Below are 248,673 nucleotides of genomic sequence, written 5' to 3'. Positions count from 1 at the left end.
AATATGGTGAACATTTTGAAATGTTCTACAAGGAATATATTGCACATGCAAGTGACCTTGGCCTCTTGATATCAGTAGCACATTATTTACATAAGTACAGGCATATCTCATTGTACTGCACTTCGCTTTATTGTACTTGGCAGATAATGGTTTTTTTACAAATTGAAGGTTTGTGGCACCCTTAAACGTTAAGTCTATCAGTGCCATTTTTCTAGCAACATTTTCTCACTTTGTGTCTCGGTGTCACATTTTGGTAATTCTCGCAATATTTTAAACTTCATTATTTCTTATGATGATCAATGATGATTTTTTTGATGTTACTGGTACTATAGGCTCAGACGATGGCATTTTTTAGCAATAATGTATTTTTAAGGTATGTACATTGCTTTTTTAGACATACTACTGTTGCATACTTAATAGCCTACAGTATAGTGTAAACATAACTTTCACATGCACTGGGAAACCAAAGATTTCATGTGACTTGCTTCATTATATTTGCTTTACTGCAGTGGCCTGAAACCAAACCCACAATATTTCCGAGGTATACCTGTATGTATTTGCTAATGAACTTGATGAGGTGACTTGGAATAATATCAGCTTATTACTAAAGGTACAAATATACATTTACCACAATTCTAGAATCAAAATTACAACATGTTCTAACAAATTTTTTTCTGTTTAATGATTTTATTATCAAAATATGCCCGAGACAAAATTGTTACTACAGAATTATTAAATATTTGGAGCTATAGGGTCATTGTAGGTTTTTAAGAAGTCTGGAGGCAGAACATCTACTTCAGGATAAAGTTAGAAGTGCTGTTTGAGCTCTATTCAAGCTATTTATAGTAAATAACCTTTGAAATGTTAGTTTCTAGGGAAACGGGCATTTAATGGAAACCATTATCTCTCAGCCATGTTAAAGGAAATGTTCAGGCTTTGCTTAACAAGATATTCAGGGTGTATTGCTCTATTAACAACTAGTTCAGGTAAGTCAATTCCCCATGCCCCCAAGAACATATAGTTAAGAGTATAAGAGTCCAAAGGGCACACTGGGTTATTTGAAGGGTTCACATAAGCAAAAACAAAAGAGAAAGGAAGAGAGTCTGTGGTTTCGGCTCATGGTAAAAGAAAATTTAACTGTTGTGAAAGTATTCCCGAGTCATCTAAACTGATACTAATTCTTCCTGTGTATACACTAGAAGACATCAATCCTGGACTGAAAACTAAAGAGCCCTCATTCTCAGGGTCCTGTAGCTATAACCAGAAATTCTGTTTAATGTTGTTTGAGGTGTTTTTTTTTTTCTTTCAGAGCGGCCCACCAGAACTGTTTCAGGAATGACCTTTTGTGAAGGTAAAAGGTTGATGTCTTAAAAACTTCCTTACTTTGCCACCCCCTACTACAGAGAAAAAAAAATCTTACTGAGTGATACATTTCAACAGTCCCCAAACCATGTAGTGTCTTATAGGCTTGCATTCAGAATGCCTGAGTTTGTATTCTGCTTTTTTTTTTTTTTCTTGAGTAAATGTACTTTTAACTAAAATCAACAATCTTCCTCCACAAAAACCACCCGGTCCTTAATAGTGTTCCTTGTCATTGTGAATGGCACTACCATCCATTCAGTTGTGCCAACCACAAACTCTTCCTTGTAACCAGCCATCAAAAACTGTTGGTCTTCTGGGCCTCCCTGGTGGCGCAGTGGTTGAGAGTCCGCCTGCCGATGCAGGGGATACGGGTTCGTGCCCCGATCTGGGAGGATCCCATATGCCGCGGAGCGGCTGGGCCTGTGAGCCATGGCCGCTGGGCCTGCGCATCCGGAGCCTGCGCATCCGGAGCCTGTGCTCCGCAATGGGAGGGGCCACAGCAGTGAGAGGCCCGCATACCGCAAAAAGAAAAAAAAAAAAAACTGTTGGTCTTCTGTATTTACTATCATATATGTCCATTTCTATCTCTATTGGCTTGACCTTAGTCTAAATTAGCACTATGCAATGCTATAAAGGTGATTAGGTAAAATAACCTTATCTGGATGGACCACTGCAATATCCTAACTTCGTCTCTCTACTTTCAGTATGTTCTTCACTTGGTAGCTTAAAACCCTTTATGGCTGCTTCTTGCTCTAAAGATAGATAACAAAAGTCTCAGATGATCTGTCCTCTGCCTACTTCTCCACAAGCCCCAGAATGGGCCTTTCTCCTGTGTTCTAGCCTCCTAGGCATTTGAGTTCTTTGAAAGTCCCACGGTTATTCTTCCCTTAAGGCCTCCCCCTACTTACCACGTATACCCTTGCCTCAGATCCGGGCCCCTTGTTATATACTCTTATTGTTATATATTCTTATTGTAACACACTATATGGGGACTTCATAGTGGTTTTTGCAGTTTATAATTGATTGCCTCTGCTACCAAATGACTCCATGAGGGCAGAAATTTGGTCTATTTTGCATACAGTTCCAATGCAACACTTAGCATGTAGTAAGGCACTGTAATATTTTTCGTATAGACTTATTGTAACATACCAGAAATTACAGAACTTAGCTTTAGTGTGAGTTTTGCAAATAATTTAAATGAAGTTATAAAATTTTAATTACTTGGAACTTTTTTCACATTAGTAGAAGTAGTTTGGCGTCACTGGATTAGGATTCTTGTACTCCTAGTTTTGCCACCTTCTTGCTTGTGACTTCAGACAAATCATTGAACCACTTCGAAGTCTCAATTTGCTCATTTGTACATGAACTGAACCGTAACCATATCTTACTAACCAGCTACGTGAACCTCCAAGGAAACTGCAAAAAACACTTTGAAATTTTTAAAATACAAATGTGAGGGATGATTAATATAATACCTATGTCCTCTAGAAGAGTCAAATCCAGAATGAACTAAGGCTTGCAGGAGAAAAAAGATGCTTAATGGCAACAACAAATACGTTTCTAGCAAGAGCAAGGATGCAAAAGATACAAAGAGTAAAGTATTTAGTACTCAAGCTTTGTCTCCCTTCTGTCCCAAACTAACCCCCACTAAAAAGATATCAGCTTGAAGGGTCTTCAGGCTCTAAAATGTAAAATAACATAATGGAGTTAAAATCTGAGACAGTTAACTGATTTAAAGGAGTCTCAAGTCTCCACACCCAAACGAATTACATCCTGGGTGCTGAAAAAACTTGCAGATATGAATTCAGAAACACTGTAAAAATGAAGGGTTCTGAAAGAGTGGAAATTACTACTTGCCCAGTTTTTAAAGTTTAAAAAATTTATGTCCTAGAAACTACCAACAAATTTACTTGACTCTAGGAACAAGATCATCAGAAGCCAGGATAAAGCACTATTCGTTCAATAAACGAATTGATTATCTACCCTAGTAATGAGATACAAACCTTTGACCTTAAGCCCTCAGTCTACGGAGAAACATATTTGTATAAACAGTTTGATAAGCCCTCTAAAGTGGTATGAATGACAATGCAGTGCATATACAAGAGAGAATAGCTGAAATCAAGCTCATATTTTATTTTCACAGCATTGATAAACTGATCATGGAAATCCACATTCAGCAGGTTATTTAAGGTTTCATAATTCATGCTTGAATTCATTTAAAAAATCAATAGTAAGTGCCATACTGTGTGTCAAGGACAAAGAAATAAATATGAATCCTGCCCTCAAAGTACTTACTTTCTGGTGAGAGGGACAGACAAAATTCTAACAATTACAGGGTAATATATGGAGTACTAAAATGGAAAGAAGCAAAGGGTGGCTCGGGAGCACTGAAGAAGGGTACTTCAGTCTAATGAAGAGACAGGTGATTTGTCAGGAAAGGATTCCTTACAGGGGAACGCTAGAAGGGAGACTTAAAGGCTACTTGGGGGTTACTACATAAAAAGAATAAAAGGCATTCCACACAGAAGGAACAGTAGGGGAGAAGACCCATGAATAACATGAAGGATTTGGGAAACAAGCAGTTCAAACTGACTAAAATGGAGGCACCATGGTGGGACATGGCAGAAGTCTAGGCTAGAGAGTAGTCAGACCACAAAAAACTGTCTTTTGAGTGGCACCTTAAAGAAAGTGAACTTTACCCCTAAGCAGGGAAGTGTTTTAGTAGTTGGGATGATTCATAATTGGTTGAACAATTATACCCAAAAAGGCTTGATTGGTGGAGCTATGTCACCTTGGAGGGATGTCTCTGATGTTACGCTACAGAACCTTGGCTGGACCCAATTGTACTCAATAATTTACCTATAAAATTAATGTAGGGCTTCCCCGGTGGCGCAGTGGTTGAGAGTCCGCCTGCCGATGCAGGGGACACGGGTTCGTGCCCCAGTCTGGGGAGATCCCACATTGCCGCGGAGCGGCTGAGCCTGTGAGCCATGGCCACTGGGCCTGCGCGTCCAGAGCCTGTGTTCCGCAACAGGAGAGGCCACAACAGTGAGAGGCCCGCGTACCACAAAAAAAAAAAAAAAAAAAAATTAATGTAGATATATGTTTAGCCAAAGCAGATAGCCAGTATAAAAGAAGAGTCCAAAAGGTCTTGACAGGCAGAAACAATTGAAGAAATTTTGTAAAAGAGACACACTGTTGAGTATAATTATAAAAAGAATTCCATGTTGAGAAAACTGGAGCTAGATATCTCCTGAGATCCCTTTACTTTTGAAATTCCATGATTCTATTTCCAAAGAACATTGGTGCTCCTTTAAATACCTAAGTCTTCTAATTTGTTAAAGCTCATTTACTGGGCAATAATTTACATAAAAGCACCTAGTATACCTGAAACACAGTAGATACTGTTTTTTTCTTTTTTTGTTTCTCTTTTTCTTTCTTCCCCAGTCTGATTGAAAAATAGTTAAAGGAGGAAAGAATAAGTCAAAGTAAGCCAGTTAGAGGTGAATGTTCACTTCATCCAGGACTTAAACTATAGGAACTATATAACATGTTTCATCAAATCTAAGACACCAGTAATTGCAAAACATTTTATGTACCACTAAGAAAAAAAAAATGCTGTCGAGTACAACTTAACAACTAGTAATTGTAAGATGTCCCAGTTTCAGAGATGTTAAAATGTGAAAAAAAGCCATCATAGAATTGATAAAACATATCTTTTCATGAGGAGAAAAGGTAACGAGCCTCAGTACCACATTGGTCTTAAAAAGGGATTATTTCCTCAAACATTTAATAACAAAAAGGTATGCCATAATTATATAAGATACTCTTGATAATCCTTTGATAAGATACTCCTTTGATAATCAAAGGTTAATTTCTAGCATTATTTACCATTCTAGAAATTCCCGAATCTGCCTAAGTAAACATCTGATCTGCCAAGTCTTTAAAAATTGGTTTTAGTATAGTTAGGGAGTAGGCCTCAGAGGAAGCCGATCTAAAACTCAAAAGCTCATGAATAAATCTTTTTTCACTAGGATTTCTGAGTTCTATAGAATGATTACAAAAATGATTTCACTGGCAAACATTACAATGTAGATTTGAAAGACTTTTGTTGACTAAGTGGATATGAGGGGGAGAGGTTGGAGTCTAGGATGATTTCCAGGTTTCTAGCTTGAGCAACTCTGGGTGTTAGAAATATTCACTGAGAGAAAAATTGGAAGAGAAAGGTACTTGGAGGAAGATAAGTATCAATACTCATCACCATTACACTTTAGATATCTCATTCAGGTAGGATGTGATTTGCTATTCTCTACAGATCAAGATGGATGTACATGTTGTATCTCCATTAGTGATTACAGGATCATAAACAGAATTGGAAGAGATCTTAAAAATCACTTAGTTCGGGGCTTCCCTGGTGGCGCAGTGGTTGAGAGTCCACCTGCCGATGCAGGGGACACGGGTTCGTTCCCTGGTCCGGGAGGATCCCACATGCCGCGGAGCGGCTGGGCCCGTGAGCCATGGCCGCTGGACCTGCGCGTCCGGAGCCTGTGCTCCGCGACGGGAGAGGCCACAGCAGTGAGAGGCCCGCGTACCGCAAAAAAAAAAAAAAAAAATCACTTAGTTCATATCCACCTCCTCCTCTCATTCACCCCCCAAACCAGTGTTTGAATTCCCTTCACTCTTGTGAAATGATCATCCAGGGAGAATGAAATTGCTTAACCTCTCACTCTCGATTCCCACAACTGTAAAATGGAAATAATATTACCTACCTCAGAGAATTAAATCAGATAACAGATACAAAGAACTAGTGCCTAGCAAGTGTTCAGTAAGTAGGTCCTTAATAGATTATCAGCCTAAAAAGTGACAATGTTGTACAGTTTGTAACCCATTGTGAAATTGATTGTGAAATCAATTTTAGTGTGCAGTGACCAGCAATTTAAAGAAGTGAAATAGAATACATAACATGTAATATGTGTATTATTTCATAAAACGTTTGTTTCCATGTAAATGTGTATATACATGTATATCTGTGCTCTGGGTCACAATGTGAAATGTATTACTGTGGGCCAGGTGGAAAAAAGTTTGAGAAACACTGCAACACACATTAGTTCTTTGCTTCCTTTGCTGATTTTTCGTGTTGAAAGCAGACCTTATTTTTAGAGAGATTATCCCTTTGTCAAAGCTTTAGAAACTATTAAGTATGAAGTACTGTATCTCTGTAAAATATTTTTGTTTCAGCTCCTCGCATAATATCTGCCGAATAGAAGGTGTTAAATACACATCGGTTGAATCAGGAACCAGAAATAATATGAAAATATATAGAGACTAGAGGTTCTCAGTCTACTGGGTGATCAAAACTCCTTTGAGAAGTTGTTGCAAGTTTTGGACCCTCTTTCCAGAAGAACTGTCAAACACAATTTTGCACGGATTCTAGAGAATTCCTTAAACTCCATCCATCGTCCTCTAAGGATCTATGATTCCTGAGAACCCGAAATGAAGATGTTTAATTTATGACTGTGTGTTGAGGTCGAGAGCAGAAGAAGGCTTGGGATTAGATTGCTTTTTAAATTCTCCAACAAATCTTAGGATTATAAAACTGGTGCTGAAAGGGCACCACAGTTCTATAGGCAGAGATGGAAAGAAATGTGTACAGTCTGGGTTCTAATAGTGTTCTGGTCAAAGAATAGTGGGGGCAACTTTAACTTTTCTTTTTTATTATTATTTATTTTTGGCTGCCTTGGGTCTTCGTTGCTTCTTGCGGGCTTTCTCTGGTTGGGGTGAGTGGGGGCTATTCTTCGTTGCGGTGCGCCGGCTTCTCATTACAGTGGCTTCTCTTGTTGCGGAGCACGGGCTCTAGGCGCGCGGGCTTCAGTAGTTGTGGCTCGCGGGCTCTAGAGCGCAGGCTCAGTGGTTGTGGCGCACGGGGCTTAGTTGCTCCGCGGCATGTGGGATCTTCCCGTACCAGGGCTCGAACCCATGTCCCCTGCATTGGCAGGCGGATTCTTAACCACTGCGCCACCAGGGAAGCCCCAACTTTAACACTTCTTTTACACATGTTGTCATTTGAATGCCACGGTAGTCCTGTGATGAGGAAACTGCAGTTCGGAGGGACTTAATGATTTATCTCAAAGGATTCAGCTGGTATGCTCTGGAAAAGAGACCGCAAACAGCACTATCCTACAACTCCCAGGGGGAAGTTGGGTAGCGCACACAGAGGCGGCGGAAAGGGTGGAGCCGCCCATGCGCGCCATTGCAACATCGCCGACGTCTCCGGGTTTCCTTTCGCAGCCACCCTTCTTTTCAGTCCAGTACGGTGGCCGACGGGAGCCAGACGCTGGGGATGAATGAAGGTGCTGTGTGCAGGTTGAAACAGTCTCCTCCGCTTTCCCCTCCCTTCAGTCCGGGCTGTGCCTTTGTGCGGTGTCCTCATCCAGCCCCCATCGCACCGCTGGCCGGATTGGTCCCGGCGACTGGGTTTTTGCTGCCCAGGTCGACTCAGGGCACAGCCAGGGCTGGGGAATCGGGATTATCGCCTAGGCCCAACTTCGGACCGCGCTCTAGATTTCTACCGCGTCCCGCCTCTAGTCCCGCCTCTGGGGCGCCGAATCCCCGTGGGGTCCCGGGAGGTTGGAGGGTAGATCTTAAGGTATGAAGCTTTCACTTCTCAGGCATCAGAGCGTTTCGGGGTCCATGTCCGCAACCTGCCCGACTTTTCTCAGCCAGAGGGATTGGTTGGTTTTCGTTACGCCCGGGGCCAGACCTATGAGCACACATGCCTTGGCGCCTCGGCTCTTGTCAGCCCGCCCCTCTGTTAAAAGGCCAGCTCCTTGTGCTTAAAAGCAAAACGTTTCTGCCCAGCCCTCTGTTACCCACGTTTCTTCTAGTCTGTGGGTCTCAAAGGGGATGGCTTTGGCGACCTGCTTTTTCTGTTTCTGATTGCTCATGAAGACACAGAAGTGCCCAAGTGGGACTCAGCTTTCTCCCACAGCTAATTGCACCTCCACAGCGGGTTTTTTTGGTTTGTTTGTTACTAGTAACACAGGGGATATAAGATAGTGTTAAGGTCTCCAGGGCGTTGAATCTGTCATAACTTCTGGCTAGTGAGGCGATTTACCAGTGCTTCCACCGACTCGTGGAGGGTGGGAAAGAGAAGCCTAACGGTTCTTCACATATGTTGGGTAGGCGTGTGAAAATAAAGAGGTACAGAAGAGGAGCGTCCTTAACTATGCTGTTCTCTTACTTGCATTGTGGCACTAATAGGCCTGGTACAGTGGAGAAAGTATTGGACTGGGATTTAGTAGATGAGGGTTCAGCCTTGGATTTTGCCACTGACTAGTAATACTCCTCTGGGCCTGTTACTTAATCTCTCTGGGTTTCATATTCCTTCTTTGCAAAATGGGAGTATTAGAACAGAAGGTCCCTAAGTCTGAAAGAGACATTAATATACTCTGTTTTCTTTCTCATTTTCCAGGTGGCAGTTGAAACATAGGGAGCCTTTAATTGTGCCAGGAATATTGCCAACATCAGGGCCTATGAAAGATAAACCACATTTTTCAGAGGTTTTAAAAAGAGGGGCACTCATACATGTGGAGTTATACCCCTACTTTTTTTTTTTAACCACTAGGATCAACAGTGATAATGACCGAGTGTACAAGCCTTCAGTTTGTCAGTCCTTTTGCTTTTGAGGCAATGCAGAAGGTGGATGTTGTTCGTTTGGCATCTTTAAGCGATCCAGAATTAAGACTTCTCCTGCCCTGCTTGGTGCGGATGGCACTCTGTGCTCCTGCTGACCAGAGCCAAAGCTGGGCTCAGGATAAAAAACTCATCCTTCGTCTTCTCTCTGGAGTGGAAGCTGTCAACTCCATTGTTGCTTTGTTGTCTGTGGACTTTCATGCTTTAGAACAGGATGCCAGCAAAGAACAGCAGCTTAGGTAATGTAATACTATATAATATGTGGATTGATTGGTATTTACTTCGATTTGCTTAAAAGGAGAGAATCAAATTTTTTTGGAGATTTCAGGGCTTCTTATTGCAGTGCACTCTTCCAAAAAAGAGAAGATTGGGAATCTGAACTTTGGAGAGCATTTTTTAAAGTTATTTATTTATAATTAAAATTCTAGGGTTTTTTTTTTTTTTTTTTAAGTGGGTCTCTCACTGTTGTGGGGCACAGGCTCCAGACGTGCAGGCTCAGCGGCCATGGCTCACGGGCCCAGCCGCTCCGCAGCACGTGGGATCTTCCCGGACCGGGGCACGAACCCGTGTCCCCTGCATCGGCAGGCAGACTCCCAACCACTGCACCACCAGGGAAGCCCTCTAGGGTCTTTTGAATTCCATATTGTAAAATGTTGTGCTGAGAACTTTGGCTTATACACTGTTGTGCTCAGGCTAAACTGATTAGGCCAGTTACTCTCAGTGGGAAGGGGGTAGGGTAAATTCCCCTAGAGCAGAAGGATTTATTGGAATCTCCTGAGAGGCTTTTATTTTTATTTATTTTTATTTCTTTATTTTTTTGGCTCTGCCACACGGAATGCAGGATCTTAGTTCCCCAACCAGGGATCTTAGTTCCCCGACCAGGGATCTTAGTTCCCCAACCAGGGATGGAACCCTCACCCCCTGCAGTGGAAGTGCGGAGTCTTAACCATTGGACCTCCAGGGAAGTCCTGTAGGAGGCTTGTTAAGCTTGTACTGAGCCCCCCAAATTCTGGACATTTGTTTTGTCCTTCCTCCCACATTGTGGATCCAGTAGTGAGCCACTGTTGTTAATGGAAGTGTGTGTTAACTGTCAGTTGTAACGGGGTCTTTACACAGGTTGTGAATCTCTGAAATAGACAAACTAAATATTTCAGAAGTAATACATTCATGAAATATATGAAAAGAATTCGTACATTCTTTTGTAGGTTATGTCTGTAAAAGGTCATTTTTATGCTTTTATTTCTGTGCCAGTGTTCTCATAATTGTTTTACACGTTTGTACTTTATTAGGCATAAACTTGGAGGAGGCAGCGGAGAGAGCATCCTGGTATCACAGCTGCAGCATGGACTGACTTTAGAGTTTGAACACAGTGATTCACCTCGTCGATTGCGTCTTGTGCTTAGTGAACTTTTGGCAATTATGAACAAGGTGCGTCTATTTTTTTTTTTTTTTTTTTTTTTTGCTGTACGCGGGCCTCTCACTGTTGTGGCCTCTCCCGTTGCGGAGCACAGGCTCCGGACGCACAGGCTCAGCGGCCATGGCTCACGGGCCCAGCCGCTCTGCGGCATATGGGATCCTCCCAGACCGGGGCACGAACCTGTATCCCCTGCATCGGCAGGTGGACTCTTAACCACTGCGCCACCAGGGAGGCCCAAGGTGCGTCTATTTTAATCACAGCTCAAAATATGCATGACTTGATGTCTACACATAGAAGGTAGAAACAGGCAAGAAGGCAGGCAGGTTGCATCCTCTCGTACACATGTTTCTATTTGTTGTGTAAGCGTCTTCCTTTCAAAGGCTTGAAAGGATATTAAATGCCTGCTTTTTTTTTTTTTTTTTTTTTTTTTTTTTTGCCGTACGTAGGCCTCTCACCATTGTGGCCTCTCCTGTTACGGAGCACAGGCTCCAGACGCACAGGCTCAGTGGCTATGGCTCACGGGCCTAGCCGCTCCGCAGCATGTGGGATCTTCCCAGACCGGGGCACGAACCCGTGTCCCCTGCATCAGCAGGCGGACTCTCAACCACTGCGCCACCAGGGAAGCCCTAAATGCCTGCTTTTAAAGGCTGTTTCTAATTACTATTTTCTTTAATTTATGCCTATTCTGCATTCTCTATCATAAGGTTTTTTTCTGTATAGAGTCCATTCAACAGCTTCTTGATATTTAGAAAGATATATAGCTCAAGACTTGTATAAATGACAAAATTTGAAAATATCTCTATAGGATATAATTTCTCCCATAAAATGTTGTGAAATATGTATGTGATTCCTAAAATATGTGTGAGATTCCTTTAGATACTGATTGAATTATGTACCTCATACGTAACGGTGACTGGGGAGTATCAAAGCTGAATTGAACGTGGGATATTTGGCTAGCTTCACTCACTAGATGACTGAATTGTTCCTGTATACTAAAGAAGGCTATTCAACCTCTCATCTCAGCAAAATGATAGGTTACTTTCTTTCTTTTATTTAAAATTTTTTCTTTCTTTTTTTTTTTTTTTTTGCGGTACGCGGGCCTCTCACTGTTGTGGCCTCTCCCGTTGCGGAGCACAAGCTCCGGACACGCAGGCCCAGTGGCCATGGCTCACGGGCCCAGCCGCTCCGTGGCATATGGGATCCTCCCGGACCAGGGCATGAACCCGTATCCCCTGCATCGGCAGGTGGACACTCAACCACTGTGCCACCAGGGAGGCCCTAAAAAATTTATTTTATTTTATTTTTATTTATTTATTTTTGGTTGCATTGGGTCTTCGTTGCTGCACAGGCTTTCTCTAGTTGCGGCGAGTGGGGGCTACTTTTCCCTGCGGTGTGTGGGCTTCTCATTGCGGTGGCTTCTCTTGCTGCAGAGCATGGGCTCTAGGCACGTGGGCTCAGTAGTTGTGGCACGCAGGCTTCAGTAGTTGTGGCTCATGGGCTCTAGAGTGCAGGCTCAGTAGTTGTGGTGCACGGGCTTAGTTGCTCTGTGGCATGTGGGATCTTCCCAGAGCAGGTCTCAAACCCATGTCCCCTGCATTGGCAGGTGGATTCTTAACCACTGCACCACCAGGGAAGTCCCTATTTATTTATTTTTATTGAAGATTTGCAATGTTATATTAGATTCAGGTGTACATAGGTTACTTTAGGTCATGGACTTTTGGGTGATAATGGTTAATTGAAACTCTGAATTTTAAATTTGTGAATGTTAGCAGTTACCATACAGAGAACTAAATTGGATCTTCATATTAAGATGTCTTATATAAGATTGGGCCCAGAGTTTGAGAAGCAAATGTTTTTTACTTTGAGAATCTCAAGGTTAGTTAATTTATAATAAATAAAGTTTAGTTTTGTCAATTGTGGACCAAAAAAACCTAAATTCTGTTTCCAAAGAAAATACTGATGGGGGGGGGCGGATTTAGTTAGTTCTAGATAGTTTTTAAGATGTGTTACAAATCTTAATTTTTTTTCTATTACAAAGTTCTTTACTTCAGCTCTTTTCTACTATACTGATAGTCTTTAATTTTTTCTTTTTCTTTTATTTTTGATTTTTCTTATTTTTTTTGGCCACACCATGTGGCTTGCAGGCTCTTAGTTCCCTGACCAGGGATCGAACCTGGGCTGTCAGCAGTGAAAGCACAGAGTCCTTACCACTGAACCGCCAGGGAATTCTTGACAGTCTTTATTTTAACTAATATTTTCCTACATCTTTTTCTTAATACTGTACTTGATGCCTCTAATGAAACAAGTGACCTGCCTCCTCTGAGAGGTTTCCAGTTTTTCAGTTCAGCACCCTTCAGCATATGGGAAATGTAGCAATGAAACTTCTGTAGGAAATTTTCAGAAAAGTTAATTGGTACTTTTGATGACCTAAATTTTTATTCTTTGTTTTTCCCACACTTCATTTAGAACATGAATTTATAGCTGTTATACTGCTTTAAGTTTATAGATTTTTAGCTTTTTTTTGAACTACAACTTATGTAGGTAGCATTCTTAGTTCATTTCTTTGGCTTGTCTTATCTTTAATTCCAGATGCCTCCAAATATTTGTATAGATATAAATTATCAAGACTCATATTGCATGTCTGGAATAATAATGTGACTTGACTAATTGTGGTTAAATTGGTACAAATTCATCCAGTACTGCATATTCTACTATAGTGTATTAATGACTTATTAAGAGACATGGTCTGTAAGCTCAAAAAGTAATTACAAAAATCGTAAGGGGTCTAATTCATTACCTGAAATTAAGAGAGTTCGTCATTTCTTTTTTCTTTTTTTTAAAGGTATCTGAGTCCAGTGGAGAATTTTTTTTCAAGTCATCTGAGCTATTTGAGAGTCCAGTCTATTTGGAGGAAGCTGCAGATGTGCTTTGTATTTTACAAGCAGGTACTATACTGAGTGCTAAGATAAACTTCAGATACAGTTTCTTGTTAAATGATACTGTGTAACTTCTTAACCTGGAGTGTTGTGCTATTTTAAGGTTCACCTAATTCAGAATGTACCTTAAACGTTTAGGTCAAAAATGACTAATAGTAGGACAATGATTAAGTAAATTATATTATTTCCATAGTATAGCGTACTGTGCAGCCATTAAAGTGGTGTATTTGAAGAAATTTAATCATTTTGGAAAATGTTCACAATATGTTAAATGAAAAAAAGCAAGTGGCAAAATGGTCAGTAGAATATAATCCCAGTTTTGTTAAAAGTAATACCCATGGGGGATTAAAATAAAACCTTTCAAATTATTAACTTTGAGTGATGGGATTAGAGCTGATTTTATTTTTATTCTCTGCACTTTTTGTATTTTCTGGGCTCTTTATAATAGGTATGCATGATCAGAATTAAAAGATAGAGGACATAAAAATGCAGAGAAAATTGTCATGAAAGTAACTCTTTTGACCAACACTGTCCACCACAGCGATGGTAGTGTTCTGTGTCATGCTGTCTAGTACAGTAGCCACTAGCCACATGTGGTTATGGAGTACTTGAAATGTGGCTAGTGTGATTGAGGAATGAAACTATTTTTAATTTAATTTAATTTTAATTTAAATAGTCACATGTGGCTACTGGCTATCCTACTGGACTGTTCAGCTCTAGACTATGAAAAGAAAGTACTTTAATTTAATTACTTTTAAATGACAGTGGTGAAATGTCAAAAGATGTTTAATGTATAATTCAATGAAATATCACTCCTTAGTAGTAACACTGATTTTGTTTCCTTATAGAGCTCCCATCCCTGCTTCCTATAGTTGATGTAGCTGAAGCCTTGCTCCATGTTAGAAATGGTGCCTGGTTCTTGTGTCTGTTGGTGGCCAATGTTCCTGATAGTTTTAATGAAGGTAAATGTAATTTTAAAATGGGATATTGAAGAGATTTGCTTGGGCATGTACAGGCCTTTTTTTAAAATAAATTTATTTATTTATTTATTTTTGGCTGCGTTGGGTCTTCTTTACTGTGCACAGGCTTTCTCTAGTTGAGGCAAGTGGGGGCTACTCTTCGTTGTGGTGTGCGGTCTTCTCATTGCAGTGGCTTCTCTTGTTGTGGAGCACGGGCTCTAGGCACGCGGGCTTCAGTAGCTGGGGCATGCAGGCTCAGTAGTTGTGGCTCGCGGGCTCTAGAGTGCAGGCTCAGTAGTTGTGGCACACGGGCTTAGTTGCTCCACGGCATGTGGGATCTTCCGGGACCAGGGCTCGAACCCGTGTCCCCTGCATTGGCAGGCAGATTCTTAACCACTGTGCCACCAGGGAAGCCCTGGGGGGCATAATTTCTAACCTTGTCACTCACTCTTTGTGTGATCTCCATCAAGATGCTTAACTTCTCATTTGAAAAATGGAGGTATTGATAATATTGCCCTTTTGTTTCTAAGAGATTTACCGAATATTACACGATAGGTTTAGGTTAACCTTTCAGCTCTTTAAAGATGTCATTCTGTTGTCTATGGTAATTTTTATCTTTATTCCTCTGTACATGTTCCTTTTTTTCCTCTGGCTACTTTTATTTGTTTATTTTTTTATCCCTTCTGGCTACTTTTAAGATTTTCTCTTTATCATTGGTTTTCAGAGATTTGATTATGATGTGTCTTGGTATGATTTTCTTAGTGTTTATCCTGCTTGGGGTTTATTGAACTTCTGGGTTTATAGTTTTCATCAAGTTTGGAAAAATTTCTTCAAATATATATATTTGTCTTTCATTCTCTTTTTCTGAGACATTACAAGTATGTTTGACTATTTGATGTTCCACAGGTCACAGTTCGTTTTTTTGAGTCTCTTTTCACTCTTGGCTTTATTTTGATCAGTTTCTATTGCTATGTTTTCAAGTTTCCTGATCCTTTTCTTCTGTAGTGTCTAATCTGCATAAATGAGTGATTCTCAAGACTGAAAAAATTGTTTCTGATATCCTACTTACAAAGCTTAAAGTAATAGAGCCTATTAAATCTTCAGTTTGTAGGGGCCTGATCAAAAATGGGGAACGACAAGATGAAGAGAGTCTTGGAGGAAGGCGGAGGACGGATGCCTTACGCTTCTTATGTAAAATGAATCCTTCTCAGGCCCTGAAGGTCCGAGGCATGGTGGTAAGAGATCTTATTATTTTTCTGAGACAAAAGCCTTTATATCAGGACCAGGAACTCTTCTCAAGATGGTTTTAGAATATTATAGAGATTTGGAATTATAGTTATAGACTGGATGTATTACCTTCTTCTCTGGGTTTTTATGTTTTGTGTTATGTCCCCCCCCTAAACTTTAGATGCTTTAGATTCTGGCTCATCCTGGCCCTTTTCCTTATGATACTGAATTCAGTTTGTTTTCTTTGCTCTGTTAGGTGGAAGAATGTCACTTGCCAGGTCTTGGAGTGGCTTTGACCTTGGATCATACTAAAAGTGAAGCTAGTGAAGACGGAGTGAGTGACTTGGTTTGTTTTGTTAGTGGTTTACTTCTTGGAACAAATGCGAAAGTCCGGACTTGGTTTGGAACTTTTATCCGAAATGGACAGCAGGTGAGGGAGAAATACGTGTATAGACCAAGGATCAGGCTATTTTAGTAGTTAGTAAGAGAGGAAGAAACACTTTTAGAATGATGTCATTAAGCCCGTGCTTCTCAAACTTCTTAGTCTCAGGACCTCCTAACATTTAAAATAAATCATTGAGAACTCCAAAGAGCTTTTGTATAGGCTTTTTTTTTTTTTTTTTTTAATTTATTTATTTTTGGCTGTGTTGGGTCTTTGTTGCTGCGCGCAGGCTTTCTCTAGTTGCGGCGAGCAGAGGCTACTCTTCACTGCGGTGTGTGGGCTTCTCATTGCTTTGGCTTCTCTTGCTGCAGAGCACGGGCTCTAGGTGCATGGGCTTCAGTAGTTGTGGCACATGGGCTCAGTAGTTGTGGCTTGCAGGCTCGGTAGTTGTGGTGCACAGGCTTAGTTGTTCCATAGCATGGGGGATCTTCCCAGACCAGGGCTCGAACCCGTGTGCCCTGCATTGGCAGGCGGATTCTTAACCACTGCGCCACCAAGGAAGTCCCTGTATAGGATTTTATCTATTGATATTTACCATACTAGAAATGAAAACTTCAGTTTTTGAAACATTTATTTATAATTCATTTAAAAATAACAATAATAATCTCATTAAATGTGACTATAACATATTTTTTAATGAAAAATAACCATATTTTCCAAAACAAAAATTTACTGAAAAGAGTGGTATCATTGTGCATTTTTTCAAGTCTCTAATGTCTGGCCTTTGGAAAAACTGCGCTGTATACTTGTGGGAAAATGAGTAAAAAAGGTCTATAATGTTAAGGAAATATTTTTGACCTTCTGGACCCCCTAAAGAGTATTGGTAATCTCCAGGTTTCTGGGTCAGCCACGTGAGAACTGCTACGTTAGGTTGCTACATCAGGTCATCAATACAAGTTGTTATTGTAGTCTGTAATTTTAATATGTGTGTGTATATTATTATTATTATTATATTATTGTGGTAAAATATACATAATGTAAAATTTACCATTTGAATCATTTTTAAGTGTACAGCTCAGTGACATTAAGTACATTTACAATGTTGTGCAACCATCATCACTGTTCATTTTGAGAACTTTTTCATCATGCCAAACAGAAACTCTGTACCCATTAAACAATAATTTCCCATTCCTCCTTCCTCCCAGCGCCTGGTAATCTCTTTTCTACTTTCTGTTTCTATGAATTTGCCCATTCTAGGTACCTTGTATAAGTGGTATTTCTCTTTTTGAGTTTGGCTTATTTTCCTTAGCATAATGTTTATTTTATTTTATTTTTGGCTGCGTTGGGTCTTTGTTGCTGTGTGTGGGCTTCCTTTAGTTGCAGCGAGCGGGGGCTACTCTTCATTGTGGTGTGCGGGCTTCTCATTGTGGTGGCTTCTCCTGTCGCAGAGCATGGGCTTTAGGCGCGTGGGCTTCAGTAGTTACAGCGTGTGGGCTTAGTTGCTCCACGGCATGTGGGATCTTTCCGGACCAGGGCTCGAACCCATGTCCCCTGCTTTGGCAGGCGGATTCTTAACCACTGCGCCTCCAGGGAAGTCCCTAGCATTATGTTTTTAAGGTCCATGCATGTTGTAGCATGTGTCAGAATTTCCTTCCTTTCTAAGGCTAATATTTTATTGTATGTATCTACTACATTTATCCATCCATCTATTGATGAATATATATTATATTTTGCAACAGTTTTTAACTTGCAAAATATTGTACTTTTTCAAAAAGCATCTCATGGTAACTCTGTGAATAGAGTCCTGTCCCTACAAAGAAACTAATGCAGAATGGTTTTTAACTTGTTGAGGTTAGTGAGCTTGACAGTAACATGTGTACTGCTTAGACATGTGTACTTCAGTCTATTTTTTAATGCCATAAATTCACCATACTTTCCTGTATCCAAGTTTTACTTTACTTCTGGCCCATTTGAAAACTAATTTTAAACTTTGCTTTTGAAAAGGAAGTGACTATTTCTAGTATTCCTTCTGTGTGTCAGGCACTGTGCTAAGCCCTTGGTATGATCCTCTTGTTTGTAAGTGTTCTTTGTGTGCAATAAACTTTTCTTATTTGACCCTTATATCATTAATAAAACAGGCTTACCATATTTTACTTCGATACACTCTAAAAATAACTAACTTTTGCCTAGTCCTTTACAGTTTAGAACTGCTTTCATATTTATTATCTTTGTTCATTCATCTATATAACAAATATTGAATGCTTGCTGTATGTCAAGCACAATATGTCAGGCCCTGATGAGTAAGAGATGACTGGACGTTATCCCTGCCTGAAGAACTGGGAGGTGGTAGACTTGTAAACTCCTAATTAGAGCACTCCTGGGAGTTAAATATTATTAATAAGATATTCATCTCCTTGTCATTTAAGATAAGGGGTTCAGAGAGGTTAACTTATATGCCTAAAAGTACATAATCAATTAATAGCAGAGCTTTTGTTTCCACCCAAGCCCTTCTGTCTTCACAGTCTGAGCACTTTGTACATATGACTCCACTAGTCATTATGTATTTGAAAGCATCATTTACATGATATTTTACATCTCAAATTGTTATTAATTTAGTATTTTCTGTACAACCAGTCCAAATTAGGGTGAGTAGAGTATTTGTCAAATCCACTGAATTTGCTCGATGGATTAAAATGAGATTCTGCAGTTATGATAGCCTCAGCCTCCTCAAATGGATCAGTTTCAAGTGTTTAAGTGGAGAGCTTTGTTTGAACTTCCTCCTGACTTAGTAAATGCTCCATGCTTTCTTCCTTTTGTGGCCCATATTTTTCTCTTACAGAGAAAAAGAGAGACCAGTAGTTCTGTCCTTTGGCAAATGAGAAGGCAGCTTCTTCTGGAGTTGATGGGCATTCTTCCCACAGTAAGAAGTACCCGCATTGTGGAAGAAGCTGATGTGGAGATGGAGCCCAATGTGTCTGTGTATTCGGGGCTGAAAGAAGAGCATGTTGTGAAAGCCAGTGCACTCTTACGTCTGTACTGTGCTTTGATGGGGATCGCTGGACTCAAGTATTCAATAATTTGATATTTTACCTTTTTGTCCTTTTACTTTCTTGTTTCTAATCCCAAGAAAGTGGGCCACAGGCCTTTTATTCAGAGGATTTGGGCTTTCTACTGGGCTTAGGTAGTGAGCTCGCCTATATCAAGAATGAAGGCCTAAGGCAAACATTCCTAGCTGGGATGTATCCATCTATTTTGGTCTGATTGTAAATAGAATTATGTAAATATGGGAGGAGCGAGAGCAGTTTAAGAAACCTATGACTCTACCACAGCTTGACATGACTATCATGAGTGATCTGTGAGTTATCCTTTACCTAGCCCATGCAGCTAGTTGAAGTAAATGTATTCTGTGTTTCCTTTTACAACTGAGATCATAGATTGTTTAAAATGGATATGATGTGATTATTAAGCACGAGATTTCTTAGTCACTGGACTACATCGTTTTGAATACTGTCCTCAACTGTTATACATATAGTCCTCACTTTGCATGTCTCTGTTAACATGAGTTTCAGTTACCACACTTTAGTTAAATAACACTGCTCCCTCAACAACTAATGTATCAGTTACCATGATACATTAACCAAATTATTGTATAAAGTACAAACTTTGCTGAGAGCTTTTTAAGCCACAAATCACTGTGTAAATAAAAGAGGCACATCATGAGCAGTGACCAATCACATCATTTCTTTTAAAATCTTTCAGTAACTAGTCAATGTACAACTATTACTCAGTTCAGGAACAGACAGCAAAGTGAGTAGTAGTATCATCTCCTTGTCTCTCAGTGCATAAACCCATGTGATATTTTACAGGAGTGGATAACTGAAAGAGGGAATTGGCCAATAAAAATGAAAGTGTAGCAAAGAAGCAAAGTAGTTAACACTGGAAGTGACATTTGAGCCAAACATAAATAGAAGAAATAGCTGACTGTGAGGATGTTGACAGTGCTGCCATTTGAGAGACCCTAGATACGTAGCCAGGTGAACTTAGTGAAGACGAACTTGAGGAAAGTCATTGTGACAAAAAGGATGAAGACCAGAGGACTGATGCTGGCAAAAATCTTCACATTAAAGGGACTCTCAGATATTTCATGACTGGAAGTACAAAGGATAAAATGTTGGAAGCTGATCCAAACTTAGAAGGGGGTGTGATAATTCATCAGGCTTAGAGAAGATGCTCACTCCATATTATAAGTTATTCAATGAGAAGGTGGCAAGGGCTGTTCAAACTACTCTTGATAAATCTTTACAAAGAAAACACTTTAATTCCCAATGTTTCTAATATATCCAGTTATAGAATGCCGTATAAATATTAGTTTTACTATTTAAAAAAATTTCCCTATGCATTGTAACCAACAGAGTTTTTAATGTCCTGACAAAAATTTTAAAAGTCGTGGAACGGTTGTAATTTTCCCCATTGATTATTAAGATCTTGGTGCAGTTTCAGCTTGCATCGTTATTTTTATGGCCCCACACTACTGTGCAAAGTGAGGACTACCTGTATTTGTGTCTGAGGAAAAACACTGGTTGTGAATTCAACAGTTTTGCTTTTGACATCTTAAGCTAGTAAAGATTTTATAAATAGGGAGGTACATTATAAAGCTCAAGATTCGTATCGGAAAGGTTAAGCTGTTGAGGAGTCCCTTCTTCTTCCTTCTCTCAACTGAAAAAAGTAAAACCTAATAATGTATTCCTTTTTTAGACCAACTGAGGAAGAAGCTGAGCAATTACTGCAGTTGATGACAAGCCGTCCTCCTGCCACACCAGCTGGGGTTCGCTTTGTTTCACTTTCCTTCTGTATGCTCCTGGCCTTTTCTACACTTGTCAGGTACCCAACTATATAATTGTACTCTTTTCTCAAGGTCTGCTTTTGTTTATTTATTAAAACACATGTGTAAAATTAATTAGGAGCTTACTACAAAATGTTCTAAGATAGGGACATTGGTATTGTCATTTAATAAAAGGATATCAGTAGTATCTCCTGTATGCCAGTTATTTTAGTTGTCTTTATCAAAGTTTCATGTACCTATTGTTTACAGGAGTCAAAGTAGTTCTTCAAGATTTGAGGCAAATTGTAGTCCTTATTCCCCCCTCTCCCTGTTTCCACTTCCCTAGAGGCAGCTTCTTTCAGTTCCTTCAGCTGATTCTTTTGGTTTTTACTACCACATCTTTATTAACATGTTTGTATTTGCTACATCCTGATTTTTCGTTTTAGGAGTATTTGTTGACTTCCCACTGTGAGAATAAGGAATTAGTTCTCTCTTCTCTCTCTGTCCTCAACATATCTACACATCCTTTCTATCTTCCCATTCTCCCAGTACAGTTATTATTTTGCTTTGACCAATACATAGTTGTTTATGTTACACTATTGGGAGCTCAACCAAGCAGTAGATGATTACTTTTCTTTTGCAAAACTTGTTTCTCCATTAATAATTATCCTGTGTTTTTGTTCTTTGTTTTTCATTTGCTCTGTATTTTATGTGCTTACGTTAATGCAATCTCAAACTCTCTGCCAATCTAAACCTCCTCTCAAGATGTTCAGACTCATTAGATATTCTGCCAGTTTCATTCTCTTGAGGAAATCTCTCCTGGAACATTTTGACCTCCCATCTGAACTGGTTACCTCTGCACCTGGTACACAGCTCTCATCCGGGAATTGCTCTTCACTATTATTTTGGGGACTTGCTTGAGCTGTCCTTTGTTGGGTCTTCTGTTTCCTGCATCTTATGTCTCCATCTTTTTACTTTTTTCTTTGATTTATTTATTTAGTTATTTATTTGGCTGTGCCGGGTCTTAGTTGAGGCACTCGTGATCTTCCTTGTGGCATGCGGTATCTTTAGTTGCAGCATGTGGGATCTTTAGTTGTGGCATGTGAGATCTTTTAGTTGCAGCATGTGGGATCTAGTTCGCTGACCAGGGATTGAACTGGGCCCCCTGCATTGGGAGCATGGAGTCTTAACCACCAGATTACCAGGGATGTCCCTCCATCTTTTTTCATTTGCTCCCTCATTTTGCTTCTTTAGAATGGGTATGTGAGAGGTAAATTATTTTAAGACTGGGTATTTCTGAAAATGTCTTTATTCTGCTTTGACACTTGATTGATAGTTTGATGGGGTATAGAATTCTAAGTTGGAAATAATTCCCTTTGAGAATTTTGAAAGTCTTGCTCTATTGTCTTCTAACTTCCAGTGTTACTGTTGAGAAATCTGATGACATTCTGATTCCTGGTCCTTTTTGTGGCTTGTTCTTTTTAAATAGGGAGTCATGTAGGATTAGCCTTTTGTCCCTAGGGTTTTGAAATTTCTGGATGATATGCTTTTGTATGGGTCTGTTTTGTCTTTCATGTTAGGTTTTTTTTTTTTTTTGGCCACGCCACATGGCTTGTGGGATCTTAGTTCCCCGACCAGGGGTCGAAACCAGGGCCCTGGCAGTGAGAGCTCTGAGTCCTAACCACTGGACCTCCAGGGAATGCCCTCATTCTAGGCATTTAGTTAGCCCTTTTAACCTGGGAACTCAGTGTTCAGTTCTAGGAAATTTTCTTGAACTAATTTGTTGGTAATGTCCACCACATGGGTTTTCTCTGTTTGCAACCTCCTCTTATTTGGATATTGGACTTCCTGAAATTATCATCTTATTTTCTTATTCTTTCTTATTTTCCTTATCTTTGTCTTGTTCTGCATTTTAAAAAACAGCTTTTTTGAAACACAATTTACATACCATAAAATTCACCCATTTTAAAGTGTACAACTTACATTGCCTCCTGAATAAAAAAAAAAGTGTACAATTTAATAGTTTTTAGTATATTTACAAAATCATGCAACCATTACCACAATCTAATTTTAAAACATTTCAGTCACCTCAAAAAGATACTGCCTATACTGCCTTTTAGGATTTGTTCTCAACCTTGTCCTCTAATCCTATTTAGTTTTTAATTTCTAAGAGCTCTTTTTTATTCTGACCGTTTCTTTTTTATACTGTCTACTGCTTCATCGTGGCATGGTTTCTCTGATACTAATCATAATGATTGAAGGGGTTTTATTTGTTCTGTTGCTTTTCTCTAAGTTTCTTTTTTTCTGCCTTTTTTTGTTCTATATTTTTCAAGTGAGAAGCTTTTTTTCAGAGGTTTGGTGATTCTTGATTGTCTGTTCATATTTAAGAGTGGGAAACTAAAAAGCAGGTTAGGACTTCTAGATGCGTAGATGGGAAACTCTTGGGCTTTTCAGAGTCTTAGAGAAGACTGTTGTCTTGCTTGGGGAGTGGAGGCATATAAATAAAGTGAGGGTTAAGGGCTGGGAGGTCTCAGACTGCAGTATAATCATTCACATAATTCTTCTACTTTCAGAAAGGTGCTTTAGATATCCCTGATTGTCTGTCAGTTCAGAGACACCCTCTTTTACCATATCCAGAGAATAGATCTCTAGTCTCCTCTCTACTGGGGGATGGGTATTCATCTAGGTGTGTAGAATGGAGGTGATTTGGAGGTCTATTGCTCATATAGACTGTCTATATTTAGTCCCTGTCTTCATTCTCACTCCCAGAACTGCCTGGAGTTGTCAGTTTCTGAGGCCTTTGGGGATTCTGTGGTATAAGTGGTAGATTGGTTTTCCCACCTGTCAGTTTAGTATTCTGCTTTCTCGGGTCTGCTAAGTCTGCTAAATCAGTTATCACTCAGTTATTGGCTCTGGCTTCCAATATTTTGTGTTGTTGTCCCTCATCATCATCCTATGCATTTATGCCTTTTAAGAAAATCCCTTTAATGTAGTTTGAATTGTGTGTTTCAGGAAGGTATGAAATTAAGTACGTGAAATGAAGTACTTTCTTTTCTCTTTACCTGAAGTAATTTCTTTCTTTTTTTTTTTTTTTTTTTAATTTCTTTCTTTTTTAAAAAATTTATTAAAGTATAGTTGATTTACAATGTTGTGTTAGTTTCTGGTGTATAGTAAAGTGATTCAGTTATATATATATATATATATAAAACCTGAAGTAATTTCTAAGCATTGTCTCTAATCCTCATTACTTCTGTAAGGTGGGTATTTTTATCTTTATATTATACGTAGGAGAGCTAAAGTTCAAAAAGATTATTTAAATTTCTTGTTCAGGGTCACACTAACAGTGATTAGCAGAGATGGGATTCCCACTCAGATCTGGCAGACTCTAAAGGCTGTAATCTTTCTACTACATAACACTGTCTTTTATTAGTGGAATGATTTAGGTGTGGTTGAGAATGACCTTTTTAATTTTCTTAGCTTTGGGTAGCAGGCTTTGTAGTTGCTTTTTGTTTTACCTGTTTACACTGCAATGAAGTAGAAGGAGATCAATGAAAATTACTTTTACAAATCAAAATTATTCCCTTTAAACAAGTCATTCTTGTTGGTGTGTTTTTATAACCATTTTTCATATCTGATGAGCCCCTGGCTGTTTCTTTTTACTTTTTGAATAGTGATCATTTTTTTCTCTGTCATTTTGAGTTCTGCTCAAAATGCTTCTATAAACTAAATTTCATTTTCCAGGTAAAAGATGTTCTGAGTTATTACTGTCCTTGTACTCAGTTTGTGACTTTTTGATGATTAAGTTTTAACACTAGATTTTTTTCTATATGAAATAAGTATCAGCTGTTAGTATGTACAGTTATCCTAACATTTTAATCCCAAAGGACCTTTGTTTTTCCAAGGAATGTGAGGATGTTTACTCTCTCCAACCTTGAAATGCAGTAACTGAGACTTTGAGAGGGTTTGACTATTCATATTCATAGAGAAAAGTAAAGGTTCTCATTCTTCTTCTGTAGAACTGCTTCATATCTCAATAACAATTAATGGCCAATTCAACAAGCCACTATTGTGAGGAAAAAATAATTTCTACCAAAAATAATTCCAGAATGATTTTTTATTCTTATGCCAGTATATCTGACTTAAACCAGTGACTTCTGATTTGTTTTATATAGTACGCCTGAACAGGAGCAGCTAATGGTAGTGTGGCTAAGTTGGATGATAAAAGAAGAAGCTTATTTTGAGAGGTAAGATGACTTTTTGTTTCAGTTAGCTGAGTAAGTTTTTCTTACCCCTTTCTTTGGAAATTCATATTTTCTTTTCTGTTTCAACAGTACTTCAGGCGTCTCTGCTTCTTTTGGGGAGATGTTATTATTGGTTGCTATGTACTTTCATAGCAACCAACTTAGTGCTATCATTGACTTGGTCTGTTCTACTTTGGGGATGAAGGTAATTTCCTTTTATCTTCTTTCTAAAGATGGTGTTTCTAAGCTGGACATTTTCTTATAATGTTAAGTAAATAGATTGTTTTCATTTTGAAATAATTTTAGTTGTTTAATAGTTTGAAACTATCAAGAGCTCTTAGAAAAAAATACATTATGAAAACACTATTCACAAGAATAATAGATGTTCTATGTAGAAAGCTTAGAAAACACAATAAAGAAGGGAAAGATATAATTCCATGTTCAGAGATATCAGGTGCGGTTAATAGTCTGGTATCTGTTCTTTCTTTAAATTGATATACATATTTTGTAATTTTAATGAACTTACCAATACATGATAAGCACTTCCTCATATCCATAAATATTCTAATAGAATATAATTTATTTTATTTTATTTTTTTTGCGGTACGCGGGCCTCTCACTGCTGTGGCCTCTCCCGTTGCGGAGCACAGTCTCCGGACGCACAGGCTCAGCGGCCATGGCTCACAGGCCCAGCCACTCTGCGGCATGTGGGATCTTCCTGGACCGGGGCACGAACCACTGCGCCACCAGGGAAGCCCTAATTTTTAATGGCTGCATTGTAGTTCATCTTATGGACCGATCATGATATCCTTAATGGATCTTTTCTTATTTGCCATATAGATTTTCCAGTTTTTGAATAATGCTCAGATGAATATCCTTATGTATGTAAATATACACATAGGCACTCATACATGCATATCTTCAAACACTTTTTGGATTATTAGGATGAAGTTCTAGAAAGCAGTACTAAGTAAAAGTATGGTGATGTTAAGCTGTTTCATGTGTATTGCCATATTATCTTCTAGAGAGATTATACCAGTTTAACTGTTCTCATTAATGAATGAGAGTGCCTATTTTCCTAAACTCTCACCATCACTGGGCATTACCATTCTTTTTACTCTTTGCAAATATGGTGAAAAATCATCTTACTTATTTTGCATTTCTTTGATTACTAGTGAAACTATGGTTATTATTATTATTATTATTATTTTTTTTTTTTTTTTTTTTTTTTTTTTTTTTTCCTTTTTGCGGTATGCGGGCCTCTCACTGTTGTGGCCTCTCCCGTTGCGGAGCACAGGCTCCGGATGCGCAGGCCCAGCGGCCATGGCTCACGGGCCCAGCCGCTCCGCGGCATATGGGATCCTCCCAGACCGGGGCACGAACCCGTATCCCCTGCATCGGCAGGCGGACTCTCAACCACTGCGCCACCAGGGAGGCCCTATTATTTTTTATAGTTACAGTTTATATAGAGGTTTTTTTAGGTAGTTTTAAAAAATCTATGTGTTTTAGCTGGTTTATTTCTTTTGTGAAAGGCTTATTGATGTCCCAGTTTTTCTATAGGGATTTTTATTGACTTATTTTTCCTTTTACTGATTCAGAGGGGCTCTTTATATGTAAATGATATGCTGTTATGCCTTATATAGCATATTGGGTTGGCCAAAAAGTTCCTTCGGGTTTTTCTATAACATCTTATGGAAAAACCCAAAGGAACTTTTTGGCCAACCCAATATTTCATTGATTTCAAGACATATTTTACCCAATATTGAAACTGGGATTCATTTTACAGTCGATGTGTAATGTTAATGTGGTAGTGTTTCACCTCTTTTTTCTTGAAAAGCTACTATTAAATCTGTGGTGCATCTTATAATCCTTATTACCTTTAAAAGTGGAGAAATGGGCCTCCCTGGTGGCGCAGTGGTTGAGAGTCCGCCTGCCGATGCAGGGGATACGGGTTCGTGCCCCGGTCTGGGAGGATCCCATATGCCGCGGAGCGGCTGGGCCCGTGAGCCATGGCCGCTGGGCCTGCGCATCCGGAGCCTGTGCTCCGCAACGGGAGAGGCCACAACAGTGAGAGGCCCGCATACCACAAAAAAAAAAAAAAAAAAAAAAAAAAAAAAGTGGAGAAGTACAATATAATATGCCGCAGTTGATTTTTCCCAGTTTTTTTTGCCATGTGAAAATTATTATTTTCTATGTGTGCAATATATTAAGTATTTCTTTTGTGGTTCTTACTTTGTTTTTCTGCTTAGAAATGTTTTTCTTTCCTTAGGTTTATAGAAACGGTCACCTATATTTTCTTCTAGTGTTTTTGCGGCCTCATGTTTTAAAGTTAAATTTTTAATACATTTGGAGTTGATTTTGGGTATGGTGTTATAGGTATTATCCAGAAAGATAGCTATCCTACCTCCATTTATTGAATAACCCACTTCTTCCCACTGACTTGAAATGCCAATAATGGTATATTTACTAAGTACTTTTATATGTTGGTTCAATTTCTGAGGAAAATCACACTTTAATGTTGGGTTTGAGAAGCTACTTCTGAAATAGAGTATTTGAACATTAATTTTATATATCACAGTCATTTTAGATAATAAATTTACCAGAGAAAATTGTGCTTTATATATTTTATTTTCACATGCTGTTGAAATTCTTTTGGTTGTTTTAGATTGTAATTAAGCCAAGCTCTTTGAGCAGGATGAAGACTATCTTCACACAGGAAATTTTTACTGAGCAGGTACTTCTTTTAACTTTATTCTTAGGTACTTTTTAAACTTTCTTTTACAACATTCTTTGGGGAAAAACCTGTATGTTTCAGTTTAGGAGCATTATATAGTTTTTAAATTCCTTTTTAGTTTCCAGTGATGATTTATTTAATCTTAGAAACTTCTGTAAAGAAAAATCCTATTTAAAGTTTACTTTTAAAGCTATTTGCTACATACAAAAGCATGTAATAAATAAATTTACATATTTTGGAGACTTTGAATAGATACTTAAGAATATAGTCTTAGATATTGATGGTAGGGATCTCACATAGGGTAATCAACTGGTATTGTCAGGAGAAAAATAACATAGAAACCTATTTAAACCTTTTCAGCTGTGAGGTGCATGTCTAACTAGATGATAAGCTAGAGTCTAAATTCCTTATTCTAGTATTTACCTGTTCTTACTTAGTTTCAGCACTTTTGTCCATGGGTAATCCTAATGATATTTTATTTTTCCAGTGATGGAGACTATTCTTTTTTTCTTTTTTTAAAATTGAATTATAGGTGATTTACAATATTGTGTTAGTTTTAGATATACAGCAAAGTGATATGGTTATACATATATATGTGTATATATCTATATTTTTTTTTATTCTTTTCCATTATAGTACATTACAATATATTGAATACAGTTTTCTGTGCTATACAGTAAATCCTTATTGTTTATCTGTTTTATATATGATACTGTGCATCTGTTAATCCTATACTCTCAATTTATCCCTCCCTGTCCTTCCCCTTTGGTAATCATAAGTTTGTTTTCTATGTCTATGAGTCTGTTTCTATTTTGTAAATAAGTTCATTTGTACTGTTTTTCAGATTCCACATATAAGTGATATCATACAATATTTTTCTTTCTCTAATTTACTTCACTTAGTATGATAATCTCTAGGTCATTCCATGTTGATAAAAATGGCATTATTTCATTCTTTTTATGGCTGAGTAATATTCCATCACACACACACACACACACACACACACACACACACACACACACCCCATTCATCTGTTAATGGACACTTAGGTCACTTTCACGTCTTGGCTATTGTAAATAGTGTTGCCATGAACATTGGGGTGCGTGTATCTTTTTGAATTAGAGTTTTTGTCTTTGACGGAGACTATGCTAAAATTTAAAATTAATTCCTGGGACTTCCTTGGTGGCGTGGTGGTTAAGAATCCGCCTGCCAGGGCCTCCCTGGTGGCGCAGTGGTTGAGAGTCCGCCTGCCGATGCAGGGGATACGGGTTCGTGCCCCGGTCTGGGAGGATCCCATATGCCGCGGAGCGGCTGGGCCCGTGAGCCATGGCCGCTGAGCCTGCGCATCCGGAGCCTGTGCTCCGCAACGGGAGAGGCCACAACAGTGAGAGGCCCGCGTACGAAAAAAAAAAAAAAAAAAGAATCCGCCTGCCAATGCAGGGGACACGGGTTCGATCCCTGTTGCAGGAAGATCCCACGTGCTGCAGAGCAACTAAGCCCATGCACCACAGCTTTTGAGCCTGTGCTCTGGAGCTGCAAGATACAACTACTGAAGCCTGCGTGCCTAGAGCCCCTGCTCTGCAATAAGAGAAGCCACTGCAGTGAGAAGCCCATGCACTGCAACGAAGACCCAACGCAGCCAAAAATAAATAAATAATTTAATTAATTAAAAAACATAAAATAAAATTAGTTCCCAGGTTCATTTATCAATTTAAATCTCATAATACAAAAATATGTATATCTTAAAAAATGAAATATTTGAAAGTACTCATAGATCTGTAATTCTTGCTTCTTTTAGGTTAATTAATATTCTTGGGAATTCCCTGGCAGTCCAGTGGTTATGTCTCCACCTTTTCACTGCCAAGGGCGTGGGTTCAATCCCTGGTCAGGGAACTAAGATCATGCAAGCTGTGCGGCACAGCAAAAAAAAAAAAATTCTCATTCCTGTACCAAACTCTGCCTTCTCCCCTCAATGCACATATACTCCCACATAACAGTCACACATAGGATGTAGGAGACTCATAAGTTATTTTTCATGTGTTTAGTTTGAACTAACTGGAAGACACCTTTGGGGAGGGTCTCTGAAAGACAGTTAGTGGTCTGTGCATGACACAATGCGAATAACAATAAAAATTCCTATTTATATTTATGGGATACTTTATAAGTCACATATATTTTTCCAAAGAAATTTATTTCCCTCTCGCAAAAACCTTTTGAAGCAAGTAAGACAATATTGTCTCGTTTTGTAGATGTGAAAATAGACTCAGAAGATAAAATGACTTAGCTAAAGTCATTGAGCCCAGATTTTATGTATTGTTTAATCTTGCTCTAACCCCCATCAACATGTCTGTGTTGAAAAGCACATTTTAAAATGTGGAGAACTTTACAAACACCTACATGTACGATGCTACCTCGTCACTCAAAAAGAACTACGTCACGGAATAATTGGGTTTTATCATTCCTTCCTGAGGACCACATTTGTATTGAGTTTTGACAGTCTACCTGGCTAATCCTCCCTCTTTCAGAATAATTTTATATTTGGTTCTGTCATATGTATTAATACTATGTTTCCCTTTTAGGTTGTCACAGCTCACGCAGTTCGTGTCCCTGTCACCAGCAACCTGAGTGCCAACATTACTGGATTTTTGCCTATTCATTGTATTTACCAGCTTCTGAGGAGTCGTTCCTTTACAAAGCACAAAGTATCAATAAAAGTATGACCTTACATTTATATTTCAAGCGACAACCTAAGTTAATGCTTTCTTCCCAGTTCCCTTTCAGTCTGTAGACCTTTACTGTGGGTTTCGTGTGTGAAGTGTGTCTAGTTACTAGTCGTTTATATAGTTAGAGTAATTAGGCTCTCAATTTCAGATTTTTAAAACAGTATAACTGTTCAGTTATTTACAAAATGTACACTAGTACCTTTTAAATTCTCAGTAATATCGTTTAGCTATTTCATTAAACCTTAGTAAAAATTGCCCTTTTCTGTACTTGGTTTTGTTCACCAAACTGAGAAAGTTGCTGGTTAGCCGTGACCAGTATTTGTACATTTGTCACAAGGACATCTAACATCTAACTTGAAAATATTTTTGATATATTTTCAATTTGTTATGTAGTTGGCTATACCAAACAGTTAAAAGGTCCTCTAAAGAAAAGGCTGAACCCCAGGAGGTAAAAGGAATCTGTTTGGACCATTTCTAAGAGGCAATTTTTTTATAAAGAACCATGAACAATATATACATTGATATATCACACTTAATTATCCTTGTTATCATGATCTAGTGAAGTTATTTTCCATCTTGATTGTATCTTCTGCTTCTTTATATTTTTAGCAATATAATAGATAAGAATTAAGAGTCCAAATGCACACCCAGCATTTTTTCTTGGCCTCTATTTGTGTAGATAGTTAATCTCCCATAAGTGGTTGTCAAAGTCACTTTCTTAATCTGTCTGAGGGTTTGTTGTGAAGAGCTGTCCCTCTCCCTAAATTTCTTTCTGTTGTGGGGTCTTCTACAGCAACACATATGGTGCTCTAAATACTGATATAGAAGGGACTTAACGGTGTTTTTCCCACTACTTGAAAACTAATAGATTAAAAACCCAAAGTCCAAACTCAAAACTCAAACTCATCATTTTAGATTTATCTTCCACGTCACGGTATTCTCAATTTTAGGGTATAAAAGTATTTCCTATTTTTAAATCAAAGACAACTGTGAAACTGGATAATATATTTAATAACTGCTAAAGGTTAATAGTGAGTTTCACTGATTCCTAAATCATGTAAAATTATATGTGCTTTTAAACTTTTGCTTGCTTTTTCTTATTGCCATAATTGACTTGGTGCCTGCAACCTTCTTTTTTAGGACTGGATTTATAGACAGCTCTGTGAAACCTCCACTCCACTCCATCCTCAACTACTTCCTCTGATTGACGTGTACATAAATTCTATACTTACTCCTGCATCTAAATCTAATCCAGAAGCCACAAATCAGCCAGTCACAGAACAGGAGATACTCAATATTTTCCAAGGAGTCATTGGGGTAAAATAGTGGCTTTTCTACATTTATTAGCTTATTTTTCTTTTATTCTTCAGGCTGACTCCATGTTTTTTCCCTGATTATTAGAGGAGAACAACTTCTAGGTGGTTCTGAATTTAAGATGGTATTCAGTTTTTTTAGATCACTTATAAATATTAAAAGAATGGTATTAGTTCCAAGTAGTTTGTTGAATAGATACTTTTTGAGGAATTCTTTCAAGAGCTCCATTTTCCTTTTTTTTTTTTTTTTTTTTTTTGGCCGCGCTGTGCCCCTTGCATTAGGAGTATGGAGTCTTAACAACTGGACCTCCAGGGAAGTCCCAAGAGCTCCGTTTTAAAGCTTAAGGAGTGCTGTGGAAGTTGTGTGTTTACCAGCAGACTACATGACATTTCAACACATTCAACCAGTTTTGTTTAGTTTCCTGGGGATCTAAGATCTACCTAGATTATTAATGGAAAACTTGAAGAAAATCTTTTTTCTCCAAATATACTTAACTGTCCAATATCATTTTTAGGAATTATTTTCTTCATGGTAATTTCAGATAATACTTGAGACGCCAGTAAAGCTTTTTGAGAAGCAGCCTGATGGGGCTGCTGTTGCCTTTTTTTTCCTATCTTCTTTTTTTTTTTAAAAAACAGTAACTTTTTAAAAAATTTATTTATTTTTGGCTGCGTTGGGTCTTTGTTGCTGCGCGTGGGCTTTCTCTAGTTGCGGTGAGCGGGGGCTACTCTTCGTTGCGGTGCATGGGCTTTTCATTGTGGTGGCTTCTCTTGTTGCTGAGCACAGGCTCTAGGGCGTGCGGGCTCAGTAGTTGTGGCGCACGGGCTTAGTTGCACTGTGGCATGTGGGATCGTCCCGGACCAGGGCTCGAACCCATGTCTCCTGCATTAGCAGGCGGATTCTTAACTACCGCGCCACCAGGGAAGCCCCTTCCTATCTTAAAAACTGTTAAGCATGTTGCTTTTCATCTCCCAAGCCATCTCAAATTTAACTTAGACTTCAAGTTGTCTCTTTGAGTTTAATGAGAACACAGCAACACTTCTCCCAACTTGTTCGAGCTTGGGAGCAGCAACACTTAATAATCTATTTTGAATGCTTTTGCTATCAAAAAGCACTCATGAAATGTAACAGTATTTTAAAGTATTTATAATATTACCTCCAGGGTGACAACATCCGCCTTAATCAGCGTTTCAGTATCACAGCACAGCTTTTGGTGCTTTATTATACACTGTCTTACGAAGAAGCTCTCCTAGCAAACACAAAGACTTTAGGTAAGTTGTGCATAGGCGAATGTTTCTAGTGATAGTTCATCTTATTTGCTTATATTTTGTTACTTTCTAGGCTGCTGTATGAGAAAATAAGGTCAAATATTCTAACAAGCTCCAGCTTCATTCTACAGTCTTTGCAATGGAGGCATTGTGTACTCTGAAGCATAAATACATGTATGTCTGGGCATATAACCACCTCTTAAGGCTCAGTGCTGCTTTTAGCAGGCTGAATTAATGGATAACTGAATTGTCTGTATTTTAACAATTTTAGTGACCTTACTAACTAAATGTAAATTAAGAGATAAACCTAAAGGAACTGCAACTGAAATATTTTTACTTGATTTCAATCTGTGCCCTCTTCTTCCCTCCATTAGTGTGAAGGGTAACAGTCTAATCAAAGCAATAGAAAAAAACCAACAGTAGGTTTTCCTTTGCCATTGAAATGATCACTGAACTAGGCTTTCAGACTTAGCTATTTCATATAATATCAGAAGGTTAGATTTAGCATAAATGATATCAGTATAAAGTAGTATGTTTTCCTCTATTTGAAAAAGAATATTCACCTGTATTTTAGGCTTGTTAAATGTATTTAGTTCCATATTTGAAACAAAAAGAGTGTCATTAAAAAGTTGTAGGCTGGGCTTCCCTGGTGGCGCAGTGGTTGAGAGTCCGCCTGCCGATGCAGGGGACATGGGTTCGTGCCCCGGTCCGGGAAGATCCCACATGCTGCGGAGCAGCTGGGCCCGTGAGCCATGGCTGCTGAGCCTGCGCGTCCGGAGCCTGTGCTCCGCAACGGGAGAGGCCACAACAGTGAGAGGCCCGCGTACAGCAAAAAAAAAAAAAAAAAAGTCGTAGGCATTGAGTATATAATGCAGGGAGAATTCTTTTAAGGGAGGTTAATTTGTCATAGCTGAGTGGTTTTACTGTTTGAAAGCTATAAATTAGAGTTACTCTTCAGTGTGTGGCAGATCAGTTTCTTTTCTTTTTCCGAAGTGTTGTAAGTATTCTGTGCATTTCTCGGCTGCTTTCTTTTCTGACTGCAGGTGTTAGGGTTGTACAGATGATATACCACAACTGCAATTATAGTCTTTGTCATATCAGGGACAAGATGGGCTAATAGTAAGCATTAGGGAATAGTCTCCCACTTTTATCCACATGTAATGAATTCTGTTAAGGAATATGACACTTGGGATTTAATGGATGGTAGGGGAATGAGTTACAAGCAGGTATTCTGGGGAGAACTCAGACCATTAATACTGTAGCAGGGGACCAAGATACACCCTTAGTTTTTGTTTAAATTAATGTCTAGCCAAAAAAAATCTTAATACAGAAAAGAGAAGTACAGAGACTAGTGTAGCCAACTTTTGTGTATATACCATGCAGAATTAACAGGTCACTCAGAATTTTTTGGACTGGAAGAACCTTTAAAGATTACGTATCCCAGTCCCCAATGACATGCTCAGTTCAACCCTGGTTCGTGTGAAGCTGCTGTTCCTTATGCAGGAGTCTGATGGATCTTAATTGGAAAGTTAAGGATTTTAGGTTAGGAGTACAACCCAGCCTGGATTCAGTCTTGGAAAAGGAACTGGGAGATTAGAGGAAAGTTGTTAGGTTTTTCTAAGATTCTAGGCAAAAGATGGTGGTGGTCTGGACTGGTAGCAGTGTACATGTAATTTTTTTCTTTTTTTTTTTTTGGCTGCGCTGGGTCTTCATTACTGCGCGCAGGCTTTTCTCTAGTTGTGGCGAGAGGGGGCTACTCTTCACTGTGGTGCACTGGCTTCTCACTGCAGTGGCTTCTCTTGTTGCGGAGCATGGGCTCTAGGCACGCAGGCTTCAGTAATTGTGGCATGTGGGCTCAGTCGTTGTGGTTCGCGGGCTCTAGAGAGCAGGCTCAGTAGTGGTGCAGGGGCTTAGTTGCTCTGTGGCATGTGCGATCTTCCTGGACCAGGGATCCAACTGTGTCCCCTGCATTGGCAGGCAGATTCTTAACCATTGCACCACCAGGGAAGTCCCGGTATATGTATTTTGAAGGTAGAGCTGAGAGGTTTTGCTGATGGATTCATGAGGTTTGAGAGACAGGAGCCAAGGTTGATGTGGAGGCTTTTGGCCTAACCTATACAATGGCTATGGACTGAAATAAATGAGCAGGTCTGTGGGGGATCAGGAGCTCGTTTTGGACGTATGGAGTTTGAGATGTCTGATAGACTTTCAAGCGGGGATGTTATGGAAACAGTTGTAAATACTGGCCTAGACTTTAGGGGAGATACCGGCACTGAAGCTTTGAGAGTCTTCAGCATATATACATGGTATTGAAATCGTGACAGGAAATAAGATCACCAAACGGGAAGGTGTGGGAGGAGACTCAGGAGGGTCTGTTGTCCTGGATGCCAAGGAAAGAATGTGTCAAAGAGGAGAGAGTTCACCTGTGTCAGATGATGTTGATGGATCAAGTAAGGTTAGGACTCCGCTGATGACCACATATAGCTTGCTGGAGGTCCTTTGACCTTTACAGTTTTATTAGTAAAGTAAACACTTGTTTTTAGGATGAAAGCCTGATTGTAGTGGATTCAAAAGAAAATTAGAGGAGATATACTGGAGACAGTGAGTACACACAGTTCTTTTGAGGAATTGTAAAGAGAAGGAGAGAAATGAATGTGATAATTGGAGAGGAAAATGAGGTCAGGAGAGGACTTTTTCTTCTTCTTTTCTTTTTAAGGTGAAAGAGCTGAGAGAATGTTTGTATTCTGTTGGGAGTAATCTAGTAGAGAGGGAAGGCTGATGAGAGAATCCCTGGAGGGATGTCCTTGATAGGTGAGAGGAGATGGGATGTAGAAGACAAATGGAGGGATCAACGTTTCCTTGGAGAATTTTTTCCCATAGTTCAGGAGATTTTTTTCTAGTCTAGTTTCTTATCTCCACAGGGAATAAATAATTGGAGAATATGTCACAACATGAGAGAATTTTGCTTTTCCACAGCCAAAAAAGATAAGTATTCTTCCTCAAATTTATTCCTACCTGTGAAGTTGTGTTGTAGTTTCAGTAGCTTGTTAACTGGTCTGTGGTTTTGGCCTTTATATTAAACATTATTAGCAGCCACCAGGTAGCTGTAGAAGCTCAGATATGGAATTCTGACACTTGAGATAGAGCCAAGTATTAGAATATCATAGTCATTAAAAAATGGGTTTGTATATATACATATTTTTTCACATATGCATATTTTTGATTTGTTTTAAAATATTTATAATACATGTGTACATATTAATTTTAGTTAAATAGTGTATTGATCCAAAAGAATATGTGTAAGAAATAATAATATAATAAACCCCTGTGTACTAATACCCAATTAAAATATGAGCATTACCATTATATTTCCAGTTTTTATACTTTAAAAAGTGTTTCCTATTTATTACACCTGAAGACTTTATTACTAGGTAAAAGTTTGTTTTTACATGCTTTTGAAGTAAAAACAATACTAATGAATATTGAACATATGAGAAACTGTTTATCTGCTCTTAAAGCAGCCAGTGGGATCCTAAACACAGTCTCACTCTTTAGTGGCTAAAAGTATTACTTGCTTAACTCTCTCCCTCAAGCTTAACTTCATTTAAAAACAGGGTCTGGCTGCCTTTTCTGCTTCTGTCCCGTTTCGTGTGAAGTTTCCTTCTTTGTCGGCAGCAGAACAAGACACATACCGTGGTATTTGGGAAACTGTAATGTTTACTGCCTCTGAATTCCTGACCTTGAAGTTTTTCTTCGCACTCGATAGTTAATTATTTTCTTACCAGAAGAAAGTTAACTCTAACTGCCTCTATCAAAATGCAGAAACCTTTAAGTAAACACTGGCAGATGTTTTTTCTTGGCAGCTTGAAGTTTCAGTGCTGTAAAATCAAGTTTGACCAAAAAAGGTTCTAAGAGTTAAATGACTGTAGTGTAGAGTAACCGTATAAAATTTTTAAACTTATTTCATTATTTACCTAATTGCTTTCATATCTTAATGCAAAAGAACTGGCTTTTAAAATAAAAACATTTATTAAAAGTGTGTTTACTGGAGGAAATTGAGGAAGTGAAAAATGTACAAAGACCAAAGTAAAACCACCCATAATTCTGCTGCCCAGAGGTAATCACCATAGAATTTTGCTAGAAAACCCTTTAGTCTTTGCACATATGATAACTTTCACAAAGTTGGAATCATATTTTTTTTTTGGAGGGGGGGAATCATGTTTTTAATCTACTCTTTTTAATAATACACTTTACACATTTGCCTATTTAGTAATTTTTTTTCTGAAACATGATTTTTAATAGCTATATAATATTTCTTCATAAATATGTACCATTACTTGACAAATTCCTTATTGTTGGACATTTAAATTATTTCCACATTTTGCCATTATAGAGAGTGGTGGAATGAATATCCTTAGAGCTCACTCTGTATACAGGTATACTTATTTCTGTCCTTAGGACCGAACTACTAAATCAAAGATTTTGGAATTATAAGATTTAAAAAAACAAATTGCTATATTGCTTTCCAGATAGGTTATAACATTATAGACATTTTGTATAAGGCGTTTGTATAAGATGTGAGTGTCAATTTTTTTGCAGTATTGACTGTTACTTGTTTTTGGTGTGTTTTAATTATAGAATTTTATAAAGAGGAAACTCTTTGAAAGCGAGGTACTAACATTATATGACTCATCACCTATCTATTCTTTTAGGACATTATTATGTCACTTTTAAAATTTATGTATGCCTTTAATTAATTTTGGTGTCAAGTATGGGGTGCAGATTCAGTTTTTTTTTTTTAATAATTGGTTATTTGTCAACATCACATAATGAATAACATGTCATTTTCCTATTACTTTGGAAAGTTGCTCTGATGTATATCGAAGTTTTATTACAAACCTGTGTCTGGTTTTGGGTTTTCTTTTTTATGTTAGACATTTCCAGTTCCTTTAGCCATTATTGTTCTTGTTCAATATTTCTGTCCAGTCTCACATATATAACCTTTCACATGAACTTTATAATGATTTTGTCAAATTCTACAGAAGAAAATTGTATTGGGATTTTGATTAGAATTATGTTAAACATAGAGATTAATTTGGAGAGAACTTACATCTTTACAATAGTCTTTCCAGCTAGAAATATGAAATAATTCTTTTTAAAGTCTTTTTTATTTTTATTTTTTTTGGCTGTGCCATGTGGCTTGTGGGATCTTAGTTCCCCAATCAGGGATCAAACCCAGGCCGTGGCAGTGAAACCACCAAGTCCTAACCATCGGACTTCCAGGGAATTCCCTGAAATAATTTTTTCTTTGAAATTATTAAAATGTAAGATTCATGAAGGTTGACTTTTATCTGTTTTTGCTACGGTATCTAGCATTTAGAATATTACTTGAAACATAGTAACCACTTAGTAAATGTTTTTGAATGAGTGAACTTATTCAAGTTATTTTTTTATGTCAATTAAATTTTATTTTTTGTAGGTTCTGTATAATTTTTTCTTAACAAGTTTTTTCTGGTTACAGGAAAGGTATTGACATTTAGTTTGGATTAGTCTCTGAATTTCTTCGAGTACCATTTAAAATTTTTTGTTAAATTTATCAAGAGAATACTTTTTCAGCAGTTATTGGGATAATTTGGTCTATTTATATAATTTGTTGTATAATTAATATCTGTATATTTCTGGAGTGGGCTCTACTTGCTCTGGGTATGTTATTCTTTTAGCATGGTGCTAGATTTGATTTGCTTGTCTTTTTTTTTTTTAAATATGGTTTATTTCCATCTGTATGTAAACAAGTGAAATTGGCCTTTTTTCCCTTTTTCTTTTCATTTCTTCTTTTTTTTTTCTGGCTTTGGTATTAAGTTTACACTAATTTCATAAGTGAATTAGTTTTCCATAGGATTGTTTTAAGGATTAAAATGTCATTAAAACTAGGGGCCATGTAAATAGTATTCAAAACATTCCCACAGTTTCGTTGAGGATGAGGTTAAAAGTTAGATTTGAATCTTTTTTTTTTTTTTCTTTTTTTGCGGTATGTGGGCCTCTCACTGTCATGGCCTCTCCCGTTGCGGAGCACAGGCTCCGGACGCACAGGCTCAGCGGCATGGCTCACGGGCTTAGCCACTCTGTGGCATGTGGGATCTTCCTGGACCGGGGCACGAACCCATGTCCCCTGCATCGGCAGGCGGACTCTCAACCACTGCACCACCAGGGAAGCTCCAGATTTGAATCTTTGAAAGCGACACGTTGGAAGAAAATTGGAAGTGTGATTGCTCATGTTGAATATATAAAACCAGTGATGTTCCCATAGGCCTTTCATAATTATAGTTTAGTCTTTTACTGGAAGATTAAGTATCCTTGATGTTGTATTTCATGGAGATGTTAAAGAGAAATAATTGCTTTAGGCAGGGCTTCATGGGCTGCTAGTTCTTTGATGGAATTATTAAGATGTGAACAGGATTTTGTCTTCAGTTTCATAAGTCCAGAAACTTAAATGTTGATACTTTACCCTAAGTTGATCTTGGGGACTCTAGATCTTAATAATACTGGCTAACATTTGAGTGCTTGTTATGTGCCAAACACTACTTGAAGCTCTTTACACCTGTCAACTCATGTAAACCCTCACAACAATTCTGTGAGATGGGTACTGTTGTTGTCTTTATATTACAGGTGAGAACACTGAGGCACAGGGAAGTTAAGTGACTTCCCTTAGTTTTAAGTGTTGGAACCAGGATTTGACCATCACTGGAACTTATATATATTTAATATTAATCCGTTTTTATTATTCAAAATAATCTATCTTTACTAGTATATATTAGCATTTTGCCTAGTTATAATCAATCTATTTATCTTACTACCATTTTATGTTCCATTTTTCCTCTTTAATGTTATTTTGTACAAACAATAGTGTTATTTTATATCCATCAAGATGGGCCACAGAGTTGTGGTTTCAAGTTGGTTCTTAGTATTGAATTTCTTTTCTTTTTTCTCTTTTTACCTTTTGACGCTCTTCCCCTATTTCTTTTACCCCTCATCCCCTGCTCCTCTGGCAGCCACCAATTATTTCTCTGTATCTTTGAAGGTTTTTTTGTTTTTGTTTTTTTATGATTCCACATATAAAAGAGATCATATGGTACTTGTCTTTGTCTGACTTATTTTAGTTAGCATTATGCCCTCCAGTTCCACCCATGTTGTCACAAATGGCAAAGTTTCATTCTTTTTTATGGCTGAATAACGTTCCATTGTATGTATATATGTGTGTGTGTGTGTGTGTGTATGTATCTCATATTTTCTTTATCCATTCATCCATTGATGGACACTTAGATTGTTTCTGTATCTTGGCTATTGTAAATAATGTGGCAGTGAACATGTGGGTATATATAATCTATTCAAGTTAGTGTTTTCATTTTCTTTGGATAAATACCTAGATGGGAAATTGCTGGATCATATGGTAGTTCCATTTTTAATTTTTCGAGTAACCTTATACTGTTTTCTTTTTTTAAATTATTATTTATTTATTTGTTTGTTTTTGGCTGCATTGGATCTTCATTGCTGTGTGCGGGCTTTCTCTAGTTGCTGCAAGCAGGGGCTACTCTTCGTTGCGGTGCGCGGGCTTCTCATTGTGGTGGCTTCTCTTGTTGTGGAGCATGGGCTGTAGGCGTATGGGCTTTAGTAGTTGCAGCATGCAGGCTCAGTAGTTGTGACACACAGGCCCTAGAGCGCATGGTCTTCAGTAGTTGCAGCATGTGGGCTCAGTAGTTGTGGTGTGTGGGCTCTAAGGTGCATGGGCTTCAGTAGTTGTGGCTCACAGGCTTAGTTGCGCCACAGCATGTGGGATCTTCCCAGACCAGGAATTGAACCCATGTCCCCTGCATTGGCAGGCGGATTTTTAACCACTGCACCACCAGGGAAGTCCCTCCATACTGTTTTTTATAGTGGCTGCACCAATTTACATTCCTACCAACAGTGCACAAGTGTTTCCTTTTGTCCTTATCTTCATCAACACTTGTTTATTGTCTTTTTGATAATAGTCCTTCCAACAGGTATGAGGTGATAGCTCATTGTGGTTTTGATTTCCATTTCCCCGATGATTAGTGATGTTGAGCATCTTTTCATGTACCTGTTGTACCTCTGTATGTCTTCTTTGGAAAAATGTCTATTCAGATCTTCTGCCCATTTTTAAAAATTTTATTTATTTTTAATTTATTATTTATTTTTGGCTGCATTGGGTCCTCGTTGCTGTGTGTGGGCTCTCTAGTTGCAGCGAGCAGGGGTTACTCTTCTTTGCGGTCCATGTGCTTCTCATTGTGGTGGCTTCTCTTGTTGCAGAGCATGGGCTCTAGGCGTGTGGGCTTCAGTAGTTGTGGCAGGCGGGCTCAGTAGTTGTGGCTTGCGGGCACTAGAGCGCAGGCTCAGTAGTTGTGCGCATGGGTTTTGTTGCTCCGCAGCATGTGGGATCTTCCCGGACCAGGGATCAAACCGTGTCCCCTGCATTGGCAGGCGGATTCTTAACCACTGTACCACCAGGGAAGTCCCCTTCTGCCCATTTTTAAATTGGATTGTTTGGTTTTTTGCTCTTGAGTTATATGAGTTTTTAAATATATTTTGCATATTAGCCCTGTATCAGATATATGATTTGCAAATATTTTCTCCCATTTAGTAGGTTGCCTTTTCATTTTATTGGTGGTTTCCTTTGCTTTTCTGAAGCTTTGTAGTTTGAAGTAGTCCCACTTGTTTATTTTGCTTTTGTTGGCTTTGCTTTTGGTGTCAGATTCAAAAAAATCAGCCAAGACCTGTGTCCGGGAGCTTAGCACCTGTGTTTTCTTCTGAGAGTTATATGGTTTCCGGTCTTAGGTTCCAGTCTTTAATCCATTTTGAGTTCATTTTTGTGTGTGGCGTAAGATAGTGGTCTAGTTTCATCTTTTTTCATGTATTTTTATCTTCAATTTCTTTCATTAATGTCTTGTAGTTTTCAATATATAGGTCTTTCACCTCCTTGATTACATTTATTCGTAGGTGTTTTATTCTTTTCGATGCAGTTGTAAATGGGGTTGATTTCTTTTTTTTTTTAACATCTGTATTGGAGTATAATTGCTTTACAGTGGTGTGTTAGTTTCTGCTGTATAACAAAGTGAATCAGCTATACGTATACATATATCCCCAAATGGGGTTGATTTCTTAATTTCTCTTTCTGATTGTTTGTTATTGGTGTATTAGAAACACAACAGATTTTTGTGTATTGATTTTATATCTTGCAACTTTACTGAATTTGTTTATTAATTTTAGCAGGTTTTTTCTTTTTTTTTTAATTCTTGTTACCTTTATGGAACTTTGACATCCAGAAAAGCCTCCTCAGCCACTTATTTACCAACCAACTCTACTTCACTCTTTAGGAAATTATTTGGTTCTGGCATAAAGCCATGTACCCTAAGGTGCTCCTTAAATGCTAGCTCCCTCATCTTACTGTAGAGGTCCCACGTATTCACCTCAGCGTTTGCATGAGAGTCACTTATGTGGGCTGAAATACTTGTCACTTTTACCACCTTTTTTTTTTTTAGTTCTAACAGTTTTTTGATAGAGTCTTTAAGGTTTTCTGTATAATACCATATCTGCAAATGGTGACAGTTTTACTTCTTCCTTTTCAATCTGGATGGTGTTGGGACTAGAATTTTACTGTCACTGGAAGCTATGTTTTTTTTAAACTGTGTTTTGAGATACATTCTTACTCAGTTCATAAAAGATTTTTGTGGAAAACTGGGATGCTAATTTATTAATTTACAAGGGGGATTATATCTAACCAAGAGGTATATGGCCTGTTTAGGCAATGATTCTCAACCTTTATTCTAACACTTGCACTCATATGCTTTTTATCTTCAATAAAAATTTGTTGAGCTTTACACTGTGTGGTTTGTATTTGGAAAAGAAAAAGTATATTGGAAATGCTTTTTCAAACTATGGACACCCTGGTTGAGGTGCTCATGTGGTTTTGTTGTGTACAAGCAGAGTACCTTGGAATGAGATGAGGGTGTCAGGCATATAGCATATGGTGGAGATGAGACAAAGAAAGATAGCGTTGATTTGCAAGGACCTTTACTCTGTGGGATCTGGGAATCCATGGAAGGTTTCTGAGCATGGAGCCAGAGACATGTGATCTGGCCAAATCTCAATTTAAATAAGAGGACTATGGCAGCAGTGTGAAGGATGGATCAAAGACCAGAGAAATTGGAGTCTGGGAAATTGAGCCGTAATAGTTATTTAAATAAATGATGAGTAGGCACTGATTTAGGATAGCAGAAAAAGAACAGAAATTAAGATGGATTTGTTTTTAAAAAAAAAAAAAGCTTGTACTTGTTAGTTGAAGGTAGAAGTTGTGAGAGAAGGAAGTCATTCATATTTCCCAACTTTCATCAAAAAGAGTCACCACTAATACGTAATATGATTAAATTAAGGCTGTTGGCATCATGAAGCTTTAAGCCATGCTGGCATGACTGCATTTGGTCTTCCTAATTAGATTTGGGAGAGTCTTGACTGACTTCTCAGGTTTGGGTGTTTTTTTTTGTTGTTGTTGTTTTCTAGTACAGGGCACTTCTGCAGGTGGCTTCTCTCACTCATGATTTTTCTTCCCCCTAGTTTCAGTTTTGGGGCATTTTCCGAGATATTGCCCTTAAGTATGTTCTTGCTTGTCCTGTGTATTCATTATTTTGGTAGTGATTCTTCATCTTTTATGAACTATATTCACAGATTAAGTGAATTAAAAGTAATTTGACATTGTGTTTGTTCCCATTTGTGTTGAAGGTTAAAATTTCTATTGTTTCTGACATTGTATCTTACATTTTTTAATCTTTGACTGACAGCTGCCATGCAAAGAAAGCCCAAATCATATTCGTCTTCTTTAATGGATCAGATTCCCATCAAATTTCTTATTCGACAGGCTCAAGGACTGCAGCAGGAGTTGGGAGGTATTTGTTTTATTTGTGTTTTACTGCTAACTTTTATTGTTAAAAAGTTCCTACCATTTATGATGTTATACAGTGTAATAGGTGCTCAGTGTTTAAAGCCCAATTCAAAAGTGAAATTCCTCTTTACCTCCCTTGCTGTCTTACTCCCTGCAAACCGCTCCTCACCCCCAAGGCCCTAGTTTCATTTTGGTGTGTAATTTCAGATATTCCTTTCTATAGGCTGAATCATGTGAAATTACAGGTATTCAACTATTTTTGACCTCCAAAAATGCAGTTTCATATGGTTGAAGCTAATAGATACACACACAAGTAAAAAATTCTTTTTTTAAACTTTAAATGGTATTGTACCCTATCTCTTCTGAGATTTGCTTTTTTCTCTTTGAGTCTTGGAAATCTTATCATGTCACTTCATCTAGACCTACCTTATTGTTTTTAATTGCTCCATAACATTCCTTAGCGTGGAATTACTATAATATTTTTACTGTAAAACTGTCAAGTAGAAATATAGTACTATTTTTTGAAATTCAAATTTTTTCTTAAATGAACACCTTTTTATAATGTTTGAATGTTTGTTTTTTTGAAGTTGGGGATTTTCTTTTTCTGTCTTTGTTATGGTTGGTTTCCAGGATGAACATGAGCTTGCTTTCGTCATCTTTAGCCAGATGTCTGCATTTATTTATTACATCTTTGCATTATCTCTTTCTAGAGAAATGATGTTATATTTGGCAGCTTTTGGCAACTAACATGTTTTACTGAAGAGATTATGAAGTGTAGATTAATTTGCACTATTGTAAGCAGTCATTTTTGTGACTGTTTTGGGAAAGTCTTGACTACACGTACTTGTGCATTAAATTTAATACCACTTTTGATTGTTACAGTGCCTTTTCAAACAGAAGCATTTATTTTAAGCAGTTTCTATGAGAAAGGAAACAGATACTTAACCCTCTTGGGACTAAGCAGTGGTTTGATTTGATCTAAGTTGCATAATAAGGGGGTGATTGGATCTAACGTACTTTTATTACTACTGATACTCTTACTGCTAACTCTTGCAACTTTGGAGATGATGATAATAATTGTTTAGTAGCAGCAGCATTTATTAGGTAAATAACATAGTGGCGCTTCATATATCGAAATAGGCATTTTTACAGTATCATCATTTATTTTCTCATTATTAATATTACACAATAATAATAATGAGTAGTCTAACTATTCTGTAAGCAAAAGATTAGAAACAAGACTTAGATTTAGTCAAAGGAGGGTTTCCCGATCCTTTTGAGCTTCCTTAACCCTTCTTAAAAGAAGACAAATGCACCCTCTTGTGGGTATCGTCAGTACTGCTTGGGTTGGGTGACATAGCTGTGTGACTTTGGGAACGTTAATAAATATCTTTCAGCCTGTTTCCTCATAGTAGAATGGAGACAATATTGCTTACCTTGTAGGAGTGTTAGGGTGAAATGAGGAAATGTACATAAAGTGTACATTTAGGTACTCAAGTTGGGCAACTTTAATTTTACTCATCTATAGCAATGATTCTCAACTGGGTTGGAGGAGAGGACATATTCTCCTGTAGAAGCCTATCAGAATTTCTTCTTTTAAAATCTTTTAAAATTTTTATTTATTTATGTTTTGGCCACGCCGCTCGGCATGCGGGAGCCTGGTTCCCCAACCGGGGATCAAACCCGTGCCCCCTGCAGTGGAAGTGTGGCATCCTAACTACTGGACCGCCAGGGAATTACCAAGCCTATCAGAATTTCTGAGTGAGGCCTTTTTCAAACCATATATGATCTCCCCGAAATGAACATTCTTTTCCCTTCTCTTTTTCTCCTCCCCACTCAACTCTTGAACTACTGCTATGTCAAACTAATTTTCCTGATGGGAGACTTTTATGCTGGGATAGGGTGGAAGAAAGCTTGAGAACTTTTGACAAAAGTAGTGGCTTCCAGCTTCCTGTGTATCAGTTCACTTGGCGATCTTTAAGCAGATTCCCTGGCTGAACTACTGAACAGAAGTTCTTAAGCTGTAGTATGCATGCATAAGAAGGGCAGAGATGCCTTTGGCTTGCTGTAAATGAAAGGGAGAAGAGAGAGGGGAAAGAAGAGAGAGAAGATTTTGATGTTTAAGAATAAAGAATCCAATTGACTTCTTTTAAATTTTCAAGGGTTACATTCTGCTTTACTTCGTCTCCTTGCAACTAACTACCCACATTTATGCATTGTGGATGATTGGATCTGTGAAGAAGAAATCACAGGGACTGATGCCCTGTTAAGAAGAATGCTCCTGACTAGTAATGCCAAAAACCACTCTCCTAAACAACTTCAAGAAGGTATAATAAATTGGTATGCCTTTTACCCCTTTAGTAGTACACAGAGGTGTTAGGCCTGTGGAAATCTTAAAATCACCCAGAATTTTCCTGGAGATATAACAGGATTTTGGTGAATATATTTAAAGTAATTCTCTTTGAGTTTAAGGATTTTTTACCATTTTTTTCTGACATGCTTGCATCTGTTTCCTCATAGGTTCTACATGGTATCACTAAACAGGTCATGTGGTTTTAGGAAAGTCCTAAAACTGGTCAGAAATAAGTGCTGTGGAATAGAACAATGTATCTGCTGTTAATGGATAATAAGCTAGGTCAGCACTTTGAAATAGAAATATGATGTAAGCCACACATACAATTTTAAACTTGCTATATATTGCCACATTAAAAAAGTAAAAAAAAAAGGCAAATTAATTAAAATAATTATTTTGTATAACCCAGTATATCTAATATATTATGATTTCATCACGTAATCAATATAAAAAGACTGTTAAATATTTTACTGTTTTTTCATACTAAGTCTATGTATTTTATACTTACAGCACATCTCATTTTTGGACTATTTGCATTTCAAGTGCTCAGTAGCCAGAAGTGGTTAGTGACTATTCTATTGAAGGAGCATGGTCCTAGCTATTTTTTACTAACAGCTGCTTATAGCCCATAAAGGGCTACCTGAAGGAAGGTGTCAAGAAGTTTGAATTTTTCAAATGAGTTAATACCAAGAGCAATAGTTCAGTATGTTTTCATGTTTCAGTCAATTTTTTAAATCAGTGTGAATCATTGTCTTTGGGTCACTCTCACTAATGTGATTTTTTTTTTGTTTTTTTTTTTTTTTTTTGCGGCTTCTCACTGTTGTGGCCTCTCCCGTTGCGGAGCACAGGCTCCGGACGCACAGGTTCAGTGGCCATGGCTCACGGGCCCAGCCGCTCTGCGGCATGTGGGATCTTCCCAGACTGGGGCACGAACCTGTGTCCCCTGCATCGGCAGGCGGACTCTCAACCACTGTGCCACCAGGGAAGCCCATTAATGTGATTTTTAAAATGAGATATTTTTTGTTCTTTATGAAATAACTGCACCTTAACATGAATTTTTCTTAAGGGCCTAATTTTAAGTATACCCACAACTATGACTAGAATGGAAAGTTTTACTTTTTTTAAAGCAATATTTTCTTGATTTGCTTCGCCTATAGTTTGATAGAGCAATATTACTTCCTATTTGGTAAGCTGTATACTATTTAGATGATGACTGTGAAGTTTTCCTTTTAGCATTTTCAGCTGTCCCAGTAAGTCACACACAAGTGATGCAGATTCTAGAACACTTGACTCTACTCTCTGCCAGTGAACTTATACCATATGCAGAAGTATTAACATCCAATATGAACCAGCTGTTGAATTCAGGGGTTCCGAGGCGAATTCTTCAAACGGTCAATAAACTATGGATGGTTCTTAATACTGTGATGCCTAGAAGGTAATTTCAGTGTATTGTTACATGTAATAGATAAGTGTATAGCAGTGATTGTATTCAATAACCTAAACTTAAATGTTGAAAAAAATTGTTAAAAAAAACTTTTTGACAATATAAATCCTTTCTGAAGACCACTAATTAAAGAGTTGTTATAACTTTAAGGAAAAGAATAAACTCTATCTTAAGAAACAGAGAGAAACCTTCAAGAATTTCCAACTTGAGAAATTTCTTTAAAAGGGAGTTCTCATGTAGAGTCATTTGTGGCTAATTGTGATTTAGATTACCATTGTGTCTTGCATCATTGCAGTGGCTCCAGATTTTGCTGTACATTAAAATCACCTCGAGAGTTTTTAAAATTCCTGGTCCCCAAGTTGTAACCCATGCCAATTAAATCAGAGTGGAACGCTGGATTCAGTATTTTGTCTTTAGTCAGATGGGTCTCTGCTGTTCCATAGATTGCATCAAAAACACTTGGTCTGCTCTAGAAACAAATACTGGGCTGGACTTACCTGAGATTCTGATTCAGTAGGTCTGGGAATATTTATACTTTTTTTTTTGCGGTACACGGGCCTCTAACTGTTGTGGCCTCTCCCGTTGCGGAGCACAGGCTCCGGACGCGCAGGCTCAGCGGCCATGGCTCACGGGCCCAGCCGCTCCGCGGCATGTGGGATCCTCCCGGACCGGGGCACGAACCCATGTCCCCTGCATCGGCAGGCGGACTCTCAACCACTGCGCCACCAGGGAAGCCCCGGAATATTTATACTTTTTAAGTTTGATTTTTACTTATATCAAATTAATGAATGCACGTAAGTTAAATAGTGTATAAGGTCTGCCCCCACCTTCCCATTTTAGACTATTGATCCTCAGAGACAATTATTCTCAGCTCCTTTATCTTTTAATTCTGGCATTTATGTCCCACCATGTATCTCAATCATATGCTTGTAATTACTATGATTTCCTGACTTTCCAATTTAGAAATTATCTTTTGACTTCCTACAAAATCCTTCATACAAGATGAAGATTTAGCACTCTTACTTGCTTCCCCTGTGAGTCCCTCTTCTTTCATATATTCTCCCTTCCTCCATTTCTCCCAACACAGTTATATCAGAATTTTTGGTTAAAGAAATATTCAGTGTGCATATTATTATGACTACATAAGTGTTATTTATAGCTGATGTATATGACATCCTTTGATTACAATTTCTCTCTTAAACAACTGCCCTCCTTCATACTCCATATACAAACCCTGAGTTGTTTGCCTCTTTTCCATTTGTTCAGATTTTTTTTTTTTTTTTTTTTTTTTTTTGTGGTACACGGGCCTCTCACTGTTGTGGCCTCTCCTGTTGCGGAGCACAGGCTCAGGACGCGCAGACCCAGCGGCCATGGCTCACGGGCCCAGCCGCTCCGCGGCATATGGGATCTTCCTGGACCGGGGCACGAACCCGTGTCCCTTGCATTGGCAGGCGGACTCTCAACCACTGTGCCACCAGGGAAGCCCTTGTTTTTTTTGTTTTTTTTGTTTTTTGTTTTTTCGGTATGCGGGCCTCTCACTGTTGTGGCCTCTCCCATTGCGGAGCACAGGCTCTGGACGTGCAGGCTCAGCAGCCATGGCTCACGGGCCGAGCTGCTCTGCGGTATGTGGGATCTTCCCAGACCGGGGCACGAACCCGTGTCCCCTGCATCCGCAGGCGGACTCTCAACCACTGCGCCACCAGGGAAGCCCCCTTGTTTTTTTTGTATCAATAACCAATTCACTCTCAAACTTTATTATTAAATGGAAATTTACATTAGTTGTTAACACATCAGGTAACCTATTAGTAACATTTTTCATTGGAAACCTTCCTTTCAGATCTTTCCACCCTTATGTTTCAATCTGGGACATTCACAGTAGCCATCTGGAATTGCTTTGTCTCTTGGTTTGAGTCCATGTTTTTGTCTTTCTTGATTTAGTTCCTTATTTAAGTGAGTGGAACTAACGCTCAAGTTGCTTCCTGGGAAAGGTGTTTGGGAAATTTATTTTTTTTTGAAGCTTTCATATGTGAAAAGGTTTTTATTCTTCCCCTCACATGTGATTGATATTAGGCTAGGTGTAGAATTCTAGATTATTTTTTCTTTTAGCAATTTGAAAGCTTTATTCTATTGAAGTAATTAGAGCTTTCCTGATTGCTTTTGAGTAACCTAATCTTATACCAATTCCCAATCCTTTGTATGTGACCATTGTTTTTTCTCTTAAAGGTTTTAGGTTCTTTTTCATTGTTTCTGAAATTTCATGATGATACATTTTGGTTTGGGTCTTTTTTAATTCATGGTGCTGGGCACTTGGTTGGCCTTTTTTTTTGTCCGGGGACTAATGCTGATGTCTTCACTTCTAGGACAGTTTCTTGTATTTTTTTTTTCTTCAGTAATTTCTTTCCCTCTGTTTTCTGGAATTTTTTGCAATTTGGATTTTAAACCTCTTGAACTTACTCTGATTTTCTCCTTCTTTCTCCTCTATTTTTAAATTTTTATGTACATTTTCTGGATACTTCCTCTGTTGTCTTCTGATCTTTCCTTTGAATTTAAAATATTTCTGTTATAGTCTTAATCTCTAAGAGCTCTTTCTTATCTGAGAATCTATAAATGCCTCCTGTTCTTGTTTCATATATGACATATTCTATCCTTTAAGGAAATTAATTATAGGTTTAAGATTTTTTTTCTTCTCATCTCTATATTCTCTGTTTCTTTGGCATTCCTTTCTTTCTGTTTGTATATTTTAATCTTTTTCAAAGTAGAAACTTTCTTTAAATGTCTGATGATTGTTGGCTATCCACTCATTTAAGAGTGTGCAAGCTGTGTGTGTGAGGTGGGGTTGGTGGACTCCTGGGCTTCACTGTAAGAGGTCAGATACCCTACATATTGGCATATTCTTCAGTAATTCTGATGTGTAGTCAGGTTAGTAACCACTTTTATAGTCTATTGATGTTTAATCTCAAAGTGGCATCTCATATTTAGATTCTGTGATGATAAATGTAGAACAATAATTTATGGGGCCAGTTACAGTTTCAAAGTGCTTTGGTGGATATCATTTCATTTATAGGTATTATATTCATATTTTACAGAGGAGGAAACAGTTCAGAGTGGTTCCATGACTTATACAGAGTCATATAGCAAGTATGGTATAACTGAGGTTTTAATTCAAATTCTGATTTTATATGCCATGATTATTCCCTTACAACTGTGGAGATTTTTGAAACTACTTTTGTTTATTGTTTTATCTTCATTTGTTTTAGAAATAATAGGTTAGATTTCTATAGTTTTTAATTTTTCCAAGTTCATTTACACCTGTTCTCTAATTTTTTTCCTGACTATATCTTTCTAAGATAAAAGGAACTGTATGGTGGCTACAGGTTTCAATTATGATATAGCTGTTTTTGAACATATGATTATTTTCTCATCAGGCTGTGGGTAATGACAGTTAATGCACTTCAACCGTCAATAAAGTTTGTACGACAGCAAAAGTATACTCAGAATGATCTGATGATAGATCCTCTCATTGTGCTAAGATGTGATCAGAGGGTGTACAGGTATGTGTCATTTGAGTTCATTTTTACTATAGAGTTATGCTTTGGAGAGTCAAAGGAAATTGAAGAAATTCAGTTTAAACTTATATCTTCATGTTCTTGCAGGTAACTTGGCCGTATGACCTGTGAGGTTTTTGGTTTTTTTTTTTTTGGGTTGTCTATATTCATGAACTTCAGTTTAATATGTGATTAATAAACCTAGTCTTAACAAGATGTCATCTTTGGATTTGGCAGCCCTCAATAGTGGCTGTTCTTTCTCTCAGAGTCAAGATAGTGAAAAATGATACCATTTCTCATATCATTGTTGAAAAAAGCTTTTAAAAAACTGGTTTATTATGAATCATTATGTGCATTAAAATTGTGATCCTTTTGGAATCCTTAATTGTGATGTTAGCTTTATTGATTCCACATTTGTCTATACTTCCTTGCCAACTGCTTAACTTAATCAGTTGCTTTGAAGTAGCTTCACCTCAAGAGGTGGGATTAATTAATTCACATCATTAATATTTGAATTTCTAGTTGCTAAGCTAAATAGTAACAAAGATATACAAGTTGAGGGGTCTGCCTTTAAAGTGATTATCACGTGTATCGGGAAATAAGAAAAATACCTGAAAAGTTAAATAATATGGTCATATGCAGATGAATGGTACAGTAAATGAATGGTGTTAAAAGTTTCAGGAGGAAGTGAGACTTGAGTAGTATTTTGAAGCGTAGAAATAGGGTTTAGATGAACAGATACTGTAATGATGGGGCGTAAGAGGTCAAAGAAGGTATTGTGAGAAAAAGAATAGTGTGAGCAAAAGTGTAAAAGCAAGAGTGAAAAAGGCTTGAGTGGAAGGCTTAGTTTTTGAGAACATACTTTAGAGTTGGAATGTTAGGTTAAGGTCAGGCTATGGAGGGCCTTGAATGTTAGGCTGAGGAGGTCATTTAGGTGGTAACTTACAAAGAGAAGGTCACACTAGATAGTTCAGAGGGGAAAGAAACTGGAGTAAAGAAGACTAACTAGGAGACAGTAATATACTCATCTGCCTTTAACCCTGGGGATGAAATTCTTGAAGTGGCAAAATCTGCAGAATCAGCCAAATATGGTTTGGTGAGATCAAGGTCTCAGAGGGAAGAGGAATCAGAAGAATAAACAGTATAAATGACATTAAGTATCTATTTAATAAAAAGAAAACAGTAAATAACACTTCTAGAGAAGAGCCATTTCTAAAACAATTTATCAGTGTTAAAAATCCACTTAAGTAGGTAACCTTTCACCTAAATCACCCGCAGTTGTTCAGGAGGCTGTTAAATTATGCTATCATAATATATGAAATGTTTTTGTAGCCTAGATCTTTCACTTAACAACTTGTGAACCTTTTCTCATGTTAATAGATCTTCTTATGTTAATTGGCTACGTAGTATTCCACATAGATATGCTATGCTTAATTCAGTTCCCTATTGTTGGATATTTTGTTTATTTCCATTTTTTGTTATTATTGATAGTGCTGTGGTAACTATTGTGTACTGAGTATTTCCTTAGAAATGATTCTTAAAAATGGAATTATTGAGGCAAAAGGAACATGCTCATTTTTAAGTCCTTTGATTCATGTTTTCATTCTGCCACTCAGAATGGCTGAACCTATTTACATTCCTATAGTGATGTTTGATATTGTACACTTTCCTACAGTTTTATATAATTTTTCCAATTTGATAAGTGAAAAATCGATTCCCATTTTAATTTATATTTTTCTTAGATTGAATATTTTAATATACTTATTGGTTATTGGTATTTCTTCTTTACATTTAGCCTAGTTTTCTATTAGAATGCTTACCTTTTTTGATTTAAAGAGCTCTTTATGTATAAAGGATATCAGCTTTTTGTATATAGAGTGCAGTTTTTTCTTTTATTGTTCTATTGTTTTGCCTTTAACTTCGTTTTTTAAAATTTGATTTTTTCTAAGTGATCATCTAGGTGGTTTTTAAAAATGTCAAACAATATGAAGATATGACATCTTGGATTTGCTTTGAACTAACCAGTGGTGATGGTGGGAAAGTGGATGGTGGGGTGTGGGTGAAATAAGACTAGCGATGTGTCGATAACTTTTGCTGCTGGGTGATGAGTTCTTAGAGGTTCATTATAATATTCCCTTTTTTATGTGTGCATGAAAGTTTTCATTATATACATTAATAAGTGCACAAACAAGATTAACAAGGAAAAGGTGTACAGTGAAAAGTCTTGTTCTCTCATATCTACACTGCTGCCATTTTTAAAGCAAAGTTCCTCTTTGAACTATTGACCAATCCCAGTTCCATCTCCAGAGGAAACTTTATTGTCATAATGGTGTGTATGTAGCTTCACTTTCTATGTATTTACAAATTTATAAACAAATATTTACTTTTTTGTTTCGGGTGGTATTAAAAAACCTAAGTGGTTTTTGGTTAGGCTCTATTTTGTTCTTTTTTTAAAAAAACTTACCATTTTGAACATGTTTTCCATATTAGTATGCATAGTTCCATCTCATTGTTTTAACTGCTATGTAGTATTCCATATATACAGGCCTCTACAAACTCTGATTCAGAATGTCTGGTGGAGTTTAGGATTTTTTAAAAAAATAAATACTCCAGGTGATTCTTATCTTCAGTTTTGGGAATATTGCCATGGTTTATTTAACCATTGACATGTTTTTTTTTTCCACTATTAATACATGCATGTTTACTGTAGAAAATTTGAACATTTCAGAAAAAGTATTGACATTTCCAGTGTTTCACAGTTAAAACCAAAGCTGTGCTGCCTGTTTATGCGCACGTACTCAGTCTGTGATAGGCTGGGAAGTGGCATTGTCAGGTTTTTCTAAGGGCTTGGCTTTTAATATTTTAGTGGTTACTGATTTATCTTTTTTGGTTTCCTTTTTTTACATTTAATTCTTATATCTATTATCTCATTTAAATTTAATTTATAACAAATTTTGAGGAATGAATAACTGTATTCATTTTTTGTTTTGTTTTGACTGTGCTGTGGGGCATGCAGGATCTTAGTTCCCTGACCAGGGCTCAAAACCCATGCCCCCTGCATTGGGAGAGTGGAGTCTTAACCACTGGACCACCAGGGAAGTCCCTAGACTATTTGTCTTTGAGGACAGCTGCCTTGCAGGCTCATATCTAAGAGATTTAATGGTAGTGCCATTTTTTTGTAAAAAGGAATGCCTTTTTTCTAGGGTATATATTATATTTGATTTTAGTTGATAAGATGAAATAGATAATACTATTCATACAGTCTTGAAATACAGAGAATTATACATATATTAAGCTTTCATTTTTGAGAATGAATATTTTGGTGGGTAAAGTGTTAACTTTTCTACTCTTCTAATGGTTTCAGGTACTGTTCAGGTTTTTCTAATTATTCAAATTGTTGACCATGTTCTGACTAACTTATAAATTTATATTTTTTCTCACATATTTTTCTTTTCTTCTTTCTGTGTTTAGATGCCCCCCACTGATGGATATTACTCTACATATGTTGAATGGATATCTTCTGGCATCCAAAGCCTACCTTAGTGCTCATCTGAAGGAAACAGCCGAGCAAGATAGGCTTTCTCAGAATAATACAATAGGTTTAGTTGGACAGACTGATGGCCCAGAAGTTACCAGAGAGGAATTGAAAAATGCATTACTGGCTGCTCAGGTAATAAAGTAAAATTTAGTCAAAAAGGCCAAGGGCCTTCCTGTTAATATAATCAGTTAAATAGATGGCTTCTATATACAATGGTGACATATTATACATTCCTTTTATTACAGAAGGTATATTATAATGGTGTTACCTTTGCTTCTGAATTATTAAAATCAGGAATAATCTTCATGGCTTTATTTAATAGCCATTTTAGTGAGATTTATAGTTTAACAAAATATAAGACTTTTGTTTCTTAAAATCAAATGGTGGAAAAAAATCAAATGGTGGAGACAGACAAGAAGTGTGTGTGTATATATATATATATAATAAAATATCAGGCAGTGATAAATACTATAACAACACAAGTAGTTAAAGTTTATATTTAGAAAAGTTTTATAACAATATAGAATTTACTGCAGCCTTAGGTAGTAATTTTTGACTAATGCAGGACATGTGAGATGATTGAATGCTAAGCAGTTTGAGGTCTTCAAAGTAGAAATGTTTTCTTAGTTTGAAATATATTTTCTGAAATCTTTTCATTGGCAATAAGGGGAATTAGAGTAATAATATAGGTCCACAATCCCTTATCTGTAATACAGAAATCCAAAAAGCTGTGAAAACTGTGGCATTTTTTTTGGTAATTCACTTGGCAGAAAAACCTGACCTGATGTGACCTCGTTTGTGTTAAAATTTGACCTGAATTGATGTGAAACTATTTATGGCCTTTATCCCACTTAATGTGAATGTTGGTATGTTTTGTTGCAGAAATATTAATACATTTGATTACAATGTACTGCCTTAGTCTCTGCTGGAGGTGTTATATAATATTACAGAAAAAAAATCTGAGTTCTAAAATAAATCTGACCCTCAAAGAGTTTCAGATAAGGGATTGATGATGGTAATAGCTACCATTTATATAATGCTTATTATATGGTGGGTGCTATTCTGAGTATTTTATGTATATTAACTCATTTACTCTTTACAACCAACCTATGAGGTATGGAGTATTATCTCCATTTTTACAGGTTAGGAAAATGAGATCCAGAGAGGTTAAGTGACTTGCTCAAGGTTATACATTTAGTAAGTGGGGAAGCTGGGATTCAAGCTTGGGGAGGCTGGCTCCAGAGTCTATAAAAAAAAAAAACCATAAAACAGTAACAACCCAAACCCCATCAAGAATGATTATAAACTAAAGTTTACTTTATAAATGATTAATATAAGGTAACCTTAGTTTATAATTAAGTTATTAAACAGGTGGATGGAGTAATTGTTTTCTTCTATCCCAGGCAGTGGCAGTCTTTCAGAGATGCATGTTATGTATTCATTTTCTTTTTCCTTCTTCCTGCTAGATGCGAGTGATTATAGCTCTCCTTTATAGGCAGGGGCATTAAGTAGATCACCCCTCAAGAAACTACTTTTCTATGAAATGGCACTCAAGCTTGTAGACTGAGCAATAATGAGTTGTACAGTTGGAATGGATGGTAAGGCAGAATCTTTCCAGAGCCTTAAAGAGCCTATCTTCAAATTAAAAGGAAAAAGAGCTTTGGGGAGTGACTTTTAGGCATTAATTATTAACCACCATCTTCAGAGGTGAGAAAAAGAGGGGAATACAAGATAAGATCCTGGGAGAAGTAGGAATTTAAGATGAAGGAAAGGAGATTCCAGTAGAAGTCATTTTTTGCCCTAGGGCCTGTTTTGGATGACACTGAATTAGAATACTCTTGTAGTAGATGTTCTTAAACTTGAGCTCATGTATCTGCCTTAGAGATGTGTGACCACTCTGAAATTATGCCATATGTTGCTTTGTTTACATATGTTAATTTTTATGCTGAGAGGGTATACAGTTTTCTTCAGATTCTTAAAAGGGTTCATGGTCCTAAAAAAGATGAGAACCACTGGCCTATAGATTGTTCACTTTTTCTCTTATAAGTACCTCTTTGCTTTTTGTTTTTTAAAGAAACAGTTATTTTTATCACATGTGTTCATGTGAAAATCAGATTTGGTTTTCAAACAAACTTCTCAGAAACTTCTTAAATTCACTGTGTTTTATTTGCTTGTAGGATAGTGCAGCTGTCCAGATTCTCTTGGAGATTTGCTTACCTACTGAAGATGAGAAGGCAAAGCGTGTCAATCCAGACAGCTTGCTAAGGAATGTTCAAAGCGTTATTACTGCCAGCACTCCAACTACAGGAATGGAGGAAGGAGAAGACAATTTGCTCTGTAACCTTCGAGAAGTTCAGTGCCTTATCTGTTGTCTGTTGCACCAAATGTACATTGCGGATCCCAACATTGCTAAGCTTGTTCACTTTCAGGTCTGGTTTCAAAGAATGATTCTTTATGGTTGAACTTTATTTGGGGGGTAGTTTTGAAGTACTAAATTAATAGGAATCATTTAGAAACTGGAGGTCATGCAAATGATCATGGTCCTTTGCAATATGGAGAAAAATCCAGATTTTTAAAATTTGATTTCAGCCTAATAAAGTGTTCATATAATTTATTTGTATTTTAGTGCATCAGAGAGGTGAAATGCCAGGAAACATGTAGGGCTTTGTAGGCTTCTGAGCAACTGTTACATAAAGGAAGTGAAACCTTCCTTTATATTTTTATCTGTATTTGACTTGCAGCTATTTTATTTCTAACTTTTCCCCCCTTTCTTGTTGAGATAGGGTTATCCATGTGAACTTTTGCCTCTGACAGTCGCAGGTATTCCATCTATGCACATCTGTCTGGATTTCATACCTGAGCTTATTGCACAGCCAGAACTTGAAAAACAGGTAATGAGCATTTTGAAACTTGAGGAGAATTTTGATCTCCCTCTAATCTTGCTAGTTATATAAAACATTTTACAATTTTTAATACTTAAAGACCTTCTTCAGAAACATGTAATATTTGGATTTTGTGTTACAGATATTTGCTATCCAGTTGCTTTCTCACTTGTGTATCCAGTATGCATTACCAAAGTCACTCAGTGTGGCTCGCTTAGCTGTCAATGTCATGGGAACTCTGTTAACAGGTGTGTAGCCAACCGACATCAATAACAAAAATTTCTAACATAAAGTAGTACATATTTTTTCTGAATTTAGTGACACCATGTTTTCTGTGTCACTAATAGTTACGCCATCTTTTGAATTATTCTTTTTGAAAATTTTCCTATGACAAATGTGATGTATAGTGTAGAGGAGATGAGTAGGTAGGCGAGTTGTATCTTTCATTTTTGTGAATGACTGTATATAGATTTATAGTAAATATACTAAGCATTCCACATTTTACAAATGGAAATCAAGTCTACCTTCTGAATATAATGTCAATCGAAAACAAGTTACAATCTATTACAAATGCTTAGAATTCCAGAAAAATATAATCATCTGTATAAATAAGAGATAAATATATAAGTTGTTTCCTTAAGTTCTAAAACATACCCTAACATTTTAACCACCTTCTAGGTTGTTAAGTAAAATGGTATGAAAATAAACTAAAAGATATGAACTATAATTCAACCTTTAAAAGTTATGGCTTAGTCAATTTCATATTCTTTCTCAGTGCTCCCATAATAATCTATTCATTTATCTTTCCATCGTATTCACTTCATGTTGTAATTATTTGCAGTGGTTAAGATCTTACACTGCCTGAGTTCTATCCCAACTCTACTGCTAACTGGAGTTGAAGAAGCTTCTTAATCTCTCTAAGGTTTATTTAAGAGTTTCCTCATATATTAAATAGGTATTATAGAAATACTTTTTTCATTCATAAGATTGTGAGAATTAAATGAAACAATGCATGCAGTGCACCTATCACAGTGTTTGGACATAAGCATTTATGTGTTGGATGATGGCTAACTACTAGATTATGAGCTCCCTGAAGGCAGGGGCTGGCCGTGTCTTAGAAAACTTAGTATCCTCAGCACAGGGCATGGTACTTAGTATATTGTATAGGTCATGTATGTTGAATTTGTGTCTGTAAAATGAAAAATTCTGTTTTATTTCTTTCTAACAGTTTTAACACAGGCTAAGCGATATGCTTTTTTCATGCCAACTCTGCCAAGTTTGGTCTCTTTTTGTCGAGCATTTCCTCCACTGTATGAGGATATTATGTCTTTGTTGATCCAAATAGGGCAAGTCTGTGCCTCTGATGTTGCCACTCAGACAAGAGACATCGATCCGATTATTACGCGTAAGTAGTAACTTATTTTCAAGAGTTGTTTTAATATCTCAAACAGAAAGGCCCAAATCCTTTCCAGATTTCTTGCCTTATTTATTTTTCCTTATGTTTTTAGGCCTTCAACAAATAAAGGAGAAACCAAGTGGATGGTCTGGAATCTGTAAAGATCCATCTTACAAAAATGGACCTAGGGACACGGGAAGCATGGATCCTGATGTACAGCTCTGTCATTGTATTGAAAGCACAATAATTGAAATAATAAACATGAGTGTTAGTGGAATTTAAAAAAAAACAAAAAAAACTTAAAACAAAAAAATGAAGCTGTTTTGCTGCATATACCCAACATGAATTTGCATCTTATAACAACTAAACTGAATGGGAACAGTAATGTCTTGGAATCACCAAAACGATTCAATTCAACATGAATACAATTTAGAACTCTCTTGAGAATTATGCTTGCTTGTATTTGATTGGCAGTTCTTTGGATCTACTTTGCTGGTATGTTTTTTGTAGCAGCTGAGCTTTTTCTGTTGGGAGCACATTTAAGAAACTCATTACTGGAAAGTGAATATAGCCTTGTATTAAGCTTTTGAAGTGAAGAAAAACTGCCATGCCTTTGATTTTATTTCTTATAAAAATAAGTCTGTGGGTAGCCCTAGTATTTACCTGTCAGCTAGCAACAGGGTATATTGATGCAATGATGAGAGGGAGAAAAAGGGAAGGGAGAATTCAGGAAAAATTAGGAGTTTAGATACCCAAATAGAAACCTCTAAAACTTGCAATGCAAGTAAGAGTAATGCAAGATGGAATTCCTTTTCTCAAGAAATAGTATTGAGAAGGCTTTAAAAAAGGCAAATAGCTTTTTGTGAATGATTTTCATGGAATTACAGATGAAGATTTTAAGATTTTACATATTTGCTTCAATTTTTACTAATATATGAAGCCATATGTTTAGAGATACTTGAATAATTTGGAATTTTAAGATACTGGTTTAAAAGTGTTTACAGAAACATCTTTGTGCAGAGAAGAACCTGAAAGGATGTCTCATTTAGTTTTTTTAAAGTTTATTTTTATAATGGTCAGAGGGGGGAAATACATTGGTATCTAATTAAAGTTCAGAGCAATAAAACCCACTGGATTAAAGAGTTCTTGGTTTGTCGTCAGGATTATAATTCACATCATAATTCTAGATTTTGAAGTACAAAAATATATACAGTGTTTGGACCACAGGAAAAATTAAAAGGGAAAATACTGTGTTGTGGAAGGATTTTGCAGTCCTCTTTTAGGAATGTCCATTGATTAGGTAGATGCATTCAGATAACCCATAATCCTCTTTTTTTTTCTTAATGAAGTATCCAGTGTAGAAGGTCTTTCTCTTTGCTTTCTGAGATATACCTGAATGAACGCCCCCTTCCCACCCCACTTGAAACAGACCTCTTCACTTATAAAAGAAATAAGGCAGGCTAATAAGAAAGTGTGGTTTTTAAGAAAAAAAAATTAATTTCAGCCTTTTCACTAGCAAATAGTCACATCTTATTTTCCTCTGTGTAAAACGGGATTACTGCTGGCCCTACCTCATAAGGGTATTATATAAGAACTAATTTGTATCTGTTTCAAATCACGAAGTGCACAGTATCATCGATGAGAGTATTTATAACTTTTATTAGATGCTTGAAGTTCAATTAAGTAATTTTGATGCAAAAAATAAAAGCGTACGCTTAAAAACAAACTATAAGAATTTTCATATTTTTAAACAAGGCAGTTTTGTAGTCTTAAAATTAAGTACAACTGCTCCTGTTTCGTTTTCTTTTGTTTTGTTTAAACTGAGGCTTTGGAATATCTTGTGTGAGTAGGTAACCTCTAGGAATTCAGAAAAGGTTTTCTAACTAAATGCAGTGCACATTCCTGGATCAATTTTTCAAAGACTGGTCAAAACCTGCTGTGTTAAAATAATAACATATGCTGTTTTTCATCACGTTTGTTGATGATGTAAATTAAATGTGTAAATATATTAGTAAATGTTAATATTCATGTATTTTAAGTTAAGGTTATAACATTTGTCACAATGTGATTTTTTTTTATTCAAGTGAAAAACAGATGTGTGCAGCTATTTTGAATATTGGTTTATAAACATTCTTATTCTTTATCAAATGAACTTGTAGTTTTTTGTGTTTCATTTCACCACCGTTAACCTGAAAGGAACAGTTCAAGGCACTGGAATCCAGGACTGTCTGGCTCCAGAAACTATGTGTATCCCTTTTTGTTACGCTACATACATCAAAAGGCAATACAAGGTGAGAGTCAGTTGAGAGCCTTAGGAATTCAGGAGAGGAAAATCAGAGTAGTTACCCTGGAGCAGTTACTTAAAAGATTTTGATATTTAAAGAAAATTGTAAAAGCAGAATAATAATTTGAGGTATTTTTAAGGATTTATTTTTATAAATTATTCTCCATAGCACTGTCTTACCAGTATTTCATTTTTTTGTACCTTCCCTTCATCTTTGCTTATGCATATGTATTTTCACATAATGGAATTCCATAATACCCAGTTTGGCATCTGCTTTTTTTCATTTAACTTTATATGGAAATTTTTTGCAAGTTGTTTGGATTTTATAATTATTTTATTGGCTCCAGAATGACTGAATTGATATAACCATCTCCCTATTACTACTAGACTGGGAAGTTAATGATTTTTTTCTGAACAGAATGGGCACTATTATCAACTGAGGTACTACTACTTTTTCTTACTTTTAGATTACTTCTTCAGGATAAATTTCTGAGCCAGAGATTACTAAAAGGGTAGAATTTATTTTTATGATTGTACGTTTTGTCATTTTGGGAAGATATAGTAAAACACAGTGAGGCAAACAAATCAACTCGCCTTTTGCTGCTCCGACCTGCAGCAAATCTCTGTCCCAAACTGGTTTCTCGGGATGTGAGAAACTGTCTCAGGCTTTGCTTTTGGGGGCCACTAGTATTTGAGCCAAGTTTAGGCTAGAGTTTTTAAAAAACCCAACAGTTTGGCGACATATGGTTAACTCCCTACCTTTGAGGACACTGAAGTGTACCCGGCAAAGAGTAAATTGGTCTTAGGAGGGACAGGAGGCTGACAAGCCTTAAAGGAGGTACTGGAGACCTCGAGGGCGTTTCTCTGGTTGAACGTGGTATCTGAGAAAGCCTTGACTATCAGGAGATTCTGTAGCCAGCTGTCATCGAACCTTTTCTCCTAATTTGGCTCAGCAGTCTGGCAATTCCCTCCTGGGTCTTTTTGATACTCTGGCTTCCGGAAAGTTCGGAAGTTTGAATCGGGTGCCCCTGAGGAATGCTAAGAGAACTCGGCGCGGCTTAACGGTGTTTCCTCTTCGTTGGTCTACAGACCTTAAATGTGAGACTTAAGAGTTTCCAAGAAAACTGAGGCACGGATTAAATCACCTGTTTCAAAAAGTCCAACGGAGAAGGGTCTTTTCCTTTAGATCCCTGGGCTCTGCGGAAGTCCATCACTCTCGAGGCAATCGCCTTCCGGTGCCGCCAAGTAGCTTAGGCCCTTTCTTACTGCGGGGGCTTCCGTTGGGTGCCAGAGCGCCCCCTGACCTCGAGCCAGGATTGGTTGCTTGGTTTCTCGTCTTGGCGGGTGATTGGTTGTCTGAGCTCGCCCGGCGATTGGTGCTGGGAGTCGAGGCGGGTGGGAGGCGGGAATTCGTCTGCGCGAGTGTTGTGGAAGCGACTGATGAGAGCTGAAGGGCGGAAAAGGTAAAGCGGCCGCAAGCCCGCGACCGGGCCCGGGAGTCGCAGCCAGGTGAGGAAGCGGGGCTAGGACCTTTCTTCTCTGCTAGGGCTCCGCTGTGGTTGCTTGCAGTTTTCAGCTTCCTTTTCTCCCGTGAGTGGGACTGCAGTAGGCGTTGTTTGGGTTTTCCTCAGGGCGGGCAAGTCTGTCTCGCGGGAAGGGCGCGAAGTCGGCCAGGAGAGTGCCTTCTGCTTTCGTCCACCCGCTTTGCAGGCCCGTCGGTTGACTGGATCACCAGGGCCTCGGGGATTCCAGCTTGCCGAGGGAGGAGGGAATGTGAGGAAGAAAACCTGGGGAGCGGGGAGACTGCAGCTTACCTCCTTGGAACTGAGGCCTGTTATTAGCCCCGGGCCCCGCGTTACCTCGGGGCAGGAGGGGGCGTCGGCGGGAGCCTGATCTTGGTTTATCCTTTATTCAGTGCGTGGGGACGCTTCCCCATTTTGAGATGTCTGTAGCTGTAATTGGGGCGGGGGGTCGATTGGTTTCTAGGTTATATCTGAGTTACTAGGCCAGCCTTGAGCTGTTGGTTTAGATTTAGGGGTGAGATTCCACCAAATTTCATTCTCAGAGCTTCACAGAAACACAAAATGTTAGAACTGGAAAAGACCTTAGAATAGTGGTTCTTAACTTCTTTGGGAACACGTAAGCTTTGGTGATGGTTGTTATTGGCTTCATAATCTGTTGAGTTGGTATTTTAACCATCTCTCCATCCCCAGATCGAATTTACCTTTTTTTCACCATTGCAAATAATTTTTCAGTTGATAACGGTGTATATCATTTCCCCTCAGTTTTCAGTTATTTCCTTAGGGTATATTTCTGGGTATGAGAAATCTTTGGACTTTCTCTCCAGAAAAATGCAGTCATACACGGAAACTTCTGCATGCAGTATCAAGAGATCACAGTCTTTCAATTACATCTGTGGATCCTAGGTTAAGAAAAGGTGGTTTACAAGAGGTGGGGATTAAAGTAGGTCACTTCCTCTGTATCAGGTGCTGGAGTTGAGGCACATTCTGTACATTACCTTATTTAATTCTTAAGTCAGTGCCTGGCTAATTTTCATAAAAACCCTATCAGGTGGATATCTCTATTTCACAGATGAAGAAGCAGCCTCTGCGAGATTCACAGTGGAATTCACATTTAGGCTTGCCTTACTTCAAAGTCCATCTTCTTTCCATTATACCCCACTGACCTTTAAGTAAGAATTATTGAGCACCTACCACGAGCCAAGGCGCTTTCTTCCTTACGACAATTTTTAAATTACGGATTTTTACAGATAAGGATCTCAGTCTAGAGAAGTGAAGAGACATGATCAGGGTAACATATCTGAGTTGTTGTCAGAACCTGATGTAGAACCTACTTCCTAACTCCTGGTCCACAGCTTTGGCAGAATAAGGATGCAGATCCAGATTTGTTAGATTCCAAGACACGCTCTCAACCGCTGTGAGTTATAAGAGTAGGAAATCCTTTTACTTCCATTTGTTTTGTTTATTCATTTATTAATTCCAATTTTTGTTTCTAGACTTCTGTCCTAGTCTGAGGTATCTGTTTTTCTTTGAATGGCTTTGTTTCAGTATTGTCTTTCATTTCTGTTGCAGTTAGGAATCTGAAGTAAACAGTAAAGCATGATGTCTTCAGTATGTTCTGAGTATACAATTGGTGGGGTGAAGATTAACTTTCCTTGTAAAGCTTATCCATCACAGCTTGCTATGATGAATTCTGTAAGTATTGTTCAGCAGTTATTTTAAGTCTTTATTAAGATACAGATGCTGATAATTCATAACATACATTGAGTCTGTGACTGCATTTTCTCAGATAGTAAATGGATTGAAAATATTTGCTGGGTTCATTGAAGAACATCTAACCTTTGGAAAAATAATACTGATTGCTGCTAAACTGTATATGTCTATGATTAGGAGGTAAAGGAGAACATCCTGAAAAATGTTCTCAGCTCATTTAGAACTTCTATTTACTTTACTGAATTACTTTGAAATAGAAAGTATTTACTATCTTTTACGCAGACTACTATACTTTGCACCATAATTTTTTTGAGATATTTCAATCATATAGAAAATTAATATACAAACTTGAGTGAACCAACTTACCAGCTTTGTTAAATCTTAATATTTTGCCATATTTACTTTATACCTTGTTTATGAGTAACAAGATAATCTGAATTTGTTATTTTTCTTTCCTAGCCATGTTTTTATACTTTTATTGCATATGTATGTATCCATAAACAATATAGTGTATACTTTACATTTTTATAACTTTGCACAATGATATGATATTATACTTATCTTTCTGGAGAACTTGATTTTTATTTTTTACTTAATATTAATATTCTTATTATTATTACTTTTTAAGGATTTATGCCATAAGTTTATTTATAGACGTACCTAGTATGTTGAGTTCAAGAGTTGGATCCTTTTTCCGGAGAGATTGCACCTCTTAAAATACTCCTCTTCATATCTGTTTCATGGATTATATTTTGAGCGGTTGGTGTCTTACTATAAAGAAAGGAGAAACAAATCCAGATCAGAAGTACAAAGTCATTGTAACTAGTAATCGCCCCTTGTTATCCACTGAAAATGGTAAATTCTTCCCTGGACCCTCCTCATAGTGGCTCCTGTGGACCACAGATGTTGTGAACCTCCAGATGCTCTGTCCGAGTGTAGCGCTGTTGGAAGCCTATGAAAGGTGCAGAGACTGAAGGCGGAAGAAATGGCAGCATCCCACCAAGCCCTCCTTTCCTCATGACCTTGTTCCCTTGTCTAACATTATTTTTAAGACGTAGCCCTATTGATTGATAACTCATTGTCATTGCTGTATGGTATTCCATTGTATGAATATACCAGAATTTTATATTTGCCCATTTTCCTCTTGATAGACATTTGGGTTGTTTACATTATTTTGCAATTATAAACAGTGCTGCTATGAACTTTCTTATACACATTTCCTTGTGTTCCTGTGGGAAAGGTTTTGGGTGTTTACATAGGACTGGATCGCTGGAGTTCGGTATCGTTAACTTTACTAGAAATTGTTAATTTCTGTACAGAGTGGCTGTAACACTCCCACCAACAGTATCCCCCATTAAGTTTTCATCAAAGATATTAGTGTATTCTAGTTTTACAGAAATGATGCTGCTTGCATAAGTAAGGCATAAATTGCTTTTCATTTCTTTTGTGCTTGATATGGTTTAAATCTTAACAATTTTAGGGAGAGATATAAAGGAATAAAGTCTAGATTTAACTAAATTCTAGTTCTCCTTTCTGCTGTTGCTCTGTTCCCTGAAGTGCACGCACCTTTACTTCTTGTTGTATGGAGAGAGACTTTAATGAAATAAGTTGTTTATTGATCTTTTTAAATTGTTTTTGTGTCCATAGATTGTCAGAGGATTAAATAGTAAGCAGCATTGTTTGTTGGAGAGCCCCACAGGGAGTGGGAAAAGCTTAGCCTTACTTTGCTCTGCTTTAGCATGGCAGCAATCTCTTAGTGGTAAGTAGTTGGTTGATGTCTTCAGGTTGCTTATTGGGACCTGAAAAGAATCTAATAAAGTATTTTTACCCAGAATGATTCAACCATGTTCTAGCTAATTTAAATATTCTCTTTTAAGATATTTCTTTATAATCAGTTATGTATCTTCCAAAAGAGTTTCAATATAGCAAAATATGTTCAGTTAATCCTAAAATAATTTTGAACATAAGATAATCCTTTATTTGATGATTCAGCATGTATATAAGAATCTCGGATTTTATTTTTATTATTTTTCATAATAATGATTATGAAAATAATTAGATGATCATTTGTAATAAAAGTTGTAGGAGATGGGTCTGTCATGATTATATAGCATATCAGTACAAATAATTGCTTTTTTTGAGTAAATCCTTTAATATAGTTGCTTATCTCACAACATTAGAAAATGGAATACATAAAAAAGAAAAATTCTAGTTGATCTTTCTACTTGTTTGGATGCCAGATAAGCAGAAGTTTATTGTAATATTGTTTTTATGAATTCATATTATTTCCTATAGCTTTATTTGCTAGCAAATGTCTAGTTGCTTTTGTGAAAGACTATCTAATATACATAATGAATCTGAAATACAATATTGGTCACATTTTAGTTATGTCCTAAAGTATTAGGAGATTTTAAAGTTAGCCATAGGTGTATATGTGTATGTATGTATGTGTGTATATATATGTACATACATATATATGTTTTTTGAAAAGAAATAGTTGTGTTACTGGTAAGACTATTAAAAATAAAGAGTAAATATTTTATAAGCTTTTGGTTGTCCATTTTGTTTCTTACTGATGTTTATCTTTGGGGAAAATGAGATTATCTGTTAATAAATTTTTAATGGGAGACTGGAAAATAAAATTAGTAGTATTTATGTAGTGCAGATGGGAAAATAATGTCAGTACTGTTTATAGAAAATAAAATAAGTTATTCAGCTTTTATATGTCTATGAATTGTGTATTTATACAATGTAGGCACCCATAGAACTATTACAATTTTGTATTATATTTAAGTATTGAAAATTACCTGTTTTATTTAATTTGAATATTGACTTTAAAATGTATTTTGATACATGTATCAGAAATGATCATGAAACATGTTTTTTGAAATAGAAGTATAATGTGGGAATAATTTAACGTTATGTGTTTACATTATTATTTTATATTAAACTTTCAAATTTTTCATTTAGGGAAATAGCAGTAATTAAGAGTATAAGTAATTAAGAATATACTTTAGGTATACTTGGTATTTTAATATATCTCAATATAAATGAATACTCGAGTGGTTGTGCCTCTGTTACATTATTAATCTTTGACTGTTATTAGATTTTTGTAAATCATGTAAATTGTTGATAACTTCTCTATAAATGTTTCTGGCATAAGTGTTTCTCACCTGTCCTAATTTGATGCTGCAGGATGGGTGACCAACTTGTCCAGATTTGCCAGGTACTTTCCTGGGTTTAGAACTGAAATTCTGAATCCTGGGAAACCTCCCAGTCCTGGGCAAAAAATAAGGTGGTTGTGCACCCTAGCTGAAGAGGAAGATTAATGTTTTTTTAATTAGAAATATTATAAATAGAGGTTATTTCATTTTTAGGGAAGCCAGTGAACGAAGGCTTAAGTAAAAAAGCTGAAGTACCATTGTCGTGTTGTTGTACATGCCATTCGAAGAATTCTACAAACAATGACGTGAACCAGGGAACTTCATATCATTTTAACAGTCCAAGTACACCAACTTCTGAAAGAAATGGCACTTTGTCAACTTGTCAAGGTAGTTTATATTTTGTCTGGCTCTTTTGGTATCTGTAATAGGGGTCTTAATTATTGCTGTTATGAGACCTAATGTAGATAAATTTGGTTAGCATAATTGGCTATGTATTTCCACCTAATTTCTCTGGAATTATTTTGAATAATGCATAGAGTGGTCAGAAAGCCTTGGAATATTTTATTCTTGGCCTCACTTTTAACTGATTCAGACATCTTGCTAGTTTAAATCATTTTTGAGGAAGCAAGGCAAAATAACTGATATTCAGAAATTGATGTTATTTGTAGGCAGTATTAATTATATGTCAGAATTTTATAAAACATTTTGATTTGTATTGTAAGGCAAAATCTAATTAGCCTCATTCATTCTTGATAAGTTTGCCTGGACTTCCGAGACCAGTATCCTATATGAGAATCAGGTATGTTTCACATATGATCCTTAGATGTTCTTACTAGCTTTATTTAAGAGATATATATTATCAATAACATAAGATTATTAATTTAAAGAATATTTCTTTTGCTTTGACTGTATGGAAAAGATTGACCATTACTTGCCTAAGCCAGAAACCTAGGAGACATCCTGTACACTTTGCTATTCCTTATTCCTCCATGCAAATCTCCACCTCCATTGGTAACTTCCCTAGTACAAACTACCATTTGCTCTTTAGACCGTGTAATAACTCCTTTCCTGCTTTCACTCATGCCATTCCTTAACTAATCACTGGCAGGGAGAAAAGAGGTTGCCATGACTGGCTCAAGTCTAAACAGTATCCACTTCCTAAAATCAAGGATCGAGTTGTCTTCCTCTAAAGCACATAACTGTGTGGAGGATGGTAGCTGCTTGAACCGAAGTGTGAGTCTTTTAGGAATGAGGAAGAGGAAGTGGAATAGATGCCGGAGAGGTGATGCCAATAGTGTTGTCTACTCGGTTTTGAACCTTAAACATTTTTGGCTTTCTTTCCTTTCTTTCAAAGGGTCATGCTTTCTGCTGCCTTCAGAGCCTTTGCTTGTGTTAGTGTCTCTTCTGAGGAAAATTCCATCTTCAACTTGTTGTCCTGCTCTTCCTTTAGCTCTCAGCTTAGATGTCACTTCTTTAAGGCAGCCATACTGATCTTTCCGTCACACTGCGTTTTCTGTCATCTCACTGTGTACCTCTCCTTCATAGCGCTTGTTACAATTTGTATTATCCACATGTCTGTGTGCATCTTTTATTAATCTCTGCTTCCCCTAGCAGACTGTATACTCCATGAGGTCAGGAACTGTGTCAGTTTGCTCACCATTGCATACCTAGCAGTGCCTGGCATATAGTAGGAGCTAGATAAATATTTGTTGTATGAATGAATGGAATTGATTTTAAGCTAATTATTAATATAAGAACTCTTGGCTTATAATGTTTATGTACAACCTGTATTTTGTTTTAAAGACAGCTTTACTGAAATATTCTTGATATAACAGACTCTATATATTTAAATGGTACATTTTGATAAGGTTCGACATAAGCGTATTTCCCTGAAACTTTCACTAACATCAAGATAGTGAATATATCCATCAGCTTCAAAAGTTTTCTCACGCCCCTTTATTATCCCTCCTTTCCACCATTTTATAATTTATCCTCCCCAAACAACCGCTGAGCGTTTTCTGTCACTGTAGATTCGTTTGCATTTTCTAGAGTTTATATGAATGAAATAATACAGTTTGTATACTTATTTTGCCTACCTTCTTTCACTTAACATAATTCTTTTAAAATTCATCCATGTTGTTGCATGTATCAACAGTTGGTTCTTTTTTATTGTTGAGTAATATTCTATTGTATGGATATACTGCAAATTGTTTATGCAGTCACCTGTTGATGTGTATTTGTGTTGTTTCTAGTTTCTGGTTGTTACAAATAAAGCTGCTGTGAACATTTGTGTTTAAGTCGTTGTTATGGACATGTGCTTTCACTTTTCTGGGTAAATACCTAGGGGTGTAATGACTGGATCACTTATGTGTAACTTTAAGAAACTTCAAAACTGTTTCCCAAAGTAGTTATGCCATTTTACATTTCCACCAGCAGTGTATGAGAGTTCCCATTTCTCTGCATCCTTGCCAGCACTTGGTATGGTAAATCTTTTTAGCCATTCTAATAAGCTTATAGTGGTATCTTATTGTGGTTTTATTTTGCTTTTCCCTAATGACTTGTGATGTTGAGCATCTTTTCATGTGCTTATTAGCCATTTGTATATCTTCTTTGATGAAATGTCTGTTGAAATCTTTTGCCTGTTTATTGTTTTTTTCTTATTGTTAAGTTTGGGTTTTCTTTATATATTTTTGAGTACAAGTTTCTTTTTTTAATCAAGTATAGTTTTAGGTTTTACTTTTAAGTCTAAGAGTAATTTTTGTATACGGTGTGAGATGTGGATCCAAGTTCGTTTATTTTGAGTATGAATATCTAATTGTTTGGCAACATTTATTGAAAAGGCTACCCGTTGTCTGCTGCATTGCCTTTGTGCCTTTGTAAAAAATCAGTTTTCAATAAACTTGAATTTTAATATAATTGTGAGTTTGAGTTGTTTAGAGTAGTCTCTTCAAGGATCAGATGGGGTAAATCTGGGTTGTATTCTGATGCTCTCTTTACATTTTTAAGTAAATTCTTTAAAAATATAACCTAAATACAGAAAAATGCACAAATTCTATGTGTATAGCTTGATGAATTTTCACAAAGTAAGCACACTCGTGTAACTACCACTAGATGAAAAATAGGACATAGCCAACACCCCAGTGGCACTTCTCATGTTCTTTTCCTGTCACTATTCTCTCTCTCCACAGGTAGTAGCTATCCTCCCTCTGTCACCATTGATGAGTTTTGCTTCTTTATAGAAATGGAATTATATCTGTACTCTTGTGTCTGTCAGCTTTTGCTTAACATATTTCTCAGATTCATTTGTGTTGTATATAGCAGTAGTTATTAATGCTGTATTTTATGGTATATAATAAATTATATACCATAATTTATTATTTCATTCTACAATTGTTAGACATTTGGGTGGTTTCTAATTTTGGTTATTAAAGCTATTATGAACATTCTTGTTCATTCTGGTACAGATAGGTAAACACTTTCTATTAGATATAGATCCAGGAATGGAATTGCTGGTCATAGTGTATGCATACGTTGAACTATAGTAAATACTGCCAACGTTTTCCAAAATGGTTGAACCAATTTATTCATCCCCCCCCCGCAACTCTACATCTAGTAGTATATGGAAGTTACATTGTTCATCATTCTTTTATTTTTAATTTGTTTATTTAATTTATTTTTTATTTTTGCCTGCGTTGGGTCTTTGTTGCTGCTCGCGGGCTTTCTCTAGTTGTGGCAAGTGGGGGCTACTCTTTGTTGCAGTGTGCAGGCTTCTCATTGTGGTGGCTTCTCTTTGTTGTGGAGCACAGGCTGTAGGTGCGCAGGCTTCAGTAGTTGTGGCACGTGGGCTCTAGAGCGCAGGCTCAGTAGTTGTGGCACACGGGCTTAGTTGCTCCATGGCATGTGGGATCTTCCCGGACCAGGGCTCGAACCCGTGTCCCCTGCATTGGCAGGCAGATTCTTAACCACTGCGCCACCAGGGAAGCCCCCAGCATTCTTATTAGCACTTGATATTCAAGTCTTTTTAAGTTTTAGTCGTTATGGTACCTGTGTGTTGTTCTCGTGAATTTTAATTGTTATCTCTCTGGTAACTAATGAGGTTGATCATCTTTTTTTTTTTTTTAATCTTTATTGGAGTATAATTGCTTCACAATACCATGTTAGTTTCTGTTGCACAACAAAGCAAATCAGCCATATGCATACACATGTCCCCATATCCCCTCCCCCTTGAGCCTCTCTCCCATCCTCCCTATCCCACCCCTCTAGGTCATTGCAAAGCACCAAGCCAATCTCTCTGCTATGCTGCTGCTTCCCACCAGCCAACTATTTTACATTCGGTAGTGTATATATGTCGGTGCTACTCTCACTTTGCCCCAGCTTTGCCCTCCTACCCCATGTCATCAAGTCCATTCTGTATGTCTACTTCTTTATTCCTGCCCTGCAACTAGGTTCATCAGTACCATTTTTTTTTTTAGATTCCATATACATGTGTTAGCATACAGTATTTGTTTTTCTCTTTCTGACTTACTTCACTCTGTATGACAGACTCTAGGTCCATCTACCTCACTACAAATAACTCCATTTCATTTCTTTTTATGGCTGAGTAATATTCCATTGTATATATGTGCCACATCTTCTTTATCCATTCATCTGTTGAAGGACATTTAGGTTGGTTCCATGTCCTGGCTATTGTAAGTAGTGGGATTGCTGGGTCATATGGTAGTTCTACTTTTAGTTTTTTACTAAAAGTAAATACTGTTTTCTGTAGTAGTTGTATCAATTTACATTTACATTTTTACATATCAATTTACATTCCCACCAATAGTGTAGGAGGGTTCCCTTTTCACCACACCCTTTCCAGCATTTACTGTTTCTAGGTTTTTTGATAATGGCTATTCTGACCAGCGTGAGGTGATACCTCACTGTAGTTTTGATTTGCATTTCTCCAATAATTAGTGATGTTGAGCATCTTTTCATGTGCCTCTTGGCCATCTGTATGTCTTCCTTGGTGAAATGTCTATTTAGGTCTTCTGCCCATTTTTTAACTGGATTGTTTGATTTTTGATATTGAGCTCCAAGAGCTGCTTGTATATTTTTGAGATTAATCATTTGTCTGTTGTTTCGTTTGCAAATGTTTTCTACCATTCTGAAGGTTGTCTTTTTGTCTTGTTTTTGGTTTCCTTTGCTGTGCAAAAGCTTTTAAGTTTAATTAAGTCCCATTTGTTTATTTTTGTTTTTATTTCTGTTACTCTAGGAGGTGGGTCAAAAAAGACCTCGCTGTGGTTTATGTTAAAGAGTGTTTTTCCTATGTTTTCCTCTAAAAGTTTTATAGTGTCTGGTCTTACATTTAAGTCTTTAATTCATTTGGAGTTTATTTTTGTGTATGGTGTTAAAGAATGTTCTAATTCCATTTTTTTACATGTAGCTGTCCAGTTTTCCCAGCACCATTTATGGACTTCCCTCTTGAAAGCATATTTCTAAAAATGTTTGCTGTATCTTTGTTAAAGTATACTGAGCGGTAAATAAGTGCTTTTAAAGATGTTTAGCATTTCCTATTTTAAACTATGTTACGAAGTTTTTAGAAATAAGTCTTAACATCTGTTTTAAAGTTGAAGCATAGTTTATTTACAATATTATCTTAGTTTTGGGTGTACAGCATAGTGATTCAGTATTTTTACAGATTAAAGTCTTACATCTTGATTTCAATTTTTTTCTAAAAATATTACCTAAATGTAAGTTATTTATACTAATTTTTAATGACTTCTTATATAAGACTCTCCTGAAAAAACTACACTGGCTGCAAAGCTATCTGCTAAGAAACAGGCATCCATGTACAGAGATGAAAATGATGATTTTCAAGTAGAGAAGAAAAGAATTCGACCCTTAGAAACTACACAGCAGGTAAACAGTTTATTGGCAGTGGAATAATCCCGTTAGTTATAGCTGAACAAGGTAGTCAAGTATCAATCATTTTTCAGTGGCATCTGTATTATTTTGGGTAGTGTCAGATATGAATTAAATGGTAAATTATTATAATTTCATTGTATAGAGTTACTCATTACAAAGGAGTTTATTATAGTAAATTATTCATAGTAGCATGTCATTAAAGTGAAACTGAAGGGTGCTTTCTTATATATATGGAATTTGACAATAAAATATTTACTTAAGGCATGTATCAGTAACAGAGCTACTTTGTACTTTTTAAATCCTGTTGTTTTTATCTAATAATGGCATTTTCTTTTGGCCAATATACCTCTGATATGAATATTTAGGTCATAGATACTTTTGGTCTTGATAGTTTTAATGTAATGACAAGGTTTACTGTTATTTATTGAGTTTTTAATATCAATACATTATAAAATATATTTATTTCTAAAAATTATTGAAGAACCTAAATTATTAGAAATTTTAAATGAAATGTTTTCGTAGGTGAAAACAATGTTTTCTCATAGAGTTCATGGCATTGAGGTAAGGATGGACTTTAATAGACTTAGTTACAAATAAAAAAGATTATTAGTTAATTAACATGTCCTTTGTAGATAATTGTATATTTTTAATTGAATATACTCAAAAGGTGTTTGCATTTTTATGTAGTTTATCTGTTCCATTTACAACCTTTATTAACTTCCATGATTAAACCCTGTTTTTAGAAATAGAATGAAATTGTTTTCTAGTTTTATATTTGGAAAATCACCAATTACAAATGAAGTATCTCTAGAGATTTCTTTCCCCCAAAATGTGTACTTAGAGCTGGATGTTGTGAGGTAGAGCTCAAGATATAGCATTTATTCCCTGACTTCATTGGCTCTCATTTCTTTTTTGTAGGAATGGAATTATCAACAGAAATGCTTCTTTTCCTCTTTATAATTTAAGTAAATAGGTTTTGGCAAGTAAGAAAAAGCATAGATAGTTTGGAAAGAAAACAGTGGTGTTTATAAAAGAAATTTAGTCAAATATAATTTGGCTTATCAAATATCTAGTAAGTAATATAATAATAGTAATCAAGTAATTTATTCCGTCAGGTAGGAAATAATGAATATTTACATTTAAAGTTTTTATTCTGTGTTTTTTTTCAATTTAGAATAAGCTTTCCATTTTTATTTACTTTTATTTTCCAATTAGATATGTAATCGGACTTTGCCATAATACTATTCTTGGTATCCATATGGTGGGACTGTTTTATGGGAAGATCATTTTACAATGCTATAGTTTTGCCACATCACTAATTAAAGCTATTTTGGTCGGAATTTAAGAGGTATTACTGTATTCTGTTTTATTTAAGTCTTATAATAAGGTGCCTATTTGTTTTTAGAAACTTTTTGATTGTTGCCAGTGAGAAATAGTCATTTGTTTAATGCTGAAAACATACGTTATAGCTATTCTGATCTTTGAGAGCAGCTAGCCTCATCAAACTTCCTAGTTACAATAAATTTTATTTTGGTTCTGTATTTACAGATTAGAAAACGTCATTGTTTTGAAAAAGAGGTGCACCATTTGGATGCAAAAGTTGCTTCAGGAAAGACCACAAAACTCAACTCCCCATTAGGAAAGATAAACTCCTTTTCTCCACAAAATGTATGTATTTATGCCATTGTTCAGTTTAAAGAAGGAAAATGTGGAATTTGCTAAATCCATTTTTGAAAAAGTTGAAGAATAGTGTAATCAAAGAAGAGTAGAAAACAACTCAGAAGTCCTAAGTGCTGTCACATGTCTTCTGTTGTGTGAGATGGTAAACCTATGCTCTTTGTGCCCCAGTTTCCTCATTTATAAAATAAGAGAATTGGACTAGAATGAGATCTGAAAGTTTTTTTCCTCTTTTACATTCTAATGTTTGTGAACTCTACTTCCTAAAGTTCTTTCAGTGTCCTTAGGGCATCAGTTCTCAAGGAGTAGTCCAGGGAGCTCTGGAGATTCCTGAGATTTTTTTCCAGATAGTCTGTGAGGTCAAAAGTATTTTCATAGTGATGTTAAGATGTTACTTACCTTTTTTTTTTTTTTTTTTTTAACCATCTTTGACATTTGCACTGATGGTACAAAAGCATAGGTTGGTAAAACTGTTGGTGCTTTAGCACAATAAGGGTAGTGGCATCTACCTGTATTAATAGTAATTTTCTTCACCGTCGTTAATGCACAGTTAAGAAAAGCCAGTTTCACTTAAGTCCTTGATGAAGCAGTAAAAACTACTAATTTTATTAAATCTTCACCCTTGAGATTTTTAACATTCTGTGTGAAGAATAGAGTAGTTTTTCGTAAATCACTTTTGCATTCAGGAGTAGGATGGTTTTCTTGAGGGAAAGCACTTATAGGATTGTTTGGATTGTGAGCTGAACTAGCCACTTTTTTCACAGAACATTGTTTTTACTTGAAAGAATAACTGACAGACTAAGTTCGGTAATTCTTGAAAATAAACAAAGTGAGCCTGATAAAATTTGAGATTTCAGTGAAAAATCAGAATTTTGAAAAATTGTATATACTACTGTGAGCTTAGCAATTTTCTGATACTTAAAGACTCTGATGATATTTATTGGTGGTGATATTGTATATGTGACTTTTTTGTATAATGAAATGTTTCATTTATATAGTTTTATATAAATGGAATCATGCCTGGAATTTTTCATTGAATTCCAAATATTGTGAATTTTACCTCGTTGGGTACTGGATATTAATGTATTTCTATAAGTACTCTTGAGTTTTGCTCTGGGATGCAGTTAAATTACTTGGAATCAGCTTGATCCTTTTGGTTCTTGCTTTTAGGATTTGTTAGGTGGGACCTGAGCCGGGTTTAGTTTTGGGCTACCTCAGTAGAGGCTACCTCTTTTTGAGTCCTCTACCTAATGCTCCATGAATTATGAAGTTTTCCAGCCAGTGGCTGGTGGGAACAGGCACTGTTCCATGCTGTCTGTGAGTGTCTCATCATTTCAGGTGGTTCTTGCCACTATCTTGGATTGTTTCCTCATTGGCATGTGCAGATCAGTACTCTACTAGATACTTGAGAGGTCCTTCTGCAGATCTCTGGAGTGCATTCTTTGTGCAGCACTCTCCATTCTGCTTTCTTCTCTGTGAACTTTAGTCTTCTTGGTCTCCCTGGATTCTCAGCAGTGTCTCTTCAGCTTGGGTTTGCTGGGCTATATCTGGGTTCCCCTTCCCCATGCCACAGCATGGAAACTCTCAGGACAACAAGCGGAAAGAATCATAAGGCTTAATCTCATTTGTTTCCCATCTCTCAGGGATCACTCTTCCTTACCTGATGTCCTGTATCTTAAAAACTATTGTTTCAGGGGTTCCCTGGTGGAGCAGTGGTTGAGAGTCCACCTGACGATGCAGGGGACATGGGTTCGTGCCCCGGTCCGGGAAGGTCCCACATGCCGCGGAGCGGCTAGGCCCGTGAGCCATGGCCGCTGAGCCTGCGCGTCCGGAGCCTGTGCTCCACAACGGGAGAGGCCACAACAGTGAGAGGCCCGCGTACCTCAAAAAAAAAAAAAAAAAAAGAAACGAGTCTTTGAGTATAGTAATATGTTTTTCCCTGCTAGAAATTTACTTTGGTTTCTGGTACAACTTTTTTTCTCTTTCTCTTTTTTTTTTTTTGCGGTATGTGGGCCTCTCACTGTTGTGGCCTCTCCCGTTGCGGAGCATAGGCTCCGGACGCACAGGCCCAGCGGCCATGGCTCACGGGCCCAGCCGCTCCGCGGCATGTGGGATCTTCCCAGACTGGGGCACGAACCCGTGTCCCCTGCATCGGCAGGCGGACTCTCAACCACTGCGCCACCAGGGAAGCCCTTCTTTCTCTTTTTTAATGAAGGTATAATTAACATTTAATATGTTAGTTTCATGTGTACAGCATAATGGTTCAATATTTGTATACATTGAGAAATGATCACCATAAGTCTAGTTAATATCTGTCACCTTACATAGTTACAAGATTTTTTTTTCTTATGATGAGAGCTTTTAAGATTTACTCTCTTAGCTACTGTCAAATATTTAACACAGTATTATTAACTGTAGTCACCATCCTGTACATGACATCCACATGACTTACTCATTTTATAACTGGAAGTTTGTACCTTTTGACCTCCTTCACCCATTTCTTCTGCTCTTCACCGCCATCTCTAGCAGCCACCAATCTGTTCTCTGCATCTGTGAGCTTATTTTTTTTGTTTTTGCATTGTTTTCGTTTTTAGATTTTACGTACAAATTTGCCTTTCTCAGTCTGACTTATTCCACTACGTGTAATATCCTCCATGTTCATCCATGTTGTCCCAAATGGCAAGATTTTATTCCTTTTTATGGCTGAATAATATTCCATTCTGTATATACACACACACATATATATGTGTGTGTATATATATACACACACACACACACACCACATTTTCTTTATGCATTCATCCATCTATGGACACATTTTGTTTCCATATCTTGGCCAGTATAAGTAATGCTGCAGTGAACATGGGAGTGCATGTATCTTTTTGAGTTACTTTTTTCATTTTCTTCAGGTAAATTCTCAGATGTGGAATTCCTGGATCATATGGTTATTCTATTTTTAATTTTTTTGAGTAACTTTCATACTGTTTTCTGTAGTGACTGCATCAGTTTACATTCTGCCAACAGTTCACAAGGATTCCCTTTTCTCCACATCCTTGCCAATACTTGCTGTTTTTTGTCTTTTTGATAATAGTCATTTTAACAGGTGTGAGGTGATGTTTCATTGTGATTTCGATTTGCATTTCCCTGATGATTAGTGATGTTGAGCATATTTTCATATACTTGTTGGCCATCTGTATGTCTTCTTTGGAAAAATGTCTCTTCATATCTTCTGCCCATTTTTTTGTTCAGATTGCTATTGAGTTGTATGAATTCTTTGTATATTAGATATTCGTCCCTTATCAGATACATGATTTGCAAATATTTCCTCCTTTTCAGTAGGTTGCCTTTTCATTTTGTTGATGGTTTCCTTTGCTGTGCCGAAGCTTTTTAGTTTGATGTAGTCCCCCTTGTTTATTTTTGCTTTTGTTGCTTTTGCTTTTAGAGTCAGATTCAAAAAACTATTACCAAGCCCTCTGTCAAGGATTTTACCCACCTATGTTTTCTTCTAGGAGTTTTATGATTTCAGGTCTGAGGTTCAAGTGTTTAATCCATTTTGCGTTAATTTTTGTAGGTAATGTAAGATAGTTGTCCCGTTTCATTCTTTTGCATGTGGCTGTTCAGTTTTCCCAGCAACATTTATTAAAGAGACTGTCCTTTCCCCATTGTATAACATTTTAAAATCATTGCAAAGTGGCTTGCTATAAATCACAAAAAATATTTTCTGTAAATTCTGGGATAGGTGATTTCATAAAAAGTAGAAGAAAAGTGTAGTTTCATAATGTTTAATATTTATTTTATATCAGTTTGTGAAATGAGTTTATCACCAAAACTTTTAGATAAAGTAATTTTAGAAACGCAGTCCATATTTTAGAACTTTTCTTATGTTGACAGATCATATGCCTCATATTTAGGTATCATATTTTAATCTGGATCATCTACAGATTTGAATAAAGTAAATTGAGGAACATGGGAAAGAAACATTTCTTTTTAGGACCTGTTCCTTCAAATGGGAGGAAAAAGAGGATGGGACTAGATTTAATATACCTTATATCCCATTTAGCTGTGATACCTCTAAATTCTAATGATGCTTTTCCTATTTTGATCCTTATAAGATGATATTAGGGAGCATTTATTTTTTAGAAGAATAGTTATTTGGATTGGTAAATTAATGGTTTAGTTATCTTATCCCTACAAAGATATAAATGTTACAGTTTTCATACTTTTAAAAACTGCAGTTGTATTATTTTCTGGAAAACTCTCCTCCATACATTAAATGATAAATTAGTTTAATGATTTCTGTTTTCCTGTAAATTTGACATTAAACTTTTTATGTTTTTCTTTTAAGTCTTCTTAGTTTTTATGAAAATAATTTAGCTTCCAACCTGTGAATTGAATTGGGTGGTTGTCTTTTTACCTTCCTATCATCTCCAGTTTCCTCACTCTCTTCAAGTCAGAAAATGGTGTCAGTACCTCCTCTCTTAAATGAATTACCTTCCAATGTCCCCTGCTTTTTCCCTTTCCTTGCATTTTACTTAGTTATTTATTATTTTTTTAATACATCTTTATTGGAGTATAATTGCTTTATGATGTTGTGTTAGCTTCTGCTGTACAACACAGTGAGTCAAGTATATGCATACATATATCCCCATATTCCTTCCCTCTTGAGCCTCCCTCCCACCCTCCCTATCCCACCCCTCTAGGTTGCCACAAAGCACCGAGCTGATCTCCCTGTGGTATGCAGCAGCTTCCCACTAGCTACCTGTTTTACATTTGGTACTTGTATAGATGTCCATGCTACTCTCTCACTACGTCCCAGCCTCCCCATCCCCCCACCTGCACGTCCTCAAGTCCGTTCTCAACGTCTGCATCTTTATTCCTGCCCCACCACTAGGTTCGTCAGTACCATTTTTCTAGATTCCATATATATATATATACGTTAGCATACAGTATTTGTTTTTCTCTTTTTGACTTCACTTTGTATGACAGACTCTAGGTCCATCCACCTCACTACAAATAACTCAATTTTGTTTCTTTTTATGGCTGAGTAATATTCCATTGTATATATGTGCCACATCTTCTTTATCTACTCGTCTGTCAGTGGACATTTAGGTTGTTTCCATGTCCTGGCTATTGTAAATAGTGCTGTAAATGAACATTGGGGTACATGACTCTTTTTGAATTATGGTTCTCTCAGGGTATATGCCCATTAGTGGGATTGGTGGGTCATATGATAGTTCTATTTTTAGTTTTTTAAGGAATCTCCATACTCTTCTCCATAATGGCTGCACCAATTTACATTTCCACCAACAGTGCAGGAGGGTTCCCTTTTCTCCACACCCTCTCCAGCATTTATTGTTTGTAGATTTTTTGATGATGGCCATTCTGACTAGTGTGAGGTGATACCTCATTGTGGTTTTGATTTGCATTTCTCTAATGATTAGTGATATTGAGCATCTTTTCATGTGTTTGTTGGCCATCTGTATATCTTCCCTGGAGAAATGTCTATTTAGGTCTTCTGTCCATTTTTGGATTGGATTGTTTGTTTTTTTTTGATATTGAGCTGCATGAGTTGCTTGTATGTTTTGGGGATTAATCCTTTGTCAGTTGCTTCATTTGCAAATATTTTCTCCTATTCTGAGGGTTGTCTTTTCATCTTGCTTATGGTTTCCTTTGCTGTGCAAAAGCTTTTAAGTTTCATTAGGTCCCATTTGTTTATTTTTTTTTTTTTTTCTTTTTGCGGTATGCGGGCCTCTCACTGTTGTGGCCTCCCCCGTTGCGGAGCACAGGCTCCGGACGCGCAGGCCCAGCGGCCATGGCTCACGGGCCCAGCCGCTCCGCGGCATATGGGATCCTCCCAGACCGGGGCACGAACCCGTATCCCCTGCATCGGCAGGCGGACTCTCAACCACTTGCGCCACCAGGGAGGCCCCCATTTGTTTATTTTTGTTTTTATTTCCATTACTCTAGGAGGTGGGTCAAAAAGGATGTTGCTGTGATTTATGTCATAGAGTGTCCTGCCTATGTTTTCCTCTAAGAGTTTTATAGCATCTGGCCTTACATTTAGGTCTTTAATCCATCTTGAGTTTATTTTTGTGTGGTGTTAGGAAGTGTTCTAATTTCATTTTATTACATGTAGCTGTCCAGTTTTCCAATCACCACTTATTGAAGAGGCTGTCTTTTCTCCATTGTATATTTTTGCCTGCATACATTTTATTTATGTATTTATGTATGTATGTATGTATGTATGTATTTCTTTTTGCTCTCACCGTGTGACATGTGGGATCTTAGTTCCCCCTACCAGGGATTGAACCCATGCCCCCTGCAGTGGAAGCACAGAGTGTTAACCACTGGACCGCCAGGGAAGTCCCTCTTTACATTTTAGATTCATGTTTTTATACAGATAATTCATATTGTTAAGGATCTAGTGAGGCATCAGTCTCCGTGTGGTCAAAATATAGTTAAGAAGAAGCATTATATTTTAGAATAGAATGGTAACATTCTGATATTACCTTGTTCTACCACTCATAACCATTTTCTCTAGAATTTATTTATATGTATTCTCTTAATTCTTTTAGCAAATCCTCACAATGAGTGAGGTATTCTCACAGACACATTCTTATGCTTATACCTGCTGTTTGTTTATTAAACAAGTACTAACATTGTGTATATACTTTTAGAAAAAGTAGTGTTTATTTTTGCCTAGTGTGTAGAAAAGAGGTGGGTCCAGCAGAGTGCGCTGTTGATCTTCAGGTAAAGTGTTGGTGTTGGGCAAAGCCTTGGGCTGTTTTTCTTCCTCTTAAACCCTACCTTTACTTTCTTTTGTCTCTGTCTCTCTTTTTCTCTCCCTCTCTTTCCTCCCTATCTCCCTTCAATGCTGAGATATTCTCAGGAGAAAATGACCAATTTATTTTGAAAAGCTGTTATTTTACAAGTCATTTTCCCATAGTTTTACTCTACTTTTTATTTAAAATAACTGCTGCATAGAGAAATAATGCTTACTGTGTTTCAGGAACTCTTAAATAGTCTAGAAATACTCATTTACCTGATAAATACAGGTTCATGTGAGTTAATGCTTATTGCAGGTCCTTTTAAGTTTTCTGTGGATTTGACCATTTTCAAAATAAAACAAAAGAATTTAATTGAATCCCTATAATAACCTTATGAGGAAGGTGTTAATATTTTCTTCAATGACAGAAGAGGAAATTGAGTCACAGATTGTTTAAGTTCATGTCACGAAGCTGATGAGTAGAGGCTGGTTTAAAACTCAGGCATTCTGGCTCTAGAATTAATCCTCTCAACCACCTCACTATTTTGCCTTTGAATCAACTCTTCCCGATGACCTTTAGATGAAAGATAGTTCATTTTTGTACTTTCACAGGTAATATTATGTAGATAATTCGTTTAATATTAGTTCCTCTTTTAGTCTCTCTCTCTCAACACCCTGTTCTTTTATGATGCTTACCAAAGTTTATGATTACATATTTATTTATAGGTTTCATGGTTTTACTTGCCTCCTTGCCAGGCTGTCCATAAGGACAAGTGTATTGTCTCTCTTGTTCACTTTTTTATAACCAGCGTCTGGCACAGGACCTGTGCTTAGTAAGTACTCACATATTTGTTGAATAAATGAATGGAAAAATGGCTAAAGTTAAGAAAATGTACTCTTTACCACCATTATTTGTGGCTTACAGCTTTTACTCAGATCCATATACTTAGAGAGGTGTGACAGTACTGTTAAATAGAGGAGACTGAAAGCAGGTTTTTAAATGTTTTTTTGCTTCTTCTGCAGTACATTTTGGTTGTAGTTTTTTATGTACTAGCACACAAAAATAAAAGACCAAATAATGATTTCAGGGACCAAGAGGTAAATTGGTGCTTAATATAAACAAAAGATTAGAAACAACTTTTGTTTTCTGTAGCTACTCTATGACCACACTGTTAAATAATATGACCATCTAGTTGAAGTATAGTTTATTCAAGACAGCAAAATTTTTGAAAACTGTTACATGCCAAACACTTAAAAACAATAACTTGCATTTCTTTGACAGTTAATAATAATGATATAATGATAGCTTTTTGGAATGTATACGTGTGCCAGGAAGTTTGTACGTTCTCTCATATATCCTTACATGAACTCTGTGAAGAAAATAGAGCAGCTGTTAGTCTCATTTTATAGATAAGAAAATTGGAGCCCAAAGATACTAGATTATTTGACAATGGTCATAATTATGGATATATGGTAGAACTGTGATTTGAGTCTAGTTCTAAAATTGAGCTGAATATAGATTCATGGAAAGGAGAGAAAAGGAATGGCTGGGAAAATTTTTTGTTTTCCTGTTGGCTGATGAGGAAAAAACAAAGTTACTTGGCAAGAGAAAAGAGATTTTATTATTCAATATGTCTGGCCTTAAAATATCTTCTTTTAAATAGTCAGTCTGCAGTTGGGGAAGATTAAATTATCTTAAACCTTTTGTGTATTTTACCTCCTAAAGAGTCAAAGGAAGTTTTAAACTCAAATTAAAAAAAAAATTATGAGGAATATACATTGTTTGAAAAACCTTTAACAGTATAAACCAGTACAGAGTAAAAAGTTAAATATTCTCCCTTAAACTATTACTTCCATCCCCCTTTCTGTTTCCCAGAAGTAAACAAGAGGAACACTTTCATGAGAATCTTTCTGGATCTTTTTGTATAAATTTACAACAGATATTTTTCATAGTTCTGTTATAGTTAAATTTTTTTTTTTTACATTTAACCCTCTTATTTATAGAGTTTATTTTAATGTATGTATGAGGCCAGGTTCTAACTGTATGCTTTTCCAAATACATGATCAATTGTCCTAGAGTCAACTAAAGAAAAATTTTTCCTGATTTAATTTTTCCTTTGCTGTTATCATATACTAAATTGTTATATATGCTTGGGTTGGCTCCTGGCCTTTTTTTTTTAATTTTAATATTTTTCAAAACATATATGTGTATAGTCAGAGTCAAAAAGTTCTACGTGGCTTCAAACAAAAAGCAGTAGACCTCTGCCCTAGTTCTAGTCTACCAGTTCCCCCTATCTGAAGTCAATAACTTTTAATCATTTTACCTGTTTATTCTCAAATTTATCTATTTTTTTTTAAAAAAGTAACAAGCATGTACTGCCTTTTTCTTGAATTTTCAGTTTTGGATACCTTCCATTTTCCTTCCATTGTCTTCCTACTGTCCTTTCTTTTTTTTTGGGCTGCGTCAGGTCTTAGTTGCAGCACACAGGATCTTCGTTGAGGCGTGCAAGATCTTTCATTGCGGCGCATGGGCTTCTGTACTTGTAATGTGCAGGCTTCTCTCTAGTTGTGGTGTGCGCTCCAGGGCACGTGAGCTCCAGAGCACATGGGCTCTGTTGTTTGCAGCATGCGGGCTCTCTCGTTGAGGCACATGAGCTCAGTAGTTGTGGCGGGCAGGGTTAGTTGCCCCACGGCATGTGGGATCTTAGTTCCCCGACCAGCGGTCGAACCCACATCCCCTGTGTTGGAAGGCAGATCCTCTACCACTGTACCACCAGGGAAGTCCCCTGTCCTTTCTAATTTTCTCATTACTTTTCCCCCCTCAAGCCTCACAATATTTGATGTTTACATTATTGTAATTATATAAATATCATTAAAAACTGAGCCAAGTGTTAGATTATGATTACAGTTCTTTCCCCAAACCAGGTTTTATTTTTTCTAGTGCTTAATATTTGTCTTGTCATTTACTTAGTTTTCTGTATATCTGTAACTATTTATCCCCAAATTCTGATAGAGCTTAAAATCTGTTAACTCATTCAAATGCATCAGGTCAAGAATGTCCATATTTTTTAGACTTTCAATATTTAGTGAAAATAATGAAAAATACTTTTTTGATGGTGAATTTTATTATATGTATTTTAATGACATTGACCTTTTTTGAATACAAAAGCATTATCTATTCCTTAGTGAAAATTTGGAAACCACCAAAATGTATACTCATGTTATTAACGTTTATCTTTAATTCAACTATCCCCTTAGAATCAACTCCTTGTTATTTTGCTTGCTATCCTTTTACACACACACACACACACACACACACACACAATTTGTTACCAATTGCTGTGTAACAAACCAACCATTTATTTAGCTTACTATTCTGAGGGTCAGCAATTTAGGCTGGGCTCAGCTGGGCATTTCTTCTGCTGATCTCAGCTGGTCCACTCATGCATCCGTGGTCAGTTGCAGGTCAGCTGCAAGTCAGCAAGGTGGCTCTGCTTCTTAGGGTTGGTTGGCAGTTGACTAGGACCATGGGACCATGGCGTGGGTACCTCTCATCATCCAGCAAACTAATCCCAGCTTATATATATGGTGGCCCCAAGGTTCCAGGAACAGCAAGAGAGCAAACCCCAATGTGCAAAATACCTTTTGAGCCTCTGTTTATGCCACATTTTCTAATATCCCAGTTACCAATGCAAGTCACATGGCCAAACTGAGATTCGAGGGAAGGAGTTCACCTCTTTTTTTTATTATTATTATTAATTAATTAATTTATATTTTTATTTTTGGCTGCGTTGGGTCTTCGTTTCTGTGCGAGGGCTTTCTCTAGTTGCGGCAAGCGGGGGCCCCTCGTCATCACGGTGCGTGGGCCTCTCACTCTCACGACCACTCTTGCTGTGGAGCACAGGCTCCAGACGCGCAGGCTCAGTAGTTGTGGCTCATGGGCCTAGTTGCTCCGCGGCATGTTGGATCTTCCTAGACCGGGGCTCGAACCCGTGTCCCCTGCATTGGCAGGCGGATTCTCAACCACTGCGCCACCAGGGAAGCCCAGGAGTTCACCTCTTGGTGAGAAGAGCTTCAAAGTGACCTTGCAAAGGGGAATTACATATAGAAATGAGAAGAATTTTTGGCCATTAAAAAATATGTATGTATATATGTATATAATATGTGTTATGCATATACTTTTTTAAAAATGAAATTTGGATAGGATTTATTATTTAAAAAAATTTTTTTTTATTTAGCTGCACTTCAGGTTCTTAGTTCCCCAACCATGAATCGAACCTGGGCCCTGGGAGTGAAAGTGTGGAGTCCTAAGCACTGGACTGCCAGGAAGTTCCCAACAAAATTTGGGTTATAGTGTATATAGCGTATATAGCATTTATTTTTCACCTAATATATCATGGTCATAGAAAAGGCTTTTAGAAATCTAAATCTTATTTTGATGCATACTTTTTTGATACAACCTTTTTTTTCTATGTTAGGAGTTGGCAAACTACAATCCATGGGCTGAATATGGCCCACTGCCTGTTTTTATAAATTTTGGGGAACACAGTTTACATTCATTTACTTACTGTTTGTGGCTACTTTTGTGCTCTAATGGTAGAATTGAGTAGTTGTGACAGATACGATATGGCTAACAAAACTTAAAATTTTTACTCTTTGGCCCTTTAAAGAAAGTTTACCAACACTTGTCCTATGCTATTTTAATCTTGGTAAGTGAGGCCAGAAGTTGGTGGCATTAGTGTGAACCTCTTGCTTTATCTGCAAATTTGCCTAAGGGCAGGATGATAGAATGGATGAATAATTGCTTGAGTGAGTTTCCTTCAGCTCCAATAATTATGATTTTTTAAGAGCTTGTAGAAGACATAGTAGTGACCTCTACAGTGGAAATAGAAAGGATAATTCTCAAAAATTTCAAATCTTCATCATGTTGAATGAACTTGGTGAATGTTCCAGAAAGATTTGACAGTTATTTTTCTTGATCTGTAGAAATATTTAATACGTATAGCAATCTAGCTGACGTGTGTACATATTTAGTGATAGTAGAATCTATAATTGCCATTTAGAAGCTTTTCGCTCATTGATAGTGGGTATGGAAAGATAACTTTACCTTAGAAAACTACTTTGTTAATTGACCAATTGTCTGACCAGTAGACAGACAGATAGATATTTAGATTTATTTATTACAGTTTTTAAAGATTTTTACATAGTCACAAAATTATACAAAAATCGGAAATACAATACAAATATATATATTTTTTCCCCTGAACCACTTGAGAGTAAGTTATTGATGTGATGCTCCATCACCCTGGAATACTTTAGTGTCTTATTTCCTAAAGCAAAGACATTCTTCAATATAACCATAAAAATCAGGAAATTATAATTGATTCATTGTTACCTAATACTCAGGACCAGATCAAATTTTGCAAGTTGTCTCTATGAAGTTTTTATAGCAGAAAGATCCAGTTCAGAATCATACATTGCATTTGGTTGTCGCTTTGCTATTTTCTTCAGTCTGGAACAGTTCCTCAGTCTTCCCTTGTCTTTCATGACCTTGACACTTAAGATTATAGCCTTTCTAGAATGTCTCTCAACTTTGGGTTTTATTGTCATTAGATTAAAGTTATATATCTTTGGCAAGAATGTCACAGAAGTGATGCTGCATTCTACCTACTGCATCCTATGAGGTGGCAGATAGTTTCATTTTGTTTCATTATTGATGATTACTTTGATAACTTGATTAATATGATATCTGCTAGGCATCACTATAAAGTTATCTTTCTCCCTTCATGATTAAAGAGGACTTTGTAGGGAGGAACTCTGAAACTATATAAATAGCATGTCCTCATCAAACATTCAGTTTATTAATTTTATATTTATCTTTATGGACTCATGATTTTACATTTTATTAAGTGAGTGATAATCTGTTATTATATGATTTGTTTAAATGCTCAAGTGCGAGTTCAGTTAAGTTGCTTGTGTCTTTCTGACATGTATCCATTATCTTAGAGCACTTACTTGCTTTCTGGCATAATAAGATGTTCTAGGGTCATCTCCATCTTGTCGTTTCCCCACCCCAGTCCTGGATTCATCCATTTTTTCAGAGAACCCTGGTTTCTTTTAAATACTTAAAGAAGCCAAGTTTTCAGCATTGGCTTTGCCCACTGCTATTGGGGTTGCTGTTCCAGGCCCTTTCAGCAGACGGAACTAGGCAATACGTGTCTTTGTAATATGTGTGTATATACACACGTGAACACACACACAGACAAATATATACTTACAGGTATATATTTATATTTTTCTCTATTTATATGTTCAAAATTATGTATTTATAACAATACATCCAATTCCTGTTCAACACCAGAGAGTTCTTTCTAAGTTTCTTCTTTTTTATAATTTTTGGTGAAAAATCTATTCCCACTTTTTCAAAAAGTTAAAAATAGAATTACCATATAATCCAGAAATTCCATTTCTAGGTATATATCCCAAAGGATTGAAAGCAGGTATTGAAACACATACCTGTACACCAATGTTCATAGCAGTGTTATTCACAAGACCCAAAGGATGAAAAGAACCTATGTGTCTGTCGAGAGATGGATGGATAAACAAATGTGGTATATACATGGAATACTTAGCCCTAAAATGGAAGGAAATTCTGACACATGCTACAACAAAGATCGAAGATATTATGCTAAGAGAAATAAGCCAGTTAGAAAATGACAAATACTGTATGATTCCACTTATAATTTCCTTTGTGTTGCTATTATAGAAATAGAATTCATTTTTTTATATTGACCATGTAACCTGCAAATTTGCTAAGTCACTTTTTGGTTCTAGCTGATATGTTTGGAGATTTTATAGGACTTCCTAAGAATACAGAGCTGTATGTTTTCAATCTCTAATAAACATTTTACTTCTTTTAGTGTTTGGCTTTTAATATGTTTTCTTGTTTTATCTCGGTGGCTAGGATACGCCAAGGTTGAATTGGAGTGGTGAGAGTAGACATCTTTGCCTTGTACAAATCTTAGGGGGAAACAAAACCATTAAGAATGATGTTTGATGTAGGTGTTTTGTATATGGTCTTTATCAGGTTGAGGAAGTTTCCTTCTGTTCCTAGTTTTTTTCTTTTTTCTTTCTTTCTTTCTTTTTTTTTTTGGCTGCACTGTGCAGCTTGTGGGATCTTAGTTCCCTGACCAGGGGTTGAACCTGTGCCCCCCTGCATTGGAAGTGTGGACTCTTAACCACTGGACCGCCAGGAAAGTGCCCTCTTCTATTCCTAGTTTTCTGAAAGTTTTGTAATGAATGAGTGTTGAATTTTGTATTTTAAATTTTATTGCATCCATTAGTAGGATCATATGGTTTTACTCCTATATCCTGTGGATATGTTGAATTACGTTGTTTGGTTTTTGGATGCTGACCCAACCTCACATTCAAATGAAAGCTGGAATAAAACCCACTTGGTCATGGTTCAGTACCCTTTTTATATATTGCTAGGTTTGATTTGCCAAGTTTTCTTAAGGATTTCTTGCATCTCTGCTAATAAAGATATTGGTCTTTAGTGTTTTGTGTATGTGTGTTATTTTTGTCTGGTTTTGATATGAGGGTAATGCTGACCTTATGAATTGGAAGTATTGGTATTCTTAAATTTTTGATTGAATTCACCAATGAAGCCATCTGGGCCTTGCATCTTATTTTTGGAAAGGGTTTCACTTACACATTTAATTTCTTTAATAAATATAGGACTATTCAGATTTTCTGTTGCTCCTTGAGTTGGTTTTGATAATTATATCTTTCAAGAAATTTGTCCATTTCAGTCAAGTTTTTAAATTTATTGGCATAATATTCAAAATATTCTCCTTTTTAAAAAAAACTGTAGGATCTATAGTGATATGCCCTCTTCATTTCTGATACTCAGAATTCGCATTTTTTTCTCTGTTTTTTGATCAATCTAGGTAGAGATGTATACATTTTATTATCTTAAAAAAACGGTTTGGGGCTTCCCTGGTGGCGCAGTGGTTGAGAGTCCGCCTGCCGATGCAGGGGACACGGGTTCGTGCCCTGGTCTGGGAGGATCCCACATGCCGCGGAGCAGCTGGGCCCGTGAGCCATGGCCGTTGAGCCTGCGCGTCTGGAGCCTGTGCTCCGCAACGGGAGAGGCCACAACAGTGAGAGGCCCGCGTACGGCAAAAACAAAAACAAACAAAAAAAAAAAACAAAAAAAAAACGGTTTGTTTCTGTTGATTTTTCTTTAATGATTTTTCCATTTTCTATTTCATTGATTTCTACTTCTGTCTTTATGTCCTTCATTTTACTTTTTTTAGATTTAATTTACTCTTTTTCTAATTTCTTGAGGTTGAATCTTAGATAATTGATTTTGGTCCTTTTCCCCCCCTAAAACAACCATTGAAAGCTATACATTTCCTTCTGCTTTACACGCATCACACAGATTTTGATATTATGTTACATTTTATCTCATTTTCCTTTTGATTTCTTTTCTGACCCAAGATTTATTTACAATAAATAAATACTAAATAGTTTAGTTTTTTCCCCAGATATGTTTCTCTTATTGATTTGTGATTTGTGTGGTTAGAGAACATATTTTATATGATTCCAATTCCTTTCAATTTAATAATCAGTGAAAGCTCTAAATTCTTAGGAAAAATGTGTATTCATTTATAGACTACTACTCTGTTATTTGGTGTAGTAGTCTATAAATGTCAGTTGGCTCAAGTTGGCTGATTATGTTGTTCATGTCTTCTATAACCTTACTGATTTTTTTGGTCTACTTGTAAAGTAGAGAAGAGTGCTAAAGGCCCTATAATTGTGGATTTGTTTCTTTCAATTCTATGAATTTTCGCTTCCTGGAATTTAAGCTCTGATATTAGTTGTATAAACATTTAAGATTATGTCTTCTTGATGAATTAACCCATCTGTTGTTAGCAAATGTCTTTGTTCTGAAATCTATTTTGCCTAATTAATCAAATCACTCTGGCTTTCTTATGATTAGTGTTTGAGTAGTATATCTTTTTTCATCCTTTTACTTATCTGTGTCTTTACATTTAAAATGGGTTTCTTGTACATCGTTCAATCTTCCTTTTTTATCCACTCTGACAAACCCTGCCTTTTAATTGGAGTATTCATACCCTATACGTTTAATATAATAATCAGTATGTCTCAGTTGTTCCTTATTTGCCTTAAATTTTTTTTTGACCTTCTTTTGGATCAGTTGAACATGTTTTAGGATTCCATCTTTTCTCCACCATTTTCTTCTTAGTATAACTCTTAGCTTATTTGTTTTGGGGTTTCTCTGAGGTTTACAATTTCCATCTTAAATTTATCATGTACTTTCAAATATTTTACTTCACATACAGCAGGGGTCCCCAACCCCCACGGCCTTTTAGGAACCGGGCTGCACAGCAGGAGGTGAGTGGTGAGCAAGTGAGAGAAGCTTCATCTGCCACTCCGCATCACTCGCATTGCCACCTGAATCATCCCCATCATTGCTTGCATTACTGCCTGAACCATTGCTCGCATTACCGCCTGAACCATCCCCCTCAATCCGTGGAAAAATTGTCTTCTACAAAACTGGTCCCTGGTGCCAAACAGGTTGGGAACTGCTGACATACAGTGTATAAAAACTTTCTCCCACTATACTTTCATTTCCACTTTCTCATATGTAATTTTTTTTATTGGACTGTAATTGCTTTACAATGTTGTGTTAGTTTCTGCTGTACATTTAAGTGAATCAGCAATATGTTTACATATATCCCCTCCCGCTTGGACCCCCCCCATCTAGGTCATCACAGAGCACCGAACTGAGTTCCCTGTGCTATATAGCAGGTTCCCACTAGCTATTTATTTTACACATTTAGTAAAATACTGTATTTATGTCAAACCTAATCTCCCAATTCATCCCACCCTCCCCTTCCCACCCTGTGTCCACGCGTTCGTACTCTATGCCAGTGTCTCTACTCCTGCCCTGCAGGTAGGTTCATCTGTACCATTTTTCTAGATACCATATATATGTGTTAATATATGGTATTTGTTTTTCTCTTTCTGACTTACTTCACTCTGTATGACAGACTCTAGGTCCATCCACATCTCTACAAATGACCCAATTTCATTTCTTTTTATGGCTGAGTAATATATATTATATATATGTACCATGTCTTCTTTATCCATTCATTTGTCAATGGACGTTTAGATTGTTTCCACGTCCTGGCTATTGTAAATAGTGCTGCAATGAACATTGGGGTACATGTGACTTTTTGAATTATGGTTTTCTCAGGGTATATGCCCAGTAGTGGGATTGCTGGGTCATATGGTAGTTCTATTTTTAGTTACTCAATGAACGTCCATACTGTTCTCCACAGTGGCTGTATCAATTTACATTCCCACCCGCAGTGATAGAGGGTTCCCTTTTCTCCACACCCTCTCCAGCATTTATTGTTTGTAGATTTTTTGATGATGGCCATTCTGACCAGTGTGAGGTGATACCTCATTGTAGTTTTGGTTTGCATTTCTCTAATAATTAGTGGTGTTGAGCATCTTTTTCATGTGCCTTTTGGCCATCAGTATGTCTTCTTTGTAGAAATGTCTATTTAGATCTTCTGCCTATTTTTTGATTGGGTTGTTTGTTTTTTTGATATTGAGCTGCATGAGCTGTTTGTATATTTCCGAGATTTGTCCATTCCTTCATTTGCAAATATTTTCTCCCATTCTGAGGGTTGTCTTTTCGTCTTGTTTATGGTTTCCTTTGCTGTGCAAAAGCTTTTAAGTTTCATAGGTTTCATTTGCTTATTTTTTATTTTATTTTCATTACTCTAGGAAATGTGTCAAAAAAGATCTTGCTGTGATTTATGTCATAGGGTGTTCTTCCTCTGTTTCCCGCTAAGAGTTTTATAGTGTCCAATCTTACATTTAGGTCTTTAATCCATTTTGAGTTTATTTTTGTGTATGGTGTTAGGTAGTGTTCTAATTTCATTCTTTGACATGTAGCTGTCCAGTTTTCCCAGCACCCCTTATTGAAGAGGATGTCTTTTCTCCATTGTATATTCTTGCCTCCTTTGTCATAGATTAGGTTACCATAGGTGCGTGGGTTTATCTCTGGGCTTTCTATCTTGTACCATTGATCTATATTTCTGTTTTTGTGCCAGTACCATACTGTCTTGAATACTGTAGCTTTGTAGTATAATCTGAAGTTGGGGAGCCTGATTCCTCCAACTCCATTTTCTTTCACAGGATTCGCTTTGGCTATTCGAGGTCTTTTGTGTTTCCATACAAATTATAAAATTTTTTGTTCTAATTCTGTGAAAAATGCCATTGGTAATTTGATAGAGATTGCATTGAATCTGTCGATTGCTTTGAGTAGTATAGTCAATTTCACAATATTGATTCTTCTAATCCAAGAACATGTGTATCTTTCCATCTGTTGTCATCTTTGATTTCTTTCATCAGTGTCTTATAATTTTCTGAGTACAGGTATTTTTGCCTCCTTAGGTAGGTTCATTCCTAGGTATTTTATTCTTTTTGTTGTGATGGTAAATAGGATTGTTTCCTTAATTTCTCTTTTTGATCTTTTGTTGTTAGTGTATAGGAATGCAAGAGATTTCTGTGCATTAACTTGGTATCCCTCAACTTTACTAAGTTCGTTGATTAGCTCCAGTAGTTTTCTGGTGCCATCTTTAGGATTCTCTATGTATAGTCTCATATCATCTGCAAACAGTGACAGTTTTACTTCTTCTTTTCCAATTTGGATTCCTTTTATTTCTTTTTCTTCTCTGATTACCATGGCTAGGACTTCCAAAACTATGTTGAATAATAGTGGCGAGAGTGGAGTCCTTGTCTTGTTCCTGATCTTAGAGGAAATGCTTTCAGTTTTTCACCATTGAGAATGATGTTTTCTGTGGGTTTGTCAAATATGGCCTTTATTATGTTGAGGTAGGTTCCCTCTGTGCCTACTTTCTGGAGAGTTTTTATCAAAAATGGGTGTTGATTTTGTCAGAAGCTTTTTCTGCATCTATTGAGATATATAGTTTTTATTCTTCAATTTGTTAATATGGTGTATCACATTGATTGATTTGCATTTATTGAAAAATTCTTGCATTCCTGGGATAAACCCCAGTTGATCATGGTGTTAGGTTATGATCCTTTTAATATGTTGTTGGATTCAGTTTGCTAGTATTTTCTTGAGGATTTTTATGTCTATGTTCATCAGTGATATTGGTGTGTAGTTTTCTTTTTTTGTGATATCTTTGGTTTTGGTATCAGGGTGATGGTGGCCTTGTTGAACGAGTTTGAGAGTGTTCTGCCCTCTGCTATTTTTTTGGAAGAGTTTGAGAAGGATAGGTGTTAGGTCTTCTCTAAATGTTTGATAGAATTCACCTGTGAAGCCATCTGGTCCTGGACTTTTGTTTGTTGGAAGATTTTTAATTACAGTTTCAATTTCATTATTTGTGATTTGTCTGTTTATATTTTCTAATTCTTCCTGGTGCAGTCTTGGAAGGTTGTACCTTTCCAAGAATGTCCATTTCTTCCAGGTTGTCCATTTTATTGTCATATAGTTGCTTGTAGTAGTCTCTTATGATCCTTTGTATTTCTGCAGTGTCAGTTGTAATTTCTCCTTTTTCATTCCAATTTTATTGATTGAGTCCTCTCCCTTTTTTTCTTGATGAGTCTGGCTAAAAGTTTATCAATTTTGTTTATCTTCTCAAAGAGTCAACTTTTAATTTTATGGACCTTTGCTATTGTTTTCTTCATTTCTATTTCATTTGTTTCTGCTCTGATCTTTATGGTTTCTTTCCTTCTACTAACTTTGGGGGTTTTTTTGTTCTTCTTTCTGTAGTTGCTTTAGGTGTAAGGTTAGATTGTTTATTTGAGATTTTTCTTGTTTCTTGAGGTAGGCTTGTATAGCCATAAACATCCCTCTTAGAACTGCTTTTACTGCATCCCATAGGTTTTGGGTCATCGTGTTTTCATTGTCATTTGTCTCTAGGTATTTTTTGATTTACTCTTTGATTTCTTCAGTGATCTTTAGGTTATTTAGCAAGATATTGTTTGGCTTCCATGTGTTTGTGTTTTTTCCAGTTTTTTTCCCTGTGATTGATTTCTAATCTCATAGCGTTGTAGTCAGAAAAGATGCTTGATTTGATTTCAGTTTTCTTAAATTTTCCGAGGCTTGATCTGTGACCCAAGATGTGATCTATGCTGGAGAATGTTCTGTGTGCACTTGAGAAGAAAGTGTATTCTGCTGCTTTTGGGTGGAATGTCCTATCAATATCAATTAAATCTATCTGTTCTGTTGTGTCATTTAAAGCTTGTGTTTCCTTATTTATTTTCTGTCTGGATGACTTGTCCATTGGTGTAAGTGGAGTGTTAAAGTCCCTTACTATTATTGTGTTATTGTCAATATCCGCTTTTATGGGAAAATGTAGATTTCCCTGTTAGCATTTGCCATATGTATTGAGATGCTGCTAAGTTGGGTGCATAAATATTTATAATTGTTATATTTTCTTCTTGGATTGATCATTATGTAGTGCCTTTCCTTATCTCTTTTAACAGTCTTTATTTTAAAGTCTATTTTATCTGATATGAATATTGCTACTCCAGCTTTCTTGTGATTTCCATTTACATGGAATATCTTTTTACAGCCCCTCATTTTTTGTCTGTATGTATCCCTAGGTCTGAAGTGGGTCTCTTGTAAGACAGCATATATATGAGTCTTGTTTTTGTATCCATTCAGCCAGTCTGTGTCTTTTGGTTGGACATTTAATCCACTTACATTCAAGGTAATTATCGATATGTATGTTCCTATTACCATTTTCTTAATTGTTTTGGGTTTGTTTTTATGGGTCTTTTTCCTCTCTTGTGTTTCCCTCCTAGAGAAGTTCCTTTAGCATTTGTTGTAAAGCTGGTTTGGGAGTGCTGAATTCTCTTAGCTTTTGCTTGTTTGTGAAGGTTTTGATTTCTCTGTTGAATCTGAATGAGATCCTTGCTGGGTAGAGTAATCTTGGTTGTAGGTGTTTCCCTTTCATCACTTTAAATGTGTCCTGCCAGTCCCTTCTGACCTGCAGAGTTTCTGCTGAAAAATCAGCTGATAACCTTATGGGGATTCCCTTGTATGTTATTTGTTGCTTTTCCCTTGCTGCTTTTAATATTTTTTTTCTTTCTCTTTAAATTTTGTTCATTTGATAATTATGTGTCTTGGTGTGTTTCTCATTGGGTTTATCCTGTAGGGACTCTCTGCACTTCCCGGACTTGGTTGGCTATTTCCTTTCCCATGTTAGGGAAGTTTTCCACCATAATCTCTTCATATATTTTCTCAGACCCTTTGTCTTTCTCTTCTTCTTCTGGGACCCCTGTGATTTGAATGTTGGTGTGTTTAATGTTGTCCCAGAGATCTCTGAAACTCTCCTCTATTCTTTTCATTCTTTTTTCTTTATTCTGCTCCTCGGCAGTTATTTCCATCATTCTATCTTCCAGCTCACTTATTCATTCTTCAGCCTCAGTTATTCTGCTATTGATTCCTTCTAATGTATTATTCATTTCAGTTATTGTGTTGTTCATCACTCTTTGTTCTTTAGTTCTTATAGGTCTTTGTTAAACATTTCTTGTATTTTCTCCGTCCTTGCCTCCATTCTGTTTCCGAGATTTTGGATCATTTTTACTAATATTACTCTGAATTCTTTTTCAGGTAGGTTGCCTATTTCCTTTCATTTATTTGGTCTGTAGGTTTTTACCTGGCCCCTTCGTCTGTAACATATTCTTTGGTTCTCTAATTTTTTTTTTTTTTTTTTTTTTTTTTTTTGATATCTGGGCCTGTGTTCCTGTCTTACTGATTCTTTGACCTGAGGCATCCAGCACTGGAAATTTTAGGCTGTTGGGTAGAGCCGGGTCTTGGTCCTGAGATGAGGAGCTCCGGGAGACCTCACTCTGATGAATATTCCCTGAGGTCTGAGGTTCTCTTTTAGTCCAGCAGTTTGGACTTGGCACTCCCACCACAGGAACTGAGGCCTAACCTCTTGCCTGGGAACCAAGATCCCACCAGCCACAGCGTGACAAAAGAAAAAAAAAAAAGCAGTGCAATAACAAAGAATAAAAAATAAAATAATATTAGAGAAATAGAAAATATATTAGAAAAAATAAAAATATAAGTGAAACAAAAACAACAGGGTTAAACAGAACCACAACAGCAAAAAGAACAGAGGGGGGAACAAACCAAAAGGAGCAGAACAATAACAAAGAATAAAAGATAAAATAAAATTAGAAAAATAAAAAAAATTATTAGAAAAAATGAAAATATAAGTGAAACAACAACAACAAGGTAAAACAGAACCACAACCACAAAAAGAAAAAGAAAAAAATGCCTGCAAAGCCCTTGGCTGTGGGGGACGGAGTCTAGGCGGGGGTGGGGATTAGGTGGGGCAGGGTCTAGCCTCAGGACCCGCGTGGCCACCTGGCCGTGGTGTAGTGCAGAGATAAGGCCCTGGGTGGGGGTGCGGGGACAGGACTTAGGCCCAGCGTGGCTGGACGGGGCCTCAAGAGGGCAGAGGATCAAGCCTGGGACCTTAGTAGGCTCCTGGTGGCTCAAGTGGGCGGGGGAAATGCTGGCCTATTCTCTTCCAGTCCTCTAATCCCCCGAGGGTCTCCCCCTGTCCCCACTGATCCCTTCATTGTGAGTGGGCCCCTCCTGAGCGTGGGAACCCGTCCCCTCCTGCAGCCACCCCTCAGGAGTGCCGGTCCCATCCCACCTCCAGTTCTCCTCTCCCCTTGTCCTACTCCATTGCTCGGGGGTTCTTCCCATTCCCTTAGGTGTCCGTGGTCCCCCACCAGTGCCTGGGAGGTGCCCTAGTTGTGAGGAGACGCAAACTCTGTGTCCTCCTACTCTGCCATATTGACTCCGCTCTGGTAATTTTTGTTACATACTTTTGTATATATTGTGAACCATAGAGTATTTTATTATTATTTTTTCCCTTAAATCATCAGTTATTTTTTAAATTACTTTGTGTGTGTGTGTGTGTGGTACGCGGGCTTCTCACTGTTGTGGCCTCTCCCGTTGTGGAGCACAGGCTCCGGACACGCAAGCTCAGCGGCCATGGCTCACGGGCCCAGCCGCTCCGCGGCATGTGGGATCTTCCCGGACCGGGGCATGAACCCGTGTCCCCTGCATTGGCAGGCGGACTGTCAACCACTACGCCACCAGGGAAGCCCAATTACGAATTTTTAATTGAGACTTTATAAAGCAGTTTAAGGATCACTGTAAAATTGAAGGGAGGGTACACAGATTTTCCTTATATGCCCATCCCCAGCCACCTCATTATCAACATCCCCCACCAGAGTGATACATTTCTTACGACTGATGAACCTACATTGAGAAGTCATAATCACCCAATGTCCATAGTTTACATTACCATTCACTCTGGGTGCTGTACATTTAATGGGTTTGGGCAAATGTATACTAACATCTATCTACAGTTATATCATACAGAGTATTTTCACTGCCCGAAAAATCCTTTGGTTCTGCCTATTCATCCCTTCCCTCTCTCCCTGCAAACCACTGTGGATCGCTGATCTTAGTACTGTCTCCATAGTTTTGCCTTTTCCAGAATGGCATATATAGTTGGAATCATACAGTATGTAGCCCTTCAGACTACAGCCCTTCAGTATGTAGTAATATTTAAGATTCCTCCTTGTCTTTTTATGGCTTAATAGCTCATTTCCTTTTAGTGCTAAGTAATATTCCGTTGTCTGGATGTACCACAGTTTATTTATCCATTCCCCTATTGAAGGACATAGTGATTGCTTCTAAGTTTTGGCAGTTATGAATAGAGCTGCTCTCATCATTTGTGTGCAGGTTTTGTGTGGGCATATGTTTTCACCTCCTGTGGGTAAATACTAAGGAGCATGACTGCTTGATCATATGGTAAGAGTAGGTTTAGTTTTGTAAGAGACTGCCAAACTTTCTTTTGAAGTGGCTGTACTACTTTGCATTCCACCGGCAATGAATGAATTCCTTTTGTTCCAGATCTCCACATTCTTGTCAGCATTTGCTGTTGTCATTTTTCCTGATTTTAGCCATTCTAATAAGTGTGTGGTAGTATCTCGTTGTTTAACATGCATTAGTCTAATGACATATGATGTTGAGCATCTTTTCATATGCTTATTTGCTACATTTTTTTTTTTTTTTTTTTTTTTTTGCGGTATGTGGACCTCTCGCTGTTGTGGCCTCTCCCACTGTGGAGCACAGGCTCCGGATGCGCAGGCTCAGCGGCCATGGCCCACGGGCCCAGCCGCTCCGCGGCACGTGGGATCCTCCCAGACCGGGGCATGAACCCACGTCCCCTGTATCGGCAGGCGGACTCTCAACCACTGCGCCACCAGGGAAGCCTATTTGCTACATTTTAAAATAATTATTTAATTTTTTGGACTGCATTGGATCTTCGTTGCTGTGCACAGGCTTTCTCTAGTTACAGTGAGTGGGCGCTACTCTTTGTTGCGGTGAGAGGGCTTCTCATTACAGTGGCTTCTCTTGTTGTGGAGCACGGGCTCTAGGCATGCGGGTTCAGTAGTTGTGGTTCGTGGGTTCTAGAGCACAAGCTCAGTAGTTGTGGTGCACGGGCTTAGTTGCTCCGTGGCATGTGGGATCTTCCCAAACCAGGGTTCAGACCCGTGTCCCCTGCATTAGCAGGCAGATTCTTAACCACTGCGCCACCAGGGAAGCCCCTATTTGCTACATTTTTGTCTTCTTTGGTGAGATGTCTGAGGTCTTTGGCCCATTTTTAAATTGGGTTGTTTGTTTTCTTCTTGTTGAGTTTTAAGAGTGCTTTTTTGTATATTTTGGTTAATTCCTTTATCAGATATGTCTTTTGTAAACATTCTTTTCCCAGGCTGAGGTTTGCCTTCTCATTCTCTTGACCTTGTCTTTCACAGAGCAGAAGTTTTTAATTTTAATGAAATCTAGATTATTAATTATTTCTTTCACAGATTGTGCCTGTGGTGTTATATCTAAAAAGTCAGCACCATACCCAAGGTCATCTAGGTTTTTGCCTTTGTTCTTTTCTAGGAGTTTCATACTTTAGTGTTGTACATTTAGGTCTGGGTTCACTTTGAGTTTATTTTTGTGTAGGTTGTGAGATGTGGATCTAGGTTCATTCTTTTTGCATGTGGATGTCCAGTGGTTCCAGTGCCATTTGTTGAAGAGGCTGTCTTTACTCCAGTGTTTTGCCTTTGCTCTTTTATCAAAGTTCAATTAACTATATTTATGTTGGTTTATTTCTGGACTCTCTATTCTGTTCCATCAATGTATTTGTCAGTTCTTTTGCCTGTCATACTGTCTTGATTATAGTACGTGTTGAAGTTGGGTGGCATTGTCCTCCAATTTTGTTCTTCTCCTTCAGTATTGTGTTGGCTATTTTGGATCTTTTACCTTTTCATATACAGTTTAGAATTAGTTTATCAGTATTCACAAAATTACTAACTGGGATCTTGACTGAGATTGAATTTAATCTATAGATGAAGTTGGGAAGAACTGACATCTTAATGATACTGCGTCTTCCTGTCCATGAACATGGAATGTCTCTGCATTTATTTTGTTGTTCTTTGATTTTGTTCATCAGAATTTTGTAGTTTTCCTCCTATAGATCTTGTACATATTTTGTCAGATTTAGACCTAGGTATTTCATTTTCGGGGGTGCTAATATAATTGGTATTGTGTTTTTAATTCCAAAATCCACTTGTTCATTGTTAGTATATGGGAAAGTAATTGACCTTTATAAATGAACCTTGTATCCTGGAACCTTGATATAATCACTTATTAGTTTCAGGAGGTTTTTTGTTGATACTTCCAAATTTTCTACATAGACGATTGGCTAACAGAGACAGTTTTATATCTTCTCAATTTTTAAAAAAATAAATTTATTTATTTATTTATTTTTGTCTGCGTTGGGTCTTTGTTGCTGCACGCGGGCTTTCTCTAGTCACGGTGAGTGGGGGCTGCTCTTTGTTGCAGTGTGCGAGCCTCTTCTTGTGGTGGCTTCTCTTGTTGCACAGGCTCTAGGCACGTGGGCTTCAGTAGTTGTGGCACATGGGCTCAGTAGTTGTGGCTCGCGGGCTATAGAGCGCAGGCTCTGTAGTTGTGGAGCATTGGCTTAGTTGCTCCGCAGCATGTGGGGTCTTCCTGGACCAGGGCTCGAACCCATGTCCCACCCATTGGCAGGAGGATTCTTATCTACTGAGCCACTAGGGAAGCCCTCTCAATTTGTATACCTATATTTCCTTTTCTTGTCTTATAACATAAGGAAAGACATACAGTTGAAAAGAAATGGTGAGAGGGAATATCATTGCCTTGTACCTGATCTCAGAAATCTTTTAAGTTTCTCACCATTAAGTATGATGTTAGCTCTAGGGTTTTTTTGTAGATATTCTTTATCAACTTGAGGAAGTGCTCCTCTATTCCTAGTATACTGAGAGTGTTTGTCATGTATGTGTGGATTTTGTCAAATCCTTTTTTTCAGCTATTGATATGATCATGTGATTTTTCTTTCTTAACCCACCAGTGTGTGATGGATTATATTAGTTGATTTTCAAATGTTGAACCAACCTGCATAGCTGGGATAAATCACACTTGGTCATAGTTTATAATTCTTTTTACACATTGTTGGTTTCAATTTGTTAATATTATCTTGCTATTATTTGGTTGAGGATTTTTGCATTTGTGTCCATGGGAGATATTGGTGTGTAGCTTTCTTTTAATGTCTTTGCCTGGTTTTGGTATTAGGGTAATGCTGGCCTAATAGAATGAGTTGGCAGCATTCCCTCTGCATCTGTCTTCTGAAAAAGATTGTAGAGAATTGGTATAGTTTCTTCCTTAAATATTTGGTAGAATTCACAAGTGAACCTGTCTGGGTCTGGTGCTTTCTTTTTGGAAGGTTACTAATTATTGATTTAATTGTTTAATACATCTAGGCCTATTCATATTGTCCATTTCTTCTTGTGTCAGATTTGGCAAATTGTATCTTTCAAGGAATTGGTCTATTTCATTAGGTTATCAAATCTGTGGGTGTAGAGTTGTTCATAGTATTTTTTTAAAATTATCCTTAGTGTCCGTAGGCTCCGTAGTGATGGTGCTCTTTCATTTCTGATATTAGTAATTTTTGTCTTCTCTCTTTTTTTCTTAGTGAGCCTGGCTAGAGACTTAATGATTTTATTGATTTTTTTTTTTTTTTTTTTTTGCGGTACACGGACCTCTCACTGTTGTGGCCTCTCCCGTTGCGGAGCACAGGCTCCGGACGCGCAGGCTCAGCGGCCATGGCTCACGGGCCCAGCCGCTCCACGGCACGTGGGATCCTCCCGGACTGGGGCACGAACCCGTGTCCCCTGCATCGGCAGGCAGACTCTCAACCACTGTGCCACCAGGGAAGTCCTATTGATTTTTTTTAAAGAAGCAGGTTTTGGTTTGATTTTTCTCCATTGAGTTTCTGGTTTCAATTTCATTGATTTAAGCTCTAATTATTATTATTTCTTTTCTTCTGCTTAATTTGGATTTAGTTTGCTCTTTTTCTAGTTTTCTAAGGTAGCAGCTTAGATTATTGACTTTAGATCTTTCTTCTTTTCTAATATATGCTTTCAGTGCTATAAATTCTTCTCACAACACTACTTTCACTGCCTACCATGTATTTTGATAAGGTGTGTTTTTATTTTCATTAAGCTCAAACTATTTTTAAATTTCTCTTGGGATTTTTTCATTGATCCATGTGTTATTTAGCCATGTGTTGTTTAATCCTCACATATTTTGGGATATTCTAGTTATCTTTCTGTTACTGATTTCTAATTTAATTCAATTGTGGTCTGAGTACAGACATTGTTATGATTTTTTTTAACTTGTTAAAGTATGTTTTATCTCTAGAATGTGGTCTATCTTGGTAAATGGTCCATGTGAAGTTGGGAAGAATGTGTATTCTACCACTGTTGGATGAAGTAGTCTATAGATGTCAGTTATATCCAGTTGATTGGTGATATTGTTGAGTTCAGCTATGTCCTTAGTGATTTTCTGCTTGCTAGGTTTGTCCATTTCTGATAGCAACTCCACCTATGATAGTGGATTTATCTATTTCTCTTGCAGTTCTATTAATTTTTGCTCCATATAGTTTGACACACTGTTGTCACATGTTAAAGATTGGTATTTTTTTCTTGGAGAATTGGCCCCTTTATCATTATGTAATGCCCTTTTTTTTCATCTCTGATAACTTTCCTTTCTTTGAGGTCTTCTGTGTCTGAAATTAATATAGGTACTCTGCTTTCTTCTGATTAGTGTTAGCATGGCATAGTTTTCTCCATTCATTTACTTTTAATCTATAAGTTTTTTCATCTCTAAAGTGGGTTTCTTTTAGACATCAAATATTTGGGTCTTGTTTTATGATCTTCTCTGACAATTTCTGTCTTTTAATTGGTGTATTTAGACCATTGATGTTCAAAGTGATTATTTATTAGGTTGGATTAATATTTACCATATTTATGACTGTTTTCTATTTTTTGCTTTTGTTCTGTGTTCCTCTTTTTGTTTCCCACTCTTTTTATGAATTTTGTAGTTTATTGTCAAGGACCAACAAACAAAATCTGGAAATGCTCTATACAAGTGCTGAGGAGCTACAAAAGAGGGGTGGGGTGGAGGAGACACAATAATACACAACAGGCTTTTGAGGAGCTCCAGCTCTTCATTCTAACACTTGAACCAAGGAGAGACAGCCATCCTTTGTCACTAAGGCTGCAGAAGAATGGAAACCTCACTCAGTTTATCAGTTCTTAGGGCAGATACAGCAAGAACCTATTTAAAGCTGATGCAAAGGCCACTCGTGGTCTTCTGGGAGCCCCCATGCAAAGCAGAATGGATGCTGAAGGTGGTCCATGGCTGCCGGTGGTGGCTGGTCCCAGCTCCCTAGGTCCTGGGCTTCTCTTGATTCTAACTGACAAGCTTGTCAGTCAAATATAGTTGGCCAATGTGGACCTGTCAGTGGATTATCCCACGGTCTCTTTTGGCTTTATTCATTAGGGCTTGAATTTTTACAGGATCCTTTAGATTCTTATTTTCTCTGAAGACATCTCTTATCCTCCTGATGGTGTAAGTTCTGTAGTTGTTGGCGCTGAAGTGCTTGCCCTCCCTCAGCATTGCCTGGTACATATCCAGCACTCGTGCGTGGCTGGAGGCTGCAATCTCGGAACGAAAAAAACCCAGATGGTCTTCTTTGCAGAGGTCCCAAGTTCAATGCAACCTGCAGAACTTCTTCCACTGCAGGGAGCACCAGTGGGACGCACGCGTGGGGCTTGGCCCAGGTAGTGGCCCAGTGTCGAGCCCAGGTGGGCTCTGGCCCTGTGCAGTGGCACAGACACTAAATAAGTGTTTTATTTGATTCCATTTTCTCTCCTTTCTAGCATAACCATCATATTCCTTCCCTCCCTCCCTCCCTCCCTCCCTCCCTTCCCCTTTTTTACTGGTTGCCCTAGGTTTTTTTTGTTTGTTTGTTTGCTTTTTGTTTTTTTTTTTAAAGGACTGTTATTATTTCCAGTTTTTATTTTTTATTTTTTTAAACCCACATTTGTTTATTTATTTATTTTTGGCTATGTTGGTTCTTCACTTCTGTGCGAGGGCTTTCTCTAGTTGTGGCAAGCGGGGGGTCACTCTTCATCGCGGTGCGCGGGCCTCTCACTATCGAGGCCTCTTTTGTTGCTGGAGCACAGGCTCCAGATGCGCAGGCTCAGTAGCTGTGGCTCATAGGCCCAGTTGTTCCGCGGCATGTGGGATCTTCCCAGACCAGGGCTCGAACCCGTGTCCCCTGCATTAGCAGGCAGATTCTCAACCACTGCGCCACCAGGGAAGCACCTGCCCTAGGTTTTGCAATATGTATTTATGGCAAATCCAAATGTACTTTCCCATAACACTATACCACTTCATGGGTAGGGTGAGTACCTTATAATAACAGTGTAATCTTAATTCCTCACTCCATCCCTTGTATCACTGCTGTCATTTATTTCATGCATATATAAGCATATACAGTTGACTCTTGAACAATGCAGGGGTTAGGGGCACCAACCCCCCAGCAGTCAAAAATCTGTGTATAATTTTTGACTCCCCCAAAACTTAAGTACTAGTAGCCTACTGTTGACCAGAAGCCTTACCAATAGATAACATAAAGTCAGTTAACACATATTTTGCATGTTATATGTATTCTTACAATAAAGTAAGCTAGAGAGAGGAAAATGTTATTAAGAAAATCATAAGGAAGAGAAAATATTTCTACAGTACTGTATCAATACTGTAAGTTTACATCATCTATAAGATGATGAAGCATCTGTCAATACCTACATCAATATTATCTTATATGATACAAAGCACCGTAGGTGTTGTATGCATTTCTAACACTGGACATCAAAAATGAAAAGATGAGGGCCTCCCTGGTGGCGCAGTGGTTGAGAGTCCGCCTGCTGATGCAGGGGATACGGGTTCGTGCCCCGGTCTGGGAGGATCCCATATGCCGCGGAGCGGCTGGGCCCGTGAGCCATGGCCGCTGGGCCTGCGCATCCGGAGCCTGTGCTCCGCAACGGGAGAGGCCACAACAGTGAGAGGCCCGCATACCGCAAAAAAAAAAAAAAAAAAAAAAAAAAAAAAAAAAATGAAAAGATGATGTGAAAAAGAAATGTATATTTATTTAGAGGTATAAAAATTCATACATTGATAATGAAAAAGCAGCAGTATGTTTGCTTTATGGTAACTTAGTGTAACTGATACAGTTTCTTCACAGTAGCCTGACCTATACATGAATGAATGAATCATTCAAAATTGTAAGGTATAAATTGTAAGGTATAATATGGTATTGGAAACATTGTTACATTTTTTTAAAAAACACTTACCTGTGATGATATGCTGATGTGCAGGTTATCCAGTTATGAAGCAGAGAGGAATATTATATGGTAATGTAATTCTTTGAAAGTTATAAAATAATAAGAAAACTAACATTAATTTTATATTAAATATCACTGACCTTATGCCTATGTAAGGATAGAATAGCATCTACATATATATCATGCATTTATGACATACTTTTTCCTATTTATTTATTTATTTGTATTTCTAGGCTCCATGGTTCATCTGTGAGTTTTTTCAAATTTTTGCAAATCTTCAAAAAAATTTCCAATATATTTACTGAAAAAAGTTTATGTAAGTGGAACTGTGTGGTTCAAACCTGTTTTAAGGGTCAACTGTATACTATTATTTATTGATATTATTGGTATTATTATTTTGAACAAACTGTTATATGTTAGCTCAAATAAGAAAAATGAAAGTTTTAAATTCATATTTACTATTCCTTTTTCCATGCTCTTCCTTACTTGATGTATATAAATAATTTTTCCTCTCTCTGAAGAACTTCTTTTAATATTTCTTGAAAATCAGGTCTACTGGCAACAAATTCCCTCAATTTTTGTTTGAGAAAGTCATTATTTCTCCTTCACTTTTGAAAGATAATTTCTCAGGGTACAGAATTTTAGGTTGGTGTTTTTTTTCTGTCAATGCTTTAAATATTTCACTCCACTCTCTTCTTGCTTGCTTGCTTGCTTCGAGGAGAAGTTGGATGTAATTCTTATCTTTGTTCCTCTGTGGGTAACTGGTTTCTTTCAGGATTTTTTTTTTTAATCTTTGATTTTCTGTAGTTTGAAGATGATATGTTTACATGTAATTTTTTGGGCATTTATCCTGTTTGGTGTTCTCTGAGCTTCCTGAATCTGTGGTTTGGTGCCTGACATCAGTTTGGGGAAAATCTTGGTCATTATTACTTCAAATATGTCTTCTGTTCCTTTCTTTTTTTTCCTTCTAGTATTCCCTTTATGCATATCTTAACTTTTGTAGTTGTCCCACAGTCCTTGGATATTCTGTTTTGTTTTTTTCAGATTTTGTTCTCTTAGGTTTTTTGTTTTCAAGCATTCTATTGAGATATCTAGCTCAGAGTCCTTTGTCAGCCATGTCCAGTCTACTAAGAAGCCCATCAAAAGTATTTTTCATTTCTGCTACAGTGTTTTATTCCTAGCATTAAAAAAATTCTTCCTTAGGATGTCCGTCTCTCAGCTTACATTGCTTGTCTGCTCTTACGTGCTATATGCTTTATCCAGTAGAGCCTTTAGCATATTAATCATAGTTGTTTTAAATTCCTGGTATGATAAGTCCAACATCCCTGACATATCTGGCTTTGATGCTTGCTCAGTCTCTTCAGGTTGTGTTTTTTACCTTTTGGTATGCCTTGCAATTTTTTTCTTGTTAGCTGGACATGACATACTGGGTAAAATAAGTTGCTATAAACAGGCCTTTAGTAATTTGGTGGTGAGATATGGCAGGGAGGGCAAGTGTTCTATATTCCCATGATTGGGTCTTAGTCTTTTAGTGATCCCGTGCCTCTGGACTGGGAACTTCACAGAAGTTTCTCAGTTTTTTCACCCCCTTAGGTGGGACAGGATGGCTTGAGTGGACTGGAGTTGTTTTTTTCCCTTCTCCGATATAGAAGGGACTGCTAGACTGCTAAGTTGGGTATTAGATTAGACTCCGATAATACCCCAGCTGGTTAGGCTCTGTTTAACTAGTTTCCCCTGAGGGCAGGCTTTGTTAAGAAGAACAGAGTGCCCTGGTATTTCAAAATGGTTCCTTTTCAATTCCCCTTACTAGGAGCACGAGGGTATATTTCTCTGATGTGTATTGTAGGAACCTGGTCTGGCTCCTGGATGAGAATGTCACAATATTTGGGAGCCCTCCATGACTGGGCACCCCTGGAATTTTTAACTCAGAGAGTTATGCATACTGAGCGTCTAGCAGTTCATCACTTACAGTTCAGGTTTTGTTAGCGCAGCACTTGTCCCTGTACTGGCTTCCACTGGTGGAAACCTGTGTGCTGTTACTCCCTGTATGCACCTGTCTGTCTCTCCAATCTTAAAGGCAATGGTTTGTCCTCCCCTCTCTTACAAACCCAGGAAAAGTTGTTGATTTTTCAGTCTTTTCAGCTTCTTACTTGTTAGGATGGAGTGGTGACTTCCAAACTATTTATATTCAGAAATGGAAACCAGAAGTCTACCTCCGTTATTTTAAATAAATTTACAAATCAGGAAAATTATTTCTTCCCTCATCTTCCTATTTCTTACTTCTGGTACCCTTCATTCCTTTACATAGTTTCGTTTCTATTTTGTATAATTTTTCTTTTAGCTTGAAAAGCTTTGTTTAACATTTGTAGTGCAGGCCTGCTCCTAACAGGTTTTACTCAGCTTTTCTTTCCCTTCATTTAAAAAAAAAAATGATGCAGTGTATGTAAGAAAATTTACCGTTTTAACCATTTTTTGTGTTCGGTTCAGTAGCATTAAGTCTATTCACATTGCTATGCAACCAGAATGTTTTCATCTTCCCAAACTGAAACTCTGTAACTATTTTTTTTTGAATTTTTGAATTGTATTTTGTTTTATATAGCAGGTTCTTATTAGTCATCAGTTTTTTACACATCAGTGTATACATGTCAATCCCAATCGCCCAATTCATCACACCCCCACCCCCACCCCCCTGCTGCTTTCCCCTCTTGGTGTCCATACATTTGTTCTCTACATCTGTTTCTCAATTTCTGCCCTGCAAACCGGTTCATCTGTACCATTTTTCTAGGTTCCACATATATGTGTTAATATACGATATTTGTTTTTCTCTTTCTGACTTACTTCACTCTGTATGACAGTCTAGATCCATCCATGTCTCAACAAATGACCCAATTTCGTTCCTTTTTATGGCTGAGTAGTATTCCATTGTATATGTACCACATCTTTTTTATCCATTTGTCTGTCGACGGGCATTTAGGTTGCTTCCATGACCTGGCTATTGTAAATAGTGCTGCAGTGAACATTGGGGTGCATGTGTCTTTTTTTTTTTTTTGCGGTATGCGGGCCTCTCACTGTTGTGGCCTCTCCCATTGCGGAGCACAGGCTCCAGATGCACAGGCTCAGCGGCCGTGACTCATGGGCCCAGCCACTCCACGGCATGTGGGATCTTCCCGGACCAGGGCACAAACCTGCATCCCCTGCATCGGCAGGCAGACTCTCAACCACTGCGCCACCAGGGAAGCCCCTGCATGTGTCTTTTTGAATTATGGTTTTCTCTGGGTATATGCCCAGTAGTGGGATTGCTGGATCATATGGTAATTCTATTTTTAGATTTTTAAGGAACCTCCATACTGTTCTCCATAGTGGCTGTATCAGTTTATGTTCCCACCAACAGTGCAAGAGGGTTCCCTTTTCTCCACACCCTCTCCAGCATTTGTTGTTTGTAGATTTTCTGATGATGCCCATTCTAACTGGTGTGAGGTGATACCTCATTGTAGTTTTGATTTGCATTTCTCTAATAATTAGTGATGTTGAGCAGCTTTTCATGTGCTTCTTGGCCATCTGTATGTCTTCTCTGGAGAAATGTCTATTTAGGTCTTCTCCCCATTTTTGGATTGGGTTGTTTGTTTTTTTAATATTGAGCTGCATGAGCTGTTTATATATTTTGGAGATTAATCCTTTGTCCATTGATTTGTTTGCAAATATTTTCTCCCATTCTGAGGGTTGTCTTTTCGTCTTGTTTATGTTTTCCTTTGCTATGCAAAAGCTTTGAAGTTTCATTAGGTCCCATTTGTTTACTTTTGGTTTTTATTTCCATTACTCTAGGAGGGGGATCAAAAAGATCTTGCTGTGATTTATGTCAAAGAGTGTTCTTCCTATGTTTTCCTCTAAGAGTTTTATAGTGTCCGGTCTTACATTTAGGTCTCTAATCCATTTTGAGTTTATTTTTGTGTATGATGTTAGGGAGTGTTCTAGTTTCATTCTTTTACATGTAGCTGTCCAGTTTTCCCAGCACCACTTACTGAAGATACTGTCTTTTCTCCATTGTATATCCTTGCCTCGTTTGTCATAGATTAGTTGACCATAGGTGCGAGGGTTTATCTCTGGGCTTTCTATCTTGTTCCATTGATCTATGAAACTCTGTAACTATTAAACAGTAACTCCTATTCCCCCTTGCCTCAGCCACTGGTAACTACCATTCTCCTTTCTGTCTCTGTGAATTTGGCTACTCTAGGAACCTCATATAAGTGGAATCATACAATGTTTGTCCTTTTGTGTCTGAGTTATTTCACTTAGCATGTCTTCAGGGTTCATCCATGTTGTAGCATGTGTCAGAATTCCCTTCCTTTTTATGATTAAATAATATTTCATCAAATGCCTGTATACTACATTTAGTTTATCCAGTCATACTTCAGTGGGCATTTGGGTTGTTTTCCTCTTTTGGCTACTGTGAATAATGCTGCTGTATGAACGTTAGTGTACAAATATCTATGTGTTCAAGTTGCTGCTTTCACTTCTTATGGATATATACCCAGAAGTGTGATTGCTGGATCACATGGTAATTCTGTTTAATTTTTTGAGGAATTTCCATCCAGTTTTCAACAGTGACTATACTATTTTATATTCCCACCAGCAATGTAGGACGTTTCCAGTTTCTTTTTCTTTTTTTTTAGCCGTGCCTTGCAGTGTGTGAGATCTTAGTTTCCCAACTAGGGATTGAACCTATGCTCCCTACAGTGGAAGCACGGAGCCCTAACCACTGGACCACCAGGGAATTCGCAGGAAGGTTCCAGTTTCTTCACATCCTTGCCAAACACCTGTAATTTTCTATTTTGTTTTCTTTTCTTTTTAAATAATAACCATCCTAATGGATGTGAAATGGTATGTCTTTGTGGTTTTGATTTGCATTTCCTAATGATTAGGGATGTTGAACATCTTTTCATGTGCTTATTGTCCATTTGTATATCTTCTTTGGAGAAATGTCTGTTCCAGCCCTTTGCCTATTTTTTTGAATACGGTTATTTGTTTTTTGTTGTTGTTGTTGAGTTGGAGTTCTTTGTATATTCTGGACATTAACCCCTTTTTAGATTTTACGATATTTTCTCCCATTCTGTGGATTGCCTTTCATTTTGTTTGGTGGTGTCTTTGATGCACAAAGGTTTTTAATTTTCATGAAGTCCAGTTTACCTATTTTTGCTTTTGTTGCCTATACTTTTGGTAAAGTTTTATAGTTTCAGCTCTTATTTTAAAGTTTTTGATCCATTTTTAGTTAGTTTTTGTATATAGTATAAGGTTAGCGTCTAACTTCATTGTTTTGAATGTGAATATCCATTTTTGCCAGCATTATTTGTTGAAAAAATTATCCTTTTCCCACTGAATGGTCTTAGCACCCTGGTTGAGTTATTTGTCTATATGTGTGAGAGTTTCTTTCTGACTTTTCTATTTGATTCAATTATTTTTGTCTGTATTTGTGGTAGTACCACACTGTTCTAACATATTTAGTACTTCTAGGTGAAGTTTGGCGAGGCACAGTTTTGTCACATAACTGGTTCTTCTGTCAGTTTTCAGTCAATGAGAAAATTTTATCTTGTGCCGTTATAACTAGTGTGAGACTGTTGCTGTCGTTGCTACTACTAGTAATGTTCACTGCGTCTTCATTCTCTTCTGAGAATAAAATTGTGATGTCAGTATACCCTACTTCTGTATACGTTGTTATCAACATTATAGGGAGCTAGTATGTCCATAATACCAGAGGAAGGCAATTTGGTATTTTAATTTTTAAAACTTACATTTTACTTATCTGTCTTTGAAAAGTGATAATGTCTATGGTATAAAAAACAAGAAGGGGCTTCCCTGGTGGCGCAGTGGTTGAGAGTCTGCCTGCCGATGCAGGGGACATGGGTTCGTGCCCTGGTCCGGGAAGATCCCACATGCCGCGGAGCGGCTGGGCCCGTGAGCCATGGCCGCTGGGCCTGCACGTCCGGAGCCTGTGCTCTGCGGCGGGAGAGGCCACAGCAGTGAGAGGCCCGCGTACCACACACACACAAAAAAAACAAGAACAAAAGGGTTTATATTAAAAAGTCTCCCACACTCAGTTTCTGAGCCATTCTGTTTCCTGCCCCAGATGCAGCTGTTGTTATTGGTTTCTTGTGAATCCTATCAGAATTGTAAAAGCAAGGATATACATATAATATACAGTCAAGTTATACATGGTACATGTACGTACTCATATCAAACACATATATGTGTCTCTACTCTCTTGCAAATAAGTGTGTTATCAAAGTCTTTGATCATTTTTCTTCCTGATTGGTTAAAAAATGCATCTCATACTTTTTTTTTTTTAACTTGCGGTACGCGGGCCTCTCACTGTTGTGGCCTCTCCCGCTGCGGAGCACAGGCTCCGGACGCACAGGCTCAGCTGCCACGGTTCACGGGCCCAGCCACTCCACGGCATGTGGGATCCTCCCGGGCCAGGGCACGAACCTATGTCCGCTGCATCAGCAGGCGGACTCTCAACCACTGCGCCACCAGGGAAGCCCTCATACTTTAAATGTATACTTCTCTTTCTCGTTATGAGGGAGGTTGAGTATCTTTTCAAATATCTGGTTATCTCCTTTGTCAATTAGGTTGTTCGTCTTTTTTTCTTTTCTTTTTTACTGTTTTACAGGGTTCTTCAATATTAAATTAGGCCCTTATTTGTGTTATGAATTCCAGAACAGTGTTTTTTTTAAAAAAAAAAACTGATTTGTTCTTGGTCTTTTGACTTTGTTTATAATGTTTACATTCCAAATTCCTTAATGTATCTAGTTCTATTTCTGGACTTTTCTATTTTCTTTTTTCATTGATCTATACTGTTTTGATTATTGTAGTTCATTAATATTTTATGTGTCTAGTTCCTCTTTATTACCCTTTTATTTAAGATGTCTTTTGGCTATTGTTGCTTGTTTATTTTTACGTATGTACTTTAGAGTTAACCTATATAGTTAACAAAATATCCTTGATATATTTTATAGATTATTTGGAAGAGAACTGACTTCTTTATGATAGTAAGTCATCTACTTAAGACCGTGCTTTGTTTCTGATTTTTTCTTTATTTCCTTCAGTCATGTTTAAAGTTTTTTTATTAATTTTTTTCAGCTTTATTGAGGTATGATTGACAAAATTGTAAGATATTTAAAGGATACATCATGATGATTTGATATGCATGTAGATCGTGAAAGGATATCCCGTATCTTATTAATTAAGCATCCTGTTACTAACTTCTTAAATGGGTTTTTAAGTTGATTTTTAAGTTGATTCTTAGTAATTTACCTTTTATTTCTGTGTAATTGAGATTTTTTCTTCTATTACATTTTCTAATTAGTTGTAGTTTTATACATAAAGAATATTAATTTCTCTTTGTTTCCCCCAAACCACACTTACTGTTGTTGTTTTCTTCCTGAGCCACATTAATGAATTCTTCTATTTGTAATAGTTTCAATACATTTTCTCAGATTTTCCAAGTATACAATCATATCTTCTGTAAATAATGATCATTTACCTTCTTTGCAATTTTTATAATATCTCCTGAAAAAAGTGTTAAGTATAATAATAGTAACAGATTGAATGATCATATATTTTGTTCAGCATTTTCATCAAGGATTAATATTAAACTGTAAAGATGAATCAGATTTATTTTCACATTTTTTAATATGTTAAAGTGTATTGATAAATGTCTTAATACTGAATTATTCTTTTGTTCTTGGCTTTTTGGTTTTGTGTGTGTGTGTGTGTGTGTGTGTGTTTTGTGTATGTGTAGAAGAGTCCTATTTGCTATTACATTTAGAATTCGTTGTTTTAATAATTCATTAGTTTCAGTCATTTTCATCAATGGTTGTTCTGCAGTTAGTTGTGGTTTTGATGTGCTTATGAGAGGAGGCGAGCTCGGGGTCTTTCTACTCTGCCATCTTGGCCTGCCAGGTAATATTCATTAGTGATATTATACCAAATCTAGATAAACTGAGAGAAAGTTTATCTAGATCTGGTTTAGGATCAATGTTGTATTTGTTTTATAAAAACGTATTTTTAAATGCTCCTTATTTTTAGAATCATTTTTTAGGAAATTTCACATACGAAGCAGAGAGAGGGCAGAATAATGAACCTTCTTGTGCCCATCACTCAGCTTTAACAATTATCAATATATTTTACCTCCCCTGTTTGTTTTATTTACCCCCTGCCATTTTTTTCTTTTCTTTTTTGGGGGAATCAGTGGAGGAAAAGGTGAGGGACTAGAATATTTTAAAGCAACTATCAGACATCATACATCTATTTACCCATAAAACAATTTATATATTTAAAACAGATAAACACTTTTAAAAACATAGCAGTGGGGCTTCCCTGGTGGTGCAGCGGTTGAGAGTCTGCCTGCCGATGCAGGGGACACGGGTTCATGCCCCGGTCCGGGAAGATTCCGCATGCCGCGGAGCGGCTGGGCCCGTGAGCCATGGCCGCTGAGCCTGCGCGTCCGGAGCCTGTGCTCTGCAATGGGAGAGGCTGCAGCAGTGAGAGGCCCGCATACCACAAAACAAACAAACAAACAAACAAAAAACATAGCAATGACATTTAAAAAGTAATATTATTATAGCTGGAAAAAAACAGTAATTCTTAGTCTAATATCCATCCTGGTTACAATTTTCTTTGATTGCTTAAAAAATGTCATTTTAGAGTTGGCTTTTTAAATATCAGAATCCAAATAAGGTATGTGCATGACATTTCTTTTAAGAGAGGTGCCATTTATTTGTTGGAAAAACCGTGTTATTTGTTCTGTGGGATTCCTCATATTCAGGATTTTTTTGAATTTGTCCACCTGGTGTCGTTTAGGATAGTCCTCTATCCCCATATTTCTAGTAATGGTAGTTAGGTCTACAGGTTGAATTAGATTCAGGTTTGATTTTGTCCTTATTTTTTTGCTTTTTTGTTTTTCAGAATAACACAAGTCCTGTATGCTTGCTGTTAACATTACTCAGGAGGCAAATAATGTCCAATTATCTGTCCTTGTAATAATAGATCAGTACTGTGTTTTGATGTCATTTGATATTTTTCTACATCATTTTTAATGACTACACTGCATTCTTTTGAATGGCTATTCTATAATTTCTAATCTCTATGACTGAATGTTTAAGTGAGAGTCTTTTTCATTTACGATGCTAGTTACTTAGTGGGTTTAATTATTATACTGAAGATTCAGAGACGTTTTCAATTTAGGGAAATTCTCTCTTGTTATTTCTTTGATATTTCAACCCCTGACTTAATCAGGAGTGATTTGCTTTTGAAGAATTAGAAACCTACTCCAGAAAGATCAAGCAAGATATACAGCTGCCCTTATTGGAACTCAAAGGTTTTTAGGCAGCTTCTGTCTTCTCTTTGGGGCCTCAAGTGTGTCTTTTCTGCCTCTGTGTGCAGAGTTCTCTCGTTTTTTGTAGATTGTTTTTTTCTGGATACTTATTCTCTGTCATATGACCTTACCATCACATCTCAAAATGAAAGGCTTAAAGTCTGTGAAATGTTCTGGTCTGTTCCCTGTAGTTTAATCAACTCAGTCTAAACAACCCAAATACAGATTCCTAGGAAAGTGAATCTTACTGGTCTTGCTATATTTGGGAGTGTGTTTGGGCTTGGTCATGTGTTATTAATGTAGATACTGGGTCTACCTTTTCAGCAGGGGCTATAATTGATGAACTGTTTTCAGAATAAAGAGTTGAACACGTGTCTAAAGAGGTGCCTAGTGTAACATCTTTATTATATATACTAAATTCTTACATATATGAGAACATATACTATTTTTAACCATCTTTTTCCTAAAAATTTTTGGTTATTCTCACTAGTTTATTTTCCAGATTAAGTTTAGAACCCACAGTAATAATTAATTAATTGTTAATTTTAACATTGTCTTCATCAAGTAATATAGCTATTTGAAACAGGAGGTTTTAAGAGAGTTGAATAGAGCAAACTGAAGGGTTACTCTATTAGGATAGCATCTATGAATTTATTTTTTTTTTAATTCATTATTATTAGCTGCGTTGGGTCTTCGTTGCTGCATGCGGGCTTTCTCTAGTTGCGGTGAGCGGGGGCTACTCTTCATTGTGGTGCGCGGGCTTCTCACTGGGGTGGCTTCTCTTGTTGCCAAGCACGAGCTCTAGGCGCGAGGGCTTCAGGAGTTGTGGCTCCCAGGCTCTAGAGTTCAGGCTCAGTAGTTGTGGCACATGGGCTTAGTTGCTCCGCGGCACGTGGGATCTTCCTGGACTAGGGCTCGAACCCGTGTCCCCTGCATTGGCAGGCGGATTCTTAACCACTGCGCCACCAGGGAAGCCCAGGGTAGCATCTATGAATAAAATTCTTACTATGGGGATTTGAATTCCATTGGAGGTTTGACACCAGACTGAACACTTGTCTAAGTCAAAATTTTCTCTTTAGTCCTGAGGTAATATTTAAAATCTACACTTCTGCTATGGTAGCTGCTAGCCACATGTGGCTATTTAATTTAATTAAAATTCAGTTCCTCGGTTGCACTAATCACATTTCAAGTTCTCAGTAGCCACATGTGGCTAGTGGCAAGTACATTCAATAGTGCAGGTAAAGAACATTCCACCATCGCAGAAAGTTCTATTGGGTAGTGCTGCTTTAGAGGTTTGTATATTGATAATAACTTGTCTACTAATTTTTTAAAAAAATTTTAAATTAATTAATTTATTTATTTAGGCTGGGCCAGATCTTAGTTGTGGCAGTCAGGATCTTCGTTGAAGCACATGGGATCTTCATTGTGGCATGCGGGATCTTTAGTTGTGGCATGTGGGCTCTTAGTTGTGGCGTGCATAGAGGATCTAGTTCCCTGATCAGGGATCAAACCCGGGCCTGCTTCATTGGGAGTGTGGAGTCTTACCCACTGGTCCACCAGGGAAGTCCCAACTTGTCTACTAATTTTTTTTTTTTTTTTTTTTGCGGTGCGCAGGCCTCTCACTGTTGTGGCCTCTCCTGTTGTGGAGCACAGGCTCTGGACACGCAGGCTCAGTGGCCATGGCTTACAGGCCCAACCACTCCGCGGTATGTGGGATCTTCCCGGACTGGGGCATGAACCCGTGTCCCCTGTATCGGCAGGCGGACTCTCAACCACTGTGCCACCAGGGAAGCCCTTGTCTACTAATTTTTAATTGTGGTGAAAGATGCAAAAATGTCTATTTTGTATAAGTTTTATTTATAGCATTTTGGTCAGTATGTAGAAGATGATGTCACAGGATGGTTTTGTTTTCTCATTTTAAAAGGGTCATTGAAGAAAGTTTGAAAAATACCAAAATACTATACAATAAAGGAGAAAATAAAAATGTCAGGCAATCCCAAGGAATAGGATTTTTGAAGTATAATATACAAGTGCAAATATCACAAGAGTGCGGCTGGATTAATTTTCACCAACTAAATAATATACATATATGTATTTTTACCACAGGTTCTCTATTCCTGGGTTCTTTTTGATTCATGGCTTGATTGTTTGGATTTCATAATCATGTAGTTTTGTTCAAGAAGAGTACATAAATATATTTCTTATTATATCACATCAAGAGGCACTTGATGCCAGTTTGTCTCACTACTGCTAATGTTAGAATTGACCACTTGGTTAAAGTGGTGACTACCAGGTCTCCATTATAAAGGCACATTTTTCTTTTGTAATTAATAAGTAATCTGCGGGGTGATATTTGGAAACTATGTGAATATCTTGTTTCCCAACAGCTTTTCACCAGTGATTTTAGCATCCATTTATGTACCTTGCAGGAATCACTTATTACATGGGAGTTGCAAAATGGTGATTTTTAAAATTTTGTCATTCTATTTATAATTTTTAGCTAGCATTCTTCTTGAAGGAAGAACTTTCCCTTTTTCTCCCATTTCCTTTCTTTGATTCTTCTTTTTTCCTTTTTGTTGTTGTTGTTGTAGTAAATACCCCAGGTATTTCTCATGAAGCTGGTCAGTGTGACTAATCACTATACTTTGAGACTCATTGTTATAGTCACATCTGTATAAGTTCTACTATACCAGGAGAATTTTTGCTTTTTACAGGTTGGTCATCTTTATGATGTGTTTGTTCTTAAACTGAGAAGTCTTACAGAATATAATTGTTCTAGTATAAATTTAGATTAAAAATTAAAAATACCACTTTGGGTTTTTCTTGATTATAAACTTTTCAGAATCTGAGGCAACTGTGTTAAGGAATTCCCATTTACACTAGGCAAGAAAGTAAACAGTAAGTGGAGAGTAGGGTAACAAACACTTACGGTATCAAAAAACAACCGTGAAAAGGATCTGTCTTAATGTGCTAGCCCATTGCAGTTTAACATATTGCTTACAACCTTCACAATAGAGTTTGAGTGACTTCAGTTACACATTCCAGGAGACTGGCAGTCTGTTACAATCAGAGTCTGAACTTTAGAGCAGGCTAATTTACAGCAATGGGATGAAGAAAGTTGTGGATTTGTATTACACACTCTCACCTGACACTGTATCTGATCCCTTACCTGCCGATTGACATCTTGAATGAGCTCTTTGAAGCAAGTTCCAGCTTAATTAAAACGTTTGCTTGGTTAGCAGTGATCTGTGAAAGCCTGTGATAAATATTGAATCAGGTTCACCTGCTGGTTGCTGTGAGTAGATAAACAGCTGCCTTGTGCAGTTTAATCATGAAACTGGCAGTAGAGTACTACTGTTTGAATTTTTAAAAAAGAATAGTGGAAAAGGTATAGTTATGTCACTTTTGCTATCTTACTAGAGTGTGTGCTTATGTGAGATTTTGCACAACAGGCATTCAGTACCTGTTTAGGTGGCTTGGACAACAGCAAATGGTTGATAAAGATTAACAGTAACCCCTCTTTCTTATACCTCAAAGTATAATTCAGTATTCATTGACTTTTTTACCACTAGCTCTTTAGGTGGATGATGTTTTGAAATAAAAAAAGGGCAGTATTTTGCGTTTTTGCCAAGTTAAATGGTAGGTAAAAATGATCCTGTTAAAGCTTTAAGATTTAAGGTTATGACTTCCAACTTCTCACAAATTATCATGAATTTTGTAGCAACTTGAAGAACTTTAGATTTTACTTTATCATCTGTAAAATGGAGTTAGAGATAAACATTAGTGAATTAAGTGTTTTAGAATTATGTTAACATTATATAATTAACAAACATTAAAAGAGAATTTACAAGCAGTAGAGGAACCTTTATAAAATTATCTTCTTTGGACTGTCAACTTGTTTATTCCTTTACAGAATTAATGTGACTAACCAAGTTGGTTGTTAAGAAAATGCTATTTCTATTTTATTTCCATTGTAAAATCAGACATAAATTCTGGAATAAAGCCCTCATCCAAATAAGTCACAATCTTCTTTGAGCACATGATGAAAGTTATGGACTGACTTTCTAAAAATGCATACATAATTGTGTTTGTAGTTTCTGGGTGATCTCAAACTCTCTCCTCTGTAACAGTCCATGGATGTAAATTAAGAATCTGTTTCCTAATAAATTAGTTGAAAATTTTGGTCAAGACGGATTAAGATGAAAGTTATTCTGCTAGGTATTAAGCTGCTGAGGAGGAACAAGTGTATTTGCTGTTTTAGGTTCCTTTTGAAGCACTTTTTAGCATTTTTCAGGTATATTGTCTACTACAGTCCTTAGCTCCAAGGGTTATCTACCATAGTGGGGATTCCTAATTCTTTTCATAAAGTTTTCATAGTTTTATTCCTGTCATCAATTTGTTTGGAAGTTTATGGGGAGAATAAAATGTCATTTAAGTCATACTCAGCCTGCTCAACAATTTTTTTGATATTTATGTCAATACATGGGACTCTCAGGTTCATATTTTTTTATTATATACAATATTCCATAGATTGACAGAACTCCACAGTTTATCCTTGTTTTGTTGACACACTTTATTTTCCTCACTATTAAAACAGTGCTGCAAAGAATATCCCTATTGTATCTGTCTTAATTTGCAAGAGTTTCTCTGGCATGTATGCCTAGCAGGGTCATGCTGGATCAAAGGGTCTATGTATCCTTGATTTCACTAGATCACCAATTTGTTCTCCAAAGTGGATGTGCCACTTTATACTTGGATCAGCAGTGTATGAGAGAGTTGCTGTATATCCTCTCTACCCAGTCTGGTGGATGTGAAATGGAATCTAATTATGGTTTTAATTTGCATTTTCCTAATTAGTAATGAGGTTGAGCATTAGGTTGCACATCTTTTCAGATGTTTATTGGCTTTTCCGCTTTTCTCTCCTGTGATTTTCTTGTTCTTGGGCTCTTTTTCTTCTATTGGGTTTGTTTTTTAAAAATTGATTTGCTGGAGGGCCTCCCTGGTGGCGCAGTGGTTGAGAGTCCGCCTGCCGATGCGGGGGATACGGGTTCGTGCCCCGGTCTGGGAGGATCCCACATGCCGCGGAGCGGCTGGGCCCGTGAGCCATGGCCGCTGGGCCTGCGCATCCGGAGCCTGTGCTCCGCAACGGGAGAGGCCACAACAGTGAGAGGCCCGCATACCGCAAAAAAAAAAAAAAAAAAAAAAAAAAAAAAAAAAAAAATTGATTTGCTGGAATTCTTTATATATTGTGAATAATGATCCTCAGTTGGTTATATACAGTGCACATGTCTTCTCGAGATTGTGTTTTCAGTCATTTGTGCTTTTGGTGTATTGTTTAAGAAATCCTTTCCTATGTTGAGATCATGAAGACATTTTCATGTATAGGGACAGAGTTTATGGCCCACAAAACCTAGAATATTTATTTTGTGGCTCTTTACAGAAAAAGCTCTAAAGAGTCTCTTATTTGAGGATTTTTGTTTTTTTCCCCTTTGGAATATAATATCTATCCTGTTAGAAAATATTTGACTTAAATGTCAACTAATAATTTTAAATTATATAGCTTATTCTTAAGAATATTTTGTAGTTGCATTCAGGAAATAATGCACTTAGAGTACCAACTTTAAACAGTTCTTTCTTTACCTCATGAGCGAAACTGGTATTGATAAACACACCTCGTAGAACAATTAAAAAGTAAAGCCCTCTTTGTCAGTGGGGTGAAGTGACCCTTGTCATTGTCTTCTACTTGGCTTGATATATCAGGAATTCTAATGTTTCTTGAATGAATGAATGAATGAATGAGAGAGTACATGTAGCGTGCTTAGCACAGGGACAGCCTTAATAAATGACAGCTATTAATAATGAATATATCAGGATATGTGTTTGTCACCCACAACTACAGTGGCCCAGATATTAGCATAACAAGATGATTTTTCTTTTTGTTCTTGAAAAATAACAAATTGTCCTGTATTTTTTCTTTTAAAAGCTAACCTTTTTATTTTGAGGTAATTTTTTGATACGTGAAGGACTTCAAAAACTAGGGCATCAGTTAAGCATCTACAGATAAAATGTGGTGCATGGGTACAGTATTTGGTTTAAGGACATTAGTCACAATCCATCAATTAAAAAAAATTAAGTTATAGTTATATGCAAAACACCATGCTCAATGAATGAGTAGATGAAGTAATGTAAGACAGTTTCTGTCCTCAGAGAATTTGGAGTGTGGTTGAAAGACAATGCATGCACATATGTTACTCTTTCATGGACCTAGTTTTCCCTTTATTTCATACCAGTAAGCTTCTTTTTGGCCTCTTTTCCTCTCCACTTCTTTGTTACTTATCTTCCATATTAAATATATCCTTTTATGCTTGCTTTTAGAATTCAGTTCATAAACTGCTTTTAGATACTCCCATGATTTATGAATTTATAAAATAACATCTCTGACAATGCAATAGTTTCTAACTACTCCTTTATTATTTTCCTTTTTAAGGCATGGTCACCATGCTAATTTTTATTTTTCCAAGTATTTAGGCATAGTAATTTTTGTTGTTGTTGTGGGGAAAGGCTGGAGAGAACTATGAAACTTTAGAGGTTGATGTAGTTATCTTAATCTACTTAAACTTCTGATTGTAGCCTTGTGAAAGGAATAGTGGCAAGGAATCAGCAGTTGGCCTTTCAAGATCAAATGTTATATTCTTTCTTTATCCTTTCAAAAAATTTCAATATATGTCTCTATGTAGTATGACAAGAGAGGGAATAAATAGAAATTGTTAGACACAAAATTTTCTAAAATCCTTGGTTGCTGACCTCCTAAGAACAGTTTTGGCTACTGTAAATTTGAAATGTATTTTTAAACAATTGACTCCTGCATGTGGAACTAATAATAGAGCTGTCACACCCACATGCATCTCTTGTGTTTCTCTTTAAATGATAATAGCTTTTTTTGCTGTTATTTGGGTTAAGTTTTCTTGCCTTTTGTTGAAGTAAAAGAACTCTAGACAGTTTCCAGCTATGGGAAAAGATGCCATCTCTTAAAGAGTTTGGTTCTACCCTACAGTGTAGCTATTTACAGTTCTTAGAGATTACAGGTTTTGGGAGCCCATTTGTATTTTGTCTTCTTGACGTTCAGATATATTAGATGAGAGAGAATATTTTTTAATTTACTCTCCAGTTTCCTAATACAGTCTCTGTAAATTTAAAGAGCAAAAACGAAAGAAAGACATCCCTATGAAAGACAAACTTGATCATTTGTTAGCAGGAGATATGCTTAGTGAAAAATATTTAATTCTGTTCATCTATTGTTTCAAAACCCCTAGGTCAAAAGGTTTCAGAGAGAGGGCAGAAAATATTAGCCTATTATTGGAGTGGAGGATATTATGACTTCCTATCATTGCTGTTTTAGGATTCTTTCTCTAGTTTTCTTACAGAATTGAAACTTGCTGAGTTTGGTACAAATAATTCACTTTTGTTACTACATAATTGTCTTTTTTAAGCCTCTGTTCTATTGCTACATTCATTCTTTTCCATCTTCAAATATGATTATACCAAATCCTTTAAATAGAAACTCCAATAGAAGATCACTTCTGAAGAAATAATTCCCCTTTTAATATTGCAAATAAATAAGAATCACCTTTCTTAATTTCTATCTTCTACTCTACTTGTGCAACCACTCACTGAAAAACCATCTTCTTTGAGGAGTCACCCTTGAGTTCATAGATGGTATAATTACTTCAGAGCATTTTAAAAAACATTTTTAGTATAAAATTAGCCGTGGTTTAAAATTTTCTCACTTATGGAGTGAAAAACAAATGTAAGTTACCTAAATGAAGCTGCTCTAGTGGGAAGAGTTTTCTGAAACTAGTTCTTGATCTTTTACTTTTGTTAGTACAGCTACTAGCATAATATCTTAAGATACGCAGACCCCTTTTTAAAATTATTAGTGCAAATACCCCTTTGAAGAATTAAAACATTTGAACACAAAGCAGCAAGTTATAAGTCTATATAATAGCATCCCTTTCTACTTGAAAAAATATGGAAGCTATAATTATATATAGAAGGGTCTGCAAGTTATTTGTGGTGGTGGTTGACTTACTTTGTATTTTTCTGTAGCAGTTGAATTTTTTATTTAGAAAAATAGTGGAATTAAAATAAAAGGAGTGGGTGATAAAGCTTTAAATGGAATTCATGTTGAAAAGTGTTATATCGAAAAGTAGGTTTTCCGAGCCTTGGAAAAAGGCCACATTATTGAGTTACTTTTATGCTTGTATATAATATATCCATGTGGAATATAACAATGCATTGAGCCCTAGCACTCTACTATTCAGAGTGAATTTAACTGTATCATAGGGAAGAGATATAATATAACTGAGTGAAAGATTGAAGGTATGGAAAAGTCAACTAGTTCTGCTACCAAGAGTTACCTTAATTCTTTTACTGAGTTAATTAGTGTGATCATTGCAAAGGCTAGAGAGGAATTCAGTCAGAAATATCATGATATAGTTTGCATGCCATTTTCTGTGTGACCATAAATTGTTAGATATTGCAACATATGTAACATAAACCACATGTCAGCTGTTTCCTGCCTCACTGTTGACAAGAGCCCCATTCATAACTCTTCTTTTTATCCTTTCAGTGAATAAGTAATTATTCAATATAGAAGGCAGGATATTTGGAACTGGCTATTTAATGTGGCAGCACTCTGTAATGAAATCTGCTGTTACTGGCAACCTGAGAGGGGAATGTAACAATTCCAGCATGGCTGTAACTTTATCTGCTTTGACTGACTGTTTATTTGGCACATCAGTGAACCTTTTATCCCAGTGAGTGACAGCTCCAGAAGGGTCACATTTACATCCATTCTATCATGTATTGTAATATTTAATGGCGGACAAGGTTGAGCGAGACTGGGAGTAATTTGAACTTGCTTTTCCACTGAGTTGAGGCTAAAAGACAGCTTGATCCCCAGTATTGTGGTGTAACATGCTATGACTTAGCATTTGTTTATGAAGGCTAATCTTACTGATTATAATTTTTAAAAAGTCTGCAGTTAAATGGTGTGTTTGTTCTACTAAACTAAAACTCTCTAGTACAAATTCTTTTAAGCTACTGTGCTATTTAGTTTTTTTCCCTATCAGTGACCATTCCTATAAACTAACCATTTCATAGTCTTTCTCTTAAATGAGGCTGCATTCTGTCTCATTTTATAGTAACTGAGGTTGAGAAGGGAGTAGTTATTAAGAATCCCTGGATTCTAATATATAGCATTAAGCTTTTTAAATTTTTTTATTTTTGAGAGTTTGAAAACAGGAGAGAAAAACCAGCTAAATACTAGACTATACTCCTGATGTTCCATATGGTGCCTTTATATAACTATTTTAATTATGAAACTGGATTGAGTAAAATTGTCCAGGAAAAGCTATCCTGACTGGTAATTTTACTGATGGATTTACATTCCATGACAGGTAATTGAATTTCAGATGTACTTGTTCCACACAAGCAACCTGCCTTTATTATTAAATATTAATAATTTGCATTTATTTTCATACTTTTGCTAGAGAATAGTTTTCTCTTCTTGTTTTTGACTGTTGCTTTAGATTCAACTTGATATTTCTATTCTTCTGTAAGCTATATTTAAAATGCTTTAAGATGTTGGTATATTATAGGATATTTGAATGGACTGTGCTGTGAAGAAAAAGCACTATCAACTCTAAATTGTAATATTACAAGTTCACTTGAAGCCTAAGCAAAAATGAAAATTCTTCTTTGTTTTATCTTATTTTTATAATTTATGAAAGAGGATAATTAAAATATACTTAAAACATTTGGAATTTGAGAGTTGGAGTAGTATGTTAGAAAACAATGCAAATATGGAAACATCATTTATAATGATAAAAATGGTTTATCATTTATTTATGAAGGAGAACCAATTTGAAATTGAATTTGTAGTTTTTTCTTTAATGGCAAGCTTTAGATGATGTAACATCATGAATTTCTCTTTATTTGACAGTTGTGATTCACTGCTTATAGTTTTGATTCCATGAGAGGTTTGATAACAATTTTATGGTAGTCCAGACATTAGTTATCTTTTCTTTCCTTTGTTACAGCCCCCTGGTAACTGTTCTAGGTGCTGTTGTTCTACTAAACAAGGAAACAGTCAAGATTCTTCAAATACCACTAAGAAGGATCATGGGGGGAAATCCAAGATACCCAAAATATATTTTGGGACACGCACACACAAGCAGATTGCTCAGATTACTAGAGAGCTCCGGAGGACAGCATACTCTGGGGTCCCAATGACTATTCTTTCCAGCAGGGATCACACTTGTGTCCATCCTGAAGTAGTAGGTAACTTCAACAGAAATGAAAAGTGCATGGAATTGCTAGATGGAAAAAATGTGAGTAAGTTAATGTATTTTAGAGGAAAAATTAGGCTGAAAAGATTAAGATTACTTTTTAATGTGTTCATTTTATATTTTATATGTACATTTACAGCAAGTAATCAAATAACTTATGAAAATCAAATTGATTGCTAGTGTTGATATTTTTTAAAAAATAATTTTACTGTAAGAAAATCTTTATTCAAGTTTTAAATTATGGGTTTTTGTCCTAAAGATTGGGGATATTTATTTATTTCCTTGAAAATTAATTTTCATTTTAGTCACCTGTCTTCATACTTTCTTCTTTTAAATCTCTCTACCCAAAATAGTCAAACATAGATGTCATATGAGGAGATTAAAAACATTTAAGTGATTTAGTCTAACTAGATCTAATTAATGTCTTTAACATATTTAAAAACTTCAAAATAAGGTAGTTTACATAGGCCCTCTCTTTGAGCAAATTTTAAAATGTTTTTAAATTGAGAAATGTAATGACTATACTGTCTCATAATTCTGATTAGTACAAGCTTCTTTCAAAAAATTATGTTAAATTATTATTTTTTTTTTTTTTTTTTTTTTTTTTTTTTTTTTTTTGCTGTACGCGGGCCTCTCACTGCTGTGGCCTCTCCCGTTGCGGAGCACAGGCTCCGGACACACAGGCTCCGCGGCCATGGCTCGCGGGCCCAGCCGCTCCGCGGCATGTGGGATCCTCCGGGATCGGGGCACGAACCCGTATCCCCTGCATCGGCAGGCGGACTCTCAACCACTGCGCCACCAGGGAAGCCCTATGTTAAATTATTAACTGAAGATTTGTTGATGGTTTTGAAAATTTCCAGGGATATCTAGAATAATACGAATTTTGGCTAGGTAGATAAATCTTTCTTACTAAAGACATGATATTTTAATAATATTTTGGTAGTATTAGTTTGGCAGTCTGTGTACCGGTTTGATAACTAGTTTACTCTAAAATTGAAGTTATGGGTCTGGAATTATACCCAGAAATTATTGGTGAAGCATAAGTTGATAGTATATGAAATGACCAATGATATTTTAATATATTTTGAAAGTTCTATCTTTCTGTATTTTGTCAAACATAAGTGGTTCTACACAAAAGGCTAAATTGATATATCACCTCCTACCATATAATGCAAATAGATTATTTTGTTTTATGCTTTTCTTTGTCAATGCTTTCTTTTATTAGATGGAAATTTATTCAAGCCTTATGTGGGGTTATTCAAAAGAAACTTCAACAGATATTCAAACCTGATAATATGAAGTATAATTATGAAGGGGCTTCAGTGGAAAGACTTAAGTGACTTGTTCAGAACCAGGAAGAGAATACAGAATAATTGAATCAAAACCATTGTTGAAATTCTGTGATCATACTTGTTTTCATATAAGTTCTTTTTAATTAACTGAGGAACTGTGAAATCTCTTCACTCTGTATATTTAAAAAGTTCTCTTCAAAGAGAGATAAAAATACTAAAAAGCCAAATGCTCAAAAAATAATAAAATAGAGAAAAGGCTCTTCATAATAAAACCCCATAAATTTTATATTTAAGTAGACTTCTTTCCGTAAGTGGCTAACTGATCTACTAAATTCCTCAAATGCTTGAAATTTGTTTTCTGGCTGTAATAGTCTATGTAAGAAGATTTGCTGGCGTTGTCATTATCTTTTACTACTTGTTATTGAGAAAATTATTATGTAATTATGTATTTGTTATCCCATTAGTAAAAACAATTATAAAGTTTAAGATTGTGTATTGAAAGCAAATATCTTATTTTATGTAATCCTCTAGAATCCTGCAGTGGTGGTTATGTTTTTTGATTGGTCTTTATCCTCCAAAGTTTGAATCATGTAAAAATAAAAATCCAATAGACTTTTTCATTGGCCTTTGGGTTCTGTTTTCAAGTAAACAATTCTTTTATTTTTGAATATTAGTATTATAAATAATTGAAGATACCTGCTTGTAGTTGTTTTGACCTAATTCTGCCTCAGAATGCCTACCTCATAGGCGTACATGAACATTCTTTTTCTTGTTCCCAGGCCCTCAGGGTAATTTGGTATTGTAATGAGGGCCAATTACAAAGTCACTAAAGGTGTCTATGTTTACGATGGCTGAATTACCAAAGAGAAATGATAAATAGATACCTGACAGTTTGAGTGAAAAAGAGTTTAAAGTGTGATAACGCTTCAATTGACAGACTCCCCTCAGGGTTATATTACACTGCTAAAATGGATGAGCTTTTCTGGTTTTGCTATCAGCCTCCACAGCAGTGTCATTCTAAGTGCCCTTAAAGTGTAAACTTTCTGAGTTTTTGGCTTGATCCAAAGGCACATGTGTTTTTGTTCACTGTTTCTTTTATGCTCCTATACTGGAAGAGCAATGCACTTATCTGCTAAAAGTTAAATTTTGTTTCAACTAAGAAAAAATAATCTTAACTAGCCCTAGAAATAACTCTAAAGAGTTATTTTAGGTATAGAAGAATATCTGTTTTTTGTTAAGATGGGATTTAACAGTCCATAACCATAGACTCTGAAGGCACCTTAGTGATCATTTTGTACAAATAAAAACTTTCAGAATAGTATGGAAGATACTTGGAATGAAGAAATGGTGAATGTCATATTATTAAGCTCAATCTGTATCAAGCTCAGTATGAAAGATACTTGGCACATCTTCAACTGTCTCTTGACCTCAGAATCATAGAATTTTAGAGCTAGAAGGAACCTTAGAAATGGCATAGTCAGTGGGTCAGAGGAATCTTAAAAGGCTTCTAATTCACCTACTCTTTTGATGCCTAGTCACATGAGAAAAATGGGCCCTGAAGTTTGCCCAGTGTCAGACAACTAATTATCAAGAAAGGAAGCAAGTCTTCTAACTGCTAACCATTGCTGTTTTTACTACACTAGAAACAAAAACAAAAGATGGCATCATCGTGTGGGGAAGTTGACATGGCATGAAGGGTAAAAAAGAGTAGTAGAAATTAGACAAAGTAAGTGAAAATAATATAAAAATGAAGCAAATAAAGAAGGTTAGGTGAGCCCTTTCTTCCTAATTTTTATTTTTAATACCTTGGAGGACCAATAAGCAGCATGGCTTTAGGAGAATTAGCAGTCCTCAGCTTATCATGCCTTGTCCTTGGATTTGCTGACATTCTTTTATAGGTTATGACCTTTTTATGATTTACTCCATTTCTAACCATGTCTAGATATTTTTGTGTATGTAATGATGTATGAATGTGAATGTTTTAAAAATATAGATTTGCCTTTTGTATAGTTCATAGATAAAAATGCACACACACACACACATATATATGTACATATCCCCCCACTGGTTAAGGACAGCAAACTGGGAAAGATAAATATTGGATTTCAAAATCACATTTAATTTTTTTCGATATATAAAATTAATGAATTAAAATGGCTCATTATTTCACCAGTTAGTCCCAAATGACAATTGAAAAAGAAAAGTAACATATACACGGTTAGAGAGTCAAAATTACAGAAAGGCATTAAATGAAAAGATCTCTTTTTCCAGTTCTTTCCATCCCCTTAAGGGAACTACTATAAGGTTTTATGTGTATTCTTCTAAAACATTTAAAATATGTATTTTCTATAATGTATCTGTATAGATTATTTTTAAAGCTTAAACCCATCAGCACATAGACAAATCTAACTTATTTTTTAAGGGCTATATCTTTTGTATGAATTTTTGCCACAATTTATTTAACGTATCCCCTGTGGGTAGACATTTGGTTTATTTCCAATTTGGGGGGGCTATTAAACAGTGCAGTATATATATAATTAAATGGTGAAATTTTATACATCTTTTAATAAGATATGCCACACCTTTGCTAGGACTGGATTTTATCAAACATCTTATTTTTTGATTGATGTATGTTAATAAAATTTTTTTACTTCTAATAATAGAATGGCAAAGGACATTAGTAAATAGTACATGAAAGAAGGTATGCAAATTACTGTTGAAACTTTTTAGAATGTTCATACAATGTAATGTTAAACCTTGTTAGAAAGTGTGAAAAATACAAATCAAAACAACAGTCTTCTATTTTTACCTTTAAAATAGGCAAAGATAAGAAAAGATAATATTAATGTTGATAAAGGTGTGGAAAAAGGATAATGTAAAATGCTATACATTTTCTGGGGAATAATTTGGTGATATGGTTTTCAAGAAACGTAAAAATTTTTTTACTCTCTGATCCTATAATGCCATTTCTAAAACTGTATACTAAGAAAATATTTAGAAATGAGCATAAAAATTCTTATTGCAGCATTATTTATAAAGCAAAAATTGAGAACAGTCTAAATGTCCAGTAATAAACTGGTTCATCAACTATGGCACATTAATCCAGTGTACATATATAGGCAACAATGAAAAAAAACTTGGTGATATGAAAAAATATTTCTGATAGGATTTTTAATAAAATAGTCTAAGAGAAAAAAGGAGATCCCAGTTTTATAAAAAAAATATTTAGTGGCTAGATTGTTAATAATCCTCAGTGCCTGGGGAAAATTTGCTTTGTTCTCATTATTTTAAAATTGGGTCACATTATAGAGATATATCCACAAGTACATATGTATAGAAGAAATGTGAAATGAAATACATCAAAACCTTGATAGTACATTCTTTGTATAATGGGATTTTAGGTAATTTAGGGCTTTTTGGTACTCTTGTATTTTCCAGCTTTTTGTAGTGAATACTCTTTTTTCCCCTAGGACATTTCTCCTGCCCTCCTTCCCACTTTCCATTCTTCCTTTGTTTTTACTTATTTATATTTGATTAAGTAATACTGTCTCATGGCTCAAATTGAAAAGGTACAAAAGTGTCTATAGAGAAAAATGTCTTTCAGTCCTGTCCCCAAGTCACTTGGCTCTCATCTTTGAAAGCAACTACTGATACAATTGCTCTTGTGTATCCTTCCAGATCCTTCCAGAAATATTTTTGTTTAATACCACTTTAATCAGAACAAAGTTACAACAAACATACTTTTAAAAGTATGTTTCTCAAGTTAATTTGGGATATTTCCAGCTATACTGATCTGGAGCTCTATCTGAGTTAACTAATATAGTTCTTTAAAATGGTTGTATAATAGATGTGGTGTACATACTCTGTCTCCTCTGTTAAATCTTTACTTTGTGGCTTTAATGATGTTTCTAAAATTCTGAGGTGAACTTGTTTTATTTCTTCTGTTCTAGTATTGGTTCATATTTCAGCTGTGCATTTTTTTTTTAGGGAAAATCCTGCTATTTTTATCATGGTGTTCATAAAATTCGTGATCAACACATATTACAGACTCTCCAAGGGATGTGCAAGGCCTGGGATATAGAAGAATTCGTCAGCTTGGGGAAAAAACTAAAGGCATGTCCATATTACACAGCACGAGAACTAATGCAGGATGCTGACATAATATTTTGTCCCTACAACTATCTTCTAGATGCACAAATAAGGGAAAGTGTGAGTAGATATGTAAAAATTAAAAGAACTGTTTTCCTACTATTGGGATATAAGTGATGAATGTAAAGCTTTTAGATGTTTTAATGTCTTTTACTTTATTTTTTGCTTTATATTTAATTTATGGAAATGTGTAAACAGATTAGAGTATTGAAAACATATTCTAGGGGGTGTTAAAAACTGAATTTTAGACATTGTCATTTTAATTTCCAAAGTAATAAGTACTTTTAAGGACCTAGTACTGAAGTGGAATCATAACAGGGTTTTTCAGCCTTGACGGTAATGACATTTTGGGCTGGATAATTCCTTGTTGTGGTGGGCTGTCTGTGCATTGTAGGATGTTTATTAGCATCTCTGGTTTTATCCACTAGGTGCCAGTGGTACCCTCACAGTTGTCACAATCAAAAATGTCTCCAGACATTGCCAAATATCCCCTGGGGTACAAAAAATTGCCCCCATTTGAGACCCTTATATAGCGATCTCTTTATGAATAGAAAGAATTATTTTAAAACATTTATTTAAAGAATCTGTGTTTTGAAGAACTTATGTTGGGAGAATATACATACTATGCAAATTATGCTCTGTGAACTGTGAATAAGTGAATTTGGATACAGCATTTGTGTTTATCTGCCTGGTTCTTAGAGACATCCAGTTGTTACAGCATAAGACAAAAAGTGAATAACTTCATATATTCAGTTGTTATTCCTCTCTTTAGATCTGACTGTACAATTTTCATTAGCTTTTTTCTATACCTATATACTGTATACTTATATTTCTGTAAGTTTAAAATGAATAGGCATTATGTTTAATACCCCTGCTATCCTTCCTCTTATTTGGCTGCATTTCAGCTAGGTCTCTTTTCGTTGAGCAACTGTGTATATCAATGCCAAGTCAGTCTTTTTTATAACATCTTTCCTCTACTTAAAAATCTCTTATATCTCTCTTTGCTCATGGGATAAAGTCATATTTCTTTTTTTTTTTCTTTTTTTTTCTTTTTTTTCGGTACGCAGGCCTCTCACTGTTGTGGCCTCTCCCGTTGCGGAGCACAGGCTCCAGACGCGCAGGCTCAGCGGCCATGGCTCACGGGCCCAGCCGCTCCGCGGCATGTGGGATCTTCCCGGACTGGGGCACGAACCCGTGTCCCCTGCATTGGCAGGCAGACTCGCAACCACTGCGCCACCAGGGAAGCCCAAAGTCATATTTCTTAAGCTTACTCCCAAGATGATCAATAGTCTGACCTAAATCTGCCTTTTCAACCTTCTCTGCTACAGACTCCCAACTTGAACTCTTCAAAAATTTACCTCAAGGTCCCGTGAGGATACCTTGTTTTTTCCTGTATCTCTGCTTTTGATTACACCTATATTGAATTGCCCTACTCTGTGTATCCAAATCCAAATCCTGCTCATCTTTTAAACTCCAGTATATTTCCTACTCTTTTATGGTTCTTTCTCAGCCATCTACAGCCCTCTGTATATTATTATTTCCTCAGAATAACTCAGTGGCAATTGCTATGTGATATTTTGTATTAGTCAGGACTCTTTCAGTTGCATTTGACACAAACCCAGCTTCAATAGAGCTTAAAAAAAAATACTTGACTCTTTATCGTGATGACTTTGTAATCAGGCAAGTTCTTCCCAGTAGGAACAAAGATAACCATAATCAGCTAGCTTTTTTCCAGCTAGGTAACCTGGAAAAAAGAATATGATTTCACACTAGTCACCCATCATTACTCTGATTGGCCTAGCTTAGATCTCATACCCATTCTTTTTTTTTTTTTTTTTTTTTTTTCTTTTTTGCTGCAAAAATGAGTGGCCATATTTCTTTCTTTTTTTTTTTTTTTTTTTTTTTTTTTTGGCGGTACGCGGGCCTCTCACTGTTGTGGCCTCTCCCGTTGCGGAGCTCATACCCATTCTTGAACCAGTCACTGTGACCATAGACAGATGGAATACTTTATTTAATTGACAAGCCTGGGTTCTAAGTCTACCCACATTATGAGAGTGGTGATGTCCCTTGATTAACAGCTTAACAGTCCTACAAACATCACATGGGAGTTGGGGAGGAGCACTTCTCAAAAGGGTTGCAGAAGAGACTGAAATGAAATAGATACATACTATATTGTATTAGGATTTTGAGAGTCTTTTGAATCTTGTGTTGTTACTTTAGTTTTAAAGGTTGTTTTTTTTTATTCTGCTTTTTATATTATGTTGGAGATCCCTTATACCCCTTTGTGTAACCAGCCATACATTGATCCTGGCTCACTTAACACATATGATTTTGGTTGATAGGTTTACAAGTATTTTGAGAGTGAAAAATGGAAAACTGTAATGCTGAGCTGATATTTGGTTGGCCTAAGGGCTTTAAAATTTTAAGACTGAGAATCAGTTGCTTATATAGTTGGACTTGTGATATTGCCCTATAGTGTGAATTTTTTAATGAAATATCTTGCCTATTGCCGTTAAATCCATTTTGCTGAATGTTTTACAGGAAAACTCTTTTATCTTATAGATGGATATCAATCTGAAAGAACAGGTTGTCATTTTAGATGAAGCTCATAACATTGAGGACTGTGCTCGGGAATCAGCAAGTTACAGTATAACGGAAGTTCAGCTTCGGTTTGCTCGGGATGAACTAGACAGTATGGTTAACAACAATGTAAGGAAGAGAGACCACGAACCCCTCCGAGCTGTGTGCTATAGCCTCATCAAGTAAGAACGTTTGTCTTTCAGTGTCATTCGTGCTGCCTTTGCATCAAAAACATGGTTTATTGTGCCAACTAGGTTACAATTAGTAAACTTGGACCAGGCTACTTGGGAAATGGATTGTTGTTTGCCCATTAAAGGTAGAGATAGGCTAGTCCAAACTTCTGTCTTGTTCAAAAGAATATAGTGAACGTAACTGATTTTTAAAATTGATAATTGTGAATCTTATTCCTAATTTAGCAGGATAATTTAGTAGTCCCATAGGATGTGTGTAGGATATTGGGCTGAACATTAACTAAACATGGTTTTAATTAAGATATTTTAAAATTCTGGACCATGGCTTTATTTTATCGCTTTATCCTACAGTTTGAGTAGGATTCTGGTTTGATGAGTTTCATTTAACCAAGATTTCAATACTGTAAAGTAATAGATTTAGTATTTTATTTATTTTTAAAATTATTTATTTATTTGGCCGTGTCAGGTCTTTGTTGTGGCACACAGGATCTTCGTTTAGTAATATGGGATCTTTTCATTGCAGCACCTGGGCTCTTCTCTGGTTGCAGAGTGTGGGCTCTCTAGTTGTGGTGCACGGGCTCTAGAGCACGCAAGCTCAGTAGTTGTGGTGCGTGGGCTTAGTTGCCCCGCGGCATGTGGGATCTTAGTTCCCTGACCAGGGATCCAACACGCATCCTCTGCTTCGGAAGGAGGATTCTTAACCACTGGACCACCAGGGAAGTCCTGATTTAGTATTTTATTGAAACTTACATTAGATAGTTTCCCTTTCATTAGACGTTATGTTGTTGATCTAGAATCTCTTTACCTTAGAAAAAAACCTTACCTGACACTACATCCCGTTCCATTTATTGCAGCACTTTTCTGTTCCCTTCACAGTATATATTTTTTTTAAATTTGCATGTTTATACACCCACATGTTTGAACATAAGAGGTTTACAAATTTATATTGTAAAAACCTTTTTCCCACCCCATCTTCCATCTGCTTAATTTCTGTCTTCCTGAACAAGTTTATCATTTAGTTCATATTTATGCAAAAATGAGTCAATATAGATACTTTCTCTTATCCCTCCTTTTTACCCAAATGATAGCATGCTATACATACACTTTTTTCTTCTCCATTTTAAACATAAAATATATTTTATTTTTGGGTCTTCCCTGGTGGCGCAGTGGTTAAGAATCTGCCTGCCAATGCAGGGGACATGGGTCAATCCCTGGTCCGGGAGAATCCCACATGCTGTGGAGCAACTAAGCCCGCGTGCCACAACTACTGAGCCCGCGCGCCTCGAGCCCATGCTCCACAACTAGAGAAGCCACTGCAATGAGAAGCCTGCGCACCACAACAAAGACTAGCCCCCACTCACCGCAACTAGAGAAAGCCCGTGCGCAGCAACGAAGACCCAGTGCAGCCCCCCCCAAAATATATATATATATGTTTTATTTTTTAAAAGCCAGTTTATTGAGGTATGACTGACATATAAAACTATTAATATTTAATGTATAAAACTTGATGACCGCCTGCCGATGCAGGGGATACGGGTTCGTGCCCCGGTCCGGGAGGATCCCATATGCCGCGGAGCGGCTGGGCCCGTGAGCCATGGCCGCTGGGCCTGCGCATCCGGAGCCTGTGCTCCGCAACGGGAGAGGCCACAACAGTGAGAGGCCCGCGTACCGCACAAAAAAAAAAAAAAAAAAAAAAAAAAAAAAAAAAAAAAACTTGATGAGTTTGAGATAAGTATACATCTGAGAAACCATCACCACGGTTTTTAACATAAACATACTCATTGCCTCTAGAAGTTTCCTTCTGCCCTCTTTATTTATTATTTGTGTTAAGAACACTTAATATAAGACATACCCTCTTAGCAAACTTTTAAGTATACAATACAATGTATTGTATATGTTAACTATAGGCATTGTACTTTATATGTACATTTTTCTGTATCTTGCCTTTTCACTTAACAATATATTTTGGAGATCTTTCCATATCAAGACCTAGAAAGCTTCTCAGTTTTAAAAAAATAGTTGTCTAGAATTCCATTGCATGGATGTACAGTGATTTATTTAACCAGCCTCTGATAGTAGATATTGAGGTTGTTTTACAATCTTTTGCTATTACATTGCTGTAACGAATAACTTTGAACGTATGCCCTTTCATATGTCTCGGCGTATATCTATAGCAACATTTTTAGAAGTGGGATTCTTGGGTCAAAGCATAGATCTACATGTAATTTTGATAGGTATTTTTTAAAAATTTACACAGTAGATGGGTGAGTGGAAGACTAATTTATACTCTGACCAGCAATGTATGAGAATATGAAAGTTGTTTTTTTTCTAACCTGATGGGTGAAAAGTATCCCAGTGTACTTTTCATTTACATTTTTCTTTTTTTTTAAAAAAATGTATTTATTTATTTAGCTGCACCAGGTCTTAGTTGTCGCACGTGGGATTTTTGCTGTGCCACATGGGATCTTTGCTGCGGCATGCGAAATCTTTAGTTGCAGCATGCGGGATCTAGTTCCCTGACCAGGGATCGAACCTGGGCCCCTGCATTGGGAGTGCAGAGTCTTAACTGCTGGACCACCAGGGAAGTCCCTCATTTACATTTCTCTTAATGTGAGATTAAGCATTTTTAAGGGCCATATATATGTCCTTTTCTGTCAACTCTCTGTTGACATTTCTGTCCTTTTTTTGTTCTTGTTTTTATGGTTCTTTTTCTTATTGATTTTTAGATGTTCTTTGTAAATTGGCCCTTTGCTTGTGATAAGAGTTGCAAACATTTTCACCTCCATTTTGCTATATGCTTGTGTCTTTCCTTGTGGTATTTTTACCATGTAGAAGTTTGTCATTTCTATTTCACAGCATAATTTGTTGAAAGAGTTGTCTATAGTTGCTGATTCTGTTTTCTCACTTCCCATTCTTTCCTTATCCATCCCAGTAGTGTTGCTGTCTGCATAATTCTACTGAAACTGTTCTTATCAAGATCTCCAATGATCCAGAGATTGCTAAGTGCAAAGGTTATTTTTCTGTTATTTTACTTAGCCTCTCAGCATTGGTGGATACTGTTGACTACCACCTCTATGGAAAGTGTTTTTGTCTTATCTTCTGTGGAATAATAGAAAATATGTATTCAATATATTGGTCTCTGTCCCCAGTTCCTGGCACAGAAGTCCTAAAACCTTTATAATTTCCTAAGTGATAAGAGCACTAAGAGCATTTTCTGTTCTACTATTTCATTTTTGGCCCCAGTTCCTGACAGAGCTCCTAAATCCCCTAGGATTTCCTGGATGACAGGTCTGTCTTTTGTTCTAATGAGGTGATGGATTTGTGGGCTCCTGGATGGGTCTGGTCACTAGAAAGACCAACACATGTTTAAAAGCTTGGAACTTTCAGCCCACCTCCCCTCTGGGAAGAGGAGAAGGGCTGGATATTGAGTTAATGTTCCATCATGTCTTTGTAATGAAGTCTTCATAAAAATACCAAAAGTACAGGATTCAGAGAGCTTCTGCATTGGTGAACACACCTATGTACTTGGAGTGGGGTGCACTTCACCTCCACAAGGACAGAAGCTTCTGTGCTTGGGACCCTTCCAGACCTCACCCTATGTATCTCTTCATCTGACTGTTGTTAATCCTTTATTATATAATAAACTGGTAAATGTTTTCCTGATTTCTGTGAGCTGTTCTAATAAATGCTCAAACATGAGGAGGGGGTCTGATTTATAGCTGCTTGGTCCGAAGCACAGATGACAACCTGGACTTTTACAACTGGCATCTGAGGTTGGGGGTGGGAGGGACAGTCTTATGAGACTGAGTGCTTAACCAGTAGGGTCTGTGCTAACTCCAATTAGTGTCAAAATTGAATTGAATTATAGGACACCCATCTGATGTCTCAGAGCATTGCCTGTGTGGGAAAAAACCCCACATACGTGCAGAGACCAGAGGTGTTAGAAGTGAAGTAGTGAGTAGAGCAGACACACAGGAATGTGTTTTCCTAGACGGCTTCCATGACATCTTCTGGTTTTCCTCCTCCTCACAGTTCGTTCTTTCTCAGTTGCTTTTGATAGTTCTTACTTTGTTTGATGTCTAAATGTTGAAGTACCTCAGGGCTTGGTCTTGGGACCTCATTTCTTTTCTAGTTCTGCGCTCTCCTTAATTTACATAACCCTAAAGCAGTGCAAATGAGGCCTGAATCTGAGTCTGTTCCAACCTCTCCCTGGAATGCCGTTTTCATATACCCAACTGTACTTTCTATCTCTGTTTGGATATAAAATTTCAACTTTCCAAAACACTCCTTTCCTTCCCCTATGTACTCCCCCCCACCGCCCGTGTCTTCCTTGTCTAAGCAAATAGTACCAACCAGTTCCTCAAATCAAAAATCTAAGTATTATCCTTGATTACTGCCTCACCTCATCCAATTCATCAGTAAGTTTTATAAATGCCACCTACACAATATATCCCAAATCCTTCAATCTCATACCTGTCATCCCAGAATCATCCCTCAACTAGAACAGCTGTAACAGCCTCCTAATCGGTCTCTCCTTTCATTTTTGTCTTTCTTCTATAATCCATTCTGGCTTATAAACTGGAATCATCTTTTAAACACTTAAAATATCTCTCATTTAAAATTTTCTGTTTAAAATCTTCCCATTGCACTCTGAAGAGAATCCAGACTTTTTATCCTGGCCCAACATGATCTGATTCCTGCTTATCACTCTAACATTGCTCATACCATTATTCCTTTCTGCCCATTGTGGTCCAACTACATTGGCTTTCTTTTGGGTCTTTAAATAAGCAAAATTTGTTAAATCACCTGAGGATCTTTGCACCAGGTATTCTTCTACTTGGAGTACTCTTTTTTCCCTGATCCTCCCATGACTGGATACTTTTTGTATTCAGTTAGAATATATGTCACCTCAAGAAGAGCTTTCTTGACATTCAAATTAAAGTAGCAGTTAGATTACATTAATCCAGTTTATTTTCATTATATCACTGTCACTACCTGATATTGTCTTGTTCATGGAATTGTTCCTGAGTTTATTTCTGTCTCTCTTAGTAGAGTCTAATTTCCATGAGAATAAGGACCTTGCCTATTTTATTTACTGCTGTGTTTCCACTATCCAGTATAGTGTCTGGCATAATATAGGCATTTAAGCACTCACTGAATGTACAAATGTCTCTGTGTGTGTGTGTGTGTGTGTGTGTGTAAATGAATATATTTATATATTTTCTAGCAATTCTCTTTTTTGTGTTAATATTTAACACTATAATCTTTTTATTAGGCTTTAAATTATTTATTTATTTATTTATTTATTTATTTATTTGATTTTTGGCTGTGTTGGGTCTTCGTTGCTGTGCGTGGGCTTTCTCTAGTTGAGGCGAGCATGGACTACTCTTGGTTGCAGTGTGTGGGCTTCTCACTGAGGTGGCTTGTCTTGTTGCGGAGCACGGGCTCTAGGCACGCGGGCTTCAGTAATTGTGGCAGGCCGGCTCAGTAGTTGTGGCTCATGGGCTCTAGAGCACAGGCTCAGTAGTTGTGGCATGCAGGCTTAGTTGCCCCGCAGCATGTGGGACCTTCCCGGACCAGGGCTCGAACCCATGTCCCCTGCATTGGCAGGCGGATTCTTAACCACTGTGCCACCAGGGAAATCCCTATTAGGCTTATTTGTATTTCCTTTTATGTGCATTTGGGATAAGCTCCTAAGACCTGACTGTCAGTTGGAGAGACAAACAAGTAAAGCAGTGTGAATCCACAAAACACAAATGGGGAACCACATGCATCTTTCTCTTTTTTGAGTAAAAGCTTACTTTTTTAGCTGTATATTTATTTTGCAATGTGAAACATGCATGCTATTTAAAATGTGTCTTGGCCTTCCCTGGTGGCGCAGTGGTTGAGAGTCCGCCTGCCAATGCAGGGGACGCGGGTTTGTGCCCTGGTTCGGGAAGATCCCACATGCCACGGAGCGGCTGGGCCCGTGAGCCATGGCCGCTGAGCCTGCGCGTCCGGAGCCTGTACTCCACAACGGGAGAGGCCACAACAGTGAGAGGCCCGCATACCGCAAAAAAATAAATAAAAAATAAAATAAAATGTGTCTTAATTAATCCACATATATGTGCTCAGAGCTTCAAGGAATACAGATCAATGTATTACATTTCTCTTTGCTCTGTTGAAGTAGTGCACATAAGGCTGATACTGGTTGATGGAATTGTTTTATTTTATTACAGTTGGTTAGAAGCAAACTCTGAACATCTTGTGGAAAGGGATTATGAATCATCCTGTAAAGTATGGAGTGGAAGTGAAATGGTCTTAAATTTACACAAAATGGGCATAACCACTGCTACTTTTCCCATTTTGCAGGTAAGTTTTTTTTTCTACCTGTGAAATTTATTTAGTGAATTAGAAATGACTTAGTAGTGAATGGTTAATCCAGAGTAAAAAAAAAAAAAAAGTAGCAAGTTAATTGTTTCAAAATTTTATTATGTAAGTTTGATAATCTTTAAGTGATGGCATAAATTATGGATGAAAAAATAGCATTATTAGTTTGAAGGATATACGACTTAATTAATACAGAATTAATTGCTTTATTTAAAGCTAAAAGAAGTCAGTATTTTTAGGTTATAAATATTTTGTCAATTATAAAAGTTAAAAATTTGGAAAATAAAAAGATAAGAAATTCATGTTTTATTCTCCTTAACTTAGAGGTTATAAACCTGGGTATATAGAGATTATGGGTGGGCTGTGGGATACTGTGAGCCTTATGAAATTACATTCAAAATTTTATGAGTATTTACTTTTGTACATTTTTCTGGATAGAACCTTCATGACTTACATTATTCTCAAGAGTGTTTGTTTGGGGTTGTTTTTTTGTGTTTTTTGCATGTGAGAATGTTTTTACTTTCTCTTTTTGTTCTTATTTATTTATATTAATTGACTTTACTTTTAAAGTGGTTGTTATAGGTTTATAGAAAAAGTGAGCAAAAAGGACAGAATTCTCATATACCACCACCCCCAACCACACACATATTCACAGATACTATAGATTCTCTTATTATTAACATCTTGCAATAGTAGTACGTTTATTACAATTGAACCAATATTGGTTACATTATTTTTAACTAAAGTCCGTAGTTTATGTTAGGGTACACTTTTTGTGTTGTACGTACAGTTCTTTGAGTTGTTATGAAAACATAAAGTCACGTATCTACCGTTAAAGAATCATACAGAATACTTTCATTGCCTTAAAAATCTTGTGTTGCACTTATTCATCCCTTCAACATGCTTTATTTCCTCTGCTGAACCTCTGGCAACCACTGATTTTTTTGTTTTTCTGACTCCATAGTGTTGCCTTTTCCAGAACGTTATATAGTTGTAATCATACAGTATGTGGTCTTTTTAGACTGGCTTCTTCCACTTAACAGTATACATTTAAGGTTCCTCCATGTCTTTTTGTGGTTTGATAACTCATTCCTTTTTATTTCTGAACTATGTTTATTGTATGTATGTACCACAGTTTGTTTATCCATTTACCTACTGAAAGACATATTGGTGGTTTCCAAGTTTCGGCAATTATGACTAAAGCTGCTATAAACATTTGTGTGCATGTGTTTGTATGGACATACTTCCTGCTCATTTGGATAAATACTTAGGAGCACAATCGCTGGATTGTATGGTAAGACTATGTTTAGCTTGCAATAAACTGCTAAACTATCTTCCAAAGTGATTGTACCATTTTACATTCCCACAGGCAGTGAATAAGAGCTCCTGTTGTTCCACATCCTTGCCAACATTTGGTGTTGTCAGTGTTTTCAATGTTAGCCATTCTAATAGATATGTAGTAGTATCTCATTGTTGTCTTAATTTACATTTCCCTAATGACATGTGATGTGGAGCATCTTTTCACATGCTTATTTTCCATCTACATATTTTATTTGGTGAGGTATCTCTTCAGATATTTTGTCTACTTTTTAATTGAGTTGTTTGTTTTCTTATTGTTGAGTTTTAAGAGTTCTTTGGGTATTTTGTATACAAGACCTTCATCTGATACGTGTTTGCAGATATATTCTTCCAGCCTGTGGCTTGTTTTTTCATCCTATTAATGGAGTCTTTCATAGAGCATAAGTTTTTTGTTTTAATAAAGTTCAAATTTTTTTCTTTGATGGATCCTGCTTTTGGTGTTGCAACTAAAAATTCATCACCAAACCCAAAGTCACCTAGGTTTTCTCCTATCTTTTCTTCTACAAGTTTTATAGTTTTGTATTTTACATTTAGGTCTGTGGTCCATTTTGAGTTAATTTTTGTGAAGGGCGTAAGTTCTGTGTCTAGATTCATTTCTTTGGATGTAGATGTTACTGTCACCATTGGTTGAAAAGACCATCCTTTCTCCATTGGATTATCTTTGCTCCTTTGACAAAAGATCAGTTGACTATATTTGTGTTGGCCCATTTCTGGGCTCTCTATTCTTTTCCATTGATATACTTGTCTGTTACTTCATCAGTTCCACACTGTCTTGATTACTGTAGCTTTATAGTAAGTCTTGAAGTCAGGTAGTGTCAGTCCTCTGACTTTGTTCTTCAGCATTGTGTTTGCTATTCTGAGTCTTTCATCTTTCCATATAAACTTAGAATTGAAACTGAGGCCCTGTGGAGCTCCTGGGCATGGAGGCCTTTCTGTCCCCCATTTCTTGTATATAGGGAACTGACTCCAGCCACCATGACCTTCCCTGGGTTCCAAAGGGCAGATTGGAACAGTTGCTAGGGAAGGGAGGGGATGCAGAGACAAGGGAGGAGAAGCCAAGAAACTACCGGAGGCAAGATTAAAGGAACCAGAGAAGCTAATCAAGATTAGGAGACCAGCTGAGACGAGATCAAAGGAGTACAGGCTCTGCACACACCCTAATCTTGTCAGCAACCCCATCCTTGAACTATTGCTATAAAACCCCTCACCAAATCCTCCGGGGTGGGGGACACAGTTTTTCAGGGGCATGAGCCTGCTGTATCTCCCTTTGAGTGGCAAAGCAATAAAGCTATCCTCTTCTACTTCACCTAAAACTCTTGTCTTCAAGATTCAGTTTGGCACGGTGCACAGAGACCGAGCTCTCTGCGTCAGAATCAGTTTGTCAGTATCCACCAAGTAACTTGGTGGGATTTTGATTGGGACTGCATTAAATCTGTAAATCAATCTGGGAAGAACTGACATCTGAACAATACTGAGTGTTCCTATCCATGAACATGGAGTATCTCTCCATTTATTTAGATCTTTGATTTCTTTTATCAGAGTTTTATAGTTTTCCTCATATAGTTTTAAAGAGGTTTTTGAACCAAAAAAGGTAAGAACTGTTGCTAACATGAACTAGCATTATGGGCATATGAGTATTAAAAATATATTTTAGACTGTACTTATAATTTTTGCCCTGAATTTTTAAAGTGTAATGTATCATAAGTAGTTTTTCATATGACACTTTTTCATTTTTTTGCATAAACTTTTTGCATTCTAAAGACTTTTCCTATCAACAGTAAAATGGGTTAAATAAATTGTGGGGTATTCATACAGTAGACTACTATACAGCAATTTACAAAATGAACCACTGGCACCACAACCATATGAATGAATCTTACAGACATAAAGTTGCATAAGAGAAACCAGCACAAAAGAGTACAAACTGTATGGCTTCATTTTTATGAAATTTAAGAACAGACAAACATAATTATGCTAATAGAAGTCAGAATACTGGTTACCAGTGCAGGGGTAAGGAGTAGTTTGGGCTGAGAAGGGACACAAGGGAACTTTCTGGGATTCAAGGGATGTTTTGAATCCTGATTTAAAATCACACACACAGGTGTGTGTGTGTGTGTGTATGTGCTTGTGTTTAGTGACCTATACACTTAAGATTAGTGCACTCTATAAAAAATGTACAAATAAAATATATGTCAAAGGAAAAAACTTGGAAAATACAGAGAAAGGTACAGAGGAAAAATAAAACTTGTTAACTTAAAAATGATTATTATTAACTTTTAGATTTGTGTCTACCTATGTCTTCTTCTATGCATATATTCCCTTAACATAAATTTTTGAGATGATACATATTTATTTTTACCTCTTCATTTAGTAATATGAGTACTTCCCTATTTTAATAAAAATTCTTTCGCATGATTTTTAGTTGCAGTGTAGCGTTTTTGTGAGTGCACATATTCTAAATTATTTGACTAATCTGGCATTTGAAATACAGGTTGTTGCCAGTTTTCCCAGAATAAGAAAAGGTTCTGATATGAACATCCTTGAAAATATATATTTGTATGTATCTCTGTTTCCTTTATATATGGTAAATATTAATTCTTCGTTGCTTATTGTATTACATGTATATTCTTCTATCTATGGTTTGTTTATGGTTTTTTTTATAAGTTTTTTAATTTTAGTGCATTCAAATGTATCATTGTTTTTTTCTTTTATGAATTGTGGTATTTGAGTTTAAGCAAGCTTTTCTTACGTTCTGCAACATTTTCTTCTAAAAGTGTTAAAGTTTTTTTTAATAAGTGTTTTCAATCAGCCTGGGATTCATTTTTGTTTATGTTGTGAGATATGTAATCCATTTTATTTCCTGTATGGATTTTCTCAGCATCATTTACTAAATTATCCATCCATTTCACTCTGATTTGTAATGCCACATCTGCCACATATCTGATTTTCGTTTATGTATATGCTTATTTCTGGACTCTATTGTGTTCTTTGATTCTGTTTATTTAAGTTATCCTATTTATTAATCACTGTAGCATTAGAAAAATGCTGATGCATGGTAGGGCATATCTCCTCACTTGATTTTCCTTTGGAATGATCCTGGCTGTTCTTCGCCTTACTCTGCCATCTGAATTTTAGACTTAGCTTATAAATTTCTATGAACAATTCTATTGGAATTTTGACTGGAATTGCATTGAATTTATGGATTAATTTAGAAAGAAATGACTTATGTACAATATGAAGTTTTTCCATTCGTGAACAAGATAGAATTCTAATCATTTATTATCTTTCTATATATCTTTCAATAAAATTTTATAATTTTTGAAAGTCTTAGGTACTTTTGGTTAGATTTATTCCTGAGTAAGTTAAAGTTTGTTTCTTTTTCAAATGGTATAATTCAAAAATTGCATTTTCTAATTGTTATTGGTATATAAGGATGATAGTTGATTCTTATAATCAACCACTTTGTTGGACTATCCTCTAGGTTCATCTGTAGATGATTAAATTTTCTATGTAGACAGTCATCCTGGCTATGAATATGACTATTTTCTTTCTTTCCATTTCCTTCACATTTTATTCATTTCTTACTTTGCTAGCTTAAACTTTCAGTACATGGTTCATCACAGTAGAAAGACATCCTAATCTTGTTGCTTACTTTAAAAGGACTGTATTACTAGTATTACACCATTTAGCAATATGTCTGCTGTATTTAAAAAAAATTTTTTTTAACAGTTAGAGATACAGTTCACATGCCATGAAATTTACCCTTTTAGAGTATACAATTCAGTGGTTTTTCATGTAGTCATAGAGTTGTGCAACGACCACTGCTGTGTAATTTCAGAACATTTTTATCACCTCAGAAAGAAACCTTGTACCCATTAGCAATTAGTCACTCCCATTGCCTCCTGCCCCAGATCCTGGAAACCACGAATCCACTTTCTCTTTCTGTGGATCCACCCATTCTGGACATTTTACGTTAATGGAAGCACAATATGTGGTGTTTTGTGCCTGCCTTTTTTCACTTTGCGTAATGTTCTCAAGGTTCATCTATCAATACTTCATTCCTTTTTATTACCAAATAATATTACATTTTATGAATATACTGTATTTTATTTATCCATTATCAGTTGTTTCTACTCTTTGGCTGTTATAAACAATGCAGCTATGACCATTCATAGACAGATTTTTGTGTGGACATGTATTTTCAGTTCTCTTGGGTATATACTTAAGAATAGAATTGCTGGTCCATATGGTAACTCTATGTTTAACATTTTGAGGAACTGCCAAACTTTTCCAAAGGGGCTGTACCATTTTACAATTCCATCAATAATGTATGAGGATTCTAATTTCTTCCACATCCTCACCATCACTTGTTATTATCTCTTTTTTATTATAAACTTCCCAGGGGGAATGAAGTGGTATCTTCATGTGATTTGATTTTCATTTCCCTAATGACTCCTAATGCCAAGCATGTTTTTCAACTGCTTATTGTCCATTTACATATCTTCTCTGGAGAAATCTATATTCAAATCCTTTGCCCATTTTGAAATTGTGTTGTCTTTTATTGACTGTAAGTTCTTTATGTATTCTGGATATGAACAATGTATTGAATATATGATTTGAAAATACTTTTTCTCGGGGCTTCCCTGGTGGCGCAGTGGTTGAGAGTCCGCCTGCCGATGCAGGGGACCCGGGTTCGTGCCCCGGTCCGGGAGGATCCCACGTGCCGTGGAGCGGCTGGGCCCGTGGGCCATGGCCGCTGGGCCTGCACCACGTCCGGAGCCTGTGCTCCGCAACGGGAGAGGCCACAACAGTGAGAGGCCCACATAACGCAAAAAAAAAAAAAAAAGAAAAAAGAAAAGAAAATACTTTTTCTCATTCCATAGATGCTGTAGGATTTTTAGTTATTTTTAAAATTAGGTTAAGGAAATTTCCTTTGATCTTAAGAAATTCATCAGTGTGATTATTAAATTTTTTACAAGTTAATTTTACCACAGTAACGTATGAACATAATTTAAAGATCAATTACTACCATCAAGAAAAGCATTCATTTGCGCCACTCCTCTGTCCCAATTTTCATGCTCGGTGGCTCTTTTAACTCTTATAGTGGCTTCCTCTGATGTTTAACCCCAATTTTCTAAATAACGTGGATTCTGCTACTTTCGAGTTTTCAATTTTTGATATTCTCTATTGACTTCCTATTAAGTATGATGATGATTTAGCTCCTTTACACACACACACTTTTCTCTCTCTCTCTCTCACACACACACACACACACACACACACACTCATACTCACCCTCTCTTTTCCTCTCTGTCCCTCCCTTTCTCCTTTTCCTCCCTCCTTCTTTCCCTTTCTTCACTCTCCATTTTCTCAGCATAATTATATTACTATTCAGTGTGCATATCATTATGTATATATATTATCATAGTTTATGATAGTCATCTCATGTAACTTACTTGATTAAAGTTTTAATACAACTCTAGGTTTCTGTGAGGTAATAATTACCTGTCTGTGTATGTGTGTGTTTCCCCATTTGCTTAGTTTTCTATTTGTCTATAAACCCAGCTGTCATTATTTAGGTAACCTAGCCAGAAGTAGCCTTGGAGTTGTCTCATGGTTCAATATGTAGAATGTCATTCAGTCCTTTTGTTTTTACTACAGTACCTTACCTTCAGGAGTTCAGAAGTTCCGTAGTTTTATAGAGTAAATTGCCAGTTGTCTGCCAGTGTTGGAGAGGAATAGTAGCCTTCTTGTAAGGTGTTTCTCAAGGAACTTGATTTTTTAAAAAGAACAATTTAATACTTGTTTTTCATTAGTATCATTAATAATTTGTAGTGCCTAATGTTTTTCCAAGTTCATGTTGTCTTTTTTGTTCTTTGTTTCTTTTTGGAAAATATATTTGTATCCTTTAAAGTTTTGTTCAGTAGAGACTAATTTTACTTTTTTAAATGTCTATTATTTCACAATATATCTGAATATTGAAATTTATCTGTCTTATTTATCTTAACTATTTTCCCATTTTATTTTCATTGAACACACATTTTATTGTCAAACATCAGAGTTGTCACCAGTATCTTTTATTGCTTCAATATTCAGGGTTTTTGTCTTTCACAATCTGGGAAAACATGCTTTTCTGTTTTATTATTTTGTCTTAATGTCCACACTTCTATCTGTATTTAAGCTTACGAGCCATGTAAAAACTAATGAGCCAGTTAGCATACATTTTGTATCTAGCATGTATTCTTTCTTTGAGTTGTTGTTTTACTTTTGCTTGTCACATAGTCATATTATTCTCAGCATCAGAGTACTCCCTGGAAATAATTCAGGCATTTAAGTGGCATATCAAATCTTTTAAGCTTTTTAAAAACTATTTGGTACATTTTTATTTAGTTCATTGCTTTTGAAAGGCACTGAATAAAACCCTAATTGCCTGAAGAAGTAATGAACCTCCTAAATGTGTAACTTCTTATTTAAGTCTTTGAAGAGAATTTAAGAATATATGGGAGTTCAAAATATATTGTTAGCATTTGTGTATTAATGTTTGACTAAAATTTCAATGTATATTTCATTTGGGTTTTATTACAGTTTTAAGAATTTTGTTTTCCCCCTCTTTCCCTCCCCCACCCCCCGTACACTTAATATGGTAATTCCTTATAGGGACATTTTTCTGCTATCCTTCAAAAAGAAGAAAAAGTCTCATCAGTTCATGGTAAAGAGGAGGCAAGAGAAGTACCTGTTATTAGTGCTTCAACTCAAATAATGCTCAAAGGACTTTTTATGGTGCTTGACTATCTTTTTAGGCAAAATAGCAGGTAAGTGAAGATAATCTGGTCTGTATTCTTCCTCTTAAAAATATTAGCCTTATTGGGTGCTAGTATGTGTTTAATACCTACTAATTTTATATGAGTACATGGGATAGTGATAAACAAGTGGTATAAATATTGCTCTTACTTACTGGCACAGACTCAGTCAATTGATGTTAGTTTTTATTAATGAAAATGAGTATTGAAACCAGTAAATAAATACAATTAATTAATTCAGCATTAAAGTCCTCTAAGACTAAATTTAAGTTTTCTTTTAAGTATAATCTAGATGTTTCTTCCAGTGTCAGAAAGTCTCTCTTATTGTGTAAATCCTCTATTTAATGAAATGTGGGAAATGAAAAGCAGTCAACTCCCCGCACACTACTCCTTAAGTTATAGTACTACCTGGTTCCAGTATTTTTTTAAGTGTTTTTTTATGGTAAAATATACACAATATAAAATTTACCATTTTTAAGTGTACATTTTAATAGCATTAAGTATGTTCACAGTGTTGTACAACTACCATCACTGTCAATTTCTAGAACTTCTTCATCATCCCAAATAGGAACTCTATATCCATGAAACAGTGTCTTCCATTTCCCTCTCACCACAGCCTTTGGTAACCTCTATCCTACTTTCATCTCTATGGATTTGCCCTTTCCAGGTGTCTCATATAAGTGGAATCATACAATCTAATGTTTTCAAGGTTAATCCATGTTGTAACATATGTCATTCCTTTTTATGGCTGAATAATATTCCATGTGTATATATCACATTTTGTTTACCCATTCTTACATTGATAAGCATTTGTGTTGTTTCTAGCTTTTGCGTATTGTGAATCAGGCTGCAGTGAACATTGATGTACTAGTATCTGTTTGAGTGCCTGCTTTCAGTTCTTCTGGGTACATACCTAGCAGTAGAATTGCAGGATTATATGGTAATTCTGTATTTAACTTTTTGAGGAGCCAGTGTGCTATTTGTCATAGCAGCTGCACATTCTAGATTCACATAGTTATGCACAAGAGTTCCCAGTTTCTCTACATCCTTGCCAATACTTGTTATTTTTTGCTTTTTGGATCATAGCCAGCCTAATGGGTATAAAGTGGTATCTCCTTAAGGTTTTGATTTACACTTCCCTAATGACTAGAGATGTTGAGCATCTTTTCATGTGCTTATTGTCCATTTCTATATCTTCATTGGAGAAGTGTCTACTCAAGTCCTTTGTCCATTTTTAAATGGGGTTTTTGTTGTTGAGTTGTAGGAGTTATTCTGCATATTAATCCTTTATCAGATATTTGCTTTACAAATATTTTCTCCCATTCTGTGGGTTCTCTTTTCACTCTCTTGATAGTATTCTTCGATGTACAAGTTTTGAAATTTTGATGCAGTCCAATTTATCGATTTTTTTTTCTTTTATTGCTTGTGCTTTTGGGATCCATTGAACATAGCCAAATATGATGTCATGAAGATTTTCCCCAATGTTTTCTTCTAAAAGTTTTATAGTTTTTAGCTCCCAGTATTTTTATAAAATTCCCTCCACATAGTGCAGGGTTCCTGACTTGAACTTTGAATTCTGATCTCTCTAAGGGTAAAATTAACAGTCAGTATTACCGTGAGGACATGGTAGAGAATACCAAATTTTATTCTGTTTAAGTTTAGATGTTTATAACCTCTTATTGAGAGAAATTATAAGCTGGATGGGATCATGGAGATCATCTGGTTTAGTACTTTCATTAAAAATAGATGAAGACTGAGATCCACATTTCAAAGGAACTTAAAAATTAGTTTCCTAAAATTTCAGTAAAAATTGTCTTTCTATTTTCTCATACAATAAAAAAGTTTAACCCACTTTTTAGTTTCTTTAACAATAATACTGTTAACTATTTTATAACTAATGATGTAACATAGAATGCAAAGAGCTCTGAACTAGGAGTTAGGAGGCTTACATTTTAATTCTGGCTCTGCCATGATTTATGTAATGTTTGAACATAGGGATGGGAAGTGATAAAGGGTGATATTTAAGTGATATCTAACCTCTGTAAGGGGGGACTGACTCTAAGGTTTAATGCCTTATTTCTATCAGGATTACTGAATTTTAGTGGTGTGTGTTGTTGGTGGGGGACAATGTTATCTAAAATTTTCCCATTTAATTACCATTTTATTTTTATTTAGATTTGCAGATGATTATAAAGTCGCTATTCAACAGACTTACTCTTGGATAAATCAGACTGATACTTCAGATAAAAATGGGTTCTTGGTTCTACCAAAAAATAAGAAACGTTTACGACAGAAAACAGCAGTTCATGTGCTGAATTTTTGGTGCTTAAATCCAGCTGTGGTAAGCTTATCATGCTGTAAATGACAATTCTGTCTTCTTGCTCAATACCAACAATTAAATAAATGTGCTTGACTGTTTTAAAGATGATTTTATGTATCTAATGTTGTTTCCTTTTAGGCCTTTTCAGATATTAATGGCAAGGTTTGGACGATTGTTTTGACATCTGGGACATTATCACCAATGAAATCCTTTTCATCAGAACTTGGTGTTACATTTACTATCCAACTGGAGGCTAATCATGTCATTAATAACTCACAGGTTAGGTTTTTTGTTGTTGTTGTTGTTGTTTTTGAAGGCTCTTAGTCTTTTTACCTCAGTATAATTTATAAACAAATTAAAAGGTAACTGAAGTACTGGCAAACAAATCCTGATAGGAAAGTCAACATTTCAGTTTTAGAATAAAGGAAAATTTGTCAGCTACTTGGTAGTGTCAACAAAAGGAAATACGAATAAATAGCATTCCTTCAACCCAGTGAGTAAAAATATACACTTTCAAGGCAAAGACCTTATTGCAATTTCCTTATTTAAATAAGTTTTAAGTTTTTTAATGAAAATGAAAAAGAAAACAAAAATTCAACTTTCTTTTTTTACTGTAGTTCCTAATTGTTTAATTATTTGTGTTTTTCTTTTCCATTAAACTATGGTATATCCTTATTCTAATTTTTACATCCTCATCTTTCCACTGCACCTAGATTAATACCTGGTATTAGTTAGCAAGTGTTCAGCACGTTTGCATATCTGAAATGAATTAAAAATATTCTTATGAATCCTGTGACTTAAGATTTTAATTTTATTATTTATTTATTTATTTATTCGTTTGTTTTTATTTTTGGCTGTGTTGGGTTGTCATTGCTGTCTGTGGGCTTCTCTGGTTGCGGTGAGTGGGGGCTTCTCCGTTGCAGTGCACAGGCTTCTCATTGTCGTGGCTTCTCTTGTTGTGGAGCACGGGCTCTAGGCGCGCAGGCTTCAGTAGTTGTGGCGCACGGGCTTAGTTGCTCTGCGGCATGTGGGATCTTCCCGGGCCAGGGCTCGAACCTGTGTCCCTTGCACTGGCAGGCAGATTCTTAACCACTGCGCCACCAGGGAAGCCCAGATTTTAATTTTTTATAACAATACAATGTAAATGTTACTTTAATTTTCCTAAGAATGTTTGGATTGTCATTTGTCAGTCTGCCTTCTATTTCTTTTTAGGAAGTAATTTAAAGTGGTTAGCTACATGCTTAATACCACCTGTGGGCCTAATACAATTCTAATTCTTTATAAAGAGCTATAGTTTTCAACCAAGAAGTATTTTTGGAAATTACTGCCATTTAGTAGGTGAGAGCCTTGAATGCTAAACTCCTATATAACCAAGGATTTTGCTTTCCAAAATCCAGAATGCTCCTGTATAGAAACATTGCTATAAGCAGTAGCAAAGGAAAAATATATGTTGCACATTTTCAGGATATTTTCCTTAGAGGTTCAAATACATATGGAAAGTTATTAGTAAATTCAGCATATATTTTTTCAAAAGAATGTTATTATAGGTTCTGTGTTCTCAATCTAGTGCACAAAAGCCCGTTTAACCTGTAATGTCGCTAAATAATAATTAACAATAATAATAATGCTAGTTCAGCTGGATTCTGTTATATTTCCCCCAACTTTTAAAAAGTTTATTTTTTATTTTAATCGTGGTAAAAAACATGTCATAAAACTTACCATCTTAACCATTTTTAAATGTATAGTTCAGTTTTGTTAAGTATATTCACACTGTTGTATATAACCAATCTCTAGAGCTTTTTCATCTAGCAACACTGAAATTCTATTCTTAAACAACAATTCTCCATTCCCCCCTCCTCTCAGCCCCTGGTAACCACCATTCCACTTTTTGTTTTTATGAATTTGACTATTCTAAATACCTCATGTAAGTGGAATCACAAGGTTTTTGTGATTAGTTTATTTCGCTTAACCTGGTGTCTTCAAGTTTCATCCTTGTAACATGAATCAGAATTTCCTTCCTTTTTAAGGCTGAGTAATATTCCAGGTGTGTGTGTGTGTGTGTGTGTGTGTGTGTGTGTGTATCACATTTTGTTTGTTCATTCATTCCTTGATCACCCCAAATTTTTATTTAAAAAATTATAACTTGAAAAATGGAAAAAATAGCATTAATATAGTGAATATCTTTATATCCTTAACCTAGATTCATCAGTTCTTAACATTTTGCATCTGTATATATATGAGACAAATGAAGAGAAGAGTAATATTGCAAAATGTTGATGATTACATTAATTTTGGTTATGGTATTAGAAAGTAATTTGTAGACATAGTGACACCTTGCCCTTAATTAGTTTAGCATGTTTCTCCTAAGAACAAGTACATAATCTTGCATAACCACAGTATCATGATCATATCCAAGCAATTTAATATTGATACAGTAGAATCTATATTTTTCCAGATATTCCCAATGTATCTTTTTTTTTGATGATAAATGCATTTCATCATTTATTTAATGTTTAAGCTCTCACACTAGATTTTTACAAGCTGGTGAACACTGACAAATTATTTCTCCCACAGAACTATAACCACATGTTCCAGGACAGTATAAATATATGGTTGAGCTAACGTTAATACTCATCACCATTTTATCTATTACATAATAAAACAAATTGTCAAGTATCCACATATTAAGTTACATAGCTCAAAAGACATAAAACATTAAATGTCTGCTCAATTCATTAGCAGAAACCCACTTTTTTTTTTGGCAAGAGAGGTTGGGAATCACACTTCAAACAAAAATAAGTTGGTAAAGAACTTCAGATAAGTTTGAAAAAAAATTACAAGAATTTCAGAAATGTTATGATTAAGAATTGTTTTAGCTACAATAACAAAGTATTTCTACCTTTTAAAAACATATTTACTAAATTAAAGTACATATTCTACATGTTCTTCACAAGACAAAGGCAACATTTTACTAAAAATACTTAATAGCCCCCTCCCATTCTTTTTTCAGGCCCTCCCTGTAAGTTACACCCCAAAGTGCAAACATTAAAATTAACTGTAAGGCTTTTTGTCTGGAGATGTTAAAGACATGTGCTTCTGTACAATGTAGATTTTCTATAACAGCACAAAATGAGTTTTATAGAAAGACATTAAATAATCACTGTAAGACTTGGTTAATTTAAAAAAAGAGCAAATCTCATGTATACTGGTATGAATGTGGAAGATGTAAACATATCGTGAGCAAATAACCTCATAGGCCCTACTTTCTACATTGGAAATGCTGGAAGGAATAAACCACATAAGGTCCAGAGTTTTCATAGTTCCTGGGATTTTAGTTGTATATCATACTAAAAATATACAAGAATTGTGCTGGGTATTTTGAACCTAGTCTTTCTAAATTTCTTATATATTGATAAGATTCTGGCATGGAAACAGATTTAAAGACATGACTCAGTACTGCATGATTTCAGGAGAGGTCATTTGGTACAAACGATAAGCACATTTTAAATGCTGAACAGAAAGAATCCTTTGCTAAGTGGCTAAGTAGGTTGATCATAACCCAAGCATAGAGGTTGCAATTCTGCCAGGCTTGTGGCTGGTAAAACTGCTTTTCGACACTCCTATGGAAGTTTCATCAGACTTTACCAAGCCAACGTGCTGGCTAACATGTACGACAGATTCCGTCTGTCTAGGTTCCACTTCCAAGCAGTGGCATCAGGCACCCCAGTTTTATTGAATGCAACAGTTGTTTCTATGACCATTGGAGTCTTTGAAGCGCAGCCACATTTTAGGACGATACTTCTCCAAATACAAAAGTTGCTTGCTGTTAAAAGCTCCATGCCGCTTTTGTCTTATGAACTGTACTGCATCTTCATATTTCATTCCACCTTCAATTAATGCTAGGACGACAAGCAATGGACCTCTCCCAAGGCCTGCAACACAATGAAAGGCAATACAACAACCAGGGTCTTAATGAAACTTAATTTTCACAAGACTTAACCAGTCATCAACCATCTGGTTAGATGGTGGTACACCATCATCAAAAGGCCAATCAAGAACATGGATGCCTTCTTTCTCCAGAAGAGTAGTGTCATAAGTTGCTTCACATACTCTTACTATTGTGATAACCGTACTTCTTAAGTTCCTCTATAAATTTGTTTAAAGTTGCATTAGTTGGATTGTGTGTAATGAGAAATCTCATGTTCTTGTAAGTGACTTCCACGTGAGCTGGGCGGTTCATTCGAGCCATGTTAATTTTGTTAAAAAACACTCAATAGGGTTATGAAAGAATTTTTAAAATTGAATACAGAAATGATGCAAATAAACTGAGTCTACTTCAATATACTCCACTTGAAATTCTCAGTGCTTTCGAGTATGAAGTTGGGAGTAATGGGAAATGAAATGGACCTCCTAACAAGAAGCAGCAATTCTTCAATCCAGTAATACTGAGGCAATAGAAAGGGAGTGCACTGAGGTTTACCCCATCAATGTCAGAACTTTTGTAAAAAATTCTCCGTGGATTTCAATTCAACACTTCTGTGTCAAGGTTAGCCACTCTTATGGGGGCTTCTTGGTGGAGTAGTAATGAATTTCTACAGTTCACTTGTCTGCATAGAGGTTGTGCTATGCCTGGCAGTAGTCTCCAGCCGTTCAGAAACTCCATAAATGTGTGACCAAGAACACCACAGAACTGCCTCTCTCTAGCCTGTTCTCTTGGCGTAGGTTTGGTTATCCCAAGAAACGTCCACTCTTGTAGCTTCACTCTCAGGGCACCGAATGCTCCCAGTGTGTCTTTTATACCTGTTTATTTTTCTTATTCTTGATTCAGGATCCAGTCAGGTATTATACATTGCATTTGGTTTTCAAGTCTCTTTAGTTTTTTTTTTTCTTTCTTATTTTAGACTGAAGTATAGTTGATTTACAGTATTAGTTTCAGGTGTACAACATAGTGATTCAAAGTTTTTATAGATTATAAAAACTCCATTTAAAGTTTATACTCCATTTAAAGTTATAAAATATTGGCTATTATCCCTATGCGGTACAATATATCTTTGTAGCTTATTTATTTTATACATAGTAGTTTGTACCTCTTAATTCCCTACCCCTATCTTGCCCTTCCCCCCACTAGTAACCACTAGTTTGTTCTATTTGGGAATCTTTTCTGTTTTGTTATATTCATTTGTGTTGTATTTTTTAGATTCCACATGTAAGTGATAACATACAGTATTTGTCTTTCTTTGTCTGACTTATTTCACTTAGCCTAATACCCTCCGGGTCCATCCATGTTGTTGCAAATGGCAAGATTTCATTCTTTTTTATGGCTGAGTACTCTTCCATTGTGTGTGTGTGTGTGTGTGTGTGTGTGTGTGTACACACCACATCTTCTTTATCCATTCATCTGTGATGGACATTTAGGTTGCTTCCATATCTTTAGCTGTTGGAAATAACACTACTATGAATATTGGGGTACATGTATCTTTTCAAATTAGTGTTTTTGTTTTCTTCAGATATACTCCCAGAATTGGAATTGCTGGATCATATGGTAGTTCTGTTTTTAGTTTTTTGAGGAACCTCCATACAGTTTTCCATAGTGGCTGTACCAGTTCATGTCTCTTTAGTCCTTAAAATAGTTTCCTTGCCCTTTTTTTCTGTCTTTCATGACTTTTTTTTTTTTTTTTTTTTTTGTGGTAGGCGGGCCTCTCACTGTTGTGGCCTCTCTCATTGCGGAGCACAGGCTCCGGACGCTCAGGCTCAGCGGCCATGGCTCATGGGCCCAGCCGCTCTGCGGCATGTGGGATCTTCCCGGACCGGGGCACGAACCCATGTCCCCTGCATCGGCAGGCGGACTCTCAACCACTGCGCCACCAGGGAAGCCCCATGACATTTTTAAAGAATTCAAATCACTAGTTGTCCTTAGGAATATTTTATAATCTGGATTTTTCTGATTGTTTTCTCATGATAAGATTCAAGTTAAAGTGTTTGGTAAGAATACTATATAAGTGATATCATTGCTTCCCATTGTATCATATCAAGAAACACATACTATCAGTTTATCTTATTACTAGTTGATCATTTGGTTTAAAGTTGATTAAACTGGTATCCATCAGATGTCATCTTGCAAAATGTACCTCAATCTTGTATATCATTTCCAAATATAAGACTATTACATTTTTCAACAATCTGAAGTGTTTATATTGTCTTTAGAATACTAATAAAATTTGTGCTTTCTCTTAGTCAAATTAACTATACTAAGGCTAGACCTATGTAAATGTAGAGGAATTGCACATAACTGTAAAATTTGGTGGGTCTGATTTTCTGATTATAGATCTTTGAGCATCAGGGAATTTGTGAAACAGTAGTTCCTGTCATAATTGAATCTTAGAGACTTAACTATAGCAGACATACCAGCCCTCATCTCTTATTTTGGATTCATTTCTGATTTATTCATTTCATTTGTTCCTGTCATCTAACAAAATGTTGTTACCTGCTTAATTTTGTAAAGCTATTGAGGAAATACATAAATATAACCTGTTTTTCTTTCATCCTAAGAGAATTCAGTGGTCTGCCTAAAGTAAAACTTTCATAAATTAAATCTATATATAATTAATTAAAGGTAATAGGAAAAAACCCCAACAATCTAAAAGTAAATTTTCTCTAAACTCATTGCTTGATCTTTTTTTGACATACACATAATTAAGGCTCCCAAATTAAATGCTAATTAGCCTGCCTCATTTAAGCATAACTCTAATACTGACATATTTATATTCTAGGTTTGGGTTGGTACCATTGGGTCAGGCCCCAAGGGTCGCAATCTCTGTGCTACCTTCCAGCACACGGAAACATTTGAGTTCCAGGATGAAGTGGGAGCAGTTGTGTTATCTGTGTGCCAGACTGTGAGCCAAGGAATTTTGTGTTTCCTGCCATCTTACAAGGTAAAGGAATATTTATTTTTTCTTTTGCCTTTAAAAGATCATGTGGCATAACTACCACAAGCAACAGGGGAATTACAGTTTCCTAAACTTCATATATTATTTTACTTGTTTACTAAGATGCTGCCTGATTGTTCTACCACTGTTTTACTTGAAAGTCTAAAAGACTAAAGGTCTTCAAACAGTGTTAGTTATATAAGAGAGCTATTTTTGTATATGTGGTCTTTATTCTTAGGGGCAGGTTGATATTTTCATGATTAAAGGAAAAAACATTTTCACTTTGATAAATTACACTTTTTGAATGTTTCAGTAATCTGAATAAGACTTTCTTTGTTGCCCATCCTTTTTTTTTTTTTTTTTTTTGGAGTATAATTGCTTTACAATGTTGTGTTAGTTTCTGTTGTACAATGAAGAGAGTCAGCTATATGTATACATATATCCCCTCCCTCTTTGACCTCCCTCCCACCCACTTCCCCCCATCCCACCCATCTAGGTCATCACAGAGCATGGAGTTGAGCTCCCTGTGCTATACCAGAGGTTCTCACTAGCTATCTATTAGGTTGGCCCAACCCAATATTTTACGCCTGGTAGTGTATTTATGTCAAACCTAGTCTCCCAATTCGTCCCACCCTCGCTTTCCCTCCCTGTGTCCACATGTCCATTCTCTACGTTTACATCTCTATTCCTGCACTCAAACTAGGTTCATCTGTACCATTTTCCTAGATTCCACATACATGCATTAATATATGATATTTGTTTTTCTCTTTCTGACTTACTTCACTGTGTATGACAAACTCTAGGTCCGTACACATCTCTACAAATGACCCAGTTTCGTTCCTTTTTATGACTGAGTAATATTCCATTATATATATGTACCACATCTTCTTTATCCATTCATTTGTCAATGGAAATTTAAGTTGTTTCCTTGTCTTGGCTATTGTAAATAGTGCTGCAGTGAACATTGGGATACAAGTGACTTTTTTTTTTTTTTTTTTTTTTTTTTTTTTTGCGGTATGCGGGCCTCTCACTGTTGTGGCCTCCCCCGTTGCGGAGCACAGGCTCCGGATGCGCAGGCCCAGCGGCCATGGCTCACAGGCCCAGCCGCTCCGCGGCATATGGGATCCTCCCAGACTGGGGCACGAACCCGTATCCCCTGCATCGGCAGGCGGACTCTCAACCACTGCGCCACCAGGGAGGCCCACAAGTGACTTTTTGAATTATGTTCTTGATTACGCTAAATTAACACTGAATTTCTATGATAAACCCCACTTGGTCATGATGTATTATCATTTTGTATATTGCTAAATTCTATTTGCTAATATTTTCCTAAAGATTTTGGTTTCTGGGCTTCCCTGGTGGCGCAGTGGTTGAGAGTCCGCCTGCCGATGCAGGGGACACGGGTTCGTGCCCCGGTCCGGGAAGGTCCCACATGCCGCGGAGCAGCTGGACCTGTGAGCCATGGCCACTGAGCCTGCACGTCCGGAGCCTGTGCCCCGCAGTGGGAGAGGCCACAGCAGTGAGAGGCCCACGTACCTCAAAAAAAAAAAAAAAAAAAAAAAGTCTGTTCTGCTAGTCTCTGCCTTTTTAGAGTTTTTACTCCATTTAAATTTAATGTAATTATTCATAAGGTAATTTTTACATCTGCCACTTTGCTGTTTGTTTTCTGTATGTTATCTTTCCCTCCATTCCTCCATTACTTCCTTCTTTTCTGTTAGATATATATTTTCTAGTGTGCCATTTACATTTTTCTAGTGTGCTCTTTTAATTTCATTAGCATTTCTTTTACTATATATTTTGAGTTATTTATTTTCTTAATGGTTGTCCTGGGAATTACAATAAACAATTTATACAATGTAGTTTGAATTGATACTAACTTAGTTTCAATAGTATGTTAAAACTTAGATCTTCTATAGCTAGAGTATGTCCCACTTTCTTTGTGCTATCGTTGTTGCAGAGCACAGTAAAAATTACATATTTATACATTGAATGCCTATCAAAACAGATTTATAATTATTGCTTTATGCATTTGTCTTTTAAATGAGACAGGAGACAAGAAGTTACAAATAAAAAATATATTTATACTGCCTTTTTTTATTTACGTATGTTGTTACTTTTACCAGTACTCTAATTCTTCCTGTAGATTTCAGTTACTGTCTAGAGTCTCTAAACACTCATTCTTAAATAGAGTCTGCCTTGCACCTCTCTCAGTTGTAATCCATTGTCATCATGGAGCCCTTTTGATCTGATGGTAAGGTATTGGGAAAGGCAAAGCATCCTCTAATTCTTTGATTAAGTCTCAGTCCTTTAGTGGGCCTGTGTCCTTGGGCTATAACCTTCACATGTGTTTCTCAGCTCTTTATTCATCTCCTTAGATGAGTCAGGAAGTCTAGAGGGAGCTGAAGTTTGGATAATTTTCCTTTTCCCCAATTTTGGATAAGGCTGTGGCAAAGTCTTCTCCCTTACTGGGAGATTGGCCTTTGTTATGGGGAATGCCTAGAGTATATTTCAAAATGGTTGTGTTTCCCCCTCTTCCTGCCAGGAAAAGGAGGGTTTTTCTTAGCTCTTTACTGTGATAACTTTGGGGGGGATGTTGCTGGAGGCAGTATCTACAAAATATGGGGGCCCCCTAGGGATGTGGCCCATAGGAGTTTCTCACTATTACACTAGTATACACTGTGCCTCCAGCAATTAATCCAAATTATCATTTAAGCATTCCTACCAATTTATGGTTTTAGTGTCTTCTGCTCCCAGTAGCAGTTCTGGACTGTGATTCTCTGTATTCACTCTCTCTCCAGATTTTAGGATAGCAGTTTGCCTTATGACCTCAGTTCTCTGATGTGTCCAAGTCATTGATTTTCAGTTTGTTTAGCTTTTTTCTTGGTGTAAGATGGGTATGATGACTTCTGAGTTCTTTACGTATTGGAGCTGAAAGCGGAAGTCCTAATTTTATCTTTAAAAATGTATTTTCAACTGAGTTTCAGAATGTAGATATAATTTACTTAAAAGATAGAACCAACACATTGTAATAGTCTTTGTCTGTACCACTGTCAACTCTTACACATTACAGTGGCTAGAGTCATTGAATGTCATCTCTTTTGCATCTTGAAGGGGTTAGACGCTGGACATGCAGAAGACATGAGAGCTTACATTAGAATTTATTTCGGGGGAAATTTGGGACATACAAATTTAAGTTTTCAAATCACACATTGCAGTGGTAAATCATTTTTTCCTGTATGTCTAGATAATTACAATCCATGATTTACTCAAAACTTTACTCTTTTACTGAGAGAAATGAAATGAATTTCCTTTCATTATAAACTGCAGCATTTGTATAAGGATAAAAATGAGAAAGTTGTTGTTCTAGATTCCCCTCACACACACACACACACACACACACACACCTTTCAGAGCCTTCTAAAGTTACTAAATATTGTAATAGTTTCATGAAGAATACCATTCCTCCACTAAGATAAATTTGATTTTGACTCTATTGTCATTTAACTAGTGGCACCACTGCTTTAGAACTCTCTGAGAGATCATTTTTATGGGTACAAGAGTTTTTAAACTCTTTTTATGGATAGAGAAGTTTCCATTAAATCATTTTGAAAAGAGACTCTCTGGTGCCAAAGTAGCAACTTGGATCTTTTTATTTGTACATTGCAGACTGTGATTTTCTTTTACATCTTTGAGTAAAAACTATTTTCCCTGAGGGGACATTTTGCATTCACCACTCATTGTCAGATAAGGAATAAAAGCAAAATGTTTCAGTCTCTATTTACAATTTTTATAAATATTGTTTAATATTAAGCTTGTAAGTTGAGAAATTTGCAGTGCTACTAGTTTGACGTTTCTCATTTTTAAGCTGTACTGCATTTAATTTAAAGGAGAAACCAAATTGTTCCACGTAAAACATTTTTCTTTTTTCTTGTTTAGACACTTGAAGTTTCGGTAGATTATGGATTTGCCTTATTTTAAGTGATGAACTGAGCCTTTTTAAGGAATTTTTTCCACTGTGTTAAATAAAAGGAATCTTGATGGTGTTGAAGCCTTTGGGATGGTGATAAGGAGGTTGTACATCTCTGAGAAGTGAGGAGTACTTAAGAACTTCTGCTCTTTTTTATTCACTCATTTGTTTATTCCTTCATTAATGTATTCATTTGACAAACATTTATTGGGCACATACTACATTCTGGGTAGAGAATTCAAATGACTTGGCCAAGGTCAGATGTTTAATTGGTGAATGTACATGCCTTAGAACTCTTGATTTTCTAGTCCAATGCTGTCTTCGTAATAGTATTTCTAGAGTTGGATATTTGAAATATAGTTATCTGATAAAATTAATTTGATCCATTACTTTTTGTTTAGAACAATATGCACATGTGTACAAATACCTGCATATTGGTATATTTCATTATTTATATTGGCTTTGCACATTTGGCTTTGCTTGTGAGCTAAACTGTTATTGTGAGGAAGATAGATACAAGAGGTACTCTGAAGGAATAGGTTGAAAAGCTGCTTTAATGAGTAAGTGATCAAATATTCTGAAAAATAGAGTAATTGGAAAGTAGCTATTTAAATAACCATTTTTTTGCTTTGTTTTGTTTTATATGCATGTATAGAGTCATGTATACCCTTCGTCTATAAATAACATGCATACATCTGGCTCCAAAAAAGCCTTATAAAAATGTATTGGTTATATGTATAACTGATTCACTTTGCTGTACACCCGAAACTAACACAACATTGTAAACAACTATACTTCAATAAAAAATTTTAAATATATATTTATTGGTTATAATTTTTTTTTTTTTTTTTTTTTTGCTGTACGCGGGCCTCTCACTGCTGTGGCCTCTCCCGCTGCGGAGCACAGGCTCCGGACACACAGGCTCCGCGGCCATGGCTCGCGGGCCCAGCCGCTCCGCGGCATGTGGGATCCTCCAGGATCGGGGCACGAACCCGTGTCCCCTGCATCGGCAGGCGGACTCTCAACCACTGCGCCACCAGGGAAGCCCTATTGGTTATAATTTTTAAGTGAACAATCTAGGGAGAATAAGAGAAGTTAAGATTAAACTAGAGTCAAGGATGGCCATGTCACAGTTTGGCAAAGGATCAAGTAATACATCTGTATTCATTCTAACTGCTTGTGCAACCCTCACTCCCCAACATTGGTTCTAAACTGTATTTTCCTTGGATAAAAGCATAGAGAAAGCACCTTTGGGGGAATAACAGGCAAATTGGTTAAATTTAACTTATGATTAATTTACTACACATTTCCATATTAAAGCAATTTATTTGAACTTGATGTGAGCTAGACAAAGTTGGAGGCTTCAGGCATTCATCTTGGTTACAGTCTTTTAATATCCATCTATAGTTAATCTTTGTAAAAGAGACCAATGGATTTTTCCTTGTGGCTGATACTCTCAGATTGGCAGCTTTTGAATTTAGGTGATTTGGGTATCATCAGCTGGGAAATTACCTTGATGCAATGGATACCCCTAAATACGCTCATCAGACAGGCTATCCCAAAGGTGATGAGACAGAGAAGCTAACAGACAAATTAAGATTCTTGAATCACAAAGTTTATTTAAATAAATTTCAAACACGTACTTAGAAGTAAAAGGAAAGAGTTGAGGGTAAGTTAACACATTTAGGAGAGGATACAAGTGGGTGGAAGGACCACATTACCTAAATCCTGGGTTATGCAGTGTTCATATGTCTTGTCTTTCATTCTCTGCCACATCAGCATTTTTTGCTGATACTGTAGCTACAAAGACTAGAAATGAGTTTGAGCAACTTGGCTCAGTAGATGGAAAGTGCTCAAGGCTAATGACACAGTCGTATTTTATTAAAGAAAAGCAGGGGCAGGTGTACTTGGCCACAGCTCCAGCCTACCAGTTAGCCTACCGAGCAACTATCGCTTTTATTTGCCTTTCTTGGGGAAGGGGATACATGGGGCCAGGATGGGTATCAACAATGGGTGGCTGACTTAAGATTTCATGAATAATTGAGTGTTTCATATGCCTCAGATATATTTGGTATATCTTGACTATTTATTGCTTCATGTATATATAGCATATCTTGAACACTTAGTGTCTACTTGATCTAACCACCCCTTTCCATCTATGTTCATACATATGTACTGTACTTATTTTATCTGTTTAACATGTCTTATACGTTTCCAACTTCTATCTGTGGTTTAAACATCTTACGAGTTTCACATATCCATTTGGTTTCTTGTCTTTTATAATAGAATTGAATATTCTCAAATACTACAACAAATGCAAATTACAGATGTGAATTCTCTAAGTTTCTTGCCTTCAATTTTAAGGTGCCAGATTCTCAAGGGTTACCACGTTTTAAAACTCTTTCAGAAAAAAATATGGCATTTTCTATAGGACATAGTAAATGAATAGTTAGAGCCCATACCAATGCATTGGTATTTGCCTTGGTACAAAGTACTATTTTTGAAGAGTTTTTAGAAATAACATTTGCTTCAGTTACCTGGTTTTTAGATAATGTTAGCTTGAAGATGGTATAACTAGGAAATCATGGTAACATAACAGATCATAAAGGGAAAAATATCATCAAGGAAAAAAATCTACAGATAGTAGCTTAATGTAGAAAAGTCTATTGATTATGTAATTTTTTTTTAAATAGAGTTTATTTTTTTAAGAGCAGTTTTAGGTTCACAGCAAAATTGAGTGATCAGTACAGAGAATTTTTGTTCTAGTCTCACACATGCATAGCCTAGGACGTTATCGATACTCCTCACCAAAATGGTACATTTATTATACCGATGACCTTATATTGACACATCATTATCACCTGAAGTCCATAGTTTAAATTCGGGTTGCTCTTGGTATTATATATTCTATAATACTTATAGAATGAGTTTTTATAAATGTGTAGTGACATGTTTCCACCATTATAGTATCATACAGAGTAGTTTCACTGCCCTAAAAATGTTCTGTGCTCTTCCTGTTCATTCCTCCCTCCCCCTAACCCTTAGCAATCACTGGTCTTTTTACTGACTTCATAGTTTTGCCTTTTCCAGAATGTGATATAGTTGGAATCATATAATAAGTAGTGTTCTCAGATTAGCTTCTTTCACTTAGCTGTATGCATTTAAGTTTCCTCCCTGTCTTTTCATGGCCTGAACAGCTCATTTCTTTTTAGTGTGGAATACTATTCCATTGTCTGGATGTACCAGTTTATCCATTTACCTACTGAAGGCTTTGGCAGTTATGAATAAAGCTGCTGTAAACATCTGTGTGTAGGTTTTTATGTGGATGTAAGTTTTCAGTTCATTTGGGTAAATATCAAGGAGCATAACTGCTGGATCGTATGGTAAGTGTATGTTTGGTTTTATAGGAAACTGAAATTGTCTTTCAGTGTCTGTACTATTTTGTATTCCCACCACATCCTTGTCAGCATTTGGTGTTGTCAGTGTTTTAGATTTTGGTGATTTTAATAAGTGTGTAGTGCTACCTTGTTAGTTTTTGTTTGTTTGTTTGTTTGTTTGCGGTAAGCGGGCCTCTCACTGTTGTGGCCTCTCCCATTGCGGAGCACAGGCTCTGGACGCGCAGGCTCAGCAGCCATGGCTCACGGGCCCAGCTGCTCCGCGGCATGTGGGATCTTCCCGGACCGGGGCACGAACCCGTGTCCCCTGCATTGGCAGGCAGACTCTCAACCGCTGCACCACCAGGGAAGCCCTACCTTGTTTTTTTTGATTTGCAATTCCCTGCTGACCTAAAATGTGGAACATCTTTTCATATACTTACTGGCCATCTGTATACTTCTTTGGTGAGGTGACTGTTCAAATCTTTGGCCCATTTTTCAATTGGATTGTTTTCTTATTGTTGAATTTTAGGAGTTCTTTATATATTTTGGATAATAGTTCTTTATCAGATGTGTCTTTTGCCCAGATGTGTATTTTCTCCCAATCTGTGGCTTGTTTTCTCATTCACTTATTAAATACTATTTCTACTGTTAGCTTTGGTTTGGTCCTCATCTCTAAATTAAATTATTCTTAACTGATCTTTCTCCCTTCAATCTTTCCCTCACCAGTTTTTCCCCCATATTGATCATCATATTACTCTCCTTTTTAACCCTCAGTAAACCAGTAAAAAGTCATCACCATTTCTCATTTTTCTTTTTTATATTTTAAGTAATTATAGGAATAATTTATAGAAGTAAGAAAAAAGAATAGTAAAAACAAAAGCCAACATTATTAGAAGCTAAAGAGGTTAGACATAAAATCTCTTTGTAGCAAGTAAATTTTGGTGTATTAATATAAAAAAATCAAAGAGTAATGTCAGGTGTCTTTAGAAACAATGAGATGGGAAGAGACAGTCAATGTTGCTGTCACAAACTATTGTCATGAAGTCCTTCCTGCTGAATAATTAACTGGATGAGAATACCATTGTTTCTTCTTGTCCTTAGATATGTATTGATCACATATCAATTCTTGAATTTGAGAAGTTTTGTGCAGTATATTGTTATCTGAAGATTCATAGTCTGAGATGTCACTTACACCATCCAATTTCACCATTGTCACTAGAATTGGAGTGTTGCTCTGACTCTTTTGTCTTTTTATTCATCTAATAATTATGATAAATCTTCCTTTGTTGATTTCCTTTTCTTTGCTATTGTGGACATAAATGAAAAATTTTCAGTTCTCAACACTTCAGTGAAAGCTAAAAACAGCTTACAAATATGGTGTCCTCAGTTTTCTTTTCTACTTTCTGGAAAGATGATGCAATACTTTGAACAATACTGTAAGAAGAAAGAATGGCAGATAATTATTGCATCATCCTAGGTGACTGCATCATTCTTCTCTTATTATTTTAGTTTTTTTAGAATTATTAGGAATAATTTGATCATTAATAATGGGTAATGATGAAATTATTTGTAGGCTACTGAAACAGCTGAATGTTTCAAGATGTAGGAAAAGTAATGTCAGTAAGATCCCATAATATTTCTTAGAATTATAGAAGAGTTCAGTTAACCCATATGGTAATTGCAAGATACAGTAGGTTTTATCCTATTTTATTAAAGTACATTTTGTCTTGGTTTTTTTTGGAAGTGTGCTAAGAAAAAAAAGTGATGAACTATCTTTACAAATAGTTAGAAATGTTCAGAAATGAAAAATGGATCCATTGGACCCAAATGGTATACCAAGGGTTAAAAACCTTTAATAATTCCCAGTTTGCTTTTCTTTAATAAACTTACTTACTTACTTACTTACTTACTTACTTATTTATGACTGTGTTGGGTCTTCGTTGCTGTGCACGGGCTTTCTCTAGTTGCGGTGAGCGGGGGCTACTCTTTGTTTCAGTGCATGGGCTTCTCATTGTCGTGGCTTCTCTTGTTGTGGAGCACGGGCTCTAGGCGCACAGGCTTCAGTAGTTGTGGCACGTGGGCTCAGTAGTTGTGGCTTGCAGACTCTAGAGCTCAGGCTCAGTAGTTGTGGCACATGGGCTTAGTTGCTCTGCGGCATGTGGGATCTTACCAGGCCAGGGCTCGAACCCATGTCCCTTGCATTGACAGGCAGATTCTTAACCACTGCGCCACCAGGGAAGGCGCCCCCCCATCCAGTTTTCTAAAAGAAAATCCTTTACATTTCCTGGAAGCCTTGGTTATTTTTCAGCCTTATGCCTAGTGCTCCCCCATCCTATATATACCCCTTTTTAAGGCATATTATATTATTATGAGTGCTTTCAGCTGCCGTGTATTTTCATACCTACGTAAAAGTGGTAGGCAGAGTTCTAAGATGGCCCCCCACGATTCTTGGCCCCTGGTGTACACACTCCTTCCCTCATTTATTCAGTCAAATACTAATCTAGGTACTGTGAAGGGATTTTGCAAATGAAATTAGTTGACTTTAAAATAGGGAGATTATTTAGCTGTCTCTTATATAATCATATGAAGCCTTTAAAAGCAGAGAGTTTTCTGAAGCTGGTTGCAGAAGAGAGTGTCAGAGGTATGACATCTAGCTGGTCTGGAAGAAAGCAGCATCCATGTTGAACTGACTGGTGGGAGGGTGGGGCACATAGCAAGGAATTGCAGGTGGTCTCTATGAGCTGAGAGCAGTCCCAGCCAACGACCAGCAGAAAAATGGGAGCAATTGTCCTACAGCCAGTAGGAAATAAATTCTGCCAATAACCAGTGACCTTGGAAAAGAACCCCAAGTCCCAGATAACAACTGTAGCCCTGGCCAACAACTTAATTTTAGCCCAGTGAGACCCTGAGCAGAGAATCCAGTCTGTTTTGCTATGCCTGGACTTCTGACCTACAGAAACTGAGATAATAAAATGGGTGTTGTTTTTATGCTGCAGCATGGATGAACCTGGAGGACATTATGCTAAGTGAAATTAGCCAATCACAAAAAGACAAACACTGTATGATTCCATTTGTGTGAGAGATCTAGAGTAGTCAAATTCATAGAGACCGAATGTAGAAGGGAAGTTGCCAGGGGCTGGGGGAAGAAGGGAGTTGTTTAATGGATATGGTTTCAGTTTTGCAAGATGAATAGAGTTTTGGAAATTGGTTGTACAATAATGTGAATATACTTAACACTACTGAACTATACACTTAAACATGGTTAAGATGGCAAATTTTATGTTATGTATATTTCACCAAAATTTTAAAAATAATTTCAAAAAGTGGGTCTTGTTTTAAGTCACTAGATTTGTGGATAATTTGTCATGCAGCAATAGTGTTCATAGTGTTGTGTCTGCTTGAAATCCACTCTCTGACTTTTTTATTATCCAGAAATTTTATACTCTACCCAGCTCAAAGGTTTACTCTGTTAAACCATCCTTAACCCTCAGGAAAAGTTAGTCCCTCTTTCCTCTGCCTAACCGTATACATCTATAATAGCGCTCACCACATCGTATTTTAAGCATTTTTCTTTTAGGTCTTCTTCACTAAGTTGTGAAGTGGTGTTTTTTCCAAAGCATTTCACCTTCCAGTTTTATAACGACAGGTTTACAACAGATTCAGGTTGGCAATACCTGAAAGTAGTAGGTTTTAGGAAACATTGTACTGGTTGCTTATTACTCATTTTCTTTTCTCAGCCTGGATTCTACCTTAGATTCTAATAGTGCGGGAACACTGACCTTGTTTGGTTTACTTTAATTATTAGCCTTTTAACGAAGGGATAGAAAATGAGTTGCTTCCCCACCCCCACACACACTTTTAAACTACAATCAATCTACTCAGGTAAGAAATGAAACATATAAATGAATTTGTGTGAATAAATTTATTGATTCAGATTTCAGCCAACATTTATTAAGCCAACAGTTCTTGACTCTAAAGTAGCAAAACTGGTTAAATACATACTTTTTAACCAGATGGTTACTTCAGACATTGATGAACCAACTATGTTGATCAATCAACAGAAATTCAGAATTCATGTTTTAAAGAGTTAAGAATTTGTTCCGTGCATAAATAGCTATTGGGTTCTTAATATCTTCTTTTCAAGAGATTTCAACAAAGTAGGTGAGGAAATGTATGAGTTATTTCTGAAATTCAGTTTGTTTGAAAATTTTTACAATGTAAGTATTGTATATTTTTGTTAAAATATATCAATAAATGACTCCAAATAAGCATATCAGTATCAGTAGTGCAGCTCTAACATTTTCATAGTCCTCATTCTTTTAACAGATTTGTGAGAGGGAATATTCCTTGTCAGAGACTGTATGACCTTTCATTTCCATATAGATAGCCAACAACTACAGGTGATCTTACTTTCACTTCAGGACAGTATTCCTCCATATTATTCTTCCTAGTATATTACTGACTGCATGTATGTTCACTGAATGTTTGATCCTGAGCTATAACCCAGCCTCTTGAGATATCACCAAATAGTTAGAGTATAGGAAATTGTTTCAATAGAAATTAATATTTTTGGTTTTCTCATATTTTAGATATGAATACAGCAAGAATTAAGGATGTACCCATTTTTCCTTTAAAATGTTATAAAATACACTACCACTTATTTTCCATTTTTATTACTATTTAAAAGGAACTGTATATCAGGTGCCAAAATTTATACATATGGATACATATCAACTGAATAAAAGAAAGTAGGTATTTCTTAAATATTAGTACCTCATGAAATGAATGTGAAGAATCATCTTCAGATGGAAAAGTATGACAGGTTTTACCTATGAAATAAGTTATGTGAAAAAGATTACAAAAGATGGTAGTCTGTTTAGGCAGCCTATTAAAAGCATTAAGACTTGAGTACTGGCTATTAAAGTGAGTAAATGGCAATATTATAAAGTTAAACACATGCTAAAAAACATTTTCCAGAGGACCAGGATTGTAACAATACCATTAATGAGGGCAAAGAGGTCTTAATGCAGTTTGCACTTTCTAAAGTTTCAAAAAGAGGCTTTGAGTTAGTGCATTATTAATGTACTGAACATCTGGAACTGTGTAAAACCTATAGACATTGAGCAAATGCAGGATTTCCCCACTAGGTTGCATTCTAACTTACTGCCTCCCTAGTGAGAAACTGGTTTTAAGAAGTTTTTAAATGACAATATCCAGATAAGGCATAAACATTCCAAGGTGTCTTTTAATTTTTGAGATCTGACTCAAAAAAAAATTTCTGAAGTTATCAAATCTAAGTGATGTGAACATCAGTTAGTAGATTAAATCATCTGATCACTATATATAGGCTAGTCTCTCTGTATATGAATAGTATTTGCTCTTTATGAGCTAAATAAACTATTTTATAACAGATACCTCACACTTTTCATATATGTAAATCTTAAAACCTGAGAGATGGTTCTGTGTCAGTGTACTTTCTTCAAGTTATTTGATTTTTAGGTGCCTAGTTGGGATACTTAAGAAAATTTTAGAAGTTGAGATATGTGTGTGGGGGGGTTTTTTGTATGAATTTTCTGGCAAGGGGGAAGTAATTAAGATGTATAGATGTGCAATTTGAGTGTCACCTGTAATGAGAATGGAAAAGCTATAGACCTAAATTTTTTTTTTTACTTAAAACTGAGAATTTGCCACAGACCATTTTCACCAAAATAATCAGTATGTTTTTGCTGTAGAGCTATACTCTAGATTTGCATGTAGCCCTTGTATAATCCTGAACAGAAGGCTTTTAAGTTACTTTAAAAAAATCTTCACTGAAACAGTTAAAATAAACACATTGTGTTCTGTGGGAATGTTGTCTCATAGTTACCAAATTCCCCTACCCCTTTTTCACAGTGTTCCTTGTACCTCCATACCTGAACTAAAACCTGGATGTACCCAGAGGACATGTCATTTTCTTGTCAACCCTTTCATGTTGTGACCACTTTTTTCTCTCTAGTACCTCAGGTTTGGTATCCTATTTACTCTCCATTGCTCTTTCTAAACCTTAACCTCTCCACCTTTTTCTGAAGGAAGGAAGGAAAGAAAGAAGGAAAAAGAGAGAGAGAAACTCACACACAAAAAAAAGCTCTGGGCTCTGAGCTCATGTCTTTTAATCATGTCATTCTTTCCCCTTCATCTTTACTGACATCTTACAAATCACATGAATACTCTTCTTTTATTAAGGACTTTGGCACCTGATTTTACAGGGTTTTTTTTTTTTTTCCTCCTTACTCCCCTCTCTGACCTTCCATTCTTTTGACTCTCTGACCTTCCATTCTTTTGAATCTTCCTTTTTTATTCATTTATTAAATTAGTTCAAATATTTGTTGCCTACTTTCTATGTGTCAAGGTACTGTTCTAGGTACTGGACAGTCAGCAGTGAGCAAAACAAACAAAAATCATTGTCCTTATGGAGGTTATATTCCAGGGGTGAGAGACAGAAAATAAACCAGACACATAGAAAGGTACTTATATATTAGATGGTGTCATAGACTCAATGTTTATGTCCCCCTCCCCCCAAATTCATACATTGAAACCCTAACCCCCAGTGTGGCTGTGTTTGGAAATGGGGTCTCTAAGGAAATAATTAAAGTTAAATGAGGTCATAAGGGTGGGGCCCTGATCTGATAACTTTAGTGTTCCTATAAGAAGACATACTAGAAATCTTGCTCTCTTCCCACAACATGAGCACAGAGGGAAAGGTGTGTGAGGATTCAGTGAGGTGACCATCAGCAAGCCTGAATGAGAGTCTCACCAGGAAATGAATCAGCCAGCACCTTGATCTTCGACCTCCCGGTGTCCAGAACTGTGAAAAATAAATTTCTGTTTAAGCCACCCCATCTGTGCTGTATTTTTTTCCAACTTTATTGAGGTATTATTGATATATATGTAAGTTTAAGGTGTACAATGTGATGAGTTGATACGTGCATATATTGTGAAACGATTATGTGGGGTTTTGTTTGTTTGTTTTTGCTTTTTACTAGTTTTTGTTTTTTCTAATGGTAGTCTGAATGGACTAGTACGGATAATGGTAAATGCTGTATAGAAAAATGATGCAAAGAAGAGGGAAATGAGACTGCTGGGGGAGTGGATAGAGGTAGTTTCAAATTTTAATTGGATGGTTCTTGAAGGCCTGTCAGAGAAGGTGACATTGAGTAAAGGCCTATGAGGGAAGAATATTCAGACAGAGGGAACCTTATGGTAGGAGAGTGTCTGGTTTGTTTGACCAACAGGAAGGCTACCTGGGCTGAAGCAGAGTAGGGGTGGGGTGAGAGGTGTAGCAGAACATGAGGTCAGAGAAGTAGCTATGGTAAAATCATGCCACAGTAGGGATTTGGATTTTATTCTAATGCAATAGGAAGCCATTGGAGGCTTTAGACTTAATTTTAAAAGGATTGTGCTGGCTGCTATATGGAAATGGACTGTAGAGAGTACAAGAAGCAGCACGTGACTGTGTAGGAGTTGACTGTAATAACTCATGTGAGAGACGGTGGTGGCCTGGACCACTGTGGTAGCGGTGTTTGGAGTCTAGGTATCCTTTGAAAGTAGTGCTGGCAGGAATTGCTGATGGATTGGATGTGCAGTGTGATAGAAAGAGAGGAAGTAAAGATGTCCAAGATTTTCTTGCTGGGCTTTTTTCTTTATCTGTACTCTACTGCTGGTCAGTCTCATCTCTGTTCATTCTTTTAGTTCTGTCTATTTGTCTTGGTTTCCCAGTTTATAATTCACTTCTGACGTTTCCTCTTTAAGTACCATAGTCAAGAGAAAAAACACCTTTTTTGTGTCTCCTCTACTCTCAGTAATCTACTGCAACACAGCTTCACTTCTGATACCTGAGGTGTGGATTTCCATACATTAAGCAGTTCTGTGACACCAGCTGGGTGTCCTACATTTTAACTCAGTCATGACAATATCAACCTAGAGCACAGCATCAGATACCAGAGGTTAAGAGCTTCATCCCACAAGGCTGCCCTTACTTCGGACACCAATCTCATGTCCAGGTTGTTACCTTTGTGTCTGACTGACTGGCTATAAGTTAGAAGTTCCCACAACTCCCTTCTCAAGTTCAATTAATTTACTAGAGTGGTTCACAGAACTCAGAGAAACATTGACTTACACTTACCAGTTTAATATAAAGGATATTATAAAAGATATAGATGAACAGCCAGATGAAGTATATAGGGTGAGGTCCGGAAGGGTCCCGAGCACAGGAGCTTCTGTCCCTGTGGAACTGGGGTATACTACCCTCTGGCATGTGGTTGCATTCACCAACCCAGAAGCTCTCTGAGCTCCGTTCTTTTTGGGTTTTATGCAGGCTTCATTACATAGGCACAATTGGTTAAATCATTGGCCATTGGCAGTTGACTCAACCTCTAGCCCCTTTCCCCTCCCTGGAGGTTGGGGGTGGGGTTGAAAATTTCATAGGGTTGGTTCCTGAAAAGGGTTCCCAACTCTGTTCCAACCTGTGCAACGTCTGTGTGTGTGTGTGTGTGTGTGTGTGTCAACTTCCCTACATCAACAAGCAATTCTTGGATGCCAGCAGGATGTCCAAGATTCAACTCAATTCTGACACTATCTACCCAGAAATAGAATCAGATTCCACAGGTTAAGGGCTCATTCCCACAAGACCACCCTCTACTTCAGACACTAGTTGCAAGCCCAGGTTGTTACCTATACTTCTGACAGACTGGCTGTAAACCAGAGGTTCCCACGACCCACTCCTTAGGTTCAGTTAATTTGCTGGAACAGCTCACAGAACTCAGGAAAACTCATTTACTCACTAGGTTACCAATTTATTATAAAAGAATATCAGTCAATAGCCAGATGGAGAGATACGCAGTGCGAGGTTCTGAACAACAGAGAGGGTGGGACTGATAGTTTCATCCCGCTAATCAGGTGGTTGGCTCCATTGACAACTAGTCCCCATCCTAAGCTGCTTTGCTAAAGTCACCTCATTAGTATAACAAAAGACATCTTTATCACTCTCAACACTTAGGAAATTCCAAGGATTTGGGGAGCTGTGAGCCAGGAATAGTGGATGAAGACCAAATATATATGAGCAATATATTTTGCTTACCTGAATGACCAAATGTCACTGTTGTGGCCTCTCCCGTTGCGGAGCACAGGCTACGGACGCGCAGGCTCAGCGGCCATGGCTCACGGGCCTAGCCGCTCCGTGGCATGTGGGATCTTCCCGGACCAGGGCATAAACCCGTGTCCCCTGCATTGGCAGACAGACTCTCAACCACTGCGCCACCAGGGAAGCCCTGTAACTTGCTTTTTTAACTCAGCATCTATAGATCGTGTTCATCCTTGTTGATACGTGTTAACTAATTTATTCATTTATGCTACTGTTAACTAACTTGTTCATTTATACTGCTGTGTAGTATTTGTCTTTGTGCATGTGTGGGTGTGTTTATATTTTTTCAATTTACAAAATGGTGGTAAAATATACATAACCTAAAACTTGCTGTTTAGCCATTCAGTGTCATTAAGTAGATTTACAATGTTGTACAACTTTCACTACTATCCATTTCCAAAACATTTTCATCATCCCAATCGGAAATTCTGTATTCACTAAACAGTAACTCCTCATTTTCCCCTCGTCGTTCCCTGCCCCCCCCACTGTCCCTAGCAACTCCTATTCTACTTACTTTCTCTATGAATTTGTCTATTCTAGGTACCTCATAAAAATGAAATCATACTACATTTGTCCTTTTGTGTCTGGCTTATTTCATTTACCATAATGTTTTCAGGGTTCATCCACATTGTACCATGTATCCGGATTTCACTCCTTTTTTGGCTGAATATTATTTCATTATATGTATTTACTACTTTGTTTATCCATTCATTGTTGACGGATGCTTTTGTTGTTTCCACCTTTTTGCTATTGTGAATAATGCTGCTATTAATATTGATGTGCAACTATCTGTTTGAGTCCCTGCCTTCAGTTCTTTTGGTGATATACCTAGCAGTGGAAATTGCTGCTGGATCATATTGTAATTTTATGTTTATAAACTTTTTGAGGAACTGCCAAACTGTTTTCCATAGTAGCTATACCATTTTACATTTTCACCAGCAATGTATGAATATTCCAATTTTTCCACATCCTTTCCAACACTAATTTTCTGTTTTTTTGATAGCAGCCATCCTAATGAGTTTGAGGTGGTATCTCATTGTAGTTTTGACTTGCATTTCCCTAATGATTAATGAAGTTGTGCATCTTTTCATGTGCTTATTGGCCATCTGTATACCTTCTTTGGAGAAATATCTATTCAAGTCCTTTGCCCATTTTTGAATTGGATTATTTGTTTTTGAGTTGTAGGAATTCTTTCTGTATTCTGGATATTAATCTCTTACCAGATAAGTGACTTGCAGATATTTTTCCCATTCTGTGGATTACCTTTTCACTTTATTAATAGTATGTTTTGATGCACAAACATCTTTTAATTTTGATCAAGTCCAGTTTTTTCTTTTGTTACCTGTGCTTTTTGGTGTTGTATCGAAGAAATCATTGCCAAATCCAGTGTCCTGAATATTTTGCCCTATTTTTTTTCAAATAGTTTTATAGTTTTTAGGTCTTATACTTTGGTAATTTTCAGTTAATTTATATATGGTATAGGCAAGGGTTAACTTGATTTTTTTTTTGTTTTGTTTTGTTTTGTTATGTGGCTATCCAGTTTTCCCAGCATCATTTGTTGAAAAGACTCTTTTTTTTCCCCATTGAATGGTCTTGGCACACTGGTTGAAAATCAGTTGACTGTATATTTGAAGGTTTATTTCCGGGCTCCCTATTCTATTCCTTTGGTCTATATGTTTGTCCTTATGCCAGTAGCACACTGTTTGATTGCTATATCTTTGTAGTAAGTTTTGAAATTTGGAAATGTTTGTCCTTCAACTTTGTCCTTTTTCTTTCAAGATTATTTTGGCTATTTGGGATCCCTTTTGATTCCATATGAATTTTAAGATATGTTTTTCTCATTCTGCGAAAAAAAAAAGTTGTTATTTTGGTAAGGATTGCACTGAGTCTGTAAATTGCTTTGGGTAATATTGTCACATTAACAATATTAAATGTTCCAGTCCATGAACATTGGATGTCTTTCCATTTATTTATGTTTCTTTAATTTCTTTCAACAGTTTTATAGTTTTCAGTATACAAGTCTTTTACCCCTTGGTTAAATTTATTCCTAAGTATTTTATTCTTTTTGATGATACTGTGAATGGAATTTTTTTTTTAGAAATTTCCTTTTATGGTTGTTCATTGTTAGTATATAGGAATGAAACCAATTTTTGCATGTTGATTTTGTATCATGCAACTTTACTGATTTCATTTATTAACTCTAAAAACTGATTTTTTTGTTTGTTTTAGTTTGTGTGTGTGTGGGTATGTGTGGATTCTTTAGAGTTTTCTAGATATAAGCCCGTGTCATCTGTGAACAGAGGTAGTTTTACTTCTTCCTTTCCAATTTGAATACCTTTTATTTTAGGGGAAAAGCTTTCAGTTGTTCACCACTGAGTATGATGTTTGAAGTGGGTTTTTCATATACGACCTTTAATATGTTTAGGAAATTCCCTTCCATTCCTAGTTTGAGTGTGTGTGTGTGTTTTTAATCATGAGAGGGTGCTGAATTTTGTCAAACTATTTTTTTGCATCAATTGAGATGATCATGTGGGGTTTTTTTCTTCATTCTATTAATGTAGTGTATTACATTGATTGATTTTCATATGTTGAACAACCCCTGAATTCCAGGAGTAAATCCCAATTGGTCCTGATGTATAATACTTTTGGTATGTTGCTGAATTTTGTTTGCTAGTATATGTTGAAGATTTTTTAAAATCAATTTTTAAATTTATTTATTTTTTGGCTGCATTGGGTCTTCATTGCTGCCCGCGAGCTTTCTCTAGTTGCAGCAAGTGGAGGCTACTCTTCGTTGCTGTGTGCAGGCTTCTTATTGCAGTGGCTTCTCTTCTTGCAGAGCACAGGCTCTAGGCACGTGGGCTTCAGTAGTTGTGGTGCGCGCGGGCTCAGTAGCTATGGCATGAGGGCTCTAGGGTGCGGGCTCAGTAGTTGTGGCACACGGGCTTAGTTGCTCTGTGGCATGTGGGATCTTCCTGGACCAGGGATCATACCCGTGTCCCATGCATGGGCAGGCGGATTCTTAACCACTACGCCACCAGGGAAGTCCCATATGTTGAAGATTTTTGCAGTGATATTCGTAAAGAATACTGGTCTGTAGTTTTCTTTGCCTGAATGTCTTTGTCTGCCTTTTGTATCAGGGTAAGTCTGGCCTCTAGAATGAGTTAGGAAATGTTCCCTCCTTTTCATTTTTTTTAAAAAAGTGTGAGAAGGATTGATATTAACTCTTCTTTAATATTTGATGGAATTCATCAGTGAAGCCATCTGGTCTAGGGCTTTTCTTTGTTGGAAGGTTTTCAATTACTGATTCAGTCTCCTTACTTGTTATAAGTCTATTCAGATTTTCTATTTTCTTCATGATTCAGTTTTTTTTTTAGACTTACGTGTTTATAGAAATTTATCCATTACATTCAGATTATTATCCAATTTGGTGGCATACCAAAACATATCCAATTTGGTGTTCATAGTATTGTCTTATAATCCTTTCTATTTCTGTAAAGTTGCTAGTAATATCTCCAGTTTCTTTTGTGGTTTAAGTAATTTGAGTCTTCTCCTTCTTTTCCTCAGTCAGTCTAGCTAAATATTTGTCAGTTTTGTAACTTTTATTTGTCTATTTTTTCTATTCTCTATTTTATTTACTCTGCTCTTTATTTTTTCTTTCTGCTAGTTTTCTGTGTAATTTGCTATACTGTAAAATGTACAGTTAGGTATTTGAGATCTTTCTTTTTTTTAATGTTTGCATTTACAGCTAAAATATCTTTCATAGCACTGTTTCACTGTATCTCTAAGTTATGGTACGTTTGTATTTTTGTTTTCTTATGTATCAAGGTATTTTCTAATTTTCCTTGTGATATTTGGTTTGATCCAGGGATTGTTTAAGAGTGTGTTGTTTATATTGTATAGCACAGGGAATTATAGCCATTATCTTATAATATAATGGAATATAATCTGCAGAAATACTGAATCACTACGCTGTACACCTGAAAGCAATATAATATTGTAAATCAACTATACTTCAATTTAAAAAAAGAGTGTGTTGTTTAATTTTCATTTATGTGTGAATTTTCCAGTTTTATTTGTTATTGATTTCTACTTCATTTCATTATAGTCAGAAAAACCACTCAATCCTTTTAAAATTTGACTTGTATTGTGGCCTAACCTATGGTCTATCCTAGAGGATGTTCTACACACACTTGAGAAGAATGTGTATTCTGCTTTGTTAGGTGGAGTGTTCTATATATGTCTGTTAGGTCTAATTAGTTTATGGTATTTTTCAAGTCCTGTTTTCCTCCTTGAATTTCTGTCTGGTTGTTTTTCCCTTTATTGACATTGGGATATTAAAGTTCCCTACTATTGTTATAGAACTGTATTTCTCTCTATTCTGTCAATTTTTGTTTTATATATTTTGGGGTTCTGTTCTTATGCATTTCTGTGTTTATAATTATTATATCTTCATGAATTGACACTTTTTCAATATATAATATTATTCTTTGTCTCTAACAGTTTTTGACTTAAAGTCCACTTTTTATGGCTTTGTGTTACTGTCTAGCATCTTTTGATTTCAACTGAGGGACTCCCCTTAGCATTTCTTGTAAGGCAGCTCTAGTGGTGATGAACTCCCGCAGCTTTTGTTATTCTGTGGAAGTGTTTCTCTTTCTCCTCCTCCTCCTCCACCTGTCCCTTTCCCTTCCCCTCTGTACTCCTCCCCCTCCCATCTTTCCTTCTTTTTTTTTGCCGTACGCGGGCCTCTCACTGTTGTGGCCTCTCCCGTTGTGGAGCACAGGCTCCGGATGCACAGGCTCAGCGGCCATGGCTCACGGGCCCAGCCACTCTGCGGCATGTGGGATCTTCCCAGACCGGGGCACGAACCCATGTCCCCTGCATCGGCAGGCGGACTCTCAACCACTGCGCCACCAGGGAAGCCCTTTCCTTCATTTTTGAAGGGCAGTTTTACTGGGCATAGTGTTCTTGGTAGGTAGACTTTTTTTTTTCTCTCTTTCAGCACTTTGAATATATCAACCCACTCCTTTTTTGCTTTGCTCGTGCTGCTTTCAGAATTCTTTCCATCTTTGATTTTTGACAGTTTGTTTATAATGTGTCTCAGTGTAACCTTCTTTGGATTCACCTTTTTCACTGTCTGTTGGCTTCTTGGACCTGGATATCCATTCCCTCCCTCCACCCTTTTTAGGAAGTTTTTGGCTACTATTTCATTAAATAAACTTTGTACCTTTCTCTCACTTTTTTCACCTTCTGAGACTGCCATTTGTGTATATTTGTCTGCTTGAGGGTGTCCTATAAATCCTCCAGGCTTTCTTCATTCTCTTTCATTCTCTTTTCTATATACTTGTCTGACTGGATCATTTAAATGACCTGTGTTTGAATTCACTGATTCTTTATTTTGATTGACCATGCTGCTGTTGAACCCCTCTAGTGAGTTTTTTATTTCAGTTACTGTATTCTTCAGCTCCAAAATTTTTGTTTGGCTCTGTGTTCTGTCTCTTTTTTTGAAATTCTCATTTTGTTCATGTATCATTTCCCTGAGCTTGTTGAGCATCTTTATGATGGTTATTTTAAATTCTTTTTCACATAATTCATATACCTCCATTTCTTTAGGGTTGATTCCTGGAATTTATTTTGTTCCTTCGATTGGGCCATTTTCCCCTGTTTCTTCATGTTCCATATAACTTTGGGTTTGTATCTACACATTTGGAAAAACAGCTACCTCTCCCAGTTTTTTATGAACTGGCTTTGTACAGGGAAAGATCTTCACCAGTTAACTCAGCTGCAGATTCTGGAGGCCTCTCAGACCTTTTCTGTGGATGTGCCTTCTCTTGACTTGAGTGTGTAGATTCCTGATTAGAAGGATATTCCAGTTTTTTTTTTCCCAAGAGCTTGTAGTTTTTTGTTCCCTCTGGTTTTTGTCTGTGATACTACAGATTCTCTGGAACTGCTGCAAGCCACCCAGCTCTCTTTTGTTCTCTGCAGGCCTTTAGAATATGCCAGGTGTATCTACCAAAATGAGATTACAGAGTAGAATGGACATAAGCAACACACTTCAGGTGTCACTGTCCCCCATCGCCCCCAGATGGGACCACCTAGTTGCAGGAAAACAAGCTCAGGGCTCCCACTGATTCTGCATTATAGTTAGTTGTATAATTATTTCATTATATATTACAATTTAATAGTAATAGAAATAAAGTGCACAATAAATGTAATGTGCTTGAATCATCCTGAAACCATCCCCCCCGCCCCCCCAAATCCCCCCCCCCTCCAGGTCCGTGGAAAAATTGTCTTCCACGAAACTGATCCCTGGTGCCAAAAAGGTTGGGGAATGCTTTCCTAAAGTTTATAATTCTCATTATTTTTTTAAAGTGGCTTTACCACATACACATGTATTCCACAATACATATGTATTTCTAAACAATATGTTACTTAGTTTTGCTTTTTTGGGGGGTTTTTAAAAAATCACATGATATTGTATATAATTTTTACCATTTTGCTTTTTTTAATCCATGACAGAAGTTCATTTATTTTCATTACTTATTATAATCCATTGTATTCCTATAGCACAATTTACACATTGCCTTTAATAAATATTTTTAAGACCTTTCTAGTCTTCTTATTTGTTTTTATGTTCTGCTGTTTAAATAATGCTGCTATTGACATTTTGTAGAAAATAACAAGCTGATTCTAAATTTCATATGGAAAAGCAAAGGACCTAGAATAGTTACAGTGTTTCTAAGTTATTTTTTTTTCCATTTTGTTTTCTTCTTCAACCTAGAATTTTATGGGAGTTTTTTCAGATTTCTATGTAGATAAATTTATTTTGTTTTGGTATGAATGACCCTTCTGTTAATATCTATTTCCAGTGAATCTGTATATGATTCCACATTTTTTTAATTTATTGATTTGTCCTTTGTGAATTTATGTATATTGTTCCACATGTAAAAGAATTATTATTTTCCATTCAGTGCCAAGTTTCCTATATATATTAGAGTAAGGTTGATGATTCTTATAAACTTAAATCTTCTATATTCATATTAATTTCATCTAATTCATTTGTAGATATCTTAGGTATGTTGAAGTCCTCTAGTATTTAGGGAGTTGGTACGTTTATCATTGTATTTCTTGCCAGTTTTTTCTTTCCATATTTTCAAACTATGTCTTAAGTACATAGAGATTCATGAGTGCTTTATCTTGTTGGTGGATGCACTTTTTATGTGTATGGAATATATATCTATGTTTCTTTTAAAGCTTTTTACTTTGAAGTCTATTTTTTTATGACTGTGATACACCTGATTTCTTTTGATAAATATACGCCTCGCATATCGTTTTCCATATCTTTATTTTCAAGGTTTCTTTGTTGTTTAATTTTAAGTGTCTCTATTGATAAACAACATTTGGCTGGTTTTCTTTTTTTCTCTCCCACTCTCCTTTCCTCCATCCCTCCCTTCTTCCAAACAAACTGATTGTCTTATTTTTAATAAATAACTCTATGTTTGCTTTGATTCTTTGGCATATTTGGACTTATTTTCTACCATCTTATTTTGTGTGTTCTTTTACCTCTTTTCCCCTCTTGTTTATCTTCTTCTATTGACTTGGGTTTTTTGCCCCCCTCCCTTTTTAGTGGTTTGGAAGTTCTGTATCCTATTTATCGTTGTTTTAATAAAATATCTTTACTGTGATATAATTTGCATACCATACAGTTCACTCATATAAAGTGTATAATTCAATGGTTTTTATTAGATTTACAAAGTTCACTAATTTTAGAACATTTTCATCACCCTTAAAAGAAGCCCCATACTCATTTAATCCCCTGTCTTCCACCAAATTCTCTCCTTTCCCCAGCCTTGGGCAACCTCTAATTTACTTTTGTCCCTATGCATTTGCCTATTCTGGAACTTTCATATAAATGGAATTACACAATATGTGGTCTTTTGTGTCTGACGTCTTTTACTTAGTATGTTGTTTTCAGGATTTATCCATGTTATTGCATGCATCAGTACTTCATTCATGTTTATGGCCAAATAATATTACATTGTATGAATATACCGTGTTTTACTTATCTGTTAATCAATGGAAAGATATTTGGATTTTTCTACTTTTTGAATGTTATGAATAAGGCTGCTGTGAACACTCATATATAAGTTTTTGTGTGGACATATGTTTTCATTTCTCTTGGATATTTGATTATGAGTGTAATTGCTGGGTCATATGGTAGCTCTATGTTTAACCTTTTGAAGAACTGCCAGACTTCTTTCCCAAGCACCCTCACCATCTTATATTCCTACAACAGTGTATGAGAGTTCTAATTTCTCCATATTCTCACCAACACATTAAAAATAGATACAACTGAAGAGCAGATTTCTGAATAAGAGTTCTCCTAGTCATGATCGATATTTTGTCTCTTGCTGCCTCAGCTTTGCTAGAGTTGCCTAAAATATACCTCTGGACCTGGCTCTAAATATACCTTTGGAAAGGGTAATAGGTGTCAGATTGCATTAATTTTTTCTTGAAACAAATTACTTTAATAACTTCTTAGCTATGTTTAGATAGTTTAAATAGTCTTTTCTTTTTTAATTAAAGCAAATTTGGATGATTTATATAGGGAAAAAATTTTGCCCAAGTTATAAAATTTGCATTAACAATAAAGTTTTTCAGATCTAATGCAAACCTAGAAAAAAGTAGTTTGTTTTTGAGTGGCCCACCTTTCTCCTTTTCGTTGTCTTCTATTCTCCAAATTGTAATCTTATATATCAGTATTATATCCTGACAATTCAGTTTTTAAAATTTAATAGAATCAAAGAACTTTAAAGCTAAAAGTTCCTTCAGATATGTCAACAAGCTTAACAGCTTTATTTTGCAGGTAAATTTTTTTTAAGACCCAGTAACATGTGACAGTTTAATCTGTATTTGCTATAGAAGTTTTCTGAAGTGATTGATAGTGCATATCATACTTTTTAGTTGTGATACGCACAATTTATTTACAAACCTGTGACCATTTTCATTGTCCATAAATTTCTGAAGTTCTTAGAATCCAAAATCAGTGGATAAAATGTCTTTATTTGTAACAAATTTTGAAATGTTGCATATATCATACCTGCTTTAAAATTTTCTAAGCTTTTGTAAACACAAGGTTAGATGTTTTCTAAATCATGTATAACTCTTTGATATTCTGAATTCTGTATAATGGGGAAAAAAATCCCTACTGGATTTCTTTGGGGGGAATTTCGTGCATTGAACCAGTTTCTTTCTTATTTCTCAGATTTCCCTTCTTAAATAGATGTTAGTCTATTAAAATGGAATATATTTTGGAATAATCAACTTAATGGTCTTCCTTAAGTAAAATGTTAGGTATTTCTCCAGATCTTGAATGTTCAAAACATTGAAATTGCTATTATCTCAGACTCAAGGAAAAAGAGTTGAAATATTATCTATGTTTTCAGAAAAAGGTATACCACCATTGAATTTCATTCTACTAAGAATGAACAATTATGCAAATTCATGACACACTTCATCTGGTTTTACATCCTTGGGATACTTTTACACTCTTATAACTGAATTACAGCAACCAGAACAGACTAAGAATTTGCATGGTGAGAAACTTTGATTCAGAAAGTGCATATTCAAAAAGCAAATTCTAATAGCCAACGTTGAGGCACTCGAAGATTTTTAAATTAATAATATCCCTATTTTTTTTTACCTGTTAACATGGTGTTATGGGGAATTTTTATTTTTATTGATCAGGACACCATGATCAATGTATTATGCAGTGAACTATTTTACCAATTAGTGATTTTCTTAGTGATTAGTGTGTTCTGGCTGCTATAACAAAATACCACAGACTTGGTAGCATGTAAACAACGGAAACTTATCTCTCACAGCTCTGGAGGCTGGAAGTCCAAGATCACGGTGCCAGCATGGTTGGGTGAGAGCCCTCTTCCTGTCAGAAGCCAGTGGCTTCTTGCTGTGTCCTCCTGTGGTGGAAGGGGCAAGGGAGCTCTGTGGGATCTTTTTTTATAAGAGTACTAATCCCATTTGTAAAAGTTCCGCCCTCATGACCTAATCACCTTTAAAGACCCCACTTCCTAATACCTTCATCTTTGGGGATTAGGATTTCAAAAAATGATTTTGGGGCTTCCCTGGTGGCGCAGTGGTTGAGAGTCCGCCTGCCGATGCAGGGGACGCGGGTTCGTGCCCCTGTCCGGGAAGATCCCACATGCCGCGGAGCAGCTGGGCCCGTGAGCCATGGCCGCTGAGCCTGTGCGTCCGGAGCCTGTGCTCCGCAACGGGAGAGGCCACAACAGTGAGAGGCCCGCATACCGCACAAAAAAAAAAAAAAAAAAAAAGATTTTGGAGGACCACCAACATTTAGACCATAGCAGTGGTTTTTTTAAAATTTTGTTTTATAATCTTATTAAGATTATTTCTGAAAATAGATAAGGTAAAACCATCTTATAAATATTAATTTTTATTCTCTAGAGAATTTGGAGTAATTTCTTGGTGCTTGCCTGTATTGTAATAATTGGTCCATATTGCATAGAACTCTGTATAAAACAAGTAGGTAAAGCAGTTTAGTTTAAATCATAATAATCTCTACTACTGGCTTTTCTCTTTTTTAATTTATTTCAGCTCTTATGTTTATTAACTTCTGCTTTCTTTGCATTTTCTGTTTAATTTTCTAGCTTCTTAAAAAATGCTTAATTCCATTAGTTTAAAATTTTTTTAATAAATACATTTCAAGTTATAAGCATATTTCTAAGTATTGCCATTACTGCATCCCACATGTTTTGAATTATGGGTGCTTTTTTTATCATTCATATCTAAAGATGTCATGAATTCTATTGTGTTTTCCTCTCTAAACCATATGTTCTTGGGAATTCCCCAGCGGTCCAGTGGTTAGGACTTTGTGCTTCCACTGCAGGGGGCACGGGTTCGATCCCTTGTTGAGGAACTAAGATCCTGCATGCTGTGTGGTGCAGCCAAAAAAATAAAATAAATTGTAAACCATATGTTCTTAGCTGTTGTTATTTATTTTCTTTTTCTTCCAGCTTTATTGAGATGTAATTGACATATAACACATATGCTCTTTCAGCATACAATCTTTAGTGTCGGGCTTGTATGTTTTTTCCCACTAACTTTATATTGTTGACTTTTAATCTAAAATTGCATTGTTGTTAGAATATGTGGTTAATCTGATAAGGATTCTTAGAAATTTGTTGAAAGTCCTTTTGTAATCTAGCACGTTTATCTTTGTAAATGTTCCATTTGTGCCTTTATATTTTCTATTTGTTGGCTACCTGAGTCTCTGTTTATTTATTTACTCAATTCAGTTTATTAATGATGATCAAATTTTCAAACAGCATAGCTGCCTATGGACTAGGTAAAATGATCTTGAAGACTCTTCATTTAAAGTATCTTTAGTTAAAGATACTAAGAACTTCACCTTAGATTTAGAGATAACTTAAACTCTATGAATTTTGACAGGAGTAATTTTTTCCTGCTTTTGAAATCCCGAAGAGAGCAATGATAGAAGTAGTAGCAGTAGCCGCAGTGATGTTGGTAGTAATAGTGATGGTAGCAGCAGCCACACAGCTAACATCTATGGAGCTCTTACTGTGTGCCAGACATCGTTCAAAGCTTTCTATACTGGTTAATGAATTTACCCAATAACAACTCTCTGACATATAATTGGTTTCCTCATCTTATGGAGTCAAGCACAGTAAGGTTAATACTCTTGCCATTGTAGTCACGTTGTCTTTCAACAAATAAATGTAAGTTCAGTTGGACACACACACACAAAAACATTTTTTTTCTTTCCCCTTTCCAGTTACTAGAAAAGTTAAAAGAACGTTGGCTCTCCACTGGTGTATGGCATAATCTGGAGTTGGTGAAGACAGTCATTGTAGAACCACAGAGAGGAGAAAAAACTGATTTTGATGAATTACTGCAGATGTACTACGATGCAATCAAGTACAAAGGAGAAAAAGGTAATTGGAAGTTATTTGATGGTCAGTGAAAAAAAATTTTCCCATAAAGTGAAAAGTTGGTGCTGTTAGAATTTTATTTGTGTTATCTTTTTTAAATGAATTGCACTTGAGAAAAATTATATTTTATAATCCTGAGTGAAAAGAAAATAGGTTAAAGAAATTCTTTTATTTGGAGTTGTTCTCCTATGAATATTTTCACTTGAAGATGCCAGTTCAGTTTTATGAAATGGTATGCATTCAGGTATTTTCCCATAGACTTTCTTATGCTAACAAAAGTGTTTTTGTTAAAGAAGGTAGGTAGAGTATACATTAATATCTTCCTTACTAGTCAAATGAGCCCTACATTTTTATGTAAAAAATATACTTTGTGGGCCTCCCTGGTGGCGCAGTGGTTGAGAGTCCGCCTGCCGATGCAGGGGATACGGGTTCGTGCCCCGGTCTGGGAGGATCCCATATGCCGCGGAGCGGCTGGGCCCGTGAGCCATGGCCGCTGGGCCTGCGCATCCGGAGCCTGTGCTCCGCAACGGGAGAGGCCACAACAGTGAGAGGCCCGCATACCGCAAAAAGAAAAAAAAAAAAAAAAAATATATATATATATATATATATATATATATATATACTTTGTGCTTATATTTTATTACATAAGGTAAACTTGAGTTTTCAAAACTTAACTGAAGGCTAAATTTCAAAGTTAGAGAATGCCCATAAAAAGTTTGACAAGAAGGGCTAATAGTAATTTATGAACAGTGCAACATCTTAAAGATATTGTAACATAATTGTCAATATCCTTGTATGGTAAGATTATATACAGTATTCTGTGTATGTGTGTTTTAAATACTTTTCAATATAATATTGATTCAATATGATATATAGTATACATTAGAGTTATTTAAATCATTCTGATAGCTTTACATTCTGGTGGTAAAGGTAGTGATTTCAATTTCAGTATTTTAAAGTTAAAACAGTTGGTTCACAGTTGCTCAGTTCACACGCAAGTTACTACTCTGACATGGTTTTTCTGTATAGTTTAACTGGGAGATACACAGTTTATAAATTGGTTCTACCATGTTGCACCTAAATGTAATTTTGTTTCTTTTATTTATTTGAAGACATTGAATTTTAAAAACTTTATAATAGTTTTTAGTTTTGATTCTTTAAAATTTGGTATTATAATTACTTAATAATCAGATCTTTTCAAAACGACAAGAATAAGAATTTCTGGGAATTTTGAGTGTGCTTATAAAAATGTTGGTTTTCTGTTGCTTAAGATGGCGCCCTCCTGGTGGCAGTTTGTCGTGGTAAAGTGAGTGAGGGTCTGGATTTCTCAGATGACAACGCCCGTGCTGTCATAACAATAGGAATTCCTTTTCCAAATGTGAAAGATCTACAGGTAGGCCAGCAAAGCCTTAAGAAGTTTTATTTATCACAGAAGTTGTTGATTTTGTGTAAGGTTAATTAGACATTTTTCTTGTATTCTCAGGCATTTTATTTTATTTTATTTTTTAATTAATTTATTTATTTTTCGCTGCATTGGGTCTTGGTTGCTGCACACAGGCTTTTCTCTAGTTGTGGCGAGCGGGGGCTACTCTTCATTGTGCTGCACGGGCTTTTCATTGCGGTGGCTTCTCTTGTTGCAGAGCACAGGCTCTAAGCGCACAGGCTCTAGAGTACAGGCTCAGTAGTTGTGACACATGGGCTTAGTTGCTCCGCGGCATGTGGGATCTTCCCGGACCAGGGCTCAAATCCATGTCCCCTGCACTGGCAGGCGGATTATCAACCACTGCGCCACCAGGGAAGCCCCAGACATTTTATTTTAATGCTCTAGTGACTGAGAATGAGTGAGAAAGGTTTAGGAGATACGGGTTTATTTTATTTTTAACTTACCCTGTCTTCTGCTTAATAAGAGTGATTTTCAAAGTGTGGTCCTGGGTCGGGAGCATCACTATTATCTGGGAACTTAATAGAAATATATATTTCCAGGCTCCATCCAGACCTACTGAATCAGAAGCTTTGGAGGTAGAGCCCAGCAATTTGTGTTTTATCAACCTCTTAGCCACAGACTGACAGGGAGCCCCCGGGGAATTCTAGGGCCCCCTTCTCTATCTATCTCCCTTCTCTCCAATGCCATGCCTTGCCCTGCATATTTTAGTGATTTTCGCTGTTTCAAGTTCTGGTGTTTTCCACTTCAGCTTGGCAGAAACACCATACTCTGCTTGTATACTTCAGTGCTCTGTGCTACTGTCGGAAAATTATACCTAGGAGGACAGCTGAGAGTCATAGAGTTCACCTAATGGATCTTATGATTACCTGTGAGATTACAGTTTTAGGCTGCCTGGTGTCTACTCCCTAAAAGCAGTTGCTTTATCTGTTTCGTCCAGTTTTACAGTTACTTACAGTGGGAGGGATATTCCTAAACCAGGTATTCTTCCTTGGTCAGAAACAGGAGTTTTGCTTCATTATCACTAATTGTTAGCTAAACATACTTGAAAAATTATTTGTAGTAATAATTTGAAGCCTAAGGTGATGTTATCTTTATCGGGGAGGATTTTCTTTTACTTCCTACAGGAATTTGAAGTTGCTAGCAACCTGAGACCAAGACTTGAGGTTTTCTGGCCACTGAGCTGACTCCACTGAGTATAATCCATATCCCTCCCAGGATACAACCTGTTAGGATCTCATACTAAAACAAGAATTCTTTCCCTAGGCAGTTGTCTTCTTTACTGATAATATTTTACTAGATACTGTGAATTATATAGTAGTAACAGTAATAATATTTCTCTAGTTAGCTTCTACTCTTCCCTAACCTCTGGACCTTGTCAAAATTTCTGAAAGTCCTCAGGAGGTATTTAATCCTTTCAGCCTACAGTACTTTGGTGGCCTCTACTGCCTTTCTCCAGCCACCAGTGCTACCACTGAGAGTGCTGATGACCATTCCCAGGGCTCCTATTCTAAAGTGGATAATGCTGCCTCTACTACTACTGATGAAACAGTAGACATCCACTCAAGAAAACTGTTGCGTTCACCATCAATAGTATTAGTGCTCATTCCACTGAAGCTGAGTTCTGCTGATTGCGCTGCTGTCGGCAGTGGTACTGTCTTTTTTTGATGTCTTATCATCGTACCTTGGCCCTATATTACTGTACTAACGCTGCTTTTAAGTGGAGAGAGTCTCTTTCCCACACTTTCTACCACGCATTCTTCCCACGTCTTAAATATAAATTTTTCCCCCTAAAACTAGCTCTTTCAACTTTTGCTTGTATTTTCTTTCATTCTTGGACCTACGTATGAGTCCTTGAGAGCTGGAAAAGGAGCTTTATGGCTAATAACTAGGTTGTACTAAATATTACACTCACAAAGTAACAAGCCCTGAAAGAATTCACATCAAACTCATAATAGTGATTATATATGAGAAGAGAAAGGAATGATATTGGGGGTAGTTATCAAAAGGGACTTTAGCTTTTCCTGTAATAGCTGTTTTACTAAAAAACAGGCTTAAAGAAAAAATGGGGAGAACACAGGTATTTATTATGTTATTCTTTGAAAAATCCTTAAAATTAAATAAAGTGTTACTTGTGAAGAAAAAAAAAATTAGATTTACCTTCTGTTTTGTCTACTGTCGTTCCCAACAACTGTGATTCCGGGTGTTGTTATTGCACCCATCTTGGATTTCTTAATGCTTTCTTTCCTCAGGATAAGTTCTTCCCAGGCAACATCTCAGTCTGTCGTTTAAAAAAAAACATACCAGTGACCTGCTCTGACATTCCTCAGTAATGGTCCTACTTGTCATAGTTGTGCTTATTTGAATTCCAATGGCTCTAGTTGTATAAAATAGCAAAATAACAGAAGCGTCAATGAGGTCTGCATAGGGAGGAAAGGAGGGTGATTCTAAAGGAGTTTCCCTAGTGGTTCCTAAAAGGGACAAGTAGGGTGGACCCAAAAGTAGTCTGAGCTGCAGGATCAAGGGACAGACAGATAAAGAGGAAAAGTCATCATTGGAAAGACTTGGAAGTGTATTTCTTGTTGCATATGTCTGGATCACTTCTTCCTGTCTAACAAACAATTCTAAAACTCAATGGCTTAAAATACCAGTCATTTACTATGGGTCAGCATCTATGAGGGTGGGGTGGGCAACAGATGATTTCAGCTGGGCTCAGTCACCCTGCTATGGTTTGACCAACATAGGTTGCACTCAACTGGGTCAGCTCTGCTGATGGATCTCATCCTTTGTGGACCAACAGACCAGCCAAAACATGTTATTGCAATGGCAGAGGTACAAGAGAGCAGGCTTGACTGTGTAAGCACTTTTCACATACCTGCTTATGTCACATCTACTAACATATTGCCCAAAGCATGTCATATGCCCAAGCCCAAAGTCAACAGCAGTGGCGGGGCTGGGGTGGGGGGTATTTTCCACCACACATGGCAAAGGGCTTAGAATAAGGACTCCAAAAAGGAGTCCTGGCCTTTTTTTTTTTTAATAACTAAAGGATATTTATAAAACATTCATTCAAAAGACTGATGTTTATAAGCTTTAAGAGTGTAGATATGCAATTTTTATAATAATTAAGGACTTTTATCTTCTGGAAATGACCAGAATATAATAGTACCTGAAATATCTGAGTATCTGAAATAACTCAGAGCACCATTATGGATTTCTTAAAATTTATAAATGATCAAACAAGTTATTGAAAATAATAGTACACTTCTATAAGATATAAAAGAAATACAAAGTTTGAAATTTTAATAAAGCCCACTTCATTTTTTGTTGTTGTCGCCTGTGTTTTGGGTGTTATATTTAGGAAAACATTGCCAAATCCATGGTCATGCAGATTTGCCCCTAATGTTTTTTGTCAAAGAGTTTCATAGTTTTTGCTCTTAAATTTAAATATTTGATCCATTTTGAGTAAAGTTTTGTATATGTTGTAGAATGAGTCTAACTTCCTTATATCTAAAATGAGTCTCTTGTAGACATCGTATAGTTGGATCATGTTTTTTTTTTTAATTAATTAATTTATTTTTGGCTGCGTTGGGTCTTTGATGCTGCTCGTGGGCTTTCTCTAGTTGAATCGAGCAGGGGCTACTCTTCATTGTGGTGCGCGGGCATCTCATTGTGATGGCTTCTCTTGCCGTGGAGCATGGGCTCTAGGTGTGTGGGCTTTAGTAGTTGTGGCGCTCAGGCTCGGTAGTTGTGACTCGTGGGCTCTAGAGCACTGGCTCAGTAGGTGTGGCACAAGGGCTTAGTTGCTCCACGGCACGTGGGATCTTCCCAGACCAGGGCTCGAACCCATGTCCCCTGCATTGGCAGGCAGATTCATAACTACCGCACCACCAGGGAAGTCCTGGATCATGTTTTTGTTTTTTTTTTTTTTGCGGTACGCGGGCCTCTCACTGTTGTGGCCTCTCCCGTTGCGGAGCACAGACTCCGGATGCGCAGGCTCAGCGGCCATGGCTCACGGGCCCAGCCGCCCCGCAGCGTGTGGGATCTTCCCGGACCGGGGCACGAACCCGTGTCCCCTGCATCGGCAGGCGGACCCTCAACCACTGCGCCACCAGGGAAGCCCCTGGATCATGTTTTTTAATTCATTCTGCCAATATCTGCCTTTCTGTTGGAGAGTTTAATCCATTTACGTTTAAAGTAATTACTGATAAGGAAGGGCTTGTTTTACCATTTAACTATTTGTTTTCTGCATGTCTTATGTGCTTTTTGTTCCTCAGTTCATTCATTATTGCCTTTTTTGTGTTTAGCTGTTTTCTGCTATGTACTATGTTGATTCCCTTCTTTCCTTTTGTGTATATTTTTCAGTTATTTTCTTAATGTTACCTTGGGGTTAATCTCTGTCTCTCCCTTTATATATTGTTAATTGTCATAGATTACATCTTTATACATTGTGTGCCATTAACATAATTTACAATTATCGTTTTATGCATTTGCCTTTTAAATCACATGAAAAAAACAGTTACAAACCAGAAGTATGATAATATTGGCTTTTATATTTACCTACATAGTTATTTTTACCAGTGTTTTTTATTACTTCCTAAAGCACATACTTACACTGCCTTCATTATATTATATTTTAGTGTTTATAAATATGTTTTATAATCTGTTAGATTACCTCAAGGATTAGGACAATTTCTTAAATATCTTTGTCTCTACAATTAAATATTGCCTTGGAATATAGTGAGTGTTCAATAAGTTGATTTAATTAATGATTAAATATGTTTATTATTCAATATATTTAAAGTCTTAAATATGTATACTTATATATTTAAATATAAGTATTAAATATATACTAAATATTAAAGTAAAATTAATAAAAATAAAATTAAAAGTTCAATATATTTAATATAAGTTATCAAAATAGTATTTGGTTTTGTTGTTTGTTTTACTTGACATTGTTATTAAAAAAACAACAACCCTCCATTCCTGGACTCTTTAATTAAGGCATCATAATGATAGCAATCATTATTTGATGATAATGACTAGGACAGTAGTAAACATTAATATGACTTATAATAAGGCAGTACAGTATGTTGTTACAATCATACATCATTAAAGGAGTTATGAAGGGAATACTCAATTCCAATAGCATTTTATACCCTAATACATAGTAGAACATAATAATGGAGAGAGTATATTAATTATACTGGCTGTCACTCTTTATATTAGTGTTCTATTGTTGTGTTACAAATTACCACAAACATAGGGGCTTAAAACAGCACACATTTCTTATGTCACAGTTTCCATGGGTCAGGAGCCTGGATGTGGCTTAGCTGGGTCCTTTGCTCACGTTTCCACAAAACTGCAGTCAGTGTTGTTGGCTGAGCTGCTTTCTCATCTGGCTCTTGGGGTCTTCTTCCGAGTTCATTTAGGATGTTGGCAGAGTTCAGTTCCTTATAGTTGTAGGACTGATCTACTAAACCTGTTATATCTCCTGCAGGCTACTCAGAGTTCCTTGTTATGTGGCCTTCTCACAGGCCCTCTCACAGCATGGCAGGTTATTTATTCAAGGCCAACAAGATACTGTCTAGCTCCAGTCATACAACAACATAATAACAGGAGTAACTTCCTCACACCTTTGCCTTATAACATGATCTAATCAAGGGAGTGACTACCCCATCACCCTTGCCATATTCTGTTGGCTAGAAGCAAGTCACAGGTTCTGCTCACAGTCAAGGTGAGAGGATTATTTATACAAGACATGACTCTCTGGGAGTCACCTCAGGGTGTGTCTGCCATATTCTGGTTTTCTATAAAATGAATTGATGAACTAAATGATTTCCATAAATGGTTCTTCCAAACCTAAAAGAATACTTCAAATTACTGGACCATAAATTAGGACTTTACAGTTTTCTTTTACATTAGTACTCAGTCTATCATGCAGAATAAGTGGAAATTATTTATAAATGAGAACCTGAAATATTCTATCTTACGAAAACAGAACAATCTATTTCTGTCTTGTTTTATCTGTTGTTTTATTTGAATTCATATTTTAAAGAGTTAAGGTCAGTGTCCGAGTTAGAAAAGTGATTTGAGTGGGACAAAGAGGGCAATGACCTTAATTTTATGATACTAAAAATTTTTCTTAAATTTGAGACAGATTATGGAAGTAAAAATTAAAATACAGTTTAAAATACTAACTTAAGACTCTTGTAGTCTTAACTGCAGAGTTAGGCTTTTAGAGAAGCAGGAAAATGTATGTTAGAGCCAAAAATATGACTTCTTTGGCTGTGACCAGGATTTCCTCTTCCCACCTTGGGGACTAGAAAGTAGAGGTAGGAAAATTTCATTTTGGAGCCAAGTGTGACTTGTTTAGTTCAAGTCATAATTTATTGCACATACCTCAGGGACCTGAAAATAAAGAAACCCACTGTGAAATGTTGATAATGGGCCACTCTGAAGGACAGGCATTAAGCTAACTTTCCTGGTGAGGATTTTTTTCACTTCCACCTTTCCCAGATGCTTCTGATCATTCTATAAGGACATACTTAATCGTGTAATAGCTAAAAAGAAAACTTTCTGTGCACTAAAGCAAAGTATTTGAGGGGCAGGAGAGTGAACCAAGGCCTTTATATGATTAGATGTTGGTGGAAAAATATAACTAAAAGAAGTTCTTTTAATGCAATTAAGTCACAGTATAACAACACTGCCCTTTTAGTGGATATCTAAAACAAATCCTTTGGCCAATTAGTATGATATAAAAACTTATAACAGCCTTCAACTTTATAATTCAGGCATCCACATCTCAAGTTGGTGGCATGGGCATACTTTGTGAGACGTTGTAAGCTACGATATTTAGAGTTTAAGATTCCATTTTATTTGTATTCCTTAGCACAATTTAGTAGTATATAAAAATATTCTCCCTTCATGGGTATTGTGCCTTTTCCTCTGAAGAAAAATGCATAAAACCATGGCATGTGCCTAAAAATTTTTATGCTTTAAAAATGTTCCAGTTGGTATCTTAGATTTCTATAACAGGTTTAGTAAAATTTGATGGTAATATTCTATATCAGAAGAGCTCTTACAATTATTAAAATAACTAAGATATAAATTTTATGTTTGTGGATTATTTTGCTTTAGTAATATAGTATGTTGAGTCACCAAAATAGATTTCATTTGGAAACTATTTAAAATTCTGATAGTGATCTGACTAGTTATCTCAGTATTGGCATATGATAATCATTATGATTTCTTTTTTTCATTTGGGAAACTTCTTTTAGCTCTGCAGATATTGGACTATTTAAGTATATTATTATTTAATCAATTTTGAAAAATTACATTAATGATTGAAAGATACTGGCATCTATTTTAATTTTGTTAAGTTAGTTATTGACTTTATAACAAACACACATAAATTTATAAGCTACCATGCATTCTTGGCATTTTATAAACCTCAGAAAAGGGCTGTTATCCCTTGCTTGCCCCAGAGGATAACAGCATTAATAAAATTGAGTGCACATTAAACCAGTGCTTTCAAGTGTCAAAATATTATTAGGTGATGGCAGTATTAGAATTCTTGAATCTGACATTTCTTTTTAAGTAGACTGATGTTGTTCCTTCATTATTCTTGTTGCTTTGGCAGCAATATGAATATTCCTGAGTAGATGAATGAAGGCGGGAATGCAAGGGATTATAGTATATCAAGACAAACTTGATTTCAGAAACAAAAACCTTTCCTAATAATTTTGAGTAGATTCATATTTTCCTTTTGAATCACTTTTATCATTGTGTTAATGATCTTGAGTGTTTTAGCATTCATTATTCATTCAGTAACAAACTTTCACTAAGAGCCTGATTTGTACTAAATACAGTTAAGTGCAGAAATAAACAAGATGCTACTTCTAATGATGTCTATAATTTAGTAAAGTACTTGAACGTGTAACAGGATATTTTGGTTGGATAGGGTCTGGGTGTTCCAATGCTTAGGGAAAGTGAAGTTGAGCAACACCTTTCACCTCCCATCCAGATATCCATTTACTTTCAGTGATTTGCCTAATAAGGTGGAAATTCAAATCTCAGAGAAATGAGATTTGAATATTGTCTACGTTGAGATTCAAACATACAAACATTTGGGCTTCCCTGGTGGCGCAGTGGTTGAGCGTCTGCCTGCCAACGCAGGGGACACGGGTTCGTGCCCCAGTCCGGGAAGATCCCACAAGCCACGGAGCCGCTGGGCCCGTGATCCATGGCCGCTGAGCCTGTGCGTCTGGAGCCTGCGCTCTGCAACGGGAAAACATACAAACATTTGATCAAGTGGAATGGCCTCATCAAAGGCCAGATTATAAAACTATTCAAGTTATTAAAACTATTCAGAATAGTGAAACAACCACTTTTTGAATATCTGGCTAGAGTACCAAGTACTTTATAGACTGGTGACATGGTGATACATTCACAGATTATAGCCCCTTGTCTCATGGAGCTTACACTCTTGTGAGGAATGTTGAAATTAAAGTAATAAAGAAGCAATTAATTGCAGTTGTGATGAAGACTGTAAGAAAAAAGTCACAGGAACTATGAGAATGTATAACAGGATCCTGACCTATTCTTTAGGGATAAACAAAGACTTCCTGAGGAAGTGATATTTCAGCTGACACAGGAAAGAAGGCTAGGAGTTCTGTAGGTGAGCAGAATGGATAAGAGTATTCTCAGCAGATAGAACAGCATATGCTTAGGCCCTAAGGTGTGAAAGACGATAGCTATTCCCAGGAATTGAAAGAAGCTGAGGAAGAGAGTGAGCTGGGGAGAATGGCATGTGAATAGAGGCTGGGAGACTTATTAAGGAGCCAAATCATTTAGGGCCCTGTGTGCCATTTTAAGGATTTGAGACTTTATTCTAAGCTATGGGAAACCAGATCCAGTAATAGATCCTGAGATCAGAATGTAGTGGGGTTCCGGTTATAGTGTAGCATCTGATATAGAAACCCACCTGGATCTAGCCCTGATAATAATAATATGTGGTTACCCAAGGGAAATGGCTGTGTATATAAACTTAAAGGGCTGTAATACTAAGCTGTAACATTCAGGAGTCCAGCAACTTGCTGTTGGAATTGTTAGAAACATTTAGGCCAAATCACAGATATGGAAGAAAAACCTCATCACATCTGAATGTCTGGAATAAGTTTATCCTCATTATTTAAACCTTTTTTTCCTCCTCAGAAAAACGTTTTTTTCCAGTTTTTTTTTTTTAAGGTTGTTTGGCCAGAAGTATTATTAAAGCAGGTTCTAAGTGGATCTTGAAATTCAAAAATTAAAATCTAGTTTAAATCTAAGTATTCCATCTACACTGACAACTTATAATTTTCCTTGGACAGAGAAAAATGAGATAACCAAACTCTCTGTTCCCATCCCTCCTGCAAAACAAACAAACAAATATAAAGTTACAAAATAAATGGATGAATTGCTGAGGTATTTTTAAATTAAAAAAATTTTTTCCCGGGCTTCCCTGGTGGCGCAGTGGTTGAGAGTCCGCCTGCCGATGCAGGGGACACGGGTTCGTGCCCCGGTCCGGGAGGATCCCACATGCACGGAGCGGCTGGGCCCATGAGCCATGGCCGCTGAGCCTGCTCATCCGGAGCCTGTGCTCCGCGGCAGGAGAGGCCACAACAGTGAGAGGCCTGCATACCGCAAAAAAAAAAAGATTTCCCATATTTCTTAAAGGAATTCTTTGGGTTTGGGGGAGGAAACATTTAAAATCACAAAATTTTCATCAAGTCTGATTGATAGCCTTTTCTTTCCAATACTCATATCATTGTATTTCCTTAGGAAAAAAGCCACATCTGAATATAGCTACAAGTTAAACCTTTGGATAATTAATAAAGCAAATAAAATTTTGTTTGTTTTTGAAAAATTCTGAAGTTATTTTCCTGTTTTTATCTCTTTTTTTGGTGAGAACAAGAAATTTTTAACCTTTATATTTTACTTTTGCTCTCATAGTAGGTTGAAGGTTTTAAAAGTGAGTTTATCACCCTGGGGACTTGTAAGGTTGATTGACACTTAACTTATTCTGTTGGCACAGAGCATAATCAGTAGCACTACCTCAAGGGAAACAGTGGAATTGTTTCTTAACCTCTCTGAAATTAATTTTTTTTCTTCAGAGCAGAATTTTAGTTGTAGTAGATTTTAATCAATTTACTTAGATCCTCTTAAAGCCTACAGGGTGCAGATATATAGATGGGCTTCAGGTGAGTGTGTCACTTGTTTTTTTCCAATTATAAAGCCTTAAGGTCAAAGATAATATAAACTGTAGCAGACATCAGTGTTTACAGCATTAGTCTTTACTGTTTTTCACTGAGATTAAGGTTTGATACCTTGGGAATGAGTTCAATTTATGCTTTCTACCTTTGGGACGGACAATCCCAGTGTGCCAAGGAATATAGTAAGCTACATAATAAGTCATAGTATAATTTCCTATCACATCAAAATGACCAGATTTGTTCTTTAAAATTACTTAATAGCAGGGTTTCTCTAGCTTGGCAGTAGTTACATTTTGGGCAGGATAATTTTTTGTTGTGAGTGATGTCCTGTGCATTGTAGGATGTTTAGCTGCATCTCTGGACTTACCTGTAGATGCCAGTAGCAAGTGTTTCTCCCTCACCAGTTGTGACAACCAAAAGTGTCTTCAGATAGTGCCAATATCTTCTGGTAGGCAAAATCACTCTCAGTTGAACACCATTGTTTTATATAGTGAAACATACAAGTGTATGTCATGAATTAAAATGAACAATCTACATTTATTTTTTAGTTATTTTTTATCAAGTTGAAAAAAATCCAATAAAATTTTTACTAAGAGCCTGATTTATACTAAAAACATTAGATGGTTTCTTATATTAACAACCTCTTGGCTTCTACCCCTTTCCCAGCCCCTCCTTCTGAGAAGCAGTGACTTTCACTTCTTTTATCTATTTCATCTGGTATTTACATCCATAATCAATTTTAGACATTACCTATTTACTTCCTACGTGAGATAGGATTTTAGCTCACTTACTCCGCCTTTCCCTTCTTACATCCTCCCAGTATCGTTAAATCACAATTTTTTATTAAATCCATAGTCAATATTCACATTTTCATGACTATGAAAACATTGTTCACTGTAGTCAAATGATTTCCTTCCTTCCTTTAACTTTTTTATTTTTTCTTTTAAAAATATCTTTAGGGACTTCTCCGGTGGCACAGTGGTTAAGACTCTGCGCTCCCAATGCAGGGGGCCCGGGTTCGATCCCTGGTCAGGGAACTAGATCCCACATGCATGCCACAACTAAGAGTTCACATTGCCACAACTAAGGAGCCAGTGAGCTACAACTAAGGAGCCCACCTGCCCCAACTAAGACCCAGCACAACCAAATAAATAAATAAATATTTTTAATATATATATACCTTTAAAGAAATCTTTAATAAATCTGCAACCTCTCAATACAGTTTTCCTATGAGACCTGTCAGATAATAGGCCAGTTCTTTTTCTCCCCCTGAAGACATCCCTTTTGGAGCCTTCTGATCTCCTGCTTCAATGAAGACTTAAGTTGCTCTTTAAGCTCACTTAACTGCCAATATCCTGAGATTTCCCTTTGCTGTCATCCTAGGAATTTGATTTGCTTGTCTTCTGTGTTGGGTCCCAAGTTTCCTGGATCTCAGACCTTGTTCCTGTTTCTTGTTTCTTATTTCATCTTTGTGGTACATATCCTCCAGCAGTTTCCCTATGCATCGGTTTCCTCAGCCTTTCTGGACTCCTGCTGGCCTAACTGGCTTATTTCCCATCAGTAGCTCTGTGGGTACTTCGGTTTGAACTTTCTCCTCTCTGCTTAGTCATTTAGTCTGCTTTTCACAGTCATATATTTGGGTTTAAGGTTACAGATGTCTTAGTTTAATTGAAGATAGAGACTATTTCTCTTTCTTGTTTATCTTTTAATTCGGGGTCGGGTTTTAAGAGGCAAGGAAAGGAGAAAAATTTTTTTGCCTTCCTGAAACCAGAAGTCTTCATTACTTTATAAGATAAAGTATGAGACTTTGACGTGCTATGATCCCACATGCTTTATTCCCACACTCACACATTCACTTTTGAGAAGCTCTGAATCAAACATTCCTAACAATAATATTGCAAAGGTAGAAAGTAACAAATGTTTTTTAAAAATCAAACACTTACTTATGTTTGAAAGATGTTTGGATATAATAATATAAAAATCTAGATGGCAAAAGTATCAAAATTCATTTTTTGGGCTGTGGAGGTAATAAACGGAGTTTTAAGTATGTTTAAGTATGTTTTCAGTGTTTTCCAGTACTCACATAATCTTTTATGTGCACATTTTCTCTTGCTCATGTTCATTTTTAAAGGTATTTAATCATCTGAACTCTTGAGTCTGAGCCTCCTCTCACTGGGATTAGCTTCTACTTTCTATGCCTGCCATTGCCACTAAACTTTTGTGGAGTCCTCCCAGGGCCTCAGTGCTTAGTCTTACATCTTCTCGTATCCACAAGCCTCTTCCATGAGAGACCTCCTTATCTTCCAGGGTTGTATAGGAGCAGGTGCAGATCTCTATCACTTGCTGAATGCAGCAGTACTCATCCCCCTTAACAAAACCTCTAAATATTGGCTCATTCCTTCACGAGCCTAGGGTTCCATATACAGTCTCACATTGCTTTCTTATGTAAGACAATATTTCATTTTGTTAGTTATTATTGCTAGAAGGGTTTTATTCATAGTATTTGGCTCTTGTATGAGACTTTAACAAGGGAAGCTCTAGATTGTAAGATATATGTAAGGACTAATATTTAGACTAATAGAGGACAATCCGGTACTCACTCTGTAGATTACGCCACTAACATATTTTATACAGTTCTCTTCAAATACAGCTCATAGGCTGCAAAGTGGTCAAAAAATATTTTGAAGGATATTAAAGAGTGCTAATGTTAGTTATAATTTCTCAGAAAATTTAAGATCAATTGCAGAAGTCATTTAGAAAAAGGTATGTTTCAAAACTAAATAGTGTTCTCTATGAGTCTTGCCAATGTACATATTTTCATTGATATATGATGAAAAAGTAGCCACTCCATAAGCTGAAGAAACTTTTTTTTTTTTTTTTTAATTTTTTTTTTTTTTTTTTTGTGGTATGCGGGCCTCTCACTGTTGTGGTCTCTCCCATTGCGGAGCACAGGCTCCGGACACGCAGGCTCAGTGGCCATGGCTCACGGGCCCAGCCGCTCCAGGGCATGTGGGCTCTTCCCAGACCGGGGCACGAACCCGTGTCCCCTGCATCGGCAGGCGGACTCTCAACCACTGCGCCACCAGGGAAGCCCTGAAGAAACTTTTAAGTCACCTAAAATAATGTGTCCTTATGTTGAGTAGTGTAGGTTAAGTGCCTTCAGAGAGAGTTGATCTAAGTGTCAGAACTCTAAGGTAGATGGCCTACGTTGTCTGTCAGTCCTATGACTTTTCTCATTTACATGCAACAATATATTACAACAGCATGCCACCCAAACCTATATTGGTTTTTAGAAATACAGGATAAGTAATGACTCTCCAGCCTGCATACCTCTAATATATGATGCTTTACAGTTTTGTGTCCATTGTCATTTCTTTCTTGAACCAACTCTATGAGGTAATGCGGGCAGGAATTATTTTCTTCCATTTACAGAGGAGGAAACAGAAAGGAAGCTAAATGGGGTACTGTGACTTACCCAAGGTCAAACAACTAATAAATGTCAAAGCTTTGACTCTAAGCCGTGTGCTTTTTCCATTATATCTCCTTTCCTCAAAAAAAAAAAAAAAAATATATATATATACATATATATAGTATTTTCTAGAGATGATAATTTAAGCATTTTCAGGTTTATCTGGATAATATTTTATTATGGATAGCCTTTAAATTGCAACAAAGCCTATTTTTCTTTAAAAAAATTTTAAACTTAGCCCTTTACAGAATAAGCATATATTGTTGTTTCTTACATGTCTTAAAGTATTAACTGTCTTTTTTTTTCTTTTAATAGAAAAATATTAATTTCTGCTTTTTTCCTGGGCTCTTATCTTGACAAATTATTTTCATAATTTAAAAAAAGCACTAAGATCTAATGCTCCATACTGACAGATGTTTTTACATTATTATTATCTAAAGCCTTTATTCAGAATTGCTTGAATGTTACTGTGTTACCAATAAACTATTCTGGGCTAGTAGCTAAATTATTATAACCACTTGAGGTTGAATATGTTGAGAGCAAGAGATGCTTGATTTGAGGGGAATATATTTTGTTCTTTTTTTTATATTTGAAATTTTTAGCCTGTTTATTTCAACACTGACAATTTATGACACAAAGTATAACAGGTTTCTCTGCAGAAGTGTCTTATTCAAAGCAACCTTCGAGCATATGTGAGATAAGATATTATTGTTACTATGTCTGTTACTATGTCTTGATTCTTATTTCTTGGTAGATTACTGTGGTCACCTCCTAGTGTAGTGTAACAAGGAGAGTAAGTAACAATTGAAAACCATTTCGAGTGTGTGTGTGTGTTTGTATGTGTGTATTTAAGTCTAAAAGGGAGCCTGGCTTCTTAGCTCTTGGCAGAAACCCATTTTTCCCCATTTAAAACAATATATATACTATATTTGGTTAACTTGGTGTTTCAGAAATTTTGAAAATATGCCAGATGAAATAAAACCAGCTATATTCCTTTTATCTAGCTAACTTACTTCATACACAAGCTCTTATGCTGAGTTTAGAACTCTAACCATTGGAATTTATATTGTGATACCCTGATAAAAGTGTTTACACTGTGATGATATGGAGCAATAAATGTCTAATGCACAGTCTCTGTCTTCCAGATTTGGTTTGCTATAAATGTTTACATTTTAGATTCTGTACCTTGGCTAAATATAAAACTGTTCTTGAGTGTTTGCTAGACAAATGTGTTTATTTTTCTGAGGCAAAGTTTTCTTACTATTTTTAATTAGTAAGTTTAGCTGATCATTTATTCTTAGTCTTATTACCAGGCTTGAACTTTTGTCATAAAGCTTACATACAAGAAAATAAAAGTATATTCTGCCTATATTGATTGCTTTTAGGAAAGCATTTCTTACTGAAATCATAATACATGTGTATACGAATTGGGACAAATTCCACCGTCTTTCATATGACGCAGTAGTAAAGAGATGCATTTATAGCTCCAGCTCCTATTTCTCACACCATTTATTTCTTCAGAAGCTACTTATAAAACTTGTAAAAGGCTACTCTTGTCCAGAACTACTTAAAGCCAGCACTGTTGGGTTTGACTAAGTGGAAAAAAAGAATATTCAAAATTGTGATTTAAATTTTTGGTTGACATATACAGTATGATCCTTTTGGTTATTTTATATATACTATGGCTATCAGTAGTATACTACTTACACTGTCTCCAATAAAACTGAGTCATTGGAGGACTTAAGGAACTTACTGTTTGATCTCAAGCATTTTGTAATGTTAAAATCAGGATCCAAACCCATATAACTTCTGCTTGAATGCTATATGGGTATTTTAACATAATTCCCTAAGTCCCACTTCAGTCTTGATTATCTATCTTTGCTCTTCAGGATCTCACCTCTACTTATATCAGGTTAGCCTGTGATGCAGAGATATTTTCAGCTCTCTAGAAACTACCATATTAAGGGTGTTTTTCATTTTGTCTGAATGTTGAACTCCAGTTATGAAAAAAAGGTTTGTGAATCAGTGTAGCATCTGAACCAATGGGTTACAAACACAAGCTGCTACAGGAGTTAAATAGATTATTTAAATGAGTGAGCTAGTTGAGAGTTGGCATGGGCCTTCAGTTTGCAACCTTTGATAAAATAGTTTGCCTTCTCTCTGCTGTTCACCTACTCCTCCAAAATTACACATACACTAATTTATTGGGGATGGGGAGCAAGTGGTTTAAACTCCTTCCAGAGTGTACAATTAAATATAGCTTTCTATTTGGGGAAAGCCTTGTAAAATGTATTTGAAAAGTAATATTAACTGGTTTAAAAGATCATCTTTCCAAACCACACTTGAGCTCACTTTATGGTGTTTACTTTCTGTCAAAACTTAGAAAAAACATTCACAGTTAACTTCCATAACATAAAATGTCTGTCTCATTAGGCATTAAAGAAGCATTGGTCAACAGGTATAATGCTATTAGACTGTATAGCTAATGTGAATGTGGACATGACCTCCCAAATAGATCAAAGACTAATCTCTTTGACAGTTACAAGATGGCAGAGCTTGCCATGGGCCTTTTGCTGCTGCACGTTGAAACTATTTGTTTGGAAAGCATGCCTGAGGGATGAGAGTCTGTTTATAAGGATGAGCAGGTAAAAGTAAAATGTTGTCTTTTGACATTTCAACTAATTCCTTCTAGCCTTTGGTTTACTTAACATTTAGGCTATTTGCTGGCAGGAGAAACTGGCTTTTTCACATATGCTTTATGTCATTTTAAATTGGGCATTGATTTTCATACCTGATAGTTCCTAAGTGTACAATGAAATAGATTCTGATGTCATTAAAAAGAGGTGTACTGTCTTTCTACCTTTTCCAAACCCTTAGTTTTGCTTTCCCTAATTAAATGTGCTCACCGAAAGACAATTTTTAAATTTATTTTTTAAAATCTACTTCTTTATATAATAAAAAATATTTCAAAGTTAGCCTTTATATATATTTACTTTCAAAAGTTTTTTTTTCTTTACTTTTTACCTAAAATAATTTCCCTAGGTAAAATATTGGCAGTAATTTAAAGGCCATTTGGATTGTAAAAATTATTTGAAAATTTGCAAGAAGTTGAAATAATGTAGTCATACATAAAAGTTAATTCATTTTAATGAAAAATAAAAGACCAAGGAGAGAGAATTTTATTTAATCTAATATTTGCTATATTACCTCTAAATATTTCATTTATAACTAATATTTCCTAAAGCAACTGTTGTCATAGGCAGAGTGATCATTATAAAGTATTTGTTTCAACATGGTATAGTAAATTTTGAAAATCCTTAAGCTATTATGTCTGGCAAAGGATAAATGCAAATTTGGGGGAGGGGAAATAATGTTAATATAGATAAATGCTTAGTTATATTTTGAGAGATAGGTAGGAAATGTATAGTTGGATAGAATTTTTAAGTATTCTTCTAATCTCTAAATATTATAATATACTTTATTGCTGAATTGTCAGAAATTATTTTTTTAATATTACCTAATATTTCCTATGGTGCCATATTATTCACTATACTACTTTAAAAAGCATATTCTATGACGCTTAAAGGAAAGTTTACTTTATATTCAAGTTATAAAGCTTTAATTTAGAAATTTTACAGGTTCTTTTGAGGGGATATAAAATAAAATGTCTTATATACCAATTTGAAAGCTACTTGTCAGAAGTGTACTTATATATATATATCAGAAGGTTAATAGTATTATAGAGTGTTCTGAAGAGATTTTGTTTTCTCTTAAGTAGTTTTACAACTTCTTAAAACTGTAAATTGTTAATTTATCTTGAAAGTCTGAAATTTTTTCAAGAAAATAACTTTATACCTTTGATTAGGCTTATACTTCAAAAATATACTATTTGATAAATACTTGCCCAGAAATACCACATAGGGGATCTTTAAAAGCTGACTGACTGAAAAGAACAATTCCTACTGTTTCACATTGGATTAACTAGTTGCTAGGAATTATAGTCAGTTTGTGAACTTAAATGCTAGCAGTTTGTTATGTGAATAAATTGTCATTACATTTGAGAACCATTTTTTATTTTAATTAGATTTTAATACTCATTCCATTTTTAAATAGGAGAAAGCCACAATAGAATTGACTTACCTAAGATCTCACTCAGAGGAGCTGTAGGGTGTCCTGACTCTGGGGTTTTTACTCTTAAGAGAGCAAGCTCTGGAGACAGACAGACTAGATTCAAATCCCAGCTTTACTACTTACACACTGGGTCACCTTCCACATGTTACTTAATTCTTTAAAACTTATTTTTCTAATCTGTAAAATGAGGTAACAGTACCTACTTTTTAAGATTGTTATGGGGATTAACTAAGATAATAATACCTATTAAGCACTGTACTGTGCATGGAATGTTATAGCAGCTTGACAGATATTGTTATCATTTATTATTAAGATCTTTGGTTCCCCACTTTTCCAATTTTGACTTTCTGATTAGCTAACTCATTATCAATTTCTATTCTTGGTTTAGAAATTATTTCTTTTTTTCTTTTTTTAATTTTTATTTATTTATTTATTTGTGGCTGTGTTGGGTCTTCATTTCTGTGCGTGGGCTTTCTCTAGTTGCGGCAAGTGGGTGCCACTCTTCATCGCGGTGCGTGGGTCTCTCACTATCGCAGCCTCTGTTGTTGCAGAGCACAGGCTCCAGACGCGCAGGCTCAGTAATTGTGACTCACGGGCCCAGTTGCTCCACGGCATGTGGGATCTTCCCAGACCAGGGCTCGAACCCGTGTCCCCCTGCATTGGCAGGCAGATTCTCAACTACTGCGCCATCAGGGAAGCCCTAGAAATTATTTCTTTAACATGGCTTGAGCCAAGTTTATCTTCTTCCTTAAACATACTTTTCTTTTTGTCTTCTCTTGGTGGGTTACTGGATTCCTTCTCTCAGTGGCTGGAAACTTTGGAGTCATTTTTGACTTTTCCCCCTTTAATAAACCCACATCTACTTTGTCACTTAAGTTCTGTAACTCCACAGTGTTGTTATGAACTGGGTCTCTTTTCCATTCCCTTTGGCTTTCCAGGTAAGGCCCTCATTACTCCTGTATCAGATTCATAGCATGTCTTCATTTCTCAACTCCTCTTTTATACACTGTAATCAAAGTTAATATTTTAGCACTTATATTTACTTGATGGCCACTTGTACTCATTCGTTTCTGTTCTTGTAATCTCTTGCTAGGCAGAAAATATTTTTAACTTGTCTTTGTATTCCTGGTGCGTATCACAGATACCTTACACACAGCCAAAACTATAAATATTGAATGGAATTAGTATTTTTTTAAGTTACCAAAAATTTCTTCTTTTCATTGTATCAATTTTTATACTTTAAATGCGTATTTTTAATGTTTCTACAGCATTCTTTTTTATTTAGTTTCTTTTTTTAAGCTTTATTGAGGCATAATTGACTCTATAGCATTCTTGAGAGCAGCCTAAAACATAACTCCCTTTTTTCATTCAGTTAGTGTATGAAAAATGTGAAATCATAATACATAATTTTCTTTCACTCAAAACTTGGATTTTCTAATACAACATTGTAAATTAACTATATGTCAGTAAAAAAAAAAAAAGAACTAATTTTTTACAAGAGACCTTTTTACAGGAAAAAGCTCATTAACTTATATATTTGAATAGGTCAATCTGATTTGTGTATACCATACATTCTGACCTTGTATAAAAGTAGTTCAGGGCTTCCCTGGTGGCGCGGTGGTTGGGAGTCCGCCTGCCGATGCAGGGGACGCGGGTTCGCGCCCCGGTCCGGGAAGATCCCACATGCCGTGGAGTGGCTGGGCCTGTGAGCCATGGCCGCTGAGCCTGCGCGTCCGGAGCCTGTGCTCCGCAATGGGAGAGGCCACAAACAGTGAGAGGCCCGCATACTGCAAAAAAAAAAAAAAAAAGTAGTTCACTTTTGAGATGATGTAATTTTAAAGATTTTTATGAAGACCAGATGAAGGCTGGGTATGTGGTACCCTTTGGTGTGACATTTCTTTTAATAGGAATGTAGTTTTATGCCCTGTAATTAGTTGAGTTTTTTTGAAAGGGATATGATTATAATATCAAGTTCAAGGACTAAATAGCAGAATTTATTATGATTTCTCTTCCAGAAAAGAAGCAGAAGTTTAATTTAACACAGTCTCTGTGTGTTATTACCTAGATAGAAAATGAACGTACATTTGGTCACTCGGAAAAGTGAGAAATTCTTGATGTCCTTTAACAGTGGAGCATTTGAGTCAATAAATATTGTATCAAATGCATTAGTACTGTTTCAACTCTAATTTTTAAATTTGTTTAGATCATCACTGACTGCTTTTTATTTATTTATTTATTTATTTATTTATTTATTTATTTATTTTTGGCTGAGTTGAGTCTTCATTGCTGTGCATGGGCTTTCTCTAGTTGTGGAGAGCAGGGACTACTCTTTGTTGCGGTGCATGGGCTTCTCATTGCAGTGGCTTCTCTTGTTGCAGAGCACGGGGTCTAAGCACGCGGGCTTCAGTAGTTGTGGCTCATGGGCTCTAGGGCGCAGGCTCAGTAGTTGTGGCGCATGGGTTTAGTCGCTCTGAGGCATGTGGGATCTTCCCGGACCAGGGCTTGAACATGTGTCCCCTGCATTGGCAGGCGGATTCTTAAGCACTGTGCCACCAGGGAAGTCCCTCTGACTGCTTTTTTATGCTTTGATTCTTTTACACCAACCAGTGTCTTTGGTGTGTATGAAGTTATTTTGCTCCAATTGATGTGTTTCGTTTTTTCTATTGATCTGTCTTAAGATTTACTGACTAATTCTTCTGCCTTCTCCAATATGCTGTTAAACCCATCCAATGAATTTTTTTTAAGTTCTTGTATTTTTCAGTTGTAGAATTTCTATTTGGGTCTTTTTTATACTTCCATTTCTCTGCTGAGATTCTCCAAAGTTCAGTCGTTAAACCATATGTTTTTAAGTTATTTAAATATATTTATAACAGCTACTTTAAAGTCTTTGTCTGCTAATTCCAATAGCTGAGCCCTTTCTAGATTGGTTTCTATTGACTGCCTGTTTTTCCTTGATTATGGATCATCTTTCTAGTAATTTCTATTGTATAGAAATTATACAATTTCTATTGTATAGAAACAAAAATATATTTTTGTTTTTGTAGGCAGTTCAATTAGTAGATGATCATCTTGAACTTATATGGACACGATTTGACAATATATAAGGGAGATCTGGGAAAAGCTCAAAGTACAGTCTCTAAATTCTGTTTCCCCTGTGGTCCTTGTTAGAGTTTGGTTTAAGTCTTTTGGGGGGCTAGTTTAAAATTGGTATTGTTCTATATTGTGGTCCTTATTCCTAACATGACACCTGGCCATTTGTATATGTGTGTTTGTGTTTTACTTGATTTTTTATTTAAAATATATATCTTGGCTAAATTTCTATGTCAAAACATATAAATCTGTTTCTTTCTATATGATAGCCCAATATTTATCTCAGAATAATTGTAGTATATTTCATTGACCCACTTGATGTACATTTAGGTTGTTTCTTAATTTTCTTCAATACAAATATGCAATGAGTATTCTCGTACATATTATCTATCTGTACTTATTGGAAAATATAAATACATTTGGTAAATATTTGTCAGTATTCTATAGACAAAAACAATGGAAATGTTAAATTTTCATTTCTTGGTTTACTAGTAAAGTTGAGCATCTTTTCATGTGGGTTACCAGCCATTTATCATTCATCTTTGATGACTTGCTTTCTCACAGATTATTTACTTTTAGTAGTTAGATTTTGTCATTGATTGTGTATGATGAGTTCATTGTATATTAGTTAACAGAACTTTTTCTCCAGGTTTTCATTTGGCTTTCAATGTTATTTATGGTATTTTGAGGCCATGAAAGGTTTTTACTAGGGAAATAAGAGGTCCATCTTTCCAAAACCAGGATCAAGGCCAGCAGAAAGTTTGCCACAACACTGTATGGATCTCTTTATTCCACCCCCCCCCCCGCAATTTCTTTGAGATATAATTGACAAATAAAAATTCCATATATTTAAGGTGTAAAATGTGGTGACTTAATATATATTGTAAAATTACTGTAATCAGGTTAATTAACACAACCATCACCTCACATAGGTAACCATTTTTTCAGCGTGTGATGAGAACACTTAAGGTCTTAGCATATTTCAAGTATACAATACATTACTATTGAGTATAGTCACCATGCTATACATTCAAATCCCAGAACTTACTCATCTTATAACCAAAAGTCACTGATAATTTATACTCTTTAACCAGTATCTCCCCATTTCCTCCACCCCTCACCTACTGCCAACCACCATTCTACTCTTGGGTTCAATGTGATTAACAGTTTTAGATGCCACGTATAAGTGAGGTCATGGCTGTGTTTCTCTGTCTGGCTTATTTCACTTAGTATAATATACTCCAGGTTCATCCATGTGGTTGCAAATGGCAGGATTTCCTTTTTATGCCTGAATAATATTCCCTTATATATACGCATGCGTGTGTGTATGTGTATATATATTTTACATTTTCTTTACCCATTCATTCATTCATCAGTAACACAGGTTTTCATATCTTGCCAATGTGAAGAATGTTGCAATGAACATGAGACTGCACACATCTCTTCAAGACAGCGATTTTATTTCTTTTAGATATATACCCAGCAGTGGGATTGCTGGATTATATAGTAGTTCTATTTTTAATTCTTTGGGGAACGTCCATACCATTTTCCATAATGGCTATACCAGTTTACGTTCCCACCAACAGTGTATAAGTGTTCCTTTTACTCCATACCCTTGCCGACACTTGTCATCTCTTGTCTTTTTTTTTTTTTTCTTCGGTACGCGGGCCTCTCACTGTCGCAGCCTCTCCCATTGCAGAGCACAGGCTCCGGACGCGCAGGCTTAGTGGCCATGGCTCACGGGCCCAGCCGCTCCGCGGCATGTGGGATCTTCCCGGACCGGGGCACGAACCCGTGTCCCCTGCATCGGCAGGCAGACTCTCAACCACTGCGCCACCAGGGAAGCCCCGCAAAGGTTTTATAATATAGTTTGAAATCAGGAAATGTGTTGCCTCCAGGTTTGTTCTTCCTTAACATTGCTCTGGCTATTTGGGATCATTTGTGGTTCCATACAAATTTTAGAATTCTTTTTTCTATTTCTGTAAAAAATGTCACTTGGGGGTTCCCTGGTGGTGCAGTGGCCGAGAGTCCGCCTGCCGATGCAGGGGACACGGGTTCGTGCCCCGGTCCGTGAAGATCCCACATTCCGCGGAGCAGCTGGGCCCGTGAGCCATGGCTGCTGAGCCTGCGTGTCTGGAGCCTGTGCTCCACAATGGGAGAGGCCACAACAGTGAGAGACCTGTGTACCACAAAAAAAAAAAAAGTCACTTGGATTTTGATAAGAGATTTTACTGGATCTGTAGATCACTTTGGGTAATAAGGACATTTTAACAATACTAATTATTCCAATCCATAAACAGGATCTTTCCTATTTTATTTGTGTTTCTTCAATTTCTTTCATCAGTGTTCTGTAGTTTTTAGTGTAAAGATTTTCACCTCCTTAGTTAAATTTATTCTAAAGTATTTTATTCTTTTTGATGCTATTGTAAATGGGATTGTTCTCCTAATTTCTTGGATAGTTTGTTGTTAGTGTGTAGGAACACTACTGATTTTTGTATCCTGCAAAAAAGGATATTTTTATATCCTTACTGAATTCATTTATTAGTTCTAAGAGTTTTTTGGTGGATCTTTAAGCTTTTCTACATATAAGATCATGTATCTGCAAACAGACAATTTTAGTTCTTCTTCTCTGTTTTGGATGACTTTTATTACTTTTTCTCCCCTAATTGCTCCAGCTAACACTTTTAATACTTTGTTGAATAGAAGTGGTAAAAGTGGGCACCTCTGTCTCATTCCTGACCTTAGAGGAAAAGCTTTTAGCTCTTCACTATTAAGTGTGATGTTTCTGTGGGCTTGTCTATATGGCCTTTAGTATATGGAGGTATGTTTCATCTATGCCTAATTTTTGAGAATTTTTATCACAAAAGGATGTTGGATTTTGTCAAGTGCTTTTTCTGCATCTATTGAGATAATGTGATTTTTATCCTTCATTTTGTTATAGTGATGTATCACATTTATTGAGTTATGTATGTTGAACCAATGTGTATTTCAGGGATAAATCACACTTGATCATGGTGTATGATCCTTTTACTGTGCTTTTGAATTCAGTTTTGTTGTTGTTGTTATGAGGATTTTTGCCACTATGTTTATCAGGATATTGGCCTGTAATTTTCTCTTTTTAAAGTCCCTACATGGCTTTGTTATGAGAATAATGCTGACCTCTTAAAATGAGTTTGTAAGTGTTCCCTCCTCTTCAGTATTTCAGAAGCATTTGAGAAGAACTGGTGTTAATTCTTCCTTAAATGCTTAGTAGAGTTTCAGTCTCACCAATGAAGTTATCTGGTCCTGAGCTTTTCTTCGTTTGGGAGGTTTTTGATTACTGCTTTAATGTCCTTACTTGTTAAAGGTCTGTTCAGATTTTTTATATCTTTATGATTATTCTTGGTAGGTTGATTGTTTCTAGGAATTTATCCATTTCTTTTAAGTTATCCATTTTTTTCACATATAATTGTTCATAGTAGTCTCTTAGGATTCATTGTATTTCTCTAGTATCAGCTGTAATCTATGCTTTCATTTGTAATTTTATTTGAGTCCTTTTTTTTGCTTAATTAATTAGCAAAAGTTTATCAGTTTTATTTGTCTTTAAAAAACAACTCTTAGTTTCATTGATTTTTTCTTTTTGTCATTTTTTCTGGTCTGTTTCATATATTTTTGCTCTCATCTTAGTAGTTTCCTTCCTTCTGCTGAGATTAGTTTGTTCTTTTTTCTAGTTTCTTAAGATGTAAAGTTATGTTGTTTATCTGAAATCTTTGTTTTTTCTTCATGTTGGCATTTTTTGCTATAAACTTCTCTCTTAGAACTGCTTTTGTTACATCCCATAGTTTTGGTTTGTTGTGTTTCCATTTTCATTTGTATTGAGATACTTTTTTAAAATATTTATTTATTTATTTATTTTTTGCTGCATCGGGTCTTAGTTGTGGCACAGGGGATCTTCCTTGCGGCCTGTAGGATCTTTCATTGCAGCATGCGGTCTCTTCATTGCAGCACTCACCCTTCTCTCTCTAGTTGCAGTGCGTGGGCTCCAGAGCACATGGGCTCTGTAGTTGCAGCATGGGCTCTCTAGTTGTGGTGCACATACTCAGTAGTTGCAGCACACGGGCTTAGTTGCCCTGTGGCATGTGGGATCTTAGTTCCCTAACCTGGGATTGAACCCGTGTCACCTGCATTGGAAGGTGGATTCTCAACCACTGGACCACCAGGGATGTCCCTCAAGATGCTATTTGATTTCTCTCTTGATTTCTTCTTTGACCCATTGGTTGTTTGGGTGCATGTTCTTCAATTTCCACGTATTTGTGGATATTTCAGTTTTCCTCATGTTATTAATTTCTAATTTCTTACCATTGTGGTTGGAAAAGATACTTGATATAATTTCAGTCTTAAATTTCTTAAGACATATTTTGTGGCCCAACATATAATCTATCTTGGAGAATGTTCCATGTGCACTTGAGAAGAGAAGAACGTGTATTCTATGCTGTAGATTTAAACCAAATCATAACAATAATTAACATTAAATGTAAATGGTCTAAACATCCCAACTAAAAAGCAGAGATTATCAGGCTGGATAAACATAAAATAATGAACTGTTGATGTATGTTTCAACATGAATGAATTCCACAATCTTTATGCTAAATGAAAAAAGACAGACACAAATGATTACATACTGTATAATAACATTTACATAGAATTCTAAAAAAGGCAAAACAGAAAGTAGACCATTGGTTGACAGGGTCAGCAATAAAGGAAATTGCCTGAAGAGGGATAGGAAGGAGTTTTTAGGTAGTGAAAATATTCTAAATTATGATTGTGGTGGTGGTTACATGACTATACATTTATTAAAATTTATCTACGTGTACCTTGAAAGTTTGTGAATTTTGTCATATATAAATTATTTCTCAATAAAACTGATTGACATCACACAGCTAATTAAGTTCATGTAGGCATTTAAGAAATGTAAATATGAATAGAAATGTTTTAAATGAACTGAAAAAAGTTTAGTACTGAAAAACAAATCTTTCTACCCTAATTAAATGATACTCAAAATGTTAGAAGTTAATGAGTTTTCAAATGAGCTTTAATTACGTATTTTTCTATATATTTTTTTAAATTATTAGGTTGAACTAAAGCGACAATATAATGACCAGCATTCAAAATTAAGAGGTCTTTTACCAGGTCGTCAATGGTACGAAATTCAAGCATACAGGGCCTTAAACCAGGCCCTAGGTAGGTAAGTGGAGTGAAATTTAATGTAATATTACTGTAATATTATCTCTGACCAGGACTATTTGTAGAGCTAGTCTTGCTACTTTATTCCTTATAATAAATTTCATGGAATTTTATTTCACTAGAACCCTGGGAACTCTGGTATATTTTCAGTGATAGATGTCAGAAGTGAAAGTTGAAAGAGTCAATGGAATAAATGAAACCCAAAATAAAACTCAATATTTGCTAAAGTTTAAAGATTTATGATTGGTCAGTGAGTATACAACAGAGTGCTCAGTAAATGTTTATAGAAGCTCACGACCAAACAATAAAATTTTATCTTGTGAACATCAGAACCTAAGTGATGATTTTATGGGTAAAAAGCAAACCATTTAAGAAGAGTTAAAACAAACTGTGTTCATGGTACTAAAGAATTCACACCAACTAACAGTAAAATTTAATTATAATACTCTTTTTTTCTAAAGATTCTGGTCCATTAAGATTTGTGCTTTGTGGAACTAGTTTTTAAATCACTATTTTATACCATAATTTCACAGGACATCAACACTTTAAATTTATAAACACTATAATTATTAGATTATTTATAATCTAATTTAACACTTTATGTTCTCTATTTATGAAATTTAATTAGTTTAACCATATAATAGTTTTTTCCTGTGAAGCTGTATGAATAAAATTCAGATAATTCAAATAGAACAACACAGGTTAAGAGTAAAATCATGAAAATATGGCCATTTGACACGTTTTCAGATCAGCCAGAAGACCCACAGCTAACCATTATCTGCCCTAACCAATCTAGAAATTGGACTTTTCTCAAGTGTCTTGTTTACTCACATTAGCTCATTTAAACATAAGCAGGGGCTTCCCTGGTGGCGCAGTGGTTGAGAGTCTGCCTGCCGATGCAGGGGACACGGGTTCGTGCCCCGGTCCGGGAAGATCCCACATGCCACGGAGCGGCTGGGCCCGTGAGCCATGGCCGCTGAGCCTGCGCGTCCAGAGCCTGTGCTCCGCAACGGGAGAGGCCACAACAGTGAGAGGCCTGTGTACGGCAAAAAACAAAACAAAAAAAAACATAAGCAGACCAGCTTGCATTTGAGTTCAGATTTACATATGCTGATGACATGACTGCAACAGCTGGATTTAAGTCCCAGCACACATCACCCACTCCCCTCCCCATCATTTCATAATGATATTCTGCAGTTGTTTCTCTTCAAACTGAATGATTCAGTTTTATGTTTAACCTACTGCCCTTCTCTGCCTAGAAATCCCACTGGTACTTGGCATCAGGTTTCACTGGAAATTGTTCTTGAAGCATTTCATCTACTTACTTTGTCTCTCCCTGTTGATTGACCTGTTTGTTTTATTTTAATATTCAGCAAATAGTTTCTAGGGGAACCTGAATATTTGTTTTGAAATTCTTACCTTTTAGTCATTAGGCTTAATTTCAGGAAAATAAATATTTTTACCTCAGTTGATTATTTTTTCTCTTAATATAAGCAATGCCTCGAATTTTAAGAAACCATTTGAAGCAAAAGTACATTTGTATCCTATTTTGTCATTTATAAACCTTTTCTACATATATTAAACAGGTTGTGAAAGATGAAATTACTTGTCTAATGTCACATAGCTACTAAATGCACCTTCATGTCTTGACACCACCTACATTTAAAACCTTAAGACTTGGTTTTTCATCCTTATGCCTACCTGTATCCACTAAAATTCTCACTATTAAATATAAGCATCTCACTATTAAACTGTTCAACATACCATATCCTTTCATTATTCTTTGCCTTGGCATACAAGTTACCATACAGTTCATTTGGCAAGTCTACCAATCAAAACCTAGTTGAAGAGGTCATGTCCTTTATGAAGACTTTTTTTTATTTCTCCAACTAGAGTTATTTACTCCTTAGGAAACACATAGCACTTTATACTTATCTCTATTATAGCATATATCTCATTGTTTTGGAGTAGCCTGTTTATCTGTCTCCTTCCCTAAACATGTATTAGACATTTTTCCATTCTCAGCAACCACCTGTGCCTCATATTGGGACATAGATGCACAATAAGTACATGTTGAATTAGTGAAAAATGCCAGGTTCAGTGCTTTTCCATCTATACCATATTGGCCACAGAGCTTCTAGAGCTTCGAAACATACTTTTCAAGAATTTCAGAAAAAGCATGTGTTTATAATATTGATGTAGAATACTATAGTTTCAGTATTTTATTAATTAAAAAGTGGATAGCCCAACTGTCATCGTACTGATTTTCAGTGAAACAGTATCAACAAGTAGCAACTTATTCCAAAGAAACATCCACTAAAAAAAATCAAGTAAATGTTTTACATCATTTGATAAAACTCATAATGTGTATTGATTGACATAAAAGGTGCTTATACTAATGCACTGTTCTTATAAGGGATATGTCTAGAAGGACTAAAGTAAGCAGAAACAAATTGAGTTTAAAAAAATGTTATCTTTTTTTTAAGCCCACATGGGACTGTTAAGAGTATTTGAAGTAATGTAAATCCATAAAATGTAATAACAGCTTTCAGGAATGTACCAGGTGGTTTTGTGACCAGGTTACAACTGCACTGTAAGTTTCCTAAAGGGTCTGCTTTACTAAAGTATAATCTTTGTCTTAAGTGGGCATAATTCATTTGAGCAAGGCAGTATGAAAACAATGGAAAAAAGAGAAGGTGAAACCTTTTTCTCTGAACTGTTTTGTTAACTTAAATGCCTTTCTGCCATAGGACACTTTAAACATAAACCAAAATAGAATAGCACCCTGACTTTGCATTGATTTTCAACACTGTTATATAATATTGGCAATATACATCTTCCTATCCTGCCCAATTTTATGGTTGGTCTGATGCCTTGGAACCTATGGATTACTTTAAAATATCACACAAGAATGTCATATAAAATTTAGATTTTTAATGTCCCTATGGAATAATCAAACCTTTATGTTAATTTTCACCCCCTCTCAAAATCCCATGATAGTTAAGGAATAAAAATGTCAAGCCTATAAAGTTGAAAAGAGTGGGAGAAGACACAGTGACAGATGAGCTGTCAATAAATTTTGAACACTGGAAAACAGATGAATAATTGAATGACTTAGCAGGCAAGAGAAAGCTGAAATTTAAATCTGTAATCATGAAAGCTAACAAGATCTTCCAGATTCAAGCATGGAAAAGCTTAGGACTTGGGGGTACTCTAAAGTGTTGGTAAAATACTGTTAAACTAAAGAGGATTGGTTACAATTTAGTATATGTAGTAGACATATAGGGGGCTGTAGACAGCCCCCTCCCCTACCCAAGTTTACTCTCTGGATAGAATGAACTAGAGAGTCTATATATTCTTTAACTACAGTTACAGCTAAGGATGTGTTAAAGATGTGGGGTAAGAAAAGTCTACCTACTGAATGTGAGAGCTCCATTCTCTTTTTCTTCTCAGCTCTGAGTAGGCTGACAATCAATCTTATATCTTCACGGCAGGAAAGTACAGTGTTCCTGTCTAAGAAAACTGACCACCCCATGAATAAGGGCCTACAGATAGTAACGAAGTGGCCCTGTTCCTACCTTACTGCAAGCCTCCCAGCCTATAAGTCCCACCCATGTACACAAAGCTACCAGTCAGCACTTTAGTGCCTTACTCTTAAATAAGTGCATGGAGTCTTCACCAGATGTTCAAAGAATGTCTGTAATATGAAAAACAGAGACCAAAACAATACCAACAAAACAAAAGCAGGGTGGAAGAACTTGTAGAAAACAGAAACAGTGCAGTAGAAAAGAAGTTGGCAAACTTTTTCTGTAAAGGGCCAGATAAGTACATATTTTATGTTTTTCAGGCCACATACAGTCTGCATCCACATTCTTCTTTGTTTTCTCTTTAACCTTTAAAATGTAAATACCATTCCTAGATTGCAGGCTATACAAAAACATGATATGGACCAGATTTTCCCTGTGGACTATAGTTTGCCAACTGTTGGATAGAAGAAAACTTTAAAAAATTTTATCAGTAATACCCATAGGGGGAGGTAAGATATTGCCTCCATAAAATAAGAACAGAAAATAAGAAAAAGCTCCTAGACATTAATATGGTAGCAACAAATTTTAAATGCAGAATTGGGCTTAGGAAAGAAAATTGAAATCCCCCACACCCAAAAATCAAAGAGAAAGAAAATGGGAAAGAATAACTAGAAAATTAGAGGATCAGTATGCAGGAAACAACTTCTGATAAATAGGAGCTCCATATGAAGAGATTAGAGAAAATAGAGAAAGAAACATGTCAAAGAAATAATTCAAGAAAAATGCTCAGAATTGAAGGACATACTTTCCTGATGAAAGCATCCACTCAAGCACCAGTAAAGGGGGAAAAACTACAAAGCTCCTCACTATGCAGTTTCAAAGTACCCAAGGTAAAGAAAATGTCCTGAAACCTTCCAGAGAGAAAAAGACAACTCTCATACAAAAGATATAGAATCAGTATTGAAACAGACTTCTTAAAAGCAGCACTAGAAGCTGAAAGACAGTTGAAAATTATCTTCAGTTATTTGAGGGAAATTTCTGACTTGCAGTCTAAGTTCTTAGCAACCCAAATGATCAATAAACTGTAAGACAGACTAAAGCCTTCAGTATTCAGTATTAAAGGACCTAAAACATTTGCTTCAAATGCACACTTTCTCAGGATCCAACTGAAAGATATTCTCCAACAAAGAAGAGAAAGCTCAGAAAGAGGAATACCAAGGATGCAGGAAACCGGAGTTCCAACCCAGAAAAGTGAAATTCCCAGAACAACCAAGGAAGAAAGCTCTGGGATGAATCTGTGTGGCAGTCCCGTAGTAGTTAGTCTAGATTGGTTTTTGAGGATGGAATGTTTTGCCCATATTGAGAAAAATTCTTGCAGCTGTGACAAAGTGGGAATTAATTAATGATAGAAACATAGAAAATTAAGCAAAAAAGGAGAGAGGGAGAGTTATTAACTCCAAGGCAGACAAAAATGTCTTCTATGGGAAAGGACATGTAATCATAGTGGATCATGTAATTCACCTTTAAATGGTAATCCACTGAATATTGATTTACAAAAGAATTGTGATATAATGCTGCTAGAAGAATGGAGAGGTAGTGAAGTTATCAGTGATATGAGATAAACATCTTCTGTAGGAAGAGTCAGTAAATGGTTTCTAATGGTTAAAACCCAGGAAGTAGTAATAGTATGTTATTTAGAAATGTGGAGGCAAGTGACCACAAGAACTATGTAAAATATTTTCAATTACTGGTTTCTGAGATTGGGAATTGGAGATGTGGTGTGAGTAGGCAAAAGAAAATTCTGTTTTTATTAAAACTATTATAATACTATTTGACTTTTAAACTATGCTTGTGTATTTGATTAAAAATTAAAATTTACAAGCTAAAATTAACTTTTTAAAGAGTCTGGAGATTGGTTCAAGATGGCGGAGTAGAAGGACATGCTCTCATTCTTTAGAGGACACCGGAATCACAACTAACTGCTGAACAGTCATCGACAGGAAGACACTGGAACTCACCAAAAAAGATAAACCACATGCAAAGACAAAGAAGAGGCTGCAGTGAGACAGTAGGAGGGGCGCTATCACAATAAAATCAAATCCCATAACTGCTGGGTGGGTGACTCATAAACTGGAGAACACTTATACCACAGAAGTCCACCCACTGGAGTGAACGTTCTGAGCCACACGTCAGACTTCCCAACCTGGGGGCCTGGCAACGGGAGGAGGAATTCCTAGAGAATCAGACTTTGAAGGCTAGCGAGATTAGATTGCAGGACTTTGGCAGGACTGGGGGAAACAGAGACTCCACTCTTGGAGGGCACGCACAGAGAAGTGTGCGCATCAGGACCCAGGGGAAGGAGCAGTGACCCAATAGGAGACTGAGCCAGACCTACCTGCTAGTCTTGGATGGTCTCCTGCAGAGGCGGGGGACAGCTGTGGCTCACCAAGGGACAAAGACACTTGCAGCAGAAGTTCTGGGAAGGACTCCTTGGCGTGAGCTCTCCCAGAATCCGCCATTGGCCCCACCAAAGAGCCTGGGTAGGCTCCAGTGTTGGGTCACCTCAGGCCAAACAACCAACAGGGAGGGAACTCAGCCCCACCCATCAGCAGACAAGGGGATTAAAGTTTTACTGAGCTCTGCCCACCAGAGCAACAGCCAGCTCTACCCACCACCAGTCCCTCCCATCAGGAAACTTCCACAAGCCTCTTAGATAGCCTCATCCACCAGAGGGCAGACAGCAGAAACAAGAACTGCAATCCTGCAGCCTGTGGAACAAAAACCACATTAATAGAAAGATAGACAAGATGAAAAGGCAGAAGGCTATGTCCAGATGAAGGTACAAGATAAAACCCCAGAAAAACAACTAAATGAAGTGGAGATAGGCAACCTTCCAGAAAAAGAATTCAGAATAATGATAGTGAAAATGATCCAGGACCTCGGAAAAAGAATGGAGGCAAAGATCGGAAAGATGCAAGAAATGTTTAACAAAGATCTAGAAGAATTAAAGAACAAACAAACAGAGATGAGCAATACAATAACTGAAATGAAAAATACACTAGAAGGAATCAATAGCAGAATAACTGAGGCAGAAGAATGCATAAGTGACCTGGAAGACAGAATGTTGGAATTCACTGCTGCAGAACAGAATAAAGAAACAAGATTGAAAAGAAATGAAGACAGCTTAAGAGACCTCTGGGACAACATTAAACACACCAACATTCGCATTATAGGAGTCCCAGAAGGAGAGGAGAGAGAGAAAGGGCCCGAGAAAATATTTGAAGAGATTATAGTCGAAAACTTCCCTAACATGGGAAAGGAAATAGCCACCCAAATCCAGGAAGCACAGAGAGTCCCATACAGGATAAACCCAAGGAGAAACACGCCAAGACACATAGTAATCAAATTGGCAAAAATTAAAGACAAAGAAAAATTATTGAAAGCAGCAAAGGAAAAAGGACAAATAACATACAATGGAACTCCCATAAGGTTAACAGCTGATTTCTCAGCAGAAACTCTACAAGCCAGAAGGGAGTGGCATGATATACTTAAAGTGATGAAAGGGAAGAACCTACAGCCAAGATTACTCTACCCGGCAAGGATCTCATTCAGATTCGATGGAGAAATCAAAAGCTTTACAGACAAGCAAAAGCTAACAGAATTCAGCACCACCAAACCACCTGTACAACAAATTCTAGAGGAACTTCTCTAAGTGGGAAACACAGAGAAGAAAAGGACCTACAAAAACAAATGCAAAACAATTAAGAAAATGGTAAAAGGAACATACATATCGAACTTACCTTAAATGTGAATGGATTAAATGCTCCAACCAAAAGACACAGGCTCACTGAATGGATACAAAAACAAGACCCATATATATGCTGTCTACAAGAGACCCACTTCAGACCTAGGGACACATACAGACTGAAAGTGAGGGGATGGAAAAAGATATTCCATGCAAATGGAAATCAAAAGAAAGCTGGAGTAGCAATACTCATATCAGATAAAATAGACTTTAAAATAAAGCATGTTACAAGAGACAAGGAAGGACACTACGTAATGATCAAGGGATCAATCCAAGAAGAAGATATAACAATTACAAATATATATACACCCAACATAGGAGCACCTCAATACATAAGGCAACTGCTAACAGCTCTAAAAGAGGAAATCGACAGTAACACAATAATAGTGGGGGACTTTAACACCTCACTTACACCAATGGACAGATCATCCAAACAGAAAATTAATAAGGAAGCACAAGCTTTAAATGGCACAGTAGACCAGATAGATTTAATTGATATTTATAGGACATTCCATCCAAAAACAGCAGATTAAACTTTCTTCTCAAGTGCGCAGGGAACATTCTCCAGGCTAGCTCACATCTTGGGTCACAAATCAAGCCTCAGTAAATTTAAGAAAATTGAAATCATATCAAGCATCGTTTCTGACCACAGCAGTATGAGATTAGAAATCAATTACAGGGGGAAAAAATGTAAAAGCCACAAACACATGGAAACTAAACAGTATGTTACTAAATAACCAAGAGATCACTAAAGAAATCAAAGAGAAAATCAAAAAATACCTAAGACAAATGACAATGAAAACACAACAGTCCAAAACCTATGGGATGCAGCAAAAGCAGTTCTAAGAGGAAAGTTTATAGCTATACAAGCCTACCTCAAGAAACAAGAAAAATAAACAATCTAACATTACACCTAAAGGAACTAGAGAAAGAAGAACAGACTCAACCCAAAATTAGCAGAAGGAAAAATATCATAAATATCAGAGCAGAAATAAATGAATTAGAAACAAAACAGTACCAAAGATCAATAAAACTAAAAGCTGGTTCTTCGAGAAAATAAACAAAATTGATAAACCATCAGCCAGACTCATCAAGAAAAAGAGGGAGAGGACTGAAATCAATAAAATTAGAAATGAAAAAGGAGAAGTTACAACAGACACCACAGAAATACAAAGCATCCTAAGAGACTATTACAGGCAACTCTATGCCAATAAAATGGACAACCTGGAAGAAATGGACAAATTCTTAGAAAGGTATAACCTGCCAAGACTGAACCAGGAAGGAACAGAAAATATGAACAGACCAATCACAAGTAATGAAATTGAAACTGTGATTTTAAATCTTCCAACAAACAAAAGTCCAGGACCAGATGGCTTTACAGGTGAACTCTATCAAACATTTAGAGAAGAGCTAACACCTATTCTTCTCAAAATCTTCCATTCCAAAAAATTGCAGAGGAAGGAAAACTCCCAAACTCATTCTGTGAGGCCACCATCACCCTGATACCAAAACCAAAGATACTACAAAAAAAGAAAATTACAGACCAGTACCACTGATAAATATACATGCAGAAATCCTCAACAAAATACTGGCAAACAGTAACAACACATTAAAAGGATCATACACCATGATCAAGTGGGATTTTATCCCAGAGATGCAAGGATTCTTCAGTATACGCAAATCAATCAATGTGATACACCATATTAACAAATTGAAGAATAAAAACATATGATCATCTCAATAGATGCAGAAAAAGCTTTTTACAAAATTCAACACCCATTTATGATAAAAACTCTCCAGAAAGTGGGCATAGAGGGAACCTACCTCAACATAATAAAGGCCATATATGACAAACCCACAGCAAACATCATTCTCAATGGTGAAAAACTGAAAGCATTTCCGCTAAGATCAGGAACAAGACAAGGATGTCCACCCTCACCACTATTATTCAACATAGTTTTGGAAGTCCTAGCCATGGCAATCAGAGAAGAAAAAGAAATAAAAGGAATAGAAATTGGAAAAGAAGAAGTAAAACTGTCACTGTTAGCAGATGACATGATACTATACATAGAGAATCCTAAAGATGGCACCAGAAAACTACTAGAGCGAATCAATGAATTTGGTAAAGTTGCAGGATACAAAATTTATGCACAGAAATCTCTTACATTTCTATACACTAATGATGAAATATCTGAAAGAGAAATTAAGGAAACATTCCCATTTACCATTGCAAAAAAAAGAATAAAATACCTAGGAATAAACCTACCTAGAGAGACAAAAGACCTGTATGCAGAAAACTATAAGACACTAATGAAAGAAATTAAAGATGATACCAGCAGATGAAGAGATATACCTTGTTCTTGGATTGGAAGAATCAATATTTTGAAAATGACTATACTACCCAAAGCAATCTACAGATTCAATGAAATCCCTATCGAATTTCTAATGGCATTTTTTACAGAACTAGAATTTAAAATCTCAAAATTTGTATGGAGACACAAAAGACCCCGAATAGCCAAAGCACTCTTGAGGGAAAAAAACGGAGCTGGAGGAATCAGACTCCCTGACTTCAGACTATACTACAAAGCTACAGTAATCAACACAATATGGTACTGGCACAAAAACCAAAATATAGATCAACACCCAGAGATAAACCCACTCATCTCTGGTCAACTAATCTATGACAAAGGAGACAAGGATATACAATGCAGAAAAGACAGTCTCTTCAATAAGTGGTGCTGGAAAAACTCGACAGCTACATGTAAAAGAATGAAATTAGAACACTCCCTAACACCATACACAAAAATAAACTGAAAATGGATTAGAGACCTAAATGTAAGACTGGGCACTATAAAACTCTTAGAGGAAAACATCAGAAAAACACTCTTTGACATAACTCACAGCAAGATATTTTTTGATCCACCTCCAGGGTAATGGAAATAAAAATAAACAAATGGGACCTAATGAAACTTAAGATCTTTTGCACAGCAAAGGAGACCATAAACAGGACTAAAAGACAACCCTCAGAATGGGAGAAATATTTGCAAATGAATCATCGGACAAAGGATTAATCTCCAAAATATATAAACAGCTCATGCAGCTCAATATTAAAAGAACAAACAACCAATCCAAAAATGGGCAGAAGACCTAAATAGACATTTCTCCATAGAAGACATACAGATGGCCAAGAAGCACATGAAAAGCTGCTCAACATCACTAATTTTTAGAGAAATGCAAATCAAAACTACAATGAGCTATCACCTCACAGCAGTTAGAATGGGCTTCATCAGAAAATCTACAAACAGCAAATGCTGGCAAGGGTGTGGAGAAATGGGAACCCTCTTGCACTGTTGGTGAGAATTTAAATTGATACAGCCACTATGGAGAACAGTATGGAGGTTCCTTAAAACACTAAAAATAGAACTACCATATGACCCAGCAATCCCACTACTGGGCATATACCCAGAGAAAAACATAATTCAAAAAGACCCATGCACCCCAATGTTCATTGCAGCACTATTTACAGTAGCCAGGTCATGGAATCAACCTAAATGTCCATCGACAGATGAATGGATAAAGACGATGTGGTACATATATACAATGGAATATTACTCAGCCATAAGAAGGAAGGAAATTGGGTCATTTGTAGAGACGTGGATGCATCTAGAGATTGTCATACAGAGTGAAGTAAGTCAGAAAGAGAAAAACAAATATCGTATATTAACACATATATGTGGAACCCAGAAAATGGTACAGATGAACTGGTTTACAGAGCAGAAACTGAGACACAGAAGTAGAGAGCAAACATATGACACCAAGGGGGCAAAGCAGCAGGTGGTGGGGGTTGTGGTGTGATGGATTGGGAGATTGGGATTGACATGTATACACTGATGTGTATAAAATGGATGACTAATAGGAAAATAAATAAGTAAACATTAAAAAAATAAAGAGTCTGGAGGTTTCAATTCTAGATAAGATGGAGTAAGTACATTCTGTACTGTCTTTAAAAGCTAGACAGAATGCATGGAGCAGCTATTTGAGTACCGTGAAAATTGAATAATATTAGACAGATTGCGGAAGAAGGCCAGAATTCAAAATACCAATGAACTGGTTGGAATAACTATATTAATATCAGGACAAAGTAGAATTAAGAGGAAAGAAAATTATTGGGGTGTTAGAAGAAAAATTACATAATGATAAAAGGGTCAATTTATCAAAAAGACATAACAATCCTAAATGTGTATGCACCTAAAAATAGAGCTTCAAAATACATGACACAAAAGCTGACATCTGAATAGAGAAATAGACAAATCCACAAGCATGGTTGGAGACTTTAAAATTCCTCTCTCAGTAATAGATAGAAGTAGTAAACAGAAAATCAATAAAGAGATGGAAGACTTAAACAATATTATTAACCAACTAGATTGAATTGACATTATAGAGCACTCCACCCAACAACAGCAGGATAAACACAAGGAATATGTACCAATTTAGACAATATCCTGGGTGATAAACTTAAAATTTTTTTTAAGGATTTGAAATCATAGTGTGTTCTTTGACCATGCTGCAAATAAACAAATGAGAAATCAATAACAGAAAGATAACATAAAAATGTCCAAGTACTTGGAAATTAAGAACATCTTTAAAAATCCATAGGAAAAACAGGGTGTCTTAGGATAATTAGAAAATACTGTGAACTCACCAGAAATGAAAATCATCATATCAGAATTTGTGGACCACAGCTATAGCAGAGCTCAGTGGGAAATTTATATCATTAAATGTTTATTTTCAAAAACAAGAAGGATCTCTAATCAGTTATCTAAACTTCTACCTTACGAAGCTAGAAAAGAAGAGCAAAATAAATGTAAAGCAAACAAAAAAGAAAAGAATATAAATCAGTGAAACTAAGAAATCAATAAAATCCATTTTTAAAGCAATCAGTAAAATCTACTGACTTATAGGTAAACTGACAAAAAAAAAAAGTCACAAATTGCCAATATCTGGAATAAAAGAGGTGATATTACTACATATCCTGCAGACATTCAAAGGATAATATGGGGAAATTTTTACCTGTCTCAGAGCTCACTTAAGCAGTTGTTTAACTTCACAGCTTCCTGAGACAATGAATGAAAATTGGGACAAATAACAAACTAACTGAAAAGCTTAAAGAGAAAATCTGGGAAATGAAATGTCCATGGGCGCTTTAAAAGTTCCAACATATTCCTGAGACTCTAGTAGGAATGTTTAGGACTGTGCACATGACCAGGGATGTGCACATGCTCATAATACCTGAGAAGGTCCTAAGCTCTCACCTCTGTGTGACCTGAGGCTCTGCTGAAGCAGGAAGTGAAGACTAAGGTAGAGTTTTTGCCTGCCTGATCAAGGCTCAAAAATGTATCCAAAAACACATGCAAAGCCTCTTGGCAAAGAATGGGAGACTGTGGATTCCAGATGTTTAAGGAAATCTCTCTAATCATTAGCTGACGACTAAGCTGACCTAGCAATGGTCACACATGACAGAATGCAGACTTTACAAAATGATTTCAGAAAAGTCACAACAACAACAGCAGCAGCATCAACAACAAACACCCTTGGGGAGGGAGGAAGAATCTGATTTCTACAGTTGCCACATTACATTATTTAAAATGTACTCTTTTCAACAAGAAGTACGGCATGTGCAAGGAAGAATATATCCCCATACACAGGGGAGAAAGCGGTCAATAAGAATTATCCCTAAGGGAGTCCAGATGTTGTAGTTAGGGTATAAAACTTTTTTTTTTTTTTTTTTTTTGCGGTACGCAGGCCTCTCACTGCTGTGGCCTCTCCCGCTGCAGAGCACAGGCTCCGGACGCGCAGGCCCAGCAGCCATGGCTCACGAGCCCAGCTGCTCCATGGCATGCGGGATCTTCCCGGACCAGGGCACGAACCCGTGTCCCCTGCATCGGCAGGCGGACTCTCAACCACTGCGCCACCAGGGAAGCCCAGTATAAAACTATTTTAAATATGATCAAGGAACTAAGGAAATTATGCCTAAAGAGCTATAGGAAACTATGAGAATGATGTTTCAGCAGATGGAGAATATCAAGTTAGATAGAATTTTTTAAAAAAGAACCTATTGGAAATTCTGTAGTTGAAACGTACAATAAGTGAAATGAAAAATTTATTAGAGGGGCTCAACAGCAGTTTTGAGCAGGAAGAAGAAAGAATTGGTTTCCAGTCTGACGAACAGAAAGAGAAAGAATGAAGAATAATTAAGATAGCCTCAGGAACCTGTACAACCCCATCAAGCATACCAGCATACCCATAAAGAGAGTCTTAGAGGGAGAGAAGAGAGAGAAAGAAAGTTTTTTTTTTTTTTTTTTTTTTTGCTGTATGCAGGCCTCTCACTGCTGTGGTCTCTCCCGCTGCAGAGCACGGGCTCAGTGGCCATGGCTCATGGGCCCAGCCGCTCCGCAGCATGTGGGATCTTCCCGGACCGGGGCATGAACCCGTGTCCCCTGCATCGGCAGGCAGACTCTCAACCACTGCACCACCAGGGAAGCCCAAAACAGAAAGATTTTTTTGAAAAAGTAATGGCTGGAAACTTCCCTAATTTGATGAACAACATTAATCTACACATCTAAGAAAATCAGGAAACTCCAAGTAGTTTGAACTCAAAGAGATCCATACATAGAAATGTCATGATCAAGCTGTTAAACGACAAAGAGAGAATCTAGAAAGCAGCAAGAGAAAAATAACTCATTATACAAGGTATCCTCAATAATTTAAGCAGATTTCTCACTGGAAACCATGGAGAGAAGAAGGCAGTGAAATGACATGTTTAAAATGCTGAAAGAAAAAGACTGTCAGTTGAATCTATATCTAACAAAACTATCCTTCAAAAATTAAGGAGAAAGAACATTTCCAAATAAACAAAAGACTGAGAGAATTAATCTCTAGAAAACTTATTGTACAAGAAATACTAAAGGGAGTCTTTTTCTGGCTGAAATGAAAGGACACTAACCAGTAACATCCACATGAAGAAATAAAGAGCATCTGTAAGGGTAATTTCATAGATAATATAAAAAACAATATAACTATATTTTAATAACTTTTTCTCCTGTTTGATTTTTGAAAACAACTGCATAAAGCAATAAACTTAAGTCTGTGGTAATAGACATTGTCTTGGCAGTCCCAAAGATGATGTTTAGGTTCAGTTATTCACCAGGAGCAGTGATAGACTCAGCACATAGCTGTATGCACACCTAGGATTTATTACAGTGAAAGGATACAAAGCAAAAACAGCAAAGGGAATAGGCACATGGGCAAACTCCAGGGGAAGCCAGGTACAGTCTTCCAAAGGTCCTCTCTCAATGGAGTCACACAGGGCACACTTAGTTTCCCAGCAATGAATTGTGGTAACGTGTGAAATAGCCAATCGGGAGAGCTTTTTAGAGACTCAGCACCCGGTTTTTTTATTTGGGCTGGTTGTATAGGCAGCCTCTGCCTAACATTTCCCCAAAGTCTAGACTCTCAGAAGCAAAGCAGGTGTTCAGCATTAATCATATTTTTCCACAGACATTGTAGACACAGTGAGAGTTTCTTCTTAGTTAGTGATTGGAACCCTCCCTGAAATCTAAACACCAACCAAGGACTACCTTATATGCAGGCCTTTGTAGGGATAAGCAACTTGGCCTGCTGTGTTAACTCTTTTCTGCACAGGTGTACAATGTTTAAAGATATATTAAAGTAATAGCACAAGGTTTGGGGGGAAGAAACAGAGTTATACAGGAGCAGTGTTTTTGTATACTACTGAAATTAAGTTGCTATCAATCCAAAATAGATTTTTATGAATTAAGGTGTTTATTATAATCCTCAAGCAACCATTAATAAAATAACTCAAATATCTATTGTACACAGAAGAAGGCAGTAATGAAGGAATAGTAGAAGAACAATAACAAAAAAGACATAGAAAACAAATAGTAAAGTGGATATTTGCAAAATAGCTAAGTAAATTCTACCTTATCAGTAATTACATTAAGTGTAAATGGACTAAGCTCTTCAATCAAAAGAAAAAGATTGGCAAAATGAATTTTTTTAAAAAGAACATTACCCAACTTTATGCTGCCTGAAAGACAAATGCTTTGGTTAAAAAACACAACTAGATCAAGTGTAAATAGTTAGAAAAAGACATACCATGCAAGCAGTAAACAAAAGACAACTGATTTGGTTATACTAATACCAGACAAAATAAACTTTAAGACAAAAATTGTTACTAGAAATTTTCTAATAAAATTTTCACTCCATTAATTCAACAATTATATTTGGAGACTTTAATACCCCACTTTCAATAATGGATAGAACAGTTAGAAAGAAAATCAACAGAAAAGGAAAGTCTTGAACAACACTAAACCAACAATTACAAACCTAACATATTTATCACACTCTACCCTACAATAACAGAATGCACATTCTTCTCAAGTGTATATGACACATACTTCAGGATAGACCATATGTTAGGCTACAAAATAAGTCTCAATACATTTTAAATGGTTAAAGTCATAGAAAGTATCTTTTCTGATCACAGTGGAATGATAGTATAAATCAGTAACAGAAAATTTAAAAACTTATAAATATGTGGAAATTAAACAACATACTCCTAACCAGTGGATCAAAGAAGAAATCAAAAGGGAAATTAGAAAATACCTTGTGATAAATGAATATGATAACACAGTGTACCAAAATTTTGAGGGTAGAGTAAAAGTAGTGCTCAGAGAGAAATTTATTTTTATAAATGCCTATATTAAAAAAAAAAAAAGATCTGAAATCAGTACTCTAACCTTCTACCTTAAGGAATTAGGGAAAGAAGGGCAAATCAAACCCAAGGCAAGCAGATCAAAGGAATAGTAGAGATTAGAATGGAAATAAAGGAAATAGAAAATAAAGTAGAAAAAGGGTAACAAAAGTTGGTTCGTTGAAAAGATCAAGAAAATTGACAACATTTAACTAGACAGACCAAGAAAAAATCCAGAAAGGACTCAAATTACTAAAATTAGGAATGAAAGAGGGATTGTTACTGTCAAACTTACAGAAATATGAAGCATTATAAGAGAATACTTGAACAATTGTATGACAACAAAATAGATAATTTAGATAAGTTGGACAAATTCAGGAATTCCCTGGTGGCACAGTTGTTAAGACTCCTCCTGCCAATGCAGGGGACACACATTAGAGCCCTGGCCTGGGAAGATCCCACATGCTGTGGAGCAACTAAGCCTGTGTGCCACAACTACTGAGCCTGTGCTCTAGAGCCCGCAGTTCACAACTACTGAGCCTACATGCCACAACTAATGAAGCCTGTGTGCCGAGAGCCCATGCTCAGCAACAAGAGAAGCCACCAGCCCCTGCTTGCCACAACTAGAGAAAGCCCATGTGTAGCAACGAAGACCCAATGCAGCCAAAAGTAAAAAGATAATAAATAAATTTATTTTTTAAAAAAAAGGAGGGACAGATTCATAGAAAGACACAGCTATGGAAACTGGCACTCAAGCAGTAGAATGTCTGAATAGATCTATAACAAGTGAAGAGATGCAAGAATTAGTAATACAAAAATTTCACACAAAGAAAAGCCCAGGAAAGAATGACTTCACTGATGAATTCTAGCAAACATTTAAAGAGAATCCTTTACAAACGCTTATGAAAAATAGAACAGGAAACATGTACCAATTTATTCTATGAGGCCAGTGTTGCCTGATACCAAAAGTAATCAAAGACATCACAAGAAAGCTACAGAGCAGTATCTCTTAGGGTTATAGATGCAAAAATCCTCAACAGAAAAGTAGAAAACTGAATCCAGCAACTTACTAAAATGATTGTACACAGTGACCAAGTGGAATTTATCTCAGGACTGCAAGATGGTTCAACACCCTGCCAGTTTATTGGTTCAACTAAAATCAGTGTAACACCATATTAAAGTACAAAAACCACAAGATCATCTCAAGATGAGAAAAAGCAATTGACAGTATAACACTCAACAAAGTAGGAATAGCAGGTACTTCCTAAACCTTAAAGGGCATCTATGCATCCAATAGTTAACATCATACTGAATGGTGAAAGTCATCATTTTTCTCTTACGTTTGAGAATAAAATAAGGATGGCCGCGCTCACCACTTCTATTCATTATTGTATTGGAGGTTCTAGCCAGGGCAGTTAGGCAAGAAAAAGAAATAAAAGATATCCAGATTGGAAAAGAAGTAAAATTATCTTTAAATTTGCAAATGACATGATATTCTACATAGAAATCCTAAGGAACCCATAAAAAATAACTATTTAGAGCTAAAACAAGTTCAGCAAAGTTATAGGATGCATATTCACTATACAAATATCAGTTGCATTTTTATATACTAGCAATGAACAATCCAAAAATGAAATCAAGTTAACTCCATTTACAGTAGCATCAAAAAGAGCAAGATACTTAGAAATAACTTTAATGAAAGTACCCTGAAAGCTTCAAAATATTGTTGAAAGAAATTTCTAAATAAGTAGGAGAATTCCATGATGATGGATTGGAAAACATTATTATTAAGATAACATTCTCCCCCAAATTGATCTACAGATTTAATATAATCCCAACCAGAATTCCAACTGGATTGGGTGCAGAAATTGAGAAGCTGATCCTAAAATTCATATGGAAATTGAAAGAGACCCAGAATAGCCACAAAAAAATTGAAAAAGAAGAACAAAACTGGAGAACTGACAGTTCTCAATTTTAAACTTACTGTGAAACTACAGTAATCAAGACTGTATTGTATTGATGTAATACAGACATGTAGAACAAGGTGTAAAATTGAGGGTCCAGAAGCGAACCCATGCATTTACAGTGAATGGATTTTTGACAAAAGTGTCAAGACAATTTAATGAGGAAAGAATAGTCTTTTTCACAGATAATTCTTGGATAATTGGATATCCACCTGGAAAGGAATGAAGTTAGACCCCTACCTCACACCATATACAAAAGTTAACTCAAAATGGATCAAAACCTAGCAAGGTACAAATTTTCTTGACCTTGGATTAGGCAATGGTTTCTAAAGTATTTGCAAATCATGTATCTGATAAGGGTCTTATATCCAGAATATATAAAGAACTCTTACAGTTCAACAATAAAAATATAAATAATGCAATTTTAATTTGGGCCAATAATTTAAATAGATATTTCTCCAAAAAAGGATACACACGTGGCCATTGTGCACATGAAAAGATGCAGAACATCATTAGTCATTAGGGAAATGCAAATCAAAACCAGAGTGAAATACCACTTCATACCTCCTGGTACATCTATTGAAAAAGATGGACAATAACAAGTGTTGGTGAAGCTATGGAGAAATTGGAAATCTCATACATGGCTAATGGAAATGTAAAGTTACATGACTGCTTTGGAAAAAAAAAATGTAGCAGTTCCTCTAAAAGTTAAACATAGAGTTACCGTACAACCTAGCAATTCTATTCCTAAGTATATACCCAAGAGAATTTTTTTAATGTATCTATATAAAAACTTGTTTATAGTAGCATTATTCATAATAGTCAAAAGGTGGAAACAACCCAAATGCCCATTAACTTATGAATGGATAAACAAATTATGATATATCCATATAATGGAATATTATTCAGCCAGAAGAAGGAACAAAGTACTGATGCACGATACAAGTAACCTTGAAAACATCATGCTAAGTGAAAGAAGCCAGACACAAAATGACATATATGATTCTAGTTATATGAAGTGTCCAAAATAGGTGTATCTATACAGACAGAAAATAGATTGTGGTTGCAAGGGGTTAGGGGGAATAATCTGGGTAATTGGGAGCAACTAATGGGCACGGGGTTTCTTTTTGGTGAGGTAAAAATGTTCTGTAATAGACAGTGGTATAGGTTGCAGAACCTTGTAAATGTAACCACTGAATTTAAAAAAAAAATTTTTATACAGCAGGTCCTTATTAGTCATCAGTTTTATACACATCAGTGTATACATGTCAATCCCAATCGCCCAATTCATCACACCACCACCACCACCCCCTGCCGCTTTCCCCTCTTGGTGTCCATATGTTTATTCTCTACATCTGTGTCTCAATTTTCTGCCCTGCAAACTGAAAAACCACTAAATTTAAAAAATTTTAATAATGTTAAAAATTTTAAAACTTAGCAAATTGAACCCAACAATCTATAAAAAGAATAATGCACATGACCATGGTGGTTATTCTAAGGATGAAAGAAAGGCAAGCTCAGTATTTGAAATTTTGCCAGTATAATCCACCATATTAACAGTCTAAAAAGAACAACTATATGATTATATCAATTGGTGCAAAAAATTTTTTACAAACTTATTCATTTATAATAAAAACTTGTTAAACCAGAATAAAAGTTATGTACATAAAATCTACAGCTAATATACTTAAGGTAAAAAGTATTGTGTGTGTAAAGAAGGTTTGGGGAAATATTTTCTATAATTTTCTTGTCTTCCAAAATAGAACGCATGTAACATTTTTGGGTATGTTATCAGTAGTTGGCAAAAGTAGGAGAGTTTTTTTTTTTATGCATGAATAAATTTTAATTCATCTTATTCATTTTTTTAATTTTTGCTTTATAACAAATTTAATCAGTTATACATATACATATGTTCCCATATCCCTTCCCTTTTGCGTCTCCCTCCCACCCTCCCTATCCCACCCCTCCAGGCGGTCACAAAGCACTGAGCTGATCTCCCTGTGCTATGCGGCTGCTTCCCACTAGCTATCTACCTTACGTTTGGTAGTGTATATATGTCCATGCCTCTCTTTCACTTTGTCACAGCTTACCCTTCCCCCTCCCCATATCCTCAAGTCCATTCTCTAGTAGGTCTGTGTCTTTATTCCTGTCTTACCCCTATGTTCTTCATGACATTTTTTTTTCTTAAATTCCATATATATGTGTCAGCATACAGTATTTGTCTTTCTCTTTCTGACTTACTTCACTCTGTATGACAGGCTCTAGGTCCATCCACCTCATTACAAATAGCTCAATTTCGTTTCTTTTTATGGCTGAGTAATATTCCATTGTATATATGTGCCACATCTTCTTTACCCATTCATCCGATGATGGACACTTAGGTTGTTTCCATCTCCGGGCTATTGTATATAGGGCTGCTATGAACATTTTGGTACATGTCTCTTTTTGAATTATGGTTTTCTCAGGGTATATGCCCAGTAGTGGGATTGCTGGGTCATATGGTAGTTCTATTTGTAGTTTTTTAAGGAACCTCCATACCGTTCTCCATAGTGGCTGTACCAATTCACATTCCCACCAACAGTGCAAGAGTGTTCCCTTTTTTCCACACCCTCTCCAGCATTTATTGTTTCTAGATTTTTTGATGATGACCATTCTGACTGGTGTGAGATGATATCTCATTGTAGTTTTGATTTGCATTTCTCTAATGAGTAAAGATGTTGAGCATCCTTTCATGTGTTTGTTGGCAGTCTGTATATCTTCTGTGGAGAAATGTCTATTTAGGTCTTCTGCCATTTTTGGATTGGGTTGTTTGTTTTTTTGCTATTGAGCTGCATGAGCTGCTTATAAATTTTGGAGATTAATCCTATGTCAGTTGCTTCATTTGCAAATATTTTCTCCCATTCTGAGGGTTGTCTTTTGGTCTTGTTTATGGTTTCCTTTGCTGTGCAAAAGCTTTTAAGTTTCATTAGGTCCCATGTGTTTATTTTTGTCTTTATTTCCATTTCTCTAGGAGGTGGGTCAAAAAGGATCTTGCTGTGATTTATGTCATAGAGTGTTCTGCCTATGTTTTCCTCTAAGAGTTTGATAGTGTCTGGCCTTACATTTAGGTCTTTAATCCATTTTGAGCTTATTTTTGTGTATGGTGTTAGGGAGTGATCTAATCTCATACTTTTACATGTCCCTGTCCAGTTTTCCCAGCACCACTTATTGAAGAGACTGTCCTTTCTCCACTGTACATTCCTGCCTCCTTTATCAAAGATAAGGTGATCATATGTCCGTGGGTTTATCTCTTGGCTTTCTATCCTGTTCCATTGATCTATCTTTCTGTTTTTGTGCCAGTACCATACTGTCTTGATTACTGTAGCTTTGTAGTATAGTCTGAAGTCAGGGAGCCTGATTCCTCCAACTCCATTTTTCGTTCTCAAGATTGCTTTGGCTATTCGGGGTCTTTTGTGTTTCCATACAAATTGTGAAATTTTTTGTTCTAGTTCTGTGAAAAATGCCAGTGGTAGTTTGATAGGGATTGCATTGAATCTGTAGATTGCTTTGGGTAGTAGAGTCATTTTCACAATGTTGATTCTTCCAATCCAAGAACATGGTACATCTCTCCATCTATTTGTATCACCTTTAATTTCTTTCATCAGTGTCTTATAATTTTCTGCATACAGGTCTTTTGTCTCCTTAGGTAGGTTTATTCCTAGGTATTTTATTCTTTTTGTTGCAATGGTAAATGGGAGTGTTTCCTTGATTTCACTTTCAGATTTTTCATCATTAGTATATAGGAATGCCAGAGATTTCTGTGCATTAATTTTGTATCCTGCAACTTTACCAAATTCATTGATTAGCTCTAGTAGTTTTCTGGTAGCATCTTTAGGATTCTCTATGTATAGTATCATGTCATCTGAAAACAGTGACAGCTTTACTTCTTCTTTTCCGATTTGGATTCCTTTTATTTCCTTTTCTTCTCTGATTGCTGTGGCTAAAACTTCCAAAACTATGTTGAATAAGAGTGGTGAGAGTGGGCAACCTTGTCTTGTTCCTGATCTTAGTGGGAATGGTTTCAGTTTTTCACCATTGAGGACGATGCTGGCTGTGGGTTTGTCATATATGGCCTTTATTATGTTGAGGAAAGTTCCCTCTATGCCTACTTTCTGCAGGGTTTTTATCATAAATGGGTGTTGAATTTTGTCGAAAGCTTTCTCTGCATCTATTGAGATGATCATATGGTTTTTCTCCTTCAATTTGTTAATATGGTGTATCACATTGATTGATATTAACAATCTAAAAAGAACAACTATATGATTATATCAATTGGTGCAAAAAATTTTTTAATACACCTACTTTGGTACATTGTACTGAGTAGTTTCTAAAAACTTTACTCATAATGACTTTGATTAAAGGACATGTCATTGATTTTGATACCTGACACATCATTGATTTTTCTCAACCTTCTGTCTGTCCCACTAGAAATGTGGCTTTATTTTCACTGTTATATTTATTTCATTTTCTCCCTATTTTTTATAGGTGTATTCGACACAAAAATGATTGGGGAGCTCTTATTCTAGTGGATGATCGCTTCAGGAGTAACCCAAGTCGATACATATCTGGTAAGATTCTCAGCTGGGCTTAGAGTAAGAATTAGTAACAATCTTTGGTATTTAATGACTTCTATTTTTAAAGCAAAGAATTGGATAGAGAATTTGAATTACTAGATCAAACATGGAAAAATTCACATTGACTGGAAATCTAGCCTTTTAATGCTTCTGTGTTTACAAAAAATATTTATAGAGGAGAATCTGGTTACTGACGTAGTATTAATCAATCAAGATCCTTCAATTTCACCAGAATGTGGGATTTGATTCAGTAACGTAGCAATAATTTATTTACCATTGTCAGGGAGAAAACTGTTCCACAGAAATGAGTTTTCCAAGAAATATTAAGTTTTTACATTTAAGCACACAAGCAGTCCTTTGGTACTTAGGATTCTTTTTATTCTTTCATTCTGAATTATTTGAGTTTTATTGTTGTATGTGTGTGTGTGTGTTTGTTTGTTTAGAAATGCTTCAGTTGTTATAGAGTTTATATTAGTCAGAGCTAGTATTTTCTAAAAAGAAAAAAAAGCACCACTGCGTGCTGCAAGATCAAGTACATGGTCATTTTTCCCCACTCAGATGAACAAATACTGTGTGCCTATAGTTTTCATCCGAATTAATACCAGGAATCCATCTGTTATTAAAGAACTGTTGGAAGTACTTGCATTTTTATTGTTATCTTTAGAGCTAAAAAGTTCATACCATACTATAATGAAAAGATGCTACTTTTTTAATTTGTTTCAGATTAGCTGTCTATGGGTATGGACTCTACTTTTTATATTTCAGAGCCTAATTATTTTATTTGGTTCAATATTAAAACATATCCACCTGGATCGAAGCAGGAAATGCTGCTTTATTAGTCTTTTCTTCTCTTTCTCTGTAAAGCAAGCCAAGGCCAAGATATAACCAAAAACAAATGTTAAGTGCTTAAGTTTAGTCAGCAGGTGGAGCTCAGATTCTTTCAAGTTTTCAAAAGCAAACTGACATTTTACACTGAAAAGGCTTTCTTTGATCACAAAAAGTTCAAAGTGAAAGCAACTATATAACGCTAAAATTTTTCAATTTGGGAAATTTTCATATTCTTATTTGGTATAATTATTTTCCCCAAGCAAAGAAAAATAAAGAACTTTAAAGAAATGCTGTTTAAGTTTTTTTTTTTCTTATTTTAAAATCTAGAACTGAAATTTTTACCCTGTAGTTCAGATTTGTTGAGAGATTTTTTTGAATTAAGTATTTTTCATTATTTTCTGTAAGGTTTTTATTTTTTCTGAGACTCATAAACTTTGAAATCTTATCTAGGCAATACAGCACAACAACATACAAAATCCATTTGATGACTAATTTTTGTTTAAATTCAACTCGCATAAGAATAATTGATAGAAAACTCCATTAAACAAAAAAACTAAAGGAATGTATTTGAAATGAAAGTATAATAGTTCAAGTTGCTTGAAGCCCTGTCTTACCTTCCTCTCAACTTAAAATACCATAGTGACTTTTTAAATTACTCCAAAAGATGATAGTTTTAGTAACATCAGCAGAGAATATTTATTTTCTAAAGTCCAAATATCTGAATTTCATTCTGAAGTGAGTCATACTCCGAAACACCTTATACTGTTAATATGGTTTATTTTTATGCAGTTTTCACATGTCACAGGGTCAAATCTTGTCCCTTACAACTTGATTATTTATATATTAAAAAGTAATTGTATAATAAATATTCAGATAGGACATGATTTGCCCATAAAACAGTGTTATTCCTTTTACTCCCAGAATAGTTTGATATATTTGGAATTGGAAGGAGAAGGGAAACAAACAAACAAAAAAACCTATGAGACTGTAATCTTGAATTTATTTTTGCTAAAGGAGTCAAATTTAAAAGTTGGAATAAAAGATTGTGTTGTTTAGAACTTGTATTTTCTCTGCAATTAAAAGGTAGGTAATTTTTTGTGGGGAATTATGATAAAATTAAATTTGCCTTATTCCCCAGTTATTCTAAATTGACAAATAATACATTTTCCCATCTCCATTCTACTCCCACTGCCTCTTCCCTCCATTCAGTTGGCAATCACTGCATGTAAAGAGAAATGCTGCTGATACAAGAGCATATTGTACATATGAAGGTAAAAAGGCAGGAAAAATGTTGAGAACAACCCTGTATCCTCTAAATTCAAAGTAGATTACCTCACCAGAGAAGTTATCTAATTTTTTTTCTTAATACATAATATCTTCACTGAATAACCAAAGTTTCTTTGCTGGGTTTACTTTTTGCCTTAGGACTTTCTAAGTGGGTTCGGCAGCTGATTCAGCACCATTCAACCTTTGAGAGTGCACTGGAGTCCTTGGCTGAATTTTCCAAAAAGCACCTAAAGGTCATTGATGTATACAAAGAAGACAGAAAATCTATACAGGACAATGAGTCTATGCTTGCAGTGGCTTGTTTGAAGGATAATACCTCAACTTATTTATTAGAAGCAGCAAGCCATCTCTCACCAGGATATCCTAGGGAAGGTAAAGTAAAAATGTGTCTAAGAGCTACAGTGTCCTAAAATGATAGATAAAAGTCCATCTTTACCAAGAGGCATCATCTCCAGAAAGGAGAAAAGTATGAAAAGTTCTTACCATTTACATTTGGTAGAGAAGTCTTTCATTGTGTTTAGTGAAGTGATATTTGTTATGCTACAGATTAATGTCCTTAAATATGTTGGTTATTGTAATATAAGGTGTTATCATAAAATAATATGATGTATCAGAATGGGAACAAATTTTTGAGGAGATCTACACATATTTTCTGGTTTTCCATTTAGAAGCTTTGCCACTAACTAACTTTGCGACCCCCACTCCCGAGCAAGTCACTTAACTTTTTGAGTCTTAATAGAAAGGATATCTGCCTACCTATCCCTCCAGGTTGGGTTGTAAAGATCTAATAAGATGATAAATATCGCAACATTGTAAAGCACTATGCAAATGGTAATGTTTTTCTAAAGGTGATATTAAAAATTGACCTAATTTATAGATAATTGTCTTACATGAATTTCTTATTTTAGAGAAATGAGAGTCATTTATTCTAAATGATAAAAAAATAATATTTTAAAATATCAGAATATATTGGATTATAATTTAGAAAATTAAAATATAGTTTAAAATATATTAGAATATAATACATCAGGGATTAGCAAACTATGGCCTGTGGACCAAATTCGGCCTGCTGTTTTTGTAAATAAAGTTTAATGGAATACAGTCACACCCAATCATTTATATATTGTACACAACAGTAGAGTTGAGTAGTTGTATGTGTTGCACCAGAACAGCATAATTGAGTAGTTGCAACAGGTACAATGTGATCCACAAAGCCTAAAATATTTACTGTCTGGCCTATTGTAGAAAAAGTTTGCCAAACTGTTTTGTATCATTGGATATCATTTTAATTGTTTTAATTAATATATAATAGTAGTTTAATATATCACTTTTTAAATATTTATTTTATAGTATATGCTTCTATCCTAACTAAATGTCATAGTGAATTCTAGGCCATTATACTGATAATCAGGAAAGCTAGGTTCTAGTCCAGGTCTGATTACCAACCAATTCTATAACTTTAAGCAAATAACTTAGTCTTTGTGGTTGTCAGTTTCCTTAAGGGAATTAGTCTAGGTCAGTTGTTCTCAATCACTGGTTAGTGGATTTTTAAGGAATTTTTACAGCCTGTTCCCTCCTTTACTCATCCCTCTTCCTCTTCCTTTTTACCCTTTCTTTTCTTGTTCACTTCTGAGGTCCCTGGTGTGGAATTTGATAGTTTACCAGACAGCATTATAACTTGGGCTGGGAACCACTGGAGACCTAAGATTCCTTTCAGAGTTAACATGTTGTGCTTTAAGATGGATTGCTTAGAATGCTTCCATTCTAAGATGGAAGTCCTGCTACTACTTGTTATAGGCTCTCAATTATGTATCCTATATAGTTATTTCAGTATTTCTAATAAAAATTGTTTTAATATAACAAATATTACATTAGTAGCAGAAAGTTAACACTCATATCTTTGTATTTGTAGATGATCCATTATTATTGGAAGAGTCTGCCCAGGCAGTAGGAGCAGAAAAAATTGTGATTTCCAGATCCACAAGCCCAACCTTCAACAAACAAACAAACAGAGTTAGCTGGTCTGGCAGTAATTTTCTAGAACAGTGTCTTACTGGTAAAATTCTGACTGGAACACCTAAGTTTAGGTCATCAGAGGACTGTGCCTCTAATTCTTCCACTTTCAAAACAGAAAAGGGACGTGAAGCAGTTTTGCCACTCACTGATAAATATGAGTCCTCCTCTCTGACAGTAAACACATCACTTGGACCATGCCCTCAGTCAGAAACCATTGTTCCATCAATAAAGATTAATGCTACTCTCCTGAATCCAGAAGATCCAGACATTCAGTTGTCTCTAGTAAGTGAAGAAGCTGAACTTTCTACTTCAAATACAGCTTTTGAAACAGAAGCAGAGGATGAATCTATCTATTTTACACCCGAACTTTATGATCCCATAGATACAAATGAAGAAAAGAATGAACTAGTTGGAACTGATAGAGACAACAGATTGGCTAATAATTCAAATTGCATTTTAGCTGAAGATCTTTTTGAAATTAAAACTATGAAAGGAATGGATTCAGTCAGAGAAATGAAAGCTGAGGATTGCACAGGCACAGAGTTGAATAGACTCATGCATATTAAAGAAAGTAAAGTTGATGACATTGGTAGTAATGTAAAAACGACTCATATAAATGAATTGGAACTGGGAAAAAACTCATGAAACGGATATAAAGAACTTTAAACAGTCTCCTTCCAAAAATAAAGATGTGTTCCCTGGTGTTAGGTAATAATACTTAACTGTCAAGGTATAAAACCATGTCGTCATGCTTTTATTAAACTCTATTGTAAATGATAATTTGTACATTGGATAAGTGACATAGCTTTTTTTTTTAATTTGAGATATATAGTTCACTTTAATCCAAAGTCTATATTATGTTCAGAAATATAAGTTTTACTATTCTCAAGTTTTGATAAATTGATTCATAAAAAATATTTTCCTCCAAGTCTTCCTTAGCTAAATGCAATATTAAATTAATCAATCTGGAAGATATGTAGTTTCCTAAGGCACTTTAAATTTCACATATTTGTATTTTGTAGTCCTCTTCATCCATTTGTTTTCATACTGATGCGTAAAAATTAATAGCAATCTAATCCAGTCACCCCTCAGTCATGTTTCACTGTAGATTTTACCTCAGATCAGTCTGAGGTTTTTTTTTTTTAGAAATCAGTTTTCTTGAAAAGTATATTCCTGTATTAAACTGCCTACTTATAAGTAAGAATTAAGGAAGAAAACTACATGCATTTTTAATTGAAATTGTTTTACATTTTTTGTTTGTTAAGCCAAAACCAAGCATGTTTTAAACAAATTTATGTAAAATTATAAAATGCCAAATGAAGGACTCCAAATTTTCAATTCTAATTATTTAGCTTCATCACCATTGTGGAAAAAAGTGACATGTTCTAGCATAAGGGCTTCAGTTATGCAACTAAGATAGAAAACTTCAAATATAAATTTAATAAGTAAAGCTAAACATGTAACTGTAGGTGAAAAATGTTCCCTTATAGCTCAGTAAGCTTTTCTGTAAATTTTGACTCTTTGTTTTTGTGAATGAAGCTACACTTCTGATCAAAAATGGTTATAAAAGTAGCTCTTCTCTGACATCATTCCAAAAATACATTCACCAATCTTTTCCAAGAAACATCTGTTACTCAATAGACATTTAGCCTTCTTGGAGTGATTTGAATTGAAATTTTATGAGCTGTTCAAGTTGTTGATGCGGTTTATTATTTTCAAGTCAAAATTCTCAGCGGTCAGGTATCTTTTATATTCATTTGGAACAATGATTTATTATATATGCATATGTTTACTTTCATTTTGATGACATTTATATTGAATACAGCTTAATTGTTTCTATAGCATTGGATGTTACAACTCTAAGCATAGTTCAAAGAAATTTAAATTGATAATTTACAAGTTAAAGAATTTATCTGCAGATTGGGATATATTCAGTCCCACCTAGTATTAGATCTTTTTCTTAGGTGATCAGTAAAAAGCACTGGATTAGAAGGTAATTTTTAAATTGTTTTGAAAGGGTGAAATCATTTGTCCTCTTTGGAATAGTTCTTAATCCACACATAAAGGGTGGTGTGGTAGTAGAAAAAATACCAGGTGGAAGACAAGAGACTTGGGCTCTATTCTTGGCTCTGCCACTAATTCGCTAAGTCATGTTGGCAATCACTATGCCTTTTGGGGAATTAGTTTCATCTGTGAAGTGTGTAGTTTAGTACTATAAAATTATGCAAATCCCTTTCAGCTTTAAAAATCCATAATTTAAAGGAATATATGTTGATATTTTATTCTGAATCAATTTTCATTTGCTTTGGTTGCAAAATGCTTAAAGCAAACCATTTGTATAAAAGGTAACATGAATAATTGTATGAATATTTACATAATAACTTGGGAAGCAAGTATTTATTTTACCAGTGCTGCAATTAAAATATTTTTGAATCCTTAAAATTGCCCTTAGAAGATTTGGTAAACTGCCTGAGAAAAATCAAACACATTATTTTTGAGTCATATCTTAGTGTTATTATCCAGCTTGATCTCAAATACCATCCCTTTCCCTAGATATAATTTATTCTTTCCAAAATCTAATTCTCTCCAAGGCTAAAAATTTCCATTACTGAGAATGTACATAGAGATGTGGCACAAGCTTTTAGTAATTCCAAGAGGTGTTTCAAAAATTTTGTACAATGATATCATGGTTGAATCAGGTATATAGTCTCAGATCACAGCCTTGACCAGGATGGTATTGCAAGAAGTCAAGTCTAGCCTTTATAAAGAGTGTGAGGTAAAACATTTTCATTAGTGATAAAATACTTTTTAAAGAGGTGTTTTAGGGCTTCCCTGGTGGCGCAGTGGTTGAGAATCCGCCTGCCGATGCAGGGGACGCGGGTTCGTGCCCCGGTCTGGGAAGATCCCACATGCCGCGGAGCGGCTGGGCCCGTGAACCATGGCCGCTGAGCCTGTGCGTCCGGAGCCTGCGCTCCGCAACGGGAGGGGCCACAACAGTGAGAGGCCCACGTACCACAAAAAAAAAAAAAAAAAAAAAAAAAAAAAAAAAAAAAAAAAAAGAGGTGTTTTAGAAAGTTTAAGTTAAAACATGTAAAAGCATTTAAAAGAGTATCTGGCACATGGCAAGCCCTCAGTTATTACTTGGTAAATCAATTGTATCTGGAGTACACTCTTGCTTTATACGAAGACTTCCCTAATGATGATAGATAGATAGATAGACAGGTAGACAGGTAGACAGACAGATAGGAGATAAACTGACAATAAAGAATCGTATAGTAGGAAGGGTATTTGTCTCGTTTATTTTTTAAGGCTGAGATATATAAGATAGAAATTGTTTATCAAGTAATTTGCCTTACCCATTCCATGCATATGAAATAATCATCTAATACTGAATTTATTTAAGGGCTGAAAATACATAGAACATACAGGCCACGAATCAGGAAAACTACCAGCTGGAGAAAGGGCTTGGTTCATGGAAGAAAGGTACATTGTGAAGAGTAGATGCTTCATGACTTGACTTTTAAAGTTTACATGAATCATTTAAAACCTTTAATAATTGTGTTGGAAATTAATGACAACTCTTTGTGCTACTACTATACATTTAATTATTACGTGGTTTTTAATTTTGTATTGTTTCTAAGTTCACATGCTTCTCCATATTATTTTTCTGCAATATGACCTTCTTATGCTATGTTCCTATAGTAAAACACATTCAAAATATTTAATTCTTTGAAATTGCTTATAAAACTTCATGAAATCAAAACGCCTATTGTAAAATCACTTGAAAGACTGGTTCTTGCAGTTATTTAATCTCTGATGGCATTATTTTGGTATTTGCTTACTACACAATTATTCTTGCTCATGATCTTTTTAGCCTCAGATTTATCAGTAAGCTGTACAAGATTTTACTTTAACTGTAACGAATTTGTGGTAGAGTCTTGTCTATTTTTATAGACAAATGCAGTCAATTTTTTGTAAATAGAAAGGCAGTATTAAAACAACTTTTTTTTTCTGAACTTTTTCATAATAAAAAATAAATTTAATACTACATCAATCAGTGAATATCTAAGGAAACTAAAACTTTAAAGTATCTGTGCAGGGATTAAACATAAAGACATCACTTTGGGAAATGGAAATTTAAATAGATGACCTAGGCTTATGATTCTCTAGCCTGAAACAATTTTCATGTCTACCCAAAAAAAAGCATTTTGTTTCTTAAGGTTTCATTTGATAGACCATTAGCTGCCTGGCTTCCTGTACTCTACAATGGGGCCTTGTTATAATATCCATGTGATCTGAGCCAGTGGATCACCTTATTGGTGAAACCATCTTATAATGAAGTGCTTTCAGTAACTGAACTCCTGGACAAGATCCAAAACAACCCATCTTATACCAAATTCTACTCTATAATAAACAAGTTTCAATGTATTACAAGAAAACAAAAATTGTATTCTCAGAAATTAACCTTTGAAAATCTAATGGTAAATTCTGATTAAAAGGAATATTTGTTAACAAGGCACAGTGAGGTACATATTTTAGTATGCTTTATAGTTTGTATTTTTGGTCTTTTGTGATTTTGATTCTCTTGTGCTTTTACCCAAAATTTCACCATTTCACATTATTTTACATCTGTATTTACAAAGCTTAATTTAAAAGATTTCCTTTGTCTCCTTTCTGTTACAAAGTACTAATTGTACAGGTGGCATGTCATGTATGTAAACTAAGTTAGATGCCATCGTCTTTTATGTATGATTCATATATAGTGAAAAGATTTAGAGATATTAAATACTGATTGTTGTTAGTTTGGATCAAGTATTGTCTTGGTATTTTTTCCCTTTTTTTCAAACCAGTGTTATGGTATTCATATTTAAATGTTAACCATCCTTTCAGACATTGATCTCTTTTATTGTATCTGCTGTAAAAGGACCCAAGTATTCCACCTTGCCAGTCAGGATTTTATTGCTTGTGGTTACCTAAAGCAGAAGGCAGTAGGAAATATAAAAAATTACTCTGTGCCATCCTTAGTATGGACCAACATAAATTACAGTAAGGTAGATTGATGTATTAATACTTCCATATTTCAGTCTTTAAAGTTGATTGGCAATATACATGGGCTTTGTTACCGTTAGACATGGAGACATGTTCTGATACCACCTGCTGACTTACTTTGGGCAAGTTACTTATCTTCTCTGAACTTCTGTTTTTTCACCTTAAAATAATAAATAATAATTTCATAAGAAATAAATCAAACATTATGAGTATCAGATGCAATAGAGTGCATAAAAGCTTTTTTTTTTTTTTAACATCAGACAAGGAGAAAGATAACAGAATTGGGGGTCAAAAGTATGAGTTTGAGTTTTGGCCCTGCTATTTACTGAGTGGCCTTGGTCATATTATTTTAACTCATTGAGCCTCAGCTTTATTTTCTGGGGGTGAAAAAAGTGATCAGTATCTACCTAAGAAAAGTATTGTGATGATTAAATGAGATGATATGCAGTATGTGAAAATACTTTATAAATGTTGAACCACTGTCCAAATGGTAGTTGTTAGGAAACTGCAACAATAATCTAGTATAATTGTTATCTCAGTATCCTTCAAAAGGACTGATAAACCTGTTAGAATTTGGTCCAAGCGCTGAAAGGCACTTGGAGCTTTATTAAAAATTCTGTGTAGGGGCCTCCCTGGTGGCGCAGTGGTTGAGAGTCCGCCTGCCGATGCAGGGGATACGGGTTCGTGCCCCGGTCTGGGAGGATCCCATATGCCGCGGAGCGGCTGGGCCCGTGAGCCATGGCCGCTGGGCCTGCGCGTCCGGAGCCTGTGCTCCGCAACGGGAGAGGCCACAACAGTGAGAGGCCCGCATACCGCAAAAAAAAAAAAAAAAAAAAAAAAAAATTCTGTGTAGTTAAATATTGTGAAAATGTATTTTCCATTTTTTACATTTCATTTTTATATTTTAAAATGTGTGCACATTACAAACAAAAATGTCATCAGCAGAACACTGAAATCTGTAATTTGCACTGAGAACATTCTATTTATGATTCATAGGGCAGGGATATTTTTTGGGGGTGGGGGCAGTCTGTGTTGTTTACTGCTGTACTCTCAACATTATATTTACTGACTAAATTAATTGATACATTCTATTAATAATGTATTTCTATCAGGACTTTATATATGGATACTTGGCTCTCATAAATGCCTATTTCATTTGACTAATTTCAAGACTAGTGACACTTCTCTTTCCAAATTTGTTATTCTTACCCTAACAGCATTAAATCCCTTACATTTTCTCTAATCCTTCAGCTGTGGGCCAGAGATTGTCTTTTCTCTTTCTTTTTTTCCAAAGGGTGTGGCTTTACCAATTTTAACTTACAAAGAATGTTGGATTTTTGTACATTCTCTTTGAGATGTTCATAAACAGTACTATTCTGACACATTGGATTCTAAAATAGGAATTGAATTTCATGTTAACTAATTGATTAGCCAAAAATGACAGCTATTTTGTAAACCTTTTAAGCCCATTATGACCCTGGGACACAGTTAATTTTTCCTGCCTTTGTCCCAGTGTAGTATTTGTTGTTTGGTATTGCAATTAATTGTTGAGAAGTCTGTCTCTCTGGCCCACTGTGACCCCTAAGAATCCAGACACCTTTCATATTACCTGGCACTTAATCATTCATCTACTTTTTCATCTGATGTATTTTCAGAGCCTACTTTGTATTAAGAGCACTGCTATACTCTAGGGATAGCAAAGATGAGTATGACGAGGATATATCTACTAGGAATTCACAGCCTAATTCACATGTAAGTAAACATTTATAGTACAGTGTGATAGGAGCTGTAATACAGGCAAGGCAGTGTTTGTTGAGTATATGCATACTGTTATGCACAATTAAGATTATAGAGGATCTGTAAGTTAACAGCATAATCTGTTTAATACAGGAAAATTCTTAACAGATTTTTTTTTAATTTTAGTGGAAAAATGCTCACAATTTTAAAATATATTCTTGAGGAATTTCAGGATATGCTATGTTTCCTGAAGTGCCCATCTTCAGATCTCTTAACCTCTCTATTCTGGATTATTGAGTGTTAACTTACCCAAACGGAACAAAACAAGAACATAACAAGTACATCTGTAGTGCCTTAGAGTATAGCAGGTAGTATAGTGTATCATGGAGCTTTGACAACTGTTAGTTCATTTGGTTCTCAAAATAGCCTGCCAAAGTCAGCAACACAGGTGGTATTATCCTCATTCTTATAAATGAGGAAAATAAAACATTGTAATGAGACCACAATCAAGGTCATGGTTGACGTATTTTTGTGCTTTGTATTGATTTTATTAGTCCACCTTTGTTTTCCAGAATCTCTCTATGAAAGGTATAGTCATGGAATTCTGAAAGCAAGCCTCACGATCCTACTTTTTATCCTAAGGGGCATTTTCCAGAATAATTTTACATTTTAATAATATTAAATGAAGGTACATTAACATCCATTAAGGAGTATTAGCTTTTTGAGGGTAGAAACCATCCTGGAGCATAGTATACTGCTTGACACATAGTAGGTGCTTAGTAAATATTTTTCGACGAAAAAAAGGAATCTCCTTAAAACAACTCAAAAAGCTTAACATTACCTTGGGTAACATAGCTAACTAGTGACATTCGAGTCAGAACTAGTACCAAAGTGTCATAACTTTCAATTCCAGATTCTTAACACCTTACCAACATACCTAATACCAAAGCCTCAGTTTCTGACTTCAACTCCTATGATTTCACCTCCATTTCATCTACCCTTTTCCATTGACTACACCCTACTCCATTCCTTCTCCTATACCTACTCCCTCAGTTTTCTCCCAGCTTATCAGCCTCCTTCCTTCAGTCTTTCTTCCTTACTTCCAAGTTTGGACTTCATAATCAATCACTGGAACTATTCTCCCGCTGGTGTC

The 248,673-nt window shown here is 36.3% G+C and overlaps 2 protein-coding genes and 3 pseudogenes across 13 annotated transcripts; 2 read left to right on the top strand and 3 right to left on the bottom strand.

The window, feature by feature from the left end:
- The first annotated feature begins 7,640 nt into the window (after positions 1-7,640).
- Positions 7,641-61,334, top strand: INTS2 (integrator complex subunit 2). Of its 5 annotated transcripts, none has more exons than XM_082605593.1 (25): positions 7,641-7,712; positions 8,834-9,293; positions 10,344-10,482; positions 13,314-13,416; positions 14,256-14,369; positions 15,471-15,601; positions 15,850-16,023; positions 18,815-19,041; positions 20,731-20,856; positions 24,970-25,041; positions 25,129-25,243; positions 27,704-27,772; positions 30,352-30,486; positions 31,636-31,812; positions 32,972-33,080; positions 43,928-44,032; positions 46,191-46,355; positions 47,615-47,816; positions 51,251-51,376; positions 54,842-55,040; positions 57,086-57,337; positions 57,692-57,799; positions 57,933-58,038; positions 59,019-59,195; positions 59,299-61,334. In XM_082605593.1, the coding sequence occupies exons 2-25, from the start codon at positions 9,001-9,003 to the stop codon at positions 59,466-59,468; spliced, it is 3,594 nt and encodes a 1,197-aa protein (XP_082461719.1). In that variant the 5' UTR covers positions 7,641-7,712; positions 8,834-9,000; the 3' UTR covers positions 59,469-61,334. The 5 variants fall into 5 exon arrangements, with proteins under 5 accessions (XP_082461719.1, XP_082461718.1, XP_082461721.1 ...); XM_082605592.1 differs by having other exon boundaries at positions 7,643-7,712; positions 8,987-9,293; XM_082605595.1 differs by having other exon boundaries at positions 7,674-7,725; positions 8,987-9,293; positions 15,850-15,927.
- Positions 61,335-62,892: 1,558 nt separating this feature from the next.
- BRIP1 (BRCA1 interacting DNA helicase 1) lies at positions 62,893-244,431 on the top strand. 5 transcript variants are annotated; one of them, XR_014291856.1, is made up of 21 exons: positions 62,893-62,979; positions 64,563-64,685; positions 66,351-66,462; positions 68,081-68,254; positions 73,638-73,765; positions 75,320-75,439; positions 125,574-125,864; positions 131,102-131,323; positions 133,826-134,025; positions 140,253-140,385; positions 148,420-148,574; positions 150,738-150,903; positions 151,021-151,161; positions 157,653-157,814; positions 186,158-186,317; positions 187,586-187,707; positions 213,810-213,922; positions 236,515-236,597; positions 238,857-239,090; positions 240,631-241,442; positions 244,138-244,431. XR_014291856.1 is itself a non-coding variant. In XM_082603177.1 (21 exons), exons 2-21 carry the CDS (start codon positions 64,590-64,592, stop codon positions 244,141-244,143), a joined length of 3,204 nt encoding a protein of 1,067 aa, XP_082459303.1. In that variant the 5' UTR covers positions 62,893-62,979; positions 64,563-64,589; the 3' UTR covers positions 244,144-244,431. The 5 variants fall into 5 exon arrangements, 4 of the variants coding, with proteins under 4 accessions (XP_082459303.1, XP_082459301.1, XP_082459300.1 ...); XM_082603177.1 differs by having other exon boundaries at positions 240,631-241,016; XM_082603175.1 differs by lacking the exon at positions 244,138-244,431 and having other exon boundaries at positions 131,162-131,323; positions 240,631-241,555.
- On the bottom strand, positions 65,449-65,840 carry LOC309794227 (cytochrome c oxidase subunit 7C, mitochondrial-like; annotated as a pseudogene). The gene is made up of 2 exons: positions 65,820-65,840; positions 65,449-65,655 (listed from the first exon to the last, which is right to left on the bottom strand). The product of its transcript is annotated as a cytochrome c oxidase subunit 7C, mitochondrial-like (transcript).
- Positions 104,143-107,027, bottom strand: LOC309794226 (LYR motif-containing protein 4-like; annotated as a pseudogene). The gene is made up of 2 exons: positions 106,931-107,027; positions 104,143-104,411 (listed from the first exon to the last, which is right to left on the bottom strand). The product of its transcript is annotated as an LYR motif-containing protein 4-like (transcript).
- On the bottom strand, positions 154,573-155,131 carry LOC309793576 (protein tyrosine phosphatase type IVA 1-like; annotated as a pseudogene). The gene has a single exon. The product of its transcript is annotated as a protein tyrosine phosphatase type IVA 1-like (transcript).
- Positions 244,432-248,673: the final 4,242 nt, after the last annotated feature.

This window comes from Mesoplodon mirus, assembly GCF_964341445.2.
Source record: "Mesoplodon mirus genome assembly, chromosome: 18".
NCBI lineage: Eukaryota > Metazoa > Chordata > Mammalia > Artiodactyla > Ziphiidae > Mesoplodon > Mesoplodon mirus.
The sequence above is the reverse complement of the archived record's forward strand: the minus strand, read 5'-3'. Positions and strand labels throughout refer to the sequence as shown.

Bases quoted from the DNA above. Each gene is read 5' to 3' on its own strand.
- BRIP1 (XM_082603174.1), top strand. From the start codon at position 64,590: ATGATGTCTTCAGTATGTTCTGAGTATACAATTGGTGGGGTGAAGATT. The intron at 125,865-131,101 runs GTGAGTAAGTTA...TTTTTTTTTTAG, and splicing joins AATTGCTAGATGGAAAAAAT to GGAAAATCCTGCTATTTTTA. The intron at 187,708-213,809 runs GTAGGCCAGCAA...TTAAATTATTAG, and splicing joins CAAATGTGAAAGATCTACAG to GTTGAACTAAAGCGACAATA.
- INTS2 (XM_082605591.1), top strand. The intron at 44,033-46,190 runs GTATTTGTTTTA...TAAATTTTCAAG, and splicing joins ACTGCAGCAGGAGTTGGGAG to GGTTACATTCTGCTTTACTT. The intron at 51,377-54,841 runs GTATGTGTCATT...TTCTGTGTTTAG, and splicing joins TGTGATCAGAGGGTGTACAG to ATGCCCCCCACTGATGGATA.